The sequence below is a fragment of the Phyllopteryx taeniolatus genome, chromosome 9, assembly GCF_024500385.1.
Source record: "Phyllopteryx taeniolatus isolate TA_2022b chromosome 9, UOR_Ptae_1.2, whole genome shotgun sequence".
Lineage (NCBI taxonomy): Eukaryota > Metazoa > Chordata > Actinopteri > Syngnathiformes > Syngnathidae > Phyllopteryx > Phyllopteryx taeniolatus.
Window position 1 is genome coordinate 21,302,061 of NC_084510.1, and position 228,682 is coordinate 21,530,742.

The 228,682-nt window shown below is 40.5% G+C and overlaps 3 protein-coding genes across 13 annotated transcripts; all 3 read right to left on the reverse strand.

Annotated features, from left to right (window-relative positions):
• Positions 1-20,875: 20,875 nt before the first annotated feature.
• slc6a1b (solute carrier family 6 member 1b) lies at positions 20,876-38,215 on the reverse strand. Its single transcript, XM_061783491.1, has 15 exons — positions 37,712-38,215; positions 36,700-37,060; positions 36,353-36,484; positions 35,977-36,077; positions 35,493-35,602; positions 33,622-33,754; positions 31,847-31,981; positions 31,484-31,587; positions 30,136-30,260; positions 29,189-29,301; positions 28,979-29,110; positions 27,550-27,652; positions 27,357-27,457; positions 26,593-26,760; positions 20,876-23,962 (listed from the first exon to the last, which is right to left on the reverse strand). The coding sequence occupies exons 2-15, from the start codon at positions 36,944-36,946 to the stop codon at positions 23,849-23,851; spliced, it is 1,818 nt and encodes a 605-aa protein (XP_061639475.1). The 5' UTR covers positions 36,947-37,060; positions 37,712-38,215; the 3' UTR covers positions 20,876-23,848.
• A 29,336-nt stretch (positions 38,216-67,551) lies between these two features.
• On the reverse strand, positions 67,552-90,459 carry slc6a11b (solute carrier family 6 member 11b). Its single transcript, XM_061783490.1, has 15 exons — positions 90,148-90,459; positions 89,677-89,968; positions 88,190-88,324; positions 87,972-88,112; positions 87,811-87,892; positions 85,003-85,135; positions 83,003-83,137; positions 79,165-79,268; positions 78,940-79,064; positions 78,155-78,267; positions 76,402-76,539; positions 74,526-74,628; positions 74,168-74,268; positions 73,192-73,362; positions 67,552-71,420 (listed from the first exon to the last, which is right to left on the reverse strand). The coding sequence occupies exons 2-15, from the start codon at positions 89,885-89,887 to the stop codon at positions 71,277-71,279; spliced, it is 1,836 nt and encodes a 611-aa protein (XP_061639474.1). The 5' UTR covers positions 89,888-89,968; positions 90,148-90,459; the 3' UTR covers positions 67,552-71,276.
• An 8,494-nt stretch (positions 90,460-98,953) lies between these two features.
• atp2b2 (ATPase plasma membrane Ca2+ transporting 2) lies at positions 98,954-221,038 on the reverse strand. Of its 11 annotated transcripts, none has more exons than XM_061783485.1 (24): positions 189,955-190,743; positions 160,600-160,800; positions 157,086-157,343; positions 155,249-155,374; positions 152,413-152,538; positions 152,107-152,139; positions 148,421-148,513; positions 144,844-144,885; positions 141,902-142,063; positions 138,389-138,603; positions 138,076-138,318; positions 127,388-127,629; positions 126,835-127,069; positions 120,409-120,588; positions 120,243-120,330; positions 118,563-118,669; positions 117,130-117,321; positions 115,405-115,618; positions 113,971-114,182; positions 113,701-113,808; positions 112,528-112,710; positions 111,116-111,296; positions 109,510-109,562; positions 104,672-104,812 (listed from the first exon to the last, which is right to left on the reverse strand). In XM_061783485.1, the coding sequence occupies exons 1-23, from the start codon at positions 190,154-190,156 to the stop codon at positions 109,555-109,557; spliced, it is 3,651 nt and encodes a 1,216-aa protein (XP_061639469.1). In that variant the 5' UTR covers positions 190,157-190,743; the 3' UTR covers positions 104,672-104,812; positions 109,510-109,554. The 11 variants fall into 11 exon arrangements, with proteins under 11 accessions (XP_061639465.1, XP_061639464.1, XP_061639463.1 ...); XM_061783484.1 differs by having other exon boundaries at positions 104,676-104,812; positions 109,513-109,562; XM_061783481.1 differs by lacking the exons at positions 109,510-109,562; positions 111,116-111,296 and adding an exon at positions 220,886-221,038 and having other exon boundaries at positions 98,954-104,812; positions 189,955-190,543.
• Between the last annotated feature and the right edge of the window lie 7,644 nt (positions 221,039-228,682).

The following is a 228,682-nucleotide window of genomic DNA, read 5'->3' on the forward strand; positions in this document are numbered from 1 at the left end:
CAAACCTCATACAGTAACGGCTCTATATTCCACATGTGCTTAATTCAAACACGCAAAACGACCTCCTGCAAACAATATATTAGAGTTTACAGCTGAGGGCCTCTGTGATGTTAATATGTGTTAAGCAGTCAGGTTAGAGTGTGTGCCAAGCCACGCCAGACTGCAGGTCGCGTTCCCCCTCTGCGCTGTCTCTTCGTGAGTCACAGCCCAGGTCAGGCTTGTCCTGATCCTCTGCTCCACACTGGACTCTTAATCTGTTCCAGCAGTCCCTGTGTGTGTGTGTGTGTTGTAAATACACACTGCATTAGAGGAGATTGCATCAAAATAAAAAGGGAAAAAAAAGAGTCAAAATCAAAAACGTGTGATAAATAAAGCATTGCACTGAGTGAGTCAAAGGGAAGTGAGGGCAAGGGAGTATCAGGGTTGACCTTTCTGGAGGTGTAATGGACCCCATCGTGTCTTGAGGGAGTTTTGTGGAGGGTGGGGGGGACATGGAGTTGACCACTCCAGTTGACATTTAAAGAAAGAAGAAGCATGAGGATGGTTGCGAGGGGTACTGGATTGATCTCCATTATTATTGTTATTATTATTATCCATCCATTTTATTATTATTATTATCCATCCATTTTCTGAGTCGCTATCCATCCATTTTCTGAGGCGGGGTACATCCTGAACTGGTTGCCAGCCAATCACAGGGCACATAGAAACAAACAACCATTCGCACTCACAGTCGTGCCTACGGGCAATTTAGAGTCTCCAATTAATGCATGTTTTTGGGATGTGGGAGGAAACCGGAGTGCCTGGAGAAAACCCACGCAGGCACGGGGAGAACATGCAAACTCCACACAGGCGGGGCCGGGGATTGAACCCGGGTCCTCAGAACTGTGAGGCTGACGCTCTAACCAGTCGGGCCACCATGCCGCCCTATTATTATTATTATTATTATTATTATTATTATTATTATTATTATTATTATTATTATTATTATTATTATTATTATTATTATTATTATTATTATTATTTAGGCAAGCCACACACCAAGCGACGAAAGTGTCACGCAGTGTGCAGGGTTCAACAAAGTTTTCATGCGTGGCCGACCATCGGCAACCAGATATCCTGCGATTTTAATCGCAATTACAGTCATAGCATCGCAACATCGCGGTTGTAACAGCCACTCAAAAGTGCCATGGCGCATCACATGAGCGTTCACAACAAAAATTACATTTTCGGGTGCAGAGCAAGATCCAACCTGCTGCCGCCAAGCCATACCAATACTATATATACAGTACTGTATATATATCCATCCATCCAGGAGGCAGGGTACAACCTGAACTGGTTGCCAGCCAATCGCAGGGCACATATAAACAAACAAGCATTAGCACTCACATTCACATCTACGGGTAATTTAGAGTCGTCAATTAACCTACCACCCATGTTTTTGGGATGTGGGAGGAAACCGGAGTGCCTGGAGAAAGGCCACGCAGGCACGAGGAGAACATGCAAACTCCACACAGCCGGGGCCGGGATTTGAACCTAGGTCCTCAGAACTGTGAAGCAGATGTGCTAACCAGTCGTCCACTGCCGCCGCGGTGTGAGTCGCTTGCTGTAATTTGTTGTCAATTGTCCAGTTCAGTAATTTAACAACATCGCTAGGTGTGTGGTGTGCCTTAGTTAACTACTTAGCAGCTATACAGCTGATTTGTATAAGGGAAGGCACATGTATCCCTAATGAGGGCGGGTCGCCAGCCAATGGCAGGGTACATAGACAAAACAACCATTCACACTCCCATTCTCACCTATGGGCAATTTCAAGTCTTCAAAGAACCTCACATGCATAGAATGTGGAATGTTGTCACAGTCGATCCAATCAGGCAAGAGGTGACCAGAATGATTCAGGCTCTGAGACTTGATGAGGACCTCGAGCCACTGCAAGCAGCCTCACTTTATATGGCTCATGTTTATTTATTTATTTACCCCCACCACTGGAACGAGTCCTCTGCATTTGCGCTGGGATCATACTCAGCGGAACAGAGAAGAAGAAAAAAAAGCCTTCAGGACGCTGGCATTCAAATCCGCTGATTACATCACACACCTGAAGCTTCCCAGCGCCAAAACCTTTCAGGCGTGTCGTACACCTAAACGACTTTAGCAGGTTTAGCTGTCCAGTCTGTTCTTGAAAGTAACCATGCGATATGCGCTATCCTGAAATCTCAAAATGGGAGCAGTATTTAAGCAGAGGACTTTTTAGATTCTCATTTTGGATCATGTTGGACTTCAAATGTTTGCCGGAATATGATTATTTGATCAAAAAAGCAAAGGATACAGTGATATCAATATTAACAGTTGAAAGCATAACACACAAAATATATATAAACAACATAGAACCTTAAAACCTTAAATTCATCATGTATTGCCATAATATTGGCATATAATGAACATAAACAATGATGAAGAACACAGAAGATATTCATTTACATCAATAAACAAATAAAAAAATGTCCAAAATGTATAACCCATCTTCCTAAAATATGCCATCAAAATATTTTCACTTTAAATGAGTCAGTTTTTTAATATTACCTCAGCCTGAAATAAACATCACTAGAAGAAGCACAGTAGCAAAGCACCCTTGCAGAAAACAGTAAAAGCTGTGAAATTGTCCTTCATGCTTTGAATTGGAAAATGTAGCACCCCCGTGTTGGGCAAACGTAGAAATTAAACAATGAACAAAAAAACAAAACAAAACAAAACAAAAACGAAAAAAAGAGTAAAAATGAGTTAACTGCAGCGTGCCATCATTCAAATGAGCAGCCGCTGTGCCTCGGGTGTTGGGAGGTCACTTTTCACAGACATCATGATTGTGTTTATCTGTTGTGTTGCAAAATTTCATCCAATTTAGTTCGCTAATGAAAAAAGTGGAAGAACAATTAATGTTTCTCCAACCCAATGCTGAAGCAAATGAGCTAGCAGCGTCACATCATGTTCGTGTTTTCGCATCACTGCACTGTAATACGATGAAATATTGAGAATTTTTTATTTTATTTTAATTTTCTGGAAAGCTTTCATGAAGTGCTTTAATATGACTTGTTGAAGTTTATTGCAGGTTAATTTTCAAACTTGTTAACCGGGGAACTTTGACTCCTTCGATAGCTCGAGATCAAGGAAATTGTTGCAGCCCCCCAAAAAAATAACGTTAACATATCTTGCCAAAGTATCCCCTCCACATGACTCCCTATATGTTTTAAGAAATAAGATAATGTTTTAAGACACCACAGAAATAAGAAATAAGAAATGTTTTAAGACACCACCAAATCACTCCCTCCCCGTTTGTTTTAGGGTTGACCCTTGTTTTTGCTCAATTGTCTTGAAATATGATGACATATTGACTAAGAGATTACAGACCTGGAAAGCCCTTGCCGAGCGCTTTAATGAGGTATGACTTAATGTTGTTTGTCGCACATTGAAATCTTACCTTGTCATCTGAGAACTTTCACCTTGGCGCACCTCCTTAAAGATCAAAGCTAATTGCTAAATTAAAATAATAATAATAAGAGTGGAGACAACCAAACAAAGGTAGATATAAATGTCGTAATCTTACATGAAAAGAAGTTGTAATCTACTCAGAATAAAGTTGTATTTTATTTTATTTTTTACATTTTTTGTTAAAAAGTAGTAATTTCTGAGAAACATTTTTGGGAAACAGAAATTGTAATATTAATAAATTTGTCTCTTTAATTATTTCTAAAGCAAGTTGAATCTCAAAAAAGGTTTTTTTAATTTTTTTGAGAAAAAATTGTAATCTACAAGAAAACATTTTTGTATTCTTATGAGAATAATGTTGCAATTTAAGGGTATTTTTGTTCCCCCTTTGGAAACAAGTCATAATCTTACAAGAAAAAAGTGAGAAAAAGTCAGTCTTAGAGAATATAGTGTAATTTTTTTTAAACAACACACTGCAAATTTGTTAAACCAAATTGTTTTAGTTTATATTTATTTTCCTTCTCGAAAACATAACAATGAAAGTTTGGAAAGGATTTATAACATCTGGGGTATAACTTTTTAATATATATTCCTAAAACCTCTCATTTGAACAGGGGTGTGTAGACTTTTTATATCCACCGCACATATCTTTTTCCTTTTATTAGCCACCTTGTTCAAAGGCCTTTTTTTGCAGTGAGCGTGAAGAGTGCCTTTGGGAACACTTGAAGCACCATGCATCAGTGATCTGCTGACACAAGCCAGACAAAAGACAAAGAGGTCGGACCTGTGAGCCCCCGTTGAGTAAATACGCCGTGATGATAGCTGACATGCAGCCCCTCTGCATTCAAGAAAGCCTGTCGGGTTTTGTTCCTCAACAGATATCGAGGAGGAAAGTGCAGGAGAAGAAGGCTGCAGCATTATGAAGCAGCTCGGCGCGGCATAAAGGCATCATGGATCATCAGTTCCCAGTGCTGCCGGGCCTTGTGTTTCTCTCAACGCCACTCGGGGGATTCACTAACTTTCTGAAAGGGGGCATGCTGCTCTATGAAATTCACTAAATGCTCAAGACTGAATAGTATCTGTGCTTTTCTTGCCGAACACTCGCCGCTGCCAGCTCTTTTTTGCGTTATTATATGCCTCGGCTCACAGAGAGCCCCGAGAACCTCGCAAACTTTGACACAGTGACACAGAGACCGTCAACGTCACTTTTTGCTAAGCCACGCCCCCAAAACGCAGACCGGTCAATCACATTTTTGAATAAAATGTGCTCGGGGCACTTTTTAAATTTTTTAAAATATTTTTGTAAGAACATTTCATTAAAATGATTACCTTTTTTTCTAGAATTAAATTGAGTTAAGATTTTATTTTTTATTTTCAAGATTGTTTTTACATTGTTCATGAAATTTTTTTTTTCAAGATCAAATTTGGCTTCTTCAAGGTGAAAATTTGAATTTAAACATTTTAAAGGTGAAACAATACTTTTATAAAATTTGTCTTTATCTGTTTCAATAAAAAATATTTTTTTTCCCCCCACATAGCTTTTACTGGATAAAATTCTACATTTTAGGATAATTTTAATTTTTAAAGAAAAATATTGTATGTTTTCAAGAAATATGACTTTTTTTTTCAAGAAAAAGATTTTTCTTTAGTTTTTCCAAGAAAAAAAAATGACCCCGCCCCTCATAAAACGAATTCATTCACATAATTCTGTTAATGCACCCTCAGATGAAACAAATTAGTGCATAGGCAGTATTATTCATTCCTATCACAAATATGAATGTCATGCAAAATAAATGCAAATTATGCTTTTTTTTTTTTTTTTTTTACTGTGTACTGTACGCTGTGATTTGCATGCGACTCTGGACCATGTGACCTATTCCGCATGACGCATGAATGCTCGCTTACTTGAGGCACGACTTCATACTGAAGTCCTGTTTATTCCTCCGTGAATTTGATTTGAAACTGCAGACGCGGACTCTGCGGGCCAGGCCTCGACTCGGTGACATTGCGCGTAGGGTTAAAATGAGCATCGCAAACGACAGCGACAGCATCGCGGTTATTTGTCTAATTGTTCTGCTAAATTGAAACCCCTGGCTTTATTCTGCCTGTTTATTATGTGCATAATTGGCCTGGAACATTTCTACATTGTGTCAGGCGCAAACACGCCTGTAGGCTTGAGGCTGTCAAGGTTGATCTAAAGTTACACAGAGGAGGCTGCGTGTGTGCTGTATATTTTTCCCGGCGTTGCGTAATGTCAATGCGACTCTTTCTGTCTCTCGTACCGTTTGTTGAGCATGAGAAATAAGCTATACGTCATTACGCAGCTGCACCTTGTCGCCGTGATGGTGCGTGGGACGTTCCTAATAGGGACACGGGGCGGACTGGATCCCCTTTGCTGGGTTTTCATGGAACGTCTTGCAATGTTTTTGTAGCCCACAGCTTACTTCCCCCTTTCTGTGTGTCTACATAACTCTGACTCCCTTTCTCTTTTTTTTGCCTTCTTCGGACTTGGCCGGGAAGCAAAAGGAGCCGTTTAACGCACGATGCGTCCCGTTTAGTAAAAACGACATTTGTCAGTGCCACATCGCTGTTTGCTTTAGCTAATGTGCCATTGTCTCACCCTGGCTGCGGCAAGTCGGGATTTTTTTTTGTTTACGTGCCGTGAGCAAATAAACGTGCATGTTGTCGTAAGCATGTGACAAACTTGCCGGCCAGCGTGATGCATGGCGCCACTAGCAGATGCAATGCTTCCAACGCTATTCGAATCAGACTCTCCTTGCATTTTATATGGGATTATTTACCCTGAATGGGGTCCTCTAAATAAGCGGTCATGTCACAAGAAGGAAGTTAGATACTATACTGTATTCTGCGAGTTTTCGCAATCCAATTTACATTTTTGGAACCACGGACTGGTTTCACGTACAGCAAAATTTTGACGGCATAGATGCAAATACAGTATTGAAAATATAACTCACGGTTAGGCTGAAAGTAGCTGTAGGTGAGGTTGAGCTGTACCTGTTGGGAAGCGGGGAGACAAGCACAGGACGGGCCTGGTTGGAGGAATCGTGTTGGCGGCCTGTCTTAAGAGGGATAACAGACACAAGTGTCTTTTAATGCCGGGTGCTCGGTCTTCGAAGCAGTTTAAGAAGGCTTCATTGCCTCATCTGCGAGCCTGTCTCCACATATTAAACAGAGCAGATTTGGTGCGTGAGAATCACTTCTAGCAATTCGCAAAGGTTGAACCGAGGAAAGTGGACTCTTCTTGTTTGTTGTAGATGTTTCACCGTATCCAAAAGGCTTCTTCAAGACTCATTTTTAAGTGTGGGGTCTCCCCATATGTCTCCAAAGGGTGTGTCCAGTGGGGGTGGTCACAATGGCCTGCATATCAAGCGGTTGTTCATTCACCTGGTGGCAAAAACAGCTTGTTAAGTGGCCACTCTTCCAAAGATATATACGGATATGTGCGTATATTCATATTCACAAGGCGGGGTTGATCATTTTTGGGGGGTATGATGCCAGTGAATTAGATGAATATCACAGGTATTCACGTGAGATTTGCAAGCTTTTCAAGCCCAAAAAGCGTTTGATTATGTCCTCATGAGAGAACATTCGACAAAATAAGATCTGGAAAGTCCTCATCAAGACCTTTAAAAATGAGGTGCGACTTGTTGCAAATAGTAAGTTCAAAGGTAATTGCTTCCAAAAACAAATCAGTTAAGTGACTATCTATCTACTACTCTATATTGTTAGCCTAATAGCATCGTTTCCCAAGTCATATTTGAACATTTTTGAAAAAGAAGAACAAAAAACAATAGATTTAACAAACAAGAAGAATCCAGTTGTTTCGATTCAACCCTGGCAATTACCATGACCTGCAACGATTGAGAATCTACCCAGACATGAAGAAAAATCGAAATTTTACCAAGCATGTTTTTTTATTTTGTTTTTTTTTCATTGATACCGCGACACTAAGTTCAAAATGACTTCGGCAGTTATTCTTTTACGGTATGTCTATCAAATGTGGAGACCAAATATAAACAGAAAAACCCCTCACAGAAAATGTATATATGTACCATAGTTCGTTGTTTAGGCGGCACGGTGGCCGACTGGTTAGAGCGTCAGCCTCACAGTTCTGAGGACCCGGATTCAATCCCCGGCCCCGCCTGTGTGGAGTTTGCATGTTCTCCCCGTGCCTGCGTGGGTTTTCTCCGGGCACTCCGGTTTCCTCCCACATCCCAAAAACATGCATGAATTGGAGACTCTAAATTGCCCGTAGGCATGACTGTGAGTGCGAATGGTTGTTTGTTCCTATGTCCCCTGCGATTGGCTGGCAACCAGTTCAGGGTGTACCCCGCCTCCTGCCCGATGACAGCTGGGATAGGCTCCAGCACGCCCGCGACCCTAGTGAGGAGAAGCGGCTCAGAAAATGGATGGATGGATGGATGTACCATAGTTATCATCACACTTTTTCTACTTGCCATTAGGGGTACCCTTCAGATGTGACTAAAATAAATAAATACATAATTTTCCTTTTGTCATATTGTGTGCTGCTCCCTTTTCATTTCCTGTTCCATGGTTATCATCACATTTTTTCCGGTTTACCATCACTGGTACCCTTCAGTGGTGCCACTTAAGCAGTTAAGCTTTTTGATGCTTACTGAGCTGAAGTCTCTTTTAAATGTGTATTTTCCCAACATTTTTTTTTTTTGGTCAGAATTCCAACTGGTAGAATTCTTGATTATGGGCTGGTGGAATAAGAATGTAGCCAGTGGCATTTATCTTCTTAGTCTAATGACTCTACATATGTTGTATCCCTTGGTGGTAAATATTTAGACATGTAGTAGAGAAGCAAAATGCATCCTCTAAAGCGTCTCTTTGTGCCCCTGCAGCTCGCCTAAACCTTCCCAAGCTTCTCCGTCATTCAAATGGTAAACCGGCAGCACCCACTCTGAATTCACAGGATACCATTAACAGTCTGGTCGTGCTCTGCACACTCCGGCCTGGCTCACTGTTTCCCACTACTTTCTCCCAAAACGTAAAAAAACTAAGGGGCGGGGGGCGAGGGGTGGTGGGGAAGCCATTTACCATGAGAAAAGAGACCCGAGAGGAGAGTTAAAGAGTGGAGGTGGCACACTTAATCTGTAATCTGTCTCTGTCACTTCACCTCCAAGCATATCCGCTTTGCCTTGGTTCTGTCACATACTTCATATACTAAGACTGGAATCAAGGGGGAAATTCATCCCTTAAAGCTAGTTTAACTTCAAAATATAAAATTGAGTAGACCCACAAAAAATTATCAAGAAGCCATGCCTGAAAGCAAACGGGAAGTCTGCTATTTTTATTTGAAGCGGCTGCATCCATCCATCCATTTTTTTTTTTAACCGTTTATCCTCACTAGGGTCGCGGGCTGCTGGAGCCTATCCCAGCTATCTTCAGGCAGGAGGCGGGGTACACCCTGAACCGGTCGCCAGCCAATCGCAGGGCACATAGAAACAAACAACCATTTGCACTCACATTCACACCTACGGGCAATTTAGAGTCTTCAATCAACCTACCACGCATGCTTTGGGGATGTGGGAGGAAACCGGAGTGCCCGGAGAAAACCCACCCAGGCACGGGGAGAACATGCAAATTCCACACAGGCGGGGCTGGGATTTGAACCCCGTTCCCCAGAACGGTGAGGCAGATGTGCTATCCAGGCGTCCACCGTGTCAGCGAAGCAGATGCAGATAAAGAAAAACAACAACAACAACAAAAATCACGTTTTGACCATTTCCAGGGGTCAAAGACAAACTACTCCCAGATGTACTGTATGATTGCAACCAAATTCTAACCATGTACACTAAAGAACTAGGTGACTAATTTATGAGGCTCGTGAGTTTTCACCATGGTGTGTGGGCCGTACCATTTTTGTGTGAAGCGGACACAAATTTGCATTTTAAACCATTTCCAGAGGTGCCTTTAAGACCAACTATTCCTCGAACTGTTGTCTGATTGCTACCAAATGTAAACCAAGTGTACTAGAGAACTGGGTGTTGTTAAATTTTGAGGAGTTTAAGTCTTCACCATGGTTTGAGGGTAGGATATGTTGCCAAAGTTTGATGATTCCCCATGAAAAACTACATCTAATTACTAAGCTCCTCAAGTCCCAGGTGGTTAAAATTCAGCCCCCGAAGCCAGTTTCACTTAGCAATATGAAATTTGGTTTGCATGTCTATTACAGTATGAATACACCTACAAAAAAATCTCTAGAAGCTATGGCAGAAATAAAACAGAAAGTGTGCAGACTTTTTCAGGTCATTTTGGCCATTTCCAGTTCTCCTTCAAAAACAAACCCGTCATAGGGATTTTGTCTGATTGCTACCAATTCTGAACCGTACTGGACAGGAATATCCCACCGTGACTGGGATCTGTATAAAAAGAAAGGGTGGCTAATTTCTGGATCCTCTGTTATTGCTCTGATTTTGCAATTTGCGGAATGACAACATTTTGCATTTTGCAACATTTTATTTACAGGAGGTGTGTATACAATTAGCTTAGGCTTGCTCTTCCATGGGGGAGGTCTGCACTCTACTGACAAGAGAGTGTTGAAGAACATCTGTGCTAACATGGGGCGACTGCAGGAGGTATGCGGATGTCAGTCAACCACCACGTCGAGCGGTGGAACCCGTGTTAATGTGCAAGTCCCTCTCAAAAACATTCTACTAATTACTTCTTATTCCCCTCAGAAGGCCACCCCCCCAAACCACGGCCCCCGGCAAAGTTAAAATGGAAGCATGAAGCGAAGGCACTGCCGTGTTCTGCTCTGCTAACTTGGGTTATGAGAAAAGAGAGAGGCAGCATGGTGGAGGAATCAGGCGGTCATTAACAATGGATTTGCATAGTAACTGTAACATAAACCGGCATAAATATATTGCATATATTCTGCACATTGCACATTCTGTCACAATAGCTTGAATTTCAATGCAAATAGACATGATGAAGAAAAATTGGTTCGTTTTAGCTTCATTTACCGTAAATATTAAACAATATTTTGAAACGCTTATTTATTTTCTGGGTCCCTGTGAGATAATAGCTCATGTTATGGGTGGTGTGCGTGTGGCCCTGTCATGGAACTCAAAGAGTTTTCCATCCGCATTCATTTTATATATATATATATATATATATATATATATATAACCTAACCCTATCGCCAGATAATATTGAGTGATGGGCTCACACCGGAAGTGTCATGGAAGTAATTATACTGTAAATAACGTTTGCCCATGCGTGCGCGTGCTTGTGCCTGTGTGTCAGAGGGCTTGACAGCCAAGGGGAGACAGGCTTGACATCACATTTCTTCCTCAGTGCATACGCTGTATTCAAGGAGGGGGAAGCGACAGAGCTAGTTTGAAGGGTGTTGACATATGAAGCATCATTGCTTCAATGTTATTTTGCTGAGCAATGACTTGAAGCACCACAGAAATATAATTTTTTTTTTAATTGTTATTCCCAACATCAATTTTTTTCCCTAAAATGTATCCTGGGAACTAAATGTGAATTGTTAGAATGAGGTGTTCTAATTTAAATGGGTTTGTGTTAAGAAATATTATAATAAGGGTTAAGTTTTTGATTAAGGTAAGGGTGGGTTAGAGTTAGGGTACACTAGGGCCGGGAAAAAAAAATAACTTCAAAAATAGGTCGGCAAAAGATTTCGGCCGCGAAGCTCCCCTGGGACCGAAAAAAAAGTTCTATATTTGCATCGACGGAACATTTTTCACACAGACATCTATTGCAGACGGACGCAATGTTGCGCCAGTGATAAACTTGGCCGTAAATGATAGAGGAGCATCTGTAAGTGATTTTTAAGGCATTTTTAGATGTGTAATGTACATATAACATAATGTATGAGTGAGCTAAATGGTAGTTAGCATTTTTCACCTTAAATTAGCGTCCTAATGCTAATCGTGATTGCTAAGCCTTTAGCATTTAGCATTTTGCTTTCTTAAATTCTGGACACCAAATTTATACCATACACTCAGTACCAACATATGCACTTTAAGGATCAAAGTCCATCCCTCATAAATGAGAATAAACTGTATGTTAGTAATAAAAAACAAAAAACAAATGAGATAAAAAAAATACTGATAATAATAATAATAATGGGGTGATTATTATTTGATTATTTGATCAATAATCAATAGGAAACTCGATTCTAAAAATGTTCAATAGTCACAGCCCTGGGGTACTTAATCAAAAATTTTGATTTTGTCATGAAAAATTGGATTAAAGTATGGATGTACTGAGTGAGGACAAAACTACAACATGGTCTTTTATGTATGGTCTTGTAAATGTGACAAAAAGTATTCAAGAATACCTCTTGTGGTATCATTTCTACAAGCAGGTTGAACTAGACTTCACTTGTGAGATGCCACTCGTTTTTTTTTTTTTGCTTTTGTAAATTCAAGCTCTGTATGTTTCACAACTACAGACATGACAAACTTGTACAGTCCAAGGTGTTTTGACACTTTCTGTACTGTGAGGTGTTGCAATAACCTTTCAAAGCAAACACATCAGTCGTGATAGAAGTCTGTGATGCCACAGGCGGAATCACGATGAAATATCTCCTCACACTCATATTTTCCATTCCTGTTGGTGCCCTCAAAAATAGAATCGCAATGCATTTTTGTCAGGGGATTGCAGAAAAGTACATATTTCAACTGGCTGGTCTGTCTCTTTGTGCCCTGTGACTGGCTGGTGACTAGTTCAGGATATACACATACTCTTGTCCAAACGTCAGCTGGGAGAGGCTCCAGCACACCAGCAACCCAAGTGAGGATAAGTGGTATAGAAGATCACAATGCTCCCGTTTATGCTGCTCGAATTCATGAGCACCTACACACGAATTTTAAATGTGGGTGAAAACTACAAACTTTGCATTTCTTTCTCTGCAGAATTGATACAGGTTGCAAAGTTTGAGGTGGTGGTTGGGGTTCAGGGGAAGAATGGGGGTTCAGGTCTTGAGTTTTGATATGCACAACATCGCCAGTGGCCCTGCTACATTTGGTGTGAAATGTGGCGTAGCAAAAAGGCCCTAGAGACTCGACAAAGATTGGGTGGGTTCATTGGTTGTGCACCCGGCCTGCCCCCCCCCCCACCCCACCCGACCTTTAGTGGAGAAAAAGTAAAGGGGAAAGAGTGTGGGGAAAAAGGGGTGGAATGAAAAAGCACTGAGCACTCACTCCGTGGTAATTAGCTTGTGTTGGCAGATCGGAACACTTTCCATCTGGGAGTTATATTCCTTGTGTGCATATGTCAGAGAGGCCACCTCAGAAGATGAAGACCACCCTTTGGTTTGCCGCTTAACAGGAATTCCGCTTGCTTGTTTAGAGTGAGCCTTTTGGGAACCATGTCAAATCGTCCACAAAACTTCAAACCTGCATGTCAAGGTTAGTCTAGGCTTGCCCAGTTTGTACCCTAGGGGTCGGATTCTAAATGGAATAACTCATAGTTGAGTCTTGTCCAATTTGTGCTTTGGGGTTATGGTTTTGGAAAGTGTATTTTCCTGTTTGTAGCCCAGTGTCAAGAGGTAGTTTATGTTTTGTAATATTCTTGGCTTGTCCTGTATATACTGTACACTGGGTTTAAGGTCCATACCTCAGTGTGAGGCCTGCCCACGATATACCCCATAGTTAGAGTCCAGAACGGCAAGACGTGAAGGATAATCCCGAAAGAAAACTCAGACACCAAGTGTGCAATAAAATATATTTTAACATACACGTACAATGTGATATACAAACAAAAGACGCACGCACAACGCGAGGGTACCAAAAATGAATACACAAAAAGTGACACGACAAAAGATCGGTGCTAAAAATGTAAAAATACTTGCTGTAAATACAACTAAGGTAGGACAGTGGCACGGCAAAAAACAACCACAACCGACTAAATATGAAAAGCAAAACCAAAAAACACACGACTAAGAAACAGTGATGTAATTACTGCAAGCAGGGAAAAACACAGAATACAGTACAGTAAGCACTCCAGGTCTAATAGCTGACAAAAATGCAGAGGAATACTGTAGTATATTTTAATAGTAACACAATCAGAGTTCCTTTGCACAGGACAAATGGTTGGAGACCTGTATTCACACCAACTATCTTTTCTTTGTAATTCTACATCAAAGGACGTCCTTTAACCAGTTATATGTATATTGGGGTTTCCTGCTCCTCCCTGACAGAAACCTGTCTGGGGTTTACAACAGGGGCCAGGTCTTCAACGAGGACTGTTTTACATTATCGCAGCAAAAGGCCCCTGGGGGGGGGGGGGGGGGGGGGAGATTGACCAGACTAAGAGGCACCAGCAGGTGAGTGCGATTCCAAATATGGTCATGAGGAGCACCATCCTTCCGGGTGCACCCAGGGAGGCACTAAAGCCACTCCCAGAGAAGGAAAGCTTGAAAAAGAGAGGGTTTTCGGGGGCTTTTTCGTCGTTCTGGCAATGTAAGCAGCTGTTATGACACCAAGACTTGTTCAATAAATCGAATTAGCCCAAACGCTAAGTGTCTCGAAGTCTTCATTCATCCCATGCCCGACGGACATCGGAGTTCTCCGGGGTGACCTCCGACTCGGAACCACAGGCGAAAAAAATCCACCACAATACAGAGAATCAAAACTACTACTGGACACATAAAGGGAATAGTCCGACACTAGCAGTCAGCCACAGATGCTCCTGTAAAGCCGCTGTTTACAGATTGGCAACAGGTGCGTCAGCGAAGGAACCGCCCACCTAGCGCACGAGCGCTGCAACAGAATAAAAGGGTTCTAGATAGGTGTATATATATTTTGGTGTTGTACAGTTGAAAACCAAGGGTTAAGGTTTCTGAAGAGGATTGTCTCGTCCATTTTTTAAACTATTGTTACGTTTTTGGCAAGAGTATATTTTGAGTTTGTAAAGTTTTGTAACCCAGGATTAGTCAATTAGGGTTCTGGATAGGGGATATTTTGCGCTTGTACAGTTTATAACCCAATGTTTGAGGTTTAGAATAGGATAGTCTCGTGCAATTTATACACTACGGCACTGGTGTCAAACCGGTGGCCTGGGGGCCAGATCCGGCCCGCCACGTCATTTTATGTGGCCCGCGAGAGTGTGCATCGACTTTGTGTTTCTTGCTAAAATACCAAAATTGCAAATTGGCTTCACTTTTAAAAATATTGAGATATTGCAAGCAGTTTTTGTTACTTACCCCCCTTTTAAAATATAAATGATTCATGCTGTAGTTTAACAATTAGTTTTTACTGGCTTCTGATTTCAAAAGTAATTATTCATTAAGTTGTGTATATGTAATAATATGAGGCAATCATATGGGATTGCAGCAATAACGGCCCTCCGAGTGGAACCATAACTGCGATGTGGCCTGTGACAAAAATGAGTTTGACACCCCTGTCCTACGGCTATGGTTTTGGCAAGAGTATCTTTTGGGTTTGTAAAGTTGATAGCCGAGTGTTAGGAGTTGGTATGTGGTCCAGTGTACTTTAGGTTTAGGATCGGATATATTCTCGGCTCGTCCAATTTCTCCCCAAGTGTTAAGGTTTAGGATCGAGTATAATGTCTAGGTAATTCCAGTTTAAACCCTAGAGGTATATTATATTTTGGTTTAAAGTTTAAGGTTTGGTCCTGTATATTCTTAGGTTGTTCAGTTTATACTGCATGGTCAGTGGGCTATTTGGGGTGGGACACTTTATAGCTAAGGGTAAAGGTTTAGGTTTATTATTGGTGAGAGCAAGGGACAATGAGCCTTCCTACGGAAAAAGAAAATAACTGAGGCCACCCCTACTCATTGACCCCAATGTATAACACACGTAGCCAGCTTTTCAGTTTTAAAAATAGATTTTTCGTTCTTTCTTTTTCTGAATCTGATAACATTTTGAAAGTCAGTAAGATGATAAAAAGCAATCACTGACTGAAATGTGACATTGAGGAGGAGGTAAATGGAGGTTAAATAGAATGAACATCTTCAATGGACTGGAATAATAGCAGTGGTTCAGTCGTGTTCTGGTGATTAAGACAAATTCATTATTAGTCGTACAGCGTTGCACATGTCTCCAATTGTGCGTCACATCTCCATGTTCTATTGACATTTTAGGAAAAAAAGTGTTATTGTGTACGTCTATTTTTCAAAACGGTCTAATGGTTCCTTGTCAGTATCATGATAGATGACAAGAGTGTGGATGTGCATGTGCATGTGCATTGGTGTGCGCGTGCGTGTGTGGGGGAGGGGAGGCAGGCTTTGCCAAGCAGGCAATTAAAGCCCTTCATTAGTGCTTTGTTACCTCATCCCATCATCATATGGCAGACAGTGATAAAAGCATTTCATGCTTTTCTCGCTCGCTCTCCTCCGTCTGTCTGTCAGTCTGCTGGGAGCAGATATGCTATCAGAGAACTGTCTATCACAGGTCGCCTCGCCACCTTCTACCGAGGCGCTCAACTCTATTGCATCGCAGCACGGTTGGGGAAGCTGCAACTTAGCGTCCTAATGGAACATCTGGACTGGTTATGTGGGAACAGCAGGGGCTATCATATGCGACTATTTCCCGCCCATCCATGCTGAAATCCGTAGAGTCTCTTCAACACCCGCCACCCCACCCCACCTCCCACCAATCAAAATGCTTTCTCCTGACCACTGGGGTATAGTTTAATGGGTCCTGCTGTTAGATCTGAGAGGGGTTCTGGTTCTTTGTCTCCAGTTCTATCCCAGAAATCTTTGACGGGGTTGAGACCACTTTTCTCAAGTTCTTCCACTCCGAACTCATCCCAGCACACCTTTTTGAACCTTCTTTTCAGGACATCCACAATTAACCAACATGTACCAAGAAGTTTTTGTTTCCCAAAATGACCATGTTTCCTCAAATTTCCCCAACTCTTAACAATAGTAGTAAGTATAATTATCTGTTGTTCACACACAGACATGAAAAGGTTAACAGTTGAACCCAATTTTTGCTAATCCAAGCAGCAGCAGCACTTAAAGAAAAAATGTTATCCGATGGATAGAAGTGTGGAGACTGTGTATTTACAGTATATGTTGTAAACAAGGTTTTCCAGTGAAGTATCCATCCATCCATCCATTTTCTGAGCCGCTTTTCCTCACTAGGGTCGCGGGCGTGCTGGAGCCAATCCCAGCTATCATCGGGCAGGAGGCGGGGTACACCCTGAACTGGTTGCCAGCCAATCGCAGGGCACACATAAACAAACAACTATTCGCACTCACATTCACACTTAGGGGCAATTTAGAGACTTCAATTAACCTACCATGCATGTTTTTGGGATGTGAGAGGAAACCGGAGTGCCCGGAGAAAACCCCCCCAGGCACGGGGAGAACATGCAAACTCCACACAGGCGGGGCCGGGGATTGAACCCAGGTCCTCAGAACTGTGAGGCTCTTAACCAGTCGCCCACCAGGCTGACATGCTACTTAGTTCCATGCACTTCCGCATAATTGTTCTTTTTATTTCTTATCAAACTCTGCCAATACTTCTTCATATTTTATTTTTAAAATGTGTCTGTACAAATACAGGGCTCCCCCATCTAAAGTTGAGTCAATAAATGTCACTATTTGTGCAAATATGGTATGTCCATATCGTGTCCATAGTGTTCCCCCAGACCCCTGCATGGACGTTTTTACTGTTTTCCTTCAGTACATCTATCATGCATTTTGTTTGTTTCCTGTTTTATTCTGCAGTCACTTCCTCCCTCCATGTTTCCATTGTCTATACACCATTGTCTCATTTGCATTAATTCCGGGGCCTGTGTTTACCCTGTTTCTCAGCCAAGTTGTCACAATCAACACTGTGTGTGTACCTGTGTTTGTGTTCTCCAGCTGTTTGTTCCTAGGGTTTCGATTTTAGTCCAGTGGTTCGGTTTTAGTCAAGCGTCCTTGTGTTGTTTACACTGTCACCACTGACCTGCCTCGCAATGCACAAGCAGCCCAGGTTCACAACAGCTGGATATCAAATTCAACTGAAGGGAAATGGAGAGGTGAGCCAAAGCATACACAATTTGATTGTACTCCCTATTTCTGACAGTGTAACTCCTAAGTTTGTGGGGGGGTCCTAAAGCTCATAAGTTACATAAACAAAACAAAAAAAATGGTACCATCGACCTCCCACCTCCCGAATAGCCTCCCATTTGAAGCCCTTTAACCAAATGCAAGGAAAATTATATAACCTTGCTGCGTCATTCACATAACTCAAATGGTGGACTGGAAGTAGATTTTATATATCTACATGCGGTGATTGTGATGCACTTGGAGTGCATGCACGCAAACGGGGAGCAGGCTGGACTCGTTGGGCTTGGGTGGGGGAAGTGGGGGCGGGGGGCGGCGCCCCGGAGCTGACTTGTGACGCGCCGCTCTACCTCTGCTAGACTAGAGATGTCAGAGCAGCTTCCCTCATGTCTGTGTCATCGGCGCAAGTCACACTTGTACACTGCACATGCCCAGATGAGCAAACACACACAAATATTTACGCACAGACATGCTGATGCATCATGCATACATGCGTGTGCACACACGCACACGCACACACACACACACACACACATACAGAGTATTAAATAATCGCTACATCGCTCTGTTTTCAATAATGTGGACCAGTGAATTCTGAATTGTGCACATGTACAAACAGAAACAAGACATTCATGGATCACGGTTAAAATCTACACAACTCATTCTTTCACATAAACTGTCGTATGAGTCAAACAAATGAAGTCGACAACACACATTTTAAACACTACCCCTGGATCACAAGTGGCATTCATCTGGTTGTTAACTCGTCGGTGGCTAATGCCAGTTGCTAACGTAGCAGTATACGTCCTCACTCAGTGAAGAGGGTAAATCAAAGTTTTTTATTTACAAAAAGTTGGTTCCGTTAGCAAGAATACTGTCAAGATACCAGGAATGGGAACATATCATAGATACAAATAAGTTAGGGATACTTGTAACCATGAGTTTTGAGTCTGGTTTTAAAAAGAGGAAATTAGTGGATTTTATGGCCTGCAGGCGGCAGGGAGTTGCAGAGTTGGGGAGCAGAGCTGCTTCCTATATTGCTGAGGCGAACAGAGGGTACAGGGGAGAGAGAATGGAGAATGGAGGAAAAGGAATGGGGAGCGCGAACAGGAGTGGAGATATGGAGAAGGTCGTACAGATATGAAAGGGAAAGATTGTGAATTGCCATAACCAGACTGGAAGTGCTCATAGAGACTTTTCAGACTCACATAGCAAAAGGTAATCCTTTGATGCTAGCTGAAATGAAGTCTAGTGACGTTCATCCATCGTGAAATTCGGTGGGGATGTCAATCATGACAGGACATGAAAAAGTCTCAACGACCCATGTATTAAAATGAACAAAAAGTAAGCCCTTTTTGGTTATAAGTGGTGTTTTATTTATTTATTTATTTTTTAAATAAAAATCCAACAATTGCACTTTAACCAACTTCTCTGAGAGAATTCAGACTAGCGCTTCCAAATTGATGAACAATGGCATGTTCCGACTTGCATACCATTTCAGATCATGTCGATGCTCTAGGAATGGTACTCCGTCACAATTCATGAGATCATCCTGTACATGGACACTACCGCAGTCTTCTGTTTGGAATGTGACTTCCAGTGGATGGTCTTCTCTCCTCGCTAAAGTATTTTCACATGCAGATTTTTTCTTTGATGCTGGCTAAAATGAGGTCTACTGAAGTTCTTTTATTTGTAGTCTTAATCGGCGATAAAAAAAAAAAAAAAAAAAAGGGGACGGCTCTTGTGATATAAAGATGTAATTGATTAGGCCAGTTTGGCATATTTTTCATCCAACTTGTACAACCTTCGGGTCATTCAAGGGTGCCACTGTAAATGGAGAGCCCTGGTATGAACTCTACCACATTCTAATGCATTCTGACTCAAGTGAAACATATATTGCCGTTTGCAGTATATTTTCTATAAGACAGTCACCTGAAATCCCAGTTACTCAGACATCATGCTCTACAGCCGTGCTTGCTCTGTCCTTGCTCATCAGCGTGAGCCTAGTCGGAACGTATCAGCGTTGTCCAAACGAACTAGGTCATGTCGGGGGGATGTCTGGGAGGCAAACATTTATTTGTATGCGGGTCGCGATGGAAGACGTGGTGTGAAGCGTGATGTCAAGAGATCACGCAGCCACGCAGGTCCTCCGGCTACTTTACTCAACTTTCCCTGCAGGAGGTCATTTTTGCTTTCACACTTCTGCAAATCAACCCAGTTTCCATCAAGTGGGGATGTTTATTAGGGTCTGTTGTCGGCTAACTCTGGGCGAGAGGCGGGGTACACCCTGAGTTAGTCGCTAGCCAATTGCAGGGCACATATAGACAAACAATCATTCACACTCACATTCACACCGACGGGCAATTTAGAGTCTTCATTCAATTAACCTACCATTTTTTTGGAATGTGGAAGGAAAACCTATGCAAGCACGGGGAGAACATGCAAACGCCGCACAGGCAAGGCTGTACCTGTTATTTTATATGACTGCAAAAATATTTAGTTCCTTGCGTGGCATACTCAACATGAACCGCCTTCTGATCCCAAACATAAAATCACTTAGCTGCTTCCCCAATTCTAAAGATGACAAAGAAATGATCTGATCATGTATAGCAGCCTGTTCTGGTATATTTCCATAACAGTGTGACGAAATAACAACTTTAAGGGTTGCGCCAAACACGCTGCTGTCTGGTGATTGGTTAGCACAGAATGGTCGCTCCTAGGCAGTGTAGGCCAAGTTAGACTGAACAAAAACACAACACTTGTTTTTGCTCCCATTTTTCTTGAGCTGAACTCAAAGATATCGTTAGCCTAATAACATAACTGCCCAAGTCATTTTTTAATGTTTTCAGGAAACTAGACAAAACACGACAAATTCAACGAGCAAGAAGTGTCAAATTACTACGATTCAACATTTTCAGATTACCATGACCTGGATGACTGAGAATCTAAATTGTCATGAAGGAAAAAAAAAAAAACGTAACTTTTTTGGCAGACACATCGGTATTTTTTATTGACATTGTGACAGTAAGTTATAAATGACTGAGGCAATTCTGCTATTAGACTAACAATATTAGATGTTTTTATGTACAAAAAAAGGCTTGTTTCGCTCAAGTTTTGTTCATAAATCTGTCTAAATTTGTGTTGGTGAGCACGTCTCCTTGGCCAAAATAATCTATGTGCCTTAGGTTGTCCACAATAAAACGCTGCTCCTAAAATGTGCAGTTTTAGTGTATTGTGGTTCCAAGGTGGTAAGAAAACCAGTCAGTCATTAATAGGATGATTTGATTTTATAATTTGCCATGCAAAATGAAACAAAAAGCGTGCTCCAAGCAGTAGGCTAATAACACAACACAGCCATTATAATCTATAGGTCTTTATTTATTTTTGCAGATAACATATATTGCAATCATGCTTTTTCATAGAACACATCTAAAGACATTTATTATATATATTTTTTTACATATAATATTTTACATCAGGCTCAAGAAACAGCTAAAAATATACAAAACAATATTCTCTGACTAGACATTTCTATTACATTTTTATTATCATCTTCATTATTACTCTATTCTGTTATGATCGTTTGTACAGCGGAGAGAGAAATGTGCTTTAGTTTTTCCGAGATGATAATATTATTGCGGAAAACAGCAAATCATACACTTTCTTTTTCTGTTCCTTTTTTTGTTCCACATTGAATCGACAGAAGAAAAGAGAAAAAAAAAGTCAGGTTGTACGGACATTCACGGATACATGTATTACACAGTCCAGTTTACAACATCATTCAAGAGAGAAAACTGCAGTATGGTAACTTTGTACAAAAAACGCACCGAATCCTTCGTCGTCGTTGTTGCGCATTTTCATTTACATACTTTGAAAGAAAATACATAAATAAAAAAAGAACCGAACGGGAGGGATTCAACCTGATTCCTGTCGCATGTAGCTGCCACAAAAGCATATCTTATTATAATTATATATTCAATATTTATTTCTTAAACTCTGTCTTTACAGTAATAAGATAAGACAAGATATTCTTTTTTGATCCCCAGAGGGAAAATTCAGGTAATACACTTGCAATCGCTCACAAAAAGTCAGTCCTTTATTTCTTTACTTTATATTGCCGTGATAACTTGATATGTAATAATAAATTTTCCTTTAGCCTACAAAAAAGAGTCCCTAGGATTTCGACGGATTCCAACCACTGTGGAAATCACCTCTCTCCATCGCAGTTCATTTATCATGACAAATGACGTGTGCAAAGAAAGCACACACACGCACACCCACACCCACACAAAGACACACAAGATTTGGATCTGTTTTTCAAAGATCACAGGTCAGATTTTTCGTAGAGAAGGTGACATTTTCATTACTGTGTATTTCCTCAAATAGTGGCCGTACCTCAAATACCCACTTGAGATTAATAAACATGTTCCTCAATTAGATGTCTATTGTTCACACACGGACACTAAAGCGTTAGCCCTAACTGTTTTAACTCTGTTGCTAACCAAAACAGCAGCACATACAGAAAAAAACCCAATCCATCTCATGTTGAGTTGAGACAGTTGCGTCTTTAACAAGGACTAGCATTCTAGCGGACAGTGAGAGTTGGTCACTTCACAATGTTTTGCGTGTCCATGTTCATGTTCTGTCATGTGGAGATGCCATTTTTATTCTGACACGTGGTCACTCCACAATGTTGTAAACTAGTTCCCCTCACATTATGAAAGATGATATAATGTTACATAGAGACAAGGACTTTAGCGACAGTTAGCATTACAGTAGTCTAACATGCAGTCGCTCCGCAATGTTGTGAGCTTCCATGTTTATGTGCTTTTATGTGAGTCGCTTCGCAATGTTTATGTTCTTTTATGTGGAGATGGCATTTTTTTTCACTCTGATGCCGTCACGCCATAATGTTGTCAGTGTTTATGTTCCGTTGTGTTCAGGTCACTTCACAATGTTATATGCATTTATGTTTTGTTTTGCCCAGTCTGGCCTGGGTTCTATCTGTTTATGCATAATAGTCCTTTTTATATTGATATAAACTGAATTTTCACATGATATAAATTTTAATAAATATTCTGCTCATAATCATTGTTTAATATAATTGGAAAAAAATATGTTTGTACAAATAAAGGCCTCTCCATTAATACACGCTTCTTCCTCATCTTCGGCCATTTAATGAGGAACTACCGTATACCTATTTTTTATAATATGTATTTATATAACACAAACTGCTTCAGTGTATCATATCCGGGAGCATTTGGTCACATCCACCTTTGTTCCTGAGGAGTGGGTTCCTAAATATAGTGTACGTGTCATAGAAACCCATCATATAGTCAGTCACAGCCTGGTCGAGGACAATTTCACACTCTGAACTGGATGCTTGCAGAATTATAGTACACAATGGGATGTCGCCATGATCGACAGGCTGCTAGAGGTGACCACTTTACAGCATGCTATTATTGACCTTGCACCTGTAATGTTCAAACTGGCGTGTGCTTGTGTTTGGTCCTTCTCTGTCTCAAATATACAAAACTACCTCGAAGTTATTCTACAAAAAAAAAACCCCAAAGGATTCCGACAACACGCTGTACAGTAATTGTTCTTCAGAAAAACAAGACAAAACTGTCAACAGTGATGACAGTCTTTTGCTACATATCCTACTGAAGTAAATTTGTATTTATTTTTTTCAAACTTGTCAAACTGTTCTTGTGCTTTTCAAAGGTGTAAGCCCCCAGACGTGGCTGGGAAACTATTGAAATGAATGCTCTGGATGAATCATATTTGGCCCCATTCGCTTTCCACTTCCATATATTTAATTTGAAATCTCACCTAAAACACGGCATCTATTTCATGTATTTACTAAATGTACAAGCAAAAATGCATTGAACCCGATATTTGTCTTTGTACAGTAATTGTAGTCCAACAGGTAAACTGTTGAGTCAGTGCAGGCCTCCGGATTAAAACAATATCTTTTCATATAGTTTTATTTCCTAACTCATACTTTTTGCTAAAATGTCTTTTTTAAATGTTTTTTTTTTTTTTTTTTTTGCGTAATGAACTTTATAATTACACAACACGTTGGCTGGGTAGTTTCCTCCATATGGTACAAGAATAAAAAAAAAAAAAAAAAGAAAAAACATTTCATAATAATAATAATGATAATAATAATAAATGTGGTCAGGTTGGTCTCACATGTCCCCAGGAGGTAGGTGAATGAAAGCAGACGTGGACGTCTGGTGGTCGTTCCCAACCTTGATTCCGCTTCTTGTGGGGCGTGTTCGGAGCCCGACGGAGTACCACTGAGACAAGAGAGACGCTCACGAGGTTTTAGATGTACGCCTCCTCGGTGGCGGGGTTCTGGTTCTGGTTTTCCGTCTGCTGCTCGGGGCCATTTTCCTGAGCCTTCACCTGCACCACCGGCTTGAGCATCATCCTCAGACGCTGCCAAAGAAGGACGACGACACAGTGGGAAAAAAAAAAACACTTTACTTCCGCAAATCCTTTCATTTTTTCATACTTCCTTCTTTTGTTTCATATAATTGCACAGTTCCCCTTCCTTTTTAGTCCATCCATCCTTCCATCTTTATCATATAGCAATTCATTCTTCTTTGATCCATAAGACCTTCCATCCATTGATTCTTCTATCATCTATCTAGCCTTCCATCTTCCATCAATTGTATCAATTCATTCATCCATCAGTTCATTTTTGATCCAGCAATCCATTTTCTTTGATCATCCATCCATCCATTCTCCCATTTTTTGATCCATATAAACATCAATCGATCCTTCTTTCATCCATCCATGTTTCATTCTTTGATCCATATAACCATCTATCTATCATCTAGGTTCCAGCCATCTTGCCATTTTGATCCATTCATTTACCAATCTTTGATCCATATATACATCATTCCATCTTTTAACCATCCATCCATCCATCAAGCAATGAAATCAGTGAGTAACGTGACACTTAGTTATCCATATCTCCATTCAGAGATCTATCCTTTTTGATCCATCAATCCTTCCATCCTTGATCCATACAGTATCTCCATTTTCTACAAGCCAGTGTTACTGTCTTAATTACGACCTTCTCTTATGTGGTACATGAGCCAAACTCACCATTAAAATCCAAAATCATCATCATCCACATCATCCCCCGACTCAAGTGAAGACGCCTGACTAGCAGCTCCGTGGCACCGTCCGCATTTCGTGAGGAGCACTTGCGAGCTGTAATGTGGCGTCTGATTGCTACAATTAAGACAATCTGCTGCCACTGTGCCTCCTGACACCTGCGCGTCGCCGCCGACAGCCTCTGTAATTAGCGCCCATTTCCTGCCACACTGGTGCCTGTCAAGCTCAGCCGCTGGAGGATCATATAGATTTGTGGTCACCACTCGACGCACTTGCAATAACTGCACATAATAATGTAAATGATGCGCCCAAAAATAGGTATTAACTGCAGTCAGCGCTTGAGTTTACTAAAAATGCAGTTCAATCATTCCTCTGCGTACAATCTGCAGTCATCTCAAGTAGTTCAGCAGAACTCATTACGATCTCCATTTTACAAATCCTTTTATCTCACGCTCGACTTCTTGTGGCACTTATCCCATCATCACGCCGCATGCCCACGTGTTTTCTTATTACTGTAGTGTTGTGTCGCGCTGCTCTGTTAATACACTAAATCGCATTATGCAAAGCTGTGGCACTTCAATATGGAATGTGAAGAGTCTACACTCTGTAGCTAGCAGTATTTTTTTTTTAGATTCTCAAAATGTATGGTGGGGGGGGGGGAAGTTAGGTCAGTCAGAGTTTGCATTGTAAAACACTTAAAACGCTAAGAATAGTATTACAGTGCATCCGGAAATTATTCACCCTGCTTCACATTTTCCACATTTAATTTTAGTCTTATTCCAAAATGAATTTAATGCATTCATAATGTTAATATGAAAAAGGCTTTGTTGCAAGAAATTAGCCTTTCTGCAATACTTTGTTGCTAACCTTTGGCAGCAATTACAGCCTCAAGTCTTTGAATATGACACTGCAAGCTGGGCACACCTACAGTATCTTTGGGCAGTCTCGCCCGGTTTTGTAGCACCTCTCAAGCTCACTCAGTTCGGATGCTCCAGAGATGTTCAGTCGGATTCAAGTCTGAACTATGGTTGGGCCACTCAAGGACATTCACAGGATTGTCTCTGTGGGGTGTTGTTTGTAAAATTGTGAGCTAAAAAAAACCAAATGTCAAAAACGTGAACCACTGTGAGTATGCACTGTATGTCGCTTGCATATTAAACACAGTAAAACCTCTCAAGTTGTACAGTTTGGAATTCAATCAAAATCTTGTCGGAAAATAAATAAGCCTCAAAAGTCACGTAAAATTTGAAAAGTTGAACTGCCATCATGACAATACCCGCATATCTCCACGAGTGGGGTTGTCTTTGGCTTTTTGCATGTGATGAGTGTTACACTTCTTTCTCCTCGCTGCTGAGTTCAATACGGCCACTGTAGGTCAGCAGATATACTAAAAGAAGAATGGAATGTTTATTTTTGTTTTTCCAGCGATCAAGTTCATTTTACACTTGTATGACATTTAAAGAGCAACCGGCATGTCATCAAATAGTGAATAGTTTTAATGTAGTTTATTTAACTTAAATTTTATAATGGTAGAAAGGCTAAAAATGTTATTTGATTTGATATAAACGAAGCTGACAGTCGATGGAATCCCTTAATGGATTATTGTGTCAGTGTTTGTTTCTAAATACAAATCAGTCAAGTCTGAGTTTGGTCATTTTCTTTTTCCATTATATAAAACTTTGATCTCCACAAAACATTTTGGCGTCGCCAACCAAAGGTTTAATGTATCGGTTTTAATAGAGCCAAGCATTTCCACCCTTTGCTCTTCAAAGAAAAGCCAGAATACCATTTGCCACAAGCATTTCGAATGTTTCACTTTTTAATTTCATGGCTGACGCTGTAATTATTAGATAAAAGCTAACCCGCCTCCCAGCCCCCACCCCCCACCCCCCCATTGTGAACAACACACATGCAAAAGGGAGAAGATCCAGAAAGATCGTTACCTCTTTGTATGTGCCTTTGAGTGTGAGGAACATGTAGCCCATGTAGCCAGGGATGAGGACCATGGAGGAGAGGGCCATTAACCACCCGACACCCTGACCCCAGGCTGGGAACACGTAGTCGCCCATGGTGAGGGGTACCATCTGCACTGCACTGAACAGAAACACTCCCTGGAAACAAGACACCAGGGGTACACGTCATCATCTGCATTCTCACACACGGAATGCAACTTTGGAGCTCTGCGATTTTCCATCTGCACATTTCTGCCTGTAGGAGGCACTCATGAATCTCTTGAGGGCGTATGGTCAAGTGCTGACCTTGTGGTGTTAAGCTAATACAGTTTTGTCTTTTATGGGCAAGTCATCAAACGGAAACTAAAATGGTTTGCAATTTATCGTCGCCCATCTGTCGAATGTGCATGGTTCAAATTTGGTAGCCATAACTACAGATATAATGAAATCATAAAAGAGACCCTATTAAAGAGTGTCCTTGGTTTACAGTGTACAGAAGTGGAAACTCACTGTAGTGTATTATTATCCTATGCTAGCTCAATAGTAAAGTACATCTTTGTGTCAAGAACACTTTTAGGCATAAATATAAAATACTTTAATGCAAAACAGTACGTACAGAGGGACGTGAGTGTTCCAGCTTGTGCTGCGTGATGACATTCTTAAACAAGTTCACTGTGTGCTGTTCGTAACCTCGAACGCGAGGACCCTCTGTAACGATGACTCTCTTAAGATTTCGCTTTTTCTGTTGTACTTACGGCCACAATGAGCGGCGTGAAAACAACCCAGCAGGCCTTCCACCACAGACAGGGCCGGTAGCCGACCATTTCCTCGATGTTGTCGTAGAACTTATTCACGCCTGCAAAGTAACGATAAAGCTTCGTGAATCCATAGCGCCATCTCGGAATCTCCCATGAATAAAAACATTCCCTTATTAAAAGTAGCCCTCACCGTAGAACCACGAAATGGAGACGCACTCGAAGAAGACAAGGAAGAGCAGACACATCCCGCTGGCCGAGTAGTAGTCAAAGAGCTTAAACACGTACAGGCCACCCTGCACAATGAGACACAAGAGGACATTGATGGGGGGGCAGGGACACAACAGTAAGATAAACGAAGGCAATTAGGGTGCGGGAAAGTAGCAGGCCAGTCAAGTGGAACAACATCAAGAGAGAGAGCGATGTCTTGATGGTGAGGACACGACATTTCTGCAACGATGCCGATGCCGTGGTCCATCTCAACTGGACTTGAACACTCGTCAAATTCCCTGGAAGCTTTCATTCGGAACAGTTTCCTTCTTACATGTCGTTACACTGCCTGTGAACCAGTTTTCCTTTCCAATTTGGATTTAGCGCATATACCCTTTCACGTTTTCGCCAACAAAGGATTAAATCTTTGTTTGTGCTTTGCTTTTTCCTTTGGCTACAATTCCATAAAGGATGACAGCCATTATGTGAAATGGCTGGGCAGAAGTCTTGATACAGGTTTAACTTTGATAGCTTGTCATTTCCGGTTTTGTTCCCATTCCCGTTAGCACGATAGCACTGTCATCTGGTATTGCTTTAAGCAAAGGACTTTCTCTATGGTTCTTGTCCTCACTAGGGTCGCCGTTGAGCTGGACCGTATCCCAGCTGACTTTGGGCGAGAGGTTGGGTACACCCTGCTGGTTGTCAGCCAATCACTGGGACGAAGGACTTCGATTGAACGATTGTTCAAGTGGTGCTTTTGAGTCATGTCTCTGTGCTGTTGGACAAGAAGGAGCACCGAATGACGATGTATACTGATGTGTTAGCTTCTCATGCTAGCTGCCATTGCTAATGTTAAAGAGGCGCGTGACATTTACATTCAGATAGAGATTCAGAAAAATGTATTTATCCTAAAGGTAAGAGACTTATTTACTGTTTTTAATGGATTCATAGTAGACTTGTTACTTTTGGCTTATACTTGTATGACAATTAACATTCACTGCCATTGAGCGCTGTTGAATTCAAATAGTCATGTCAATGTGGATAGTTTGATTTTTTTATTTTCGTTTATCTCATTCAATAATTGGTTACTTGGTTTCTTGCAAATAATAAAATATATCAAAAGAGAAGAGACATCGTTTGTTTTTTGTAATAAAAATATTGAATTCATTCAAATTAAAATCTTTATAAATAATACAATTAAAGATAATGAATTATTATTTCATTTTTAGAAGAAACAATTTTTCATTATTTTTCATACACATTATAAAAAAAAATTTAACTCACCCCTGCTTTAAACATTGCCTTTAGAGTTATTAAATGTTTTATGAGCACAACAGTTTGGATCTAAATAAGACATTTTATTTTGAAAGTCGACCAAACAGTAGTCTCATCGAATTTCTGTGTTTACTTGCCTGTGTGATGTTAGACAGTCCAATGATGTAGGAGATGAGGCAGACAATGGCGATAAAAATCTCCCTGCGCTTCCGCAAAATATGAGGGAACTCGTCCACCAGGGCGGTGATGAAGCCTTCCACGGTGCAGAACTGCAGGAATAGCACAGTCAATTGGTTTTTATGTCAAACCAACTCTTCCGTCATGGTCGCTTTGGGTTTTGTCAGTACCTGGCTGTCGATTCCTAGCATTAGCAGCATGGAGAAGAAGAGGATGGCCCACAGAGGGGAGACTGGCAGCTGGGTGACAGCCTCGGGATAAGCCAAAAATGCCAGGCCAGGTCCTTGAAACACGTATTGGGGAAAAAAGGAACTGAGTTTCTATACCGCTTATCTCGTCTTACTTTTGGTCGAGCGGTGGGGTACACCCTGACTGGTCGCGAGTCAATAACAGGACTGCATAGATACCATCCATCACTTGTCCCTACCCATTAGGGTAGGCCCTGCCAATCACAGGGCACATGTAGGGCCGTATATAGACAAACAACCATTTACACCTATGGACATTTTAAAGTATTCAATAATCCTAACATGTATGTTTTTGGAATGTGGGATGAAGCAGGAGTACCTGTATAAAACCCACGCAAGAATGGGGAGAGCATGTAAACTTCACACAGGAAGCCTGGAGTCGAGATAGAAACCCCGAACCTTACAACAGTTAGGCAGACGTGCTAACTGAAACCTTCCATGTCAAATTTTAGCAAAGGAGGATTTGTTTAACCCCAACTGAATAGGTCAACAAGTAAAAATGTGCTTTGGCTTAAGTGTGATGAAAGTGCTGCGACTGTAATGCAAGATAACACAAACTCAACAAAGAAGAAATGAAAAAGATGAAGCTAAAAATAAGTCCAAAGCGTCCTTGGGGGTGCTGAATGTCGAACTAAACTTGAGGATTTACAAAGGACGGAGATTTGCAAAATCACTGCGCCATTTTCTTTCTTTTTTTTTTTTTTCTTTTTTTAATGAACCCAGAAATAAAAACCCAGCTGCAATTTTCCCCTTTCTGACTCAAAGAATAACACATCTAGCGAATTCAAGAGCTAATTATTTGCACGGCTCCGAGTGTCTGTTGCCTTTGCTGATTGTTGCCATCGAGCTTCAACATTGATTGCAATTACCTGAGGCTGCCACATCAGCAATGGGTCTCTTTGTCACGTTGGCCATGAATCCCACAATGGAGAAGATGACAAAGCCCGCGAACATGCTGGTGAAGGAGTTGATGCAGCAGACAATGACAGAATCTCTGTCGGGAGGGAGACAAAGCACAAGGCGGCCATTGTCACGCCGATATCAATTCCTTATCATCCCGTCACACATTGGTGAAAGGGATGGCGGGACGGGAGCGACAGGGGGGATTGGATGGGGAGCCATTTTGCATCCAGCGCTAAAGAAATGGCTGCTTATTTCTGACCTATTGCTTTGAAATGACAGTCAGTTCAAATCATCCGTTTGGATTCTAATGTTGGTGCTGGTGTTGTTGAAACCGGAAACAGATTGAAGTAGTTTGAAAGCAGCACAGCAAAAATACTGAAACCATTGTAAAAATTGGAGACCCAAATACACTGTTAGGGTTATCAGGTATCAATAAGCTCGTTGGTAGACATCGAACTGTGACATCTCAGTGTCCTGTCGCCAACAGAGAGCGGTTAAAAACAACTTTGTTTTAATAAATCAAGTGTTGAAGAACATTAGTGAAAAACAGACAGCCCAAGAGAGAGAAAAAAAACATGCTTCTGTCAATACTCACTAAAGTCTCACACATTATGATGGTTTAAACTCCATTTTTTGTTTGACTGTTGTGGGAACTCACAACAGCATCAGTAACAAAGCTGGTCGTCGTTACTTTGCATTAATAAACCAAGTGTCGATGAACATTTATGAAAATAAACACACAGGAAAGCCCAAGAAAAAGCTCAACATTGGGGCGCTGACTGTTGTTACTTGGCGTTAATGAACCGAGTGTTAACAACTTTCCAAGACAAATGTTGTGTTTTAAGTGAATGACTAACAGTAAAAGCAGCATTTTCATTGATGATCGATGCGTGTATATTGAAATTGTACTTTGTATTGTGGTATTATTATTGCCAAGATAACCTCACACCCCTATAAGGTACAACCCTAGCATGCAGGCCTAGTCATTCAACTAGTCCTTCAACTCCAAGGTGACTGTTTGTACCATTACCAGGCTCCAAAAATGTTGAGACTTTTAATATTACCAAGCTGTAAAAGTCATGGATACAAAAGAAGTATGTTTAAGGCTACGAGGCCTATTACGATACACTCTACCTTAAGATATAGAATATTAAACTTTTTACCTTGACTCTAGTTTCACATGAGGTTAACAAGGTTGAACACAAGAAACACCTCCCAAAAATTTAACCAAAGACCAAAGTTGGGTTGAGTAGGAAACCAGTGTTGGGTCAAATCATATGCAAAAATCAACAAATGACTCGATAATGAGCCTACCTGTATACATTGTTGTTGAAGGGGTTGTAGCTACCCAGTGCGATCAGAGAGCCCAATCCCAGGCCATAGGAAAAGAAGATCTGAGTGGCAGCATCCAACCAAACCTGACACAGCGACGAGACAAAGTCATTACGTTGAAGACGTTTCAACTTCATTCCGAAAGGCTTCTTTGGTTCTAAAATTTTAGGTGTGGAGTCTCCCTATTTGTGCCTCGTGGGGTGGCTGTGTTCTTTGGGGGTGGTCAACAATAAGTTGTTTGTTGCCCAGTGTGGTTAGTCAAATGGCCGTCCTGCATACTAATCTATCGTTGTGCTTCTGAAATGTAACATTTTCAGGAGCAGAACAACAAAACGGTGCTCTTACCTCAGACTCCTTCAGTTTTTCAAAGTCTGGTGTGATGTAGAAGAGGATTCCATCTATAGCTCCAGGCAGACTGATCCCTCGACAAAACAGGATGAACAGCATAAAGTAAGGGTATGTGGCTGAGAAGTACACCACCTGAAAAGGAAAGGGAGTCATTGTTAGACAACTTTGGGTTTTTCCTTGCATAAGACAAACTATCTAAAAGTAACGCAAAGTTGTTCTGTTGTGGCAATGGAGCACAATCACCTACTCAAACAAAACCTACCACAAGGCAAGGGCCACTCCAGTCCCTCTAAAGTGATCTTTGAAATCCATGTCAATGCGTTACGGATTGTTCCATTTTAAAATACAAGTACAGTCTGTTGTTAAATCTAAAATGAACAAGGACTAGAATGGCACAGAACTTTGTCGAGGTTGTTCACCACAGAGAAAAAACAAATGTGTTTGTGTTTGCCCGTCACCCATGTTAGAAGGCCACTCCCTGGTTCAGAAAGACGTTATTAATGGTAGGACAGGACCAAATCAGAAAAAAAAACAGTCCCACTGCGAGTCAAAACGGCAAAAAGGGAAATAAAGTCCTTGAAGAAAAGTGAAAAATGGTGTACATATTTGTGTATCTCCTTCTATTTATTAGTAAGAAGGCTACTTCCTAATTCATGAAGTATAATGCAAGACATTACTTATGGACTAAGAGGTTTGAACCATTTTAGATTCTAGGATGGGAGCAAACAGTTCCACCGTGACACAAAACGGTGAAAAAGGAACAAAAAAACATTTGTACAACATCTGAAAACATTTTTTGTTTGTCAGACTATTGGCTGGATGTTACTTCTGGACTAGTTAACCGGTTCTTGGAGAATGACATAAGATGTTAGGAATGGACTGACAAAACTGTCAAGAAATAATTGTGACTGTATTTCTCTTTTGTCCGTCTGTTGTTTCGTTTGAATGCTCCTTTCTGGTTAATGGAGGATAAGGCAAAACATGACTAATGGACTGACAGGATTGAAACATTTTCGATTCTGGGATGGGAGTAAACAGTTTAACCATGAGTCAAACAGCAAAAAGTGTGAAAAAAAATGTACAGCACTGGAAAAAAAAGTTTGTTATTCAGGCTGAATGTTAGCTACTTCTGGGCTAGTTCCTGGCTCATGGGAAATTATGTGAGATTACAAATTGATTGATAGGTGCAAACCATTTTTTGATTTTGTTGCCGAAGTAAACAATTTCATTGTGACTCAACGCAGCAAAAAGGTAGCATAAAGTCTATGAAGAAAAGTAAAACAAAAAAATTGTGTACTTCCTGGTTCAAGCGACAAAAGAGGAATAGGAGTCTACCATTTGTATTCTGAAGCATGGGGATAATTCCACCGTGCGTTTATCAGTGAATTCTTTTAGCTGCAAATTTATCTGGATTTGCACCCAAATCAAATGGCTCCACAAAATTTAATTGCACTTTTGCCCCCGGGGAGGTAATAAAATCAATGTAGTGTATATGGTTGAGCACATTTAGCTTTAGAGGCGATTCTACACTTGAAAGGTTTTTGTTATGACACTAAACACAGTCTCAAGTAGGACAATTGAAGGGTAAAGTGAAGTTACATAATCCCCTTCCAACTCCAAATATCCCCCCCGCCCCCCCACAGACACACAGTAATCCGGCGTGGTGTGGTGATGGCTCGGCGACCTTGAGCGATGAATTGGCCGTCTTGTTTGCGGTGAAACGACGCACACTAAATGTTTCCTTTGTGCCGCGTCCTCGGCGACTGACTCACTTTGCCGGTCCAGCTGACCCCCTTCCAGATGCAGAAATAGACCAGCACCCAGGCGATGGCCAGGGTGATGGCCAGCGGGATCCTGAGTTCTCCGGGCTTCTCCAGGCCATCGGTCAGCTGGTGCATGTTACGTCTGCAGGGGAAGGGGGGAAGATTGTCTTTTACTGGAAGTCATAGGTGGAAAAAACACTTAAATGGTTGTACAGATACTTGCGTAAAAAGCATGGTAAAGGTAGATTCAACAGATTCAACTCCTTAACTTTAAGGGTACTTTAAAGTTTGTAAATTGTCATTTTCAACAACAATCACTTTTTGTCATATTTGTTAAAACAGTCATTACGTCTTGATAGTAGTACTGTACCCAGATAAATTTGATCTGTGAAACAAGTCAGCCATTTCTGACTCCATCTTATGCCTCTAATTTTGAGGCAAAAAAAACCCAACCAGAAGGCATGACTTACGAGGTGGCAGTCATTTGTCGCTCGCTCATCGTGGGGTTGTGCCTGTAATGAGTACGCGACAAAGGATTGAAACCTCGTAAGTCACACCTTATGTCTCGTTTTGGTTCTTTTTTTTTCTCAGGTGTGGTGGTTTCTTGTTTATTGAATTAGAGGCAAAAGATGGAGCCGGAGATGACGGATTTTTTCACACATCATGTGTATCATGTGCTATACTGACAGTTTTATCAAACATGGCAAAAAGTGCTTTTGTTTTTAAATTGCAACTCCGCCTTTAAGTAAAGTTAAGAAGTTTGAATCTGATGTATATCATTGATGTTGAATGAACTGTATTGCTGTTTATTTTTTGATTTTATTTTTTGTTGTTGTTCAGAGCAGCAAGGCTGTTTTCCACGTTGCATTAAGGTTCATTTCTTGTTCTCTGATTATCATGGCAGTTTTACCTTTTGGTCATCAATGGAAACCTCCAAAAACACATCAGAACACACTTGGTCCTGTAGATGCCCACTGACCTGAAATCTCACTAGCTGCTCCAATGTCACACGTGAACTCCATGTTTTGTTTGACTTTTGAGGCATATTTTCCATATATTAATGGATGAATTCCAAATTGTTTGATTTTGGTCTACGTCATTGATATCTAATGAATTGTATTAATATTTTTTTATGGACAGAGCAATTCTATAACGTTCATCACGTCTTCTTTTTATGATAGATGTTTAAAAAAAACTTGACAGCTCTGACGAACACTGAAGTGTCAGCAAAAAATTTTGCCAGTTCAGAAAACCTATTTTTACCCCGCCCCCTTTCCTTATATTGTTGGTTGACCTCCATATTGTACTACTTTTAGAGCAGCCGACGTTGGTCTATGTAATTGATATTTAAAGAATGATATTACTCATTTTCAAACTGATCAGCAAGTCCATTTTCTTATTTTGCAGTTCCATTTCCTGTTCTATGGTTATCGTTGCAATTTCCCCTTTTGGTCCTCAATGGGAACATAAACTGAAAAGAAATTCAAAACCCAATTTGTCCTTTAGATGCCCACTGACCTGAAATCTCACTAGCTGCCCTAACGTCACGCATGAACTCCATGTTTTGTTTGACTTTTGAGCCTTCTTTTTCCATATATTGTTGGTTAACCTCCAAATTGGCACCCTTCTAAAAAAACAACAACAACAACAAAAGTCAAAACACTTTTGGAGTTAGTTCTTTAAATACTCACTGAGCTGAAGTTTCACGTTTTCCACGATGATGGTTTGAATTTTCAGTTTTGTTTGACTTAAAAGGCATAAAATATTGGTTGAACTCCGAATTCTGGGGTGTTCGACTTTGGAGGTTCCAGTGTTTGCGCACTCATTGAATATTTCAGGTTAACTTGAGCATTGTACGTGGACTGTCAAGGTCAACTTACTCCCAGAACTCCACCACGGCGCTTGTGAGGTTCCTGGTGTCGGGGATGCTGTAGTTGGTGTAGCAGCGGTCTGTGTTCCAAGAATTACCACAAGTCTGCCATGGCAGATCCTTGAGAGAGGGAGAGAGAGAGAAAATCTTTTGACTTGAAACTGCACTTTCCCACCTCCGGGTCCAATTCTGTGTGCCAAGTCCATGATAGTCTTTGGGGGAATGGGGATTGGTGGGGCTGCTAGGGGGGGACATTGCGATTTCATGCTTCCCTCTAAAAACGAGATGACTCATTGCCAGAATGCATTCATCAATAGCTTGTGTAAAGTGCTAATTATGCGGGAAAGGAAGTAATAAATGTCATAGTCTGTTAAAGGCTTTACAATTTTTGTTTTTTTTAAGAGGTGTTTTCTCTTTCAATGCAGTTTATTAGGCACTCCTAAATAATGTCTGAATTTGATATTCTTGTTGATGTTATTTGGAAAGATACTCACAGCGGTGAAGGAGTTGTACAGATAGTAAATAGCCCAGGAAATGATGACAATGTAATATATGTTAAGCCAGAAGGAGAGAACAGCAGCCGCCAGGCCGACACCTGAAACAACACACAAATGTTTGAATGATATATTTTATACACGTGACAGTTTTGTACAAAATAAATATTATTTTTAGTCATTATTTTAACCCTTTTGGGAGTTGGGAGGGGGGATTATTACCTTTCTGGGCACTGAGCATGAATCACATAAACCTTATTTGTCATTATTTTTATTATTTGTCAGGATGTAAACTTTTTGTCTAAACACATTGGGATCAAAAAATCAACACCAAATTTGTGAATAAGTAGCTTTCTTTCTTTTCTTTCCTTTTTACCTTTGAACATGGGAGCCAGCTTCCACACTCCGAGCCCCCCAATAGACGTGTACTGACCCAGAGCCGTCTCCAGAAAGAAGAGGGGCATGCCAGCAAATATCAAGGTCAAAAAGTAGGGAATCAAGAAGGCTCCTGAATGAGAGGTGAAATAATAATAATAAAAAAAAGTGATGTAAAGTATAAATGATTAACATTCAACAGCATAATCCACATGTAAAAAGAGAAGGAAAAAAGGCGAATTCAGCACAGGACGCCTGTGCGTAATTGCGCACGGCTACACATTTGGATTTTAGAGAAATGGAATCCCGGTATAGGTTCCTTTGGAAGGAAAAACAACTCCTGATTACCTCCTCCGTTCTTTCCACACAAATAAGGAAATCTCCACACATTCCCGAGTCCGATTGCGTATCCCACACACGAGAGCAAGAAGTCAAATTTTCCGCCCCATGTTTCTCTCTCGGGTATGTCCTTTTTGCTCTTCTGCACCTTCACCACCAGCGTTTTGGGTTTGTCGTTGGCCGTGCTCGTCGGCGGCTCGCTCACGGTCTCCGTGAGGACGTGGCCGTCCGACGCTTTGGTCCCGTTCGTGGCCATGTTGGCGTCGGGGACGGAGGAATGAGGTGGAGGAGGAAGAGGCTGAGAAGGAGGAAGGGCACCACTTAAGCAGCACCGGTTCGGGTCACGCAGCTTCTCGGTCCCCCCGGTTAACTGCCGGAGGAATGCGTAAAATGTGCATTAAACACAGAAAACATGATCTTCCACTTTTACGCGCGGATTCGAACGCATCACTTTGCTTCAGCGGTGGGTAAAGAAGAAAAACGGCCCAATTAATCCAATAAACTCATTCTTACGTTGTAAAAATGAGCGATTGCTTCCGGAGAAATGTGCAGCTTGCTGTCTAAAAAGCAATTTAGGGCGTTTAGGTTTAATGAATAACCCGGAGTGGCAATAAATCAGTGCATTTACGGGCAGAAACCACACAACAAACATGAAATAAGATCAATTCGTCAAGGATGACGATCGGAAATGACACAACTATAGCACGAAACTGGAGTTTTTACTGAAATGCAGCTTTTATTTGTCTTTTCTTTTTTTTGTGTGTGTGGCCCTTCGCCGTGTTTAAAAAAGAAAACGCACCGAGCGGATGAGCGCGCGCAATTACGCACGAGAAGGACGCACATTTACGCCTAAAGTGTTGTAAAATCTCAATATGACATTATCGTTATTCTTTTCTAGAAATCAAGGGATTAGATAATAGTAACACAAATCATTCGATATTTATCCACTTTTGGAAAAAATAAAATAAAATCTAGCACAGTAAATTATAAAAAAACAAAAAACAATACGTGAAGTACTTACAGTTGATTATGTTGTCTTCCCGGTGGAAATAAATCCCCCAAAAGTTATTCCTTGCACTTTTTTTGTGCGTCTTGACTGGAAATGTTTGCATCCGATGCGCTCGCTGGCGAGTAAATGATCCCCAGGGTGGAGGATGGACGGATGGATGAAGAAGAAGAAGAAGAAGAAGAAGAAGAGGAAGAAGGAGGGCTAGATGGAAGGATGGGAGGACGGCGGAAGGGGGTGTGCGCTGCTGTCCTTAAAGGAGTGGTGCTGAAAGAGAGGCAGCCGGCAGACGAGAAGACGCGACGAGAAGGAGCCGTCTGACTTGGAGCGTGCAGGGGCGTAGCAACGTGCAGCGCGGCCTCATCCACATAGTTGGTCGAGCCCCCTCCTCCTCCACTCACACTCACACACGCGCGCGTGCACACAGCGACTAGTCCAACATGTCCAGCGTGGATGGATGGCAACGACTTCGGGAGAGGAGCATCTTCTTGTCCCAATGTTTTATATCCTTTCTCACCTCCTCTTTTTTTCTCCCCTCGAACCCCCCCCACCCCCACTCTCTCTCTCTCTCTCTCTCTCTCTCTCTCTCCCAGACTCACCCGAAGGACAATTGATGCCTTTTAGTTCATCCAACTTCATTATTCCTGGATTTGTTCCAACACTTAAATGTGCAGTGTTGAAAGTGAACTCTGAACACCTCATGATAAGACTCTGTTATTTAGCGAATATATATATATATATATAATATATAATAGCTTATGCAATCTATGATATTACAGTGATTTAACATTGTGCTGATATTATTCTCGGACGGGGAAACTCGCAAAAATCCCGGCCCGTTCGAGACCGAAACAAGACCAAGACTTTTGGGGGTGGAGTCCAAGTTAAGACCAAGACCAAGACCTTCAAAATGAGACTATATTTTGAAGGTCAAGGTCTAGTTTTTAATAAAGAAAAATAGCACTGTCTTGTAGACAAAAATACTAAACTAACAGACGAGAATGTAGAGAACTTGGTTTTATAGTTTAATGACTTTACTTTGGGACAAGCCGAAAGTCACAACAACAACTGCAGTGTTGCATGTGGCCAAGTCAGTGACATCAATAGCTGAAGTCGAATTGGGTCCAATTTAGCTGGTTTAAGCGTCTCGACGAGAGATTTGAGATTCGCTCCTTGCGAGTGTTGTCATTTTAGATTTGTGTGTTTGATTGTTTGTCCAATTCAAGAAATAACTGAAAGCGCATCAGCGATTGTGGCTATCTGCAGTGTACATAAAGCTCGCTTGTCACTTAAATTTCAGCTCGCAACACAAAGCAAAAAAAAAACAAAAAAACGACCAAGTGACATTTCGTAACTCAGCCACCATAATAAACACATGACACTTGCCTACATTTACATGTACATGTACAGTATGTATGGACACCCTTTTCACACATTTTTTCAGAGCTTAGTGTCACTTGTGGCCCTTGTGTGTGACGGGTGAAAGCGACACGGGGGCCCCAGCTGTCTGCCTGTGTGTTTGCCTTTTACCAGACTCTATTACCACCACCTCCTTCTGTAATTACAAGCTCCAGTGCACACAGGCTAGCTGTCAGGTGGGGGCCACCAGAGCCACCAGCTCTCGGCACCATTCGTGCCCCCAACAGCCCCCCTCCGCCCCTACGCCGCGGGCCAACAGTAGGCGATTTTGCACGAGCGAGGCGCAACGATAAAACTGAACGGATTAGAAACGCAGATTTTTTTTTTGTTCTGAGCATCACGAGACGGTTCGCTCGCCCCTCATTGGCTCGCCATCTGGGCGTCGCCGCAGCGGCTGCGTGCAGCCTGCAGCTTGTCACGTGCAGATGAGGAGGAGTAGGAGGAGGAGTAGAAGAAGAAGAAGAAGAAGAAGGTGGTACACTTCTACAAGGCCACACCACAGCGTTCAAGTTAACGACAGCGTGCTATTTGTCTTTTCGGCTAATGTAAATAGCCAACTTGGCTTCCCTGATTAAAACATTTAAGAGCTGGCACTTAAATGTGTCTTCCTTCTTGTATTTGGACCCACAAATAAACATAGGGCCAGAGAAAACTGCACTCAAAGGTTTAAAAACATTCGTAAAGAAATCTTTTAGTCTCCTACACATGACAAAAACATGTCCATGCAAATTACAGACACGGTAAAAATAGCGCGATTAACAATAGATAAAAATGCATTGGTTTCAATAGCGCCATGGAAAATGTTCCATTGTAGAAGATGAGGAAAAAGAAGGAAGGGGATGGAGCGACATGTGCAAAAAGTAGGCTAAATGTGCACGCTGGGACAGTGACATGAAAACACAAAAACATCAGGTCTCATTGGTGCTTTAATCTCCTTCTCATTGTCCACAGTCGGCGTTCAAACTCCGCATTTCAGATGTTCCACGAGGGGCTTTCATTTTGGAAGACGCGGTTGGAGATTAAAAAGCAACATTTGCACTTTATCTCGCACACCCCGAATCCCTTTTAGGGGCCGGGGTACTTCTTATCATGTTATGCCAGAAGCTAAAAAAACAAAAAAAACAAAACAAGAATCTGGCATCTTTGGAGTTTAGGATGAATGTATTTCAAGCTCCTCCTCTCCCCCCAAAACAAAGGAGCGTGTTTAACCTTTGATAGGACAATCACTTTCAACCCAGTTATCGATTTATAATACGGGCTGTATTTGTAATATTGTTTATACTTATTAGGCAACTTCTGATTTGGTTACACAGGATTTTATTTAAGGGTATCACCCTCAGATTTTTATTTGTAAAAAAAGAAAAAGGAAAATCAGGTATTAATTCTTTCCTACCTCACAGTTACGCACGACTTCATGTTGGTCTCTTACATGGGTGGGAAAAGGTTTGTGCTTTGATTTTTAAAACAGATTGTCCAGGTCATTGTTAAATGAGGTTGAAAAAGAAGGTCAAAAAAGGTTTGCGATATGTATTTAGAAACAAAAAATCTCAGAACTCCCCGAACAGGGTCGTAAATTAACTAATTTTAGGTGAAAACAAAAAAATGCAAGATTCTCGTGACTGTCGTAGTAGGACGGTAACACCCCATCCGTCTATTCGTGACTCAACTAACACAAATTCAGCTCAACAGTTTTATCAGTTTTTGCAGATGGAGACAGGATGGAAGATTATTTTTTTTAAAAAAGGTTTAAAGGCTTTAGAACGAGACCAGGACTATGTCACTAATTTGGTTTATTTACACACGAATGAGCGAGCTTATTGAATGGATAAACGAGGAATTAAAATGCTAATTAATTTAGATTAACATATTTTCTCATTTATCACTTCCTCCTAAGCTTGAAAGCAGAGATTTCTACCCCTGAAAAAATTGGAGCAATCTTGGATTGGAAATTGATTGTGTGTGCTTCCTTCATGTGACATTGTGTGTAGGAGGCACAAGTAGTAATTTACTATTACAGGCTTTATTTATTTATTTTTTTGAAGACAATACTGTACTACTTTTTGAACACACACTACCAAATATGCTTCCTGGCCTGATGAAGAAACACCAAGGACTTGCAATGGCAAGTAGAAATTCAATATTTGACTCAGTGGTATGTAATAATAGCTTAAAAGAAATATATAAAACTCAATCATATCAAATGAAATGTGTTCATATTTACGCAGAGTAAAATCTATAAAAGTAAAATCGCAAACAGTAGGGAAACGCAATTTATAGAATTTTCATTTGGAGGATCACGTCAAAAAAAAAAAAAAAAAAAAGGTTGAGGCCCAGCACATAAAAGCTCACATCAAAACATCTCCAAACACACAAACAATAATTAACCACTATATGACTATTGTAAAAGTTTATAGCTTTTTTTTTCTATGTATAAAACAATGTTGTGTAACTTTCAGTGCTGCCATGAGCAAACAAAAAGTAACAGGCCAACTCAGAACCTAATACTAAACCCTAACGCTAAACCCTAACCCTAAATTTGAACCCTAATTACAGTATAAACAATAACCTTACCCTAAACCCTAACCCTAAACTCTGACTCTACCCTAATCCTTATCCTATCCAGTGACAGACTTATCATTAGGCAAACACACGCAATTGCCTGGGGCACCAAGATTTCCAGAGGACCCCAAATATCATAAAAATTGATCAGTTTACTTCTATTTATGGCGATTAGTATTGTTTAAATCTTAATTCACATGCTTAAAAACACCTCAAAATGCTTCATCTATGATGATCATTTCAAGTGGTCCCCTTCCTTCTCATGCAATGGACTATTCCATCTTCTTAGTACCCAGGGATCTCGTTTGTCTCGTCTGAGACACACAAAATTAGCAGGGACGCATAAAGTTTGCTAAATCTGCATTTTAGGACGCAGAGCTATGGCTTAGTATTCTCTAGTGGTAGTGATCTATTTTCTTTTTTTGACAAGACAGGATTTGAGAGTGCGACGAATTTGGTCGCATATGCGCCCTCATTTCTGAATGGTGCGGCAAAAATAAAATAAAATAAAATAAAAAAACCAGAGGGTGTGTACAGGTGCCCAGCCATTTGAGGACAAACAAAAACATTTCCATGAGTTGAAAGCAGACACATGAAATCCATCGTGTTCTCTAAACTAATCAGAGATAGCGAAGGGCGGGGTCCCCCCGTCTGATTGGCCGCGTGCATGTGTGTGTGCGCGCACACGTGCCTGCTTTTGAAATGTGGGCGCTCACGTACTCAAAGCTAAGTTTTCTGATGGCGAGCCGGTAGCTGCACAGTTGCAGAACGTTGAGCAGCATAAGTGGAATTAGTTCCAAAGTCTAACGCCACCTTGACGATGTGGGAACATTTTAGATTCAAGCCAGATGAACGTAGCCATCCCGCTCACACCAAACGAACTGGTATGTTGAATTTGTATGAAGTCGCAACAAAGACAACACAACTTAAAACCTCTGTTGGGTTATGTGCTCTCATCAGCCACATTAGTTAATTATTTAATGGAGTGTAATCTCATGTGTTTTGAATATGCTCCAATATTATCATGGTTTGCAAGTGTTTTCTTTTTATTAGGGTCCGACTTGTTGTGTTGTTATTAATGTTGCTACTTGGCACTTTTTCTTAACCAACTGGAAACTTAGCAGGTATAGTATACTATATATATATATATACTGTATATCTGCAGCCAGGCCTAGAGGTGGCTCAAAGCCCGAAAGGGTCACGTGGGTCCCCCATTCCAATGGGTTCACCACCTGTGGGAGTGGCCATAGGGGTCGGGTGCAGTGCGAGTTAGGCGGTGGTCGAAGGCGGGGACCTTGGCGATCCGATCCCCGGCTACAGAAGCTGGCTCTAGGGACGTGGAATGTCACAACTCTAGCAGGGAAGGAGCCCGAGCTGGTGTGTGAGGTCGAGAAGTTCCAACTAGATATAGTCGGGCGCGCCTCATCGCACAGCTTGGGCTCAGGTACCAGTCCTCTCGAGAGGGGTTGGACTCTCTTCCACTCTGGAGTAGCCCACGGTGAGAGGCGCAGAGCAGGTGTTTGGTATACTTATTGCCCTCTGGCTCGGCCCCTGTACATTGGGGCTCACCCCGGTGGAGTGTAGCCTCCCTCTGCCTGGGGGGTGGGCGGACGTGTCCTGACTGTTGTTCGTGCCTATGCACCAAACAGCAGTTCAGAGGGCCTCATTACTGAGTTTGCCCAGGGCCCCCAAATGAGTAAATATGCCCCTGCTTTTACCATAACCATGAAACCCTAAATCAGACCCCCAATCCCTTACCCCTAACACCTAACTCTAACCCTAGCCCTATAGCCAACCCTAACCCTAACTCTTACCATTTACCCTCAACTGCTAAACCAAACCCTAAACCTGGTTTGAGTTGACTCTTGCATCCAACGCATACAATATGAGGACTCAATCAATGGCGTGGAGATTTAGATTCAAACATTCTTTCCACGCTACTGTGTTCTGCGACCACCAGTCAAATAAAGTGATGCGGACAGGCTGGGATCCCCCAAGTGGAGACTGATATTTGGACTTAATGGATTCCAGAGAAGCACCTGAACCCTCGACACATAGGAGGGGTGGAGTGAGAGAGAGAGAGACTTCAGCATTACGCTGTGTTTTGTCACATTCCTACTCGTGTGTAGATTTATGAAACTCAAACTATTTGTGGTCCACTGAAAAGGTCACCGGTGAAATGGATTTAGCATCCATTGCATATGGTTAAAAAAAAAAAAAAAAGTCATATTTCTGAACAGTAAGCTGAGCAGCAAACTGAATCACTTCCACTCACCCATTTAAATGCAAATCCCATGCTATGATAAATGAAATATGCCCTGATGTGTTGCTAAGCAACAGAGTGGCGGGCTAGTTGGTCAGTTGAAGCCCTTTGACCGTGTTAAAAGGAGTACAGGGAGGCCCAAAACTGCTGGACTGGCAATGAATGCACCGAACGGGGGAGAGGACGTTTTGCATTTGGGGTCCCGGACTGGAGATCATAATGAAGACAGGCAGCCTGCTCTCTGAGGGCAAGTCTCCATTAAGGTGCCTGTAGACTGACATCAGATGGATGCAATCAGACACCATGTTTGGACTGAGGGGTCAAGGAAGGAGATTGTGAGGAGACTTCAGGCAGGTCCACTCAGGACAAAGAGCTTGTAAAAATGAACTTTTTGTGCTTTGGGAAAGTTTCACAAACGTTTACAACAGCGGTGTGCAATACTGCAAGATTTGGTAATCATCCAATATCGAGGAAATGCATGGGTAGCATTGTGATACCGATATAGATCAAAATCAATTTCAACAATTAAGGAGGACCTTGAAATTTTAGGGAGCTGGAAAGGATTCATTACATTTCCATTGATTTCACTGGGAAAAGATGGTTTGAGTGTTTTGCGATACGAGCCTGCCTGGTCACCGTAACAAGTTCAACTCATCTCTCAAGGCATCATTGGAATTATTGAATATTATTTAGTATCAATCCGATAACAAGAAAACACAAGGCCATTATCACTGATACGGACACGAATATTTTTTAATAATGGAGGACAATCTGCAAGTTTTCATAACTGAGGGGGAATTGGAATGAATTTACGGTAGTGCAGCATTTGGTATCAATCACCTACCAAATCAATAATAATGAATATATAAATAATATACCAATATTTTTAATGGGGAATTTTGATTTCTTTGATAATTAAGGAGGAATCCGGATGCAGTTTTTTCGGGAATTTGGTACCGAGTCGATATGAAGTAAACGTAGGGCCAGGATAGCTAATACCAATACTTTTTAATAATTAAGGAGAAATATTGAATTTTTAATAATTGGGGAGGCATTGGAATGTATTTGAGGTGGTGGTTAGTATGGATTTGATTAAATAGCGATATATTTTTAATAATTAAAGAGGATTTAGGATTTTTTTAAATGAGTGCGCAATATGAATAAATTCACAGTGGTATTTGGTATCACACTGGCACTGAATAAATCATGTTGTGTAAATGACTATATATTTTGCCAGTGGAGAGTTACATTTTAAAAGTGGTATGTAATAAAAAAATAAAATAAAAAATAAAAAAGTTGAAAGCAAAGCGCCTTCACGAGTATACTGTAAATGCAAACACCCACGCGTCATTTGTCTACCTGTTCCACAAGTCCACATGACATATACAAGTTCGAATATGATTGTTTTCAGTGCGACTAACATGACCTCTGTGGCAATACGATAAAATTCATCTTTATCTTTGTGATGTGGCCGCTTCTTTCTGCTTTTATGGTGCATAAACCATTCGGCTATACTTTGTTTTGCAATTTGAAATCCAGTTCTGATAAGTAAGTGATAAGAATGCATGTAGCGCACAATCGTAATGCATTTTCCACCTTTAACTCAACAATACATGAGCATGCAAAAAGTATGCATTTGTTTTCATTGCGTTCTTTGTTTTTTGCCAGAAGGGGTGCAATGAGAGTGCATTTGAATTCATAAAAAACACACAAAATATTTAAATTCTAAAACAATTACGACCACAAATAACCAAAAATGTAGTAAAAATACAATACCGTATACAATAAAACAATACACAATGTAAAAAAATTATTGTTTGTGCTTGGTTTCAGCGGCAAGGTGGACGACTGGTTAGCACAACTGCCTCACAGTTCTGAGGACCGCGGTTCAAATCCCGGCCCTGCCTGTGTGGAGTTTGCATGTTCTCCCTGTGCCTGCATGGGTTTTCTCCAGGTACTCCGGTTTCACCCACATCCCAATAACATGCGTGGTAGGTTAATTGAAGACTCGAAATTGCCCGTAGGTGTGAATGTGAGCGCGAATGGTTGTTTGTTTTTATGTGCCCCTCAATTGGCTGGCGACCAGTTCAGGGTGTACCCCGCCTCTCGCCCAGAGTTAGCCGGGATAGGCTCCAGCACGTCCGCGAGCCTAGTGAGGAGAAGCGGTGCAGAAAATGGATGAATAATAATAATAATAATAATAATAATAATAATAATAATAATAATAATAATAGGCGGCACAGTGGACGACTGGTTAGAGCGTCAGCCTCACAGTTCTGAGGGCCGGGGTTCAATCCCCAGCCCCGCCTGTGTGGAGTTTGCATGTTCTCCCCGTGCCTGTGTGGGTTTTCTCCGGGCACTCCGGTTTCCTCCCACATCCCAAAAACATGCATTAATTGGAGACTCTAAATTGCCCGTAGGTGTGAATGTGAGTGCGAATGGTTGTTTGTTTCTATGTGCCCTGTGATTGGCTGGCAACCAGTTCAGGGTATACCCCGCCTCCTTCCCGAAGACAGCTGGGATAGGCTCCAGCACGCCCGTGACCCTAGTGAGGAGAATTGGCTCAGAAAATGGATGGATAATAATAATATTGAAGTTAAAATTACTAAAATAAAATAATGTAAAGAATGAAACAAATCAATAAAATAAAATAATGAGTTATGTTTTTGTTCTCAGTCTTACAAACAATAACAAAACTAATAATGAAAAACAATGACTAAAATAAGAAAAAACAAAATACAGTAATGAAAATAATAATAATAAAGTATTACAATTTAAAAAGTGAGTAATAAAATGATTTTAAAAAATGAAATAAAATAGTAAAGAATTAAATGAGTCACTAGCCTGACTCAGAGTGTGAATGGTTGTCTGTCTCCATATGTGTGCGGCGACCAGTGGAAGGTGTAGTCTGACTTTCGCCTGCTCTCAGCTGAGATAGGCTCCAGTTCCCATAATGCTGCATAATCAAATTAAAAATAATAATAATAATGGATGACTAAAGGTATTTTTTGAGTTCATGATCTCACCTCTCATTTCTGTCTCAGCTCGCTTGGCAACTTCAAGTCTGGTGCAGGTTAGTTCAGCATAATTGGATGTGTAATGAGGTAATCACACAGCTCCTGCACATCGCTAAGCCCCACCAGCACTTCATTTCCTGTAGGACCGCTCTAATAAGAAACCTAATGGATGATGTGCTGCTGAGGTCACTGAGTTCAAACAGGCGGATCCTGTTTGCCTGTCACGGATGGTGTCCACCTGACACTTTGCATGTTTTCCAAAGTCCTGCATTTCAGCTTCTTATGAGCCACCTGTGTGGCTCCCAGGAGAAAAGAGATGCACCTTCATCTTTTACGATTCTCTTCTTCTGACCTCTGCACCCCCTATTTGATCCACCTCAGTATGGAGAATGGATCAACCATTCCCGAAGAGCAGATAACATTTAGGAGATAACGGAAGTCGTAACGCGAGGATGAAGTTCACTCTCGGCTCGAGTAAATGCATTTGTCCTCAAAAGGCTGCAGCTTTAATGACTTTCTTATTAGTGCGTGCGTGCGTGCGTGCGTGCGTGTCAGTGAGAGACCACTGTAATGATGAAATAAATACATGGAACGCTAAACACGCCACTCAGTTTGGAGAAGAGCTGCCTATTATTTTGCAAATTATTACTACAGTATTGTTACTATTGTTAGTTTAGGATGTCATCTAGTGCAAAAATTCAGAAAACATTAAGTAACTTGATGTTTCATCACTGTATAATAAAAAAAAATATATTTTTATTATTTGCATCGCAGGTATTATTACCATTATTATTGCTAATGTTAATTACATTATAAATAATAATGTTGTCGTTATTGTAACTTTCATTTCATATAGTAATTTATAATAACAATAGTAATCCTGTCCATCTGTTTTCTATACCGCTTAATCTCACCAGGGTTGCGGGTGAGCTGGCGTTGGGCAAAAATTATTACTATTATTATTATTATTAGTAGTAGTAGTAGTAGTAGTAGTAGTAATAGACGTAGTTGTAGGAGTTTTCAGTAGTATTAATTTATTGTAATGTTGCAAAAGATTAAATTTACAAAAAAATTACAAAGCATATTTATTTTTATTAAATTATTATTTAATTCTAGTGGTTGCAACAATATCAGTGTTCTAATGCATTTCTGTATTTCTGCAACCTTCAGCTGCTATGAAGTGACTTTGGGGTTAAATAATAAAGGGGGGGGGGGTAATGAAGTCAAACTAAAGAGGCTGGTCTAACGCGATTGGTGCGACTTTTGTGCGTGCGCGTGTGCACGCAGTTACATAACGCATAACATGTGTTTATGAAGAATGTTGTTGAATATGTGCACACGGAGAAAGGAAGGAGAGCAGGTGTCGGCAATCTCCACGCGCTCCCCTACTTATCAGCTATTCACCCGTGCCGTTTCCATGGTAACCGATGAATTGATTGCCACATGGATGATTGGCGCCATACACCAGTCCGTGGCCTCATAATGGACGACCACTCAAGAGAAATAATAGTACATAAAAATGGAGCAAAGCATTGAATGTATTAAATTCATCACTGCACATTTAAACTCCTTTTGGACAATTTCCTGCTGGCTACTTGCTCAATTATAACAAATATGTAAGACAATGCTATTCTATACAAAATCTAAGCACCTATGAAAATATTTTGAATATAAAATTCAAAAACTATAGAAAATGTGGAATATTTTTATATTGTTTTAGATTGTGCATTGATCCACGCAATTCAATACTTTTTGAAGGCAAAGAAAAGGAATATTCTTAAATGGCCAAGTCAGTGACCTGATCTAAACACAATAGAACATGCTTTCTCTTATGGAAGACACAAGTGAAGTTAGAAAGAACCACAACCAAGCAGCAGGTGAATGTTTTTTTGAAGGAAAAAAAATAGAATATTCTACAATGGCCAACCCGATAGAGGCATACAGTGGGTACGGAAAGTATTCAGATCCCCTTAAATGTTTCGCTCGTTTTTATATTGCAGCCATTTGCTAAAATAATTTAAGTTCATTTTTTCCCCATTAATGTACACACAGCACCCCATATTGACAGAAAAAAATGGAATTGTTGAAATTTTTGCAGATTTATTAGAAAAGAAAAACTGAAATATCACACAGCCACAAGTATTCAGCCCTTTCCTCAGTATTTCATAGAAGCACCCTTTTGAGCTAATACAGCCGTTAGTCTTTTTGGGAATGATGCAACAAGTTTTTCACACCTGGATTTGGGGATCCTCTGCCATTCCTCCTTGCAGATCCTATCCAGTTCTGTCAGGTTGGATGGTGAACGTTGGTGGGCAGCCATTTTCAGGTCTTTCCAGAGGTGCTCAATTGGGTTTCAGTCAGGGCTCTGGCTGTGCCATTCAAGACCAGTCACGGAGTTGTTCTAAAGCCACTCATTCGGTATTTTAGCTGTGTGCTTAGGGTCATTGTATTTTTTGAAGGTGAACCTTCGGCCGAGTCTGAGGTTCTGAGCACTCTGGAGAAGGTTTTCGTGCAGGATATTCCTGTACTTGGCCGCATTCATCTTTTCTTTGATTGCAACCAGTCTCCCTGTCCCTGCAGCTGAAAAACAACCCCACAGCATGATGCTGCCACCACCATGCTTCACTGTTGGGACTGTATTGGACAGGTGATGAGCAGTGCCTGGTTTTCTCCACACATGCCGCTTAGAATTAAGGCCAACAATTTCTATCTAGGTCTCAGCAGACCAAAGAATCTTATTTCTCACCATCTTGGAGTCCTTCAGGTGTTTGCCTGCCTACTCTGCCATAAAGCCCCAACTGGTGGAGGGCTGCAGTAATGGTTGGCTTTCTAGAACTATCTCCCATCTGCCGACTGCATCTCTGGAAATCAGCTACAGTGATCTTTGGGTTCTTCTTTACCTCTCTCACCAAGGCTCTTCTCCCCCGATTGCTCAGTTTGGCCGGACGGCCAGCTGTAGGAAGGGTTCTGATCGTCCCAAACGTCTGTTAGCATGTCAATTGCGTTCTCCATTCATTTGGTCATTGTTTGTTAGCATTAAGATTGCAGACTTTCTTCAGGCAAAGCTGTGGTTGTTTTACATGCACAACTTTATTTTATGCTTAGTTTGACCTTAAACTTGGCATGAAGCAGCTTGTAACCTCTCTTTATGAAAAAGTAACGTTGACCATTTGTTAAAGTGGTGCTTATTGTGAACTGAGTTGAATTTAGTTTAATGCCGCCATAAAGCTCTGGTATCTCAAGTTTGCACTCGCAAGTCAAAGCAAAAATTCGGCTGAGTGACGGCTCGTACCTCGAAAAACTCTAAAACTATCTCAAGGTACCACTGTACGGTAAATGGAATATTCTTCACTTGCCAAGTTAGTTGCCTGATTTCAACCCAATAGAGCATGCTTTACACTCACTCAAGACACAAGTGAAGGCAAGTTACTACTACTAGTGTTTTATTAAAGCACTATAGTAGCAACCACAATAAATCTATTTTGAACATAATTTCATCTCTATTCGTGGATTATTTCTCCCACATACGACTTTATTCTAAACCTGTAAATTCTATTCTGATGACAAGTCGCCATGATAAGACCACCGCTAGCCTTCGCTCCCGCGTGACATGCTCGTTGGGTGAAAAGCAATCCACCTCTGCCGCTGCAACTTTCAGCCATTTAGACAAAAAAAAAAAAAGGACACATTTTCTCATATCCGTGATGGTAAACAGACATTTATCCCGTCTGAGGCGCAGATGTGTTGTGACATGGCTCTCAGGATTGTTTTCTGGTGACGCAGAGCAGCAATGACAAGTGAAAAAGGTTCCGGGCCGAAACAGCCCGCTTCGAAAAAACAACACAGAATAAACACAAGGACCAAATTAACCTTGCTGTAGGTGAGAGGGTAAAGCCAGTTTGAAGTTAGGCCGCCCAACAAACAACATTGTGGCGTGACCACGTCAGACTATTGTCACACAAATCTTCATTAAAGATGCCACAGAATGTACAATCAACTTTAACTTGTTTACAACATGGGGTAAGTCTCCGCATTCTATTACATTCGAGTGCCTCGATAGGTGCTGCTGTTTTTGTTAGCGACGAAATGCAAATGGGCTCAAGAATTAACTCTGTAATATACCTGTGTGAATGATAGCGTCTATTAACATTGATAATTACAATTACAACTGTACTGTTGTTTTTCTGATGGTAAAAGGCAGAAATGTATTTGAGGGCGGTGTTTATTTTTCCAAAGTGGATGACACACCCAATAATAGGGGCACAGCCTCACTCAACGATTTGACAAAATATGGTATACTGATTAATGTTCCACAGATGCATTTATACAAATAAAGGCCTCCTCCCTTATGTATGGCATTGTGCTCTCTAAATAAACACCTCTGGGCACTTCAATACCTTACTGTCTTTCATTAAAAATTTGCAGCTGAAAGTATGATCATCTTATTTCCACTTTAAATCATTCAGTCTAATGAAACCTGAAATCTACTTTTTGAAATATTAATTATCTATATTATATTTATATGTATGTATATTTGTCTGTGTTTTTGTTCAACTCTTCATTATTGAATAAGTTTATAACACTAAATGTAAGCGAGAAGACACACGCGTGCAGTACACACCATTAGCCAACATCAATAGTGGCATGCTTATTATCATTTCAGTAAAAGGTGTGAATGTTTGCTGCATGCCTTGAATTTGAAAAAAGTCAGCACATCTGGCAGACACATTTACAAAGGATACATTAAAAGCCAGTAGTCCACATTGAAATCTTAACATAAAGGATCGCATTAGTTTATGTTAGATAATAAATGTCGATTAAAAAATAAAAAATACATTTTTTTTTTTTAAATGTCAATGGTTTTCAGTCTTTTGTCACCAGGAAAAAATGTGTCGTTTGTGTGTGTGTGTGTAGTTTTATATTTTTAGACTAATTTAGGGAACACAAATGACAATTCTAAGAAAAAAAGTCAAGCTGATTATCCTCTGGCAAATTTGACCTATAGTCATTCAAGACGTGCAAAATGGTTTGAAACTGAATGTTACAAAAGGTCCCAGGATATCATAAGGGTTAAGGACAAAGGGGGAAAATAATAGTTGGTAGATAAAAAGGATTTTGAGGACGTTTGTCAGCGTCAGAAAAAAATGATGACGATGGAGGAAAAAAAAAAGGGAATTAAAAAAAGAGATTTAGAGGAAGAGCTGAGTTGGCGTCGTCCCAGTGACGTCAAGACGCCTCATGGAGGGAGTCAGGGTCAAAGATAGATAGAGAAAACGGGTGGAATAGTTGGAGGGCGATGAGGAGCCTGTGGAGGATTAACGACAGTCAGGCGCCGCTGCTGGCTCAACTATTGCATGTCATCGTCAACGAAAGGTTAACATAAACGCTAGTGACAGCTCGGCCACGGGCCTCTGAGCGCCTCGGCCTCGGTCGTGACATAGGGACAGGATGGAGATGGAGACGGAGATGGAGGCAGGGAGCAAGATGGAGTGAAGCAGACAGAAGAAAAATAAGAAAAAAAAGAGAAGAAGAAGAAGTAAAAAGGATACGGTGACTGTCTGACATTGGACATGGCGCTCTGAAGCGATGACGTGACGCTGACTCAAGAGTCCTGCAGACACGGCGCTTGTCACACGAGCCATTTCAAAGGTTGACAGGAGCACATGCGTGTGCAAATGCGTGCGAGAGGACGATGACATGGACTTAGTCTGACTAACATGAGCGGGTGTATCTGCCACAACGTTAGGTACACCCGCACCAAGTCAAGTTTATTTCGGTAACCCGTAAAAGACCTCTCTAATGCTGTGAACATTGGCACTTATTCCATACTGTAGTTCTGGACCAGGGCTAGTCAACTGGTCCTTTTCAGCTCATAGATATATTAACTGATGCATATAACACATTTAAAACAATTTACTTTGGTCTTTACCCAATCATCATGAATCTTATGATAGAGTAAATTTTTAGGATACAAATGTTTAACCACTTCAGTCATGTGGTGGTATTTTTTTTAATGGTTGCTTAGCAACAAGATGTGGGTAGACTTCCCTGTATGCTCAATTTACTCCACTTTCCCCTACAGGTTATTTCCTGTAAATAGGAATTTAAATTAACACTATCTATGCAAACACCTACATCTTTTATATGCTTTACTACCACAATGTTAACAAAAACAAATCCTGATAACGACAATAAAGATTACAAATTTCACTTTTTTTTTCATTCTTTGAAGTTAATAATTAAAAGTGTGACAAAAATCAAACAGTGTTTTGCTCTTTCGCAATTTGCACTTCCTGTTTGGGACGAGTAAATGTTTTAGCTTTTTCAAGAGCGTAGCTTTTCATAAGTAGTACATTTATGACTGCATAGCTTAATATCTGTTAGCCCTTTAGCCTCTGGTATTATCAATGCTTCCATGAAAAGGCCACGATTAATAGTGTACACGTGTGATGTTTGACAGCAGATCAATGTCATCACGAAGTGATTGGCAGTGACTTGCTACTACTGTCACCGAAAATAATTTGTTCGGTTTTGCTCGGTGCATTCATCTTAAAGTCATTACAGAATGATCACGAATCCATTTCCATCCTTGGCACTATCATGTAAATATGTAGCTTATAAATACATTTAATATGTAGCTTGATTGTTATTGAACGAAAGGTAAAGTGGGACTGTATTTTTGATGCTTGGGGTGGGAGAAAGGTGTACGCTTTCATCAAGCCTCTACAGTTAGAAGACAAAAACAATTCTTTGATTAAAATAAATAAATAAATCATGAAACGGTTTACTGTATCCGTGTTTTTGTGTCCATTTGTTAGTATTGGTTCATGGAAGATGAATTACAACATCCAGCTGTATCACTTCAACATACTGTACTTCCTTGAAACCAATTCCTATTTAGACAGGACTTGGGAGGCATCTCATCTCATAGTATCTTAGTGTGCTTCAGAAAGTGCACAAAAAGAGCAAATAGGTGAGCATTCAGTGAATGGCTCTGGGCGTAGGTTCCACACACACACACACACAAACACGCACAAAATACAGACCAGGTGAAATGCTAAATAGTGAACTGCTACTATGTGGGGGGATTACTGTACTTATTTAAAAATGAGAGAAAAAATATCTATCCCTTTGTCAAAAATGTAATAAAATCACTATTAGGAAAGTAGTTATTGGTATTTTTACAGGTTGCAAAGCCACAACATACTGTAAGCCATTTATTTTAAAAGATAATGTTATAATATGTTTTGGGATCATAGTTTGGGTTGTATTCTTGGTTTGAACAATTAATATAGGCAATAACAAACTTGTGTTTGTAATTGGGAGTGTTCATTATTTGCATATTTCCTCTATTCACATCGGGTCTTCCTGTGCATATCACTGTAATCTTGCTGACTTACAAACCAACAAAACAGTACCTCTCACCTTCACGTTTTCGTTCTTGGCGGGGACAAAGGTGAACATGTTCCCAGATCTATATGGACATTTCAATCCAAACTGCTCCGACTAGAGAGGCAACACATTGAAGAAGACATTTAAAATGTAGCTCACGAGACCGAATGCCTCGCCTGCAGCCTCATCTCTCAAACTGCTGGTTGCGATGGTCACATAGCATCAGGCAGCTTCTAAAATAGCCTTGGACCATATTGCACTTGCAGAAGTGGAGAGCCACTTGATACTACTGTACGTATAAGAACAAAACCGATAAGAAGGCCTCCGGCTTTGAATTAGGACCGAATTAGCCTCCTCTCTCTCTTTCGCTTTCTCTCTCCGCCACGTTATTTCCGCACAGCCGCTCGTGGCATTGTAAGCCAAGTAATCCACTCGTTATCGCAAAGCACATCATTTTATGTTAATAGCCTATCCGTGTTCACACGCCATTAGGCATCGGGAATCTGGCTTTAATGCGCTACACCGTCCACGGCCCTCAGCGAGGAAGCCAACGATACGTAAAACGTCTGAAACAATGACAATGGATTTAAAATGACTAATAACCTTCATTATTCTGATTTTATTGTGATAGGTGAGTTGTGGTAGGATGGTACGGGTCTAATGGCGGCGTCACGTGATCCGCCATCGGATTAGGGGAGAGGAAATGGAAGAAGAAGAGGAATTGGACACAAAAGAGTGAATTCAGTGGCAGAAGAGACAAGAAATAGAAACCAAAGTGGCGGTGCAGGAAATTGGAAGGAGCACAGAAAATGAAAGCCACGGATTCTCTGCAGACCTGAGGCACCTTTGGTCTGATTCTTTTCAAACTTGACATAAGTCGCTCCCTTTGATGACGACCAGGGTATTTCTTTGCTGCGACCTCGATTTGACACATGCTTTTTGAAGCCCATTAATTAAGTTTCCCTCCTAATAAAAGCTGTATTGCAATGGATATAAAACCTCTACACCCACATGTTCAAATGTTTTTTAATATAGAAAAAATAGACCATTGTGACCTATAACCTGTGAAACTCAAGTTATTAAAAAATATATATATTTTCAAGACGGGAAGTAAAAAATAACTAAAATAATGTGGGTTTTTACTGGAAAAAGTTTGGAACGGATTTATGTTGGTCTCATTCATCTGTAAGCGCCTAATTTTTAGCCAGATTTATCTTCATCTACCACTTAACTATCAAACAGCAGTAAAAGCAATACTTCCCAACCTTGTCAGAGGTAATAACCGTCGTAGTCTACGACATCCATCCATCCATTTTCTGAGTCGCTTCTCCTCAATAGGGTCGCGGGCGTGCTGGGGCCAATCCCAGCTATCATCGGGCAGGAGGCGGGGTACACCCTGAACTGGTTGACAGCCAATCGCAGGGCACATACAAACAAATAACCATTCGCACACACATATACACTTACGGGCAATTTAGAGTTGTCAATTAACCTACCATGCATGCTTTTGGGATGTGGGAGGAAACCGGAGTGCCCGGAGAAAACCCACGCAGGCACGGGGAGAACATGCAAACTCCACACAGGCGGGGCCGGGGATTGAACCCCGGACCTCAGAACTGCGAGGCAGACGCCCTAACCAGTCGTCCACCGTGCCGCCAGTCTACAACAGTGATTCCCAAAGACTTGGTTTCTCGAGGTACGTGAATGAATCTGAACTCAATACAAATACATTTACAACATTTAATAAATCATGCAGTACAATCAAATATATTAGAATGAAGCTTCTAGTTATATGCATACATTAAAAAAAAAACTAGTGTGCACCTCATTTGAATGCAAAGATGCGACTTCAGCACTGTAGTTGTTCTGCATGCGTTGTGATCTAATGGATGGTGAACACGATTGTGGGTGGCTCTCCACTGTCAGGATATCTGTTCTTTCTCCCTCTCGTGGAGACACCGTGGGTGGACACAACGCTTCTATCTGCAACTGGGCCTGCATGCTTTTTTTTTTTTTTTTTTTTTTTTTTAACGTAGCAAAGATAAATAACCCCGTGGAAAATCTGCTTAGTACAATCTTCTCACAGGGAGGAGCGTTGAATATTCGAAAAGTGGAGCAGCGTCTTATCTGACGTACACGTCCGGTTATTAGAGAGTAATTACAACTGCTTTGTGCACATATTATGGATTATTCCAGTCGTGTGCTTGCCATCCATCCATCTACTACAGCGCTTGTCCTCATTAAGGTTGCAGGTGAGCTGGAGCCTATCCCAGGTGATTTCGGGCACCTGTCATTCACAAGCACATAAACATACAACCGCTCACACTCACTTACTTTTTCCTCCCTGTCCTGTGAATGTTTACATGTTATGCTTTATAAAAATACGAAAATATATAATTGTTTGTGTGGCATCAGTTTAAGGAGATTCTGTTTGTTTGAAGATTTTGATGAAGATCAGACTACATTTTATGACCAATTTATGCAGATATTTAAGAAATTTGAAAGGGTTCACATCCTTTTTCCTCCCACTGAAGGCCTACTCTGCCACTGTATTTTAATTTTGGTCATGATTATGGTACGTGGAGAGTCAAGTGTTTTTTTTTTTTTTTTTTTTAAGTGTCACTTTGTCTAAAGGTTTGAGCAGCACTGTTCGACTATATTTTTGCAAGAACAGGGTAGACAGAATTATAGTTTAAGTATACAAGTTACACTTATAATAAATATTAGGCGCCTCGTGATCACAAACAGACAATTGCTGGTAGTAACTTGGAACAGAGAGCACAAGAATAAACTTGGACAATGAGCCACATGCTGCTTCACCAAGTCTCAAGATATTGTTGTTATTATCTGATCACATGTAGCATCCTGCTGGGGTAAATATCCAGCAATACAGTATTTGGTAGCTACAGCCTTTTTGAAATACTGTATTGCCTGATTGATTTCACTCCATTACTACATAATCACCTCCATGTTGGGAGCATGCACACACACTGCAGAACCTCAGGTCACCCAGAGGAACACCTCCATTTCATCATTTTTTTTTCTTCTTTTCCTCCCATGTTTTGCCGCTGGCTTCGACATGGTGACCTTTCTAAGCAGGAGGTGAAATGTAGTGGGATGGAGTGGCGGCTGCAGCAGCGGCGGCGGTACCTCACACGGCAATAAACCCCCCCAACTCGCGCGCAGCCAAACTCATCAACGTGCACGTTGCCAAGTCCCTATGGACATGTTGAAGGTGCCTATAGACTTGTGTGTTTGACACAGACAGTGTGTGTGTGTATGTGTGTGTGTGTGTTCCTTGGAAGGGGAGCGTCATGCCCTATTTAAAGGGATAGTTTGCATTTTTAAAACTGCTAGCAAGATTTGAATGTCGACTCACTTTACTAGAGGGTGTTACTGCTGCGAGTCTGCCTGCGAGTGCATGAGAATGATTGACACCTCCCAAGTCACACCTTCTGTCTTTGATTGGTTGTTTTTTCTCGACTGCGGTTGTTTCATAAAAATCAAAATAAAGGTACAAGTTGGGGCCAGGGGGGGGCTGGTGTTTTCAAATTTGATGATTTCCTCATGTGCTCCTGTCAGGTCATACTGACAATTTTAAATGACAAAATGCTTTTTTTAATTTATTTTTTTATTTCAAACTTCCCCTTTAAGACACAAACAACTCGCTGATTTTTTTCAGAAAACAGGGTCGTGACAGCAATAACTGGAGTTCACACACTTTTGTTCACACATAGACAAAGAATGAACTGCTCAGCCCATTCGAAATCTGTAGACTACCAAAGCTGCAGCACCTACCCAAGCATGTACATAAACACTCTCTTACTTACTTTCCCTGTGCAGTATTAAAGATGCATCTTCAAAAATGAATCTTACTACTTTACTTAATACTTACTTTAATGACGATTAGCGTTAGTAGTCTGATGTGGTCGCTATGATGTTTATGTTCAAGGGAGCTCTGCAAATTATTTGTTGCCCAGGCTGTTGTCACTTCACTACATTCCTCCACTTGACATAAATTGTAAAAACTTTGATTAATATTATTTGTATAACTAAAAGCATTGCCCCAACATGACAAATAAACCCCACCCTCAAATAGATTACTCCTTCTTTCCTGTCAAAAAAAAAAGTGTAATAAGAGTTAATTCATAGACACTATTGTTCACACAGACTTTAATGAGTGAACTGCCGAGCGCATTTGAACTCTGTTTGCTGATCTTGCGTTATGCAAAGGCAGTGTCTTTAATGCCGAGTGTGGTTTCACTGCATTCCTCCACTCCACATACACTTAACATAAATTGTAAGAAAATTGTGAAATATTACTTATACAAGTAAAAGAGTCCCCCCTATACAAAAGAGTTGCCCGCCGCCCAATCTGAAATTGAGTCAGCCTCTATTCCTGGATAACCAGTATTCGCTTAATTTTCAGTTAATTTGATGGCATGTTTGAGTAGCGAAATTTCTCAGCAACTTAGAGTTTTTAATTTGTCAAGTTTTTGCAAGGAGTCTAATGAGGTCTAAAGTTGCAAATGATTTCGGTTAGCGGCGTGATTGATATCAGCGGTGTGAGGCAGTTTCAGAAAATTAAAGAAAAACATTATAGGAAAAACAGCACTGTGACGGCATGTATCAGTAATAATGACTTTTGGGGGGCTGTCAGACCCACTGTGATATGTTGAAAAAACTTTTTAAATGGTTATAAAACAATAATAGGGATTTTTTAAGTTGCTTTTAAATGTTGGAAAAAGTAACCAGCTATTTAAATGTGAATGTGAGAAATTGTAGGTTGAGTTTAATATTATTTAGTTTAATGTATATATATTTTTTAATTAATGTAAAATGAACATATTTGGAGTAAAGGTTTTGGGTTAGTACGCTATTGTTCCAAGATTATTGCCAATGATATCGAGGGGAGTAAATCAATTTATTTAAAGTCATTAAAGTTTGTTTTTATTTTTTTAAAAACTATTGTTTGTAATTGGCAAAAAAAAATATTTGTAAAATTCTAATATATATATATATATATATATATATATATATATATATATATATATATATATATATATATATATTGTATACATTTTTAAAATTCAAACTTGTTTTCAAACCTAATTTGCTAAGGTGGGCAAAATCAGAAATGCCAAACTCTCTTTAATTGTAATTTAGTTTGAACATGAATACGTTGAAATGTTTCTACTGTATTGTCAAATGTTTCTACTGTATTGTCAAATCTCACTAGATCACATTAAAATCACATTAAAATGTCCAGATGAAATTCTGGATCTCATGAAAATAGGTAAACATAGCTCATAACTCACTGATTTCCCTCTATGGAGATGATGCGGCGGTATGGCCAGCGTCTTGTGAAGCACACTGACTGTGGCTCAGATTTATTACGCCGCATCCCGTTTATGATCCCTCTGGAGCTGCAGATAAGAATATTCAAAAGATGGCTGTCTCATCCATTTCCACACTTAAGAGGGAAACATTCCAACAGAAGCCACACACACGCGCACGCACACATATACACACACCACACACACACATGCCGTCGGAGGTCATATTAAATTGTTAACCTCAATTACCCCGTGCTTTACAACAGGGGGTCGAGGTCAGTTTCATATTAGAATAGCTCGAGGTGTTTTGACAGATAGTGTCTCTGTCAGTCTGCCTTCTAATTGCGCCTTGTCTTCTTCTTTTTTTTGTCCCAATACTCGTCATCACCTCCTGATCCAATGAGGTTGACAGGCCTGCCAACAATACAGTAAATCCCATGGTTGTTTGGGAATAAGAGCTGAAATGCATTTCAAAACAAATACAAACTTTTGTTTGGGTCATTTGACATTGAAGGGGTCAGTTAAAATAAAAAAACACCACCTCCAATCACGGAGAGGACACTGCAAACTCAACAGTGGTGTACCTCAAGCCATAGTACTAGGGTCCTTGTTATTTTAAATTTCGCTCTGTTTTATCTAGTTTCCCAGTAGGAAAGTTATGCTATCCAAGAAGTGAGTTCAATTAATCTTCCATCAGATGCTCGCCATACTGCTGGATCCCTCCCCCCCCAAAAAACGTAATATGTCTCCTTTAAAGTCCCAGTCCCAATTTATTTTTTTGCAACCAAACATGAATTCATTACATATGAATTGTTCTCAATGACATGTTTTAAGTATTTTTTAATTGTAATATAGTAATTAAATTCATAATCACATTAAGTGATACATTAAAAAACCAGGCGGCACGGTGAACGACTAGTTAGAGCGTCAGCCTCACAGTTCTGAGGACCGGGGTTCAATCCCCGGCCCCGCCTGTGTGGAGTTTGCATGTTCTCCCCGTGCCTGTGTGGGTTTTCTCCGGGCACTCCGGTTTCCTCCCACATCCCAAAAACATGCATTAATTGGAGACTCTAAATTGCCCGTAGGCGTGACTATGAGTGCGAATGGTTGTTTGTTTGTATGTGCCCTGCGATTGGCTGGCAACCAGTTCAGGGTGTACCCCGCCTCCTGCCCGATGATAGCTGGGATAGGCTCCAGCAGGCCCGCGACCCTAGTGAGGAGAAGCGGCTCAGAAAATGGATGGATGGATTATTTAGCTTATCGTCACTGTCGGGCGGAGACTTTGCGTCTCCAAAAGGACAGAAAATGGATGGATCGATGGATGGTTTACAAAACCAATTTTATCATTTTTCAAAATGTCATGAAATTTTCCAGATTCTAAGGAAGTTTCATATTAATTAATATGGTTAAAAATATTTGAAACACACTCATTGAACAGTTCCTTAGTTACAACTGTGCAATGAAATGAGAGCCAACATGGAATATTTAACAATATGTTCATTACTACCAGGATAATAGAACCTATCACATAATAGCCAAGACAGTATATATGTTGTGCAAGGTTGCAATAATTAGTGGTAATCTTTGATCACTGGTCTCTATCCAATTTAAAAATTTTAACCTTGTTGCACTGCCATTGAGCTGCTCCCTCACACAGATACACACACACATTATTCAAGCAGTGAGCGGTGCGATAATGGTGTTAGTGAGAGTGAAGAAAAAAAGACTGACTTCTATTATCGTGGCAATCAATGAGAGAAGTGTGACTGGGAGGAGAGTGATGAAAGTACAATAAGCCCTGGTGGAGATAGTGTCACATTCTTAAATTAGTCTTAATGGGTTAATGTATCTAGTGTGGTGGCTTTAGTTTCTTATTGGCCTATTATTCTGGAGACAAGAAACGTTTTACTACATTCTCAAACAAATCAAGCTATAGATATAAAAGAAACAAATCCTTAGGCCTGCCCCACACCAAGCAATGGAGCCGAATGCAACTTTTGCATAGTGTGTAAGCATTGGCAACTAGTTTTTAATGACTAGCGGACCATAGCTAATTAGTTTATCTGTGAATCGAAATTTGAAAGTTTTAATTTTTTTTTTTTTTACAATTTCACAGTTGAACAGCATCGCAAGGTAGAAGTTGTAATGGCCAATCAGAAATACCATGTTGTCTCACATGATCTGTCACAACAAAATTCCGGGACCGGAAAACGTATCAACCCTACCGGGTGTAACCATTACCGTAACGGCAACAACAACGATCATGGAGGAAGAGGTGCTAATTTTGACAATGTCTTGAGAAAAAAAAAGAACAAAAAGAAGAAAAACATATTTGTGGTGTCATCCCTGGAAAGGACGGTTTGGGGTGTCTGTTCTTCAAGGAGAGCTTGAGGTAATGTTCATGTACTTTTAATAACGCCATAAATCCACCAACTTTTCTTCAATTTCATTCTTCCACTCATCCCTTTTTCTCTTTGCCATGGTGCATGCAAATACATTTTAGAAAACGGCGACCAAGGGAGGCGAGGCGCTGTAGCAGTTGGTCCATGTCAAGGTGCTATGTCGCAGCGTTCTTGTTGATATGTCATGCTACACAGAAGAAAAAAATCAAATATGATAGAAATATCTTGGGCCCGATCTGGAAATCACTCCACGATAGCAAATCAGGCCAATAAAGGGGCTAAAATCTTGTAGTCTTGTCATTGCATTTAGAAAAGAATGTTTCGTCCTCCTCCAATTGCAAGGCATTAGAGCTCAGACTCAAATTAAACATGCTAATGCTAATCGCTAACGTGAGAGCTGTAACAATTCTTCATGATAGCAATGTGTTTTGATACCTACATAAGCATTTGCACAAATAAAGGCTTCCTGTCAAATACTGTTTGTACTCTCTGGAGTTTAGGAAAACCCCATCGCCACAACTGCTTGAGTAAATAGCGCTATACTGAAAGTGAAAAGATTGGGGTCAAATGTCGGCGCTATAATTTTGTCTTTACATTGTCTGCATGATTAGTGATTATTAGTTATTAGACCCAAGGTCTTTTGACCTCATTAGACTCCTTATCAGTTCAAAGAAAGCAGCAGCATAATAATGAACTGTATTCTCGGGCCTTTTTTGTACCATGGCCCACCTAACCAGTGACCCATTCAAGTCAGCCAACAGCACTTGACAGGGAAATTAGTGACATTGTCATTGGCTGGTCCCTCCACAGTTACTTGACCCACTAACACTAAGTGTGTGTATGTGTGCGTGTGCGTGTGTGTGTGTACAGCTGGAGGGTGATTGGGGGTGCATAATATGTGCACGTGCTGACTGGGGAGTGGAAGTAGAAATGGAAAGAGTGTATGAAAATGAAACTAAAGAAGATATACTTGCCGCCACACTTAATCAGCTGACATGATTTAAAAGCTCTTTTATTTGTGAAATAATCACGACGATGCATCAATGTCCCACTCGACCTTATGATGTGAGAACTTAAAATGCATTTTATATGGTTCAGTGGAACTCAATTTTTGAGTGCAAACATGAAATTCATAGAAGCGAGTCCACAGAGTTTGAAGGAAATCAGAGAGACAGGAGGGGCGTTACGGCATCTATACATATCTGTCAGAAGGGGGGGGGGGGGGTGGATATGTGTTGTGTGTGATTTTTTGTTCTATTTCTTGTGGTGCCTTAAGGTTGCCTTTATACTCCCGACAACGCCCGCATTGCATCACGTGGCCGACGAATTGCCCCGCGCGGCACCTCTGCGTAGCTTGCCGCGCACCCGACAAAAACAGCTGCTGCGCGTCGAACGCCGCGAAAATCATCTCTCGTGATTGGTCCGTTTTAGTCACATGTGATGACGTACGAGCGTGCCCCTTGGTTCTACATACCATCTACGTCGCCGCCTTCTCGATCAATTTTGCAGCATAATTAAACGTATCATCTGGTCATCAAGGTCCATTTGTTCTGTCGCGGTCGCCATTGTTGTTGCTTTGTTCCTTGTTACTGAAAGGAAACTAAAAACGGCTACCGGAAATGGCAAAAAAAAATGCCGAGGAAACTCCACCCTGTGGTGTCCTATCCAATAGCAGCCATAGCGACACCCCCGTCTTGGAGAAGAACTGCAGCACACTTTCAAAACAGCGCGCGTGGGTTGCGCTCGAGTATAAAGGCAAACTGCGCGAGGGACAGCCGCAGTGACGTCAGTGCGCTCGCCATCCGCGCGAGTATAAAGTAGCCTTTTGTCTTTTTGCGTGGTCAGGAGTCCTGAGCTCCCCTCACCACAGCTACCCCCCCCCCCCCCCCCCCCCGTTACTCATCACCCTCTGCATTTAACTTGCGGTCTGACTTCCACTGCTCGCTAGAACATCATTGTTACTTGCATGGTATTGGTCCATTTTGCCTTCTCGTCTCAGTTGTTCGACTTGCTTGCGTCAACTTTTATTACCTCTCTTGGCTTAACTTTTAGTCTGGTTCCTAGTGTTGTGTTCACTAATGATTTTCATTTCATTACCTTATTGGAATTTTGGGAGTTTTTCCAAAGCTTTTTCCCAGCTTTTTTTTTTTTGTTTGGACTGATTGCTTTTCATTCATCTTTTCAGCCCGGCCGTGAAGAGAGCTCAGTCGCTGCCATGCCCGGTTCTCAGTTATTTTGATACTTGGTTTCTTTGTTTAATTAAGGATTTATTCACAACTTTGGTGTCAATGTCAGCTTTTGGGTCCAATTCCTGCCACAAACATAACAGATATGAATCTATTCAGGGTGGGACTTCATCACACAAAAGACGTTTTTAGTCTGACTCCGACCATGTGCAGTTCAGTTAAGCCGGATACACAAATACCATACCAAGAATTTTCCACTCTTGCTATTCTAGTTAGCAAAGGCCCGATTGTAGGATGTCTCAAAAAGATAATTTTGAGATATTATCCTGTAGTGTGGGATCTAGACGTTGAATGGATTTTTTTGTAGTCGACTATAATGTGATGAAAGTCGAGTCAACGTCGATTAATTGATGACATCATTGATATTGATACATGAGAGCGATCCCCAACCTTTTTTGCAGTATGGACCTATTTTAGGTGAAGACGCATTCCGACAGACGGGCGTAGAAACAAAATAATATGATCAAAAATACAACTCACAGTTACACTGAATGTTGCTTTAATTAGTGGGAGCCCTGCACATGTTTCTCTTTAACGACCCGGCCGTTCTCATCTTGTGTTCCATAGTAAAACGGGACATCATTGTAAATTTGACTTCGTTTGAACCTTTAGTTGGCTTTCAGGGCTAAATTTTCTAAATATTCTAAGGGGTTCTATCAAACCAATTTTCAGGGAAGCATACATTATCGTTATGAATTGTTTTTTTTTTTGCGTGTAATTGTATACACACGTGTATTTGTGTTTATGTACGTGTGCACTGCAAATGACACGCTCCACAAATATCTTTTTTTTTTCTTTCAAGGTCACGATAAATCAACAGAAATTACACAGCTGCCAAAAGTCATTACTGCACAATCATGCAAAACAGGGCCCGCCCAACAGGCAAAGCCAATACACACAACACACACACACACACACACACACACAAACAAACAAAGACAGCGGCACACACACGCAATGGCTCACCATCTCACACAATATTTATGTGGTTATCATTTAACCTTGAATCTGTTTAACAGTAAATATGAGTTTACACACATAGTGCTGCTATTGGCAATATCTTGTAAAGATTCCCCAATTAAGTATTGAGACATACACACAGACGGCCTTGAGCTCCCACAGCGGTAACTGGGCTATTTCACAAACGTTGGCCCAGCAGGCCGCACACAGGAACGCACACTGAACATGTCGCACAAATCTACAGCCGTGTTGTCAAATGTCGGTGTGGCGCCAAAGTGATGAGCGGCGATGTATTGGTGATAAGTATCCAAGAATGAGTATTGATAGTGTTTATCACCAAAAACATTGTCACATAATCAACTTGTTTTATTTGCTAATGATGATGACCACCATCATTACAAATCCTAAGCCAGGCTTGAAATCTTAATGTGAGCCATCCTTGTCCTGTCCCGTCCTGTCTTATATCGTTCGATCCTTCCTTCATAGGGTGTATGTAGCACTACTGCCCCATACAACACTCAAATCTAATGTGTCATTGTACTAAGCATGTACTGATTTACTTTCCTCATCTTTCTTACAGCTAGTGTCCTGTCTTTTGTTGTCTTCTCTTCCTATATTATTTAGTTAGCTTTTCACTCTCTCTACTTTTATTTTTTTTCTGTCAACTCCCCTTTATAACCTTGTTCTGTCCACCTGAAATTCAATTAAAAAAAAAAAAAAAAGAGAGAAGTGTAGTGTTAAGTGTGTAATGGTGATTGGACCCGGTGTGGTTGTGCCATTTGCCGTCCACACACGAGGCTACAATTTTGCAGTCATCTCTGAGCAAGGCTGACTTTTTGGCCGCGCTGCACCGTGTGATGCTTCCATCTTGGCTCTGTCCCCGCAAGCTCCACAACTCAGAAGCGTGAGTCAACTAATCTGCCTCTTTCTGACTCTTTTTTTCTTTTTGTTGCAGATTTGCTCGCTCATGTCTCCTCATGTCTCATTGCAGCTGCATCCGCCTTGCAAATCTGTCCTCGTACAACCACCGTGTGTGCCGTACAAGGTTTTTTTTTTTGTGTGTGTGTATATTCTCAAACATCACTGAAAAAATATATAATTTAAATGTGTTGCACATAAAGGAGAAATACAAATTTAACCTAAATTAATGTTTAAGAACGAACAGTGCTTAAAATTGAATGCAAATGTTTTGACCTAGGAATGTTCGATACAACTGAACTGTATTTAGGCAATAATACTTTCATCTGCCTGTAGAGGGAGCCAGCGTACAACTAGTGGTATGTGTACCACGAGTGAGAATTACATGCACAGATGACCACAGTTTTCCCCACCAGCCGTCCCCCAATTGTTTATGGTACTGTATATATTTGTGCTGTTCTACTACTGCTATCCAAGCAGTCATGTTCCAATAATAAGGTTAGCTCAAATAAAACAAAAAATAAATTAGTAATAAAAAACTATATACTTTATCAGAAATGGACAACAGCAAAAATTTTAAAATGAATATATGAGAAAGATGAATAATTTCAGAAATGTAAAAAAATGTGTTTTACAAATAGTTGTAAAAAGTACCATTTTTTTAGAACATAATAAGGCATATTTCTTTCCAGAAAAAGGGTGTAAAGTTTAGTTGTAATTTTAACATATTTCACAATAAATAAACAAATAAATATGCCTCTATTCTCATAATACTAAAAGGCCGTAGACAAGGAAAAAGGTTTTGTTTAACAAATTCACTTAAACATTTTTTTAAATGCAATATTTTCCTAAAAAAAAAAAAAAAAATAAAAATTGAGAACTTTTTGGGAAAAAGGTGTAATATCACAGTAAACATATGAAATTCATGTTAAAATCTAAAAAAAATTACAATGTAATACGACCTAATAAAGTAGTACCCCTACAAGAGTAAAACACTATTGTACAGTAAAAGATATAATAAAAGTATATATATTTTTTTTTTGCTTAAAAAAATATTATTATTAGAATAAAGTCACAATTTTACAAAACTCACTTCTTAATCTAAATAGCACTATTCTTGTAAGTGTACTATTTTGTAATATTACAAGAACAAAAGTACTAATTTTACGATACAGTTGGAAAGAAATATTGACTATTTTAGCGAGAGATGTGATTTACTCATTTGAAAAGAAGATTTTAAAAATCATTTTATTTCCTATCTTGATACATACTGTATGACTACCACAAGAAACTACACGAAACTGGCAGAATTTTCTAACATGAAATCAAACGAAAGACCAGTGTGCGCTTCCTTCAGAATATTTATTCTTATAAATGAGTAAGCAGACAGATCGCGTGTCCTGTGAACACCAAAATGTGTGTAGAACAGTACAGAACACTGGAACACTTTTTTCTTCTTCATTATAGTTCTATGACGACAAAGAGCTTTTGAGCTGCATATCAAAAGTACCTTTTAATTGACAGCATGTTTATCTGGAGATACAGAGCACAGTTTTCCTACAAAGTGAACAATCGTACACGGAGGTGATCAGTGTTAAATGACAGCACGGCAAATACATGCGAGTGAGGAGGGAGGTGGGGCAATGACATGATGTGCGTTGAAGAAGAATGTCACGACTTGGGCAGCAGGGGCTATATAATAATATTATATAATATAATAATATATAATAAAATTAACACGTCGATCCATTTAACTCCCCCCCCCAATCCCTAACCTCTTACACATTTCCCTCACTTTCTTTGCCCCGTCCTGGAAAAAGTGAGTTCCATCCCCCTCCACAGTTGCATTTTCATCAGGCACAGAGGACAGGAAGGACAGGGGTATGAGCAAGCGCGGGGCAGGAAATAAATGAGAGGATGAACGAGCGCTGATTGGGCGATGCTGATATTGAGCAACAATGAGGCCAGCTCAGTTGCCTGAATTAAATGGGCGACCTGGACAGACTGGGATTTCACCTCTGCGGACATAAACGCTCTCAAATGATGATGGAAGCGTTACATTTTGTAGGTGCTATAATTTAGACCTGAGATTCTCAACCACTGGGCCAGAGATCATTAGGTGTGTTGTGGGGAATTAGCCAGTTTCACTTAAATGGGCCAAAAATTATTATATTTACGACAAATAATGTATCTTTGTACAGCTATGCCAGTGATGTATAGTGACCCGCAAAAGAATTAAATGCTCTATAGATGACAGAAGGTACATAATTAACCTGTGGATCCACCCGTTGCCATTCAGACAACAGAATGGCAAACAAACATTTTATGACTAAATTGCGATGAGATCATCATTATTTCTGTATCCTGTATACGCTTTTTGTGCCATTTTTGTTTAGTGGGGTACCGTGAGATTTTTCAAATGTAAAATATGTGCCATGGCTCATGAAAGTTTGGGAAACACTGATTGAGATTGGGAATGGGCATCGGAATTAGTTACTGCTTAAGAATTGTTTAGAGCCTTCAATTAACATTCAAATTGTGTGGCAGGCAGCCGGAGTGGCCAGACAGATTCCAGGCAAGCATGGGGAGAACATGCTAATTCTACCCGGGCTAGCTGATGCCACTGGGCCCCATGTTGGTGACCCCTGGTGTATTTCTGGTTATTGCTGGCTAAAGAAGTGGGAGAGCTTTTTGCTTGACACAACAATGTGCATCGAAAGAGAAGTTCACTCGCATCGCTTCAGTTGCGACCTAGCTACATTAGTGACATTAGCTTAGCATTGTCTTGCTAAAATTTCTCAAGGAACACGAAAGCTGGTATTTATTTACATTTTTAATCATGTCAGATTCACCTGGTATCTGCCATCCTGTTTTGTCATTTTCAATTGGTTTGTGAAAAAAATGTTTGGTTAAAAAAAAAATGTAAAAAGTGAATCCAATAGCCTGTCTTTGGAGGTTATTTCAGAACTGTAACAAATGTTCCAGTATGTTCACTTTAACACCCAACACTCATTTCTCCCGCCATGTTGTGCGTAAAGCAATTGTCGGTGTCATCCAAGTATCGAAATGCTGTGTCGCTGTGTTTTTGTTGAAAGCAATTGATGCTGTCTGAAAACTATTTGAAATGTCACACCAGACACTGACATCTAATTATTTGCTTGCCAGAGGCCACGTTGGGCTGGAAAGGTGCTGCAATTTCCTGCGTTTGCTGGGTTCTGTATAAAACGCAAAGTAGTCTTATCTGTCCAACAAGTATTTTTTTATATCACACCCAATGTCATCTAATTATCAAAGTTGTCTTATCGCTGGACTATCCGACAACTACTTTGCATGTCATTATTTGCTTATGGGATTCTGTTTCGCTGCATAAAAGCTGCGGCAATATTCCTCCTTCCTTCTCTGGGTTTTGTGTCAAAAGCAAAGTTGTCTTATTGAGTGACTGTCCGACAAGTATCTCATACGTCGCAACAGGCTCTGATGCCAACGTCGCCACTCATCCAATTTGGTGATTGCGGGGCACCGAGTCACTGTGTGAAAGATGCGTCAATATCCCACCTTTGCTGGGTTCCGTGTAAAAGGAAAGGGTGGCTTAATCTTCTGTTACGGCTGTGATGTGGCTATATTTGCATGGGTAACTGTGTGAAAGAGGCCGAGGACGAGTCTCGGAATGTTAATATAATGTGTGACGTGTCCTCGTCTCAAGGGAATGAGAGTGCAGGGGTAAAAATCTGTCTATCTATCAGTCACTCTGTGTCAAAGGCTAGGCATAATTACCGTGAAATGTAACACATGCAGACGTAAAGGACGGAAGAGAGCGAGAGAGAGGTGTTTTGTTCTTTTTTTCTTCTTCTTCTTCTTAAGACTCGGCCTGCCGGTCGCTCACAGCTATGTGAAGATTTTCCGAGGCTTTAAACCTATTTTGATTCACCTTTCAGTGTAACTGTGAAGCTCGCCCAACAGAGACGGGGAAAATCACATGAGCCCCTGAGGAACCAATATAGCCCAATGCCACGATCAATATCCTCATCACTTCTTTCAGTTACATAAATCCAATAATGTGATTTTGTTTGTCTCTTGCTATTGTTGCTACGTAGCAACGACAAATTTAGTGCAATCCGTCAACTGTAAAGGTCTGTTAGTTTAATAACCAGTCAAAACCTTTATACATTGAGACAATTATTAGCATATTTAAACTGAACCATTTATCAGAAAATAAATCTTTTCGGCATATTTTTATTTTATTGTATCATTTTATTACTATATGAACTGATGCTCTAGAATCAAATGTAGCATCTTAGTAGGGTGACGTTTCACTTTACATCTTATCTCATCAATGATCCATGCCTTAATTTGCTCATCTAAGATCATTTCATGTATGTAATCATGCGTGTTTTGAATACAAGCACAAATTCTACATTGTGAACGCAAAAATGCATTTGTGTATTTTTAGCGCATTTTGGTTGTTGTGCCTTATTTGAAATGTTTTGACGGGAAATTAGAAATTTAAAACAGGATTTTAGCATTTTATAGGGGCATGTTTAAATATGTCATGTTTTACTGCTCTCAGTGCCCTCCTATCGTCTTTAAGTACTAAGACAGTATCCTCTATTGCGCAACACATGGACCCAGAGCTGCTACATTTGAGACATTTGGGCCCCTCGTACCGAATATGAGGCACTGTTGTTTTACAAAGACGTGTACACTGGTAGCCTTTGACAAACACAACGGTATTGTTCTCAAGGCACAGACACTAATGTGGCCAGCGATTGGCAATATAAACATACGTCATCAAAATCAACTTTTAACTATTAAATGGTTAGCAAGGCATCTGCTTTAGTGACGAGGTTAAAAGAACCCAACAAATGTGTTATCAAAGTGTGTGCAAAACAAAAGCAGACTAAATATGTGGTGATCCATTTTCCTCATTTTTTCTTTGCTTTTTTTTTTTTACAAAATAAGCCTTTGAATTGTTTCATGTTTCTGGAATAGCAGGTGATGTTTGCTGTCGTTTTTTTGTTTGTTTTTTTTTTCCCGTAAGGGTTGGGGTTAATTGAGGCAGGCAAGTCAGTTAGAAATGTGTCTCCTTCTCTGAGACGGTGGATATTTTGCCGTCAGCCTTAAGCATGGCGTCGTTGGCGGCGTACGGACTGAGAGCGGCGAGCTTCCCTCGCATTTTCAGGTCCGGGCTCGGCGTCGTCAACTTCTTCATTCTCTGCAGAGGAAAACACATCAGGATAGGAGATGGAGTTGATCTTCTGGTTCTGGTCGGCATTCCCCCGTCAAACGACATCCAGGGATTGCGCCAGATTAAAAGTGTAACGAGTGTGATGGTCTGGTAAGTATTTCATTATTATTGTTTATTTATTTGTTTTGTGCCTAAAATGGGATTTCTTTTCATCATTGTAGAAACTCACAAGAAGGCCAGCATCTCTTCTTCTTTGTGTGTTTCACAGTTTGGAACCACTATGATATGCACTACTGCCACTCACAGGACTGGAGTGGAATAGTACCAATCACAACTTTATGAACAGTACTCACGATCCGCAATCTACTGTGTAATATTGTAGTTCTCAATGTTTTACTTCTCTCTTTTACTTCTCTTCTAGTTCTCCCTTTACTTCTCAACCCTTTAGCACACAGTCTGCGATTTAAAGTATGCATAGCTGTAAACCAGTGATCCCCAACCAGTGTGCCTTCAGGTGTGCTGTGGGAAATACCAAATTTTACTTAATTTCTCTAAAAAATTCTTTACTTCCAAGAAATAATGTATCTTTATCATGTATTCATGCCAGTGAGGCAAAGTGACAGACAGAACAAATAAATGCTCTTCTATTAGATGGCAGGAAGTACATACAGTAATGAATGTATCCACTTTTTTGTGACATTTTTGTTTGTTGGTATGCCGTGAGATTTTTCAACTGTAAAATATGTGCGTTGACTCCATAAAGGTTGGAAATCACTGCTGTAAACACTCCTAAACAGATAAACATTGCATTGCCATTATGAGAAGATTAGCGACCCTATTTGCTGAGAGGGCTCATGGCAATAAACAAGATAAACAGAGCAGAGCGAAATACGATCTCCATCAGCAACGCACATTAGTAACAAATACACAATTGCGAGATGGCGTATGGATTACACCTGTGACCTGTTAAGACTGACATTTTCTACGGTTAAGAATGAACATTTTGAGCTTCTGGAAGCAGAGCCCGCTCAACCATGTGGCACTGTAGGGAAAAGACAGGCCTCCAGGGGGCGCCACAAACGTGGGAAAAAAACCTCACCTTCAATATAATTATATTAAAACTACTGTAGTTATTGCTATTAACTCTTAAAATGGAAACGCTAACATATATTGAAATGCAAGCCATAATATTACTACAAATGATTTATTACGTGTTGTATTTGTATTGGCAACGTTTTTCCTGCTTTTAATAGTTAATCGAAATGCTATTCCTTTTTACCTGTTACAGTACATATATCAGCTTTCTAACTCTTGTTGTTCATCGTGTTACTGTTCAAATTGTCCAAATCATGTTAATTGTTTTAACCTTTACATGAGTGCTAAAGTACACATCATTATTATTATTATTACAATACTTCATTACTTAGGATTCCCGTATGCCATTTTAAACTGCAGTTTACTTCTTCTAATCAACATTTCACTGTAATGGCAAAAAAGTTGTCTAATCAAATATGCATATCTGAATAAATACATTGCATGTAATACATGCATTTTTTGCAGGTTAAATTATTTTGCTTTATTCTACTTTATATTTTAAATTGGGTGTTTTTAATCTAAAAAAAAAAAAGAGAGAATGGTTAAAAACTCTGCTCTTCAGTTTCTTTTGTAACAGATGCAGAGAGGTAGATGAAATTTTTTCACTACTGATTCCAATGCAATTGACAGTCAGTATGCAGTGCCTCTTGACGAACATACTGTAGCAACTTAAAGTTTTGTGTGCTGATGTGTGTGTTCTTACCTCAGAGAAGGTCCCGGGAGTCTTCCAGATCATCCAGATGATGCCCAGTGGGATACAAACCATGGAGGACATGGCCATGAACCAGCCAATGCCGTAGCCCCAGTCGGGGTAGGTGTACACGTTGTTGTACTTGAGCGGTTTGTATTTGATCAAAAAGAACAGGAAAATACCCTGCAGCACACAAAAATAAAGACATTATGTAGTGTAGAACCTTTTTTTCCCTTTTTTTTTAAAGTGAATCCATTATTAATTAGCACTGAGCAAAAGTCTATAGTAATCATTCATTCATTAATTGGCCTAGTTGCCTCAAGCACCCTGGATTGGTAATCTTTCAATTTGGAGAGATGCCAACGCAGTGTTTCAGGCTGCTGGGCTGGTTGGTTCCTTAGTCGCTGGCACCCTTGGGCAAGGCACAGACCCGAATGGAATACACCCCAATACGTGGTGTACTCAGTTAGCGACTGAGTTCCGTTCCTATGGCGGGGATGTAACTCCATTTTGTACTTACTATAAGTTGGAACCTAATCATAATGACAGTCACTATTTGGATGAAAAACACCTCTAGGCCATTGAAAAACAGTAAGTCTGCAGCCTTCTTGTGCCACATGACAACGTTCTTACGCGGCTCCGCAAGCTAGTTCATTGGCGCGCCGTTTGTAACTTTGAAATGTTGTAAACCGAGGCAAAAGGGAACATTTTTAAGTCGAGCAGCGAGTTGTTGAAAATTGCAACCAGGGACAAAGAGGCAAAAAAAATGCCGCACTCTGTCCTTTACCTTCAGCTACCGCAAACGGGGCTCATGGTTTGACATACAGCAAGAATCGTCTAAGAATTTGGACCAACAGATGAAGCAAAGGCTTTACACCTGAAATGTGAGTGAGTGTGAGCATCTGCATGAGCTTCCTCATCTCAGTAATAGTGTGTAGTGTGTGTTTGTGTGTGTGCGCGTGCGTGCGCATGTGTGCAGTGGACTCACAGCACAGATGCCCGGGGTCAAGATCATCCAGCACCATTTGATGAAGAAGACGGGCTTGTAGCCAATCATGTCCTCGATGTTTCGGTAGAATCTGTCGCTGCCTGAAAAAAACGTAAATATTGGCCACTCTTATTTCCTCCTTCAGCTTCAAATGAATGACGACTGATTTGTGGTGACACTTCAAGGCCTGCTGAGCAAACGCTCACACGCTTCTCAGCGTTATCCTCCTCTCCAGCAGATGACGGAGTTGCCACCTGCTTGATTTTCTCTCAGTTTTGTCTCCACGTGTGAATAGTGAGTTGACAGGACTGGTTACTGTTATCGAGATTAAAGTAAGAAGTATTGAGTCACGTCTTACCATACACCCATCCGATACATATGGACTCAAAGATGGCCACAAACAGCAAGCACATGCCACTGGCTGCATACGAGTCAAACAGCTGGAAGACGTACATCCCTCCCTGTCGGAAGACAAGGCAGGTATCACGTGGTGGCATGCAAATACATTTTTATTTAATTAATTTATAGGATGGAGTTTGCAGTGAGTGAACATATCTGATTAAAAGCTTTTAGTTCAGGCACTACAAAAACCACAAGTTCCGGGAACTTTAAGCAGAACTCCGGCTACAGTAATCCCCGGATACTTGGCAAATATCGTATGTCCCCTTGGGGCTCGTTGTCGCATTCTGATTGGATGGTTGGCGCAATTCAGTGTATAATCTCGCCTTTCATCTTGCAGGAAAAATCTAATACATCAGATAAGGCAGAGAAAAATAATAGCTCCCCCCATATCATAGGGGCTGCACTTTTGATCACTTTGAATCGCTTGAGAAATGGAGATTGTTGTGGGAATCGTTTCTATATTGCTAGAGTCGTATTTTTCATTTTATTCTTGAAGCGTTGCATAGCGCAAACGCGCAGAATGTAGTAATGAAGCTTTTCCGACTAACACGGCGGCTGCTGTCACGTAAGCCGTCTCGTGATCATGACATTTCTTTGGAAGAGACCCGACAAAAATAACTGTTGGCAGTGAGCCTTATGCTGCTTCATCAAGGCGAGACATCATCTGATCAGATGAGACTGTAAATGTGCATTACACAGATACTACATCATACAGATTTTGTGTTTAAAAATGATTAGTCCCAATACTTTCTCTCTCAACATCCACAGAGCTACGTTGGTTGATGTTCTTCTCCTCTCCACACTAGAAGGCCTTATTTACAGTACCAGCGGAGATTCACGAAGGACAACTCCTCTGTTCTTTTCCGCTAAAAGGACACTCATGAATAAAATCTCCCATGAATTTGAGAGCAGGGTTACATCAGCGGTCTGACCTGCTTGCTCGTAAACAGAAAATCTCAGCACTGTGTCCAATGTGTCAGCTCGATACGCAATAGCCTCCCGAGGGATCTTTTAAACAACCCACTCTCCATTTTCCTCTGCTGTCTAATCCATGACGGCTCTTTTGTGGCAGTTAAAAGTGGCAGATGTGTAAAAGTGGCTGTAAATATTGGATAGTTTAACATACTGGTGTCACTAGGGATGAGAAAGCTTCACGACCAACTAACAAATCGTTGAAAGTACTAGATGTATAGGAGGAATAAAACCTTTGTCGCAATGGATGTAACGTCATGGTGTATTCGGTTATGGTCTCACATTTAATGACACAAATGGACACTGGAGACTACAGAATTGTTCAAGAGTAGGTGGATGCAGTACAGCGCTTATACAAGCATGAGAAGCTTTTAGTGAGTGATATAAGGAATGGCTGTTGTCACAAAGTACACTACAGAAAGACCGCCTTAAAAGCCTGGGAGAGGTGGCGGTTGCTCCAGTTATACACATTATACATTTTCTGCATATTGTATTAAAAATCTAATAGAACACATTCAAATAGACTTTACATTCAGGCTTTATTTACATAAGATCCAACATGAGATGTTTTGTACCTGCTGGTCTTCATCTGGTGATGATGACGATGACAATGATGATGACAATGATGAAGATGTATCATGGAAGTGAAAACAATCACATTCTATTGAGCAGTAGAAATGGATGAACAGAAATTGAATACGTTGAATTGCCTTTAAATACAACGGTGCCTTGAGATACAAGTGATTTTATATACACGTGTTTTGAGTTGCGAGCGTGGTCACCAAACAAATCAAACTTGTATCTCAAGACACCACAGTGTACACATAAAACATTGAAAGTGTAAAAAAGCCAATGCTCACCTCTGTACACATGATGAGTCCTATGAGAAAGGAAGCTATAGACATGCCGAGAATCAGCAGTTCCCTGCGGTAGCCTCTCCTGAACGTCTCTGGGTACATATCCACCACAGCCGTCACCAGGCTTTCCACGCACACAAACTGGGAAATAACGCAACAGCAAGGTGTGGGTCACACGAGTGGTACCATCCGCACATGTCATTACTACAATTCAGCCGTCATTACTGCATTATTACAGAGTATTCAGTAGTTATACATTGGTAGACACAGGGGGCGATTCTAGGATCAGAGGTTTCGGTGTGCTAGGATTCATTTTAGGGGTGCTTCAGCACCCCCAAAACTGGGCTGGAAACACCTATGGTTTGGAGCAAACCATTTTTGAGGCAATGGCGTGATGCTATCGTTTTTTTTTTTTTTGTGTGTGTTTTAAATATTACATTTTAAGCAAGTAATGTATGGTTTTACACTTTTCTAGGTTGTTTAAAAAGGAATTTTTTTTTTTAAATATCTCAAATCTTATAGTATCGATACACCAACATCATGTGTAATTTTGTCGTTGATATGCACGCCAGTCAAAATGCTCTTTGTTAGCATACCAAGGGTTAACATGTTAGCATCGTCATTTGAAATAGTACCAGACTACAGGGAATTATGTAAAATTAATATGCCAGAGCACTTTCTTTACTTAGGTTCCCGTGGAAATTACAGTCGACTTCCGACTCTACCTGCAGCGCTTCTTTTCATGAAATGGACTTTCACGCTGTTCAAAGTAAACTTGTACTTGTATCATTAGCGTTAACGTCATGGGGCTACGCAAGTTGTTAGCGTTGAATTTCGATTTCGTTGGCATTAACAACTCCGAATACATTGGTCATAAATGCTGTGTTAACCTGGCCCATTTAAGGGGTCCACGCTATTATGGTGTTCTGTCCTTATGACTACACTATTAAATAAGTGGTCATTAATAACTTCCTGAACTACTACTAAATGTGTCCAGTAGGGATGTCATTATCCAATATTTTTAGAATTGGTTATCCTATCAATTATTCCATCGAATAATCAGATAAAAATGTACTTTGCATTATAGTTTATCGAGAAATTATTTTCTTCGCTGACTGTTTATTAATGGAATATTGTTGTTTATTTGGTGTTGTTTAATGATTAAATAACACCAAATAAACAACATTTAAGCAATATCACATGAGAGGGAGTAATGTACTCACCAAAGTTTTTGAAACTGAGAAGTAGTCCTTGGGTACTGATTAATGCGAAGGGCTACTAGTTTGACATACACTGAGGCTGCTTCAGGTTCAACTACATGTTAGTTATTTTTCTATTCTATTCTATGCTATTCTACTCTAGTTACCGGTTATTCATACTACAGCTACAAATAATGATTATTTTTGTAATAGATTATATTGACTATTATTTTTATCCAAAATTTGTTCTGATTCAATTACTGGTTTGGTCCGTAACAAGTAATAAAATAGTGAAAAATGTTGATCATTGTTTTCGAAAGTCTTTTCCTCTAAATAATTAATGGATTATCAAAATAGTTGTCAATTAATTTGATGATTGATTAGTTATCGATTAATTGATTAATTGTAACACGTCTAGTGTCCAGAACGTATTACTACACTCTTCCACAAATGTCCAATAGTTATTACCACATTACCTGTTATTTCATTATGACACATACTCACTCTACTCATGGAGTAGAGTGAGTGTGTTTGTGTTTGTGTTTGGTCGCGCTCACCTGACTGTCAAGTCCAAGAAAGATGAGCATCATAAAGAAGAGACAGGCCCAAAGTGGAGAAAGAGGCATCATGGTCACAGCTTTTGGGTATGCAATGAAGGCAAGACCAGGACCTGAAAACAGAAGTCACTGTTACAAATTTTATCTGGCCCCCTTTTTTGTTCAGTCTTAAAGCACAACAGTGCTCGTCTCTTGTTTCATCACAATTCTGTTTTCTCCATCTGAATCGTCTACAGTACATGTGCGTGCACACAGATGCTTTCATTTACACAATCTAATAATTGTTGAGCTGACTTCAGTTTTCAGTGCAAAACAGACACGTTCATCACTCAGCTGGAGAAACTGTGATGCATTACGCTGCGGAATTTGTTGCACCACAGCTGAGATAAATGACGCAAAACGTGAATGCGGGTGACTGATGATGTTTCTGCATACGCTGTTTTTGAAACAACACTAAGTGGTTCAAAATAAGATACAGCAGGCAGTCATACTATCTTGGGGTGACCTACTCTCGGAAAAGCATTAAGTTGTCTCCTCGCTGTGCTTTGAGAGAAGCATTTTAAATCTCTCACGCTGTCATTCTCACTTAAATCTTTCAACCAACTTGAATAAATCATGAAGTTGTGGTCTGTGAGACTACACAAGTGTGATAGTTACATAACTCGGCCATCACATTATGATGGATGAGGGAACAAAATATTCATAGACTCCATCCAGCCTTTAGTACGTAATTATAATACGCCCACATCACAAACAGGTTGCTGCGACTCCTGCTCGGCACTCACCAGATTCTGCCACGGCCTCGATGGGAACATTCTGTTCGTAGGCCATGAATCCCAACACGGAGAAAATAGCAAAACCTGCAACAAAGCTCGTGCCGCTGTTCAGGCAGCACAGCATGATGCAGTCCCTGAGGAGCAAGTTTACAAGATTACACTCCCAGGTGTCATGACAAATTGAAATCGGGACAAAACTGATCATGGACGAATCCAATGCGAGCTCATTCTTACCTGTAGCAGTTGTTGTTGTAAGCGTTATAACTACCAAGAGCAGTAAGGCAGCCCAGGCAGATGGCGTAGGAGAAGAAAATCTGCGTTCCTGCATCCACCCATACCTGAAAGTAATGCAGAATACTGTACATTATTTACAAGCAGGCACATGCATAGACCTTTTGGGCGGCAGGTGCTCAAGTCCCAGAAAAAGGGCACCCATTGCCAAAATTATTCGTTCAATTAAGAAAACACAGTACCGGTAGTATAAATTTAACTTATGTACAGTATTTATTTCTGTTAGCACAATCAACACAGTTGATAATACAACTATTACCAAAGGAGGTGACTATTAACAAACGTCAGGGTTTTGTGATATACAAATATGAGACCATGATAAATCATTTCAAAACTTGTTCCACCTTTAGTTGACCTATAACCTGTACAACTCAATTGAATTTTGCTTTTAGAGCGGAAGTAAATGTAAAAAACTGAGATAATATGGTTGCACAAGTGCACACACCCTCTTATAAATGTGTTAAATAAATAATAGAATAATAGAATAATCATCTTTTATTGTCATGAACATGCATGCATGCACATGAAATTTGTTCTCTGCATTTAACCCATCACAGTGAACACATACACAAGCAATCACATTCAAATAACATATATTTATAATTAATAATATTCGAATAAATTCCCCCCAAATATTAGAGGGCATTTAACCAGACTCGAAAGGAAATCGTTACAGCTATTATTCCACTGCTAAGTGTATTTCTGGTGCTGATTTAATTCTCAACTGCTTATTTAGTGAAAATGTATTAATACATACATACATATAATAATCGTTTATTTGCTACATACAGTAGATATAAAAATTCTACACACCATTGTTCAAATGCCAGGTTTTTGTGAAATAAAAAAAAAGAGAATCAGAAGATTATTTTATATTATTATATAATCATAAATTATTTCAAAACTTTGCATGTTTCTGCCACCACCATGCTTCACGTAAGGTATGGTACTTTTAGGGTCATGACCAGTGTTGTTGGCGCCAAACATAACAAATAAAATGTCCAAAGTTGGTTTCATTGCAACCTTAGTGTGTAAAATCACTTTTTGTCAGTGGACCTCAATTACGTACGTATTCAGAAACATTATGGAAACATGTGAGATTAGTTAGGAGCAAAATCGTTAAGTAAGGAGCATTATGAAACTAGTTTGAAGTTGCAGCACAGCACCTCTGAACCCGCAGACCTAGCATGGGGTGCTAGCAAATTCAAACCGAGTGCAGCACGGCTCTTTGAAAACTCCCTCACATCACCATTCAGCCACTAATCTCATTTCACCGCCACGAAACAATTCACAAACGCACAATCTTCACTCCCTCCTGGGAGTAACCACGGTAACTTCCGTGACCCCACAAACAGGACTGTTCCTGTGGAAGAACAGCCTTTTCTTTCCTAATGTTCATTAATGTTCCCTTTAGTTCGTCCCGGGCTGATGGCCGCACGGCGCAGGGAAACCTTAACGGGCCGGCCTCCGAGGGAATCTCTTGTTGATGTTGTGCCTAATTTGGTCGGTTTGTGTTTGCTCGTTGTTGAGTCTTGAAAACATGTCCACCATGTAAAAACTGGCCTACTATGACCATTGCTAGTTACAATTGCGGGTTTCATTCCCAATTGCATATTCTGTATGTATATTATTTTTGATCCCTTGTATGACTAGTCAGCAACCATACAATGCCGCTGCCTATAGTAAGTAGTCTTGCTGCATTTTGTTCACGTTCAGATGTGAAAATATACTGTAGTATGCATAGACAGATAAGGTCATAATGCGCCGCTGAAGTTCTTTTTCTGTGTCCGATTGCAGGGTTTGATACAAGACACCTGCGACGCTGACATTTGGCACACACAAGTCAGTCTCATTCAGTACAGCTAGAAACAATTATTACAAGAAATGAGATTTGTGATGAAGTGACCATTCTGTCTCAAAAGTTCAAAGTGGGTCAATTTTTGATTTTTATTGGAATGTAGTGAAGTCTGCCATTCATAGTTGTTACTGTTGGATGTGGTTAGATTTTGACTGCGTGACAGAGGGCACTACCTATAGATGAACAACCAAACGGGTTGCAACTGATTTACCAAAAGTCTTGTAATGTAGGCTACTCTAATTATTGTCTTATGTTAAAATATTACATCTCCAAGACTGCAAACTTTGACTCCATTCTCACAACACTGAGAAAATTCCTCTATATGACCATTACTGGTGTAATATTTTGCTGTAATAGAAATGGTAGAGTCTTGTTATTCGCCTCCATGTTGTGTCAACAATGTTCCTATTGCACTGCGTTTGAACATTTGATTGCCCCAACTCTAGCCGATCTTATCATTTTGCTTTGATCAAGAGGGAAGGTACAGAACATGGCCAAATAATGAAGCCCATTGGCTTTTTGCTGGAGTGAAAAAAATGTTTTTTTTGTACTTACTTATGTTCATACTTTTACTGTTATGTGTGCTTAAGAGTGCAAGAAGAAGAAGCTTTCCCGACTTTAGTCATACCGATATTGTGATGTATCATAGTGTTTTCAACACCCACTTATCTAACAACTATGCAGTAGCAATCATTTTAGTAAGGAAATCTCATATTAGGTTCATGCAAACACAGGTGAACACAAGTAAACTGTTATCGTTGCACTTTTGGATGCGCGAAGTTCACAACAATAAGAGATTCATGTTGAAGAAAGGTTTTTACAGCAGCAAGTATGAGAGATTCTGGAGAGGGGGTGAGGAAACATATTTGAGGTCGTGATGGGAGAAAGTATGAGAAGTCAGGAGAGGAGGAGTGATGCGGAGCAAACACACAACCACACACTTCACACACAGCCTGGAAGTGAACAGAGCCCTGATTGTCCTCCAAGGAAGCCAATTTAACATCAGTGTCAGAAGTAATGTCTTCCTTTGCCGAACAGCGGCGCTTGTATATCACCCTCCTTAACTGCCTCTGTTTGGACCTTTGACCCCCTCAAATACACACACAGATACACACACACACTTTCTTCCTCAATTCTTATGTTTTACGAGACAATATATCCACACTGCAGTTGAAAAGAAGTCTAAAATGGACGCTTACTTGGATCAAGCAAATTTATCAATATGGACAGACTGCCAAAAACGACAACAGAAAAGGATGTCTTCGCTTGTGTTCTAAATCAAAGTCATAAAGGAGGCAGAACGTAAATAAGCAAATTACTCGCCAAAGATTGTACGTTGTGCTGTCAACATGTTCTGAAATTTCTCACAAGATTATTTAGCTTACCGTCACTGTCGGGCGGAGACTTTGCGTCTCCAAAAGGACTTCCTTTCAGGAAATCCCCAGAATACACTCTTGCTTGATTTACCAAGCACCGCATGGTTTCAGTTGGAATTACACCTTATATTACTATCATACACCGTTGCACAGCTAATTTGCATTCCCCAAGCATGCCCGAAAGATGAAATGTAGGTGCTAATTGCTATTGGCTAGAGGTTGTGTTGAATAATTTTGGGACTTTTGTCTTGATCGATCAAACAATGCTATCTGTCCGTTGTATTAATGGCATCTATGGTATCAGTGGTACCTATCTATGTTATCTAGTATCTGTGGTATCAGTGGTTTCTATTTGTACCTATGCTATTGAAATATCTATGGGATCTATCGATTGTAACTATGCTATCTATCCAGCTTTCCCCCACAAAAACCAAATGTAATAATTTGCCTCCATTCGCGTTGCCATGACAGCAACATCTACTCTGACTTGTTCTGCGCCGCCATTGGTCAATGACCCGAGCTCCCTATTCCATGTCTCCAAGCCTACCTGAGGATCGGAGAGACGGGAGATGTCTGGGTAGAGGTAAAACTTGATGCCGTCGTACGCTCCGGGCAGCGTTACTCCTCTGATCAGCAAAATCAGCAACATGAAGTAAGGAAATGTGGCCGTCACATACACAACCTGTGGGTACAAACACATGTGGAATATTGAATTTCAGGCCAGGTTACAGAACAAACACAACTAAAAATGAATCATCTGATGCTAACCAGTTGGCTGTGACCCACCTCAAGACACATTTAGCATGTCATTGTTTGAAATTGCAGAATTTTGAATATTGTAAAGGCTACACAATAGTTGAGACGTGCTGATTGCAGGCAAGTAATGCATTCCATTTGGCCTCAATTACTTCAAGACAAGATTAATCAAAAGTCAGTATCTAACTGTGTGATTGAATCAGAGCCAATGCAAGATCTGTATCAACATTTTATAGTTACAGCTATTAATTTAAATATGTGTTGATCATGAGGGTTGCAGTTTGTAGTGAAGCAGCAGTCTTTTGGATCACATTATTCACTGACTTGACTGATGATTGTACATTACATAAAACATACAAGTATATTGTGTTAATCACAGCAGTAGACTTCCCAAAGGATAGATGTTGGAGAGTAATATGAGAGTGGTGGCTTTTTTTAATTTTTGCAAAATTGAGCGCAACATTTGAAGAAACCACTTGAAAAACAGGCCGGTTTGGGCAGCATATATCGCCAGGCTTTCTGGAACTCCGTCAACGGTCACCAATTGAGGGCAGAACGGAACAGAACAGAGCCGGCCGGGCCAGGAGAATGAAAAGAAAGCGAGGGCTCCCCTGGCTCGCTCTCTTAAACAGGAGGAGCTCAGAGGAGTGATGCTGGCAGTGTGGGAAAATGTGTTTCAAAGAGACACACAACAAGCCGACAAATACACAACTTCATTCACAACGTAGAAGTACAGACACACACACACACACACACACATAAAGCTTAACATACACTGTACGCACATGGAATTGGTCCTTATGCTGTAGTGACTCTAAATGTAGCAAGACACTAAATTCAGGGCTGAGCGCGTTATGCACACATTTGTAAAGAAGTAAGAAATATTTTATGAGGCTGAAGACTTATTAAAGCTGTGCACTCTTAAGATGTACTAATCCCAACATGTCCGACAGGAAAAGTGTGGGAAAACCTGTCTCCTGCTAGCTTCTTTGAGATTGACAAATACAACGATTACACATCCTAAACCTCTCTCGTGCCCTTTTTTTCTCCACTTTTGGGGCAACAAAAAGAGCAATATTCATTGCCTGCGTGAACCTTTTGAAGCACCGCACGCTGCCTCCATCTCACTACGGGCAAACATTTAAGCTCGCGCAAATTTACGGGTCAAACTTGCCCCTGCCTTGCTGTAAATCTTAACGGGAGGGCTTAAATGTGAGAATGGCTTGCAAACACGATCACAAAGCAAACAGCTTAGCGGTGTCGCAGCTGAATGGGCCCGTTGGGTCTGTGGAGAAGAAAGCGAGGGAGGGAAAGAGGGGAAAAGGCTGAGGATATACTCTGCATGCTCCTCATGAACGCTCCCCTTTTCCTCCAGTGAATACACGAATCAATCTTGGACCGGCTGCTAAAGCCCGGCCATGAAGGAGCATTCTCCCCTCTTTACTTCACAGACAGACAAAAGACACTTTAGGGGAAATCAGCATTGCCGCCTAGTTGTTTTGTTTTCCCTCTATCATGTAGAATGTGAACCCATTCATTTTTTTCCCCCTCACACATCTCTTTTTCCCTCTCTGTTCTGCCATTCTTGCAACCCTTTTCCACATTCTACCGCCATCTCCCAATATTATTCTGGATCACTGGACCTCAGAGAGGCTGCTGGATGTGCCTACTACCTTACTCAAGGCAGCTGCAGGGTCTTGAGGACCACATTAGAAACGAAATGGTGATTCAGCAGTGGTGCAAAGTAGTTAGTAAACAGTTCCTAATAAGAAGAAATCAGTGCTGTCTCACCTTGCCGGTCGACTTGGGTCCCTTCCAGATGCAGAAGTAGCAGATAAACCAGGCCAGTGCCAGGCACATGGCCAGCTCCCAGCGCATGCCCCCCATGTGCTCAATGCCATCAGATATCTTCAGGACTCTCCGTCTGTATGAGCCCAGACAAAGACTGATATAACTGATTTATGGTTCACCAGACTCAAGTGGAAGCACTTATGCAAACATACAGTGTTTGCATGAGGTGAAGTAGACTCCTTTTATCAAGTCACTTGGTGTGAATAATAGAATTGTGGAAAAACGATTAGACACACTGTAGTTAACAGAGCAGTGTGTGGGACATGTCAATCCTGTATATCCCATTAAAAAAAAAGGGTATAAAATAATGGAAACACATTTTAAGAGACTTATTGTTGTACTGGTATGTGTGCAAAAGTTTTTTCACTAGACCTCAGAGTTTCATTATTCTGCTACATTTTCATGATGGCTAAGTCATTCTGATGAGGATGAGCAAAGGGAATCATAATGATATCAATATATTGATTATCACGCAATCGCCATTCAGTATCACAAAGTTAATGCTATTCTTGGCAAAATACTGTGATACTATTGTGAGTTAAACTGCCTTTCTCACCTCTCGTGCAAGATTCATGTGAGCAATCTCTGCTAATACGCTGGAAAAAAAACTGATGGACTACAGTTTTAGTGCAGGTCATTGGTACAGCTGTGTGTAGTCCGCTAGGATAGGCTCCAGCTTCACCAAGAACCTGAACTGGATAAGTTATATCGAAAATGGACAGATAGTCTTGTGTCAAGTTTAGTAGCAAACTTGATCATCGATCACAATTATGTGAAATGACATTCTGCCGAGACTCGTATCACATTTTTTGCTGAAAGAAGGAGTGATTTTATCATTTACCAAAGAGTGATTATTGAAAAAGTGCCAAAGGCATTTTATGTGCAAGCTTGCAATGGATTAAGCTTTACAAGTTCATTGGGCGAATTGAGGTGTGGACTCTCATGAGTTACCAGTTATCTGCTTTCTGTCAGAAACTAAAATTGGGATTGAGAAGTATTGCATTATTAAAAATAAATAAAATAAAACCTATAGTGCAACAGATGAGTTATTCTCCAGATAACGATTTTTCTGTGTTAGCAGACTGACTGGAGCTCTGACCCAAACCAAGCCATGTTGAGTAAAGACAATCACATTTAACATAGGGTTACACCATCATAAGAAAGAAAACTTGGTGGCTTTGTGTGTGAAGACTGTTGCTGGCAATGACACACTTTTGACTATTAAAATTTGTACTGGCAGCATGGACTAACGGGTATGGGTAGCCTGCCTCACAATCGAGAGGTTCAAATCTGGCCTCAGATGACAATTTAGAAAACAAAGAAAGGAACAACCAAATTATTAGCCGTTGTAAATTTGACCTATATTCATTCAACACAGCCATAATGATATGAAAACAAATGAATGGTGACTGAATGGTTAATTCAATCCATACAACAGCCAACAAATACAAAAATGTCAGCAGCGCAAGATCAAATGTTTAGACTCTAAGCTTGCGCAAACATTGTTTATGACTTCCATATTAAAAGTAAACCAGCGGATTTACAGTACATGGCACTTTGCAAGCCTACACTTTAGGAAGAAGTTGTTCATCCACAGCTACAATGGGTGTCAAGGCCAAGGTGACCCAGTCTACAAGTCTGCCACCGCAGCTCATTCGCGGCGATGAACCAACACTGTGCTTCCTGTTTGTCAAAGCATCTCCAGGCAACGGCATTGATGGAGGATGCGAGGCAGCAGAGCTAAATGGCGTTTGCCAACTCTTTGCCACCGAGTTCAGCCCCGCAGATCCCGAAGTAGCCATTGACCATGGTGACATGTTCTCGGTGGCAGGCCACGGGCCAAGTCCGACACAGCTACCCTGTCCCTCCTGGTCAGCCACAAGGGCAACCTTGGAACACTACGATCCTGATTGCTCTTGCGTGATGTAAGAAGTGGGTTTCGACATGTTTATTGTGCAGCATTTATCTTCAGGTAGACTTGTACACATGATGCTAGCTAGCTATACCAAAGATTTTGAAAGGTCTAAATCCAGGCCAGCCAATCAAAAGCAGGTTGCATGTAGGAGGTTGCTATACAAATAATACTTTTATCCCAACACTTTTTCGATTATGCGTTTAACATACACTAAATTGTGATTTAATGCATTCTTGTTTGTCTTGTGTTGGCAAAGATTAAACAAGGCTTGACAACATGGTGGTTGTTTGTTCCGTTGGCGAGTGCTTCTCGTACCTGACATTGGTGCAAAATTCATCATCAATAATTAAGATAGAAATTATATATAAGCGACCAAAACGGATTTTTCTCTCAGCATATACTCTGATGCGTTATATGGAGTAAAAACTAGACCGTCATGGCATAACCACAGGGACTGGCAAAGAGATTGGAAGTGTGATCAGCAGTGCCCGCTGACAAAGGCTGATCTGCTGCCACGCTCGGGACTCCAGCTGAGAGACAGCTGGCCTAGTGGACCCTGCTGACAAATATGAAAAGAGCTGACTAATTATTTTGGGGGTGAAGTTGAGGAGGTTAGTGAAGCTGTCTGAGGCTGTCTAAGACTTTCAATCAATATTACACATAAAGCTATATCTGGCTTGGGCTCAGGATATGTTGGCTAACAAAGAAATGGCTGTGATGTGATCGGACGGAAAATATCTCATTCATATTTGATACCCAGAGAGATGAGCGAGAATCTCTATAGAATATTTAAAGCGACAGGAGATGGGGGGGAAAAAATGTACTGTACTCACTCCCAGAATTCAATAACAGGAGAGGTTGCGTTGGGGTTAGTAATGTTGGTGGCATTTTCTCCATAGTAGTCGACACAGTTCTCTGTGGAGACACATTGACTCGATTGGCTTGTTGATGAGGAATATACATAAGCATGACCAAAGACGCGCCTGTCTCCCACCAGTATTCCAGTAGTGGCCACAGCCAGCCCACGGCAGCTCAGTGGTGAAGCAGTTAAAGAGGTAAAAGATGGCCCAGGCGAGGATGACTACATAGTAGACGTTTAGATGAGCTTCAATCACCTGGGTTGCATAGCCAATGCCTGCAATTGCAAAAAGGTGTTATGAAATTACACGAGTGCCTATAAAAACCTTTGAAATAACATGAATGAGTTCTTACCCTCAAACAGGGGGCAGACTTTCCTCCAGCATGTGATGCCTCCTTCACTAGTGAACTGACCAAGGGCGGTCTCCAGGAAAAACACAGGGATACCGCAGCATACGAAGAAAATGACGTATGGAACAAAGAAGGCACCTTGATACACGCAAGAGAGAGAAAAAAAAACAAAACAAACAAAAAAACACCCTTATAGGTTTCTGAGTTTGGCTGAGGGAAAAAAAAATGCAACATTAAGGGCTCACTTATGCAGTATGTGAGCACTTTAGGAGTGTCAGAAGTTCGTATTATGGCGGTTTTTGTATTAAAATGATTATTATTATTAATTATTAAGTATTATATATATATATATATATATATATATATATATATATATAATTCCAGGATCAAAAAGATGCAGCTATTTTCCGAAGTTGTAAAAGTAATGGGTCAAGGGTACAAAACTGCCCCAGTGACAAACCGTTGAATTCTTAAAGACTCAATAAAGTTGAGCTAAGGTATGTTTCCAAGATGGAAAAGTCAAAAGTACGAAAAAAAAAAACAATAACAAAAAAAAAAAGTGACACGCCATTATATGCCCAAAGACCCAATAAAGAGTCATAAAATTATACCACTATTTTCACTCTTTATACAGCTGTGCATTGCCATCTTGTATCACAACAACTGAGTGACTCGATCACAACTGGACTGTTCTGATTGTCTTTGAAGACGTTTTGCCTCTTATCCAAGCAGGCTTCATCAGTTCATGCAACAAGGCTTAGTTAGGACTCACTAGAGAAGCAAAACGTCTTCTAAGACAACCAGAATAGTCCACTTGTTATCGACTCAATGCCCTGAGAATGAAATGACTTGGATGAATGACAATATTCACAGAACTGAGCATAGTCCTTCAAAATTGCTACGACCTGTCTTAATTTCTTCAGTTATGCATGATATATTAGGGTTGGCCTTATTAATTGAGCCTCAATTGTGTGGAATTGACTGTCTTGATTAATCATGAAAATTGTAAAAGGGCTTTCCCTTGTATTGTGGTTTTCTACCTTCAAGCTACTCAAAGTGCTTTTACACAATCCTTATTCACCCTCTGATGACACACCATTCGAAGCAACTGTCAGTATCTTGCTCAAGGACACTTTGAAATGGTCTTAGGGGCTCACGATTGAAACCAGAACCTTCGGGTTGCGGGATGACCGGTCTACCACCTAAGCCATGCCACCACATTGACTCCAAATAGAGTGCATGACTTGGCGGCAACCAGTATAGGCGCTTTTCAAGAAGAACATGACGTTACCCAAGGCAAGTTTAGCTACATATGCACGCCAACCTCAGGTATGTTACGCGGGAGTTCAGAACAATCAGTTTTCCGATCTGATAGTTAGAATAACCTCAAATTGTTTTACTGGTCGTTAACTGTCCTCATGTTGATCATAGTCAAATCCCCAGTTCTGATCTTTCTACAAAATGAGTTGCATTGAGGTCAACGTCCTTACCTCCTCCATTCTTGTAGCAGAGGTAGGGAAACCTCCAGACGTTGCCCAGCCCGATAATTTCTCCGGCCACAGAGAGGACAAACTCGATCTTGTTGTTCCACTGGCCTCTCTCGTAGTACTCCCTGTTGTCCAGGCTGGAACTGGATCCATCCGTGTCCCTGCCGTCCTCCGGTTTACCGTTTATAACCGGCCCGCTCTTCTCGGCTGTCATGTCGCTGCCGATTCGCGCAGAATCTCCAGAGGCCCAAATGAGGAACTTTCACTCTGAAATGCAGCCGCACGGCCCTCCGCCCTGAATTAAACAGGAACAGTAGGGAAGTGGAGCGTGGTATTGCATTAACAATTCATTTCCATTTTGCCTATGAAAGCATAGAATAAAAAGTGCATTGCAAAACTAAAATGATCATTGTGAGAGGTTGACAGGTGGAAAAAAAAAATTGTAACGCACCAAGTTGAGTTCAAAGGACTTACCAAGTAGACTCCCAGATACAACAGTGGCAACGCTCCTTTGGGCTCTCTCAATGATGTTGCCTTAGCAAAACGTAGAGAAAAAGAGGAGCGAGGGTCAATCTAGGTGGGGTGAAGTATTTTTCGTCTGCAAAAGATTCCCAGACGTGGCCGGTCTGTGTTGCGCATCGGGCGGTGGACGGTGTGCGACTGCGCTCCTGCTCTCCAAGCACGCCTCTCTCAAGCGCCTCCGCTTGGACGAAAGCCACGTGGTGGGAGGGAGGTTGAAGGCACATGGTGAAACATGAAGGAAGGCTGGCATGATGCAGGTGAAAGGATACTGTATATCAGATTTTTTCTTTTTAAGTACAGTATAAGAACAACCTGGGTGGTCCAACCCCAAAATTCGAACTCCCTTAAGGCGTGGACAGACAGGGAAATTGGGGGGAAACGTGCATCAAAGTCACAAAAACATTATCAAGTCGAAAAGTCATAATGTAACATTATGAGATGCACGCAAATCTTGCGAGCATGCAGCCTGAGCATTTAAAATGGTTAACACAACCTTAAAAAATAAACTTGGCTACCCAAATACCACCATAATGGCCAACAGGGCTTGACATGACCTTTTTTGCTCACCAGTTTCCCAGAGGTACTAGCCACTCAGCATTTTCACTAGCCACAATTTTGTTGTTGGATAATTATGTTTAATATGCTTATAGCTATATTAAATAACTAGATTTACAAACCTTTTTGACGTAAATGACCCCTGTGCACACCCAAAAACAAGACTACATAAATGTTTTAATGCTACAAGAACCACCATACTTATCAGACTTCTGATTCTGTACCACCACACAGACTTCTGTGAATCGCTTTTGAAATGCACAATTAAATATGATAGAAAAATAAAATTAATTTTAGCATTATACTTCAGCTGGACCATGTCTGTGCAGTTGATTCATCCACAACAACAGACATAAATTCTGATTTTCCCACATTTACAAAAGCAACCGGCATTGTGTAAATACTTCCTGCGAATGACTTATTTTTTGTTGATGTTAGATGTTAATTATTCCCTAATATTAGTAGACATGTGTCTTCATCCATCCCGTATATTTTATTATTGTTCAGTAACTGTTGGTATATTTATTCAAGCACGGTGAGTTTCGTGTTGTGATTAATGATCTGCCTCGTCACTTGTAGTCTAGTAGGCAATGCATGTTAATGCTCTTTGAAGTGAAGAACATCATTATCAAAGCCACAGTGCCTCTAGGACATCTGCATGATTTGGAAAAAAATATGTTTATGCACTGTTTGAACATTTAATTCAGTGATTTTCTTTTTTGTATACCACCAGAGCAGTGGTTTTTAACCTGGGTTCGACCGAACACTGTGCGTGCGTGCTTACATGTATCCGTAAAAGCCTTTTTACACTTCATTTTGAATGCCGTGTTCATGCCGTTCAAAATGCAACGCTGCGTCAAGGTGGGCATTTACCATTGCGGCGCTGCGCCTTGAGTTCAAATGCTTTTTTTCTTTTTTTTAAACTATCTTTATATAACATTTCAACGATACACTTGAGTTGAGTAGCATTGCTGTGGCGTCAGACACTGCATCCAATAATACAAAAAAAGCCCAAAAAATGTACTCTTACCTATGAACAGTTTTTGAGGATTGTAGAAAAAACAAAGGAACAGATTTTGTTGTGAATTTTCAGAACGAAGTCCGTTCCTCTGACATAAGAGTGGCACTTTCCAGGGGGAACGAAATTCACATTCAATTACAGTAAATTTTCATTGAATTAATTTTTTTCACATTTTTATGTGTGAAATTCAAGTTTTGTTGGTTTTGTTCTTTTAACACACGTGTGTCAAACTGGTGGCCCGGGGGCCAGATCTGGCCCGCCACATAATTTTATGTGGCCCGCAAAAGCAAATCAAAATGGCTAATTGTGTTCTATTGTAATAACGTTGAAATATCGCAAGCATTTTTTGTTACCAACCCCCATTTGAAAAGAAATGTACTAGTTGAAAAATGTTTTATAGGCTTCTGATTTTAAAAGTAGTTATTCATCAATTTATCATGTTATTATATGAGGTGATAATTCCTTTATATGGGTTCAAAGTCATAACGGCCTCAGAGGGAAGCCATAACTACGATGTGGCCCGTGACAAAATGAGTTTGACACCCCTTTTTTAACACAGTGATTTTTTGTGCAACTGGTGTGTGGTTCATTTTGTGCATGACCTGGATGACTGAGAGTCTACACAGACAATAAAATATAAACCAGTTTTGAGTTTGAAATAAAATGATTTATTATTATGTATTTATATATTATTATTAGTATGATATTTCATATTATTATTTAGTTATATATTATTATTAGTATTTATTTCTATTTATTATTTTTCAAATGAGGAAGGGTTCAGTGAACTCCAGCTGAAACTGGTGGGGTTCCGTACCTCCGACAAGGTTAAGAACCACTTCAGTAGAGGGAGCCAGAATAGCACTTGTTTTGTTCGTTTACAGTTTGAGAATCGGTGCTCTAAACCGTTAACTCCATGTGCTTTGTTTAGCTTTTGTTTTGTTTTTTGGCGATGCCACCACAGAAGAGAAAACAACTCCAGTTGATGAGAAAACAACTCCAGTGTTCACCCTCCAGAAAAAAAGTGAACAGCTAAATTATTGCAACAAAAATTACAGGACTCTTGATCATCTAAGTGCCATACATTGCACACCCCTGCTTTACATGCTCACTGAGCTGCAGTCTAAAGACATGTGCTGACATCACGCATGATGTTTTATTTGACATTTGAACTGTTTGGTTGAAATCTGAGTTGTACTGCTTTTGGGGTGGTCGGCGTTTAATTCTGGTGCTAAAAAATATCTAAATACAAAACAAAATGCTAAAAACAAATATCAGGCCAATTTCTAACACATTAAATCATTAGTCCCTGAAAAGTGACATGAGTTTAGCGATAAGCTACATTCATGTAAAACCCTGCCGCACAAAACAAGTTAAGACTTCTCTCTTTGTACCTGGCCTAGTTGGAGACAGTCACCCTTGTTTGATTTTCTCAATTGATGTCAACAGTCTTGTTCACTCCCTCTTTTTGGGCTTTGCTCGCGGCATACCAAGTCACCGGTCTTTGTTTCCTGCAGAAGTCATCGTGTGCCTCAGCATACCAATAGAATCCTTTGTTAAAATAAAGGAAAACACAGGGAAAAAAAAAAATATATATATATATATATATATATATATATAACACAGGATTGTCTTTGTGAGCAGCTCATGATGAATGATCAGCCTGTCATAAAGTCCTATTACACATGCTGCTCGAGGAACAACATGATGAATGATCAGCCTGTCATAAAGTCCTATTACACATGCTGCTCGAGGAACAACAGTTTGCTCTCCAGGGACTCAAAACTTTAAAAAGCTTGTTGGTGTTTGTTCATACACAAGTCGATTCGCCAGGTTTCCAAGCGTGATATGCTCGCTGCACAAGGAACTCCCCTAACTCTAAAAGCCTGACCCAGACTCTAAGAATCCCTTCACGCGGGGGTCACTCATCATTAGAAGCTGGGAGAAAGTGGCCTGCATAAAAAGTACGGCCACCCAAAGCGGCTTGCAAACACCGCGTGTGCTTTTCAGCCAGAGTCAAGTCCTTTATTTATGTTGTGAGCTGTGCAACATTATCCGAGTGGGAATACATTTAGGGGGTGGAGAAATTTCGACCATTTCCTTTGCAGGGGCAATTTTTGCTTTATTCATAGGAAGTATTAAAAGGTCTGTCCATGTAAAGGAATTACAGTGAACGAACCAAGCCCGATTTAATTGCCTATATTACAGTTTTTCTCATTTGCTTTGGTGCATTTCTCAGATCTGAATTGAACTTCTTAAAACGATTACTTCAATTTTCACATTAAGCTGTCTCCTGTGCCCATCAAAAAGAACAAAAAAAAGCAGTTTCATCATCTTTATGTGGGCTCTAAACCTTTTTGTTTTGTGCCTCTAAATTCTCTAAATTGTGTGAGGTGTGAACGTAAGTGTGAATGGTTGTTTGTCTCTATGTAATTGACTGGTCCAGGGAGTACACCGCCTCTCGTCTGAGGTCACCTGTGACACTAATATGCACAAACAATATGGAAAATGAATGGATGGGTTTCTTCACACTGTCAGTTCATCGTGACGCTCACTTAAAAGTTAAAAGCTATTGCCGTTGTCTGAGGTGCTCTCTGTCTTTATTACCGTCATCCAATCCCTCAATTCATCCCCACACACAGATAAAATATTGATCAGTCTGGGATGAGGTGACACATCATCATCATCATCATCATCATCATCATCCACAACCACTGTTTTGCAAATCTGTCAATTCCTAGATTGCTGGCTCAACCTCTGGAGGCACCAATCAACACTGAGCATTATTTTCTTTTGTAATTGGACTTCATTATATTGTGCGGTATAAACTACAAATCCATCATAACATGACAAGCCAAAGAGCTGAGATAGGTAGTATATTTATTTTTTTAAACAACATTGGGTCACAGAAGACCCCTAGAGATCAGAATATGTCACTGCAGCCCATCACAGACACCGCCTCGTGTGTTCTCTCTCCTTACATGACCCCTTCTTTGGTTGCGAATAAATACAAATAAATGTAAAAAATGTCAGCGTATGGCACATATACACAGAGTCACTGCAATGACAGTGACTTAAATGCATAAGATAACAGCTTCTGGCTTGTGTGACGTGTATTTACAGAGGTGCCAGGCTTGCCTTAAATCAACCCTTGAATGCATCGTCTATTTGTTTTCCCACAGTATTAAAAGTCGCAAAAGTACAGTATCTCCACTTATCCTGCATATACAGTAGCACAACACAAATGCACTAATATATCAAACATCCATACCAACCGCAAAAAAGAAGAACCCTCCCTCTAAAAAAAAAAAAAAAAAAAAAAAATGTTGGCGCATTGTAAAGGCCTGTCAGTTACGGCCGCCTCCTTTTGGGCCAAAAGGAAAGCAGCGGGATTCAACTTGGGGGCCCAGTGAAGGGTTATTCTTCATGGAAAGCGGCCCTCGCTCATGGACTTGAATGCACCCTGGCGCTAATCTCCCGAGCTGTGGGAGCCCACTCTATATTCACATGCCGTGCCGAGCCCCCCCGAGCTGGCACAGCTACGCATGCCGATGCTAAAGGATAACACATGCTTAATGCCAACGTGGCAAGTGGAATTCGTGGATTTGAAGGATTTTCATCACGCTGTGTGTATGATGCTGGATGATCTGACACCTTTAGTGCAACTGTTGCATTGCTCCCAAGTGGCCAACAGTGAAATCATGAAAACACACGACAACCATGATATTTGGTGACATCAAAGTAAAGGTTTACAAAGTCCAACAAGTCAAAAGATGGCAAATATGTCATCATATGTCATAAAACAAATATAAGTTGAAAAATGACTGACCTGAGCTCATTCTTCAAAAGTTAATGTCCAACAAACTCCACCAAGTCATATTTCATATTAAAGAGCTTGATGAGGACTTTGCAGATCTGTAATTGCTTGATCAATATGTACTCACAATGATGAACAATTGAGGACGTTTTTCACCCTTGAAAATATCATAAATGTCTATTCACGGTCAAGGTCAAACACAAATTCTATCAAGTCACACCTCATATTGTTGAGGACATTGAAGACATGTAAATATTGTGTTAATATGTTGTCATTTTGATGAAGAATTGAGGAAAAACATGTATTTCATCATAGGAAATGAGTGAAATGTCCTCTTAAGGTCAAAACTCAATGTGCAACAAAGCCCATTGAGTCATACCTCATATTAAAGGGCTTGACGATAGTTTTCCAGATATGTCTATATTTTCACCCAAAGAAAATGTCAGAAGTCCATCTTAACACAGTCAAAACTCAAATATCCAACAAGTCAGTCACACCTCATATCCACTCACTGCCAGCCTTCCCAGTTAAGATACATAAATATTTTGTTAGTTTGCCATCATCATGAGGAAAGACATGTATTTCACCCTTAAAAATGACTTTAACCCCACTAAAAAAGGTAACAACTCAATGTGAAAGAAACCCTTTCAAGTCGTAGCTCATTAAAGCGCTTAATGGGGACATTTCTGATATATAGTTCTTTTGTTAATAGATCATCACTGTTGATTACGGAAAAACATGTATATCACCCTACAAAAAGTCAGAAACGTCCACTATTGATCAATAATAAAAAAAATATAGGCTAATATATTAGCTAGTAGACCGTAAAATAAAGTTGTATAACCAACATATGCCAAAAAAAAAATACTGACTTTTGAGATTGTACTTGAACAGGAATGCCGACGGTCGACATCAACAAGGTCCAAATTAAATTCCAAACAAACTATATCGACTAATACAGCATACTGTTTAAAGTGCTAGCTGAGGACTTATTTTGTCATCATGATGATGAACAATTGAGGAAAGAACGAGAAATGTTTTTTCGACCATTAAAAATGTTAGAATGATCAAATAACAAATCCAAAACAATATCAAGTGTGAGAAGCTCTCATTCCACACTGTTAAATCACAAAATACAATACAATACACTTTTTCATTGCATACAATTGAGATACAGCCTATACCAGGGCGTGTACTGGTGTGATACTGCCCTCTAGTGGATTTGAAATGTACATTGCCAGTTACACAACCTAGTACACTCTGTCGATTACCTTAATAAATAAACACTCACGTAGTGGCTCATCAAGCCAGCTCAGCAGATGCGTGCATTGGAATACTGCCACATCTGCAACGAGAAGAATTGCAAAAGCAAAGAAGATGAAGTCGAGAAGTCCTCCACGTGAAATCAAGTCTCTTTCAAGCCACTTCAGCAATGTCAGCAGGAATATTCGGTATCGTTTATACTGCCTAACTTTGTATTTAAAGTGTCGCATCCAGGCATAACAATACTCCGTCCATACATTTGACCCCCTTTTCCATGTTTTGATTTTTTTTTTCTTTTTACCATTTTTACCCCCACCTGGATTCTAAGTGGCTCAAGGGTTGACTCAGTGTTTGCAACATGGCGTCCATTTCACATTTTGGGAATTCATTTCCACGATATTACTGGGTATTGGTTTATGACGCCGCAATCAAATATAAAATTTAATAAAACAATATATATATATTTCAGACTATTAAAAACTATTTAGTGGCATTAACTGCAAGTGAAATATTTTTTATATCTTTATATTTTAAAAAGTATACATAACATTAAAATTAAATTTTAAACACAAATAGGGTTTGGGGATCCATTTTTAGGAGATAATGGAACTGGTTTATGACCCATGCAATTAAAAATAAATATTGATTAAATATAAATGAAAAATGGTAAACATTTGAATTAAAAATGTAAATTAAAATGATAAATTTACATGATTTACTGGTGACAATGGTGATGTTGATGTCGCAAAATTACATCTAATGATTAAAAAAAACAATTGTAAGGGAAAATGAAAACTATAAAGTGAAAAAATACAGTTTTGGGCAGTAGTGCCCTCTGTTGCCTTGGCATGAACTTCACAGTATGGGACGCATTTTTAGGAGAGTTCAGGACTTGTTCATGTCCTCTGCAATTACAAATAAAGTATGGTTAAAAAAAATCGAGAGGAAACATATAAAGTAAAATTATTCACTGATGTTGATGTCGAGGTTGATGTTACGAAATAAAAAATAAAACAAATAAAGAAAAAAAATCAAAAGGAAATAGGGTCTGTGATTGGCTGGTCACCGGTCGAGGGTGCACCCCACCTTACCCCTAGAGTCAGCTGGGATAGGCTCCAGCACACCTGCGACTCTGATGAAGAAAAGCGGTGCAGAAAATGGACGGATGGAGGAAATAGGGCTTGGTGCTACAGTGCCCCCTGTTGCCTTGGCATAAACTTTACAGCAGGAGTGTCAAACTCATTTTTGCCGCGGGCCACATCGTAGTTACGGTTTCTCCCAGAGGGCCGTTACGACTTTGAAATCATATAAATGTTTAAATGTTGAATCACCTCCTTATATTACACAGACAACAAATCGGTTGATGACTAGTTTTGAAATAAAAATCACGAGTAATACTTTGCTCAACTATTGTTCAAGTTACTGTACTGTAAAAAGGGCGTCGGTAACAAAAAACCTCGTTTCAATATCACAACCTTATTATTTATTAGATACGACAAACTATTTTTTTTGTACAGATTTTAGCAAGAATCATGGCGGTTCAAGCAAATGATTTGCTTTCGCTTTTGCCTTGAGTTTGACACCTGTGCTTTACAGCCTGGCAATGAATTTTTAGGAGATGATTAGACTGGATTATGACCCCCACAGTCACAAATCAAATCAAATAAACTACTAAAAATATAAAGAAAAATTACATTTGAAAATAAAATAATATGTGAAGAAAAATAATAATCTAAAGCTACTTTTGGATCAACCTGCTGGCTGTCTGTTTTTTTTTTTTCACTTTTAATTGGAGGCAAGTAAGATCTAAATTCCTCTTCGTGATAAAAGCACCAAAGCGCAAAACATACTATATTGCATCTTCCATAATCCTGAAGAAAATAACAACATCAGACGCATAAATAGTACATATATCAAATTGCAAACACTGCAAACACTTTGACATGTATTTTAAAAAATATATTGTTACCTCTGTTGGGCTTAAAAGAGAATTGTAGAATCACTGGTTTTTGGGTCACTCGCGTCCACATAATATATAGAAAACTAACGAAAGAGCAATGAATTTGTTATACTGCAGAAGCGCAACGAATCAGACGAGGACATGTGACACGGGGCCAGGACACACCATGCTGGGTCATGCTGCTCTGGGAGATTTATTTAGTGATTTTCCATATTTTTCTTATTATGTTTTTTTCCCCTTTGCCACTTGCGCTCTTGTCAAGGAGTGTGATGAGTGGGACAGTCAAGCAGCAAGAGTCACAGTTGATCATCATCATCATCATGAGCATCCTGCCCCCCCCCCGTAGTATCAGAATCATTTGTCATCATCATCATCATCATCATCATAGAAGTTTTCCTCAAGCTAGAAAATTTGTTTACATCACATCGTTTAACTGATTTTGGAGAGCACAAACATTCCAGCAACACACTCTAAGATTAAGGGTGGGTAACAATCAAGAAAAAAAGCATGACTTTTTGCATAGTATTAAATGAACAAATACATGGAGTTCTTTATTTACAATTATTGTATAGATTTAGAGGAAAAAAAATAGATACCGTTTAAAAACAAGATAAACCCTTAAATCACTTACCCAATAAATGGCTAAGCATGTATGCCAATAGCTTGTTGGCATGTCTCTTTATCTTGGTTCCACAAACTGCATGCTGCTAAATACAGTACATCGAGGCAGGTGAGAGCATATTGCAAGAAGTTTCACTGATATCGTCGTTAACATCAGCGGTGGTGTCGGGCCGGGTGGGGGTGTGAAAAGAGTGTGGAAAATGAATGTTTTGAGGCGCTTCTGACTAATTGAATTTCATTCCTGACAGCGGAACCTCCAAAGAACCTCTAAAACGATCAGCGTGACCTAGCAAGTCTTGTGAGACTTCAGTGGGCATCTTTAAAGGGAGTTGGGAATTCCCCCCCCCCCCAAAAAAAAAGTGTTAAAACTGTTGGCGAGACCTCGACAACTCTACATTAAGAAAATGATCAGTGAAAAAAAAAAAAACAGAAACAGAGTGAAGGGACTTCAGGCGGCTGAGAGGAGTCAGAGGCGACGTGGAATAAGCAACATTTCTGCTCAAAGGGTAAGTACGTCACCTGTTATTTAATCGATTGTACAGTCCCCCCCAAAAATAAAACTTCATACTGATGACATTCAGTGTTATACTCCACTACGAATAAGTCTTGCTACCAATGTAGCAGCCATGGCTAATGTCGGCTTGTTTACAGTGCCAATGCTAGCTTGATATTGCTAGCGCCTGCTATTTGTCAAAGCTGGACATCCCATTATAAATCCTAATATGTTTGAGAATCGCGCTTGTGTGCATTACATTAGTGAGGCTACGCCTTTGGTCAGAGATTTGTGAAGTGAGGCTATGTTCAAATCTTGCTAGCGGTTTAAACACTGCAAACTCCCGTTTAGGCGAAAATACTGAAAAACTACTGGTACTATTTACTCAATTTCATTTTGTGCTACGGTGGTTAGCGTGTCTGCTTTACAGGTCTGAGGTTCTCTGTTCGAATCTCAGTTCAATCAGGTCATCGGGTGTTTCCCCGGCTTCCTCCAGAAACATACACAGCAGGTACTGAAGATAAATCTTGTGAGGTGCGAAGGTGAGTGTGAATACTTGTTTGTCGTAATGTGTTTGACGAGCGACAAGTCCAGGATCTACCCCGCCTTTTGCGCAAAGTCAGCTGGGACAGGCTTCAGCTCAACTTAATGAGAACAAGCGGTACAGAAAACGGGTGGATGAGTAACAGGAGGGTTTAATATCACAAAACCTACAGAACACCACTAGGTGACAGAATTGTTACCCCAAAAACACCTTCCTATTTCCTCTCAGCCTTTAAAAGGGTGAGAAGTTTTACTTTATTTGAGTTTTATTCCTTAACTTTTCTTCTTGTTTGACAGTCAGGCATTGTACTTCCATTATTTCTTTGGAGGTTCCACTGTATTTTCCATTGAGAGTTCATCATGTCGGCTTTTATTCCATTGCTGCGTGTGCCTTAGTTGCTGTCGTTTTGCTTTTACAGACAACTAATCAAATAAATAAACAAGCATTTTGCTTTTCGGTCAACTGAAATTATTTTCCGACAGGCCTGAGCTGACTGGTAAAGCTTGTGCACCCTCTCCGCACGGGATGAGACGAGAGGGTAGGAGCGAACGAGATGGGACAGCTTGGATAGATGATTGAGATTGTAGAGCGTATATATTTTGTAAAAAAAAAAAAATAAAAAATAAAAAAAAAAAGGTTATTGTTTGCATAATGAGCTTTTAGAACACGTTGCTCTTGCCAGTGACTTGAGTTAGTAATATAAAGAGTGCAGGCTTGTTTTAAGTGGCCTTTTCCTTCAGAGTGCAATACGTTGCTTTTTTTTGTAACGTCCCCTCTGCTGATCGGTCAAAGCACAATAAATATTACAACGATAAGTGAGCACAGCTGAGATGCTAGAGTACTGTATATTCCGTGACGGCAGGAAGACAAGCTCGGTTAAAACACACAAAAAGCACATTGAGATTTTACACCACGTAAATTGTCATTCATAACCAAATAGTGCAGAAAAAGTCATTTTTTTTTAGATATATGTATATATGTATACTGTATGTATATAGAAAAAGAGCCAAAGCAACATTCTATTTTGTGTCATTGTTTTCCCCCCAGATGTGTTTAAAAAATGGCTTACAGCGCTGTGGAGCTGTTTGTGGAGGAAAATCAATTGAAATGAATCTGGATTAAATTAATAATAAAAAAAAGACATAGTATATACCAGATTTTTAAAAAAGAACATTTTAAAAAAAGGATTTCTGTCTGGTTAAAACAAAATGGTCTCTGAAGCAATTCGGCCAATTTTATGAAAATTGGGACCCTGAAACAGTTTTCGCTGAGCAAGATGACATTTAGGAGGCATGTCTATCACCAGGAGACCCATAAGAAAGTCTCAAGAACCCATTCCCAAAAGACACAGGAAGTCTGCCATTTTGTTTTGAAGCAGCCATTCGAGGGGCGTCTTGGCTTTTTCAAGGGGTGCTTTAAAAGTTGAACTCTTCTTAAAAATGCAGTCCGATTGCTACTAAAGACAACTTTGGTCATGTGAAATTTGGAGGGTTTTAAGTATTCGCCATGGCATGCGGGTGTAATACGACACCGAAATTTCATGATGTATCGTGAAATACCAGGCTCTAATCACCCAGCTTCACAAGCTCAGGGTTGACAAAATTCATCCCCCAAAGCTTGTTTGATTTAGCAACATGAAATTTGGTAGGCATGTCACCCACGAAAAAGAACACATGCTCCCCCCCCAAAAAAAAGAAGTCTGCCATTTTGTGCCATTTTGGTTTTGAAGCAGTCATTTGAGAGGCATTTTAATCATTTCAAGGGGTCTTTCAAAGGTGAAGGACTCCGAAAAATTTGGACCGATTGTTACTAAATCTGAACCACGTCTGCCAGAGAACTGGGTGACACTAAATTTGGAAATGTTTGATTTTTCATCATGGTGTGCGGATGGAACATGGCAGAGAAATTTGATGATTTGCTATGAAATACAAAGCTTTAATACAGTTGACTCTACAAGCTCAGGGCTTTCAAAATTCAGCCCCCAAAGTCAGTTTAACTTAGCAACATGAAATTTGGTAGACATGTATATCATGAGCAGACCCACAAAAAAAGTCTCAGGAAGCCATGGCCAAAAAGACAGAAGTCTGCCAATTTGGCTTGAACTGACCATTTTAGAGACATTTTGGCCATTTTTAGGAGCCCTTCAAAGATGAACTACGAGAAATGTCTGATTGCTACCAAATTTGAACCAAGTCTACTGGAGAACTGGCGGACACTGAATTTTTAGGGTTTTGAGTGTTCACCATGGCGTTTGGGCAGAAAATAGCGGCAACAGCTGATGTTTCCCCATGAAATATAAAGCACAAACAACTCAGTTCCAAAACCTCAGGCTGTTTAAAACTAGGCCCCTGAAGCCAGTTTCACTTTGCAATGTTAACTTTGGGAGCCATTTCAATCATGATGTTATAGAGCCACAAAAAAAGTCTTAGGAGGCCTTGCTCGGAAAAAAACAAGAATTCTACCATTTTAGTTTGAAGCAGCCATTTCAGGGTAATTTTGACCATTCTTCTTCACAACAAACTACTGGAGATTTAAACCACGTATGCTAGATAAATGGGTGACGATAAATGGTGAATCATTTTAGTTTTCGTCACTGCATGTTTTTGGCGCATGGCAGCAAAGATGAACATGTAAAACAAGTTTATTAAAGAACAAACTATTAATGTAATGAGTACGGGTTAAACCTTCTACTCTTTGACTAATAAATAAAATGACGTGCAACAAGTCCTTTTTGTTTCAAAGTGGCCTACAGCGCTGTGTGGCTGTTGGTCTCTCTGACAGAGGAAATGCATTGAAATTTATCTAGATCCGATGAAATAAAAAAACAACACAATATATCCCAATGACATTGTTTAAAATTATTCCTGTAAGGTCAGGATATATTACTTTGCTAATGTGACTCAAGCAGTTCATTTTTGAAGGTCCTGATATCAACCTTTAAACTGGAAAAAACAACACACTATTCTATTATATATATATATATATATATATATATATATATATATATATATATATATATATATATATATAAAAGCAAGAAGCGGCAGTGAAAGAAAAGTTAGCGAATGATAGAATTATTCCCCCTCTGTCCCTGTGGAGGCCTTTTTTTCAAGAAAAACTAAACAAAAAAAAACAAAAAACAAAGGCAACTCCATCCCAACGATCAAAAAGAATGATACTAAGATTCCACATTTACTACCATTATAGTTTGGTTTCTTTTTGTTTGTTAATCTAAAAATATCTACAATATTTCACAAGATAGCAGGCAACTTCCAGCACATTTTTTTTCAATCTTTTTTTTTTCATTTTGTTTTAATCCTCAACAATAATAATAACACACCATCTGAGCTCCGGCGTCCCTTCTTCTAGAAACCAGAAAGTATATCTCTAAGTGGTTTGTAAACAAATTACATTCTCTTTTAAGACATAAGTCAAAAGTACTTTTGAGCCATTCGAAGCAGGAACAAGGCAACATGCCGACAAACAAAGATAAAACTCTCTCTACTGTAAATATATTTATATGTTCATATTTATAGAATATAATCCCGTAAATGCTCATAAATTGCCATTTTTATTATTTTGCGCTCCTCTTTTGTTTTTTGGGTGGACGGTGGCATTGAGGTGCAAAGCTGCTGTGCAAGTTGAGCCCTGGCACCTGGTCACATGATCAAATGTCATGTGATCATGCCACACAGAAGGAGAAGAAGAAGAGGAGCAAGTGGTCCTTATGTCCACGATGAAAGAATCCAAATGGGAGGGTGGGGGGGGGGGACCCTTTTAAATAAAACTCGGGCAATGTACATTCATGCAGGAGCGACAATAATAATATAACAATAATAATAATCAGAATATAATAATGACGAAAGGGGCGGTTCCAGTGTTTTGTCTTCCTCGTTGTCGTCAGTTTGCTCCTCCACATGAGCGAGACAACCACAAATGGAAGATGGCCGTGTTGCTTTTTCTTAATCTTTTTTTTTTTTTTCCTTTTGATTGTATGTACTTGGGGCGTTGAGGGTTCCGAAACCAGGAGGTTAGAGGCTGGTCTCCAAGCTGTGCAAAGGGCTGGCGGGGCTGGACGAGGCCGCCGATTTACTGGTGTCGATGGTGAGGTTGATGCCGCTGTCGATGGCGTTGTTGTTCTTGTTGGGCGACGACGGCTGGCTGGAGTACTTCCCCCTCCGGCGAGCCGAGTCGTCGTCCGTGTCGTCGATGAGCGGAATGTTGGGCGTGGAGTCCTCTATCCTAAACTCGGGCTGCGTCATGAAGTTGTGGATGGAGGTGCGGGAGTCGGGCTTCTCCAGGCCTTCGTAGAGGGAGCTGCGGAATGCGTTCACGACGCGGATCTGCCGGGGGGAGAAGAGCACACGCGGGGTGGTTAGGAGGAGTTGGGGCGTCGGGGAGGGACGTGGAAGGAAGGAGCCTCTCATGGATGAAGTCGAACATCCCGGCTCTTTGTGTTAACACATAGCCGCCTCATTGGTGTTGGGTAAAATGTTGTTACTGATGTTAGTCCACAGCACCTTTGACACTGAATCCACCAAAGCGGTTCATTCATGGATCAAACACCATTCAGCTCCATTGTTAGAGAACAGCAAGTTGTGCAAAAAGTACTGAAACGTTAAACAGTCAAAGTTCATTTTAGGTTTGTCCTGAAATTTCACCTGAATATATGGAATGCATTTTTAAATATTACAAGGTGAAAATATTCGATATACAGAGAAACTTCGTTTTAACAACAACTCAGTTTACTCACAACATTTTCTAAGTAAATTGTCTTCGTTACAGCACTATTTTCACTTTCCAAACAGTCTTGGCATGGCTTCGCTCAGTTATGCTTTTTCTGTGTTAACATTATTGGCTCTGTGCATCATGCGTTGCAAATACAATATGGTATATTTGATTAACACTGCTATGAAAGCAGCAGCCTGTTTCAGCAGCTCAGGCTCAAGCTTGAGCATTTCTTTTCTTGACTTTTTTTACTTTGCTCATTTATATTTTTAAAAATCTGCGTATTTCTTCTGCTTTCTAAACATGGACGCACAATTGTATGGCTTATTTTTATTAAAAAACACCTTTTGTTTTCCCCAAGACCAATATGGCGGCTCATCCTTTGTGACATCACACCGACTTGTTAATAAGGACGCAGGATGAGAAGAGGTGGTCTTTGCTGTGCTTTCACAACATCACGATACAGTTCACTCAGGTTGGGGGCGTGCACTAAAGGCAAACTGCGAGGAATGTAACGATCACAAAGAAAAAACTAACAACAAAACAAAACAAGACAAATGCTCGTTATAAGTATACGCTTTTAGTCCAATGTGCTGTATACCTAGAAACAAGCCACGTTAATCAACGCAAAGCTCACAGGAAAAAAAACAACAAACATGAAAATAAACAAAATTAAGAAATGCATGGTCGTCGACCACCACGTTGTATCCCACCGCGCACCCTCCACTTCTCAGCCTAAAAAGTTAGTACAGTAGTACTATTTGGTTTCTTCTTACATCTACATTGACTGACCATCTCTATAATCTAATCATGTATTACAATAGTGCCTTTACAAAGATAATAATGTCACTTTTGATTGACACTGTATTAATTTGTCAAATGTTAAGCATTGTTATTATGGCATCACACTCACAGCTGTTTCGAATACAGTTGACTCGTAAAACTCAATTGAAAAAAAATATATTTTTGAGAGGGTAAGTAAAAATAAACCACTGAGAATGTGGTTGCACAAGTGTGCACACCCTCTTATAACTGGGGATGTGGCTGTGTTCAATATTGACACACATTCAAACTCATGTTATACGGGAGTCAGCACACACCTGCCACCATTTAAAGTGCCTCTGATTAACCCACAATAAAGTTCTGATGTTCTAGTCGGCTTTTCCTGCCTTTTTTCATCACATCTTACAGCTCAAGCAATAGAGTCCACATAGCTTTTTATATCTGCAGTATGTCTAATTAAACAGTATGAAATCACAATCCAAATGTTGTCTCCTCTTCCAACCAGCTACTAAGAGAAACAAGCCCGGCTAGCACTAGACCGGTTGATGTTAACATTATCTCTGGTTTCTGCGCTTGCTACATGTTTTGCATTGAGGCTTGAAGTGCTTTGGTGGGAAGCAAATCTTTGTTGCGCAATTTCCACACAACCATACTCTTGTCCAAGCTTCTATTAGGAATTTTATTTTAATAAACATTCAAAGCATGGGGGACTAGCGGTGAGCAAGTCTGCCTCATAGCCAAGAGGTATGGGTACAAAGCTCCACTGGAATATCTCTGTGTGCTTGCCTGGGTTTTCTCCAGGTAATCCGGCTTCCTCCCACATTCCAAACACATGCATGTTAGGTCAACTGAAGACTGAATTGTGTAAAATGTGAATGTGGGTGAGAATGGTTATTTGTCTATATGTGCCCTGCGATTGGCTAGCAACCAGTCCGAGGTGTACCCTGCTTCTCTTGCCAAATGTAAATGGGAACAGCTCCAGATGAGCAGCATAATGGACAGAAAATAGATACTTTTATACATTAAATGTTCATACTTTGCCAATTGCTTTAGTGAAAAGAAAATCCCACTTTTAATCTTGCAGTCCACATTTTGAGAATCTCTGCCCTATGCCACTTCAAACTACAGTACCCATCCATTTGCTATAGTACTTATTTGTATTAGGGTTGCAGGAAAAACTGGAGCGTATCCTAGCAGACTTTGGCCGAGAGGCACGGTATACCCTGAACCAAAGTTGCGTAAAAAGAAAGTCTGGGCACACTTTGAACTGACGTCACACTGTCATTTGTTAAATACATGTCACATGATTTATGTTGGCATGGTGTCACCCAGCGTCTCCATTACCACTATGTTATATTATAGATAATGTATGTTGGAGATTTTGGCCATTTGTAAAGGGATGTGGGCTGTCGGCTTTTCCACTCATTCCTGTCAAGGCGTGCGGATGCATGGATTCCTGAAAAACCCAGAAAGACGACGCCTGTGGGAAGTTAACTCTATGTTAATCACATTACTTGAACGAAATCTAGCAAACCGTGCTGCCTCACAAAAGTTGTTACGTAAGATAAATTATGCGACAGTGTCAATCAAAACTGAGCATTATTACATGTACAGCAATATATAATGTAATATAGCTTTAGTTTTCTTTTTTAGCTTTCTATCGCCTCTTGTATTGTACACAACGGCGATCTGTGAAAAACAGTCAAATCTCTGAGGCGACAGAGGAGGGATGACTATGAATCCATAGTCTGATGTGGTGGGATACAATTAGAATATCACATGCAAGTTGAAGGAAATCTGGTGGACAAGGTCGGTCAGGAGGAAGGAGGTTAGATCCGAGCCATCCAATCAGGCGCTCTAAAAACAAAAACAAAACAGTACCAGAGCCAACTCTGCTGGCTCGGCATCCACACACACTGTGTGGGACACACACATATAGAGCACAGGGTGGTCCCAAACAAAAGTAGGGCAGTGATGGTTTGCACACATACACAAGCAGTGCAGGGTAGATGACTCACAACAACACAAAACACCACACGCATGTTGTGAGACAATGAGCAAACATCGTCACATACTCTATGACGACAACAGGAAGTCTACACAACCGACATGCAACAAGTCAACAATGTTGACACAAAACACATAGATGGGAGTAGTATTTAATTTAAATTGTTTTAATCAGATCTGACGGCCTCAGGTCCATGCATGGATTAGTAAACATTCAAGTAAGAGCCCAAGATATTCATAATTCTATTGAGGTAGTTTATTGACAGAAAGGGTTAAGGTGCAATGCTATACAATTGTTAAAATGATATGATTTTAGATTTAAAAAGATACATTAAAAAATACCTGTGACAGTTTCATTGCATTTTAAAAGTAGCTTTACAATTTAAAAGTACTTATTATGCGAATAAAAGCATAAAATAGTAAATGCTTATATTAATGTACAGTATCATAAATCCATTTTTTTAAAAATGCCTGTCGCTAATAAATAGTGCGTATGCTATCGAGAATATGAGATCATGTGACAGGATGTTTGACACGTAACACCGATGGTGTGTTCAAAAACAGCTGGCGGTTGAATTCGCTAATTCTCGCTGTGGTGTACTGTAAGTGTCCCTAACCATGGCGACATGACACTCAATTACACAACAACATGAAGCAACAGGACGGGGATGACTACATTTTATTGTCGCCTCACATTTAAAATTGAGAAAGTAAGAATAAGAGTAAATCAAAACAGTGTGTGTGCGTGTGTGTACGAGAAAGGAAATAATTTTAGTCAGTAAAGTACTGTATAATCTAAACACTGTATGATTGCTTTGGACCCCAAGTAAACTGTCTCCAAGTGACGATGAATTAGAGCAGCGCTAATGCGTTTAGCATATTAGCATTAGCATGTTTTCTGTGAGGGTTTTTGCCACCAAAAACTATGAAACAGAAAACGTTGTCGTTTTTAAATTACATTGGAAGAATCATCTAGACGCTAACATTTTAAGCATATTAGCATGTTTTTTGCAACCTACTGAGACTGAAATAAGACCACGTGAGGATTTCCACCTCCCAAAACTATGAAACAGAACACTTGGCCATTTATTAGAGTAGTAACATTTGAAGAATCAGCTAAATGCTAACCTTTTTAGCATATGAGGATTAGGTTCTTTGTCATCGATTAAAACATTTTCATCTTGAGTCTGATGTTTTTTTTTAATGTCGCAAATCTTGAGCAGTGGCCTTTTTTTAAAAGCCCTGATCAGTCTTGTAGCAAATAACAAAAAAATAACTACGGTAATGCTAATGCGCTAAAATGATGAGCATTGATCAGAGGGGATCCTTAAATGAAGTAAACAACTGCAGCTCATACTTGAATGTTTACCATCGGTGGAATTAGTTTGAGTTAGTGTCCGTCAAAACACAAATGGGTCAGGTGGGATGCCGTTGGTGAGGGTTGGCAATCGAGTGGTGGTGGAGGTTGGGTGGGGAGATTTGTCGGTTTTAGGGGTGGATGAGCAGAGGGAGACAAACTCACAACCTGAAATGTCACGCCGTGGGTATCACCCTTAGTCCCGCGCTCCTAGCACTCTGAGGAAACAGACAACACATCGACCAATGAGAGGACAGTACACCCGAGCATGGGAGGAGATTTGAAATCCAGCGTGAACAGCAACAAGACAGAAATATGCAAATAAAAAAGCAGAAGAAAAGCAGAAAATGAAAAATAAAGACTCAGAGACGCCAACCCACCAAAACAGCTCTCCATTGGATTTAAAGGGTTAACACAGTGAAACCTCCAAAGTGGATTCCAGTTGACTGAATTTATTCATTGTAAAATTATTAATGATCCAGGCAATGACAATAACATTTTAACATTTTTGTCTGCCATACAAATGTAAAGAGAACTGTATAATAAAACTAAAACAGAGCACTATTACTCTACCTTTGGAAAAACTGTGCTCAACAAGTAATGGAAAGGGAAGCGGCGTATGCTAAGTGATACTGTCACCAGTTGAAACCTGATGTTTATATACATGCACAGACTTGTGTATAATTGTTTGAACAGATGAACGTGGTATCTACAGGCATCTGGAAATTTCACCCAAGGATGAACAAATCTTGTGCGAGTCCACAGTTCTCTTCCTGACTGCTAATGAACAGTGACTTTTAGGTGTGCCGTCAAATACATCCACAGGTGTGTCTCTAATTAATGCAAATGATGTCAATAAAGCTATTAGAAGCTTAGAGAAAACTTGACATCATCTGGGTTTTTACAAACTGTTTAAAGGCATAGTTAACTTACTGTAGGCACACTTCTGATTTTAAAGAAAGTAATGAAACGTTTCTAAAAAAAATCATTCATTATTCTGGCATTTAGAAAATAGAAATAATTTTGAAATAATTAAAACTGACCTAAAAAAGGAAATGTTTAGTCTGATTTCATGTCTTTTTATATAGTGTATGTAAACTTGTTTAAAGCCTTTTTATATTGAATTAATTGTCTGAATGAATTATGTTGTATTGTAATTTATTCACATATTACAGAGCAGTCGAAAGCGTTCGCATTAAGTTCCATTTGCTTGTCTATAGTTATTGTAACAGGTACCCTCTTTGGTGGCATCACATTAAAAAAATGAAAAGACACCCTTCTGGAGTTCATCCTTTAGATGCTCACTGAACAATCTCACGGGATTTGTGATGACAGTTTTCACTTCTGACTTTTGGAGATTCTTTGGAGATTTGATCATTTCGACAACATTTCCCATCATGCACCAGTAAGTCAATTCAATCACCACGAAACAGTAAGAAGCACTTCAATATATGATTTTCATGGTTTGTTTTTCTTTCATTTCTGCAAAAAAAATGAAATAAAATTTTAAAAAAGCTTTATATTATAGTGTGGATGAGCTGGTCTCAATGGCAATGGCCTGCCCTTCTCTGAGTCCAGAATGAAGGTAAAGCAGAGCCTGTTCATTCTCAAACTGTGACATGCAAGGCACTTCAACACTAACCCTTCCACCTCCCTATGCGTACGTCGAGTTGTGCTCGACTTTGGAGGCTTCACTATGGTTTGGGATAACGGAGCTGACGTCCCTGAATGTGAGCAGACAGACAAGCAGACTGACAGAGTTCTGACTCACGGCCAGTAGACGGAGCAGCAGCAGTGCTTGTAGGAGAGGAAAGGGCATTGGACAAGGACACGTGACTAGGACTAGAAACATTGGTTACATCCTGGTTCTGGCTGGTGGTGGACGACTGGCGTCTCAGAGCTCCCGCCCCCTGAAAGGAGGTGCCACTCTTGAAGGTGTTGACTACTTCGATCTGTGGGGAGGAGAGAGCAGGATAGGAGAAGACAAATGGCGGCTTGGAATGAGGGCGGGGAGTCCAGGGACGACAACGGAACAACAATTGTCCCCATTCTGACGAGACGAGGCTGAAGGTCAGGGTGTCGCATCACCTTACCAAAATGTTTTCTAGTCACTCATCTTACTTTTTTAACTAAAATTGAGAAAAACTAATCCAAAAGCAGGCTTCCCACAACCACAACACAGTTACAATAATGTAATTTCAGGCATCCCTAATAATTGAACTTAATTTGATTTAATATCATTTCATCAACATTTACTTTTTTTTTTAAAATCAAATATTTATCTAGTGCTAGTAGAAGTAAAACTAATAGTATTGGTAGTAACATTACAAACATAACGTAATTACTAATAATAATGTAATAATATAATTTCTTAAATTAAAGCAATATTCTTTTAAAATTATTTTTCACAATAATTTCATGTTTTAATTTTATGATTTTTGAACAGTATTTAACTTTATGAAAACAACTTAAATCTGTCATTGACATTTTTAAATAAATCTAATTTAATTTAAACAAACTTGGGCCCTATGAAAAGTGCATGGTTGGGATTTTAAAACTGTCTCTGTCGAAATAGTAAATTCTTCTGTTTTTCAATGGCTTGTGATCCTGTTTAAAAGAATCCTGCCTTTATGGGTGGTCTGACTATGCTGTAATACATATATATATATATATATATATATATATATATATATGTGACGTGACACAATATCTTTTAACGTGAGCATTAAGGTCATTATGCTGAACGTAAAAGGTTGCCAATCTATAATTATTCGTACCTGGAAAAAAAAAAAAACACAATTTAACTAAATTATATAACTAAATAAATATAAAACACACTTTCCCCAACTTTTGTCTTTATGAAGTATCATTGCGATGTGATAGCTTCACCCTAGACCATCAGCGACACACACAGTGAGACGAAACCATTGAGACACAACAGTCAAAATGTCTTGGATATCACAGTGATAATGGTCTCCAGAGGTCAAGGTCCAGGGACCAGCTTCTTGGGGGTCCACCCGGCCCATCACTTCCATACCCGGAGCGAGATCCGCATATCTGTGAACTTAACTCATCTTGAGATCAAACATTTTCCGTTACGGACTAGGTGAACGAACATTTAGCGTAAGGTGTCGACTTGGAAGGTGACGTCGTGTAGCTTAAAACTGGGAGTGAACGCCTCACCTGAGTCTGAATGCGGTTGAGTCCTCGGAACCAGAGGATCTGACCTCTCCTTAGCTCCCTCTCAGCGTGGTCGATCTCCTCGTTCTCCTCGTTTACGTCCTCATCTGGGAGTTCGTCCTTTTGGCTGAGCTGGCCGGCCCGTCGCAGGAAGCGCAGCTTGCTGTTGGGTATTGTGGCGATCACCTGAGACCCGTAGAAAGGGGTGATGTTGACATTATGTGTGTGTGTAAATAGATGTTAAATGCAACCAAGAAACGTGGTGTGATTGATATATTACATGCACACTGATTTGCTTTGTAAGGAGTATTAGTGCTACATTCAAAAGAAAAAAATATATAATGGAAAAAAGCTTTACTTCTGTGCGAATAAAGTATATATTTTGTAAGAATAAAGTCACTTTTTGATATAAAAGGTCATATTTGTTGGGAAAAGGTCATAAAACTATTAAACTGATGCTGCTTTTTTTAGATATTGATCTTTTTTTTAGTCATAATCATGAGACTAAACTGGAACTTTGGGGGGTGGGATGATGTCTTTTGTTATGTCTTTTTTTTAAAGTCTCCCTATATATATATAAAAAAAAAGATTTTGCGCAAAAAAAAGTAAAAGTGTGATGATATTAAAGTCAAAATACATTTTAATCTGACCATAAAGCCAAATAAATAAAAAAAAAAAGTCCATTTTTTTTAGAGATACTTGTAATATAATGACATGAAGTTATACTATAACGATATTGAAGTCAGATTTTGGGGGAAATAAATCACGATAAAAAAAAAGTAATCTTAATAAAAAGAAAAAAGTAGCAATATCACAAGAATGAAGTAAATTTTTGTGAATAAAGTCAAAATATTTTCCAGGATAAAAAGTCATAATATAGCAATACTAAAGTTGGAATTACATTGTAATCTTTTTTGACTAAAGTTATATTTTTTAAGACTATAGTCAAAACAAACACATATTCAAAGTCAAAATTCTGTCTTAATCATATGAGACTGACTTTGAATTGTCTGAGAATTAAGTCACACTTTTACGAGATTAAAAAGTTGTATTTTTCAGTCGCACGATCCAATGTGGTAATTGAGCTAAATACATCTAAATACTGGACAGGTGCTCTCTTATCGTTAGGGGCACTCAGAATTGTTGCACAGAAATTGCAGCGGGTTTGACCATTACCTGCCCCCAGACGAGCTCTCCCAAGCCGAGGAAAACGCACCACATCCACTTCTCCAGGTCCAGTGGGTGGCAGCTGAATGGCTTCCCTCCAAACTGTATGATTATTATCTAAACCGGTACAAAAAGAAATGAAAATAAAAAGGATACAAAAGAACATGTTTAGTATTAGTATAAGTGAATTCATGTTGGGAAAAACCTTTATAAACTTTACAGGCATTGTTTTAATTCGCTGTCGACAAGCGTAGAAAAAAAAAAGTTACTGGTACTTACCTGTACGGCGAAGGTGCCAAAAACGATGGAGCAGAAGATGGGGTTCTTAAAGATGCCCTCGAAGACGTTGCGCTCGCCATGTATCTTGCGCGCATTGATCTCGTTAAAGAGCTGCATCATGACGAAGGTGTTGAAGATGATGGTGTAGTGCTCCGAGGGGGGCGCGTGGAGGGGCGCGTTGCGGCCGCTGTCGATGTCGAAGATCTGCTCACCTGTGGAGGAAAGTCAAGTGTGAAGTCCATCCATCAATCAATTTTCTTTACCGCTTATCCTCACTAGGGTCATGGGCTGCTGGAGCCTATCCCAGCTATCTTCGGGTGGGAGGCGGGGTACACCCTGAACCGGTCGCCAGCCAATCGCAGGGCACGTAGAAACAAACAACCATTCGCACTCACAGTCACACCTATGGGCAATTTAGAGTCTCCAATCAACCTACCACACATGTTTTTGGGATGTGGGAGGAAACCGGAGTTCCCAGAGAAAACCCACCCAGGCACGGGGAGACCATGCAAACTCCACACAAGCGGGGCCGGGATTTGAACCCCACTCCCCAAACTGTGAGGCAGATGTGCTAACCAGTCGTCACCGTGCCGGCAAGTGTGAAGTCATTTGTGAAAAGAAAGTCATAATTAACTGATACTAAAAATTTGCTCATAATCTAATGAGAAGAAAGTTGGGGAACTTTGGTACCCCCAATTTGAACAGCAATAAGGAATGTCAAATATTCAAACCTTGTGGAATGAATTCAAAGATTTGTTTCTGAATACATTATACGTTTGAAAATTATTGCTGGAAACGTGCAAGGACTGAGAACTCTGTAGCACTGAATTGTGGAGATACTGTATAGCGTTAAAATGTTTCTAACTATTTTCAGTTTTCCTGATTTTTTGAAGGGCGTGGCTAAAACGGGGCCCAGCGATGCATGACTCGCTCCTCCCCCACTTTATAAGAATTTGAGCACCTTAGTTCGCATTAGCAGTTAGTCCATACAATTGCGACATGCAGTTAGCTAGCTAGCTTTCCTGAACCCCGGAAATGCAGTACATCTTCCTTTTGGCTAGTCTGCTGACGTTGTTGCGAACGGCTTTATTTTTCACAATTTTGAAGCCTCATCTTGCATACTTGGCGATTTTTTTAATCATTGAAATTTGGCAGGGTTGTTAACAACACTCCTATTTGTGCTATGCCAAATTTAGAAGACATTTATTTTCACTTTACAAGAAATTTAAGGGTTTAGTTGTCCTATGAATTACTGAGCTAATATTAAGTTGTATAAGCACTGTTTCTGGGTAGAATCGCATCCATGAGTCTCTGGCCCCAGCAAACTTCTATTCTAGTATCGGACCACCGGACGATGTTCCACATTTCCTCTGCATTTCTTTACTCACACATTGCTATAGTTCTGAGGTCAATTGTGCACTTATTAGTCCATACCGATGAAGAGAAGGAGAAAGATGATGATGAGCTGATAGATGCCGTGTCCCAGGATGTTCTTGGTCATGGTGCTGGAGATGAGAGGCTTGTTGCGTCCGTACGGCTTCCTCCTGAGAAGGGACTCCGTGGGGGGCTCGGTGGCCAGGGCCAGCGAGGCGAACGTATCCATGATCAGGTTGACCCAAAGCATCTGCACCGCCTTCAGGGGGGAATCCTGAGGAGCACAAGACGCACTTTAAAACACCCAGAAAAGTACTGAACAAACTGCCTCGTGATCATAATGTTGAACTGTTTTATGGTTATATAAAAGAATGAGCCACATGCTGCTTCACCAAGTCTAAACATTATCATATGATCATACACTATGTATCAGCCTGTGCTATGCATTTGCACTTGCAAACAATTAATCACACTCACATTCACACCTACTGAAAATTTAGAGTATTCAATGAACCCAACATGCATGCTTTTGTGGGAGGAACCCAAAACCCACTCAAGCCAGGGGACAACATGCGGACTCCACACAGGAAGGCTGCGGCCAAGATTCAAACCTAGATCCAAACCGCTTATCCTCACCAGGGTCGCAGGCATGCTGCAGCCTGGCGCCCGTGCAATAAAGTCAATTTTTTATTTTTATTTTTTTATTTTATTTAATAAAAATGTAATAATTTGGGGGAGAAAGAAATTGTAATATAAAAATATTAAAGTGATTTTTTTTCGGTCAAAAGACAATAATATTAAAGTAACATTCCGCCATAATCTTATAAAATAGATTTTCTTATCAATAAATAAGTTGTACCTTATGAGTCATTTTTTTCAGGATTTAAAGTATTATTTGAGGACAAAAAGTCATAATAAACAGATAAGTAAAAATGTTGTCATAACCTTAATAAAGTTTGACTTTTTGGATAAAAACAAATCAGAATCCTATGAGAAGTTTATTTTTTGAGAATAAAGTTGCATTTTTATTCCAAGGTGAAATGTTGGAATTTTTCAACAAAAAGTCCCAGTATTAAAGGAATAAAATTAAAGATAAAGGTTGCATTTTTCAAGATAAAAGATTGTAGTTTTTGAGAATAAAAAGTCATAATTTTACAGAAATAAAGTTACATTTTTCAAGACAAAAACTCACATATTTCACAATAAAAAAAGTCTTCCTTTTCAATAAATAGCTCCAATTTTGTGATTATGCTAAATCTGACTAAATACTGGCCATTTGCTATGTTATGTTTAAAGGAGTGGAATGGAGTGCACATTTTTTTTTACTTGCCCCATGCGCTTAGCGTTAATGCACAGTTGGGACGGGTTTGTGCATTACCTGCCCCCAGAAGAGCTCTCCTGAGCCCCCCAAACAAAGCTTTGTCGGGGTTCTACAGTTTCCTCCCACATTCCAAAAACGTGTGAGCTTCAGGTGTGAATGCTATAAGAATATTATCTCATATGTGCTGCTGTCGACCAGTCCGGGTTGTACCTGGGCTATCGCCCCAAGTCAGCTGGGATGAACTCCAGCTCACCCCAAAACAAGTACTATAGAAAATGTATTGGTATATACTGTAAATGAGGTGGTGTAAAACTGCACTCCAGAATACTTTTAAATCTTAATCTGCATCATCATGCATGACAAGTGCAAACCACAATCTCAACATTGTTCAGGTGTACCTAATTTTGTGGCGAGCATTATCCATATCACACCCATTCAAGTTCATACCTCTTTTGAGCTCATACCTGTGTGATGCAGGCACCAGTGAACGCCACGATGACGGCGACCACGTTGACCGTGAGCTGGAACTGGAGGAACTTGGAGATGCTGTCGTAGACGTTGCGGCCCCACATCACCGCCTTGACGATGCTGCTGAAGTTGTCGTCGGTCAGGATGATGTCGGACGCCTCCTTGGCCACGTCGGTGCCGGCGATGCCCTAGGAGAGAAGCGTAAATAACACTTTACCAACCAGAAGTATACGAAACTTCCCATGACTGAATTATATAGGTTAGAAATACCACTCTATGTCTAAGCGCCTAATCAGAGAGGGTTTTCAGTGTACAGGTGTAAAATTGTACAAAAATTGTGCCGGCATTACCAGATTAGTAGCAACCTTTTATTGCTCAGCGACTGTTTTTCTCAATGTCTTTATGTCTCAAAAGTATTCTCTGTCAATTGACTGTCTGTTGACGTACTAAAGCAGCTCCAACTACCGGAGACAAATTCCTTGTATGTTTTTTTTGGACATCGTGGCAAAAGAAAGATGATTCTGATTCTGATGTAACAGCGTGCGCCTAGAGTCGCATGTTATAGACATTATTTTTCTTGCCAAAAATGTTTATTAAAACCAGGCAACATACCTGCCATGTACTAGGAGTGCTCTATGATGTATGCAGGCTTTTCATTTACATTTTCAGGGACAAAGGTTAATTTTGTTTGTTTAAATATTGTAAACATGTAAGTATTGCTTCAAACATTTTCCTGTTTGCAGAATTGCTCTTGTTTTGCTTCTTAATGTGGAAATGTGATTCAGCCGCTACTCACTTCAGGGGCGGATCTATTCTAGTTTGATAAAGGGCAGCGGGCCACCCCAAATCCTAAACTACTTGCATCATAACATTCAACAGAAAGCTGTGATGAAGTAGTTTTTTTTTCAAAAATAACAACAGTATATATAAAAAAACAATATAAAATTTGCTTGATGCACTAGTTTTCCAGTGTGTAATGAATTCAAGTTGAAGTATGTCAAAGTGGCACTGCATTGTTCCATTTTTAAGTATACGGTCCTCAGAGAAAAAATTTGGACACACCTGATCTATGAATATACAGTATGTGGTGACTTCATGTGTGTGGAAAATGTGGGTCACCCTTCTGATATTGCCGGGTTAGTCATAGCACAATTGAGTGACACCTTATTGTCCATAACGCTGTGCACGAGCTTAATAAGAAGAGAATCAGTGCCACTCTGTACAGGGTCACGAATGCATAACAAGGATTACGCCACGGAGACAATAGTTGGCCGAGTAACAGCTGCAGTGATGTTGCGTGTCTCCTATCTTCCACTAGGGGGAGCACATCATCTTTAAAGAGGCAACCCCGCATACCGCAGAGGTGAAGAAGATACATCTGCAGAAGAGGAGTCAGAGCTATCTCTAGGAGGAAAATAGTTTTGGTTACCATGGCGAAGCCGACATCAGCCTTCTTCAGGGCCGGCCCGTCATTGGTCCCGTCGCCTGTCACCGCCACCACCTGCCTCTGTTCCACCATGGTGCTGTCAATAATGCCTGTCACACACATAGGAACATGTTATTTGTGCATACGCAGTACACTACAAAAAGCAAACAGACAAAAACAATATTTTCCTTTAAGCGCTGTATGTGTTTTATAGTCGCAATTCATCCCCTTATCTTTGACCTCACTATGTTTAAAGTGTAACGTTGGACTATAACAATATTGAAGTCAGATTTTTTTTTAAATAAAGTCACATATATTTTTTTGGGTTACAAAAGTCAAAATCCATAATATCAGAACAATAGAGCGTTTTTTTCTAGAGTAAAGTAAATAAATGAATTTGACTGATAATCTGATGGCCCCGTTTTGAGTTTTTTTCTGTGCTAATGAAATAGCATGTTGAGCATGACTGCACCCTGCCAAATATTTTATTTGGCTTTGCAGGTGTTTTATAATGAATGCAGGGCAGTGAAAATTTAGGAGTATAAATAAATGTATTTCAGTGCCAGTAGGGAAAAGCACTGCAGTGTGGCAAGTTTGTTTTAATAATCAACACAGAGTAAATGATTGGTTAGCAAAATGAATGCGAATATTTGTATTTTGGGAATAAAGTAAAAAAAAATTGATAAAAGTTACATTCTTGAAGCAAAAAAAGTCTTTTTTTTCAAGAAAAAAGCCTAATTATGACTATAAAAATAGTCAAAAAGGTGTAACGTAACGATTCGAGAATAATGTCATCACACATTTTATTTCGATAAAAAGTTTTAATTTTAAATTAAAAAAGCTGTAATGTTACAAGTCTTTTTTTTTCTTCTTTTTTAAATACAGTTGCATGCTATAACCCAGTAGGGCTCTGAGATCGACAGACTCAGGTCAAATAGTGGAGCACAGAGTCCAAAGCAAACATGGTGAAGCAGCATTTAGCTATTATGCTGTACACAAATGGAATAAGTTGCCAACAGAAGTGATGGCAGCCCCAAGTGGGCATGTTTTTAAGTCCAGGTTAAAAAATCTTCTTTTTTACCATGCTTTTTAGAGCATTTCCACTTTTAAATGATATTTCTTGCACTGTATGCTGTTTTTATTTTATTTTTTTCTCTTTGTTTTAAATGTTTATAAGCCGTTTTTTTCTTTGTTTTTAAATGCTTTTAATCATGTAAAGCATTTTGCGTTACCTTGTGTGTGAAATGCGCTTTATAAATAAATTTGCTTTGCTTTGCTATAAATGAACTTGGCTCATAATCTTAAATAGAGGCCGTTTTATGTAATGATTTTTGTGCCAATGAAACAGCATGGTGTGCATGATAGCACCATGCCAAACATTTTATTAGTCTTTGTAGGTGTTTTATAATTAATGCAGAGTAGTGAAAATTTATGAGTATAAATTAAGTAGGCTGTTTTGTGCCAAGGAATAAAAGCATGTTTGGAATGACTGAATCGTGCTATTTTTTTTTTTTTAATGGTTTTATAATCAATCCGGAGCAAAATGTCTAGTCTCTCTGTACCAAGGAAACAGCATGGCAGGCATGACAGCAGCATCTGTAACATTTTCACCCCACCCACCCTCCTCTACCCCGTGATTTCCGCCTGGCAACAAGTGATGGCCCAAGATGAATGCGTAATTACCTTTAACCAGTGTGTGTTTGTCAGTCGGGGAGGATCTGGCCAGGACGCGCAGTTTCGGCCAAACCTTATCAATCCGCTCCTGCTCCACCTGAACACAAGCGCATAACGAGTGAGTGAGGTCTTGTTTTCTCAACGTCTACTCTCCCACTCTCAGGCAGCGGCGTACCTCTCCTTTCTCATTGCGGATCCTCCTGTTGAACTCCTTGCCGTCGATGCAGAGGAAGTCCTCTCCGGGATGGATGATGCCACACTTGATGGCGATGGCCCTCGCCGTGTTTATGTTGTCCCCGGTCACCATGCGCACGGTGATGCCCGCACGCTGGCACTTCTGAATGGCGTCCGGCACCTACAGAAACGCACAAACAACAGAGATGTCAATTTTCTGTGTTCCTAAGTTATCAATATTGTTGGGAATCTGATCACATTGAGTGTGTTTACAACTAGAGGTGCAACAACTAATCAATTATCAAATTGATCACTAATGATTTTTGATAGCAGGTTTAGAGACCTGGTTTAACCTAAAATTGTAAAATTGTTTAACTTAAAAGTGTCCAATACTTGGAATTCAGTCTCTCAACAGTAAATATTAATAATATATATTAGGGCTGGGGGAAAAAAAATAATTGGCTATGGTGACCCAAAAATTGGTTGATGGAAAAATTTCTGTCTCTAAGCAATAAAAATTATGATCAGTGTTCCCCTAGGGAAAATTCCTACAGAATCGCACCTGCAGAAGCGCACAAACAACAGAGATGTCAATTCTCGCTGTTTGTAAGTTCACAATATTGTTTAGAATATGATCACATTTTGTGCATTTACAACTAGAGGTGCAACGATTAATCAATTATTAATCGAATCACATTTATCAATAACGATTTTTGATAGCAGGTTTAGAAACCTTGTTTAACTTAAAATTGTAAAATTGTTGAACTTAAAATTGTCCAAATCCTGGGAATTTCTGACTCTCAATAGTAAATATGAATAATATACAGTATATTAGGGCAGTTAAGTCGACAACAAAAATTGGTCGACGCAAAGATTTCTGCCTCAAAGCAATAAAAATGATGATCACTGTTCCCAAACTCTCCTCACGTACACGTTCAAGTACACAATGTGCAGTAAGCAGTGCACACTGTTCTTCTCTGCTGCCTGTGTGTGATCATGTGAAGTCGAACAGCACAGCGGATCCATGGGGAGATATTATGTATGGAGATGGATGCACGCGAGAAGCCAGCATGTCCTCTTCTCTGGCAAAGGTCAGTGTGGGCGAGCTGTGCTCTCCAAACCCACACATCCACAAACACAGAGGCGGACCTATGCATAAGTTTGACTCGCGAGTCACTTGGGCATGTTCCACATACTTTTTTTATTTTTATTTGTTAACGCATAGGAGCTCACCCTGAAATCAGAGAAATCCACCAGCGCAATTATGTGGCTGAGGAAAATCAAACCTCTAGTGCATGAGCGGATTACACCGGATGAACGATGTGAAATATTTTGATATCATTTCATCCTTCTGGAAATTCCACACGCTCACATCCGTTTGCATCACTCACATGACTTTAATGCTTTGGACTTTGGAGACTTCAAACTAGAAATTGCAATATCAAATGCTGAGAAATGCCACTACCACAAAGCTGGAACACCAATAAAGAACTGAATTAAGAACAATAGGATATATACTGTAAATGGGCACTTTTAGTGTGTTTACTTTCAGCATTATTATTTGAAGTACAGCATAATAATAATCACCATTTAAAAACTGTAAACAGTACAGCTATATGTGTCTTGTTTACTGTGGGTTGCCCCTTGAAAAACTGTAAACATAATTAATACAGCTACCACAATTTGGTGATGCGCTTCTTGAATTAAAATACCAAAGTTACATAAAGAGTGGCCAGGGGCGTTTATTTACACATCTGCAAATGGGGGAATTTTTTTTGGAATAGCATGTAACAATGTTAACAGTTAAAAGAGAGGATTTTGTTGGAGAAATGTGGTGAAATGGCAAGTTGGAATAGTGGTGAACGTGGTTTTCACATCATGCTATTAATTCAAGACACTTTCACAAGGATTTCTTTGAGGAGGTATTTTCTAATTTTGATTGTATTTCTTTTCTTAATTTTAACTGTGCAACCTACTAACAACAACAACAAAAAGTAGTTCCCACATTTACATCTATGGACAATATAGTTTTCAACGAACCTACAATGCATGTTTTTGGAATGTGGTGGGAGGAAGCCGGAGTACCAGGAGAAAACCCACCCAAGCACAGGGAGAACATGCAAACGCCACACAGAAAGGCAGGAGCCGAACTTCGAACCATTAACATCTTGAATGTGATCCAGACATGCTAACCACTAGGCTACCTTGCTGCCCTACAATGTGCATGAAGACAAAAAAAAAAAAAAAAAAAAAGCATTGATCTTTTTAACCAAAGCCAAAGAGGCTCTTGCTGTTCCATATTTTTCTCATCTGTCCAATTCTCAATCCTGCTGTCTGTTTTGCTCGACTTCTGGTCTCCATGTCCCCCAGTCATCGGGGCGAAGTGGTGAAGCAAAAAGCACAACATGGGTGCAAAACAGTGATTGTCTGTAACAGCAATTGCACTCTGCTCAGCCAACATTGTCATAGACTCCTGAGGTAATTCTTCTTATTATATTTTCTGTCAAGTGTTTTCTTCTTCTTCTTTATTTTTTTTCCCCATCTCTAACGTCCTTTCTCAGGCAGCCCTACAGGCTAGCCGCTCATCAAAACGAGCTATCTATTTAATTGAAAAAGAAGACGAGCAGAGGGGCTGGAAAAGCGGAGGTCTGAGAGTGAGGCGGGGTGTTTGGAAACAGGATGAAAAGAAGAGGCTTAATAATGCAACATGGCTTTCCTGTACCTGCACGAGAGACGCCAAACGAGGTCAGATGTCCCACTGCACACAGATACCTTCTTCTTGCACAGCTCTGCTTTTCATCTCTCTTATGAGTAGTCCTTCGAAAGCACCACTATACTGCAGATTTATTTGCACATGATCAATATCCATCCATCTTCTGCACTGCTTGTCCTGTTCAGGGTCATTTAAAGAAACCTAACTGTGTTGACTTTGGCTAAAAGAATCCTGGACTGGTCACCAGTCAAGGATCAGTGGATGGCTGGATAGACACATTCAAGACTTCAAGACTGTATACTCAGCGACAAGAAAAAGCACAGCAAATAAATGCTACATATTTTAAATATATCGTTGTTGTCATAAGAAAACCTCATGTCCAAATACGGTCAATTTAATATTTTTTTCACAAATGGATACTATCGGTCTGTCCCCACGCTGTATGTTATTTTTACACTGAAAATAGCTTGAGAACCAATGTATTAACTCTCTTGAATGCTTGAACTGTCTGCCAAATGTTGTAAAACTCTGCTTTATCCCTCACGCTGCGTCTCAAGATTAAAGGTCTAGATGTTTGTTTGTTTTTTGTTTTTTTTACGATAACTTGTGAAAATGTTTATGTTAGATTTGAGTAAGCCTGTTTTGTTCAAAATCGCAAGCTGTAAAGCTTCAGCGCAGAAGGAAGCGGTCAGCCACAGAGGTAAATTGCGTACAGATTTATTTCCACCTATTACACTGCTTAGTCAGCTCGTCGTTTTATCCATTGCATCACACATGGCTCCAAGACCTTTGAAAAAGAGTTTGCGAAGATGATGTAACTACAGTGGTTTGCTTTTGTGAAGTATTACAGGCTTTTTGTGTGGTCGGAGCTCAGTGTGAGCGCAGACTTTGATGTGGACGGCTGGTGCTGGCACCGTCATTGTAATCAATGACAGAATAATACATTTGCAATTTCTTAGCGTATTACATTAGCGATTGAACATGGTTTTTTTTGGGTGGTGTTGTGTTGACGTTAGTGCGCAATATAAAGTATAATAACAACTTAAATGATGCAGTATTTGGTAACTCAAGCGAGATGGCTTTTTTTTTTTTTTTTTCTAAAAAGTAGGGATTTTGGAGATGCGAGGGTTCTATCAGACATACAGCGACAATATAGTGTCCATAAAGTCTCTTAAAATTTTTTAAAAATTAACTAAAAAAACGAAGACAAATATATACAAATTATAATGTATAACATTTAAGGAGCAGATATTGAATAGCTTTTGCCTCATTTAACACTGTCAGCCCTTTCCCGTATTGCCAGCCATTTTAAGAGCATTTTGACTGAGCTTTCAAGGCCCACGGAATATTGTGTTCTGTGACAATAAAATAAATGAATCTACCAAAAGAAAGAGGAGATTCTTCTTTCACCAGACAAAAAAAAAGTTTTTTTCCAGCTTTTCCATTCTTTAGTAATCAGCTGTAGAACATGTCAGTTTCACCCAAAACACTGGTTTCTGATCAAAAGGCAGAGAAAACAAGCTTTTTGTGAAAAGAAACGTCAAACAGAAAAGTGACATTAATATATATATTTTTTTGCTTTTGTGACAACTCAAACTATATATAAAAAAACAAGACTGACAAAGGGCTTTTGATGGCAAAGTAATAATTTAGTCACAGATATAAAACTAAGAAAAGCACCGTGAGCGATGCTGACTCATCGCATGGCTCGAGTTGAATGTCAGTGGCTTTTTTAGATGCCATAGTTTGCCATCACTCCATGAACTGCATCATCTTCTCTCATGATCACAACACACATTTTCGACCTCCTACCGTGACAAATTTGCATCATTTCTGCAGCAATAGTCGATACAGGAAATGCAAGAGAAGACATTTGTCTGTGCATAGACTATCAAATCCAATCGATCAGCAATGTTGTTTGTTTGTTTGTAAAATAGAGTGCTGAGTTGTAATGTTGACTTTTAATCCAATTTAATATTAATTAATATTGAAGCCATAATGTATTAATGATTATGGAGTAATAATTATGTTGTGTAATTGAACAGTATGCAATTCTTTTGAACAGTATGCAATTATTTTGATCCTATTACATAATGTACTGCAATAACTATTCTGCGGTAATGTTCTTGTTCTAATTTTAAAAATATGGAAATTCAGACAATTTGTTGTAGAAGTGAATTTATACAGGTTGGCAGCTCAGCAGTCATAGCCATACGTGTAATTTGACTAATAATTGGCATAATATTTTTGTCAGTGTTTCGGTTTACGCCAATATTATTAATTTAAGGGCATCACTAGTACGGAGTTGTGGATGCTGTCTTAAAATCTCCATAAGAACGTTTTTAGGAGAATCTCAAATGTCCAGTGCATCCATCCATAAAACAAAGCACAAGGGCAAGATTTTCGATTATGATGTTTGTGGTGACCTCTTACAGCGTCTTTTTGTTGCTGCTGATTTGAGAGCATTTCAGTCATGTACCCAGTCCAGGTCTTTCTTAGTTATTCTGTATTCGTTTTTATTTCCAAGAAGCAAAGAAACACTGACGACAACGGTATCAAAGGATGATGCGAACCGTAACCATGGTAACTGAACTGCACATGTACAGTAACTACCGTGAAAGGGAGACAGGGAGACTAGTGGACCCGCATCCCAGAGAAAATATATTATTTACACGAAGAAAGGTAGTTTAGTTACCAGATAACAAAATAACTACATTGGCAGCACACCCTTTGGACGATACAGAAACAAATCTCGAACGATCTAAATGTGATTGGCCGGTCAGAGTTTGCATTTAAATCAATAATAGTGCAGCATTTGAGGAGCCCTCATCGGAGGCACAACTGCAAAAATAAAAAAATAAAAAAAACAGCAATGTAGGTGATGAGAATCTCCCTTATTTAAGGCTCCAAGTAAGGTGCCACATTTTATCTGAGGGGAAACATAAGATAGCAAGAAAAATAGTAATACAGCAGTACAACAATATAACAGTAATACTGCAGCATCCAAAGCTACGGCACAGCCACGATTCAAGTGGGAAAAAAAAACAAAAAACATGCTGAATTGAATTCATCAATCTGAACAAGACACGTTAACAAATAACAGATTTAATTGAGACGAGACTGAAGGCAGCAAGAAAAGAGAGAGTGACAGCAAACGAGAGACTGTGGAGTCAATACTGCACGGTCCACAATTAAGGCACAGGAAGACGGTAAGCGGGAAAGTGCAAAAAAACGTGCCAATTGAATGGGTCAGTCTGGACAAGACATGCCAACAAATAGATTTTTTTTGAGGGGAGACTTAGAGCAGCAAGGAAACGGAGCGTTTCAGCAGAGTGGAGACGACGGAGTATTGATGTGTCCAGAGCTATGGCACGAGAAACAGGGCAAGCGGGAAGCTACAAAAACCATGCTGCATTGAGCGAACAAGACATGCTAACAAATAACAGATTTCAATTGAGAGGAAACGAAGTGCGTCGAGAAAACGGGCCGTTACAGCAAAGCGGAAACTGTGGAGTGTAATGCTGACTGAAGTGTCCAGAGCTAGGACAAAGCAACAAGGCAAGCAGGAAAGTGGACTTTATTGGACTTTAGCTGTCAAGTGGGCTCAAGCCAAGTTGGATTGGCCTACAACTGTCCAACAACCACAACAGAACAACAACAATGAAGCGATCCATCATCTCGCTACCAATGCATCACCAACCGACCGCGTCCTACCTCTGGCCTGACGGGGTCTTCGATCCCGACGACGCAAATGGCCGTGAGGTCGCTGAGGATGTTGCTTTCGTCATCCCAGTCGGGCTCGGGTTCGCTGGGGAAATCGCGGTACGCCACGCAGATGGTCCTCAGGCCGTCGCAGGCCATGGGCTCGATCACCTTCTTCACCATCTCGTCCTTGTCCCGTGGACGGAAAACCCGCGGCTCGCCCACCTCGCTCAGAATGTGGTTGCATCTGTGGGTTATAACAAAGAAGTTGAAAAATCCACGATTGACGGTTATCAGCCAATATAGCGGATGTGAGTTTTTTTTGTTTTTTTTTGGTCCCTAAAATCTGTATCGGTGTCAGGCTCTACTGGCAACACTGTTGTTACAAAAACATTTGTAAAAATAGAGGCCTTGCACAGTATTCAAGACAATCTTACGTTAAGTGGATTATTATTCATGAAAATGGCGTAAGTGTTCCCATGGACTGATTTGTGATGACTCCAGGTTTCTCTAAATAGTCGCCCTACCCCACCCCATCTGCACTTGTGTTGATAATCTTGCTTACTTTTTGAGGACAATCTCGGACGCTCCCTTGCTGTACATGCGGAAGCTCCCGTCGGGCAGTTTGACGACGGTGCTCATGGATTTCCGCACCGAGTTGAAGGTGTACACTTTGTAGAGCTTCTCCTCGGGGATCAGGTTCCTGATTGGCTGGTAATCTCGCTTCAGGTCCAGCACCAATCCCAGCAGGCCGCACTCCGTCTTGTTGCCCACCTGTTTCGGCAAACCGCCTTCCTTATCCGGGGGCTGCGGAGATGCAAGAAGAGAGGTTTTGAGTGTTTGTGTTCTGACTGAGCAAAGCAAAACAAATGTATTCATATAGCGCATTTCATACACAAGGTAACTCAATGTGCTTTCCAAGATGCTTTTTTTAATACATGTTCCCTTTCAGGCGGCACTGAAGCGCAAATCTCATTAATGTCAACATCAGACGCACGTTACTGTCCTTTTAGGCAAGCCGCTTCGCACATTTGTTCAGCTCAAGATCACATTAGGATAGCGAGCAATGCTGTCATTCAGACTCATTTATCATCAAGAAAGCCTGCTTTAACCTTCCTGGTCTGTTGTTTTTCTTTGCTGGACAAAAAAAAATGCATGCATGTGTAATCATAAAAATTGAAATAAATACCCCCCAAAAAATTTAACCTGTTTTTAAGATATTTTTCCTCCCGTTTTAAACTTTATAACAGGTCAATTTAACCTACAACATAAGAGTAGACGTAAACAACCAAAGCTACAGGCTGACAAAAACAAAAAATACAATCATTAGCTGGCTTGGCAAAACAAAGTGAAATTGAGGAAGTGTAATTAAATCTTTAAACGAAAAACTTTGGTAAAAAGAAATAAGCAGTGAAAATACAAGAGAATCAAAGTGCGGAACCTTTAAGTACAAATAGCTTTAAATATAATAACATAATTAGTACAAAGTTACGTGATTTTGGTCCCTGCTCTACAAAGCAGCCGGTGTGGATGAGGCCAATTGTTCCATCCGTTCATTAGCTAAAGACAGACAGCGTCTCACTGATGTAATTATCGCTCATTAGGAGACTGCCTTCATTTGTTTTGTTTTTAAACCACACACTCACTGTAAAGTCTTCATCTTGCCCCACAGCTGAACATAAACCAGATACTGTATGTCCAATGGTGAACACGGGCCAGTACTGATTGGATTTCTAAATAATTGATAACATTTTATTAGAATTTTTTCTTTTTCTCCTCTTCGCTGGAGCTCCTTGGCTGGTGGCAGCTGCTGGGAGGCAGTCATGTAAATAGGGCCACGGTGAAATGAATCAACATTCATTATTATTCCTTCCTGGAAAGTCCAAATATTGAGTTGCTCTTTTTCTTTTCTTTATGCTGGGATCCAGTAGTCTTTGTGGATTTTTTTTCCAGCAATAAAACAAGCAGCTCACTTCAGCTGAAGACCAGTAACATTAAACTAGGGTCGAAGTTAATTTTGATTAATCAATTACAGATAAATAACGCATACAAAAAGTGAGAGAGAGAGAGAGAGAGAGAGAGAGAGAGAGGGCAAGAGAGAGAGAGAGAGAGAGAGAGAGGAAGCATTAGCGCTGGTTATGAAGGAATGTTAACTCACGATTGAAGAAGCTTGGGCACATTGATTAAACCGTTGGATGGATTTGGATTTTCTTTTTTAAAAGTGCCTGATGAAAGCGTGGAGAACACATGATTGTGTACAAGTTGTGAAAGACGTTTGCTGAATGCAAAACGTTGTCGAGAGCACGGAGCTAATGTTAGCGTCAACTTTTGTAAGGCTAATTTGTGTGGCTGAAAGAGGAGAAGAAAAATACTTTGAGGTATTGAACAGCCAATTGGTATGATGTTATTAAATCAAATTGCTGTGGTTTATATTGCAACAGCACTTTTGCGCAGTGCTTGTGTTTACAAAGAGTAATATTTGGCCTTTTATTCACTATTTAAAATATTTACATGCTTTTGTCAAAATATCCCAAGTATCAACAGTTATAGTACTTTTTAGCCTGTCTGAAATCAGTCTGACTCACGCGACAGGTCACCACGGCCCCTCCCGGTGTGGACGGCTTTCGTTACCATGACAACTCGGGGTGCAATGACTTGTCAAGCCCAATAAGGACAGTAAGAACTTGGATTGTACAATATTTTGACTCGCGGAGGCAGCAATTCATCCCCGTGCCGCTGAAATACACTTATTAATTAGTAAGTAAGCGGATCCGTGTATGTGGCGCATGCAGCGGACAAATCGAGAATAAATGCTTACGAATTGATTGGATGCATTTTTGGAAATTGGCAGCTCACTAAATACTTTACTGGTTGTGACCCACAATTTTTTCAATTCCCATACTAAGTATAAACACCACCGACACAGAAAAGGGGGTTGAAGATTTCCAGGCAAAAGGTCCCTACAGTTGCGGCAATATTTATTCGCCTGTATACAAGGGGAAAAATGCTGGATTTTCAACTCTTTCAACACTTTCAACACTTTTGCCGGGTCTCTGTGAAAGAGGCTTTGTGAGATTGGGCTGAGGTTGAAGTACAAAGGATACTTCATCGCTGGCACCGAGAGGCCGACGTTGGCACGACCGGGCTACCGTTGGCCTGTTTCAGGGGCCGCTCGGGCTGAGGACCAGCTGCCCTCTCCCTGGTCTTCGGGTGTTCCCGTGGGCAAGGACATATGCCAGAGGGAGTGCTGGCAACCTTGCTTCCTGTTCCACACGAGGCTCTCCCTAATCCACGCCTCCTGTTCCTTCCACTTTTCTCCTTCTTCTCAATCTTCACATTCACTCCCCTCCCTCTCAACGAGCTTCTTCTCTTGCGCGCTATCCCTTTCTTCTCGACAAGCGCCCCCCAACCCCCCCACCCCCCTTCCCTCTCGTGGATGATACGGTAGCTATTTGCATGAGTTGTGCAGGCCAACTGGGCTGAAGCCCGGAGGTGCGCTGGAGGGCACTAAGGCGTTCTCGCAGTTAATGATGAGGACACTCGTCACTCGAGTGCAGTCTGACAAACTCGAATAGTATCATGTCACCATCTTGTCAGACTCTCCTTGCTCTAGATCCCGATTTCCTGCTCCATCTTCTCCCACACGGCCTCCGCATTTCAGGCAGTCCTTTATCAGGGCAAGGAGCAGTAAATTGTATATAGGTGTTGTAAATTCACTAAAACTATTTGAAAAATAAAATAAAACGTCCAAAATTAAAAGAAAAACACTAAAATGTTTAAAAATAAAATGCATCTGCAAAAAATGTTTGAAATACAAAACTTTGAAATAAAAAGTCAATAAATAAATTGAAATATTTTAAACATTTAAACTAACAAATTTCAAGTAAAGCATTTAAAAATAAAAGAAAACTGTTAAAGTAAAACAAGCATAGACAACTGATTTGAAAATAAACCAGTCAAAATAAAAGAAATATCTGATAAGATTGTTAAATAAAGTTGAACTATTTAAAAAATACACTTGTTAAAATGCCGAAAAAGACCTATTCCAAAATTTAAACGGGCAAAACAAATTTAAAATCAATAACATAAAACATCTAAAAGACACATTTTTAAAAGAACATTAAAACAACAAAACAACTAAACAACTAAATAAAAATTAAATAAACCACACACAAAAATAGAATTAAGCATTTTATGGCAAAACAACATTTTTAATGTTTTTCATTTTGTTATCATTTGGAAATTACGTTGTACATACATACATAGTTTTTGTGTAGCTTTTCCATTGTAAAAATCAATGTCCTTTGGCAAATTGGATCTATTCCTTTTCTTTTTTTGTTTTAATTACGGTTTATTCTGATTATTTTTGTGAACACAAAATGGCATCTTACTTTAAAACTAATTTTTATTTCAGTTAACAAACATGTTTTTTTCAAATATAGTTTTCATTATGGCATTCATTTTCATAAACAACAATAACCTTGCTACAACAATATAGTAAAGCCTCACCGACCACAAGATTACGTACACCTATACAATCATAACATAAACATTATTTTTAATTTTATTATGATGATGATGATTATTATTATTATTATTTACTTTTTGGCAGAATGGGGATCACACTTTATGCTACAACCGGAGAGTTTTATATAATTCCTCTGTGGTTGTTTATATTATGATTGATTTTTATTGGAAAATAAAGTCAGCCAGAATGAGGTCTGACAGTGGACAGACACGGACAAAAATAGAAAACAGAAAGGAAGTAAAAAAACTGAATGGCACAAAATGTCCATAGAATTTCTTATGAGATAAACAATAAACCCCTGTCACGAAAGACAGATCTTTGTATCCTTTATGCATACATTTTCCTCTACTGCAGTCAAAAATAACCTCCCCAGAGATGCTTCTAAAAGATAAGTGGAATCATATTGTGCGTAAAAAGAGGAAAAAAGCAATTATATAAACATGACTTTCACCGTGAAGATGCAGCACATTCCCTGTGGGCCAATCATGAGAAAATTTAGCTGAAGAATATCTGAACTAGTCCTATTTCATTAAAGATGTCTGCTTAGTGTCCTTTTAGGCTCGACTGATTATCGCCAAACAAACCGTGGATGAGTAATAATGGCGTGGGCTTATATATCACAATGGTGCATGATTAGGAATTCTATTACCAGTGGCACCGGACAGCCCAGAAACAGTGGAAGTGTGGAATCCGCAGTGACGGGTGTGAGTGGGGGGAAAGGCGGGGATGCGATGAAGCTCTCAAGAAAGTGTCGATGATAATGATGCTCTGTCAACTCTGATGCGAAGTCGGGCTGTAGAGTCCCAAAAAGGACGGGTGAGCAAACTATGTTAATCAGTACGTGGGGGTGGCTTCATTTACAAGACACTCCAGATGACAAATGGGGCCAAAATGAAACTCGTGCAGAGTCAAAATGAGCAATGCTTTATAATAGAAATCACATTGTGGTGTTTTGTTTTTCTGAAATGCTGTTCATCAGCATCAGAGGCAAATTTTCACAAACCAAATTGGCGCTTGGGCTCAAGCCAAGTTTTATTTAAAAAGTATGTACCTCATATTGAATATATATCCATCCATCCATTTTCTGTACCGCTTATCCTCACTAGAGTCGCGGGCGGGTTGGAGCCTATCCCAGCTGTCTTCGGTCGAGAGGTGAGGTACACACTGAACTGGTCGCCAGCCAATCGCAGGGCATATATAAACAAACAACCATTCACACTCACATTCACACCTACGGGCAATTTAGAGTCTTCAATAAACCTACCACACATGTTTTTGGGATGCGGGAGGAAAGCGGAGTACCCGGAGAAAACCCACGCAGGCACAGGGAGAACATGCAAACTCCATACAGGCGAGGCCGGGATTTGAACCCCGGTCCTCAGAACTGTGAGGCTGATATGCTAACCAGTTGTTCACCGTGCTGCCTTGAGAGAGGCAATTATTATTTTTTTTAAATAAATCCATCCATCCATTTTCTTTACCGTTTATCCTCACACGGGTTCGCGGGCTGCTGGAGCCTATCCCAGCTATCTTCAGGCGGGAGGCGGGGTACACCCTGAACCGGTCGCCAGCCAATCGCAGGGCACATAGAAACAAAAAAAACATTCACACTCACATTCACACACACGGGCAATTGAGAGTCTTCAATTAACCTACCACACATGTTTTTGGGATGTGGGAGGAAAGGACATCGGGGACAGTGCCTCTGGATTGGCAGACTGGGGCGGTGGTCCCCCTTTTTAAAAAAAGGGGACCGGAGGGTGTGTTCCAACTACAGGGGGAATCACACTCCTCAGCCTCCCTCGTAAGGTCTATTCAGGGGTGCTGGAGAGGAGGGTCCGTCGGGAAGTTGAATCTCAGATTCAGGAGGAGCAGTGTGGTTTTCGTCCTGGCCGTGGAACAGGGGACCAGCTCTACACTCTTGGCAGGGTCTTCGAGGGTGCATGGGAGTTCGCCCAACCAGTCTACATGTGTTTTGTGGACTTGGAGAAGGGGTTCGCCCGTTGGTCCGCATATCCGGCAGTAAGTCGGACTCTTTTCCGGTGAGGGTTGGACTCCGCCAAGGCTGCCCTTTATCACCGATTCTGTACATAACTTTTAGGGACAGAATTTCTAGGCGCAGCCGAGGCGTAGAGGGGGTCCGGTTTGGTGGCCTCAGTATTGCATCTCTGCTTTTTGCAGATGATGTGGTTCTGTTGGTTTCATCAAGCCGTTACCTCCAACTCTCACTGGAGCAGTTCGCAGTTGAGTGTGAAGCGGCTGGGATGAGAATCAGCACCTCCAAATCTGAGACCATGGTCCTCAGTCGGAAAAGGGTGGCGTGCCCTCTCCAGGTCGGGGATGAGATCCTGCCCCAAGTGGAGGAGTTCAAGTATCTTGGGGTCTTGTTCATGAGTGAGGGAAGAATGGAACGGGAGATCGACAGGCGGATCGGTGCAGCGTCTGCAGTGATGCGGACTTTGTATTGGTCTGTTGTGGTGAAGAAGGAGCTAAGCCGAAAGGTGACGCTCTTGATTTACGAGCTACTTTCCTACCCTCACCTATGGTCACGAGCTGTGGGTCGTGACCGAAAGAACAAGATCCCGGATACAAGCGGCTGAAATGAGTTTCCTCTGCAGGGTGTCCGGGCTCTCCCTTAGAGATAGGGTGAGACGTTCACTCATCCGGGAGGTTCTCAGAGTAGAGCCGCTGCTCCTCCACATCGAGAGGAGCCAGATGAAGTGGCTGGGACATCTTATTCGGATGCCTGCCGGACGCCTCCCTGGTGAGGTGTTCCGGGCACGTCCCACCGGGAGGAGACCCCTGGGATGACCCAGGACTCGCTGGAGAGACTCCGTCCTTCGGCTGACTAGGGAACGCCTCGGGATCCCCCCGGAAGAGCTGGATGAAGTGGCTGGGGAGAGTGAAGTCTGGGCTTCACTGCTAAGGCTGCAGCCCCCGCGACCCGACCTCAGATAAGCGGTAGAAAATGGATGGATGGATGAAATAAAAAATAAAAAAAATAAATAACATTTTTTATATATATATATATATATATATGGCATATATGGCATGGTATGTGTGTGTCTGTGTGCGTTTATGCTCGCATATATATATATATACACGCACACAGACACACACATACACTGCACTGCAAGGCAGCAGGAAGTGGATACCAGTTATGTAACGCCCCTTTTACACTGCACTAACCGCTTCCCAACGACACTACTCTTTCTCAAGTAACCCCCTCGTGAGTGACGTCAGGAGGCGGAGTCAGGTTTCGTCTGCGTTTGAGAATCTGGGCATGAGTTGTGGCCTACAGCAGCTCCTTACGTGTTCTCAGTTTGTATTTGTGTGTTCGACTCTTTGCCCCGTTTAATAAACAGCTGAACGTGCATTGGCGACTGTGGCTCTACTTGCGGCATGCGAGAGCGGTACAGTACAATAAGTGCTCCATTTTTTCTCCCACTTCACTCGAGCAGCAGAAAATCTGAAACTCCCTGGACCACTAAACGACACCCCGTTACTTGGAAAAACTTGTAAATTGGGGCACCGGCAAGTCATGGTAGCACTAGCAATCGTGAAATAATGTGTAGAAATTCTTCTTTTCAGGACTTTTGGAAATGATAAAAGAATCCCAAAATGGGCAGTTTTCTGTGTCTTATCGAGTATGGCTTTCAGACTCTTGTAGGTCTACACGCCTACTGAATGTCATTTCACCAGATGACATTTCACCGGGTGAGGCGCTATTGAGCCAAGCCTGTCAATTTTTGAGTATTGAAAAGACCTCAAAATTAACCCTGTAATGATAAAGTATTGAAACCGAAAATTGGGTAACTCTAAGATTACTCCGAGATTGAAGATTAATTTCTTCAGCAAGATTTTTCCTTTGTCATGTGGCAACTTTTTCCAGTGATGATCATCTGCCTGGAGTGAGCAAAATAGTGGCAACCGCTAATGCTATTATTAGTTCAACTTCATTAGGAGAGCGGACTGGAGGAGAGGAAGCGACATGGCTAGTATGACTAATAAGTCATTTGGTGCCTCTTTGAGAGCTGTAGAGGTGTAACGTACGTGTGTTAATGCAGGCACTTCAAAATCATTTAGATCATCAGAATGGGAGCTTTCAGCTAACAGTGATGGAAATCGTGTAGTCGACAAGACGCAGACTATATTTGCTGTAAGTGCTTTCAAAAAAAATCTCCAATCCACATCGAACATGTTTATTCACCTTCATAGACACCGTCCCAAAATGAAGTGGGCAAAAAAATGAAAACACAGGCACAGTCTACTCGGTCAAATCATATTAATGAATTATATGTTATAAATAATACATCATATTTTTAAGATGAATTAATTGATTAAAAAATGTAATTGAATCTTAACTTTGGTGTATCGTCATAGTCCTACTCAAAATGGCAATTTATTTGGCCGAAGAATATTTACGGTGAATAAGACATTTCAAGAGGGCCTCTGCACCGCATGCTCGGGCCATTAAAAAACATTTTTCTCGGGCGGACACAAGTTTAAAGATATCTACGTGGATGTTTGTAAGGTGTATTTCAATGGGAGCATCGTACATCATGCTTGTCTGACATCACACAGTTGTAAAGATGACATCCAGGCCGTAGCCTTTGCGCATACTTCCTTGTTGTACGGCATGTGTGTGTGTGTGTACGTACTGTGTTAAATTTGTGCGAACCTCTCCCCATGGGATGACGCATCTCCACAGCATACTAGTGGCTGGATTATGAAGACAGAGAGGCGGTAAGGGGACGATGCGAGTATTAAAGGCTGCCTTCATTGGCTTTGTGCTGCCGCCGCTGTGTGTGATGCCCATCAAAGACTTCCACAGCCACCTTGGCATCCCACAGGATCGGCCTCTTATATAAGAACACAGTGGCTAACGTACAGCACGGATGGTGGAGCACCGAGGTAGTGGTGGGGGCGGCATGAGCTAAATATTCATCTGAAATGTGCCTTTTTTCAGCTCTCAGGATGAACTTCCTTCTTTAATTGCATGCTTCCCATTTCTTCTTCATTGAAGAGCTCCTAAACAATAAATGCATCCATATTTATATACGTTATGCGTGTTAATGCCCGCTCGCAAGCAAACTAAACAACTGTTTGTTACATCAGCAACAACATCCAGACGGCAGGAGTGACGGTATCAGAGTGCAGAGTGAGTTTGTGTAAGACTTCATGGACAAAAGTACAGACACAACAGAAGAATAGAAAGGCCAGGCTTTAGCAAACTGACGGAAAGGCAAATGCTTTGAACAATAAAGTATGATCCCAAACACACGAGTCCAAACAAACAAGCCCATATTGTAAAGCACAGTGGAGGTAACGTCTGGAACCACAAAGTTTGAAGACCCCTGCGGAAAAACACATTTTACTTCCTAAAGAGCCTACTAAATGTGGTTAGATGCATGGAAAAGCATGGGAGAACAATGTGACAAAATCCAAGTGCAGCAACTAATAACGTAGTGCAGAACATTTTGTACAATTTCCAACTAAACGATAGTGACAACTCGTTCCCGCGTGTGTCTCGAATGGGCATTTCAGGTAATAGCTTATTCAGCCCGACCAGTCTGTACACTGTTTTTGATCAAATGCTGCCCAGTGGGAAGCATTTCGAAGGGACAGCATGAGGTACAGTATAAGTGGATGGATGGAGTTTTTTTTTTTTTTAACTGGTTTTCAATTCTGAGTATCCATCTACCGAGCGCACCGTCTGCTGCATTTGGACAGATTGGCTCCAATTGCGGTCTGCTACACTCTGAATATCAGATTAGAGCAAAATTACACAAGCGCTCTCAAGGTGACAAGTTTGAGCGAATGCCTCCTGCATGTAAAGAGGCAGCCAAGGACACCGACTGCCTGGTTGCCTTCCTGTCTCCAAGGTGGCGGTGGCGGCGCATCATGAAAGTCTTCCTTTTCCATTGAATGATGGAAAGGAAGAAAAAGAATGTGTGCGGTTCACTACAGATATTCGTCTGGTCAAGTCTTAACTAAAGAAGCTTTGGTTTAAGAGCGCTAAAATTCTTTGAACGCGGTCAAAGTGTCAGAATGTTATTATATATGGTATAAAGGCGGATATAATCCACTCCGCCATCAAAGCTAGTTGAAACACTAATTTGAAACCCTAACTTTGAAACGCTAACCATATCTTGAAACTCTTATTTGAAACTCTAAAGCTTTGCTTGAACCCCTAACGCAGGCTTGGAATCCTAATTTTTAACTCTAATCTTCGCTTGAATCTCAAACCCAGGCTTGAAGCCATAAATGTGAAACTCAAATTTGGGATTGAAACCGTAAGCATATCTTGAAACCGTAACCCTAATTTGAAACACAGACTTTTAAACCCTAATTTGAAATGTGTAGCTTTGCCCAAAAGCCTAACCCGGGCTTGAAACCATAGGACAACTACAAGAAACACTAACCGTGTCATGAAACCCTAATTTGTAATCCTAACGCTCGCTTGAAACCCTAAAGATGGCTTTAAACCCAAATCTGAAAACACTAACCTTGACTTAAACCCCTAATTAATTTTTTTAACACATAAATCAAAACCCAAGATGCAGCTCTCAGCTTCAAAAAGGTTGTTGACCCTTGTCTTAGTCTATAAAATGTATAATTTAAATAAGATTGTCATGGATTAGCACAGTAACAATACCAGTGAATAGAATTAACAATGAAAAGGACATGAACGTCAAAAAATAGACAGTAAATAAAATGCTTACCAGTATCTTAGTAGTGTAGGCGCTGTTGATGGAGATGGAATTGACGAGCAGGTCCAGCGATTTTGGAGGCAGGACCCCCGGATCGGGGATCTCCTTGTAGTGCACGTCGCCAATGTAGCACTGCACGGCCGTCATGCGGTTGGTGGTGAGTGTGCCCGTCTTGTCCGAGCAGATGGCGGTGGCGTTGCCCATCGTCTCACACGCATCCAGATGACGCACAAGGTTGTTGTCCTTCATCATTTTCTGTCGGTTGAAATAAAAAAAAATGTCTTATGAACCCTGTCGATTAAAAACATATGACGACGTCGGTCACCTTGACGGAGTAGGCCAGAGAGATGGTCACGGCCAGCGGTAGACCCTCGGGCACGGCGACCACCAGCACAGTCACGCCGATGATGAAGAACTTGACAAAGTACTGGATGTAGATGGGCGTGCACTCGGGTATCCAAGGACGCTTCTGGACAACGAAGGCGTCGATGGCAAAGTACAACACCAGGATGATGACTGTGATGGCCGACATGAGCAACCCTGGGAAAATATACCAGACAGTGTAACGCATCGTTTCTACTTTGAAATCCAAATTTTAAACTCAAACTGGAAATCCTAGCACAGGCTTCAAACCCTACTTTGAAACCTGAAAACAGTTTCAAAACCCTAATTTAAAACCTCTTAGTCTGGCATGAAATATTATTGGAAACCCCAACCATTACCTGAAATCCTAACCCAGGCTTGAAATCATAACTTAAAACCTTGCCACTGAAATAGGGATGGGCGAGTACCAATAACCAGGTATCGTATCAGGCCGGTACCAGCCTTATTTCAATGTATCTGGTACTCCTTAAGGCTGCCGATACCAGCCACCAATACTAGTGGTATTGGTATTGGTGAGTACTCAAGAGTGAATCCCCGTACTGGTATCGGTCTGGAAGAAAGTGGTATCAAACATCTCTAGTTTGAAACTGTAACCCAGGCTTGAAACGCTAATTTGAAACCATAACCAACCCTAACGCTACTTTGAAACTTTAATCCAGGCTTGAAACCCTAATTTGAGACTCAAACCCTGTCTTAAATCTCTTATTTTAAATATTTAGTCATTCACTGACACTGAGAGATAAAGTATGTCAAATGTGCCAACATGAATATTAACTTGGAGGGCTGGCAGTGAATGAGTTAACCAGTACCACAGTTCTAAACTCTAGCACAGGGTTCAGACCCTACTTTAAAACCTGAAGCCCCTTTCAAATCCTAATTTGAAACCCTAACCTGGCATGAAATGCTAATTTGAAACCCTAACCATTGCCTGAAATCCTCACTCAGGCTTGAAATAGTAAATTGACACCATAAACAAATCCTAAACCTAATTAGAAACTCTAACCATGCCTCAAAACCCTAATGTGGAACCGTAACCACTGCTTGAAACCCTAACCCAGGCTTGAAACACTAATTTGAACCCTAGCCTCATGTTAAAATACAAATTCTCCATCCTGACCATAGTTTGAAACTCTAGCCCAGGTTTGAAGGTGAAGCAGTATGTGGCTCATTAACCAACATTACTTTGTACGCTGTTCCAATTAACAGCAAACAATTCTATGTTTGTGGTCATGAGGTGCCTTGTGGGACACATAGCTGCTTTGTTAATCAGAAGACCTTTACTGCATTCTCCTCTTCTTAAGGCTTGGTGCAGCAGCATGTGGCTCATTACTCAATGCTATTTTGCATGCTCTCTTCCAAGTGACAGCTTCCTTGTTCGTCGAAGACCTTGCGTACTGTTTTCCTCAAGTCTGCTCTATGTAGTTTTTCTTCCTCAGACTTGGTGAAGAAGCACCTGACTCATTACCCAAGGTCATTTTTGTATGTTCCAAGTAACTGTAACGTTTGGATGTTTTTGGTCACAAGGGTAGCTCGTATCGACCAGAAGACCTTACTGCAATTTGTTCATTTGCTGAATGCAATTTCTCCCCTTCTTTAGACTTAGTGCAGCAATATGTAGATAATTAACCTTTTTTTTTTTTTTAATTATTTTTATTTTTTTTTGTACGCTCTGATCTAATTCACTGTGAACAATTGTATGTTATCACGATGGGATCTCCTCTGAAATCAGCTGCCGTGTTAGTCGGAAGACCTTTTCTACTTCATTACGCACATCTCTTCTATGCAATTTAACCTCTTCTTGAGACACAGTGACGCAGTATGTGGCTCATTAACCTAAGTTATTCTTGTATACTCTGTTCCAAGTAACTGTCAACAGTTGTACAATATGCTTGTAGTCACGACAGCTCGTATGGCATCAGTTGTCGTGTTTTTCAGAAGACCTTGTGAACTGCCTTACATGCATCTGCTCAATGCAATTTTTCCATGTCTGGCAAGAAATAAATAAAACAAAAGACAACGAATGATGTTTCCCAGAATTTATAACAGCTATGCGTCGCCATACGTCCCGCTGGAAAGTATATTTTTCGTGCCTGACACTGAACCCAAAGTCACCTCGCAAAGCTTCAAATGGTGCTTAGCAGCCGCCACACTGGGTGTCAGGCAGAGTGCACGGCAATGCGATAGTAACATAAAGCACACACACGAGACAATCACAAGCTCCCGCAGTGAGCAAAGTCCACACAGTCTGTGCCGAAAGCACCCGGCGATCCATGTGTATGCTAATCCATCCGCAGCATTGCATTGTTCTGACACCACGTCCTCATTCCGTCACTCACGCCGACCGGCTGATGTAACGGTGTCGCTATGACAACAAGGACTTTCTTTGAGGAATTCTCGGAAGAAATAAAAGCTTCTCCACTGAAATAGTACATCAAAAATAGTTTATTTCTTATGCAACTTTTAAGGACTTAGTTCAGAAAAAAAACTACATGCATTTTACACGCCATTGCTGCAGAGATAACACCCACAATGTGGGCATGTTGGAATGTGTGCTGTGCTATAAATGCCTGCCAATATGCACACACACACTCCTTCACACCCTAAATTGTATTAGAAATGTGTGTAGGTCCTCACGTACAAGATTATTTTTAAAAACTCCATGAGAAAACACATTAGCAGACTGTCAAGGGCAAGCCAAATAGACTCAACATGGTATGAGGCCATTTTAGACAAGAAGAAATAATCCCAGGAGAGGCATTTAAATATCAGGGAAATATTTTTTAGACTGATAATAAAGAGCCCAATTATTCCTGAATCTTCATTTTATTTTCATTTCGGCTTGTCCATGTAAATACACGGGATATATTTTTTACATTTAATGACTCAATTTGAAGAATACAAAATCATTCTATAGCAGAACATAAATAAAATGTGTTGTAAAAAGTTTTCAATTTAGCAAATTTTGGGCTGACAAATGACAAAAAACAAATAAAAAAATGTTTCTGTGTGGTGTGTATATATGTTCATTTTTTAAGTACTTGTGTTTGGGAGGACAGCCTATTAAAATGACCGATTATACCGATGCATTACATGTGGCGAGATGACCCCAAATATTATTGAAGTAAATGTATTAATTTATTATTATTATTAAAATAATTAAGAAATTAATTAAATGAATTAAATAAGGTCTTAATAAACTAATTGTGGAAGAAAAAATGAAAGACAACCAAAAATAAATTGCGTGTATGATGCTATAATTAAAACAAATACATTGATTTTCTTTTAAAAAGGCAGAAAAAAAAGTATTGTTTTTTTAATTAATCATTTAGGTGCTTAGTAAACTGAAGTGGCACAATGACTGTTCAATCTTGAAAGTTTCCAGAAAATTATGGTTGAATTCCCAACTGTATGATTTTGAGGGCTTCTACTGTAATTGTTTATTGTCAGACGGTACCTGCTTTGCCGATCTGGACGGCCAGCTTGGTGAGCTTCCCTTGCAGCACCGACTTCTCCTTCTTGGGAATGGACACCTTCTTCCGTTCCTTCTCCTCCTCGCCACCCTCGGCGCTCTTAAGGGGCTGCATCTCCATGGCGGCCGCGCCATCTTGCTTCTTCACTGCAAAGAGCACATAACCAGAGCGAGCAACAGCGTCAGGAACAGTGAGTTTAGGGCACGCAAAAAGGAGGAAAAATGAAGTCAGAGTGTAGCAAAGAGAAATCAAAACAGGAGGTAATTAGTAGGTATGCAGCTTCCTTATCTTTGGGAAGAACATGATCAATGCCACCATGTAGGCCAACATACATATACGGTCGTAAAAAGGTCCAGGATGGGATTTCAAATTCTATACGCATGCATCCAATAACAGACTATAGACCAGGGGTACTCAATAGGCGGCCCTCTATTTTTGGCCACTATACTGTTCCGGCCTTTTCCAAAATCAGATGAGATTGGGCGTTCTCATTGTAGTGTGGTGGCAAGACAATTAGCCCATTCCTTGTGTCTGTGAGGCTTGCGCATATGAGGTGGGCGCCTACTGCGTGGTAGTCACGCCTTCATCAAAATATGTTTCTAGGACTTGTCTCCATGCAAACGATACACATACAGCTTGTAGAAAATGCCCCAGGGTTATTCATTATGAGAGAAAATACTATATGTTCATCTGTACAATGTAGGTGTTTCAAGTATTTATCACTTTTGTGTTTATGCATATTTGTTATTCGAGCGGCCCATTTCACGGCTTGCGCACGGGCAGTGGCGTCGGTGTGGCTGCAAGCAGAGCGTGCAACTCAGTCGGTGGCTTGTGTGTACCAGACTATACATTTCCTTCTGCTGTGTGCGCCAATGCCAAAGTAAGTGGTGACACACAAGTGCCTTGTTAGTATTAGCCTTTACTTGTTGCACAAAAATGCGTTATTAGTGTTCCATGTGAAGTTGGTAAGTCAAAGTTACACATATGGATCGCAAAGTAAAATACAGTACTTCCGTTACCGGACATTGTAGGCTTTCTCTTTCAGAATAAGAGCATAATACAGGAAGATACAGTATACTGTATGTTAACTTTGTAAATGTTGCTAACTTAACAGTGTTCTTGATATCATTTGTAAGTGTACTAATTAGATTTTTGTTATTATTTATTCTGTTTGGGTTCACTTACCAATCTGTATTTGGTTATTATTTCTCGCGCTCAAAGTGTGAAGCCCCAATATTTATTTCCTTCTTTATTGTAGTTCTTTGCATTTCTATTCAAAAAGAAAATCATTCTTATCATCAATCTGAAATACTTATTTTGGATTAATGACCAGTGTCATGTTTTGTTTTCCATCCATCCATCCATTTTCTGAGCCGCTTCTCCTCACTAGGGTCGTGGGCATGTTTTGTTTTATTCAACTATTTATTTTAACTTAAGTCAAAATGGAAATAACATTCTATTTCAGTCCCTAATCATGTTGGTTTTAACTAAAATAACATTTTGTCTTGAATGTTACAGTATTATTGCACGTGTCCTGACCAACATCAACAAATTGACCTTTAACTCATTGAATTGTTTTTTTTTTTTTTTGCAGCCCTTTAGGATTGTATATGAGTACCCCTGCCATAGACCATAAAAGAAACAATCATTTCTAAATTCTGCAATTGGGACTTGTATTAAAAAAATAAAAGTCGAAAAAGTGATGTTTCTTTAACAGCACATTTTTATTTTGCTATCAAAAGCCATTCCCAAATGGTTCAAGGAATACAACCACTTTTCAGATGTTATAGGTGGCATGAAAGCAAAAAATACGTGCAAATAAGTCACTGTCTACTTCATATTGTTTCGTTTAAAAAAAATAATAATAATAACTTCCCGGGTGTCTGGGAGAAACGGCCCAATTCAATAAAACCTGCCTACATTTTACTGCTGATTAGTAAAGAACGGAAAAAGGTAAAATAATATTTTTTTTCCTGGTGAAAGAAGGGAGTCTATTCTTTCATTTAGTATATATACTGTATATAATCGTGCGTTTTGAAAAATCAGTCAAATGCTATAAAATGACTAGCAATATACGGGTTTGTCTTTGCTGTAAATGGCTGGCATTGAATGAGTTAAGACACGAGCGCCTCAAGTGTCAACTATGACAGTCAACCACAAAATGAGAGCGTAAAGCGTCAACTGCAGGATGACATGTCGACCAAGAAAGAGTCAAACACGATAAAAGCGCCTAAAGCGTCAACTACGACATGGGAGCCTCACGTGTCAACTACGGCGAGGGCCTAGAGATTCAAACACAAGCTAAAGTGTCAACCATGACATAAGAGCCTTCAGAGTGTAAAAAATCTTATTGTTCATCATCTTTGTAAAACTTATAACGGACCTCTTTATATAGTGTGAGTTTTCTGATCCTGTTATGTGCGTAGTGATTAAAAAAAACAACCTTTGAGGTTATTGAACAAGGGAAATAAGTTATGGCATGCAATTGAAGTACTAGAAGATAGTACTGTAAAAGGATTGTGGAGGTTTTCCAGGTTCATGGATGACATTATCATATTACAGAGGCTGCTGACATCACGACAACACGTCAACGTCAACAATAACAACAAGAACAACAACGGGACAACACAGCAGTGGCAGACGCAGCAGAGGGGAAGGGAGTGGAGGGGAGGAGGGGGGTTTGTAGTCTAACCTAATAAGACTCCAGGTTAAACAAAGGCCAAACATGAGCCACCCAACACTTTAATTGTCTGGTAGAGTTAAATCCCGGAATCCTTTTCTGCATTAGAAGTGCACAATCCTCATGGAGACGAATTGAATGTAACCTGAATTTGACCCACAGCTTACACTGCACACCAGAGAGAGGGAGGAATAGGAGGAGGGATAGGAGAAGGAAAGGACGGAGGGAGGGATGTGGTCTGGTTACCTTTAATCTGGTTGCTCTCCATATTGCCATCTTGCATTTTACCTACGATGGAGACATACAAGACAGTAACAACATAGATAACCAAGGCAGACATGTCAACAAAGAATCATCACATGGACAAAAAAAAAAAAAACCCACACACGGTGAGGGACACCCTCCCAGCAAGAACAAATAAAACAAATACAGGGAGACAGGAAAATGACTTTTAATACAACATCTTTGCAACATAGAAAGTGATATGTAGGTGGGCTGGATTACAAAATTAAAAATCATTCCAAAAAGTTTGGAAATTCATGTTTGTGTTTGTAATGTCTTTAACGTAACAAAGCTTCTTTTACACCGTTGGAGGAAAGCCTGGACATTTCCCTTTTTGCCATCCCGCAGCAATGTGTTACCAGCACTTAATTGGACAGGCTGTTCAATATGCAGTGACCAAGACAACCATTTTGAATGACATGTGGACCACGTCAAGTCGATTATGTGGGAGAGGAATCCCAATACTGTGGAAGTCAGACAATTTTTAGGCACCTCACACTCGAACGGAGTTTGTATATGTATTGTATGAATATAGTATGTTTTGCAGTAGGTAGTAGGAATTGTGTGTCACCATCGTGAGAAAAGATGACGAGGCAGTTCATGGAGTGAATGAAGATTGTCTTGTGAAAAAGTTTTTTTTTTTTTTTTTTAAAAGCCACTGATGCTCAATCTGAGCCCTGTGGTGAGTCAGTCACTCACTGCGTGTTTCTTAGTTGTATAACTGTAAAAAAATATTCGTCTTTTTTTGTTTTACTGTATACTTTGAGGTGTCACAAAACCAAAACATATTAGTGTCAAGGTTTTTTAACAAAAATTTCATTTTCTCTGCTTTTTCTGGTGAAAGAAGATAGTCTCCTATTTTGTTTTTTTTTGGGTAGGTTTGGTGGTTATATTGCCACAGATCACAATATTCTGTGGGTCTTGAAATATCAGTCAAAATGCTCCAAAACGGCTGGCAATATGGGGAACTCTGCTTTGAAAACATCTAGCAGTCAATGAGTTAACTGATTACTTCTGGGAACCACATTGGTTGACATCTCCCGGTTTCAAGTGGCAGGCAATCCCACAGCAGTGTGTGACCAGGGTTTCCATCCTATAAACTTAACCGTCAAGAAGCATCAAACACGAACTTCCCAACCTTTTGGTGTATGTTGACTTTGAGTGAGCTGCATACAAAACAGAAATGAGCTATTGATAGTTCAATGGCATATTTCATCAAACATCATCAAGCACACAAATTGAACAGGCTTTAACATAGCATGTAGCATTTAACACGGAACACGATGATGTCGCTGACAGCACACAATGGAGACAGCGTGCACAAAGTGTGTGTGCATGCAGGATCACAGACTCAAAGTGAAGCAGAATGAATATGTGAAGAGGGAGAGCGCGAGAGCCTGAAGGAAAAAAGCCTCCCACACGAAGTTACATAAGTAGAAAAAAAAAAAGAAATCAAAACTTAAGTTTGGGGACAGGGAATTTAATTTGCCGGTGGATTCTTGCTTGCTCAAGGAAAGAAGTTTAATTTTAAAATGTCTTATTCACACATTTGCTTATTTTCTGTAATATTAGCCGTCTACCCGGGGCTATAATTACAGTGATGAGCACTAATTGCGTAAAAAATTAAGACGAAAATCTTTCCGCCTGTGCTTTAAATATTACCAGAGGAATGCCGGAATCGTCCACACGGTTGCAAAGTCTCCGTTTCACACAGCAGACGCCAGAGTTGTGGTGGGGATGACAAATCGTTGCATCCCGGGACACTGCAAGGTCGCCGTCACGGTACAAATAATCGCCCGGCTGTTTCGAGCACAAGCAGCACATTGCCACCGGTCTCCTAGGAGACGTCGCGGTGCCACGGTGAAAGAAGTTAATCTTTTATTTCATCCTGAAACAGCGACAATGCGGAAGAGAAGGACTTGTACTGAAGGAAGTAAAGAAGATGGCTCTAAGCTTTTGTCAGTCAGATCATGTATTGTTAAATAAGAAGATATATGCTCAGGTTAAAAATATATTATTGTTTCAGGATGCTTTGTTAAATACAAAGGTATATGCTAAGGCTAGGAATACTTGATATTTTCAGCATCCTTGCACGCTCTTCAAATGTATTAAATATTCACATACACAAAGAACAAACACACCATTGGGAACTTCAAGACTTTTGGCTACAGCTGACAAACAGGTAGCATAAGGGCAAGCAAGGCTAGCGTGATAAGATGCTAAATTTATGATTATTTTTCTTTTTTTCTTTTTAACTACGATCACAAGTACTTCTTCCACTACTACACTATATTCATAAAGAACGTATAGATTTACAATTTTGCTATGACAATTATATTTTTTGGGGGGGTTTGAAACTCAGATGCAAATCTTTGTACAACCTTACTTGCATTTTCTGCTCCATAGTGTGTCTGGTGAGCCCAAAAGAGAGAATATGTTCATGTATAAATACCGGTTTCTTGATGTACTGCAAATATTTTTTGTCGCTGTATATTGCTTCAAAAAAGTGCCTCAACAAAACAATCAGAGTGAGGCCTCCTCCAAACGTGGATGAAAATCTTATATATAATCTGAAATTAAATTAGGCAATATTCAGATTTTTTCTATACATTCGGTACGCTACAGAGAAAGAGGATATTAGGTACAGGACAGGATGTGTAATTGCCTCATGTTTCCTCCCACATCCCAAAAACATGCACGGTAGGTTGATTGGAGACTCTAAATTGCCTTTAGGTTGATATGTGAGTGTGAATGGTTGTTTGTTTATATGTGCCCTTCGATTGGCTGGCGACCAGTTCGGGGTGTACCCCGCCTCTCGCCCGATGATGGCTGGGATGGGCTCCAGCATGCCTGTGACCCTAGTGAGGATAAGCAGTAGAGAAAATGGATGGATGAATTATTTGGTTTGTTTTTAAAAAAAATGTTTGCATTGTTATTGTTTTATTTTATCAGTCATCAAATCGTTTCCTGTATATGCAAAAAAACAAGCAGTTTTATGGGGTGCATTTTGTTCCTTTTCCATCGTTCTTTCCTTTTATACTGAACCCAATGTGAACCTAACCGTGACCTTAAAACCAAGAAGCATACCAAAACGTGATTTCTTTTTTTTTTTTTTTGATGTACCGTTACACCCTCATATGTTAGCGGTGCACAGACCACTTTGTGTGTGTGTGCATGTGCTGTTTTTTCAGGTGCTCACTTAATTTAAATCACATAGATATGGGTCAGTTTAAAAACAACAACATGTAAACAGTCAAAAAAATCAGTTATAGGTATGAAATCAATATTAGGAACAGCTTGAAATTAATTAGACACTGGGTGGATAACATTGTGACAGGGGTATATCACACCTGTGGGTTGGGGGGCAGATGAATGAAATCTAAGTCATCAATGATGACAGTTAGAGACATATGAGGCAAGACTGTGGGGAAAAAAGGTAGAACTTAAATGCCAAGCAGAGGGTACGAGGCGGTGGATTCATGGCATGGTGAGGAGGCCAAAGATGATGACAGAAAGAGGATCAGAGGTTTTGTCAACCTACCATTAATAAGGTTGGCACTGCCTGGGGCATTGAAGCCCACTGCCCCGTCCGTGGCAATAGTGGCGATGGGGTGGATGGGGGGGTGCGAGCAGTCTAGCCAGTAACAATGGAAGCCCAACATAAATGCACACACACGCAAGAACAAACACAAGACAGTGAACAGAAAAAACATGGTTATAAGACATTTAACATTTTCCGCATCTTTATTTAGTCAGGAGTGTTGGTGTTGATTAAACATGTGTGGTGTAGTTACCATTCATATAATAGTAGCCCAAGTGACTAAAACAATCAAGTATAACATTGGACAGACACAAAACACACAATCTAAACATCGTTTATGGGAAGGAATGGCCGTTAAAGAAAAAAAACAACTTTTAGAACTGTTTAGAAATCATTCTGTTTTAGCGCATGTAGTGTTGTAAAAAAAATGCAATAGATATCACAGGCATTTTAGTTATTTGGCATCTGCCATGTAAACTTCGTAAAGTGAATTTTCAATTCATTAAAATTGAGTAAAGAGTGATGTCTCGAAGTGATTTTTCACTTATAGTGTAGTGGTACAGTCGCCTGACTTTGGTGCGGGCAGGGTGGGTTCAGTTTCCACTCAGTGACAGTGTGAATGTGAGTGAGAATGGTTGTCCATGTCCATGTCTATGTGTGCCCTGCGACTGACTGGCGACCAGTTCAGGTTGTAGTCTGCCTTTCGCCCGAAGTCAGCTGGGATAGGCTGCAGCGCCCCGCGACCCTAACCAGGATAAGCGGTGTTGAAAATCTATGGATGGATAGATGTGGTCACTTCATCTTTCTGTCCTTTATGATCTACAGTGGGTACGTAAAGTTTTCAGACCCCCTTAAATTGTTCACTCTTTGTTATATTTCAGCCATTTGTTAAAATCATCATAAAAAAGAAAGACTGAAATATTACACACCCATAAGTATTTAGACCCTTTGCTGTGACACTCATATATTTAACTCGGCTGCTGTCCATTTCTTCTGATCGTCCTTGAAATGGTTCTACACCTTCATTGGAGTCCAGCTGTGTTTGATTATACTGATTGAACTTGATTAGGAAAGCTCCACCCCTGTCTATATAAGACCTTACAGCTCACAGTGCATGTCAGAGCAAATGAGAATCATGAGGTTGAAGGAACTGCCTGACGAGCTCAGAGACAGAATTGTGGCAAGGCACAGATCTGGCCAAGGTTACAAAAAAATTTATGCCGCACTTAAGGTTCCTAAGAGCACAGTGGCCTCCATAATCCTGAAATGGAAGACGTTTAGGACGATCAGAACCCTTCGTAGAGCTGGCCGTCCGGCCAAACTGAGCAATTGGGGGAGAAGAGCCTTGGTGAGAGAGGTAAAGAAGAACCCAAAGATCACTGTGGCTGAGCTCCAGAGATGCAGAGATGAAAGAAAGTTCTACAAAGTCAACCATCACTCCAGCCATCCACCAGTCGGGGCTTTATGGCAGAGAGGCCCGACGGAAGCCTCTCCTCAGTGCAAGACACATGAAAGCCCACATGGAGTTTGCTAAAAAACACCTGAAAGACTCCCTGATGGTGAGAAATAAGATTCTCTGGTCTGATGAGACCAAGATATAAATTGTTGGCCTTAATTCTAAGCAGCATGTGTGGAGAAAACCAGGCACTGCTCATCACCTGTCCAATACAGTCCCAACAGTGAAGCATGGAGGTGGCAGCATCATGCTGTGGGGGTGTTTTTCAGCTGCAGGAACCGGGAGACTGGTTGCAATCGAAGAAAAGATGAATGCGGCCAAGTACAGGGCTAACCTGGACGAAAAGCTTCTCCAGAGTTCTCAGAACCTCTGACTGGGCTCTGGGTTTGAAGGTTCACCTTCAAAAAAGACAATGACCCTCAGCACACAGCTAAAATACAGAAGGAGTGGCTTCAGAACAACTCCTTGACTGTTTTTGAACGGCCCAGCCAGAGACCTGACTTAAACCCAATTGAGCATCTCTGGAAAGACCTGAAAATGGCTGCCCACCAACATTCACCATCCAACCTGACATAACTGGAGAGGATATGCAAGGAGGAATGGCAGAAGATCCCCAAATCCAGGTGTGAAAAACTTGTTGCATCATTCCCCAAAAGACTAACGGCTGTATTATCTTAAAAGGGTGCTTCTACTAAATACTGAGCAAAGGGTCTGAATACATATGCTGTGTAATATTTCAGTTTCTGTTTTTTTAATAAATCTGCAAAAATGTCAACAATTCCATTTTTTCCCCCTGTCAATATGGGGGTGCTATGTGTACATTAATGTGGAAAAAAAATTAACTTAAATTATTTTAGCAAATGGCTGCAATATAAAAAATAGTGAACATTTTAAGGGGGTCTGAATACTTTCCGTACCCACTGTAATTAAAAAGTAATTGCACTGCAGCACTCAGCGATTTTGGCAGGAGACTTTAAGAAGTCTCTGAAATTTGTACTAAAAGTTTTAATGTACGTATATATGCTTGAGATTAAAGAAATGTTGACCTTGGTCCAAGACTTAAAGAACTATTGAATGGAATGGATGAACATTCTGTTTGATTGATTTTGTTTTATTTTTTTTACTAGTTTAACAGACACGCTGCATAATTTTGCACATGTAATCACATGCAGCTCAAATGGGGAGGGGGGGGGGGGTGGAATTTGTGGATTTGACACCTAATTGGGTCCCTGCATCACACTACAAACACAGGTCAAAACGTAACTATAATAAAAGAGGAATACAGAGTACGTAGCTGACTCAATCACGAAGTGACTAATGAATTCAATGACTGACTGACCAAATCAGTCAGCAACCAACTGACTACCTCACTATTTAACTAACTGACAGACTACCAGTCTTACTTAATAACAAAGTGACTAACTGACTGACTGACCGACTGACTGTGCCCGAATAACTACACAACTGACAGACTCACTAACTAATTGACTCACTAACCAAGTAAGTAACTAGTAAATTATGGGATTGCTGACAACTGACTGACTTACTAAGTAACAAACTAACTGACTGACTAACTGGATGGATGAGGAATTGACTGCTTGAGTTACTAATTGACCGTCCGATTAATGGCCTGCCTAACTTACTGACTGACCAACCAACTGCGCCAAGATAATTATACAGCAGACTAACTGACTTATTGACTAACTAACTCACTTACTGAGTGACCAACTAAGTAACTAACTAATTGACAAACTAACTGACTACCTACCTACACGAATGATAAACTGGAAAAAATTATGACTCAGTGACTGAGTGACCAACAAAATATCCTGATCATTTACTGACTGACTAGCTACAATAACAAACCAACTGGCTGACTAGCTAACTGACTAGCTAACTTGACTAACTGATTAACTCACTGACAAACCAACCAAGTAAAAATTGATTGGCTAACCTATTGACCAACTAAGATCCTGAATAACTCTCTAGCTCACTGACTGACTAACCACCTAAGTAACTAACTGACAAACTGATTGACCGACTATGGATGCTAGCTCTATAATTTCAGTGAGTTTGATTCCACTGTCAAAAACAAAATGTTTCTCTTTTTAAGTGAGGACAAGTGTTGAGGAGGAGGTGACTTGTGGCTAATTGTAAGAAAGAGTAGGCGTTAATAGTCAAAGGGATAGAGCGTACCACCCCCAGGGGTGAGACAAAGAGGATACGCTACCTGTGTTCTGGTGTCCGTCTTCCACTGCGCCTCCTTCCAGGAAAATGTGGAACAATAAGACAAAATAAAGGACAAGAAATCTCCTGAACTCCATTGCGGCTCACCACCAAATAACCACTTGACACAATATACAGTATTTCAAGTATGCACGTTAGAAATGTGATGAAGCATATGATTTGAAAGCTTCAGGATGTTGGACACAAAGATTTTTTTTTTTTTTTGCGGGGGAATATGCTCCTATAGAAAATACATATGAGTCGTGTATTAATTCTTTAAAAAGAATTAAACATCGTATCAATATCTTGCCTTTCTTTTCTTTCTTCTCTTCTTCCTCCACTCCAGCTCCGAGCAGGGTGAAAATGATTCCAGTCTGCGAATTGACGCCCACTGCGGTCACCACCATGCGCCCTGAGCCCTCCATCACATGGGTCCCTGGAGGTAAGATATTGTTATTCATGGTGTTTGCAAAAGTGTTGTTTGCTTTTTTTTTAATATTGTGCTACGCTAATTTTATGAAAAATCCTACAGTAGTAACCATATTTTAAATTTAGTAACCTAAATTTAAGTTCAAATGGATGCCACAGCATAAGACGTATGCAGTTCCTTGTACAACCAATCAGCAAAGAAAGGTAAAAATAATCATAATAATAATTACAAGGGAACTGTTAAATGAAACATAATGAAAGGAAATTTTCATCACACTTTTCCCTCTTTGCAATCACTGGTACCTCTCTGTTGCGGCATCAAATACAATACAAAAACAAAATGAAAAAAAAAAACACAAGCAAAAGACTGGTCTAATCATAATATTTGTATCATTTATATCCCTAAGAGTAACATTCATCCATCCATTTTCCGAACTGCTGATCCTCACTCGGGTCACAGGTGTGGGGAGAACATGCAAATTCCACACAGGCGAGGCCGTATTTGAGCCCGGGTTCCCAGAACCCTGTGTGCTAACCAGTCGTCCACTGTGCTGCCAAGAGTAACATAATTAACAATATTCAATTCAATATAGAGGATTATAGTCTGATTACATTGTTCTAACATTTATCTATAGAAATATAGTTGAGATCTACTTGACAATAATGGAAAATCCTGAAAAACATAGTTAGAGCACACGCAAACACACTCGCATGCACACAAAGTGAGCATGATTAACCTTTGGGAGAATATGGGTGAATTTGAGGCTAATTAACGAAGGCGGAAAAACGGCACACTGCTAATTATCCAAGGAGAAAAAAAAATGCTAAAGAGAGATTAATCCACTTTTTTTATAAAATTTAATCAGAGATATTCTGCGACTCCTACAACTACTGAACGTGATTTATCTCACGCAGCAAACACTTAAAATGCCTCAAGATAAGTTTAGCACTCGCAAAGGGGAAACGTGTCAGCTTCGAGCTTGTAATTAACAACCTTTTTCCTTTGTCTGAATGAATGCCAAGGTAGTGAATTAAATGTATTTAGAGAGAATTCTGTATCTAAAAAGAAAGCTTTTGCCTATAATTTAACCAAAAGCAATCCTCTGAAAAGCAAAATGTTGTACCTTGACTTACGAGTGACCGAAATTAGTTTTTGGAGATACAAGCCATTGCTCGGCCGAAGTTTGCTTGGACTTGCGAGCAAAAACTTGAGATACGAGTACTGTATGGTGGCAGTGAGCTCAACTCGACTAACTACACAACAAGCAGCAGTTTGGCAAATAGTGAGCAATTTGTCAAAAAAGAGGCTTTAATCTATTTATTGTCACACCCAGTTGAAGTTTACTGTTAAACTAAACTAAACAAAGAGAATTACATTTTATGAATTTACAACAACCACATAACATTGCTTTATACAGAAGTCCGCTAGTTTAAAGCTAACACACAATGCATAACAGCATAGACAGGGTAACAAATAGCCTCAGTGTTGCAGTGTGCTAACCCTTTTAGCAACTGATATTTGAACACAAATGGTGAAGCAATACATGTAGACACACAATATAACAAAACTCAAAGGCATAGATTCATCATCCTCTGTGAAAAAAAACTAATATTACTGCACCTTACTGAGTTACTTGGCTGTGAAACGTTTCTTTATTTGTGTCTGTATGTCTACATTATATTGCCCCCTGGTGGCCAAGGCTCACACACCAGAAGGAACACAAGTTGGGGCTGGAACTGAATGGCATTTCCATTCATTTCAATGGGGAATCAAACTGCTGTATTTTCGATTCTGCTACAGTGACACTAGAAAACCGACGGTGTAGTTATTTTTGCAAACATAGTCAATTTATTGAGGTTTTCCATTGGGGATAATATATTAAACCTGAACAATAACTTAGTTGGAATATGTACAAACTGTTAAGCATGACATGTCTTATTATATAAATTGGATGTTTTTTTAATCAATATGAACACCACACTAAGCCTTATTACTGCTGTAAGGATGACTATCAAATTCATAATGAACAACGACAACACCTTTAGTCAGGTGAGTACTGTTGATATTATTTCGATTGCTCAAGTTACAGGAAAAATGTCACTTTTCTACCAATTGCCATGCATCATTTTTGCATGAAATCTTAATAAATTCCCATGAGACCAGGAGGAAGCATTTAAGCGCAACATCTATGGAAACAAAAGTGATGTAGTCTAAGTCGGTGTAATAATTAGTGCTGGAACTTTTTTTTTCTGCACTGCTGGCAACACTGAACCTTTCTCAGTGCCTTTATTACAGTGTAGTGCTGCGTGTGGCCCCTTTAAGAGGGGGAGCAGTAAAGAGAGTGAGGGAACGATAATTGCTTGGTCCCCTGGATGAAATGTTTCACAAATTGCCCGCCTGGTTGTGTTTAAATAAACTGAATTTGCTTATTAGTAACACGTTCAGCAGCGCGCATGCACACCTTAGCTAATGTTAGCGTTGTCTAGTTTGCGTAAGTCTACTTTATCTAACTGAAAGAGGATGAGAAGCGGACTCTGCGGTATTGTGTGATCACATGTTTCTGCACGACTAGTCTAAGTCTACACACCCCTCTTACCAATAAAGTTCAGATGTTCTAGTAAGCCTTTCCTGAAATTGTTCTAGTCAAAACCCTGGCATTTCAACAGGGATGTGTTGACTTATTAGTGCCACTGTATTTGTGAGTTTGTTCACATACCGGACAGCAACATGGGGTCTTTGTCCGCGGCCTTCTTCACGTGATCAGACTCTCCGGTCAGCGACGACTCGTCAATCTTCAGGTCATTGCCTTGAATCAATACGCCGTCGGTGGGGAGCAAATCACCTGAGAGAAAAAAGAAGGGCACTTGGCATAAAACTGACACTCTTGCATTAAAACGGTTGTTCGTGTATAGATTTTTTATTTTTTTTTTGCTAGCAACAATAGACACCAGTGTTGTATGTAGCAAAAATATATATATATACAGGTACATGCATACGTTTAGAATAATAATTAGTTAGGACATATCAGCTCATCCAATAGGAGAGATGGTGGTGGAAAAAAACATCAACTCTATAAATTGATACATGTATAGCTTTTTTGCCAGATACGGTACTACGCTGCTGGTTACTGTTGCTGCTGTTCTCATTCACTTTTTATACATTTATTCATGTACAACTTGCCACTGACATCCACACATTTTTCATTCATGTACAGTTGCCACGTACATTGTTGCTCTCATTCTGCTCAGTCTGATTGTTTGATGTTGCAAATAGATGCGCTTGTGTGCTGCTACCATCCGCTTAGCTGCTGTAAAATTACAATTCCCCCATTTAGGGACTACTAAAGGCTCTTGATAAAGTACCGATAATCAATTAATCAGGAATAACTAGGAACAATTTCGGGAGGAATCAAAGCAAGGCATGCTTGGAGGAGCCCGGTGTGAAAGACACCCATCGTGACCCATTACTTTGGTCCATGTTAAGGCGCCTACCCATTGCATTTTGTTGGCGCAGTACGCAGTAGACAGGTCAGCGATGGGAAAGTTTGCCCATAATTAGTGCTGGTTGCGAAGCGACCAAATAAGAAGTAACATGGTGCCTTTTCCCGCTGGTCTGGACCTAAAGTTGACTGCAGTTCTGCAATTTGTATTTGTCACTGTTTTAATGAAAAGCCCTGGCTTTTCTTATAATAAGGGGGAAGAGGAGGAGGAGATGAGGAGGATATAAAAGAAGATTCTGATAGCACAGCAGGATCTTGATGAGTTTAGGCTCATCTGTGTATGAGCCACAGCTCCACAATGACCACTTTGAAGTGTACTGCATACTAAGCAGGGCACAGTTTCTTCTTGACCACGTCACAGCACGTCATCTGTTTTGTGTCCCAGAGCTAGGGACACTTGGACCCAGTAGTGACTCCTCCAATTTCTCCTCCATGCTGTTTTCGCTGTAGAAGCCCAAATCTCTTGCTGTTTACGCTGAAGTCACTCCGCCACCATCTCTCCTATTGGATGAGCTGATATGGCCTAACAGTGCGCTGCACCCAAAATTGACATTTTTCAATGCAGGCACCACCTTGTGTGGCACCAGGCTTCGCGGCATGGCTCTCCGCTCTTGCGCCGCAGGAGCATGACACAATAAATGGGTTGGTTGATGCCGCACTGCATGGTGGAAAGTGCAGGGTGAACATTACCCTAAAACATATGATACATGATATACAGTGAATCCAGAAAGTATTCACAGTGCTTTACTTTTTCCACATTTTGTTTGAATTGAATTGATTTTGGAATAAGGCTGTAACACAACAAAATGTGGGGGAAAAAAGTGAAGCACTTTGTATACTTTCAGGATTCACTGTACATTCATACATTTTCTATACTGCTTAATCTGTTGAGCGTCACGGGTGAGCAGAAGCAGGGTACAGGGCACACATCGATAAACAACCATTCACACTCACATTCACCCCTATAGGTAATTTAGAATGTTCAATTGCATGTATGTTTTTTGGGGAAAGTGGGAGCAAGCACTCAGAAAAAAACACGCAGTTGGATACCCACCATATTTAATTTGCGCAATGTCGCCCACCAATATGTCCGATACGGGCAGCTGGATGACTTGGCTTCCGCGGACCACCTGGAACTTCTGCTCCTGCTCGATGCGGCTCTGCAGCCCGCGGAACTGCTTCTCCTTGGACCAGTCGTTGAAGGCAGTCACCAGCACCACGCAGACCACCGACAAAAGGATGGCGGCGCCCTCGATCCAGCCCGCTTCCGCCTCGCCCTCGTCCTCCACGCCGCCCTTCAGCGTGCCACAAGCTGTCCAAGGGAGATAGGTATGTGTGGAAAACTGTGCGATTTAACGTGTTTCCACAAATAACTTCTACTCTCATAGAAGAATTACAAATAAATAAATGTATTTAATGTGTGGGCTTGGCAAAGGTCTGTTCTCTATTGAGTGGTCCTATTTGGGAGTGAATCTCATAAACACAATGCCTAACCCAAAATCCCCAAACCACTATAACTGGATATCAAAGATCATGATTAATTTGGTTTGGACGATAAAACACCTCTGGCTGCATTTGAAACTGGAGTCTGTGTTGTGGTCATTAAATTTGCAAAGCGTTTAAATGAAATGTATCATTTTAATATTGACTTTTGTTGCTTTAACCTAGCGTGCAGCAATAATAGCGCAATAACAGCAGCTTGAAGCACTGCTGCTGCTGTCCATGGTGCTGAAGTTCCAATGGAGAACTCTACACTTGTATTCATTTTTCACTTTTCACAATACAGTAATTTATTATTAGTTATTATTTTCCCAGTTCCATCTTGCCATCTTCTTTGGACTGGAACCTTCATCACCTCATGGTGTTGCATAAATAAACTAATAGATGATAAATAATAAAATATCAATTTAAGAATATAAGACATCAAAACAAAATAAAATATTACCTAAAATGTAAAATGGAAATGAAATTTGAAATCACAAAAATATCAATTAAACCTTACATAAGATATCATGTAAAAAAATCATTAAAAATTAAATACTAATAGAAAAATAAACAAAATAATTTAAAAACTAAATGAATATTAAAATGGATTTTAAAATTAGACAATATTCTTATAAAACTAAAAGAAAATACCAACTTAAAAATAAAAATAAACATCTACTTAAAATATAATATTAGATTAAAAATATAATATCACCTTAAAATGATATATAGAATAACCAAACAAGATATTAAGAACTAATATCTAATAAAATATCAACTTAAAAAGAAAATATTAAATATAAAAATAAAACAACTTCAAACATATCAAATACAAAACGAAATATCAAACTAAAAAGAAAATGTAATGTTACATTAAAATAAAATAATACATCCAAAAATTGTCAACAACAAAACACATTTTTAAAATCTAGCGCTATATTGACATCACATAAAGAATACTGATGCAAGCAATCAGTCACTTTGTGCACCTTTACACAGCAAATCATCATCCTGCCTTGTGTGCATATTCCTCTGCATATTCAGTCTCCACCTAATATGCATCGACGAGTTAAAAGGTAGATGTTTTTTTATTTTACGACTAAGTTATGAGCATAATGATTTCTTCAGCAAAAGCCGGCCTCGTTTGCCGAGTGCGCACTACTCACTCTGCTGTCTTAACAGGCAGACGCACAAATGAGAAGACAGTTACCATATCAATATATTTGCGCAGTCTTGCAACTTTTAAGAGTTTAATAATCGATCAATTTATCTGGATAATTTAACCATCCAGCACGCTACACACAAAATATAAATAACACCATTTCTGTTTCCTCTGGTGATTCTCTAAAGTTTTTACACTCCTCAAAATGATGACTTGTCCCTTTTGACGAAGCGGGCCGAGTTCCATTACTCTCGTAACACTGCGGGAGGTGGTGACTTATGGCGCTGACTCAGTGCCTCGTTATGGGTCTTCATTTCCTGTTTCACGGCTCACGGGGCTAATGTATGGACAACTGGCGCTCAAGGTTATTTCTCGACGCAACACTTCATTAACCTCCCGCTAACACGGCCGTGCACATGCAAGTATATGCAGTGAGTCATATGACACGCCAAGCCCCCCACCCCCCTCCCCCCCTACCGTGAAACCTGACCATGAAATTCAGAACCAAACATTTAGGTGTGAGCGTGTGTCAGCAGTGTTATACATTACTTGATTTGAGTAAGAATGATATAATCAGGACTCGTTTTGTGCATTTAAAATGAAATAAAAGACCGCTCAGTAAAGAGTAGACCACCGCTACGGCTGAACAATCCTAAAAATGTCTGTCTGGGGCCAACCTTGTGTAAATGTGTGTTGATTTGTGAATTGAGTTAAAACATAACACACAAATAGGTGCAGATATGGGAAGCGCTCATCAAGACCTTTGATTTGAAATATGACTCATTGTGGTTTGTTGAAAATCAAATAACCAAGATACGGTACGTGGTGAATAGCAAGTAATTCTCTGCCAATTTGTGAGTTGACCTTTATCATCAAGACCTTTAATTTGAAGCATGACTTGATGTGTTTTTTGTAAATGAAATAATACATCCATCCATTTTCTGAGCCGCTTCTCTTCACTAGGGTCGCGGGCGTGCTGGAGCCTATCCCAGCTATCATCGGGCAGGAGGCGGGGTACACCCTGAACTGGTTGCCAGCCAATCGCAGGGCACATACAAACAAACAATCATTCACACTCACATTCACACCTACGGGCAATTTAGAGTTGTCAATTAACCTACCACGCATGTTTTGGGGATGTGGGAGGAAACCGGAGTGCCCGGAGAAAACCCACGCAGGCACGGGGAGAACATGCAGACTCTACACAGGCGGGTCCGGGGATTGAACCCCGGTCCTCAGAACTGTGAGGCAGACACTCTAACCAGTCGTACACCGTGCCGCCGAAATCAAATAATTTATATGGTAAATATTTACCATTAATAATATGTCATCATGGGGCTGTATTGACAAATTAAAGCTCTGGAAAGTCCTCATCCAGACCTTAAATTTGAGATATGACTTCACGTCTTGCAAATCAAAGAACCCATATGGTGAATATGAAGTCACTTTATGCCGTTTGGTGAATTTAATAAGCAGTGGCGATTGGCGATCATTTTGAGATGAGAAAAAAACTTTGTTATACAAAACTTTGTAATACAAAATAATTACAGACCTTATTAAAACAAACTATAAACACATTACAAACATATTTGAACAAAGCAACAAACTGCAAGCATAAAATGTGTAGAAAATCACGTGATACATGCACGTACCTTTAAAAGGCGGGGCCTGGTGGGGCAGCGTCTGATTGGCGAGTATGCATGTGAGCGTGAGTGTGTGTGTGTGTGTGTGTGTGTGTGTGTGTGTGTGTGTGTGTGTGTGTGTGTGTGTGTGTGTGTGTGAGAGCTGTGGCCATAGCAACGTCTGCATGAGTGTGCTTAATAGTTGAAAAGCGCATCGGCGACTGCTCTCCTTTCCCACATGGGAAGGCATTAAAGTAAGTTAAACAGAAGAAGCAACGGAGATAAATAAGTGGACTCACACTCTCCGGTGCTCTCTCCAGGCGGGTGGTAGAAGGAGAGGCCCAGCGAGATGAGGGCGGCCACCTCCAGGATGATGAGGGTGACGTCCTGCAGGGCCTCCCATACCAGCTGCAGGAAGGTTTTTGGCTTCTTTGGAGGTATCAGATTTTTCCCGAATTCTTCTTTCCTCTTGTCCAAGTCATCTTGGGCACCCGTGAGTCCTGAGACAGAGAAGAAAGGCCACGAGGATGGTCATTAAGAGGACGGAACGATTGTGTGGGAACCAAATAATATTGTCATATTCAAGTTGTTGACGCCTTATAAGGAAAAACAAACAATCAATCTATCTGTAGAAAGTCACTGCTCAGGATTCAAAGCATACCACATCGTATGCTAACTATCTATGGAAAGGATACACTCATGAGCCAAAGCATACCACAACTGTATCTATGGAAACGAATCACTGATCATCCAACTAATACCACACCAATCGTTATCTATTTATCCATCTACTCTGTATTTAAAGGAACAGCTCATTATCCGAAGTATACCAATCTATCTATGGGAAGGATACATTCATGAACCAAAGCATACCACATCGTCTTCCCGATATATCTATCCATCTATGGAAAGTAAGAGCTCCTGATCCAAAGCATACCACATCATGTGTTTTCTATCATCAATCTATGTACCTTATGCAAAGAAACTGCACATGATCCAAAGCATACCACATCATGCGTTATTTATCCAACAATCTGTATTTAAAAGAACAGTTCACGATCCAAAGGAAATCACATCATGTGTTAGCGATTTATCTCTCAATCTATGCAAATGAACAGCTCCAGATCCATTTTTTTATTTTTTATTTATCTATCTATCGATCGCTCGATCTCTGTCTATCTATCTATGGAAAGGATCCGCTCAGAATACAATGCATACCAAATTGAGGATGAGGTATCAATCGACCTGTGGAAAAGAACAGGTCATGATCCAAAGCATACCACATCGCTGGCTATCTATCTATGGAAAGAAAGTACTTCTCATTGTTGCGCCATAGTGTGTTTGCACAGCAGCATTGTACACTCTCACACAAGAGCAGAGATTAGCACGACATTATGTCACGCGGTTGCGCGTCACCAGGATCTCCCGGGAGTGCCCCTGGATGGTACCTGATAACGTGTCACGTGTCCGCCTCATCAGCACAAAATAACCAGTGAATGACAAGAGGGGGTGGCTGAAGCATCTAATGAATACGGATGTGCAGAGGAGGGAGGAAAGAGGGGAGGACACAAGGAAAGAGAAGCATTCCCGGCCGCTACGTAGGAGAATGCCCTTGTTACAAATAGATCTGTCTATAAATAGCCTCATTATGTATTCCCTTTTAATTGTCCCTGGGAGAGGGCCTAGCATGCTCTCTCATTGATCTCGTCTCGCATCACACATGTGCGTGCACGTGTGGTTTTTGTGCATCTCGGCGAGTCATGACCGTCAGCACGTGCTCGGCGTGTGTGTGACAAATAATGACCTTTTGATGTCCTTTCAGCCGTGTCGTCAATAAGCACTATTTCCCACTGCATCAAAAGGGTTTATTCTTCCACGGCAGGAACGTGAAATCAATAAATATGCAAATCTCCGCGTGGCCCACATTTCCACGCGGGTGAGGGAGCGAGTTAAAAGCGGCGAAACTGCATGGACTGCTGTTAGCCGTCATTAGCATGGCTAGCAGTGATGTGGCATCAAAAAATAGAATCCGCCGCATGCATATTAATGTTTGGGCTGCGGTGTAATGGGACTTCATGGCTCGCTGCAGCATCCGAGATGAAATTTAACCTCAGTGCTCATGGCGACAAGATTCTTTTTTCAAATATGTATATGTACTTGAAGGTAATAGGGGCTTTTCAGTGTTGTTCAACACTGGAAGAAGAACCTGGCTTTGACCTAAAGGTCAAATGACAGAATTAGCCCCGGATTTGATAACAATATTTTGAAATCTTGATGCCTGTTGTTTTTTTTAAATAGAATGTTGCACAATAAAGCCACTATAGTTAGTAGATATGTAACCAATTTATATGTTACTGACTGTATTCTTTCTGTTAAAACATAATAAAAGGTTACATTAAAGTGTGTTACATTGCATAATGCTGTGTTTCATACTCTGGTGCTGTGTCACGTTATTTTGTGTGGCGTTACATTGTGTTGCGTTACACAGAGTTGCGTTACATTGTGGAGAAAAATTACAAAGAAATTAAAATTGCATTACATTGGCCCATCCCAAGTTGCACTACGTTACGATGTGTTACGTTTCGTTATGTTGCACTACGTGACATTGGTCTGCATTACGTGACGCGACATCAAACTGTGATATGCCTGTTAGAAAGTTAATTACATTATTCTGTGTTATGTTGTGCTGCACTAAATTGCGCTGCCCTGAGTTACATGCCACTATGTTGTGCAATGTCATGTTTAGGTCAAGCGAGATTTTGGTCTGCTGTGTTACGGTTCAGTTTGTTGAAGTGTGTTACACTTTGTTACATTATCTTGATTTTTGTTGCATTATGTTATGCTGTTACGCTGTGTTACTTTGTGTTCTGTTGCATTACACAGAGCTGAGTTACACAATGCTATATTTCAAAATGCAGCATTGTGTTGGACTGCATTAAGTTGTGCTCCGTTACGTCGCGCTGTTTGTTTTTACATTGAGCAGTTAGAATCCAAAACAGTCATTCCTTACTGGAAAATTCTCTGTTAGCAGTCTATGTAGCATTCCGCAGCAGATTTAGTTGGGTGGGATTAATACTTTCAGGCCACCTAATTGCTCAGCCCATGGTCACTGAGAAGTGGACAGAAATAGTGGGCCAATGACTCACAACTACCTGTGATGTGACTCACAACTACCTGTGATGTGATTGAGGGTGAGTTATGTGTCATGTTGTGAAGCCTGGGAACCAAAACAAAATCACACATACACGTACATTATAGATAAATCACATTAATCTATGTGTAAAACATGAGAAAAATTATCATAGTTTATGAGGCAGCGACTTATCAGAAAAACAACAACTGACCTTGACTACAGCATTGCTGATTATGCATCTTGTATCTTAACCTCCTAAATTTGGTTACAAGCCATCAATCCACTTTTTCCATATTTGCTCGCTGCATTCCACAGGAAGGTTATGTAACGACACACACATTCTTAAAGCACATTTTGAATATAGATGATGTGCATTAGAGTGCGACTGATTTTTTAAAATAATCAAACAAAGCATGGAACTAGAGCGTAAATGTTGACTAAGTACGTTGTACTTTGGTGGGCATCAAAGCCAAGCAAAGACTGGCATATAGTAGTTACGTGGTTAACTAAAAACGGTTTTAACCATTGAGGAATCCTGAGGAGAAAAAATGTCCCGTCCCATTGAAAAGCACTCAAAATTATATTTTTTAACCCTCACTTATTTAAATATAAATTAATGCAATGACTTATTTTAAGAAGAGATGTTTTTATATTTCCCCCATACAAAGGTTGCATCAAACGATCACCTTTTCCTGTTTTCTACAAGGACGCCTAACTACAGAAATGACACGTGACATATTGATGTTGGACCTTGCACAACACTGTGACATAAGCACTTAGCCAATTGTTATTGAGTCATGAACAGAGCTGTGACAGTTTCGTCCCTTTATCACCTCTTAAGTAGCCAACAATTTACATGTATTCATGATTTGTTTTTATACTTTAAACAGTCATAATATTATGAGATTAAAGATGTCTTTTGAGGGGAAAAAATGTTAATATGACAAAGTTGTAGTCACATCTTAAAGGAAAGTAATTTATGCTTTTTTTAATGTGCTAATACTAGGGGTTAAAGTTACACTTGCAAAAAATCTGAATTGTTTACAATTACAGCTGTTTTTTTACAGTTGTATTTTATCATGAGAATATATGTTTGTATTTTTCTCTAAGTCTTAATAATATGAGATATTTTAATTTAGTCAGTGGTGGCAAGCGCCATTCATTTGCAGTCTGGATGCAGAGGGGTGAACAACATCTGATCTGAAAGGGAAGTCTCAGAATCTCCAATCTCTAAAGACAACACAAAAATTGCCTTGATTTGTTGCTAGTCTCTTTTTTTCAAACACAGTCACTCAAGGGGTCAGGAATAGTTGCAAAATGTAGCCACAAAGTTTTGAAGTTGGCAACACTGAGTAGCCTCCGGTCATCGTGTTAATGAAAGGCATTTGTATGAGACAGAACCACCCTCCCAAAACTGACTGATTTCAACAAGCGTGTAATTCTTCATCATTTGTGTATTTTGACCGAAGAATGTCAGAGACCTTTTGTTAAGACATATGGTGTTAAATCCTGAAAGGAATTGCATTAGCACTCCTTTAACCGATGTTTGTTTTTATTAATAAAGAAAGCTTCCCCCCCCCCCTAAACATATAAGAAATCAAATGAGCCAAAGGAGTAAAGCATTATGAGAGCTGTTTAAAGGCGGATAGAGAGTATGGCAGCTGTCTGTTCTCCCTCTAATAGTTCATGGCTGCTAATTCACTGATCTGTCAAATGTTGCCTGCTCTGATTCAAATCTGCTGTGACAAACAGCGCCTACCTAACATCCTGTTTCCAAATACACGAGACGGGAACATGAAAACCAAGAGAGAAAAAATGTCCCTCTCTCTCCCGCTGCATGAGACGATTTTTTTCTCCCAGTCAGTAGGGACATGATGGCATATTTTAACAGGGGCTAAAAATAGATCTCCATGGAAACACTATGCGTCCCACTCGTGTGGAAATACCTGCAACTCCAAACCTTGGAGAATGTGTGAATTAAGTGTGTGTGTGGTCCACTTTTATCTGCGTGTCCAGGAGCACGCTTGCAGAAAGCAGGAAAAGATGACTGGGGAATGAAAGTATGAAGTGACCTTTAAATATCCTTGAAGAGCAGCAAAGGGATTATACAGTAGTTTATATTCAAGTTAGTTCTCAAGATATTTATCGCCTGTGCATTTTATTTTGCGCTTTCCCCCCCATCGCCCGCAAATCACCATGGCAACAGGCCGCCGTGATGATCATCAACGTATTGATGCGAGAAAAGTGGAGTGAATCAATATGTCCTCTGTGTATTCTCAGCCTTCACTCTTTGAAAAACGAGCCGGGAATAAAAAGCAGAAACGGCAGCGACGCTTCAAGCGTGACTCAGAGGGAGAAAGCGCAAGAGAGAGCACACGGCGACAGAGAGAGTAGGCCGACTGACTATCTTGAATGATAAGCCATCAGCGAGCGAGCGAACGAGCGCCTAAAAGGTGTCTAATTATCACGCTGCCGATGGAGTGATGGAGAAATGTGTCACAGTGTCCTTGACAGTGACCTACATCATAACGCCAAGTCTGGCACTTACCAAGGAGTATCAGGGAACGCAAAACAGATATACAGTGGTGCCTTGAGATAAAAGTTTAATTTGTTCTGTGAACACACTCCCTATTCAAGTGGGATAGGGACCGGGCCGGACCGCAAATAGCAAAAATCGGATAACTGATGACCATTATAAGCACCAACGAGCGTTTTCAGAGTTGGTTACCTTCCGTATATAGCGGAGTCTAGTAGTCTTTCTCAAATAGAGACTTCTTTTGTATGGAAAAAAAATTTACAATTTTTATTTTTACCTCTGCCATGTAGTTGGTCTTTATTGCCATAGATTTTATTTGTCTGTATGTTTAAGTGCCTCCTTCCTCCATCTTTTTAAATGTTTAATTTTTTAAATTATATTATTTACACTTCAGTCGGCTACAAGACAACAGCGGGATGAGCGAGTATGTCGGCTCTGCTGCCAAAGAAGAAGTCACATATGGGTGGCACCACACTGTCCACTCCCAGCAAGCAATATAAATAAATCAAAGGGATGACACAAGGAAGGAAGTGGACCGCACCCAGCAGCACAGCAGGTCCACCTACTGTTACATGAATATGCACAAAGGACGAGGGAACATCCCAATCAACATACTCGCAGATTGGATGGATGGACGGACGGAAGGACGGACGGACGGACCTGTGGGTGGAGGGGTGAATTACGTGCAGCGTGAGGGCAGCTGATGTTGATGTGTCATGACTTGAGTAACAGCAATTCACATGCAAGCTTACACCGAGCAATGCACACACCATTGAGCAATAAAATCTCCCGGGCCTAATCTAGCGTGCAGGCAAACAACTACAAAAAAACAACAAACAGACGAATGTCAAACCATAGAGCGCACACCTCAGGATTGTACCATGTTTGAGTCTGGAAATAAGTATGACATTTTCTCATTTATTTGTTTTATTTTTACTTTTTGGGATAAGAATGAAACTTTTCTTTCCCTTAAAAAAATAAGATGTTTTTGTCAAGACAATAAGACTTTTTTTCTTTAAAAAATAACAGATAGGAGGTAGACAGCTAGTTAGCTAAATAGCTTACTATCAAGACAGTTAGCTAGCTAGCCAAAAGAGACAGACAGACAGACAGACAGACAGACAGACCGGTCTGAGTATCTCAAGTTTTTTTAAAGTGTTTCACAATTTGTTATCTTGTTTTGCACTTCCAGGCCACTGTAGTTTTCTCTACAGTTTTTTTTTGTCAATTGTATCAAATTCTGACATGGTAATAGAGTTTTTCCTGGGTGGCTTCAGATGTAGCATCATTTTTTATTTTGCTGATTTGTGCTGATATTTAACCCGATAGATTGTATTTTTTCACTAAAATAAGCAAATTCATTGCATTTATCTGCTGTTAGGAGTTCTGGAGCTATCCGATTCGGGGGAGTTGCGAGTACTATTTGTTTACAGCTGTCATTTTTAGAAGCAAATACACGTTCAGTGAGTACACTCCTGCAGCGGTCATAGGCCATATTTAAATTAAGAAAACCTTAGTTACATACAAAGCTTAGTTACATATTAAATATTAATGAGAAATCCGGCCGTCTCATCTGCCAGGCGTAAAAGTCCAACTACAATAGCTTGAAAAACGGCATCCTGGACATTTCCAACCCAAATCATCTTACAAACCATCACCACCACCAAAAGGACATCGAAAAATATAAATCTAAAAATTATATTCAAATTATAAAATAATTATAAAAGAAAAAATATTCAACATAAATTTGATGGCATGGGACCTTTTATTTAACAAAATGTATTTTTTGGAGTGGGGTGTCTTTGATTTTGTTTATTTGTTAGCTAGCAGGCTACTTCCTGGTTTCCTAGTCAAAGACATGGTCAGAGGTCAAGCCATATAAACAAACAAAGCTCAGTCAATCAGTGCTGCCTGTCCCATCACGTCTCATTCACTGTAGCTACATAAATTAGCACTAATGCTAAAACCAACAACACAAGAGGTGTCCTGGCTGGTCCAACCAACCGACCATTTAGTAGAATTTGCAAGGTCACCATGACAATGACCTAACGACCGATCGACCCTCTTCTTTACTAGCCAGACGTTTTAGTTTTAAGGCCAAATTTGTTTAGCTGTCAGGCACGGTGCTCTATGAGACTGACTCATGCGAGAGATAACGGAGTGGAGTGAGAGAACACAGCTCACAACTCCCTCTTTCACACACGCACGTACACACACAAACGTGCATACACACAACGACACGCGCACACACTCGTCACTCTAATGTCACTTCACAATGTATGTGGGCATCAATGTTCGGGACAATTTTATAAAGACGAAACCAATTGTGTGAGAAGAACAATTGAAGAAGTCATCCTACGTTAAATTTGGCATCTTCTGACCAAAACACACAATCACACACACATACACAAACATGCAGACACATATATACACACACACACACACACACTCTTTTGTTTCCATGACAATGATTCTTGCAGCTTCTACTTTTCCTTTCGGCTTGTCCCGTTAGGGGTCGCCACAGCGTGTTATCCTTTTCCATGTAAGCCTATCTGCCGCATCCTCCTCTCTAACACCAACTGCCCTCATGTCTTCCCTCAGTACATATATCAACCTCTTATTTGGTCTTCCTCGAGCTCTCTTTTCTGGCAGCTCCATCTTCATCATCCTTTACCAATATACTCACTCTCTCTCCTCTGGACATGTCCAAACTATCGAGGTCTGCTCTTTCTAACTTTGTCTCCAAAACATCTAACCTTGGCTGTCCCTCTGATGATCTTATTTCTAATCCTATCCAACCTGCTCACTCGTAGAGAGAACTGCAACATCTTAATTTCTGCCACCTCCAGCTCTGCTTCCTGTTGTCTCTTCACTGCAACTGTTTCTAATCTGTACATCATGGCTGGCCTCACCTCTTCTCACCCGCTAGAATTATGTTGAACGAGCTGTTAAAAAACTCCACAGCCACCTCTCCTAGATGCTTCCATACCGCCATAGGAATGTCATCAGGACCAAGTGCCTTTCCATTTTTCATCCTCTTTAATGCCTTTCTAACGTCCCCCTTACTAATCATGGCCACTTCCTGGTCCACCACACTTGCCTTTTGTACTCTTCCTTCTCTTTCATTTTTGTCATTCATTCCAGTCCTCAAATTATTCTTTCCATCTCTCCAGCACTCTACTGGCACCAGTCAGCATATTTCCCACTATATCCTTTATCACCCTAACCTGCTGCACATCCTTCCCATTTGTATCCCTTTGCCTGGCCAACCTGTATAGATCATGTTCTCCTTCTTTAGTGTCCAACCTGGCGTACATGTCATCATATGCCTCTTGTCTGGCCTTTTCCACCCTTATCTTTGCCCTAAGTCGCATCTCCATGTATTCCTTTCTCCTCTCCTCGGTCCTCTCAGTGTTCCACTTCTTCTTAGCTAAACTCTTTCCTTGTATGATTTCCTGTACTTTGAGGTTCCACCACCAAGTCTCCTTCTCCCCTTTCCTACCAGAAGATACACCAAGTACTCTCCTGACTGTCTCTCTGATCACTTTGGCTGTAGTGGTCCAGTCTTCTGGAAGCTCCTCCTGTCTAGCGAGAGCCTGTCTCACTTTTTCTCGAAAAGCCTTACAACACGTTTCCTTTCTCAGCTTCCACAACATGGTTCTCTGCTCTGCCTTTGTCTTCTTACTATTCCTCCCCACCACCAGGGTCATTTTACACACCATAATCCTATGGTGTCTAGCAACACTCTCCCCTACCACTACCTTACACTCCTTCAGATTACATCGTCTGCACAAAATGTAATCCACCTGTGTGCTTCTACCTCCACTCTTGTAGGTCACCCTATGTTCCTCCCTCTTCTGGAAGAAAGTGTTCACTACAGCCATTACCATCCTTTTTGCAAACTCTACCACCATCTGTTCCTCCAAGTTCCTTTCCTGGATGCCAAATTCATCACAATGATTCTTGTAGTTTTTTGTTAATCCTTTTTGAAATGTGGGAAATTATATAAAACAATTATGAAACAACAACAAAAACACATTTAAAAGACATGTAATAAAGGGATATAAATGCGGCTTGCTTTTCAATTCATTGGACTTTTCATCCATTTCAAGTCTGAGAGTGCACAAGTGTGTTGTTGTGATAGGCCTGAATTTTAATCCTGCATGTAATGACTCACAGTGAACAGCTATAATCAGTCATGCTGTCCAAAGCATGGACCAAATGTTGGTTTTTGAGTCATACTGGATGGGTAAATAAGTGCATCCATTCATTGTCGATACTGCTTGTCCTCATTAGGCTCACGGGTGAGCTGAAGCCTATCCCAGTTGACTTTGGGTGGGAGTCAGGGCTAAAGCCCACCCAAAACTTGCCTTAGCCCACCCTATGGCTTCGTCCTCAAAATATTTTTTTGCCTGCTAACTCTTTTTTTTATGCTGAAGAATGAACAGGCTCAAATGGTCCAGTAGTTAAATCGAGTCAGGGCTGGACTGGCAATAGCGCACACCAGGCAGGTTTCTGGTGTTGATTGCGATGCTGTTGTTGATTTTTTTTCCCCTTTTTTTTCCCCCACTAAGAGACCGGACCACAATTTATAAGGGACGGACCATTTGTCCAATTCCAATATGGACAGTGAATTGAACCAATCAGAAGTTGGACAAAGTGGCCCGCCCAACCTCTTCATGAAATGTGAAAGGGGCGACCCATAGGTCCATCTTCAATATAGACGGTGGACAAAAGTTGCCCCACTCCTTCCATGCGCTCTCTCATCTCACTCTGGCTGAAGCTGAATAGATTGGAGAATCTCATCTTAGATGTTGTAAAATGTGCTAACATCACAGGTATGTTCACTGGCTGTGGCCTCCACGTTTGTGACATTAATGCTCCTGCAACAGCAGGTAGAACAGGTGAGCAACGGGAAACTGCATATAGTACTGCCAGTAAGCAGGTTTTGACTTTGAGATGAGGGCGGTAATGATAGCTAGCATCCATTACATTACATGTATTGCGCAATGGCGATTGATTACTATTACCAATTTACATTAATACTAACCAATCGCCATTGCTCATGACATTGTAACATTCCGTACTCCCCAAAATCTTGCAGTCACAGTACCTTATTCTGATAAATTGCAAATTAACGATTCAACATTTTCAAATCAATGAAAACTGAGTATGAAAACTGGGACAAGATTTCTGCCACCCCAAAAATATCACTTCAACACAGTTCCTTGACACTCTTAGGCGGCATCTTAGGGCATCTCAGAAAGAGTACAAAACTGCAATTTGTTTTTTTATTATTTATTTTTTTTTTAAAGTTTTTTAATGAATACTTGGAGAAGGTTTCCACACAAAAAGCGTCAAATATGTGAATTTGTGAATAGTGAACCATAAATATGCGGGGGACTACTGTACTGTTGGTGCAGTAGCGTGGGCATCCATTTGATGTGTGATTTTTTTGCAATGTGTTGTCAAACACAGACAAACAGACTCACAAAATAAGCAATCAAATGCACACAATACGCAACTCAACAACCCTCGGAAATATATGAAAAGTGAGAGTGCACTTTACAAAGTGGGAGGAAGGGTGCGTGACCATCTTGTATCACCCATCTGGGTGTAAGTCTCTGGTTTCAGCCCTGGGATCAGATACACTTGAAACACAATAGGGGGGACAACCATTCATATCCAAAGTAGCAGAGAGAGTCATGAAATAGTCATGACAGGTAAGCGAAATGGACAGCTAAATCAGCGATTGTATGAACATACTGGCATTTTCTTTTTTTTAATGAATTAAAGGTGACATTATGGAAATGTGACTTTTTCTTTTGTATACAAAAAAGTTGGGTCTCTGGAGTGCCTGCCCACCAATCAAGTGTGAAATTAAACAACCAAGTAACGTGTCTGTGAACAGCAATTTAGAATTTTACTGAAATGTGATGTCATAATCCAGCTAGGTGGCATTATAATAACCGCCCCACACTGAGTTTTTACGCCCATGACATGATCAGCTAGGCTGGGCAAAGATCCAGAACCACTTTCAAGCAACAGCTAGAATAACTACAATGTTTGAAACACTCATTTAGAGACATGCAGAAACACCACATCCCCATTGGTAAGAAGCCCCTGCTATCATGTCGAAGCCAAAAGGTAAGCAGAGTTGCACTGAGTTTATGTGTTGAGTTGTATGCGCAGATTAGTGTTAGCTAACAACTCTGACATAATTGTTCTGTGAAGTTGTCAATGCAGTGGCAGTGGGGGTTATTTGTGTTTAGTGATGTGTCCATGTGCTACATACACAAAGTGTACTGCATGAAATGCTGCCTTTACGGTTTGAAATGCTTTCATTGAAATGAATGAAATGCTCTCTGGGCATGGTCATTGGTCCAGATAATATGTGGCGGTGAGACAGGGCCAAAAAAAAAAAAAGACAGTGTATGTAAAGTGTTTCACAATCGTATCTCTTGAAATATTCTGACAAAAGCATATAAGACATGTTAATTAGATTTTTTTTTATCATGGCTCATTTAAAGCATAGTGTGTGTGTTTGTGTGTGTGTGTGTGTGCGTGTTTTCAATTAGGCCCACAAGCACTAGAGCCATAGGAACAATGGTAGTGTATTGAGCTATGTTTGACTGAAGTGTCACACGACTGAGCCTGTGAAATCCTTTCCAAAACAACAACAAATGATCCATCTGCCACATGGATTCATCTCCGTCAATACTCCTGAAATAACATAGGTGCGTTTACAAAGTTTTTTCGTTTTTTCGGGGGGTGGGTAAACCTATGGTCATGTACGGCCCAGTTTGTGAATCCCTTCAAGGTGTGGCATTCGCTACACACGAGACGTTTGGTCAAGCCCTTACCTATAGCGTTGCAGGGAATCCCTGCATATTCGTTTTTCGGCTTATGCCTTTGCCTATATTGCCCTATCATTTATTATTGTGTGTAAATCCATTGAATGACTAATACGGTTTGTGTAATGTGCTATTGTTCACCAATGTGTGATGTCACTTCAGTTTGAGCAAGTTGTTTTTTTTTTGTCTAGTATGCTAGTTAATACTATTGATGAGCATCATATCAAGGTGGTTTATTTGTGTTGAATTTTTTAACTACCTGTACAGCCAGGGTCCCCACTAATGCTCAGGGCCCCTGGACAGTTGTCCAGTTTTGTTTGACACCTTTGCTTGTGACGTGTGTAATGACAATAAATAAAAATAAAAAAATCTAATTTAATCTACACGTGGTTAAAATTTGGTAGCAATCATACACAGTCTAAAGTTTATGTTTGAAGATCCCCCTAGAAATGGTCAAAATGACCCGCTAATGACAGTGTCAAACCCGTAAAGCAGACTTTCTGTCATTTACAAGTCATTTTATGCTTGATGCAAAGCCTCCGAACAACGCACCCTTGCTACTGTATCTATAAATGCGGGGATGGGTTCTGGTTAAAGAGTCATATGCCCTTATTAAGCAAAACAGAACTGTAGCTGCTCCCAGGTTTGTGCATCTTAAAAACACACGTTGAGATTGAGAGTGTCCTGGTACCACTCTACAGAGTGTTAAGATAGAAGAGGGAGAGGCCAACCCAGGAAAAGTGCTGACATGAAGAGAAATGAGTCGGTTGTAGCTGGGGAGGGACTGCGTTCGCAGCTAAAAGCATCAACACGCCTGTCAACTTACTCGTCACACCGCCGTCTTCCAAGTGGTGGTTCACACTCAGGACATTTAGCAGGACATGAGCTGAATGTAAATGCACAATGGAATACTGGAGGAAGAAGCACTTGGATTGGAAGCTGAGGAGGTTACACCCTTTTACATTTTTTAAATATTTCCAGCTCACCGTACAGTACAATCTGACGGTTTTAAGATTGGCTACGATACGTAAAATAGGCTAACTATGAATGTTAAAATAAGCAAAATAAAATGAGGTAAAAAAAAAAGAAAAAGAAAGCTTGTATAAGTAAACTGAGCTAATTTTACTGTAGCTAATGAGGAAAGGCTGAGCAGCATGAAATACGCTAAACTAAGGAGGCTAGGCCTAACCATGTTAATGAAGCTAAAGTAATAGGCAAAGCTATTTAAAGCATGAGATAAGTCTAAAGTTGGCTAGGCTAAGCAAAATGAGCAAGTCTAAACTACAGAGGCTAGACTAAGTAAAGAGAGCTAGGCTTAACCAAGGAGGCCCAGCTATACCACACAAGATCGGATAAAATAAGGAGGCTAAGCTATGCAACATGAGATAAGCTAAAAAGGCTACGCTAATAAAATACTAAACCAATGAGTCGAGGCTAAGAAACTATTATTATCCATAATCTAAGGAGGCTAAGCTAAGTAAAGGGAGGCTAAACTAAGGGGATTAGTTAGGATAAGAAACATGAGATAAGATAAACTAAGGTAGTTCAACTAAATAAATAAAGAGGTTAGGCTTAGCAAAATAATCTTAGCTAAAAAGGCTAGTCTAAGAAACATTAGCTAATCTAAGAAGGTTATGCTGAGTAAAATTAGCTGGGTCAAACTAAAGAGTAGGCTAGGCAACATGGGCAAAGATAAAGAAGCTAGGCTAAGCAACGGATAAAGTAAGGAGCCTCGGCTAATCAACATGAGCGTCAAGAACAAAAGGTGAGGTTAAGTAAAGCTAACTAGGCTAAACTTAGAAGGCCAAGTTAAGAAGCATGTGCTCGGCTAAACTAAAGCAGCTCGAATAAGTAATGTAAGGTAGGTTAAACTAAAGGGCCTATCTCACTGCCACAGCTTCCGCGGCTGATCAGTTGCAACGATTCTGGTGTCCAAAATATTGCTTGCACTCTCACCAGAGCCACGCCTCCATCTCCGCGACGTCTCCTCAGTCTCCAGCAGGTCTCGGACACCTACTCGAGACTTGAGAAAGTCTCCAAAAGGTCTCTGATGAAATCAAACATTTTAAAATTCACTGCGACTCCCTGGTGATCCGGCGAGTGTCCAAGAGACATCCCGGAGACGTCTCCACAACCAGCGGAGACTCGAGTCACCATCAGGTCACCGACTAGTATCCAGGCCAGTGACATAGGCCCTCAAGGGTGCGTTCAAAAATGCAATCTGACGGCCATACTCTACTCTGAAATGCCAGTGTTCCCATAGGCAGAGTGTGCTCCCTTTGTTTGAATTTACAAACGACTGCTATTTGGGATTACATCCACGGTACATGAATGGTGAATGAGGTTGTTCAAATCCCCCATCAGTCCACAAGCCACGCATCTTGCTTGAACAGCTTCCATTCTTGTCCTGCCTGACGCTCTGCCCCTCTGTCTCCTCAATCAGAGCGGCCAGAGTCCGCTCCCAGAGCGTTACCTAAAAGTTAGGGTTTGTATCGAGAGAAAATAATTGTATTAGATTTCTGCAGAAATCTGTATGGTTGAAGTGATAATATCGCAGATGATCAAAATAACAAGATTAAATACAATAACACAATTATGATTAAAGCCTATAACACAATCAGACCAGGTGTCACCATAATATGCATATGAGATTTATGTGAATGTACTCAAGTGTGTCTCCATAGGAACAAAAGAGTCAGTTTATTGGCATGTGTGCACTTAATTTAGTCAGGGATCTCTGACGACAGCTGCACTCCCAGCCATGTCCACTATGCGTCTGTCACTACCACCGAAAAGGTACGATCTACTAAGACAAATGCCACACTGAGTCGTCATTTTTTTTTTTTTTTTTTTGCATCTCCAGAGACCAACATTAAAGCCTGCTTATGAGATTCTAAGCATGTGAGAAGTCATCGCACTTCCCATCACGTCCCAGTGGAGATGTTCACAAGCCGTTAGCAGCTTTTGGAAGGTGGCACGTTGGTAAGTAAACAGATACAGTACTGCTGCAAGGCGTGACTGTGCAGGTAAGCACTGACACACATACACACCCACCCACACACACACACACACACACACACACACACGCGCAACACAGCTTGCTACAGCTGATTGTCAAGAGTGAATAAATTATGATCAGAAGCACGATAAACACCAATGAATGGGTAGCAAAAGCCTTTAGCTAGTAACGGAATACCAGACGGGTGTGACGTTTAACTCCCGACAATCATTTCTAAATCAAATCAATTAACTTTATTTATATAGCACCTTTCAGACTTTAAAACGCAACACAAAGTGCTTCACAAAAAAATAAAACAAATCACAATAAAATGAATGTACAAAAAAAAGAGAGACTGCTTATCCTGTTCAAGGTCAAGGGTGAATTTTGGTGAGAGAAGTGGGATACAACCTGGACCAGTTGACAGGCAATCGCAGGGCTTAATTTAGCTGGAATACCCAGAGAAAAACTACACAATTATGGAGAGAACAGACGAGAGATCCTGAAAACAAGACGAAGAATTTGAACCAAATGACTGAGCATCCATCATCACTCTCTTCTTTCATGGCTTTTTCTTTTTACGTCTTGATAACCTTGGTAAAATATTACAATGCGGACTTACAACAATTCTAACATTAACCAATGTGATGTTATACTGCAGCCGTTTTTACAGCATAATGTATATAAAAAAAATTTAAAAATCTATAGAGAGAAGGGATGTGTTTTTTTCCCTTTATGGTTGCGCGTCGACCGTCTGCCCTCTACTGAGTCACACCTGCGCTCGACCACCTTATGGTCGCACTCCTTCATTGAGCAAAATGGCTACACAGCCATCATTTAGAATCTGTCCTCTGGGATCCATCACTCTCCATTCTTGTCTGCCTCCGATTTTATTACAGCTCTTTCTTCCCGCACCGTAACCTTCTGCATGGCTACAGGAACAAGAGACACTGTCCTTATACAAGAGATCCCTTGTGGGATTAAGATTAAATGGACTTCATCAAACAGGAACGGATCTGTAGGGAGGGGGTGCGATTAGCATGATCATCAGGGAAGGAAGAAGGCGAAGTTAGGAAATTAGCACCCATCAGACGCTGGGGATTTGATTTGAAGAACTGGCAGGTGATCTGGCTCTCAAATAGCGGGCACACTAGTTGGTAAATAAAAGCAACAATCTTTGTCTCTCTCTTGTCGCATGCATTTAGCTCTAAGCTATTTCTTGTTGCATTTGCAATCATGTACAGTGCAGTGAAAAACTATTTGCCCCCTTTTTAAATTCCTATTTTTTTTTTGCATAGTTTCCCCACTTTGATGTTTAAGATCATCAAACAAATGTAAATACCAGACAAAGGTAACCCAAGTAATCATTAAAATGCTGTTTTGACATGGTGATTTTATTTGTTAAGGGGGAAAAAAACTATTCTACTATAATTGCCCCTCAGTTAAATCATGAATTAACTGTGGCTCATCACATTTTTTTTGAAAGCTGAGTTCATTTTCACTGACCACACCCAAGCATGATTCCCTCCAGAGCCATTCATTCAAGAAATCACTTAAAAAGAACCTGTCTGACAAAATGAAGTGGGCCAAAAGATCTCAGAAAGCTGCAACAAAATGCCACGAGCCAAAGAAATAAAAAAATAGATGAGAAATAAAGACATTGACAACTATCGGTCTGGCAAGATTTACAAAGCTGTTTCTTAAGCTTTAGGACTCCATCGAACCACAGTGAGAGCCATTAGCCAATGAAGAAAACATGTAACAGTGGTGAACCTTTCCCGGAGTGGCGGGCCTACAAAAATTACCCAAGAGCACAGTGAGGACTCACCCGTGAGCTCAAAAAGGAACTCAGGACAACAACTAAATTATTGCAGGCCTCCCTTGCCTCAGTTAAGGTCATGGCTCAACAATAAGGAAAAGACTGGGCAAAAATGGCCTCCATGGCAGAGTTCGAAGGCGAAAACCAATGCTGACCAAAACGAACATAAAGGCCCGTCTTACTTTTGAGGGGGGAAAAAAAAGAAAATTATATATATATATATATATATATATATATATATATATATATATATACCTGAATGATTTCCAAGACCTTTGGGAGAATAATCTAATTTAAATCTAAATCTAATAATCAACTAATCTATGGACTGACAAGACAAAAGCTAAACTTTTTGGAAGGTGTGTGTCTCCGTACATTTGGCATAAATGTAACACAGCATTTCAGGAAAAGAACGTCACACCAACAGTCAAACATGGTGGTCAACTCTGGGGCTGCTTTTCTCCTTCAGGACCTGGATGACTTACCGTGACTGATGGCACCATGAATCCCGCAGTTTACCAGAAAATCCTGAAGGAGAATGTTCGGTCATCAGTTTGTGACCTCAAGCTGAAGCACACTTCGGTTCCACAGCCAGACAACGATCCAAAACACACCAGCAACTCAACTTCTGAAAGGCTTAAAAAACAAAAATGAAGGTATTGGAGTGGCCTAGTCAAAGTCTGTACTTGAATCCGATTGAAATGCTGTGGCATGACCTTAAAAAGGCTGTTCATGCTTGAAAACCCTTCATTGTTGCTGTATTAAAACACTTCTTCAAGGAAGAGTGGGACAAAATATATCCACAGAGATTTGAAAGACTTATTGCCAGTCATAGAAATTGCTTGATTTCAGTTGCTGCTGAAGGTGGCCAACGATTTAGTCAGGAAATTACTTCTTCATACAGGGCCAGGTAGCTTTGAATAGTTATTTTTTTCCTTAATAAATAAAATCACCATTTAAAAAATCATTTCATTTATATTTTATTTTGTCTGATATTAACATTTGTTTGAGGATCTAAACATTAAACTGGGGAAAACAATGCAAATGAATAATAATTTAAGAAGGTGTAAGATACTTTTTGACAGCAATGTACACCACTCATTTCCTTGTAGTCCACCAATCTATAGGCACCCTCTCCCTTAGTCATCCATACTGACATTCAGGGACCCCAAGGATTTAGACTAAACTTTCAATGACTACTACATCGTGAGCATTCCTAAATATGGAAACCTGCCTCACCACATGCCCTTTTTATCGGGTCACTCATTAGGTACCCGATGCATGACTCGACCTGGAATCGAAATGCTAAAACACGTGGATAAGCTACGTTTGGCTAGTGGATGAGTCTGAAGCGTCCCTTGTGGAAACATTCGGAAAATTTGGAGCAGATCAAGACAAACGATCAGTCCAGTGTGTACCCCACTTCTTGTCCAAAGTCAGCTGGGATAGGCTCCAGCTTCCCAGTGGGAAATGGGATATGTAGTAGAAAAATGAATGGGTAGAGCTGATCAGTGCAATAATCTGTCACACTGACCTTAAAAAGGACAACCTGATCCAAATTTAGATCATCCGGACTCTGATAAATGCAAAGCTCTTGGGTCACAATTATGCAAACAATTTTAAAACACATTCATAGTCATTTTGGCCAGATTTTTCCATTGGCCCTTCTTTAACTGTTGACTTTAGGATTATGCAAAAATGTTTGAGCAATTTTAACTCAACATGGCTGAGAAGTGAAATCAGGGGTAGAAAACAATGATTCCGGACGTTTCTGGTTTTCTTTTTATACCTTTCAATGTCTTTGCTTTGTGCCTTTTGTCTACATTTTCTTATAACTCCTTCCCTGATCCTCATCATCACGGAATGACAAATGGATGCAAATAACCACATAAGTGATTGGTGACCAATAGTATCAGTGTTTGCGTAGGAGCGGGGATCATATGGCGATAAGCAACGCGAGTGGGCTGTTTACACCAGAGCGTTCTCCCTAGAGAAAAGGTTGATGTATCCGACCGCCAGTGACCACTGTCACTGCTGCCAGTGAAAGCAATGCAGCGCCATGTCCCTCTAGGATTTGCGCTAAACACAATTGACTCCTATCAAGCCTGTGTCTCCCGCATTGCTGCATTGCATCATGACTGTATTCTCTAAAACAATCTTGATTTAACCTTTAAAAGGGTGTGCTACTTTCCTAGCCTTGTTACTGAGCAAGGAAAGGAAGGATGTGTAGAGGAGAGATGATAAAGGTTATAGATGTAGAGCAGGTATATTTAGGCTACGCTGTACAGCGGCCCGCTGGGACAGGCGACCGACCAGCAAATGGAAATAGAAATGGGGGCAGAGGCGTGAAAAAGAGATAAAAATAAAAGGGAGAAAAGAGAAAGGGCACGTGGAAGGTGTAATGAGGAGTTATCAAATTATAGTGTGTAATTTTGTTATTGGCAACTAAACTTCTTTACATTGACCATGCATGCCAAATAAAATACTAAATTCTTACCAATTCTTGTTCAAGAATAGGATTATTTCCAGCATTTTAGCAAGAAAATAAATATACGATACTGTCATAACATTTTGGCAATGACAACGATGATATCACGATACGGTGATTATGATGGGCAATAATCGATAAATTAGAAGAAAATATGCTGGGTTACATTACGACGTATACGAAAGTAAAGGAGGAAAGTATGTCATGTTTTGATTGGTAGTTTGTGTAGTGTTGACAGAATACAGAAAACGCTAAAGCGGGATACAGTTTCCTTTTCCTTTCAGATCTGCTTGAAAAAATGGTCAGGGCTGACAATTGTAATATATATATTGATATTTACAATCGCAAATCCTTATGGTTGCCATCAACGTCAAGTTCAACCTAGCAATGGACTCTTTTATTATGACGTGAAACAGGACGAAAGCCAATTAGGAAGCAACCTGACGCTCACATTGTTGCTGGACATAAATAGAGGAGCAACTGCTTGTGTTGGGTGTTTGTTTAACGTGTATGATGTCATTCACCACATTATGACAAGGAGAAGAGTTTGCCAGCGCAGTATAGTTACCAGATAAGCTACCAGTTCGCTGCGCTTCGTTTGTTTCTTCCTTTACTACTACTCTTTCTTTGTATTTACCGGCAGTCTTGATGCCCTGTGGCAACATGCTGCCTCTCACAGGTCAGTCTTGGCACTACGACAATCATCCTTATGTGTGTGGTGTGCTGTGTTGGTCATCCCGAATATACCAACCACTGTAAGAGCCATAAGGAAATACTTTCCCATTTTTTACTCATGTGTGGGGTCGCTCACTTTTTAAAAATCAGGATATGTATAAACTGCCTTGATAATGGTTAGCAAGCACATCAATACCTGATGTTGTTTCATCGATACTGTACTATCATGTCATGGAAACTGCCCCAAAGACTGAGCAACATGGCTCAATATACGTAACCAAGTTACAAGTAACTGATTCACATTTGTGGCGCAAGTTAAGCCCATTTCCACCTTGTAATATTTATACTGTATATAGCTTCTGGTAGGGCCTCTCACAACCATCTCACAACAAGATTTGTTCTCATAAACCGAGGCATTGCAGCCTTCGAGAGTTGAATGTGTACTGTCAGCAAACGCAGTAAGCGTCCTATCCCTTTCCACGAATCAGGAAGAGTCGGTTCCATAGCATGTGAAGCATCCTGTCGGAGCATTTGTGAAAGTGAGCTGTAAACTCACTGACATCCCATCTGGCCCCTGCATGACTTATTCACCTGCTGTCTGCCTGAGGGGAACACTAGCTTCTTCACCCCGCACTCACCTATACGGGAACGCATGCTGTGAGCAAACGCATCACTCCTCCACATCTGCATGTCAAGTGCAAGGAACCACAGAATCAATACATGCTACGGATTTCAAATATAAATTGGTCTCTTGGCTACATCATTTTTTCAAAAACAATGTTACATAATATAGTTAATGAGCTTACATTTAGTTTAATTAACTAAGTTAAGCAAAGAGTAGCCTGTTCTCATAAGGTTTTAGTAGAATGAGTATGCGTGTAATGTAATTAGTTTAAAACACACACACACACACAATTTGTGGTCACTTGAAATTTATTTGTATTTTCAATAAGGTAAATGTTATAAAATAACGTGGAATAAACACTAACCCTCAACTTGAAAGTGTGGGAAAACTATGAAATCATTTTCAAACCTGCGAGAAGACCATGCTTGCTCGTTGGCTAAGGATTCTCGTTAAATGTGATTATCCTTAATTTGTATCACAGTGGAGGGATTCATTTGATTGTAGTTAGCCTTTTGCATTAAAATAAACTATTATGACCGTAACACCTTTTATATATTTTTTTTTACCATGAGAACTTTTTATTGGGCGGCACGGTGGGCGACTGGTTAGAGCGTCTGGCTCACAGTTCTGAGGACCGGGGTTCAATCCCCGGCCCCGCCTGTGTGGAGTTTGCATGTTCTCCCCGTGCCTGCGTGGGTTTTCTCCGGCCACTCCGTTTACCTCCCACATCCCCCCCAAAAAACATGCATGGTAGGTTAATTGACAACTCTAAATTGCCCGTAGGTGTGAATGTGAGTGCGAATGGTTGTTTGTTTCTATGTGCCCTGCAATTGGCTGGCAACCAGTTCAGGATGTACCCCGCCTCCTGCCCGATGATACCTGGGATAGGCTCCAGCAGGCCCGCGACCCTAGTGAGGAGAAGGGGCTCAGAAAATGGATGGACGGATGGACTTTTTATTGATTAAATATATTTTTTACATGGTTGTCTAGTGCAGTGATTCCCAACCAGTGTCCCGTGGCACATTAGTGTGCCGGGAGCGCTTTTCAGGTGTGCCGTGGGAAATTAACCAATTTTACTGAGTTGCTCCAAAAAATTATTTATTTACAATAAATAATGTCTCTTTGTTCATCTATTTATGCCAGTGAGGCATAGTGACAGACAGAACAAATAAATGCTCTTCTATTAGATACTAAGAAGTACATAGAGTAATTAATGTATCCACTTTTTGTGACATTCTTGTTTGTTGGTGTGCCGTACGATTTTTCAATTGTAAAATCTGTGCCTTGGCTCCATAAAGATTGGAAATCACTGGTCTAGTGTTTTATAAAATATGATTTCAAGCAACAGTAGTAAACATATTAATTATATATTTTACATGTACTTTAGTTGTCATTAATTATACTCTGCATGGTGTGTTCTGGAGTGCTCATAGAGTTGTCAATAAATAAAATGTATTATTCGTAAAATGATTGATTCTTCATGTCTCATAATGCAGAAACTAATTTGAGGTATGATAGTAGTACTCAGCCTTGTTTTGCTGTAATATCAATCCAAACTAAGGACTCAGGGTGCAGTTCGCCTTTCGCCCAAAGTCAGCTGGGATCGGCTCCAGCATGCCCGCGACCATAGTGAGGATAAGCGGTTAAGGAAATGGATGGATGGATGTAATAGTTATTTCTTTACTAATTCTATTTTATATATATATATATATATATATATATATATATATATATATATATATATATAGGCGTCAGCCTCACAGTTCTGAGGACACGGGTTCAATCCCCGGCCCCGCCTGTGTGGAATTTGCATGTTCTCCCCGTGCCTGCGTGGGCTTTCTCCGGGCACTCCGGTTTCCTCCCACATCCCAAAAACATGCATTAATTGGAGACTCTAAATTGCCCGTAGCTGTGAATGTGAGTGCGGATGGTTGTTTGTTTGTAAGTGCCCTGCGATTGGCTGGCAACCAGTTCAGGGTGTCCTCCGGTTTCCTCCCACATCCCAAAAACATGCATTAATTGGAGACTCTAAATTGCCCGTAGGTGTGAATGTGGATGGTTGTTTGTTTGAATGTGCCCTGCGATTGGCTGGCAACCAGTTCAGGGTGTACCCCGCCTCCTACGCCATGACAGCTGGGATAGGCTCCGGCGTGCCCTAGTGAGGAGAAGCGGCTCAGAAAATGGATGGATGGATGGATGGATATATATATATATATATATATATATATATATATATATATATATATATATATATTTTTTTTTTTTTTTTTTTTTTTTTTTGCTTTTGCGTTTTGAACTCCCCACATGTAGATTGTACAGTTTGCACAGTGGCCTAGTATAGTGGTTAGCACATCTGCCTAATAAATCTGAGATTCTGGGTTCAAATCACCCCATGTTCCACCATGTTTCTTCGCCACCTTTTCCTCTGGGTACTTACTTCCACATTCCAAAAATATACATGTTAGGTTTATTGAAGACTCTAAATTGTCCACTAGTGTGAATTGAAGTATGAATGCTTGTTTTTCTGCAGTATATGTGCTCTGCAATTGACCTCACCTCTCCTGCCAGAAGTTAGCTGGTATGAGCCGCAGTTACCTGCAACCCTAATGAGGACAAGTAGTAAAGAAAATGGATGGACGAAAACAAATATTCCTTACTATTGCTTTAATCTAAAAGTAGATTAATAAATAAACAGTCATTCAAGAACTCAAGCACGTGAAAATGGAATTTCTGTATGACCAGGCTTTATGCATATATGCTGCATAATGGATTATACTGTAGCTATCAAAGTACAGTGGATATCAAGTGAAAGGGCCAGTAGAGAGAGCAAGGACTGCCATACTCAGGGGCCTCCGCCGGCCCTTTGGGATGCACGCACGCACACACACACACACACACACACACGCACACACGCACACACGCACAGTTGACGGCAAACCAATACCCTCGCAGATAATTAGCATGATCATATTTCTCATGCAACACATGTTCAGCGACGCAGCCATATTGATCACTAATGCAAATGGCAGAGGTTTCCATGTGAAGCGAAGTAATAATGCATTCCATCAATTAAGGATTCTCACCAGCAGAACACCGCAGGCATCCTGCTTGTTAGCATCTTCACCAGAACCATGCATCTAATAAAAACGAATTTAAACATGTTATGGAAACATGTCATCGGAGAAGAATGCGGCACAAAAGAACGACTGTCTTGCTGAAAATCCAATTAATCTCACATGTCCGCAATAAGTCACGCAGTTCATCAGAGACTTTTTGAATAATTGAAAGGCCATTTACATATTGTGTTTCTGTATTACTGATATTAATACACAGCATTGGCCATTGGGGGAAATACAAAATGAGAAATTTCTGTCTATGATCCAGCAGAGAAAATATGAATACAGTAATTCTCAACTACACGTGGTGGACATGGAAAGAGCCTTGTCGCAAATGGCAAAATAAGGCAAGTACTCGACACGCTCCTCTAAAAATCTTAATAATTGCTTATACTAATAGTTTAAACCGTAAATGTACAACACATGGTTTAATGCGATTTTAAACTCATCTTATAACATCCATCCATCCATTTTCTGTACCGCTTCTCCTCACTAGGGTCGCGCGTGTGCTGGAGCCTATCCCAGCTATCTTTGGGCGAGAGGTACACTCTGAACTGGTTGCCAGCCAATCACAGGGCACATATAAACAAACAACCATTCGCACTCACATTCACACCTACGGGCAATTTAGAGTATTCAATCAACCTACCACGCATGTTTTTGGGATGTGGGAGGAAACCGGAGTGCCTGGAGTAAACCCACGCAGGCACGAGGAGGACATGCAAACTCCACACATTTATATCAGTGGGCAAATAAATGTGTTTGAAACAAATACAGCTTTTTTACTTTTAATTAATGATGTTGTATATAACTTTATTTCAATAATACAAATAAATGCTCGTCTTTTTTTATTATTTTTTTTGTTCAGAGAAAGCAGGCCTATCTCTAGAGAGAGATACAAAAATCTTCCTTTATGTATTTTAATATTGGGCTGGAAATTATCAGTTTTTTAAATTAAGTACATTTATAAGTGTGTACGTTTGTACTTTTATTTAAATAATGGAGTGGCTTCACTACTTTTACAACTATTTTTTTGCAAAAGTATCAGTTTTTTACTTAAGTACTGAATTCTAGTACTTTTGACACCTCTGTTCATTTCAATGGCGGCGACTTGAATTTGTACGTTAAGTCAGAATTGTACACAGTCTGTTGCTAAACTACACTAACGCAGTAGTAGAATCATAATTACAGTAAGAACAACAATTCTAGGCCATAAATATGAAACATTTTGGACCAGGTATCATGAACAGATGGGCCATACTGAATTGCAAAGCTTTTTTGCCTATGTCATCGAATGTGGGCCGAGTATGGCGTCAAAGTTTAACAATCATTATGAGGATCGCCATGGAAAATGGGAGTGGGATGACCTTAATCAACTGAATTGCGTCATCTTTTTATCTGTGCTTCATGCAGTGACAGAAGACAACAACAAATCTGACAGATATATAAACCCTATGAATAATTACAAAATTCCTCCTTTTGTTTCAGTTTTTTTTTTTTTTTTTTTTTACTTTGGTCTTTGATTTGGTGCGGGTACACAGGCAATTAATTCTCCACCAGTGTTTAGCACACTAATAAAATGGGCGCTCGTGAGAAATTATGTGTCACTTATGCTAATTTTATTGCACTTTGCAAATCAGTTTCATTTTCAAATATTGCTCGCAACACTGTGGGCATCGCAGAGCACCGCGACTCCTGTCTGAGTCACTCACCACATTTGTTCTGCAACACTGTTTGTAATCTTGTTTATTAAGACGGTCCTGCAACAACCAGGTGCCTTGAAGGCTGACTTTCGATGAAGGCAATGGTGAGAGGGACGTTTTAAAAGCGAGTAACTGCGCTTGAATTACCGGAGGAAGGCCACGCTAGAGTGATTAACAATATAGTGTGTATATGATAAAAGGAGGAGGACTGAAAATATGCATACAGCAACACCGTAGTCACAGCGACATTCCACAAATATGGCCGACATGCCAAGTACACACAACCAAACTTGTCATAATGTCAAAGCAGGCACATTACAGTTATGTACTGTAATAAATAACTGAAAAACTAAGATTTTCAAGTACAGTGAACCCCTGCTATATGCGGGGGTTGAGACTGAGCGGGTAATTGATGCCCGACCCCCCCCCCCCAAATAAAAGGTTTGTAATTGCCTATAGATGGCAGTAAAATGCGACTTACTGTATGTCTAAATTGGGGCTCGAAGGAGAGCGCCTGGTGGCCGGGCCTGCACCCATGGGGCCGGGCCGGGCACAGCCTGAAAGGGTAACGTGGGTCCCGTAACATGGGGTGCTGGAGAGCGCTCCCGCTGGGGACTCCATCGTTCTGCTGGGGGACTTCAATGCTCACGTGGGCAATGACAGTGAGACCTCGTTTCCAGTGAGGGTTGGACTGCGCCAAGGCTGCCCTTTATCACCAATTCTGTTCATAACTTTTAGGGACAGAATTTATAGGCGCAGCCGAGGCGCACAGGGGGTCCGGTTTGGTGGCCTCAGTATTGCATCTCTGCTTTTTGCAGATGATGTGGTTCTGTTGGCTTCATCAAGCCGTGACCTCCAACTCTCACTGGAGCAGTTCGCAGCTGAGTTTGAAGCGGCTGGGATGAGAATCAGCACCTCCAAATCTGAGACCATGGTCCACAGTCGAAAAAGGGTGGCGTGCCCGCTCCAGGTCGGGGATGAGATCCTGCCCCAAGTGGAGGAGTTCAAGTATCTTGGGGTCTTGTTCACAAGTGAGGAAAGAATGGAACGGTATGGCGGACAGGCGGATCGGTGCAGCGTCTGCAGTGATGCGGACTTTGTATCGATCCGTTGTGGTAAAGAAGGAGCTAAGCCAAAGAGGGAAGCTCTCGATTTTCCGGTCGATCTACGTTCCTACCCTCACCTATGGTCACGAGCTGTGGGTTGTGACCGAAAGCACAAGATCCCGGATACAGGCCGGCCGAAATGAGTTTCCTCCGCAGGGTGTCCGGGTTCTCCCTTAGAGATAGGGTGAGAAGCTCGGTCATCCGGGAGGATCTCAGAGTAGAGCCGCTGCTCCTCCACATCGAGAGGAGCCAGATGAAGTGGCTGGGACATCTTATTCGGATGCCTGCCGGACGCCTCCCTGGTGAGGTGTTCCGGGCACGTCCCACCGGGAGGAGACCCCGGGGACGGCCCAGGACACGCTGGAGAGACTACGTCCTTTGGCTGGCCTGGGAACACCTCGGAATCCCCCCGGAAGAGCTGGATGATGTGGCTGGGGAGAGGGAAGTCTGGGCGTCCCTGCTAAAGCTACTGCCCCCGCGACCCGACCTCGGATAAGCGGTAGAAAATGGATAGATGGATGGATGTATGTCTAAATGAAACTGCTCAACTGGCTTCAACATATTTTCTTGGTTACTTCCGTGACTGTTTTGGCATGAGCATAAAAACGGGAAAAAGTGAGTTTTTCAGTGTTAGCGAATTCGCTAATGCCGAACCACAAATACACGGGATTCACTCTAAGGCAAAAATAAATAAATAAAATAAAGTTTCATTATTAATACTGACTTTGTTTTTTTTTACAAAATCCAATTAAATTATTGTTGGAAATAGGTTACTGCTATACAGTGGTGCCTTGCGATACTGGCATGTCTCTGTTTTTAGTTGTGTGTTTTTTTGCGTGTTAGTGCCTGAGTGAGCTGGCCAGTTTCTCCTGCAGCAGACCTGTCGTGAGCTACAATTAGCAACTTTGCAGGTGCAGCTGTGGCAGAGAACTGCTGTCGTACAATTCACTTGCTCACAACCGTGTGTTGTAGTTACTTGCAGAATATTGTTGATTCTATTGTTTATTTATCCTCAGTCAACTTCCTGTGTGTTTACTGTTTTTTGTTTTGTGTTTCCTCCAACAACGGTAAGTACATCAGTGTTTTTGATTGGTGTATCGTAGTTGTAATTTTTATAATATTTCGTGACGTTGGTTTGCCATAGTGGCTTGACCTCAAGTTTATTAATAGATTTGTTTACTTCAAAATCATGGGGAGTGCTGATTGAACTTCCACTAGAAAATAATTTCCAGATTATCCACGAAGCATGTGGGAGTGGCCAGTGGAGTGGCCACACCTCCAGTCTAGGGTGGCTGCAGCCCTGGGCACCCCCTGGGTCTGCCTGTGGTTGTGGAGTTGAGTTCACTGCCACCATTCGTGTGTTACATTTTTTTTTGCAAGTCAATGCAAAAAGATTAAATATCCACCAAACAACGGCTTGTATCTCGAAACACCAGTAAGTTGGGTCACCCATATTTCAAGGCACCATTCTATTCATTTTATTGATAGTGGGTAGAGATGAGTGAGCAATAATGATGATATACAGGCTGAAGAGAGGTGGAATTCACTGCTAACATTAGCCACTAGCCGCTATCTAGTTCAGCGTTAGTTTGGCTAGCTCCTATTGTATTATTACTGTTAGTTTTTGCTGTGGTTATCTTTAACACATACATGTATGTGGCCCTTAATATTAAAAAAATTATTGAATTTATTGAATTGAATTTATTTTTCCACTTGTAATGACGGTTAACAGTTTATATGTTGTCCTTCAAACTTAAAAAATGCCTTACATTTTTATTATACTTTAATGATTGCCACAGTTTGATAATGGAAACGCATGATTTTGATTGTCATTATATTCAATGGGGAAAATACAGAGGTTTTCTGATTTAACACAAAGTATACAACCAAATGTGCAAAGGGCCTGTTAGCTCGAAGCAATGCATGAAGCTGCCTGTGCCAACACCATATTCCCTTCCTGATAGGAGAGTGACATGTGGAGGCAGATGCAAATCCACCGCAAAGTAATATTATATGGGTTAACATATTTTTGCACTTATTTGATGGCTAAAAATATAAAATGTAACTTAGTACTTACTTTGTATAAATAGACACAATTTGATTTCTATTGATTAATTTGATCTGTATTATTTCCAATGGGAAAAACTGTTCAACCTTAGAGGCTGCTCTGTACATAGTACACATTTTGTAAACTATGTAATGACTATATGAACATACATAAAGGGCCTCTTGTAATAGCAAAAATTTCTAGGACGCATTTCATAATAATTATAGCATTCCCTCTAATTGAGGGCTGTGCACATCCTACGTTACGTTTAAACATTCTTCATTTGACTGCCTTATCGGAGGATGACATGGAAGGTGTGGATGGGCGTGAGGGGTGAGAGCCCTCTGCATACTAAACAGGTAACCTGGCTGAGGAAATGTGTTTCAAAAGGGACTCCCTCTCCTGTGAGGATGTTTCGACACCACTTCCTCCAAGACTCCAACACGGCAGTATGTGAGTCATGCAAACATCAGTACAACAAGACATCCCACATACACAAACACAGAGGAGAGCGTGTGTGTGTGTGTGTGTGTGTGTGGTGGAGGGGGACTCACCTTCCGTGGGTGAGGTTTTCAGTCGTTTGCACAGTCCCTCGACGCCCCCGTAGTCCTCCTGGAGCTTGACCACTGCCTCGGTGCCGCGCAGCTCCATGAGCGAGCGCAGCTCCATGAGGGAGCAGCCGAAGCCCGCCGCGTGGTTGGCACCCTCATTTATTTGGTTCTTGGCGTAGAAATCGCTGTTGGACATGTCCCCCATGATGCCAGCCGGTCAGTTATTGCTAATAGGGATGGAATCAGTCTCCGAAGCAGGGTTCAAGTAGACGAAAAAGAATAAATAAATGAGAATGATACTTGTGGAGATATTAAAAAGTGGGCAAAATCCAATTATTGAAGCATCTAATTTAGCATCGGAGCAGAAGAAGAAGCAGGGGGAGGAGGATGGAGGGGTGGGGCGACGAAGCACAGACTGGGGAGCATCCAGGTGAGCGTGGGACGGCCCCTGTGGTCAGGTCCTGAGAAGGTCGCGAGGTGTGGGGGGTGCGGGGTCTCAGGCTCACCACGGCTGCAGTACAGACCCGCTCCATACGTGGCTTCCCATTCCTGCGATAGGGCTTGCGCCTCTACATGGTGGTCCTCCCCATCACTGCTGGAGAGAGAGGAGGAGACAGGGGGAGGAGGAGGTCAGTTACGAGAGGACAGAAGGTGAAGGACGGCGCGGGAGTGTCGCACGAAGTTGCAACCACAGCCCGCCACTGCGGTAACTCGCCGCTTCTGTGTCGATCTAGCGCTGCTAACGGAGCCGCTAACCTCATTCTGAGGACAACCAGAGAGAAGAGGGGGGGGGGGGGGAGAGAGAGAGAGAGAGAGAGAGAGAGAGAGAGAGAGAGAGAGAGAGAGCGGCGGGCAAGAGGATGAGGAAGGGAGAGAAGAGGATGCTCCACTCGGATGCCGAGAAAGAGGAGGTGTGCGTGCGGGGGCAGGAGGCCGGCCGGCGCTTTGATGACAAAATAGAAGAGGCGGCACGCAGCGTCGCACTGTCGCCGGGGAGGATGGGCTGACTTGGAGGAGTCTGGTGTGGGAGGGGGGTCACGTTGGCGTCACAAGTCTCATCTGTGTCCATTTCACTGGACCCTGTCACTTCAAGTCCAGAAAATACTGACTAATACTGCTGATGTTTATTTCATTCTTAATTGCTTATATATAGACTATTTAATCATACAGCAATAATTTGTTTGCTACATACAATGTTGCTGACTATTCCTGCTGCTTTTGTTCACATCTTCATATAGGATACAATATATAAGATGCATAGTATAGTACACAGTTTATTATTACTATATAGTAATCACTCCCCTGCATCACTTTTGATGCATACAATGATGCTGACTTCTTGCTGCTGTTCCCATTATCATCTGCATATACAGAATAGTATCCTGTTGATATATTATTTATTAATATATAGTCATCACTGCTGATTGTTAATATTGCTGATATTTATTGATACATACTTTTTTGCAACTTAAATTGCTGCTGACTGACTATTCTTTCTGCTGTTCACATTCCCATCTACATACATAATATGCATATTTTCTCCATTTTCTGAGCCGCTTCTCCTCACTCGGGTCGCGGGCGTGCTGGAGCCTATCCCAGCTGTCATCGGGCAGGAGGCGGGGTACACCCTGAACTGGTTGCCAGCCAATCGCAGGGCACATACAAACAAACAACCATTCGCACTCACAGTCAAACCTACGGGCAATTTAGAGTCTCCAATTAATGCATGTTTTTGGGATGTGGGAGAAAACCGGAGTGCCCGGAGAAAGCCCACGCAGGCACGGGGAGAACATGCAAACTCCACACAGGTGGGGACGGGGATTGAACCCGGGTCCTCAGAACTGTGAGGCTGACGCTCTAACCAGTCGTTTACAATACAATATTCTGTTTCTATTATTTTAATGTAGAATTTTCACTACTGATAGTTAATATTTGTGGCTCTTTATTTTCATTGCTGACTGCTTATTCATAGATGCATGTAGATAGTAGTTTGTTTGCTACATACAATGCTGCTGACTATTGCTGCTTTTGTTCACATCTCCATATACAATATACATACTACAGTATAGTATTATTTTCATGCCATAGTATATATTATATGGTTAGGCTATTTATTGATATATGCATGTTAATTTTTTTCACTACATAAAATTGCTGCTAACTAGTCTTGCTGTTGTGCACATCTCTATATTTTTAGTATGTATGTATGTATTCGGCGGCCGACTGGTTAGAGCGTCTGCCTCACATGCCTGTGTGGAGTTTGCATGTTCTCCCCGTGCCTGCGTGGGTTTTCTCCGGGCACTCCGGTTTCCTCCCACTTCCCAAAAACATGCATGGTATGTTAATTGAAGACTATAAATTGCCCTTAGGTGTGAATGTGAGTACGACTGGTTGTTTGTTTATATGTGCCCTGTGATTGGCTGGCGACCAGTTCAGGGTGTACCCCGCCTCCTGCCCAAAGATAGCTGGGATAGGCTCCAGCACTCCCGCGACCCTTGTGAGGAGAAGCGGCTCAGAAAATGGATGGATGGATGTATTCATGGGACATTTTTCCATTTACATAAGCATATATTTATTATTTATTATTCACCACAGCATACACTTCTGCTTCCATTCTGCTCAGTCTCATTGTTCAAAAAAGAATCCTCACAAGCAATGAACGATAATCCAATAATCATTTTCTATTATTCTTGTTTATTTTGCCTCATTTTGTACAGTTTCTCCACGCTGTAAAGCATTTCTCTCAGTCTTTTTCACCAAACTTTCCTACTGTATTCGCCCAGTAGACTGAATCCATGTTGGCTGTATGTGTCCATGCCATGGCGGCATCTGTGTCGGTCAGATCCCCTAAATGAAAGCAAACAAATGATCTCCCAGGAAAGAGTGTGCTTTTTGTGTGTGTGCGCGCATGTGTGTGCGTGTGGACACAATCAAAGCGCTGAAGCGAAGTGAAACTACATTGCCTACAAAGCAATGACATCATCAACGGTAGCAGATGGAGCACCTGCAAAAGTGCCACCTTGCCACCATATCCCTGCGTGGCCTCCGACTCTACCTTGGGCATCGAACCCAGCTATTCGCCTTTGTAGATGACCAGGTGGTAACAAACAAAACCATTAAAGATTGAGTTTGTCTTTGGGCTCGCAAGAATCCTACTGCTTTTGAACAAGAATCATTCTGATTTTCACTGATATCTGAGCAGAGATGTACATCATAATTAAGGTTGAAAGTTATAAATCCATGTTCCTTTTCAGCTTTCTGCCAATTGCAAGTTTCAACCACTCTTTTGTATGTCATAGCAAAACCCGACTGATTTTGACAGAGTTTGACCTGAGATGGCTGAAACGCTAAAGTAATTCTCAGTACATGTCACTTTTCAATAGACTTTACACCAATTTTATCGGGCTGATCGATATCGGCTGATATTTAGCATTTTATGCTGATCGGCTTTGATGTCATAATTCGCTGATCCGATCAGCTCCGCAAAAGACATTTACTCCGTGTCGTCGCGTGCACAGTCTATTTGAATCCAAAAGCTAGTTTATTTTTAGCCTTGTCGCGTGTCTTTTGACGTAGTACTGTAAATATCTGACAGCCAATGAAGTTATTTAAAAAAAATAAAAAATAAAAAAACATGTCGGCGGTGTGGGACAGACAACACGTCTGAGACAGGCAACACGTAATGCCAAATAATAAAGAAAAATTTGCTCGTTCATGATTGCACTGTCAGACTGCTGTAATAAAATCTCGTATTCCAATACCACCGCATCTCGTTTTTTACGATCATTGGGCTTTATCTTGTCAACTCAAATGCGACCGGATACACTCGTTAACGTGGCGACGACATCAAGAGTGGAGCGGGCTGACTTTGTATTATAAGGACAAAATGGGGAAAAACGCGTGTTGGTGGTCACCGGTGCTCAGGACAGGAGAGGACGTTCGTTTAAGGCTTGCTTGAGGTATGTTCACGTACTTTCAATACGGCTCACAAGCAGGCAATAAAATGTTAAGTAGCCTAGCAAGCTACTGCTAGCACGAACGGTTGGACGTAAACATTCCGCCGTTCTGTCGAATCATGCTCTAAAGTTTTGGTGTGGGTGAAATAATTTAATTAAAAATAAAGTAATTTATTTACAGTAAGTTAGCACCCATTATTTCTGTCATGTAACGTTGGTTTGACCTGACTGATTAGAATACACTATCTGACTCGAGCAGCGATTTCCAACCATTATGGAGCCAAGGAACATATTTTACAATTGAAAAATATCACGGCACACCAACAAACAAAAATTTCACATAAAGTGGATACATTGATTACTGTATTTACTTCCTGCCATCTAATTGAAGACCATTAATTTGTTCTGTCTCTCACTATGCCTCAAAGATACATTATTTATTGTAAATATAATTTTTTGAGCAATTAAGTACACAAGTATATACAGTAAATGAACAGGTCATTCAAATAGAAACATTTCTCCATCGTTTTTTTAAACTCGCTGATCGGCCCCAAAAATCCTTATCGTGTAAAGCCTACTTTTCAACAAATTGTCCACAAATTAGAACTAATCTTCATTCCAACTTTTACGAATAGTTTTCCATGTCTAAACAAAGAAGAACGCCACCAAATTTGACTGATACCTGACCCAAGAAGGCCAATGTGCCTAAAGCACCTAACAAATTTGACATACACTCTAGTCTGCTGCATTCAGTTTCCTCTGTAAGTCGTTGGCAGACAACGTTTTTGCCCCGCACAGAAGAGAAAGACAGGGAGACTTGGCAAGAGCAAGAAGTCAGTCAGATACTAACAACGGAAATGATAGGAAGCGAGGACAATGACAGAAGTTCATCTCGACACATTTCATTCCAGAATTGAATTTGACTTCTAAAAATGTTATCTAAAAACTACACTGCCTTCTTGTGGGACTCCTTGGTGCTTCCATAAGTTTTGTCCCCCGCTCTCAAATCTCTCACTGTGTCCGTGTCTCCTCTCACTCATTTTCAGCTCTCATGACCTGACAGTGACTAAAGACTAACACGAGCCCACGCTGCAGGAGAAAGTGCAGACACTGTGAATACTGTAATTAAAATCGTTTTGTTTGTTTTTTTACCCAAAGTGAAAGTGCATCTAATTGGACATTAGGAAAGTGAACACCATATGGGAGGTGAGCTTGAATATGAGCAGATACCTTAAACACCTTAGCATACCACTATAACACATGGACATGGCAGGTATATTGCAAAAAGGATTAACTTTGTACACATGTAAAAAAAAAAAAACTAACCATGAAAGCAAAGCATGTACTTACATTGAGCTGACAAGCTTTCTAAAAATGTCCTTGAGCTCAGTGCTGAGATTTAAGCTTTGCCCACTGCAGCAGCAGCAGCAGGGGCAGGAGTACTGGCACACAGCGCCCCCTGTCACTGAGAAAAAGCAGTGCAATAGAATCCCCTGGGGGTAATTGACTCACAAGCCACCACTACATTATGTGAGGTCACCAAAATATTATTATGGCCTTTCAGTATAATGCAGCGCAGTGCAGCATAACACTCCAAACCACAACCACAGTAATAAACATTATCCCACTAATACTGTTAAGAACTGTAAAAAATAGTCTCCCATAAAACAATTGGGAACAACGGTGAAATAGAAATAATATATTACAGTTGGGGGATTGTCATTCAGTGCCGCATAATATTTTAAATATTAGTTGTAAAATACCTTCAAGGATAGAAAAAGAGTATACATAATATGATTTTTTTTAATCTGTAATTAATTAACAAACAATATTTTACTGGCTTGTGACTAGTCATCCATCGATGTATAAGTAATAATATCAGGTGACTGTACATTTATATGGATTCACGATCATAACGTACCTAAAACATGGCCCGAGACAAAAATGAGTTTGAAACCCATGCTTTAGGCATTATACTAAAATGTGCTGTTGAGTTTAATGGTTTAGATCAGTAATTCTCAAAGTGTGGTACGAGTACTACTGATGGTACGCGGGCTGCCTCTCGTGGTACAGGACGAAACACTGAATTAAATGTTCAAATTGCATGTTACAGTGGATTAAACGTTTTCATTTAAATTTGAAGTACAATGGAGTTGCAATTTAACTTTTTTTAACTGTTTGTTTTCAAACATTTAGATACTGTAGGAATTTTTTTTTTTACTTGTGTAGAATACATTTTATTTTAATCATTTTTATGTAGATTTTTATTTTCCTATTTTTAAGTACAAAATATCCACAAAATAATATTAAAATTTATTTTTAGAATTAAAGCTTCTGTCTTGTTTTTGCTGAGCACTTAGGCTTACTGCGCTATAGTATTTTTATGTTTGTCATGATGTTGGTACATGGAAGGCTAACTATTTTTTTGGTGGTACTTAATCTAAAAATGTTGAGGCCCACTGTCTTAGATTGTTTTTGTGAGCAACTACTATACAGTAGTGCAAAATTCCATTATATTTGTTAATCATTTATTGAGCTAGTTTCATATTCAGTTCTATCCGGATTAATATGGATACAGGTACAGATCCAAACCACACATACTATCAATGGAAAAAACGCTTACAGGCGTCAACAGCAGACAGTGCAAACACGGAAGTGAATTATAATAATACACAAATGCAAATTACCAGAAATGGGTAGAGTAGCCAAATATTGTCCTCAAGTAAGCATACTGTTACCTTAGAATAATATGACTCAAGTAAAAGTAAAAAGTAGCCCTCCAAATATTAACTTGAGAAGGAGTAAGAAAGAAGTAAAAAAATAATAATAATAAAAAATAAAAAGTAACTCCTGAGTAACTTCTGATTGAAAGAAAAAAATAATCAGAGCATGAGCATCAAATAAAATGAAAAAAAATAATAATGTATGGTAATCCACACACACCTGCCACTATTTCAATTTTAAACTGCCCAAAACTAACAACACATGCAGTGGGCCCTCCAGAAACATTATTTGCTTTATTCACTTAAATTACTGGACGAAGAAGCTGTTGACCAGACTTACTGATAGTGTGTATGCGTGTATGTGTGCGTGTGGGTGTTCGAGAGAGAGAGAGAGAGAGAGAGAAACATGTACTTACCGCAAGGTGTTTTCTCAAGTTAGAAGTGGGCTGAAATGTCCACGTTTGGGCATTCACAATTTAACAGCTGCATGACAAAACTGTTGTTTTTTCAGAGTCTGTCAAGTAAACACTCGCGCGGCTGTTTTTTTCCACGAAAATTAGTCTCTTTGATTGGCCCACGAAGAGCTTGTGTGCGGTCATGTGACTACCGTGTGCCGTCTAATTGGTGAATTGGAGTCCAATGACACTCGTGATTACTTTGGATTGGCCACAATGGTGCCCTATGCGGAAGTCGATGATGAAGTCACAACTACATCGCACGCGCAGTTATGGATAAATAAAGGTAGCGAGCGGCATGTCGATCATTGTAACAGAGTAAAAGTTACAATTCTTCTTCACACAAATACTCAAGTAAAAGTAAAAAGTATGGTTCATTCAAACTACTCTCACAAGTACACTTTATCCAAAATGTTACTTGAGTAACAGTAACGGAGTAGATGTAGCGCATTACTAGCCACCTCTGCAAATTACATAATGTTTAGTTGGCTTGAGCATACTCTTCCCCCATTGACTTAAAACAAAGTAACCTCGGCATTACATCATTCCACTTATTTATTGATGGACACGTCTAATGCAGCATATTTTCATCATTTATGTTCTGTGAACTACTTTTATAGAGTGAAAATACTGGAGAGCTTATGTTTAGTACCAATTATTGATAATTTCCATATGCTTGTTTTGCACATAATGCACATTCAGAAATAGTAACACAAGCACTCATATTTTGTAAAATAACTTACATACACCAGTATGAACATTTTAATACTCATGTATATAAACTGAGATAATATTCACCAACAAGCATGCTGCATTGACCACTTTCAAACATAAAATATCAAAAAATCATGTTAATGTGCAACTCTAGCTGTCTCACTGTGACTGCAGACAGAGCATGCATTCTGCATACCACAATGTTCGCACCAAACTGTATATGGACAATCGTGGACAGAACTGTTGTATTTTTATGGTCCCGGAACGATGACCGCAATAACACGGTCATAGGTCTTTAATGATCCTGCCGCCGGTGAAGAGCTTTTTGTGCTTGGTCACGATGTGCACCACTTTAAATGATGCTTCTGTTGATGCTTTGGCCTTCTTTTGTCAAGTGTAATAAACAGGGACTGATGTTTTTTTGGGGAGTACTTTTCAGCTCTTTTACCTTCTCTTTACGGGGGCTGTTTCCTGTGGGAAAGTCCTGGGAGAAGTTGCTGTGGACTCTGTGGTTAAACGTCGTTCCATGTTGCAAATTTTACCGACTGCCTGACTCAGGTCAAAGATCAGAAACACACACTTGTTGCTCACAATTGTGAAACAAAAGTCCATTTCTCATTCTTTGTGGAACTATTATGTTTTTCGCCTCTTACAGGCGTGACTGCACTTTGCCACTGCCATTGGTGGTAGCCTAGCCGGCTAACATCCTGACACCTGGTCACCACCACACCTCAGCGTAAATGTTTGATTGACAGCGACCTGAAAAATTGTGATTGAATCTCAAGAGGGGGCGGGACAGCTGTGATATTGATTGGATGTGAATTTAGATTGGTTTTAATAAGTCACAAGTCAAACGTGACTCCTTGACGAGCTACTGGAAACGGCCTGGTGAGCTAACTGGAGGTTGCGACGCGAATTGGGCTGCAGTAATTAATCAAATTATTCCAATAATTCAATTACAAAAATGGTTGAAGCAAAATGTCTACCTCTAAGCTTCCCAGGGTTAATTTTTTACACGGACTATCCATCCATCCATCAATTTTCTGAGCCAGTTATCCTCACAAGGGTCATGGGAGTGCTGGAGCCTATCCCAGTTATCATCAGGCAGGAGGCGGAGTACACCCTGAACTGGTTGCCAGCCAATCACAGGGCATATAGAAACAAACAACCATTCGCACTCACATTCACACCTACAGGCAATTTAGAGTCTTCAATTAACCTACCATGCATGTTTTTGGGATGTGCGAGGAAGCCGGAGTGCCTGGAGAAAACCCACTCAGGCACGGGGAGAACATGCAAACGCCACACAGGCGGGGACGGGGCCTGAACCCCGGTCCTCAGAACTATGAGGCAGACGCTCTAACCGATATAAAACTCAATTTTAAAAAAGGCTTCATGTTTTCATTTCTGTTGTTTGACCAAACATGGCTATGTACAACGTATACATCACCAATTGTGTATTTCGATGGCGTATAGCCGATCTGTGGGTTTATACTGCACTCGCAACGGCACATACCCAATACATATCAGATTGGGATCCACATTTGGAAGAGGCCTGATCCCAGTCAGAAGATATCTATGTGTTTTTTTCTATTCACAATAGTACCACTCAAGAGGGGAGGAAAAAAAAATTTGAATTGTTTCACTTGAACCGTGCAGTATAAATCCAGCCAAACAGGAAGAAGACCGAGGAGGGGGAAAAGGTGGACTGACAGCAAGGTTTGACTGTAAAATAGGACAACGGCATCAGGCCTAGAAAGGAGGATTGGAAATAGAAAGGGATCTTAGTCTATCTTTGAATTCAGCTGTCTCCTGGGAGCTAAGGTGGAATGGAAATGGCTGGCTAGTAGAGCAGTTCTATCGTCCCGCTAAAAGAACAAAAGAAAAGGATCAGTAAAGAATCACCGCTAGTCATTTTAGCCCGTGTGAATTGCATTCCTAGGGTTCTATTCAACATTTTGCAATGACAAAAAAATCTAAAACGGGAAGAAGGAAGGAAATATCAAACGTAACATGTCACGTTCCCTTTTTGACAGACACCTTAAGAGATCAGTGGTGTCCAAGGACTGTCCATGGATAATGCCTGAAATGCTGGGCCATCACTCTACAGGCTGGACTTAAAGGAGACCATAAGGGAAGCCATATTTTACCATCTCAAATTGAACAGAGAAAGACCTTCCCCAAACTTTTCCCATTAAGTTACAATTAGACCACTGATGCTGCTATAATGATTCCCATGTGAGACTGTCCAATGATTGCACAATTAGCACCTGAAATGCTGTTCAATCATAGTACAGGTAAGGCTTAAAGAGGAAAGAAAGTGAATGAACTGCTGATAACTGATCCGAACTGTGCCAATTTTTGGCACGCTTCCATGAGTCACCATAAGGAACAGAAAAGGACCTACCTCAAATCCATGTAAGTCGTTGCGTTAACATTTTTCATACTTTTCCAATTAGCCTCAGAGTAAACCGCCGCTAAAGTGCTCCCCCCAGACTCTAGTCAATAACGTAACATTTTAAGTCGCGAGACGAGCGCGTTCCAAACACTCATTTTGCAAAGCAGGCTGTGGCCCTTAGATGTGCTGTACATAATGTTTCAGCCACAAAAGCAGTCATTGGACACTTGGTTGATGATTTTATGACTTACAATAAAAACAAGTATTATTTAAAACTAGTGCATTACATTACATTATTACAGTAGGAAAATGTAATGAAACCCATACATGCTAAAAGTGTGAAGCATGCACCTTCTCCTGTGTAGACCCGCAAAATAGGAGAACATTTTGAGGACAACAGGCCAGGACACTAACAGGAAGTAAAAATGAAAGAAAATATGGATGAAATACCCCCAATTTGGTACCACACTATTTTTTCCATGGCCAAAGGCTGTGAAGGGTACCAAAATGTCTGATCCATACTGTATTATTTTTTGCATCCTTCTGTTGGATATCAACCACAGTGCTATGGTACCTAAGGTAACATTGAAGGGTCTTCGGTAAACTATTCCCACCAAGTTGGAATTGTTGCCATTATGTTTTAGGTAAAATGATTTAAAGGCTTGTTTCCATTGTAGTTTGTTACTGCTCACAGTGGCGGCACGGTGACCGACTGGTTAGCACATCTGCCTCACAGTTCTGAGCTCAAAATCTGGCCTCGCTTATGTGGAGTATCATGATCTCCCGTGCGTGGGTTTTCTACTGGTTTCCTCCCACATCTTAAAAACATGGATGATAGGTTGATTGAAGACTCTAACTTTTCCAAAGATGTGTGTGCGAATGGTTGTTTGTTTATATGTGCCCAGCAATTGGCTGGCAACCAGTTCAGGGTGTCCCCCACCTCTCTCCCAGAGTCAGCTGGGATAGGCTCCACCACGCCTGTGACCCAGGTGAGGATAAGCGGTGTGGAAAATGGATGGATGGTACCGATCACAGTGGAAACGGTAACTAATGGAAGACAAAAAAGCCTATCCCAAACTGGGGGATCATGGAAAAGTCCAGAAACAATCAATCAGTACTGTACCATTTGGTACTGTTGTGGTACCAACACAGTGGTTATGGTATCTAAAGGAACAGAAAAGGGTGTTCGACAAAGCAGTAAAAGACAGCCTTGTATGGTGTCGTAAAGTTGTGTAAGGTTGTGAAGCGTACCAAAAAAAAAATAAAAATTAAATTAAATTAAATAAGGTACCCTACTGTTGGGATGTCTACCACAAAGCTAGGGTATTCCCCATAGTGTTCACACAAAGTTGGAATTGTAATTATGCTTAAACTCACATCATAACACCATAGATTACACCATGCAGTGCAGACTGGTACGGTATGCAGTTGATTTTTCATTTGCATCACAGGTGTCAAAACGGTGGCCCGCAACATAATTTTATGTGGCCCGCGAAAGCAAATCATGTGTGTCGATTTCATGTTTCTTGTGAAAATACCAACATTGGTGTCTTTACTTGTATGAGCATTTTATGTTACAATCACCTTTCTGGAATAAATGTAATAATAGTTGAAATTATTTTATTGGCTTCTGATTTAAAAACTAGTTATCCATCAATTTGATGTGTATATGTCGTTATATGAGACAATATTTTATATGGGTTCACAGTCATAACGGCCCTCCGAGGGAAGCCATAACTACAATGTGGCCCGCAACAAAAATGAGTTTGACACCCCTGATTTACATGTTCAAAAGCAATCTGAAGGCTAACCCCCCCCCCAAAAAAAATGCTTTGTACTGTACCATTTTTGGACACCCTTCTGTTAGGTACCAACCACAATGGGGCGTGACTTGAAAGATTAGTCAAATTTTTTACAAAATTAGTACATTTTGGAAATGTCCAGTATGGTTGTGAAGGGTACCAAAATATCTGGTCCATACGGTACCAATTCCTGAGACTATTCTGTCACGCTACCAAACAGTCCCATTTCCACCATAATAAAAAAAACATTTTTGCACTGTTCAGTATGGTTGTGAAAGGTTCCAAAACAGCTGGTTTGTACTATACCATTTTTGGACATCCTACTGCTACCAACCACTGTGGTACCCATTTGGGGCATCGTGGAATAATCCAGAAATAAATCATCTATAATGTACCATTTTTTGGGACCTTTCTATTGGGGTAACAACCACCAGTTGTTTGGCATCTACAAGAACATAACCACAGTAGTCGGGCATCCACAGGAACATCCTGCAACTTTAGTACCTGTTTGCGGGCATGATAACATGGTTCAGAATTTTTTTTTTCGTACTGTACATTTTTTTTGGTATCCTTTGGTTGGGCTACCAACCACTGTAGTAATGAGATGCTTAAAAAATAACATAAAAAGGAATAATACAAAAAGGACAACATAGGCAGCCGTTTGCATCAAATGGTGAGCAGCAAAGAGATTTGATGGTGGCGACGCAGTGGCCCCCTAAATATGGTTAAGGTCATGCAGCCATCCCAGCTTTCCAATAGCGGCTATAATCAATCTCCATGGGCAGCCCACTTGTCTTAACAGTGATCTTTAGGTGCATTGACATATCCGCCAAAGCGGCCGCCACGGACATTTGAAGCCGCAACGAGCCAGCCATTTATCGGACACGCTCGCCGGTCACGCACTACCAGAGATAGCAGTCCCTACTAATTCCAACGGATGGCAGAAAGCTGGAGTCAGCTGCAAATGAAACCAAAGATGTGCAGTGTACCTAAATAACAGGGATGGTACATCACTGCATTACTAATTCCCTGCTATAGCCCATGCATTTTTCCATCTTGAGCCAAACAACACAAAACAAAAACAAAACACAAAAGCACTTACATGACATCAAGGTTACAGTCACCCGCAGTCCTACAATCCACCTGCGAGCGCACCAGCACATGCGGCTCCGGTGGTGTCGGTGGCAGCGGACTAACCACTGCAGCAATGTGCTGCATGCGTGTGTGAGTGCGTATGTGTGTGTTAATGTGAGTGTAAGTGTGGGAATGTGTGTGTGCGTGTGTGTGTGTATGTGTGAGTGTGTGTGTGTGTATGAGAGAGAGAGGAGACTGAAGCTGTGAGCACCTCTCTCTCTTTCACTGTGATGCCGCCTCGGCTGGGGCCGTCTCAATGCACAGCCTGTACCACGTCGGCAGGCAGCGGGGGGTGTGGTGTGTTTTTGCTTGCATCTCTGTGTGTGACAAAGCGTTTTTTTTTTTTTTTTTTTTTAAAAACATTATACCTGACAATGGATGGGAGGAAATAATATCCCTCAAGCCACACTAATGTACCACCGATACCGATACCAATATCATCTGGACCCGGAGTCGAAAAAATGCTCTGATACTACATCCGATGCCATTTTACCCGCCCGACATATAGGTGGAGTAGTAGCCATGTCAGCAGAGTGAAGACCCTTTAAGTTAAACACTTACGCCGTGCGAGTTGCAGTGGTGGGCGACGAGCTGTGGCGTAGCACATCAAGTAAAGAGAAGTAGGCAACGGTGTGTGAAGTAGTAAAAAAGTACTTTCAAGAATCAGTCTTGAATTTATTTTTACTCAGTTTATTTTGTAATTAAAACACAGATACTTTATATTACATATCCACCTTGACTTGATGTTCTTCTTCTCATTTCTTTTTCGCATCCTATCTACTGTATGTACTCCTTTTACATAGTGCCCCCAAGTGGTCAAACTATGACACCAAAATAACTGAAATGCCTTGTGTTACAGGCTGCATGTACATGAATGGGTTGAAAGACTGTTATGCAGTTGGATGTTTAAATATCATAAATGACAAGTTGCTACTCTAGAAAGTGTTAAGTGAAACTTTCAAAACTGTTCAACTGTTGTGTTACTATTTCTGAATGTGCTCACTGTTTTAAAATGTTTGTGTTTTTGAACAATATTTGATTGAAGTAAAACATTTTCATCACAACTGTAAGATCTAATAGCATTATCGAGTATCATTACTCATACTCGAAAAAATTGGTATCGGTGGTATCGTGAACCCTGAAAGGCAAAGCATGGTATCGGCTCGGCATACGTTACCGCAATGCATCATCAATCGCGAATATACTGCGAATATACTCTCTTGAAGGCATAGGTTGGAACGACACATCAGCTATCAAACAACAATGGAGGAGAACGAGGGTTTCGGCACATCTGAAATTTAATCTAACCAGGTACTAGAAATGGAACCAGCTTTTGTCAACGCAAAAGCATTAGAAGCGAGTATTCTGTGGAAATAGCTGAACACAGCTGCACTGAGCACATTAATTGGAATGAGACATCAGCTAACAACGCCAATGTATTTTTACATCTGTAAGGGGACATTTTATCCGAGTCAAGACTAAGGGCACCGCTGCAGCAAAGTGGAGACTGCAAAGCTAAAGCACAGCAACAGGGTAAGCTAACGTTAGAATATTTGGTGTATTTTTGTCATTGCCATGTGTCGTTGTCTACCTGTGGGTCCTGGTCTGTTCTACGGCAGTCATATGCTATGGTGTAAAACAAATACTTCCCTGATTGTCTGGTTTCAATCAAAACAGAGCGACTTCTATGATGCAGCTCTAGAAAAGCAGTACTGTAAGGTATAGCATAAATGATGATATGAGTTTCGGGAAGTTGCAACACGGAGAAGCAATCGTTCGCTCAGTCGGGAGAGTACTCCAAGGGGGATTCAAGCGGAGTGTTAGTTTTACAGAACAGCTGTTAAGATTATTTAACTTGGACATGGGAGAAAAAATGAGAACGACTTACAGAGAGAGAGCGAGAGAGAGAGAGAGAGAGAAAGAGAGATTGAGGGAAGGAGAGCAGTGATGGGGATCAAACACAGGCTTTGAATATCAATGCAGTGCAGTCTGAAAGATTCCAGAGCTGCAGTGCACCAAAAAGCTGCAAGGAAGAGCAGGAGAGGACACGCAGCCTGATGCTGCAGGTACCACCAGGTGTGGGTGGTCCGGGCATCTGCAGTATCTTGGACATACCCCTCGCTCGCCACTTCATTAGGTACACATGCATCGAATCTCAATACAAGAGCTGTATGAAGAATTCTGCCTAAACCATATATAACTGCCTTACATTAGCAGTTTTTATCCGTGTGTGCTTTTATTCTTGACTCCTATCAATAATGCAGTGCAGTTCGAGGAGATCTAGCGTGTTTGCACTTGCTGAACGGCTGTAAGATCATGCCAATGTGTATCAGCACAGTTCTCAAAGATTATAGGCATATTTTGTTTTTTGTGTGTCTTGAATGAGGGCCCTATTCTAAGGCTGGCTGCAGATTCTCCCATCCATTAAACCTACGCACACCGGGTGGAGCAATCCTAAAATGTCATATCTGTCTTTTCGCGTATTCTGCCGTCAACTTAAGCACTTTTCCTCTTACGTACGCGCATGTGAGGCTGTAGCCAGTCCAGTGCCACGTCATATTCCACTTGAAGTGTGGGTTGAGTTACAACAGACGTTGTAAGCTACTCCCACAAGGCTATCAAATGTATGTATAGACACTGAACAAAAAATATTTTAATAAGCCGATCAAAAGAGTACCAATGAATACCACAGCTCTAATTGGTTATTAGAGCTGTGGTATTCATTGGCGAGGAATATCTGCGTTAGCAGGGAGGGGGGAGTGAGGAGCGATTCCGACAGGTGGTATCAAAAAACAAGCTTTTGAAGATTTTTTTTTTAAGCGTTCCCACTATTACAACTACATTCATCATAACAGCGCAATGGTGAGTTGTATATTTAATCATTTTTTTCTTTTTGCTTACACGCCTCTGGTTAGGTTATGTATGGCTGTGGTATACTGCCCCTGGTGGACAAAGGCATGCACAACAGAAGGAGCACAATTTCACTGGGCATTGAACCATGAAATCATAATAAACAAACTGTTTAATTCTTTACATTTTATTTATTCATGTTAGTACTATATACTTTTATAAAGTACTGTAGAGTTCTATTTTTCTTATTAAATACAAAAAAATGTGTTGGTTCTTTTTGTGGGGCTGCAACTTATTAGTTTCATTGCCATCCATTTCAATGCAGAAAGATGATTTGACATATGAGTGTTTTGAGTGTGGTCATAGAATGAAATAAAAGTCTAAGCACCATATCTATGCAGGTTAGAAAGCTATATCTAAAACCACCTTTTTAAGGCCACTAAAGACCTCTTTTTTACTAAATGTGACCACAAGGAGTGGGAAATGTGGACCTAATATTATAACAATATTTTTGAGACATTTTGTGTATTAATTTTTGATAGACTGTATTAAAAACGACCTATAGCAACTTAATCTACACTCTACAAAATGAACCATTGAGTTAAATTATTTAAATTATAAAAACATTTTAACAGCAGATTTAGGGATTAAGTGTAATTTGTAGGGATAATTCAGGCATTTGCTGGGGAAACTCTAATTTAAAACTTTTTAAAAGATCCACTGTCTAACACAGGGTATTGGTAGATTTAAGTAAGCCAAATTTAAGACCTCTCTAACCCCTTTTGAGGGCCACTGCAATCAAATTAAGACATCTCCTTCACAAAATGAGAGCACAAGGGGTGAGCGATATGGGTATCACAGTCGATATTACAACGCTGTAAGAAATGTTGAGTCAATAGTGACTTATTATTGTAATTGTTACCTTTTAAAGATGTCTTATAGGAGATTTAGACATAAGTGTGTCATTTTTAAGGATGATTAAGGCCTTCATTGTGGAAAAGACAGGAAAATGCCCTGTACATTAAAGCTAAGTACATACAGTAGAAATGCCTCCAAGGTGTACAGTAACCTGCATTCAGAAACCGGTATGAGTAAAAAATATGATATACTGTATCTGATTTTGTTAAATTCTCTAGTATGTTCTTCACAGTGTTGAATTCAAATATCCATGTTAACATGGAGGACTGGCAGTGAATGAGTTAATTCCACTCAATCTAGAAATCTGTCAAATGAACTCAAATCATCACATGAATTTGACTACAGAAGGAATGTATATCGCATACTATTTGTAAGGTAATTTCTCCTTTTGGTTCCGACAAACATTTATCATCTCGTTTAATGAAATCGCTTGGCCTTAATTTGGCCTAAAACGAAGAAAAAGAAGAATACAAATGAAAATAATAATAATTTAAATAGAAATTCAAAAATGAAATCCAAAATGATAACACCTAAATACTATAAAATATATGATATTTAAAAAGTAATAAAAATAAAATATATTTTCAACAATGTAACAAAAAATAATGAATGAAATGAAATTACAGTTAAAAAATATATCCATCCATCTATTTTCTGAGCCGCTTCTCCTCACTAGGGTCGCGGGCGTGCTGAAGCCTATCCCAGCTGTCATCGGGCAGGAGGCGGGGTACACCCCGAACTGGTTGCCAGCCAATCGCAGGGCACATAGAAACAAACAACCATTCACACCTCACAGTCATGCCTACGGGCAATTTAGAGTCTCCAATTAATGCATGTTTATGGGATGTGGGAGGAAACCGGAGTGCCCGGAGAAAACCCACGCAGGCACGGGGAGAACATGCAAACTCCACACAGGCGGGGACGGGGATTGAACCCCGCACCTCAGAACTGTGAGGCTGACGCTCTAACCAGTCGGCCACCGTGCCGCTTAAAAAATATAAAATATGATTTTAAATAAAAAAATATATTAAATTGACTTACATTTAATTTATAAAAATAAAATATATTTTCAATAATAGAAAAAAATAATAAAACAATGCTATTAAATATATTTTAAAAGTAATTAAAATGTTTTTAAATAATTTTCAAAGATTTTTAAACAAAAAATGATTTTAAAAAATACAAATGAAATATTGTAAAGTAAAACATGGAAAAATACAATATTTAAAATGTAATACAATATAATACATACTATAATATGACATAATATAGTGCTATGAACTATTATTTTGTTATAGTTTTTTTTAATAATAATAATAATATTAATTTAATTAAAAAGCAATAAAAAATAGAAACAAATATTGTGAAAGGAAATCTGAGCCCACTTGGTTTGCCAGGCCAGAAAAGGATGCGTCGACTTTATTTTTTTCTTATTGTTATAATAAACAAAGTATATCTGTTTCCAAAATGTGTTATGAAATGGCGCTGGATCAACTGGATAGGATGTGAGAATCTAATGATATAAGCTAGATCATTTTTAATTATTTTTTCTTTATGTTCTTTGTGTCTCTTACCAAATACTGCTGGACTTATTCACGTAGATACCCAAGTATTTCTCAGAGAATTTAATGCTGACTAAACATCAACCCCTTGCCTTAAAGGAGAAGGCCTTGTCCCTCAAGAAAAACATTAGCGCCGTCTCAGTCCGCAATGCCAGGTCATTTACAAAAGAGAGCCAAGTGAAGGTAAACTTAAGAGTCACTTAAAAGACAATATTGGCAGAAAGGAATTGTCTGTATTTTCCAGAGGAAAGGATCTATTAAGCAAATCGAAAGAGTACATTCAAAAAGACAGGATATGGTTACTCAGTGAGATGTAAAGCAAGCAACAGTGTGCTCAAACATTCACTGCAGCACCCAAAGCATGCTGACAACCCCACTGGTTTAAATCATGACTAAGAGAGCAACAGAACGCAAATAAATTCCAATAAAACTGAGACTCAACTTCCAAGACAATGTAGCAGAGAGAAATCATCTTTTGAACTGGCTGTAGAAACATATTAAGAAATATAATGAGCAAATAGATAAACAGCGCCTCCCCCACTGCATTCCTCTCCTCACCACCCTGCACGGGCCAATCACTGTAAATTACTAAATGGAAGCAATGAATAATGACGTACATTATTCCCCCAAGGCATCTTAAAATTTGATTACTGCCATGTCAGCCTCTGTGTGACATATTGATGGGTAGCAACAATCAGCTATAGCCTCTTCCTATGTTTGCTATGAAAGGAAGAAAACATAAACCTAAACTTAAAAGGCAAAAAAAGAAATGTAAAATAACATTTAAAAAGTAATACAACAAAAATATAAATACAATAACATCCAGCCATAAATCCTCTTCCGCTTATCAAGGGTCCAGTTGCTGAGTTAACAACTTGAGCAGGGAAGCCCAGACTTCCCTCTCCCCAGCCACTTCATCAAGCTCTTCCAGGGGAAGACGTTCCCAGGCCAGCCTAGAGACACAGTCTCTCCAGTGTGTCCTTGGTCTTTCCCGCGGCCTCTTTCTGGTGGGACATGCCTGGAACACCTCACCCTGGGAGGCGTCCAGGAGGCATCCTAACCAGCTGCCCGAGCCACCTCATCTGGCTCCACTCGATGTGGAGGAGCTCTACTTTGAGCCCCTCCTGAATGACTGAGCTTTTCACCATCATCATCGCGAAGGAGAGTCCAGAAACACTGAGAGGAAACATTTCCCCCTGGACGCCTCCCTGGTGAGGTGTTCTAGGCCCATCTCACCGGGAGGAGGCCTCTGCGACAACCCAGGACACACTGGAGAGACTACGTCTCTCAGTTGGCCCTGGAATGTCTTGGGATCCCCCGAAGAGCTGCATGAAGTGGCTGGGAAGAAGGAAGTCTGGGTTTCCCTGCTTAAGCTATTGCCCCCGCAAGCCCAGCCCAAAATGCATCGATGGAAAATGAACCATGCAAACAAAATCACTGACTTCAAAGAACAAAACCAACAAATCATGAGTTTCACTCAAAATCAAAAACCTAACTCAATGGCGTTACTGTAAATCAATGTACCTTTTGCTGTTGCCGTCCAGAGTTCAGGAATGCTTTGCTGCACCTGGTAAGTACCACTCTGGTATCATTTTTGCAACAAAATCTGTTCCTTTTCTCGTATTTATGTCTACCATCCTTCAAAAGGAGTGCTCGCACAGATACTTTGTAACAAATGTAACAGATGCCAAAAGGCTAAGAGGGTTGTTGTTCGGAAGAGTTGCTACAAATCATACAAAGTGGGATGAAGAGAATGAGCACAAACACTGTGTTTGTCTTGCCCTCCGCTGTGCGATCGAACCCAGGTTAAAACCCACGGTATTAGGGGGAAGGCCTATATTTGTACACATTTTTTAAAATCATTTTGAACAATGCTACTGGTATATCACAATTTCTGCCAAGAGAAACTGGACTTTAAAAACAACTATTAAGGACAAACACAGCAAAAGTAGATCACAAAAAAATAGAATGACAAAACTGTGGAGCACTGCAGCAATCATTGCTAAAAACACCATTTGCACGTACTGTAAGGCAAATTCAGGATTCTTATTTACACAAGCAGAAAGATATCACACGTTTATTCCTTCAAGAATTGACATGCCTCGGTAAGTGCAACTGTTTTGGTTAGCGACAGAGTTCAAACAGCATTTAAAAGTGTGACCATTTTTTTTCCTGATGGGAAATTTCAGTGACTATTTTAGTGTGCATACGACAATGACTTTGAAGCCAATAAAATATTTTACACTGCGCAGTAACAGCTGGTGTTACCTGTCAGCTCGTGGCTGACTCTGGCATTTTTACACATTTTAATGAGCAATGTAATAACTATGTGTTAACATTTATTTGGTTCCCACACTTGTGTCTCCACTCTAGTGTTGCAGTAAAGAATACGGCGTCTTAGGTTGAACAGGAGTCAAAGTTGCTCGCCATCAGTCAAGGCAATTGCTCCCCCCCGTAGGCTCAAGCCATACGTTCACCCGTAAAATATCATCTCCATTACTCATGGTGCAAAACAATGCTCGAGTCAGAAGTGTTCAGGAAATGCGGGTCACAATCACAACCACTAAGTCATGTAAAAGTGCTTAGTTGAAAGGTTCAGGCTTACATTTTGCCCATACAGAAACCTGTCAGCAAACCACTCTGTCACAAATGTACCTGTTCTCATGTGAATTTAGTAGGATTTTGTGCAGTAGTATAGCACTGTAATTAGTACAAGTTATTGAAATAGATGCTTCACAATAAGTGATTTCTCCCAAGCAATTGGAGAAGAAATGCAGCGATACCAATGATACATGTATAATTGAATATAGTGAAAGAGTGGTGTATGATTATAATAATAATTAAAGCTCCAAGCAGGGTTTGAAAGGGCATTTCTTGTGCCGTGTCGAATCATCAAAAGCTCCAACCACATCCTACGGCGTGGTCTAAAACCTTTCACACTTTATCACAGCCCACCTGTCTAGTGTCCCTAATTCCGATTTAGGCTCATTTGGATGAATTCCCTCAGAAGAGCCTGTTCAAGTACGACCCTCGCAGTTGGCCAAAAATAGGCTCTTTGAGCAAAAATGGCAAAATTCCTGTTCAATTTCAGGTATAGAACCTTGAGACTTTTTCCTGTGTCCAGTCATGATAGATGATCCCACCAAATTGTATGTTGATCAATGGTAGCACGGACTAATTTTTATTTTTAAAGGGGCCACTAAAAAGTCAATATTTTTCGGCAGGTTATTGCCTTCCTGCTTTGGATTTGTGTTTGATACATCAATTTTAGGGGAGATGTGATCAGGTGCAGTGAAATTAATACAGTTTAATGGTCTTGGGATATTGTGATGACAGCCTGTCACAGACATGTTATTAAGAAACCTTTGAACTAAATTGTAAAAAACATGCATAATCTGTCTCCTTTAAGTTTAAGTGCTTACATTTTTGCATGATTTCTTGCTTAAGTCTATTGAAGTCATTGAATAGTATAAAAGTTTAGTGAGTGCATCCTTCCATATTTCATTGCACTGCTTATGTGCTCAACACATTCCCCTGCAAGATTTTCCTGCTTTCAAAAAAGTTCCTGTTGCTATGCAACTGATCTGCCTGGCATCGAGAACCATGTTAGCTCACACCGGCTACATGGAGCGCTACATGCACGCACGCACACAGTAAGAAGTGCAGAATGTAGGCTAATTCTGCACTTGTTCAAAGAGATTGCACTATTGAAAGTTCAACAACAAAACGTGTATAATCTGAGCTCATATCGTAATAGCTCTTTTCACAGTGTTGCACAAAAGTGCTTCAGCAGTTCATGTGTTACTGCTCCATCAAGACTAGACTTACAGCCAGCCAATTTGCGTCCATTTTGTTCAATGTCAAAACCTGTTATGTAAAAACTAAGCAGAGGAAAGACAAACGCAGCTTCTAATACTGAGTCAAACTTTTAGGGAAATAATAAGAGAGACAGCCTGCTCGTCTTAAGTAATAACATTCATCACACTGTGCCCATCCATTTTTATTCAAATTAGACACCCTCAGGCGGAGACGTTGTCGGACTAAAGACAGAAGCAGCAGCACATGACCACAACGGTCCAGTTGGAAGACCTTTGGTTGCTTAGTCATTTTTAACCTGATATTACTTTCAAGTTTAGTCCCTGTCATGTGCCTTGTTGACTTTCCAGACATGTGCGCCACTAATACTGTACACACAAATTGCAGCATTTAATGAATGAGAGCTGTAGAACAGCCCATTGGCTGTTTCATTAATCAAAAGTGCCTGAAAAGATGACCAATGACAGTAGTTTTACTATAACCCGCACAAAAGAAGGCGGGAGCCAAAATGCTTTTTTGTGTGTTTTGTGTTATTTTAATAAAAAGCATGTACACTAAGGGAGATGAAAACGTTTTATTATTATTGTTTTTTTAATGTTTTTATAAAAATGATTTGTGGAAGATAAAGTAAAATACAAATTAACTGTGTGATAGTAGCCAAGCAGAAGATTGCATGGATTTATTTATTTATTTTTGAAATGGAGAAAATAATATATACAAAAGTCAAAACTTTAACTTCCCGCACACCACTTTGTGTACTTTTTATTTTTCTGAAAAAAGTCTCACAAAATCTAGTGATAGCATTTACATGTATATGTTGTATATACAGTCGTGCCAGGGTGCCAAAAATTTTTAGCGTGACTGTATTGTCAATTATATACATGTCTAAAAAACTACTTCTCACTAGTCACTAACGTGACATTTTTTCCTCCACATCACTCTTTTGACACATTAGCAGGATTACGCAATCAATAAAATACACGAAAGACAAAAAAAGTTAAATAAAATTCAAATTCATCTAACTCGCTTCGAAGCTGTAAATAAAAGTGGGATCATGTGGAAAAAATAAATATATAACAACTATTGCTGCTGCCTCATTTGCTTCTTGTTTGCTCCATCCGTTCTGATTTTAACATTTACATAAACCAACAAGCAACTGAAAGAAAATAACTTGCATGCTCACTACTGCAGAACTTTAGCTCTTTCTTTCTCTCTCTCTCTCTCTCTCTCTCTCTCTCTCTCATTCACGGTCACACCAAGGGCAATGGTCCCCTTGGAACAGCACAGCTCATCATTGGTGAGGAGGAGGAGAAGAAGGAGGAGGAGGAGGAGGAAATAGCGATTTCTCATGGTGATGATCACACTTGAAAGGCAGAAGGGAAAAAAACAGCACACACACGAAGGGTATTAAGAAAAGGAAGGAGAATGAGAAAGGGGAGATGCTTTAAAGAGTAACGGAGATGTTAATGTGCCTGCTGGTGTTGATGATGATCATAATAATGATGATGATGATGATGATGAAGAGGAGGAGGAAGAGGATGCACTGCAGTCATGCGAGGGAGGTGACAAGGTGGGATGAATATGTGAGGGGTGGATTTAGCGGAAAAATAATGAGAGGATGCAGATGGGGCCAAAACGCAACTTTTTATCTAGAATTGGAGAAAGCTCACGTTGACCCCATCGAGGGTCCTAATAAGTGTCGGTGGGCTTGGCGAGATTCCAAGCAATCATTAGGATCGCCTCAAGCGCTAATGTACCAACAAGCCCAAAGAAGTGAAGAACTAAAGAAAGAAATATAACAAGAAACAGTGAAGGGTCTTTTCTCATGAATGTAGTTCTATTTCAAGGAGAACACAAATAGAGACAGAAAGTACACAAAACATTAGGTAAACATGCACAAGCCAAAACAAGAGCTGATACCATTATTCTTACAAAGATAATCAGGTTTACACTTGTGAGAGAGCTATTCATTTAATGACAGCTTTATTACAATTGTTGACTTACCTGCCTAGCCTACTATCCAAATATATAACTACCTCCTACTTACAGTATCTACAATCTAAGTACATGCCTACCTACCCATCCACCTACACTGAAAAATGTACCTAATTTTCAGTTGCACAACTAAAAGGTGGTAAACGCACAATTTTCCCCTGTTTTGCTTGAAAATAATCAAATAGTATTTGTTGGTTTAACATATTTTAATCATGTGCAACCGATGAACATAATCAAATTAAATGCAAATGACTTGTTTTTTTAGTGTACTTTTTTTCTTCTTCTTCCAGATGTGACGAGTGAGAAAAAATATATAGAGTGAGTGGTGTGAGTGTGTGCTAGGTGAGTGATTAAGAGGCATGGCTCCTGCAGGTCGGCCCATCAGGCAGGACAACCACAGATGAAGAAAGACGCCCCACCTAGCCCCGCAGCACCGACCCCAGGACCCCCCCACCCCCTCCTTCTACATTCCAGCCAGCACCCACAACCCGCCACCCCCCCAAACCAGGCAGGGACGAAAACCCCACAGCAGGCCCCACAGCCCATAGGGGATCAACCGGCCCCCTCACAAACATGAATATGCCTTTAAGTAATACACAGTGTTAACTCTCACATTGAGAGTGACATGAGGTAAGAGCAAGACCACATAATTAGCTAACTCACACCCTTTTTTTGTTTTTACAAACTGTTTAAAATTACATCCATCCATCGTCTGTACCGCTTTATCCTCACAAGGGTCGCGGGCGTGCTGAAGCCTATCCCAGCTATCTTCGGGCGAGAGGCGGGGTACACCCCGTACTGGTTGCCAGCTAATCGCAGGGCACATATAAGCAAACAACCATTCGCGCACACATTCAGACCTACGGGCAATTTAGAGTCTTCAATCAACCTACCACGCATGTTTTCGGGATGTGGGAAGAAACCGGAGTCCCCGGAGAAAACCCACGCAGGCACGGGGAGAACATGCAAACTCCACACAGGCAGGGCAGATGTGCTAACTAGTCGTCCACCGTGCCGCTTAAAATTACATATTACAATAAATTTACTTTGCTCCAACCGTTAGCTAAAAGCTAAATGACGTTTAGCCAACTGCAAAAGCCATTAAGCGGCACCTGTGACATTTAAAAACATACCACATTCAGCCAAAAGAGCAAAACTTACAGAAATATTTTCCTCCTTTTGCTTCTTTAGTCTCACTTTGATCTGTCAGTTGAGTACATTTACTCAGTGATATGGATGTCATCTGAGGTTTAACATATGTACTCTATTCCTTGCTGGTTCCGGAGTAGTTCGCTCAGAGACGTTTTTGAACCCCCCTAAATACCTTGCAGCAACATCTCTGCGCAAATATTGACTCAAGTTGGTGCGTAGAATAGTTTAACTTTTTACATATCGTGTATTCCTGCAAATTAGCAGCAAGTTTGCAGCTTCAACCAATAGACAGCTGTGAATGTGGAGTTATTTACCTGGCAAGAATAGAATAGCTCTGGCTATCTAGCCATCCCTCCATCTCAATGACAGCAAGAATGTGAGCAGAAAATCTGCAATATGGAGACCATATAAAAAACTTTTTTTTTTTTTAATATAAATCATTGTACACCTCTTGCTCGCTTTCAATACATTTAAATGAATTAAAACAGACTTTTTAAACATACTGTAAACATAATTTTTAATAAACAAGCATAACATTTTAAAATATACTGTATGTACTGTAATGTCTGTGTGTTCGACATGCCTGTCATTTGGGTGGCGTGTGATGTCTGTAAGTCTGTGTAGTCACCAGAGTTGTATGTAGAAATGGTTAAAGGCTAAACAAGCTGAGCTAAGCTATGTTGTCAGGTCTTGTAAGAACTCCAAACGGTACTACCACAACACAAAAGGTGTCCTGCCTGGTCTGTGGGTTGAGGTGTGTCAGGAAATTTCCAAAACCGGTGCTGAAAAAAGGTGCTCAAATGTATTCGCATATACAGTCGCAGAAACTCCATAAGGTAACCGTGGAAAAGGTTGGGACATCCTGCACCTGTCCAGACTGGTTACTTTGGTGACAGTTTGGACCTTCAGGCTTGTTGTCAATGTCAAGAATTAAATGGCTCCTTGAATATATGTGTTAATAGTATACACACTCCGGGCTAAGCACTTGGATATCACATTAAAGAACATGCAATTTTGTAATAGTTTGAGTTTATAATGCACGATTCAAAATAATTCGGACGTTATACTGGCTTCTTACTGGAAATAATAAATCATTCAATGGTCTGGAAAAGTGGTGGACCAGCCTAGGCACTTCCTTTCATGCTGTATTAGTACTAGCATCAGAGCTACCTTTAATGTACTGAGCGCAGTGACTTTACAAATTTTCCCGAGCACTAAACATTCTTTATGGTTATTTGCTTGAAGTTAAATGGCATAAAAATATGTGATTAACTCTGCTTAACTAATTACCAATTTAAAGCAGCCAAATAGCCTAAAAGAATGAATAATTCCCTATTTTTTAAGAAAAAAGAATCAATAAATTCAACAAACAAGAATAGTCCAGTTGCCTCTATTCAACCTTTGCAGATTACCATGACCTGTATGATTAAGAATCTACACAAACATGAAGAAAAAACAAATTTTAGCAAGCAAACTGGTATTTTTTTTAATTGATGTTGTAAGAGGAGGTAAAACTGACCTGGGAATTTCTGCTATTCGGCTGACAATATGTAATAGTTTGATTTTAAAAAGACAAGTCTCAAAATCATACTTATATCATACAAGCCTGTTATAGGAAATAACATCTGATTCAGCTAAGAGTGCATTAATAAGAATACACAATTTTAATGATATTTTTATTGTATTTTTAAATAATTACACCAAAATAAAAATATCATAATAATAATAATAATAATAATACACTTTTTTCTCCACATTTGCACATACCACTCACTGGCCACTACTCTAGGTACACTGGCAAAATTAATAGTTACAAAGATAACAATAATATTTTTTTTTTTACTATGGTTAGTTTTTACTGTTTTATACTGAGAGCTATGTCTTATATTGTGACCATGTCATGTACAGTGTACCTAATGATGTGACTAGTGAGCTTGTATTCTGACGACCTATATTACCGTTATTTATATTTCCTCAGCAGCCCCTTCATACTGTACCATAGCAGCAGCTAATTAACAAAGAGTGAACCGATTCAACTCGCATACCAAAGTGCTATTTTAGAAGCACACTGCAGGTCAGGCAGCATAGAGATCGTCCACTGAGAGCGGACGCCGCGACAGGAGCAGCATTCGTTTTGGCTCCTCGCTGTACTCGGGCTAACGGGCCTACACCACAGTGCAGCGAGTGCATGGGGGTCGTTGATTGTATCTTTAATGGCCACTGTGTGGACGCAGCATTAGCATGGTCAAGTTATTTGCTCTCAGGGGCTATTTCCACTGACTGAACAGCATTTTTCCGTTCACTCCTTCAAACGCACGCTAAGAAAATGGCAAGTCCCTTATACATTACTAATAAAAAGAGGGAGTGCTGATTGCACTTTAGTCTACTTATTGGTAACAGCACCCTGTGAGCATAGAAAGCAAGAAGACATACACGTTAACCTGTGAAATACTTGGATACTTTCCATTTCTGAGGTGAAAATTAAGGTTTTGTCATGACACCACATAAGTAGTGTAACAAGGAACTACACAACACTACACATTGTAACCAAGTGATTACAACATTCCTGAATTGCTTTCTGGGTGCCACGCAAATCAAAGAAAACACTATCTAGCTTTTGCATTGTTATCTGCCTGGTGAGACGGATAGACCACCTACAGCATGATTCAGTCATGAAGACCACCAGTACAAGATGAAAAGGGGGTGAGTTATATGAAGTAAGAGATGGATCAAGCTGATATTGTGCTGAAGTCAAGGATGATTTACTGCACAACTGCCACTGCGGGTACGAAAAGCCCACCAGAAGGCCCCTCCTCATATCTCTATAACCACCACCAACTATCCCTATCTTTGGTATGAAGCTAAAAGAAATACACACAAAAGGTGCTCACAACATGTACTAAAATGATTAAACACAACCCTCCACAAGTTAAGTAGGATTTGCTTATGGTGCATTTAAGACAGTCAGGAAAGTTGGAGGGAAAGTTGGAACTGTACAAAGCTAGACCTCAAAGTGTTTCAGATGAACGTGCACATATTAAACGGCATTGTGACTTAATGGCAGTTTAACATATTTCCTCAAATAATGTGTGAATAGTGCTTATTTGACTTAATTTCCTTGAGCAACAACAGGGGGAAATTAACCATTTAACTGAATTTCTCTCTGAATGTTCTGAACTGCTGTTTCCATGCCAGTGTTGAGCCCATAGCGGAGAGCTGCCTGGATGTAGTCAGTCTAATATTTTTACTCTAAGAATTAAATATTATGACAATATTGATAGACACTAGGAATATTCCCTGAGGAATCCCTATAGTGCTCAATTGAATACAGGCCTCCTCCTTAGGCCAAACAATACTAATTGAGTTTAGCACCAAACTGAACCCCTCCTGACACACCAACCTCCCCCAGATGCTTCAATTCTACATGCCTTATTCACTGAGAAACGATGAACAAAGTCTCAGTCTTCACATATGGAGAATATCTCCAGAAGAACCCAGCAAGATTTCCCGGTACAAAATTATGGGATGTGATGAGATTACAAATCCTTTAAAATAGAACAGGACCACATGGTGTCTGGTGAATGAAACTCCGCAGGTGCTGGCAGGTACTGGCTCGAAAAGTTATTAGACACCATATTTGGCCACTTTGACACCAGCTAGAGAGTTAATTAAACCCCATATTAGCCATATTAGCATTAGCATGCAGCTGGCACAGTTGCGAGGGATTGTTTATCGGCCATGTTTCCAAGAGCCCAAATTAGCCAAATGATGATGTACAGAGGAAGCCTAAGGTAAGCACCCACTACTATGAGTTCATGTACTCGCTCCACAGGTTGAGACGCCAGCCTGAGATGCCATATTAGCCATGTTAGCATTAACCTGCAACAAGCAGAACGACTGATGAATGTTTGTCAGCCATGTATGACATTTTTCAAACGCCATTTTGCTAAGAGGCTTAATGTAAGTGGCCACAACAATGCGCTAACTTCATGGCTCAGCAAGTGTAGGCAGACAACGTATTACCCATGTGACCATTAGCCTAAAACTGGCCAAATTTCAAGATTGTTTGTCTTTTGCTAGCTAAATTAGCCAAAAGCCGGAGAGAAAAAAAAAGGAGAAACTGAAGCTAAGTGGCCACCACAATGAGCTAATGTATTAGGTTGGCAGGTGCAGGCACCATATTTGGATATGATCACACTGCAAGTCAAAGCAATGCCCAATGTACAGTATCTGATTGTTTTCACGTCAGTGTGAACAGTGCAATTTAATTTTTTCCCCAAATCCGACCTCATACGAAAGGTCTTTTTCGTATGTGGATATAAATCGGACAAGTATCCGATGTGAGTGCAGTCTGGATGCTCAGCTCGCACTCATCCGACCTATAAGTCATCAAAACGTGAAAACTGTAATGTCAACGACTACATAAAAAGATTAGACTTAATAAAAAATCTGAGTTGGGCACCATGCGCCACAGTGTGAAAGTAGCCTAAGTCATGTTAGTATTAGCTTACAGCTACCACAGTGGCTAGAGAGTGTTTGTGTGCAAAGTTTGAAACTTTTCCAAAAGCACTTTTGCTTGCTAAATTAGCCACAAGACAAAGCTAAAGCTAAAAAGGACCCCACCATGGGTTGGCATTAGCTACTTTATAGCATTAGTCTGCAAGTGGCACAATATTAAGGAATTGTTTGATACTTTTCCAAAAGTTTTTTTGCTGGCTAAATTTGCCAAAAGACACTGAAAAATAACAAATTAAAGCTAAGTATGCTACCGCTACGAGCTAATGCCAACTCTAATGAGGCATTTGAATGCGACACGTGATCGACTTATGATTGTTTTCACTTCTCTCTTGGGAGACTTTAGCGTGTTGTCACAGGGTCTTGTCTTTCCAAATGTTCCCACTCACCATCCCTTAAAAAATAAATAGCTATCCATTTTCTTTAGCGTTTGTGCTCACCAGGGTCGCACTGGAGCCGATCACAGTTGACTTTGGGGTGAGAGGCAGGGTGTACCCTGGACTGGTCACCAGCCAATCACAGTGAAAACAAACAGATACAAATAAAACATCTGGCTTCTTTGTAAGTTTCCATTTGACACACTTTGTAAACTGGGATGAGTAGGAAAGGCAAATATGTACCAAAGGAATGAGTACGTTTCCCTATCCAAACAGTGAAGTAATTATTATTATAATTCAATTTATTTCAATGAATAATGCAGTGAATGAATAATGATATTAATAATAAAATGTTTAAACAAATAACACAGGAGATTAAGGTTTAGGCTAATCTCAGTGAGCGAAAGGTAATAAAGTCAAATTACAGCCGTTTGACTTGGAAAAAGACACCTTAAAAAGAAGATACCGCCCCCCTCCCCAACATTCCCCCCCCCCAAAAAAAAATTGCAGTCCACATGACAAAAATGACCATTTAATGCCACCACTGCACAATTACGCAGTACTCACAAGAGGAAACGGCGGGTCCTGCTCCGGATGCCCTGTGGTATCCTTCGGGTGCTGGTGCCAGTTGGCTCACCTGCGGGACTCCAAAAGCAACGTGGAGCTTGTGGCTTGGGCTTTTCCCTCTCGTGCACACTGCAGCGAAGGCATTATGAGAGGCTGAAAGAGAAGCAACACATGGAGGAGGAGGAGAAGAGGAGGTGGAGTTGGGAGGAATGGAGGGAGGGAAAGTACTGTAGTCGACATTTAGTGTACATAAGAGGTTCTCATTCAGTAATATTCACTAGGATGTTTACGTGCCTAACCGTCAAAACTAAAATAAAGTAAAACTACTTGGCCTGTGACAAACGGTAATAGAGAGGGAAGAGGATGGTATTTGCACAGCGATACTGACACAGAGTATATTTCTAGCAAAATGATTTTAGCTACATGCTACTTACGTTAGCATCTGATTCTTAAAATCCTCCCATCCTGATTAGTGTCGCTAGTGAGCTGAAGCCTATGCCAGCTGGTTTTGGGGCGAGAGGCGGGTGCACCCTGGACTGGTTGCCAGCCAATCACAGGTTACATATAGACAAAGAAGCATTCACATACACATTCACATGGCTGGAAATGTTTGAGTTTTCAGTTACCCTACGTTGACTTTTGGCGAGAGAAGCCGAGTAAACCCTGGATGAGGCATAGAGCTTAGATTCTGATGCTATGACAACCCTGAACAAAAATATTGCAGTTTCATGATATTGCAATTCTAAAATGTATTATTTTGAAGTATTTATTTATTTTATTTTATTTTCAATTCAATGCCTATCGTAGTAACTTTAGTAAACATAATTTTGAATAAAATGTAGAAGGACAGAAAAAGTAAATTTCTTCCCAGAAAATGATAGCTACGTCTCTGTTCATCTTCCGCTTTTTGAAGTAACATCAGAGCAGAAACAAACTGATGTTAGGCATGCTAGTTAGCTACAGTAGTCAGCTGCCTCGGTAGCGAGTCTATTGTAATTCTTTCACTAATTGTTGACAACCTTTAAACTGGTTGTAAACATTTGTTTCAAGACAGCGTTATCGTAATATACTAACGCTACCTTGAATATGGTGAATTTGTCGAAGAGTGATGAGGAGGCTTGAAACCTGCAGTGGCTGGTTATTGGGGCCCTGGCCGGGAATCGAAGCCACACTGTCTGCGTGAAAGGCAGCACCAAGTACCACTACACTAAATTAAAAATTGTATTCATGAATCATTCCAAATATAGGTGTTTCCCAAACTGCTTGTTGTTAAACTATATTCTACTAAATTCAAAGGACCACGATAAAAGTTACTGTTCATGCTAAGCTAATGTATAGATTTGTTTTTTAATTAATTAGATTGAGCTTCTTACCCATTTGTACTGAATTCAACTAACCCAAACAATTGTTACATCCATCCATCCATTTTCTGAGCCGCTTCTCCTCACAAGGGTCGCGGGAGTGCTGGAGCCTATCCCAGCTATCATCGGGCAGAAGGGCGGGGTACAACCTGAACTGGTTGCCAGCCAATCGCAGGGCACATACAAACAAACAACCATTCGCACTCACATTCACACCTACGGGCAATTTAGAGTCGCCAATTAACCTACCACACATGTCTTTGGGATGTGGGAGGAAACCGGAGTGCCTGGAGAAAACCCACGCAGGCACGGGGAGAACATGCAAACTCCACACAGGCGGGGCCGGGGATTGAACCCCGGACCTCAGAACTGTGAGGTAGACGCTCTAAACAATTGTTACATTAAATACTAAATACAGAAGATATATTTGAAACTTCCAACTAAATTCAAGTGTTACCCAGAAATTGCAGTTTTGTTTTTTTATAGCATTTATTTTTTGTACCAAATCCTACTTCAAACCATAAATGCGGTAGATTGCTTGTAGCACATCCTACGAAATTGGATGCATGAAATCGGTTTTCTTTATTTGAATTTTGTTGTTGTTGTTGTGTTCAAATCCAAGTAAATTCAAGTGGTGACAAGATAGCATTTTTTTTTAATTATAATAATTTGCAGAGGTTAAAATGTATGCTAAATTCAGACCACGCCTCCAAACAGTCCATGTGTGTGTGGTGTGTGTGCATAATAGTCATTAATTTATTTTATTATACAAATATATATACATTACATTTACATTTATAGATACATTTTATGTCCAACTATGACATTTAATTAATCTCATAAATGCATGTGCTGTCTTTTGTTGACAAAAAAAATACATTTTAAAAATATATATACTTACATGCTGTTCAATATTTGTGCTAAAATAAATGTTAGTGTATTTTTTTCATGGCAACCGATTCTACACAAGGACATTTACAAAAATTGACTAACAAATTGCAATTGCGTGGCACTGTTTACATAAAAAAATGATCAACATTTATTATTTCAGCAGTAATATTGAACAGTGTGTAATTATCTACTTTACGTGATGACTTCAAAACTTATTTTACTGTAGCCAGTCGCTCATTTGGTGGACTGGACTATTGAAGTTTGAAAAAAGACATATTAGCAATTTAACAATTTATTCATTTAATAATCAGGAGCCTGAGTGTGTGGAAGAACCAAGCCTGGCATCTCCTCATGATGGTTTGCAGCCTGGTCACATGCTGCTTTGGGATGGCATCCCATTCTTCAACCAGCATTTGGTTGTGTTGCGAACAGCACGCCCAAGATGATCCCACGAGTTTTTATTGGGGTTGAGGTCAGGCCACGAGCGTTGTCATCTTGGAGGATAGATATTTCAGTCCCATGGGATTGCCACTTGTTGCAGAAATCTCATCTTGATAGCTCTCTGCATTGACATACACTCTTTTGCCAAAAGTATCCCATTCCAAATCCATAGGGTTCACTATGGCGTCGGTCCACCCTTTGCAGCTATAACAGCTTCAACTCTTCTGGGAAGGCTGTCCATGAGGTTTAGGAGTGTATTTCTGGGAATTTTTGACCATTTTTCCAGAAGCGCATTTGTGAGGTCACACACTGATGTTGGACGAGAAGCCCTGGCTTTTAATCTCCACTCTAATTCATCCTAAAGTTTTTCTATTGGGTTAAGGTCAGGACTCTGTGCAGGCCGTTCTAGTTCATCCACACCAGACTCTGTCATTTATATCTTCAGGGACCACACAATGCAGTCAGACAAGTAGCGTTCTCCTGGCAACCGTCAAACCCAGACTCGTCCATCAGACTGCCAGATGGAGAAGCGTGATTCGTCACTCCAGAGATGGTGTCTCCACTGCTCTCGAGTCCAATGTCGGCAAGCTTTACACCACTGCATCCGACGCTTTGCATTGTAGTTGGTGACGTATGGCTTGGATGCAGCTGCTTGGCCGTGGAAACCAAAACAGTGTAAAAACAGTCTGCATGCCTAGGTGCTTGATTTTATACACCTGTGGCCATGGAAGTGATTGGAGCACCTGACTCTGATTATTTGGATGGGTGAGTGAATACTTTTGGAATATAGTGTCGCCTCCAATGATGACAAGCCTTGTGACTCCTCCCCACAAAATCCCACTGCCTCCACCAAACGATGTTACACTATCGGCGCAGTAATCACCATAGCCTACAGTCCAACTATCCTAGGCAGGCTCTGGACTCATTGCTGAACATAACGTTCCTCCACCTTTACCAGAATCTAAAAACCAGATTCAATGGCAACAACAAAATAAGCTGTTTGGCCCTTGATAGCTCTGCTGTTCGTCCCACAAATGCACGTTCCTTACAAATGTAGCACCATTTTAAAGTGAAATAAAGTTTTTGAGATTTATTGCCAAGACGCATTGTTAAAGTCTCCCAAAAAAAAAATTCTTACTTTTTTGTGTAGTCTATTTAAATACAGTTGGTATTGCGGTTTCATTCCCTTTTCCCTCTTAGGATGGCACGAGCACACACACACACACACACACCGCAAACAGTGACACAGGAGGCAGCGTGGAGTGGAGTTCTTCCCACGCCCTCCCACCCTTCTGGTTGGATGGAGAGATCTCCCACAGGCCAAGCTCTAAATAGAATGCACCCCCAAAAACCTTCACACACACACACTTGTGCACATACATTACATACATCTGCACACACACACACACACACACATGCATGTGTGGACAAGAAAAATCAAATCCCATCATCACCCAACAAAATGCTCTTAACTTACCAACCCTAAAAGCTAGATTAAAAAACATCTAGAAAAGTGTGCTGTTTATTTACACAACTGCAGAGACGGCCAGGCGTTTACTTGAGGACGAGTTTATTTAAGAGGACATTTGATTGCTCGTGGAGAAGGGTTGCACCACATTAGCCATTTCGAAAGGCAAACAATCTGGTTTCTGGATTTGTCTTTTGTTTGTTCTGTCCTTGTCAACCCGCTTCTCATGGGTCAGTTTGTCGAAATGAAGCGCTCCTATTAATGTGAGTGAAAAAACTATCATTAAGTACGTTAATGCTAATAGGCTAACAGTAATGAGACCCGCGCACACACACACACACACACACACACACACACACACACACACACCTTGAGTGACCCCTCAGAAGGTACCTACTGTGCCTTATATGTGGCAGGAATTTTAAGCCTTAGAGGAGAGAACAACACCCAACAATGCATATTTAAAGTAACACTAGAAACTACTTGACAAGTGTAATTTGCCGGCTTGGTGAGTGCTGCCTCCACCACTGAAAATACAATTGAATCTTTCATCGATTCTTTCACACGGGTCAAGAGCCGTATTTGGCATGAGACAAAACCGCATCCCCGTCCCAAAAAGTGATTTGAGTATGACACGTGTTTGCTGCAATTCTTGAAGTTACAATGGCGATGAATGAAATGTAACCTTTGTCAGTACAAATGTGGGCTTGCAAACATTATTGTATTTAACAAAGAGCTTTGTATAACGTTGAGTGACGAATAGTGTTGACGATTACTACGACTAATAATAATGATGATGGGAGGTGTTGGATTAATAGAGCAGCTATGATTTTAGTTTGCATGCAAATTTGTGTCAGGTTTGTAATTAAGTAGAAGGCAAACACAGCATCCCCAACTGAGGGTCCACCAATCAAAGCTGCTCTCATCAACAGTCACACACTAGATTTTTAGTCCTCAAGGTCGGACATTTTTAGTGAAATGTGACTTTTTCAACATTTTAACAGTGCATCAGTGTTTCTGCTTTTGTACTCTACCAGTTTTTGCTTCTGTAAAATCAAATGACCTTGTTTTTTTATTATTATTTTATATCAATAACTCAGTGACAATGACTCATGTTTGACAATTACAGCTGGGGCGACACGCAGATGACTGGAATGGATCCCACCTGACACTGAGGGGATGAACCCACAATTGAAGCGTAATTGCTCAACTTTCACATTTTTTGTCAATCCTTTAACAAAAAAAATATCCATCCATCCATCCATCCATCCATTTTCTGAGTCGCTTCTCCTCATTAGGGTCGCTGGCGTGCTGGAGCCTATCCCAGCTATCATCGGGCAGGAGGCAGGGTACACCCTGAACTGGTTGCCAGCCAATCGCAGGGCTAAGTCACGATATGATATTGCAATATTTTGCAAAACAATAATATCACAATAGAGCAATTCTGTGATCTATTGCATGAAAACGACATCCTCGCGCCACCCTGATATCTAGCTTGTCATTAACAGCACATACAGAGACGGTATCAGTATCTGCTGTTGGTCTATCGATAATGTACCGTGAGACGTTACAAAACATTTCAGGAAAAAAAAGATAGTATTTCTTGAAAACATATGCAGACAACAAAGTACCTTTGGTTTCAGGTTGGGAATCCAAGTGTAACTCAGAATGCAATATTGTGATATTTGGTAAATGATAATACAGTGATTCTGGCATAGAGTTTGTCATGTGCTGTGTTTTTGCCTGTTGCTAATGCCATTCCTTTTTCTCTACCCATAGTGTTGCCTAGAAAGCGAAAGGGCATTTGTACATTGAAAGAAGTTGTTTACCATTTCGCCCATTCTCTCGCATCCTAACCCTGACTCACCCTTTGGTTTTACAGTTGGACGCTTCAGATTCAGCACTGGGGCCGTCTAGTCCCAGCACTCTTCTGTCGACCTGCACCTACCGCTCATGTCGCCTGCCGAAAATAACTACGATGTTGGTAACTGTGAACTGCTAGCCATTGTCCTGGCCCTTTAGGTGTGGATGAATGGTTGGAAGGGGCAGCAGACTCAACTCCCGTCAGGCTCTGTGTGCTTTTTTTGGTCTCGTTTAAACTACACTATCACTTACCTGCCAGGCTCCCAGAATGTCAAGCCTAATACAATGTCCCTCATCTACTGTCCGTCTGGGGATTCTGTTCCTAAGAACAGAATCCTCAGACGGGCGGTAGATACCGTCGTTCCTGAGGGCTGAGTGGGGCTGGCCCTGCGGTTGGAAGTGGAGACAAGTGACTGACGCATTCAAGAAGGTAACAAGTGCCTGTCAACTGTTCCAAAGACAAACTGTTTGTACCTGGGGTATTGAGGATGGAAGTGCTGCAATGGGGTCACATATCGAAGTTGGGGTGTCACCCTCATGTCACTTGCACAAAGTTCCTCGTCTCGCAGAGAGATCCGGGTCTCAACAAAAACATCCAGGAATTCATTGCTGCCTGGTCAGTCAGCACCATGAACAAGTCATCCTGTCAATCCCCAGCGGGTCTTTTTCATCCGTTGCCAATCCTATCCCGCCCCAGATCACACATTGCTCTGGACTTTGTCTCTGGTCTTCCATCTTTGCCAGGCAACTCGGTCACACTTTGTATACTGAACAGACTCTTGAAAATGGCCGATTTCATTCCTCTACTTAAGTTAACATCTTCACTACAGACAGCGCATCTGCCCATTAAGAATGTGTTTTGCATCCATGGCATCCCTTCCGACTTGGTTGTTGTCTGAAAGGGGGACCCATTTCACATCCTAGGTTTGGAAGGCTTTTTGCAGGGCCATGGGTGCATAAGCAAGTTTGTGTCTTAGGGTACAATCTGCAGTTCAGTGGGTAGACTGAGCAGGCTAACCAGGGCCAACCAGGGCCTGGAAGCCGCACGCCATTGCACGTCAACAGCATTCGTCATCCTGGTCTCTCCACCTGCCATGGGTGAAAATGGCTTACAACACCCTGACCTGCTTGAGTACCGTAATGTCTCCCTGCAAGACATCCGGGTATCAGGCTCCAGTTTTTCCTTCCCAGGAATCCAATGTCGCCTTCCATACCCTCAAACCATCTCTACCACCGGCGAGCTCAACGGGTCTTGGGGGGACACCTGGGCTGCGCTTTCTCACATGGCAGACCGGAATTGTAAGTTGACGGATCATCACAGACATCCAACTCACACCCAGAAGGTGTGGCTCTCCACAAGAGAGCTTCGTTTGATGGGGGTGTCAAGCAAGATGGGTCATTTGATTGGTCCATTTTTCATAGACTGTGACTAACCCGGCTGCTGTGAGGCTTAAGCTTCCACTCATATTTGAAGTCCATCCTGTTGGTACTTTCCTTCATCCGTGGCTCCGCCCACCGCCTTTTGTTAGTTTTTTCCTCGTGTTCTTTGTTCTCAAGACGAAATTTTTGTCATTATTGTTTTTTGTGTTTCCTGTTAGTATTACGTCCACACACATGTGGTTGGTTTTTCTAATTGCTAGTTTTAGTTTTGCACAACGACCGTTGGTCATCGCTGTTTTTCGTTCCTCTGTATTAATTTTTGTGTCACTTTGTTTGAATAAAACTCTTTCCAACATTTATTTCTGTGTGATGGTCCATTGACTGGCCGTTGGC

Excerpts from the sequence above, each read along its gene's own strand:
- slc6a11b (XM_061783490.1), bottom strand. The coding sequence starts at position 89,887 with ATGACAGCCGAGAAGAGCGGGCCGGTTATAAACGGTAAACCGGAGGAC. Across the intron at positions 87,893-87,971 it reads TGGCCACTACTGGAATACTG|AGAACTGTGTCGACTACTAT; the intron begins GTGGGAGACAGG and ends GTGTCTCCACAG. Across the intron at positions 76,540-78,154 it reads TTCTTGGACTTGACAGTCAG|TTTGTGTGCGTGGAAAGCCT; the intron begins GTGAGCGCGACC and ends GTTATTTCCCAG.
- atp2b2 (XM_061783488.1), bottom strand. The coding sequence starts at position 190,156 with ATGGGGGACATGTCCAACAGCGATTTCTACGCCAAGAACCAAATAAAT. Across the intron at positions 148,514-152,106 it reads AGACGGACACCAGAACACAG|ACTGCTCGCACCCCCCCATC; the intron begins GTAGCGTATCCT and ends GTTACTGGCTAG. Across the intron at positions 104,813-111,203 it reads CCACCAGCCAGAACCAGGAT|ATCCGCGTCGTGAACGCATT; the intron begins GTAACCAATGTT and ends TCCCCCCGGCAG.
- slc6a1b (XM_061783491.1), bottom strand. The coding sequence starts at position 36,946 with ATGGCCACGAACGGGACCAAAGCGTCGGACGGCCACGTCCTCACGGAG. Across the intron at positions 31,982-33,621 it reads GGGTCAGCTGGACCGGCAAA|GTGGTGTACTTCTCAGCCAC; the intron begins GTGAGTCAGTCG and ends TTTCCTTTTCAG. Across the intron at positions 29,111-29,188 it reads TGCTAGGAATCGACAGCCAG|TTCTGCACCGTGGAAGGCTT; the intron begins GTACTGACAAAA and ends CTATTCCTGCAG.